General features: G+C 42.8%; 1 protein-coding gene across 18 annotated transcripts; it reads right to left on the reverse strand.

Moving 5' to 3' along the window:
* Nucleotides 1-85,371: 85,371 nt before the first annotated feature.
* Nucleotides 85,372-226,940, reverse strand: HIVEP2 (HIVEP zinc finger 2). Of its 18 annotated transcripts, XM_075035870.1 has the most exons (14): nt 226,508-226,940; nt 220,596-220,700; nt 216,273-217,405; nt 192,646-192,751; nt 164,088-164,149; nt 140,243-140,340; nt 136,575-136,696; nt 111,927-111,971; nt 105,011-110,636; nt 104,102-104,256; nt 98,840-99,015; nt 96,133-96,234; nt 94,684-95,594; nt 85,372-87,899 (listed from the first exon to the last, which is right to left on the reverse strand). In XM_075035870.1, exons 9-14 carry the CDS (start codon nt 110,423-110,425, stop codon nt 87,084-87,086), a joined length of 7,575 nt encoding a protein of 2,524 aa, XP_074891971.1. In that variant the 5' UTR covers nt 110,426-110,636; nt 111,927-111,971; nt 136,575-136,696; nt 140,243-140,340; nt 164,088-164,149; nt 192,646-192,751; nt 216,273-217,405; nt 220,596-220,700; nt 226,508-226,940; the 3' UTR covers nt 85,372-87,083. The 18 variants fall into 18 exon arrangements, with proteins under 18 accessions (XP_074891971.1, XP_074891969.1, XP_074891961.1 ...); XM_075035868.1 differs by lacking the exon at nt 136,575-136,696 and having other exon boundaries at nt 216,273-216,361; XM_075035860.1 differs by lacking the exon at nt 136,575-136,696.
* Between the last annotated feature and the right edge of the window lie 28,752 nt (nt 226,941-255,692).

The raw sequence follows: 255,692 nt of genomic DNA on the forward strand, positions 1-255,692 counted from the left end.
TCTAGAAGTAATACAAGTGAATAATCTAAAACTCAGGAGTTATTTCTATTCGTATGTTTCTTTTCAGCTGAATGTCATCCCTCATTATCAGTAACTTGATTCAACTTGTAATCATACTTTGATCACTGTTGAAATATTTTAGTCAGCCAATCACTTGATTAATACACACCAATGTATAAATATTAAGTGTAACACAATAATGGCCTACCTTTAAATGTTTACCTTTAAAGAACACAGAAACCTACTGAAATATGTCAGATCTGCTCCCCTGTATTTAAGTTTCATCAGAGAAAATGCACAGAATGTGAAGATTCAGCAGTAATGTTTTTTAGAAAGAATCAAAACAGCCCCATGTGATAAGGGGCATTTATTAATGAGGATGCTGTGTGTGCCTGCGGATGGTCTGTCCATGTGGACAGTGAATACTACCCTTGAGCTTTATGCCTTGAACAGTGTGGGAGGACCCTCTGAGGGAAGGAGCACTTTTTTTTTTTTTTCCAAGTAGGATCTTGGCAGATGCCAAACTTGGAAGGAGTGATTTGCAGCATTTGGGGGTGGATTTATTTTTCTCTTCGTTTCATCACTTTTTAAATATCAAGAACAATTTTATTTTAATCCTCTACTGTTAACAGCTTCCTACTGTAACCCATTGAGTTACATAAAATGCCACTTCATTTTATTACTTTTAAAAGGCTGATCTATAATCAGACACATCTATGTAACCACAGGGACAGCTAACGAGTTACAGGGCAGCAGTGTGTCATTCATGGAGCCGTTATAAAAAGCTGTTATGCATTCACTATATATAAAGACAGAAAACCATATATGGGTCAGCAAATTAGGCAAAGGGCTTAGAAGTTAATGTCAGGGAAAACAATCATCCAAACCAGTCTCTGGAGCAGCCGTTTCATGCTCAGTGCTCCAGCTGCTGCTACGCTAAGGAGGCTTTCCCCTTCACCCTCTGCTTAGCCGGTCTTTGGTTACTTGGGCCATTTAATTTTCAGATCTCCTGGCCCCATCATGTCACTCCCACCCTCAGGACAATAATTTGCTGCAGTGCTAGGGAAAGGGAAAGGGAAAAAGAAAGAAGAGAAAGAGAAACTGAAAGGGAAAGAAGGGGAAAGGGAAAGGGAAAGGGAAAGGGAAAAAGAAAGAAGGGAAAGGGAAAGGGAAAAAGAAAGAAGAGAAAGAGAAACTGAAAGGGAAAGAAGGGGAAAGGGAAAGGGAAAGGGAAAAAGAAAGAAGAGAAAGAGAAACTGAAAGGGAAAGAAGGGGAAAGGGAAAGGGAAAGGGAAAGGGAAAGGGAAAGGGAAAGGGAAAGGGAAAGGGAAAAGGTAGTTGTCAAGGCCTGCTCTGCATCTTCTTACATTTGCCACATGATTTCTTGTCCCTTCCCCAGGATATGTCACCCTGACCAGTGATGGAGGCAGGCCATTGGAGTAAGTAAGACACACCACCATGGCTATTTGTGCACCTGTCAATTAAAACTAATATTTTTGATCCTCCAGCTTTAAGCCCTGGTTCTTCAAGGCAGTAACTCCAGTATTTCCATGCTTGGAGACTAACCTAGCCATAATATCTCTATAGTTCAACAAGAACCTAATGCCCCTCATGATGAGAAATCAGTCTGATAAGGTTCAAATACCACACCAGAAATAGCCAAATAAATCTCACAGAAACCTTTTCTGGAAAGATAGCCCTTCCTCAGCTATGTCTGCTCGCTCAAAGCCAGTGCTGCTACTGGTCTTAGATTAAGCCCGGATTTAGTACTCATGAGGAGTGATGATGTCCACATGGATTGTATAACCACAGCTGCCTGACAGCACTTTGAATTACATGGTTTTCCCCAAGATGTGTTGAATGACCTACCCTACAAAATAAATGCCAGCTTGAATCTTTAGCATGTACTAGATAGCCTAAACTGGGCACTTTCTATCCAGACTATTCTAGTAAGAGTTCTCAAAAAACATTGCTTTAGATAGAAAAGAGTTCTCAAAAATCCGACTGCATTCCGTATGTGAACTGCACGAGAAAGAGCAAATGCTGCTAACTCTGGTCTGGTGTTTCCTTCCACTGCCAGGTTTTTCCCACCCTAGGAGCCCACTAAAGCAAGGGCAGAAGAGGGCTGTGGTAAAGGAGTGCAACCTGCTCTGTCATGCTGCACTTCACAGTGCTCCAGGGCCAAGTGCAGTAAATGCAACTAACATTACAAAGTTACAAAATTCCACTCTGGTTTTCTTTCCCACTCGCCTGGCACGAGTGCTCATGCTTTTCCAGCAGAGGGCAGTGGCATATTACTAGTTGTAAAGCTGTTAAGCAAAAAATGCAAGAAGAATCTTCCACATGTAAGCACAGGCACAGAGATAAGTAGGAGAGTTCATATCAGGTTTGTCTATTATTTAGCAATCTGTTACATCACCGGATAAAGCAAACACTCTGCGCTCGGGGAAGTGAGGGGAGAGAGCTGTCTGCCTGCATTTGGGCATATTTAGTGGAAAGAGCAATACAGAGTCTCTCTGTATTTTCTCTTGCTGGTTGCTACATTTTCTCCTTTTTTGCTCCGAGGAGATGCAATGGAATTAGCAACTGCTACGCTGCTGTCAGCTGAGCAAACAAAGCCAGCTCACCATTTCAGGCTTGCACACCAGCTTATTCCAGTACTGGGCAAATGATTTGATCTGCTGGGCTGCCACCCTGTGACTCAGAAATTCACTGTATGCATAATTATCCAGGAAGGGGAAAAAAACCAGCAGCCCTCTGCTGATTGTGGCACGCAGGCCCATACCTCCCTACCATCTTTTCCCACAAGAGCACAGGGACAGATCTGCTGTCAGCTGGATCCTCTGCTCCACATAATCTTTCCCCGTGGCACGTATTACCAGGTCAGCTCGAGCAAGGTGCAGAACCGCTCAGCTACACGCTCAGCTGTATAGCTGCACCCAAGGCTGCTCCGTCACGGGGCAGGACTGACCAGAAAGCTGTTCTATTGGAAAACAGCACCGTGTTGAAATTAAAATGTCTCATCTGCAATTCTAGCAAGATCTTCGGGGAAAATATCCTGAAACAGTTTGAATCCCCCCCATCTGTGCTTGTCCCAGGAGTGTCACCGGCATGGCCCTCTCACCCCACACCTGCCCCAGCACCAAGCTAAGGGGAGAGGGGTGGTCTGGGGTGGATGGGATGCGGAAGGCAGGGAAGGACATGACCTGCTTTAGCCTCACTTGCTGTTTTTGGAGAGAGCCCATAGGCGTGGCTGCCCTGGCCGTGGGAAGAAGGAGCAGTGGGAAGGGAGGCCCGGGAACAGTCAGGACTTGGTGTACAGAGCAGGGCACAAGACTAGAATGACAGACGTCATGACACCATCCCTTCTCCAAAACACTTGTGGCATTGGTATTACCCAAGTTCAGAGTCATGGCACAGCTGCATTACTGGCACATCGCTTCTCAGTGAACTTGCACGAGCACGGCTCTGCACAAGGCAGGAGCCAGCGTGAGTTCCCTGCCGTTTCTCTGTGCTCCCTACGACCAACGCTCACTTCCCAGGAAAGTAGACGTGCCAGCATGCCTCTCAGTCTGGCTGCAAACGTCTTGTTGCTCAGACGTGATCATTTTGTAGAATTACCCAAGGTACAGGGTGAGCTGGACATTATGCAGACGCTGACAACACCACCCAGCTCAGAGCTGCAATGGACAGTTTAGGACGGTGAGGGTGCTCAAGAAAGGAAGGCGAGCATGGGAAACCAGCACTTACAAAGCTTTGCAGGGGCACTGGAGGACAGGGGCTGAAATACTGTGGTTTCCCATGCAGAGTGCAATTCAAAGAGCTCTCAGAGGAGTTTTGTGTGTGTTTGCAACAACTGGGTGTGGGATGGGCCCAGGCTGAGCTCTGCAGGGAGGGCAGCTCAAGGGGCTGCAGCTCCAGCAGCCTAGCTGGACCACGACCCACGGATGCCTTCTTCGCTGTTTCTTTGGTGTAGCCTAGAGATGGTGGTACCTGTGCAGTAAGATTCGAAGCAGTCAGGCTAATACCTCTTGCAGGTTAGCAGGATGTATTTAGGCAGACTGGGCCTTAAAATGGTCATCCAAACCAGCCCCCACCCCCCTGGTCTGGTTAGGTGGCAGATCTCACTGGAGATGAGGAACTTATATTTATTTTAGCTTCCATTAGATGGAAGAGAAGCTGGGACCAAGCCTGCCAGTTCCTAGTAGGTGACTCTAAGGATTACACTGTGGAGGTACTTCACTGGGTTTTCAAAGAAAAGGTGAGCCCGTTCAAGCCTCACACTGCACACCTCCAGATCTTTGTACCAGCTTCAGCTAGAGGCATAGTGAAACGAGTCTGTCGTGGTACTTCTGAGGTGGCTGGGTAGAACTGAGAGAAAAGCCAAATGCACATTTCATTGCAGAAAAGATCAACCCGAAAAAGATCAGCATAGGCAGAAGCAGCCTGTCCATGAGCGTGTGACTGTCAGATACTGTTGCTGGGTTACAGCCAGCTGACTTTAACGCATCCCGCTCTTTTATTCACATTGATTTTTAATGCCTTCCAAAGATGGGTCTTTCAATTTGCCTGTTGTTTTCACCCAAACTGATGCATGCTCTGGTTCAGCAAATAAGCAATCTTCTGACCATATTTTAGCTTACCAGATGCTGTATATGATGCTTCCTACATTCAAGCAAAGAGATCCTCTCACTGCAGTCAGACTGGACATCAGTTGGAGACTGGTGTAAGGATAGTGTATAAATTGCCTCCTGAACAAGGCAAAGGTGAAGGATATGTCCTAGTGAAGCACTGGAAGACTTTCAGGACAGAGGAGGCCCCCTGTCACTGGAGGTGTCTAAGAACAGTCTGAACCTGGGCTTCCTAAACCCACTCATGTGGGTGACATCAACACCGACAGCAGTATCAGATGACGCACTGAGACAACCTCCTGCCCTGTGATCCTCTTTAATTTCATGTAACTATTTTTACTAACACTGTACACTGCATGAGAAGGAAGGTGCTCCCACAGTAAATTCATATCAGTACCCTATCTCCACGGCTTATCTTCTTCTCCCCCCTGATGTCTCAGCTGTAAACCCTTTGCCCATAACAACTGCCTCATCCACCTTCCCAACAGCTTCACCCTCCCAAACAAGGACCCCACACCCACCACGCTTCCAAACTACCATCAATCACCCCAGTCGCCAGCCTCCCCCCACTGCAGCGACAGCCCCCACCCCTTCACTCACCGAAGCCTGTGCTGTAGATGTAAAGCAGAGATGGCCCCAAGAGCAACAGGTCGCAGCTCTTGAGCAGCCCGGCGCTGGCGCGGTGCTGTGGCGCAGCCGGTCAGCAGCAGTAACCTGCTGTGTGCAGGCAACACGTGCGCTGGAGGAGCAGTTGCAGGCACCGCTGAGACCACCACCTCTGAGCCCCGGTCCCTGTTAGGGGTGGGTTGCAAACCTCGGGATTAGGCATATGTAGCTCAGGGTTGATTTTGACACGGGTAAGTTTGCCTTAAAGCGGAGGGGAAAATTAGATACCCTCCTGAGAACCCTTCTGGTTCCATTTTCCTCTCTCATTATTACTTTACTCAGATTAACATCCAGTGTAGGCTTGTGGGGGCTATTTACACTAGAAACCAGGGCTTCTGACTGGTGCCTTTACGGACCAGGTCAAATCTGTGCCAGAGCTTCAGGTATTTGTTTCACTCCTTAACCTTTGTGCTAAATTCGTACGGTTGCCTGGGTGAGCTGCTACCTTGAGCGCGGTGGCCTGCACTTCCTTTGACCCTGCCATTGACCAGCCCTTTACTTCCCAGTTACAAGAAACCCATCCATTACTGAAGGTGCTGCAAAAGACATTTCAGTGTTTTCTTTCAGTGAGGCTGAAAAAAGAACTTGAGAAAGAAGCTTCAGGGATAATGTTAACACGAAGAAGTTGGACTCAAAGTGTTGACATTTGCCAGGGATGGCAAGGATTAACTTCTCAAACACTTGGGTATGCATGCGCAGAGGCTGCTGCGGTGCTGCCTGTTTAAGCAGCCATTTCAGCAGGTATTCAGCAGGCAGTAAGTTGGGAAGGATGTAAGTAACAATGCATATTGGTAGCACATGTGGAGGCAGGAATATCCTGATGCACATACCCACATCCCAGCCAGGTCTGAAAAACAGGCCATGTGTTTCTTCTCTTCTTTTTTTTCTAAACTGCTGCTTTGACAATCAATCACAAAAGCAAAACACTAGCTGCAATTGTCCCAAAGTCCAGGATACAGAAACTAACAGATAGTTTTCCAGGATATTTGCAAGTAAATGTATCAACCCAGTTCCACATTTAGGCATTTAATGAAATGGCTCGATTTTTGTTATTTTTCATACCACAGGAAAAAAATTCTCCCTTTGGCAGAGTCCTTCCTCCTTAGATCTCAATCTCTGCCTAACAGGGCTTCTATACGCACAAACCTTGAATTGTCTTGGCGCATACAAATCACGAGGCTTTGGCTGCCTGATGATAGGAGTTGCGGTGGCTTATTCCTGTAAACCAGACATTTCAATGTGTGTAGAGCAGCCCTATGATTGTGATTGGCATGTGGCTACTTTCAACCAGCTTGTTTCTCCCATGGCTGGCACAATGCCAAAAGAAGCATTTTAATATTAAGGTGGTTGTGGAAAAGCAGCAGATGCAATAGCTGAGGAACAAAAAAAATATTGCTTTATGAAGTGTTTTGGCTCATTTATGCATTCTAAATAATTACCGATGACTAAGTGCCTCAGTTCAGAAAACAAAGGTGGTTTGTCTTGCACAACTTCATTTGTCCGGTTTGGGATGGATAGGGTCCACTGAACCAACACCCACATATAAGATAGGAAGGTCTCGCAGAAATAGTTTTCTTTATATCAGCTAAAACAGGACTAGTTTGCTTTAACTCTTTTGTCATACATTTGTGATTTATTTATTAAGCCACACTGTTGAAGGAAGGTAAGGAGCATAAGCTTTACTCAGGCTGAACAGAGCCCTCCTACTTTCGCTCCCCAGATGGAGGGCTCAGCCTGAGCCTAGTATTGTGCATAGCCTCCCTATATATTTTTTGGTTTTCTAGCATGGATGTCCTTTTAGTGGAGCATTAGTGCAGTGGTTCTCCAGGCCTTGCTCACATGTTGTAATGAAATGCGCAAACGACCCCTATGGATTATTCATTTTTCCATTTTATCACGATCCATCTAGCTGCACAGCAATAGCTTTTAAATTCAGGTAGTTATGTGATGTATATTCTCGATGTAGAGGTAGCAACAGCTTACAGCCATGGGGCTGATGCTTCACCACATGTAATCTCCTTGGCTGGCCTCTCACATCCACAAAGTTTGGCATCTTTTCTCAAGCACTCAGCTTTCCCTTTCCATAAATCTTGGGGCTTAGACATACAATCAAGTTATTGCCATTTTAAAAGTTTGCCCAATCCTCCTGAGTCATCAGGACTGCCAAGGTGAAGGTTCTTCATCCACCTCTTTCTTTCTCTAACATGTTTTACATTGCACTTGCCACACGTTAGGAATCGAGCTAGCTGCTACCAGTCCTCACTCAGCTGATGCACATGGATTTGCTATAACAGAACTACATGCCCGAGACCTGAATGCACTGATTTATTGAATGTGACATGCTACTGATGTCTTCTTGTTGTGCCTGTGAAGCAGGGTGTAACTAGCTATATAAAAAATTATAAATGATTGCTTGTCTTTGCAATGATTTTGGTCATAAGAATAAATTATTTCAGAGTGGTTGAATGAGGCAATTCTCTTTGTAGCCTTTATAGCCAAATGATTTCTATATGTAAGTGAAATTGTCATTTTTAAAAGACAGGAACATCAACTTACAAGACCATTGGATAACACATACATAGTATTTAAAAATATCTGTACTTTTTTTTTAGTAGCATGGTTTATAACATGGGGGGGGGGGGCAGGGATAAATTCTCTATCATACTGGATTTACCAGAATTTGGTCAGTAGAACGAATGCTGCTTACAAGTTTATGGCGGTGGAGTTTTAGATTAAAACAGATTTCAAGTCCTAAGTAAGAAAAAGGGAATTGCAGCTGGTCAGTCACTACATGAGAGTGAATGAACAGCACATCTTGCACTTCCCTGTCTGGCAGGACAAAAAAACATTTCCAAGCACACTTACCAAAATGTAAATTGACTGTCTCCACTTGCTGTGATAAATCTATCAATTGCAAGAAACTGTCGGATAGCTTAAACCAAAAGCAAATTTATAGTTAAAAATCAGGAATGAGCCAAAGCTAAAAATCAAGGCAAAGGGCAGCCTTAAATTGTGTCATTTGTCTCCTGCAGACATGAAACTCTGGGGTAAAAGCCATAGTGAGTCTGGCCCACAAGACTGTCCCCAGAAAGGGTGGTGGGTGACTCCTGTGACACTGTGTACCAGGCAAACAGCCCTCTGGGTTGCTCTGCTGGAAGAGCACCAGACTTACAACGAGGGGTCCAGGCTTGAGCGTGGTCCTGGTGGGAGAATTTGTATTTGCTGCTCAGTGAGGAGCTTGGCACCTGGCCTGACCCCCAAGGAAGGGACCTAGCAGGGCACCCATCCGAGCTGCCTTTCCCCTGGAAAGCAGGGAGTGAGGGAAGAGAAGGAGGTCGAGCATTCAGCCTGTAGCCCAACATGTGGACGGCACGTGTGTCCTTACTGGGGCTCTGGGAGAGCTCCTGCACTCTGCACTGAGACCAAACGGAGCCCGACATGAGACAGGCATCAAAGCATTATGAGGGCAATAGAGCACTAATAAATCTCGAGTCCTCTGAGCCCGGTTCACGCTGCTCAGTGGGAGTCTGTCTAGAGCACCACAGGATGAGAAGCATTTCCCCTACCAGGAAACTGCATGACAGAGCGAGACACCATCTCGCCTTTCCCTCTCATTCCTGGCCCTTTTCATCTTGCGGTTGCTATGCCACTGAAACAAGACCTTCCTCCTGACAGCAGCATTAGGCAAAGCTCAGTTTCTGCGAGTTCCTAAATCCAACTGTCACCTTGTCCTCAAACTCCCCATGGATGTCCCGGTGAGCCCTCCGGCACTCGGACCACACCGACGCTCGGAGGTAGACCCATGGGCGGAAAGGAGATAGTGCTTTCAAAGCGCCCCGCTGGCACCTGAAGAGCCTCGTGCTCTCCATTTCAGCCCCGGGCTTCCTCTGTGCCCCTCAGCGGCACTGAGTTTTTTGCTATCTGTTTTCCTTCGGCAGCAGTTTAGAGAATAGGGCACTATTCTTAGCCGGCGGCCGGGCGGCAGGTGCAGCTGTGGGCACAAAGCCGTGCGTGGGAAGGTGGCAGAGCCACAGCAATACCATCCACCGCGCAGCCCCAGGGCTCCAGGAGAGTCGGGAGCACTCAGGGATGGTCGGATGATTAAAAATAAGCTACATCAGGCCCAGGGTACTGAACAGTTAGAGGAAATCCCATCTAGAAATGTTGAGGAATAATCAGCGATAAGCAGCCATGGAGCAAGTCGTGATAAGCCATGGGGAAACCTTTGCCACCAGAAGCCATGCCACTGGTTGTAACTGCAGCTGTGCCTCCTGTAGCCACAGCAGTGTCAGAAAGGCAAAAGGGGAAGTTTTACTTTTCTTTGAGCTGTTTCCTCTCTGTGAAAAGTGCTGCCACACATGCTTGGCTCAATAAATGTAGTCCAACTTCTGTATGGAGCAGTTCACAAAAGCAGGGAAAGGCAAATGTCACTGAGATTCACCAGTGACACTAATGAGCCCCGGACTCATGACCAAAGGTGTTCCTAGGAAATCTGTCACATGCCAAATATTATCTGTCTGCTATAATTGGCTTCAAATTCAGGTAAAGACACAGGTAAATTGATGCATAAGCTATAAGGCAACGATGACATTCAAGAGAAGTAGAAGAAAATGTTGGAAAAGTTTCATATAATTTTACTGGATATGTTTACAGATTTTATAGTTTTAATTCTTCAGCATGTCTTTTCATTTTTAAAACAAAAAACCTGCAGGCACTGACAGTTGTTTTCCTTTTATTTATTTATGTTTTCAAAAAGAAAACCACTATAGGAAATACTGGTCAAAATGCAGTTTTATTTTTTGTCAGAAATCACTTCTCATTCCACATTGGTTTCAAGCCTGTGCTTCAGTGTGTTCAGACAAGCCCCTCTATGCCTGAACGGTACGACCTGACTGCAAGCGTGCTGAGGACCACACAATTTTCCCATTCTGCAAGAATTTCTAGGATTTTTCCTGTTTAATATAGGGAAAATCCACTGAAATGAGAAATCCCAGCAGAGGATCTAATAATTCAATGCACCAGCATAAGTTCTTCTGAAGTCATCCCGTGCAGAGGTCCAGCAACTGAGGACATTGCAGGCTACAGTGTATGGCTAAGAGCAGCGTCTACCTCCTACTGCCCCTTCAGGCAGACTCTTGAATGATCTTATCTATTTTACAGGGTTTCATATGGTTCTCTGCATGCATGAACTTTGTCTTGCCTCGTATCTACAGAATGACTGTTACATGTTGTACATGCAAAACTTAACTTGCAACACTCTTGCAAAACCTCTGCCTGCATCCAACTTCCTCATAGCACTGGGGTCCCAGGACGTCACCTGGCTCCTGTGGCACTCTTCAAGGTTGTCACCCCCAAAATACTGTTTGGTTTGTAGGCCATTCTTTGATGCACTACTCTTCGGTGTTGAGGGGGGCAAGTCAACCCCCTGGATGCTACCTGCTGTTGGATAACTGCTGTTGGGCTCAGCAAAATGAGGACATCCTCAAGAAAAAGAAGAAAAAAAGAAAAAAATAAATCCATGTGGAGGGACTGAATGATAAATAGTTGCAGCAGAAATGCCTGATCAGTTGTAGCTGCACAGTCCCCCAGTTCTGGAACACCTGGTTGTGAATAGAAGGGGCCTACAGCTGTCTCAGTGTCAGTTTTGACTCTTTTTGGTATTCTTTAAGAACATTAGGCAGAGAAGACGTTTTAGATGTCTTTGTGATGTTTATTGCTCATGTGCTACAATCTTCATTACGTCACTAAGTATTTTTTTACACTTACATGGTGTCTGGGGCTTTTTAGCACACCAAGTAGACTGGTCTGTGAAGAAGACAGGCATGTAGGTATCAGAAAGGGTTTAGTCTTTTCCCTCCCCTGACCAGTGCCCACGAGAACACCATGCAAACAGACGGCATGGTCACACAGAGATACAGCACAAAGCTGTTGTGCTCCCCACCTCCTATCTGGGCTTTTCATTCCTCCAAGCCCCTGAGTTCACCCTCTCCCAGGTTTGCACTCTTTGAAAAGTATGAGAAAATAATTGCCTTTTCTCTTTCTGGAGCCCAGGAAAAATGTCCCTAACAAAGAGGCATTCAGTATAGGCTGGCTAAGCAGCAAAACCAGTAATGCAGTGAACATTGGCAGATCACCACTAAAGGCAAGCCATAAAAGAAAAGTTTTGGTAGATTGCACGTGCTGCTTCTTATTCCGTATCTTGTTGATGGACAGAGAATTCATCCTCTAGTATGACCAAGCCAGCAGACTACCATGTTAAATTGATTGGAAAAAAATCCTCCTGAAAAGAATAAAAAGTTTGTAATTAATTTCAGTGTGGTTATGGATTTCAATTCTTTTCTTTCTGGTCTTTCAGTCACAGGAGGCTTCAACTATTTTGGTGTGAAATTCTGAGAAAAGATATTTGCAAATTCTAGAGACAAAAATTTCTAAGAATCTTTGTATAGGATGCAATCAATCAATTACTCCGGGTAAACAGGGGGTAATTCAGTTACTACATTCACTACATCTGCTACCGTCAAACTTGCCTAATTTTTATGCTAAAGCATTCTTACCTTAAGTAATGTTTGCTGTCTTTTGGCACTGTTTGAAAGATACACAAGAACACAGGGGAAACTACCATTACACAAAACTCCTATCTAATTCTCAAAATAGCCTGAAAAAAATAGGGATAATTTTCTTTAAATACTGCAAAATTAAATAATAATAATTATAATTATGTTCTGCTTCTTCGAACAATTAGATGCACTCATGTTTTCAAGCACTTCTCTGCAAACATGAGGATTAGAAATGAATACTTTACTTTTTGAATGCAATTAAGACAAGCAAACAAACAGCCCCAGCTTCAGTTGGCATAAATCAGCACAGTCATGCTGGTGGAAATACAAGCTATGCTGAATTATTTCAGTTAATAAACACAGGTTCTTCCCATACATCTTTTTGTCACTCCATTTATCTCACATGCTGTTTCTTTCCCAGCCCTGTAATAAATTCTAAAGAATTAAGATACGAATGCTTACAAAGCAACGTGTTTACCCTGGGACAATCTGAATCCTTTGCTTTTAACCGTAACTGATGCAGATACAGGCTAGAATGTTTGTCACTGCAAGAGGTCTTCTCTTAGTGTCAGTAAGTATTTTTAGTAAACTTTCTCAAAGCTTAAACAGTTAACTCAGAGTCTCACTCTGATCTTGCAGCACATCACAACCGATTGCAGTGTAACAGCAGTGCCATATGACATCAGGTTAAGTCAGAATTAGCCCCACAGGCGCCAGTGACCTGATATGCACCTGCAAGGGGCAACCAACAGAGTCGTAGGAGTGCCAACGTCTCCATTTCTACCCCTCTGCTAGGCCTGCCTTAGTTTTGGTTGTCTTACTCCTCTTCCTCCTTTGCTTCTCTGGGTCACTCGGGAAGGGAACAGTGCTGGACCCCAGCCTGGGAAAGCTGCAGTCCCTTTGGTGTTTACCTGTATGGACCTGCTGGTCCTTGGCAGGCACTGTGGGCTCTGTGTGCTATTGTCTCACTGGAAACCAGAGCTAGTCCTTCTTCCATCAGAAAAGATGGCCCAGACCCCAGACTGGAAGAACTGAAGGTAAATTGAGTCAGATTTCTGTGGCCTTGGCACTCAGGTTTTGCCCTTTTTAGGCAACTTGTTCTCGTTTTCCTTTCTATATCACCATTGTTGGGACAGTAGTAAGCCTAAGTGGTGTAAGAGGACTCCTCACAAAGTTAATTTTCTCAGCTTATTTACTCTGTAACTTGAATTTGCTCATAGAATCTTATAGCCACAAATAATGCAACTGTTCAATTGTCTCTTGGTGCATAGCTGCCAAAATAGCAGAGCAGTGTTAAGTGAACAGCCTATTTTACATTAGCCATAAACCCTTTTAAACTGAATGCTTCAATTTGTAATTTCCTACCCTATACTACTGGTGGGTTTTTTTCTTTAACTTTTATGTTGAAAATATCTTATTTCAGATATTTCAGCACAGTAATGATTCTACATAGGTTCAAAAATTCCAATTACAATATCATTTTAAAGAGCCCAATATAGTTTTATGGGCTGGCTCACTGCACCTTTTTTTTTTTTCTTTCTTCTTCTTTTATTCTTTTATAAAAAGCACATTCCAGTTGTGAGTTCACGAGCTGTAATAGAAAGGAAATAGATATCAAATCTTTGTTCTGGGCTCAATAAACTACAAGTGCAATCTACAGTTTATGAAGGGGAATTCTTTCCATGGATTTTTTTTTCTACTTAGCCAGAGAGAAACAATTTTCTGATTTATTCTTCCTCCCTTTCCAGGGGTTCTGTTTCAGCAATAGACGAAGTTCCACTCTCTGCCACACAAGGATCACAAAACGCTAGCAACTCTTGAGCTTATGATTTACGCAAGACAGTGCTTTTCAAACATGTGCAGCACATTCCAGTATAGAACTGATGACAGCATCTAAGGGAAGAGCAATTAGGAGAAATAAAAATCAAGAAACGGGAGAAGAGATGACCCTCACTTTGCAGTACTGCCTGGCCAAGAGGGCACAGCACAGTAAACAGTATCTGTTCCATTGCAGCTCTTCATATGCAGAGGGAGGTCTAGGGAAAACAGAATATTCTCTGTCTGAGAGGTGAGTATCACTCCTTGATGCCACCTTTCCATCCAACAGTGTGCATGGAGTACAGCAGAGGGAAAGGGACAGCTAGGCTGTTTCTAGAGGACAGCCCTGAGTGAGGATGCCGTCCTCAAGTGGCCGGTCCTTCCCGCACCCTGCCTCCTGCCACCCTCAGTGCTGGTGCATAAAGGGCTCTGGCAGACAGGTTTTGGTGTATGACAGCTCGACAGTGTCAGATTGAAAGGCCCTGAACAAGGCACTGATGATGATGCTTTTCACTTTTGTCCTCCAGAGAAACTTGATCCTTTTGAAAACAGCACAGAAAAGAACCTTTTAAAGCACCAGGGAAATATAACAAATGCAAGTGCAATACAGCATCTGTACAGGAATACTTTTAGGAGTACTGGAAGGAAAAAAAAAACCAAAGAAAAAAGGTTAAAACTTTCTATAACATTTACATAAATAGAATATAATCATCCATCCTAGATTTAGCCAGGCTAGTATCAAAATTAATTTCTTGTCCAAATCATAATACTTTATCTGTGTCTCACAGGATAAGAAATGAACTCTCAAGAGATTTAAAACATGATTTTTTATGTCCTTCCTAAAACAGAAGCATTCAAGTATTTACATATGCTTATATTCCTGAATCCTATTACCTTTGTGACATCATCCAAGTTTCCTCTGCTTTTTTGATTGCATGGTAAGAATGACACCATTTATATGTACTGTCCTGTAAGTCAGTCTTCTGTCAATATTGCAGTACTAATGGTTCAAACCTTTTAAGATAAAATTGATTATCACAGAGAGGATAAGAAAGCAGAAAACATTTAAAGTGGGCTCATGACATCTGCATCTCTTCCCAATTTTTCATCAAAATTTCTAAGCACAACAGAATGCCACATGGGTTCAGGCTGAAAATTCATCCAGCTTATTTTTGTCTGGTCAATAGAGGCTATCTGCAGGTACTTTAAGAAAAAGTATAAAAAACAAGCCATGTCTGAAGTGATTGCTGGTAGCTGATTTTGAGCCCATTGACTGGATTTGTCATTTTTCCCCCCATGCAGTACTTTACATCACATTTCATCTATCATTTTATTTCCCTGTTGCCCAATACTGTGATACAGCTTCTTGCAGCCATCTTTCCGGTTGAGTATCCCAAATCACCTTCAGACTTCATCACCTCTATTTTCCTCACAAGTCATGTATTGGTGTATTTAACAGGGCAGCCTGTGGTAATGCACCTCTCATGGGGCTACATCTCATTCCATTGCTAAAAGTTTTTATTCTTTATCTTTTAGCAGTTTTTTACCCCTGTCCTGGTTTCAGCTGGGATACAGTTGTCTTCCTAGTAGCTGGTACAGTGCTATGTTTTGAGATCGGTATGTGAAGAATGTTGATAACACACTGATGTTTTCAGTTGTTGCTAAGTAGTGTTTAGACTAAAGTCAAGGATTTTTTAGCTTCTCATGCCCAGCCAGCAAGAAAGCTGGAGGGGCACAAGAAGTTGGGAGGGGACACAGCCAGGGCAGCTGACCCAAAGTGGCCAATGGGGTATGCCATACCATGGGACGTCATGCCCAGTGTATAAACTGGGGGGAGTGTGGGCAGGGAGGGATCACCGCTCACGGACTAACTGGGCGTCGATCAGCGGGTGGTGAGCAATTACACTGTGCATCATTTGTATATTCCAATCCTTTTATTATTACTGTTGTCATTTTATTAGTGTTGTCATTATCATTATTAGTTTGTTCTTTTCTGTTCTGTTAAACCATTCTTATCTCAACCCAGGAGTTTTACTTCTTTTCCCGATTTTCTCCCCCATTCCACTGGGTGGGGGGCAAGTGAGTGAGCGGCTGCGTGGTGCTTAGTTGCTGGCTGGGGTTAAACCACAACAACCCCAAAGGGGCATCTTTTCTAGTTGGAGGGGGTTTTAAGAGACTTTAGGGTTTTTAAGACCCCTGGCTAATGATCTTGCTGAAAGCTTTTAGAAAGTCCATATATACTACATGGATCTACATATATTACTGACAAAGGGCTCTAACAGCTCTCTGAGGCATAACTGCCTTTGGTAATATCCATATTGCCTCTTCCTTCCTGTTATGTATTATCAGTATCTGTTTATTCTACTCTTTATTAGTTTTTTTACTGATTTCCAAGAATGAAAAATTAGAGCTGCTGGTCTATGTTTTCCAAGACCACTCTTTCATGACTGAAGTTCCCTTTGTCAGCTTTGATTTCTCTGGTATTGCTGAAGATTTAAGCTATGTGTTATTGCCACAGGTAATAGTTTGGCAATTTTATGTCTGACATTCTTCAGAACTCATGGCACCAGCATCATCTAGTCCTGGCTGTCTGCAAAGTTTGTCCTACTTCACCTGAAAGCCTGAAATGTACATACCTGCAAGAAATTCTCTTATGGTTTACATGGTAGCAAGACCTGAAAAATATGTGGGTTTTTTTTCTGTTTTAACAAAGTCTTTCTCATGTTTTATGTGTAAGGCAGTACACTCTTTTACCAGCAAAAGGAAAATGCATTGTGTTTTTTTCTGGGATCCTCCCTTCCTTGAGGTTGTGCCTCGCTACACAGATGGCATCGCCCAGCCAGCAGCTGACCTACCAGTGGTGCACAGGCGCAGTTCACATCTGGGTCCCTCGCTGTGTCTGGCTACCCTTGTGTCAGAGCGAACACCTCATGGCATCAGGAGAGGAATAGTTTAATGGCCTTCACTATTCATCTAATCGCTTTTTGTTTGGGGCTATAAAGTACTCAGGACAGTGCCAGTCATTTAGCCTAAAAATCTATATACAATCTATACATGCTGCCACTCCAGCCGCAGTGTTAACCATAACTTCAGTACAGTCTGTGTCCATCAAGGTCTGTAACTGGTGCTGCCCCATAGGTATCCCACAGCTAATTGGGTACTGAGGGAATCTTGTTCCATAACAACTAATCAGAAAAAAACATAACTTAGGAATGCTCTATGGAGTCCTTAAGGTACAAGACATCAAGAATCATGACATTTGAGAAGCAGGTGAAAAAAGCCCTCATTTTTAAATGAGAAAGGATAAGGGAGCATTCTGCTGGAGCTGAGCCATGCATTCTGATGCAATAAATTTCAACTTCTTAGCAGTTAAGCCTGGATTTCCATTTTCCATGAGCATGACTCCTAAAAAGCAAGAGACAGTAATATCCTCATAGATATAAATTTATGTGAGGCTAGATGAGTCACTAGAAAATATCATGAGGGAGCTCTCCTGGAGTGATAACTCTGGACTAGATGGATTAACAAAAGCTTTCCATCTCCAACTTCCATCTATTAACTAAGATTTTCCACAGTTTACTACGAGTGCTAATTCACAGCTTTCCCCTACATACACACTCTTCTTTGGAAAGTCTAACATCGGCTATGTCAGGAGAATAGGTTTTCCCAAGCCTTTGTCCTCATTCAGATTCATCCAATCCCTCTTCCTCAAAGGTGTGTAGAGCAGTCTGTAGCTTGACTATAGATGCTAACTATGCATAGTTTTGAACAACATGGGGGAGCTCATTCTGGATTTTTCTCAGATCTTTTCAGTATTTTCCCCAACTTCCTTATCATTCCCAGCCCAAGATTATCTGGTTTTATTTTTAATTGTCCTGCAAACCTTCTTGCTCAGGGAGAAGAAATAATTCACAGCTGGTATGTTCCTTAGTGTCTTTGCCAATCAAAACATACAGCTTGCCATTTACTGGCAACATGGTTATCATGATTCAAGCCACTTGGCTCTTCTGTTAGGTCCCTCTGGCGTGTAAAGGAAAATTCACACCAGTGAAGAAGAAAACCATCAAGTCATTAAATATTTATTTGAATATTTAAATCTTTGGCTGCAGAGAACTGTCTAGGGAGAGTTCCATATTTAATAAGGGGGCTTACTGAAACCATGCCTGCAGACAGCACTCTTGCAATTTGCTGACGCATTTGCTGAACACCTCTCTGCAAAAGAAAGGTGGAACTCTGTATTACAACACACACTAAAATATAAAAAATTCCTTTCTAATTTGGGACTGCAAGGTGATGCTGGTGGAACAGGAAATCAAATTGCCAATGATACCACATGTGGTGATGAGAAAATCATTCTCCTCTTAGTCAGACAGACTCTGGGTAATAAGCTGGAAGTCAAATGCAGTGATCCAGAGCTTGACTGGAAGTAGAGCATCACCTGTCATGTCTCACATCATTGAGCATTTTCAGACTTCAACAATTCATGCTCTTGGGATCTTTGGGCTGGAGCTGAACCTTGCTCATTTTCAGAGAAGCTGTGTTTGGAGCACAGGCTCAGCAGCTGAAAGACCACTTGGCCACAGTGTTGAAAGAGCTACAGCACATACTAAGAGCTCTACCTGTCACAGGTGCTGCCTGGTAACATCGTCCCTCCTCATCCCCCTTCCTTCCTGTAACTGCTATAAGCCAAGGCAGTATCCTTTACGTGCCCTCTTACGACACTGTCTCCTGCCATGAAGCAGAAGAAAACTTACAGGTCTATGAATGAGTTAAAAATGAGAAAGGTAAAATCAAGAGTGTCTACTAGATGTGCAGAGCAAAGAAAACATTTTTTTCCTTCTTTCAAATGAAAGCTATTGTATCATAAGAATTATTACAACATTAAAAAGAGATCTTGGAGAAAATCAAAACCCAGACAGGAAATACAGTAGAGGAATATTTTTGATCCTTCCAAAAGATTTCATTTTGAATGAGATCTTAAACACGCAAAGGCAGGCAAACAACATTAATTTTACAGTTGTATTTGTTTAGCAAACCAAATGGGCAAAACTCCTGAAAATAATATGTTCCTAAGGCAGGATCAACTAAATCCTTGGAAAAGGAGGCAGTTTATTCAGAACTGGGAAGGTCGTCTTAGGAAGACTGCACTGCTTGTCTAGGTGAGAAAGAATAATATCGTGATGACATAAAAGCCTTTCATTTTTCCTTCTTTACCCATGTAAGTTCTAAGAGAAAGTTCCTTTCTTATATGACTGAATGTTATAAATTTGTCTATACAAATCTGAACTGACATGACTGACAAACAGGTTCCTTCCTGTGAAGTTATTCAGGATTCAAACCCCTTTTCCTAATGAGCATCTTCTTATTAATGACAAGGAAACAAGTCTAATAGGAGAGAGCCATTCCCTGAAATAATCAATACCCATTGGTTACAGTGCTCAGTTATTCATAGAAAATCAATCTTGATTTTCTAAGAAAATAGACCAGATGTTGGTCGCTGGCACCACTGAGTTCTTAGTCTCACAGCTGACATTGCCCACAGGAATTGTCAGTTTTGTGTTAGACTGACTGGTCAAGTAAAAAAAATGCACTATATTCAAGGACTCATTACCACACACTTAATCATATTCATAATGCCAGGCTGGCACAGCTGTGTACCAATGCAAATAATGCCTTTCAAAAACCAAGTTAAAATTTAAAAAAATCCCTGACTCAACAGAAGAAAAAAAATATTTTTTTTTTATTTTATTTCATTCTTGGCAAAAGTCTAGCCTTTAGGAGGCCAACAAATAAGTAAGTTTAAGTAAGTTAAATAAGCTTTCAGAATCTCCTTAGTTTTTCATCATTAAGGGCATAACAAATTAAAATTGGAAATATTCTCCACTGCCCTAAAACATCTCATCAATCACAGACTTGTGTTTGTGTTGACATCTTTTTCTTTTCCCTCCAAAGCAAAGTAGTTGGCTAAACAGATCATCTGCCTAGAGCCAATCTTTTCCCCAAAGGAATCTGGTGCTTATTGGAGTGAAATGAAACTACCAGTTTCCAACAAATATTTGTGAGAGGGGAATAGGAATAAAAAAAAACCCTTTAGCATGAAAAATAATTGCTTGATCAATTTAAACACTTGCATAAGCCCTCCCCTTTCTCCAAAATGGCAATAATTATAACTTTAAGCCTCTTGATATTAAGTCTTTCTCCTTACTGCCTAACAATTCAGTCTAGGGCTACAGATGTGCTTACTACATGTTCAACATACGTCATAAAAGAACTCCATTCCTGAAAAGAATTTTCAAACATTGAGGGACCCAACTTGCAGAAAATGAGCAAAATACACAGGAAGGAGACATATTTGTTTCATCCTGGTTATCTGTTGCACATGAAAGAGAAGTAAACTCAATGGGAAAAGAGAAAGGAAGGCTTAGGATAAAATATGTGATAGCATCTAGCTGATTTGAAGGACCAAATCCTGCTATGGGACTTAGGATCCTAAACCTTACTCCATTCTTCTATCATGTGCTTTTAGAGTTCATAAAAAACATAATGTAAAAAATTTAGACAAGGACGAATCAGGAATATAATGCCTCCATCTTTGTGCAGGAAAACACTAGAGTCAACTAAAAATCTCTTTTGCTTGCCTCTTTTGAGAGAAGAGAGGACGTATTTGCAGGCAGCACTGAGTACAGGTGAGAGACAGAGGGATAGAGGCTTTGCCTGTCATTTCACACTTCCTTAGCTTTTGCCAGTTACCACCAGAGCATCTGAATGTCTGCCCCTGGGCAGCGCAAGGCTTCCCGAGCCTTGATCATACTGAGGTTCCCAGCACCCGCCTCATACCCAGGCGTCCTAGGGTCCACAAATGGGTGATCCTGGCCGTGGTGCCCAGCACGCCCCACTCAAGATATGCCTGCAGGGAAATATGGAGGGGTCCTCTCTGGCTTTTACTCAGTTTGGCAGTTAAAGCACATGGGAAACATGAGGCTGTGCTTCAAGTTCCTCTTGGCGTGGACAAAGCGAAGACAATTTCACTTCAGCTGAATTCAGACCATCCTCCTTTTGCCCCACATTGGAGAGTTTGGGGGTTCTATACCTGATCATGGACCTTCCCCATCCATCCCATCAAAGTGGTTCCCATGCCATTGCCTCCCTCCTTTTTCTTTTCTCAAATCTGTTCCAATGGTCTGTTTGCCTTGCCTCAGTCTTCTGGTTACTGTCATGGGTTGCATAGTCCACTCATAACCATTGCTTTAGATTCAGCACGCAGATCTGAGGATGGAGAGGGATGAGGAGGGACAGTGATGTTCTCTGCTGCTGCTGTCAGCAGTATGGTCCGTGCTTTCTTCTCTCTGCCACACCAGTGCCACCTCCATCCCTCCAGGCCTTGCCCTGGAAACACATCCCAAAGGAATGACTGTCAGGGAGCTGAGATAGCATTCATGCTTTCACTTATGAACTGAGCACCCCATGAACATTTTATGTTTAAAACTTTTGCCTGCAGACCTGATAAAGGATGATATACAGAGGATTCGGTGAGGTTTGCTTATTTTATAGTGTGAGAGCAATCAGCACCAGCTAAGGTTCACTTTCTTTCTGGCCAACATTTTGAAAACAAATAAATCTCCAGCATGGATAAGCTTACTGAGAAGTTCCCCTCCATGTTTCAGCACATCTTGATAAAAATCTCATCATTGCTAGGGCCAAGTCTTTGGACAACATTATGTTCCCTTCTTCATTTGCCATCAAAGAAAGGGGCCACCCCATTGCTCTGGGACCTATGGATGTACACCATGGCATTCCTCAGACCAAAGGGTATTAGTCTTGCTGAAGAGAGGTCCACAGTAGTGGACAAAAATTGTTTCAGCCACAACTGAACTGTCCTACCCACAACTACAAATCTATAATTTTTGCCCTTACAAGGCCATATGCATTTGTTATACAAGGAGTGCTGTCACTTCTTGTGTGGTTTGACCAAGAGGAGGTTGACACAGTGATCATAAATAGCTGAAGGAAACCTGCAGGCACTCAGTTGTAGCCTGCGATTCAGAGCTGCTCTGGCATTTGAATACTCTGTGCCTGTCTCTCTAGGGCACCCACCACACCCGTTATCCCTGCCAGCACATCCAGACTGCTCCCTGGCCAGTCAAGCCATCAAGGCAAAAGTATTAGTGGGTTAGTACTCAAATAACTGTTCCATCATGTATTTTCATACCCCGGTCATTATCTGCATGAGTAAAGGTTTGCTGAGTTGTCTATGCAGCATATGACCCTGCCAGGGTCAGCTGAGTTGAGATTTCCAACCTTATGATCAGGAGCAGGTGAAAAGTGTCTGCCTTTCTGGCTGTGCCTTAAGGCAGGTTTGCTCTTCTATCTGGACATCTCCCTCACTTCAAAATTTAACACTGAGCATGCCTGCCTCTACGCTCATTTCTTTATGTAGTACCTCTTCTAACCTCCCAGGATGCACAGTGGCTTTTTATGTTTCAGTCATGCAATTTGAAAGACCTCTTACAACTGCAGATAGTGTCATCACATGACCTTTTTTTGGCCCAAGATGAAATACAGGAAATTCCACTGAAACATAAGAAAACCCTTTTTTTACTGTGGCTGACAGGACATAGGAAGATGCTGCCCAGAGATGTTGTAGCATCTCCATCCTTGCAGAGACTCAAAACCCGACCGGGCATGGCCCTGAGCTCCCTGCTCCAGCTGACCCTGCTCTGAGCGGGGAGGTTGAACATGTGATCTCCAGAGGTCTCCAGCCCCAGCCGTTCTGGGATTCTGTTTTACATGAGCCATTTCATGGACATAGAACACAAGAAAATCTTATGGAAGCCTTTCACAGTCTACGATGGTCATTAAGAGTCCCAGTTAAGGCTTTACCTCATGCTTGGTGTTGGAGCTGAGGCCTTGGCTGCAGCTAGAGACCAGAAATAGCTTCTCAGGAAACAGGAATGGAGGGCTGTGTAGCAGCACTGTATTGAAAACGTGAAGAAAACTGATGTAAAGATTTTGAAGTCTCTACTATATCAGAATGCAAAGCATATGTTGAAGAAGTTTTAAATTAAAAAAAACTTATGGATATTCACCACTTCAAAAAAGGTTGATTTGTTTTTCCAGACTAAAAATGTTTTTCCTGCTGCCATCAGTGAAGAATGCATTAATGAAAACAAATTTCCCATGGACCTTTGATGCCATCTGAAAGCAAGAAGTGAAATTGCTGTTCCTATTCAGAATTTGGTTTCCATGACGCAAGCTGTCACTGGCAATGATGTTATACCACCACTTCCACAGCGTATATTTATCCGGCACTCGCATATCCTGACTGGGTTATAAAATTTCATTAATTCCTTCTGCATCCCACACAAAAATGCCAGGGTCACTTGCATTACGGGAACACAATGACAATTCCTTGCACATTGTTTGTGCTTCTATAAATGAAATGTAGTTCCCCACCCCTCAAAATGTCCACCAGGGCATTGGATAAGAAAATCATACACTTAATACAATATATACATTATTCCAGAATATCTTCTGTAATGTTTGTGTTTCAGTGAACTGAAATTACTTACAGTATGTTTTTAATCATAAGCAAAGATGATCACCCTGACAATGAATAACAGCAAATTAATCCCACGTACTGCCTTAAGATGAGGAAAATATTTGGTAAACAATGTATTACTGAAGTGAAACAGCTTTCAGAGACATTTGTAAGTAATTTGTGTAACTTCATGCTCATTAGCAGTAGCATAAAAGCTGAGAAAATCTGTTAAAAAATACTTTGATAAATAATTACCTTATTTTCCCACAGCTGTATCTTTTGTCCCTTGCCTACTATTTTTAATGGCTCCGGAAAGTAATTCCCTTCTATTTTCTATTTATTTGCATCCTCATCTGTGAACCAGAATTGCTGATGATATCAGGATAGACTTTGGAACAAAGCTCATTAAATACCGTTAGCATAACCTTGCAATCCCTAAATGACTGAAGTTTCTTTTAAAATTAATGTGAGGTTGCTCTGTGAGAGGACTTAGCATTATTACTGTACTGCAGTATTCTTCATTGTTCCGGACACCACTAAGCACCGCGCACAAACATATGGTAAAAAACTGCAGAGCATGAGGAGCAGGTCCGAGAAAGCCGCAAAAATACTTAATACTGGTGCTGCTTCACTCTACAACTCTAATAATCATTATGATAGGTACTTGATAGAAATGTTGGTGTATATTTTTTGTTGTTAGGTCTAGCATACATGTAATCAAGAGTAATTTTTTTCCTTCTTAGGGGAAATGATTGCAAAAACAAAAGTGGAAAAAAAACCCTCAAAATGCTATTACCTTAGCTACAGAGAAAAACAGTCCTTTGCCTCACCAGTGTACGAAAGATGACATGAATGGGGCAGGCCCCGCATGATGCTGTTAGAAGTAGGAAATGTGGAAGGATGAAGGACACGTTTATATCTTTACCTGGAGCACTCCTAGCCTGCAGCATACTGGCTCCAGCGGAGTGGAAACACAACTTTCAGAAGCTTTCTAGCAATAAGATGCAGACATTTATACAAATAACCCGTGCAGTTCCTTAGGTGGGATAACCTTTATGACCTGATAGTCCTGATGCATCAGGGTGTAATGCAGCCACCGCCTGGGCCAGTAACCTCTCTTTCTGCAGGCTGCTGCTCATGGACAATGGGTGCTTTGGGGTGAGAGGCTTCCCAGAGCCAGCCCCTTTGCGGTGCTGGATCCAGCGGGGCCAGCGGAGCGCCAGCTACGCCTGGCATAGCAGGGATGCCTCAGGGCAGAGCCTGAGATCTTCCCAGTAGTTTTAACACCTTCCTTGGACCACGCTGCACAGCCCTTAGACACGGTCTAATAGGGAAATGTCCCTGTCCCTCTGTTGCCCTTCGCCTTCTGCACCGCTGCCAGCTCGGGAAGCCCAGTTCGGATTGCAGCGTCACAGTCCCAGAAAGAACAGCAGGTTTGTTCTGTGTCCTTTCCCCTGGGACTGAGGTTTAAACTGCTTGGATGCTATTTAGGCCTAGAGAATCTGGGCCACTTTAGAGAGCAGTAAGTTACATGCTAAGCAGTGCATAATGAGAAACCAGAATTATTTACGAGAAGAATGACTTGGAGTTTATTTTATTTTATAATGCTTTTATGAAATGGCATGTTTTCTTGTTTTAAAGAAAGATACGTATTTTAAACAGTGAAATTACAGGACCTTTTTGTTTAATATACAATCCTAGAAATTCTGTTCTAAAATGTGTACAGGTCGAAAACGTCTTTGATCTAGAGTGGGCTCTTCAGTCCTGGCCATTGCATTAAAAAGTAATTCTAAACCAAAGCAATTTGTCCCTCCATTCATCTACTAAATTTCCACGTATGATTACTTTACCCAACTCTGGAATTCCTGGATGCCAGACTTCAAGATTCACAGAAATATTAGTTTCTGAGTTGCAATCTTAACTGATTGTGAGGTATCACAATGTCACAAAATATCATCTCATAATTTGGCTTGGTTTATGTCAACATTTTCTCTCCAACTTAAATATCTAAAGAACCAATAAACATAGGACTCCATGCCCTTTTTCATAAGAAAATCTTCCATTTTAAGAATATTGGCTGTTTAAATTATTAGTGGTCATATGCACCAACACTATACATAGAAATCTTCTAGTGACTTATGGATGAAATTTTATCTGGCAACAAATGTTGTTTTGTTTGCACTGTCCATGTCCCTCATATTCTACTGATTAATTAACATTAATTGGATAATAAAAACAAGGGGGGGGGGTGTCTAGAAATTATATTTGCCACAGAATATGGCTGATCCAACAGGTCTAGTACTCAGACAAAAATCTCAGAAATCCATGCTGAATTAATCCTTAAACTAAAGTCAAGGAAGATGATACAGAAACTTTCTGGTTAGTCATTTGAGCTTCCACTTAGTTCAATACTACCACAGATGCTGCTTTATGGTAGATGCCATGATGGATTTCAGACCCTGTTGAAAAGCAACAAAAGTTTATTCTGAAAATGTCCTAACTTGCAAAAAGGTCCAAGGTACAAGAGAAGGAATTTACTATTCAATATTTTTCTAAGTAAAAGCTTTCAGGGATTGATGCAGAGTTGGTGAAAGCATTTGCTATCCTTCCACTGACTGTAGAGGAGTTTAGATCAGCTTTTAACACTGGCGTAGGGCTCATCAAGGCTAAGATTTCTTTCAGCTGAAAAATAACAGACTGAGAAATTAGAAACCTACAATAATTTGATTCTGTAGGCATTTTCTAATTATTTAAATAGAAAAATGCTATTAATAAATATTTGCTTTTGTAGCATACTTTCACATTGTATTACTTTAATTCTTTTTACTTGAAAATTTACAACTGCTTGAAAAACATTAAACAAAGTTAACAGAATAAACAATACAGAATCTCACTGTCTGAAACAGAGCCAAATATCTGATTTGCAAATTGATTGCAAAAATGGGGAGAAAGAGTTGTAATTAATTTTCTTCCGAGTTCTTGAGCTGATGCCTAACACATTTTGGACGTCGACACAACAGTTTTGGTTTTATGGTTACATAACTATGTTAAAAAAAAAAAGGAAAATGCACACTCTGCTAAAAAGGCTATACATAGATTGAAAAATGGGATCAAAAGTTGCCAAATAATAAAGTCTTGGACCTTTCCTGCTTGGCAAGCTCACATATAATGTAAACTGATTTTTATCTGTTTGGAACAATTTTAGTTATTATCACTTTTAACAGTCACTCTACTACATGGATCAACTTACCAATACCAAAAGCCTCTTGTGTATTGTTTGTGCATAGAACATTCATTTGGCCTCACTTTTAAAGATCTCCTTCTAATGGGACTCTAATGAAAATCATCTGTATTATGCAGGTGCTCTACAACTGGACCTGATGGGAAACAAAACTGAATTTCTAGGGTCTGTGGCACCAAGACAGCCAGCGATGCCAGGACCCCCCAGGCGCTCTGCCATGGAGACAGGTACCTGCAAGCCCATGGACTTTCCTGCTAGCTGGAAGATCCACATTTGGAAAAAAAAGCAACCCGCTCTTTTTGGCCAACCATTTAAAAAAATGGCTGGCCACAAGAGTAAGCCGTCTAGAGTAAATTTCTCTCTAGAGGCATGAAGGCTTAGCAGAAACGGTGAAAAGGACCGGGCCTAAAGACCCAGAAAAACACACTTGATCAATTCCTTCAAATTTACAAAATATGACAGAAGACCACAGACCTGGTCTGGTACATCATAATCTGGGATATGATTCCTGAGGTGTGGTTTGAGGAAAATAGTTTTGATAAGTAATGGCATGTGATTCAGTGGATGGGTTTGGTTTGGGTTTTTGGTTTTGGGGGGTTTTTTTTGCAGTGATTGCCATTGGAAACATATCAACCCCTATTTGGAGGAACTGATTCAAATTTTCATTAGGAAAATTCTAACACTTCCAAGAGAATGAATCCCCATATCTCTTCCCCATATCTCTTTCCTTCACATAAATTAAGAGACTGGTAAAGAGTGATACCAAAATTATTGGTTAGCTAGCAATATCAGAATCAAATGATCCAGTTGCAGAAGCCATATGGAACATATAAAGGTCATATAATAATGTCTAACAACCAAGTGCCACTGCAATTTCCATCCAAACAAATTTCTGACTGAGCCAGCTCACTGGAAGAGAATGCAAAAAGAACAGGGCACGGGTTTCCCCCAAAAAACTGCCATTGCCAGTGGAAACCTGGCTGCTGGGATCCTGCCCTTGCTGAATCTCTCTGTATATACTCAGTCAAAGAGTACCTCTGGCTACCAGAACTTTTTGTGTAACTTCAGAGTGTAAATTCTCAGCTAAGAAATTGCCAGCTTGCTTTTTTTCAGACAAGACCTGCTAACAGTGAGCCTTTTAAGGAGAGCAGGGGGGGGTTCCTTAGTGTTTGATGCAAAGCATATGCTTCTGGAAAGGGTCTTCTCAATAAACAATAGCCCATATAATCTAAACCCTCCCCCCATTAGCAGTAGATTTGCAGATTCCCTTGCTGCAAAAAAAAGAGAACAAAAACAGATTATGTCTTGTAGTTGGGTTGCTATGATGGTCTAAAGCTTGCATTCATTGAATCTGATTCTTTCTACACTCACCGCAAAGTATCTCTTGTGACTTCATTGGAGTTACTGCAGACTTTAAAAAATGTAAATGCCAGCAGAAGCCATCTCAGTCTACTGGCAGGGTGCTTCAGAAAGATAATTTGGTGGTTTAAGGTGTTTATTCCAGGAGGGGAATGTGTATGAAAAATTGTTTTGCAATCTAATCTGAGTCATTTCCATGAGATTATTGATGGATGTCTCCCACTGATCATTGTAAAAAAACAAAAGGAAGTGGAAATTGCCCTGAGAAAATATAATGCAGACCCAAGGATGCTTAGAAAATGCATCTGGGTTATAACGTCTGTCAAAAGCAAGTGAAATGTAAGTAACAAGTGATTCTTCAGTCTTGTTAGAGATGTAAATGTGCAGTGTTGAATCAGAGAAAGGAAAATAGAAATGTATTTTCTATTGCCTCATCTGTAATAAGTGAGACTGGCAGCCTAGATCGTCAAATAACTCAACATGACCAGAATTTATGTGATGGGCAGTTAAAGTGGATCTTGAACAGTCACTGTGGTGAGTAATGAGTTTTGAGCTGGAACAAAACAAACTGTTCTCAAGCAATTTCTCTTGTTCCCCTGCCGCAATTTCCTATTCCCTTTTCCCTACCCCAGGAAAGCTTTCCAACAGATTCCTTGTATAAATGTAGATGTTAGTGGTAGAATTCTGTCTGTCAAATGTAAGGAAAGTTCTGCCCTTCACTTCAAAGTAATTGGGATTTTCCCCTGGAAGTGATGTTCGGATTACTGCTGAAGCTTGCATTCTTGGGTTGATCTAAGGTGGTTGTTACTTCTTTTTTACGTCAAGTGGAAATATTTGCATAACAAATTTCTTTCATTATTATTGAAAGTACATCCTGTATTATTGCTTGCTAACGTATTTTTTAAGTTCTTTGCATATCCAGTTGATGAAGTTAGAGCGCACTGGTAAACATAGCTGCAGAAAACCATGAACAATGGCAGTGTAGCATTTTGACCTGGAGCGCAATATACACAGCAGGACACTATAGATGCTCTGACTTACAGTGTTGAACTGAATGGGACAAGAAAACGCCATGTGCTCACAAGGCAATTATTTGTACCTGGCTGATTGTAGCTGACTGCAAAGTGCCTCTCTGAAGCTCTCCATCAAGGCTGAGTACCGGTGCTGAAAATTACAACACAATATGTGTATAACAAAGAGCAGCATGGTTAAGAAGTATAAGCACAGAAATGGGAGATAAAAACTGCTAATTCCCATTTGGCCTTGGATCTTTTTGTAGCTTTTGGCAGATTTCTTCAGTCCAGGCCTTGATTTCTCCATTTGCAATGCAGAGGTAACAGTTTCCACCTATTTTATTCCCCCAGTTGTCACAAAGAACATGTGATTCTTGTATCACACTTTGGAGGCATACTTACTTGTATTATTTACATTTTTCTCTTTTTAATAAAGCTTACACTCAGGCACACTGCGCAGTCTAGAATTTTTAAGCACCTTCTTGCCATAGCACCAAATATGTAAAGAAGACATCAGACAGTGTCTGATGTCTGGAAACAGACTCTGGAAACCTGCCCAAATCTGGTCATAATAGCAACTCTCATGCGTCAACTACTCTATGTGGGAGGCAGCCTGAAGGGGACTGGGCGTGCTGCACTCCAAAGCTGCACAGAGTGAATGGGCCCCTTCTCCCAGGGTCTCCCAACCTCTGTGTCTAGGAGAATGCCATGGGAACTGCACAGGGAGATTGGTGCCTCTGTCTTGCATGGGCCTTACGAAGATGTGATGACCACAACATGCTTTATAGGAATCTTACAACTACACTTACCTGTGTGCATGTGTGACTATGTGCATATATATGGCGAGAGAGAGGATCGATCAGTCTTTCTGAAGCACTAATTTTCTTAAGCAAGCCTAGCAGAAGAAGATCTACCAGGAAATGTACAGTCCTGCATTCAGATTGTGTCTTCATGAGCTACACACACACACTACAATAGAGGCAGAACAAATTTAGCCACTCACTAAGTTGCCGTTGATGAACACATCCACGGAAAAATCATATCTGAACGTATGACTATCTTCTAATGTAACTGTAACGTGGCAGGTACTAGGGGAGTTGAACTGAAGCTGATTGGTCCATTTCAGTTCTATCATTTCCTAAATTTTGCGTGCTTGACTTTGCAGTCTTGGTGTTTCTTTAATGAAGCTTGCTCATTTGAAATAAATTATTTGCTTAGATAACATTACCTAGATGATTCATAGCAACAGACCCATCATCCATATTTGTACTCAACATGTTGCCACAAGTGCTAGTTACAGACAGCACTCGTTGCTTACACTCTTACTTAAAGGTCAAAACAGAAGGAAGAGCATTATAATGGTCTTGCTGGCTGAAGTCAGATTTTATACTTTGCAGCTTCATTAGATGGCATTACATCACAGGATACAGACAAGCAAAGCCTGAATTGATCCTACTTGACTGAATTCTAAATGAATGGAAAATGACTGCATGGTTTGCCAAGGAGCAGCAATAATGGCATGACAAATCTATGATTTTTGTGAGATTTATGGCTTTATAGCACTTCTTTGCAGTTTATGTGTTTCAGCTGTGGTCATGGAACTTGAAAAATGAAGACTCTTTTGCAAGATGATTTTTCAAGCAAACTAAAAAAATATATTGATTTCTCGGTGTTCAATTTTAGAGATTTTTCTTTTCACTTAAAGATTCGTGCCTTATCACAAGCACAGAAACCTCATGGTATTTTGGAAGATTGTTTCATTGCTTTGATAATTACTAGTTATAAAAATGGCTTCTCCATCCCCCCCGAAAGAGATGGGAGCAGGAAAAAATTGAGCATATATATTGTAGGAATGTATCTGGAGAGGGTGAATCCTTTAATGAGTTGGTATTCAGGACAAAGTGTTAGGAATCTGGTCTTGTGGACTTTACTTCAGTATGATTTTGAGTCATCCATCTCACCTTTAGTACTGATTTTACCCTTCCACAGAAAATCTCATAAGAAGGATACTCTCGCAAAAAATATCTCCAGAAAACCTCAGAAACCAGATTATTCAGAGGACATAGAGAAGATATGACATCTCAGTTTACTACTGTCATCACCATAACAATTTGGATTTCTGAAGAAGTTCTGTGCAATAAGGAATACACTATATTTTTTACATGAGTTCTTCAGAGTGTGATGAACAGACAATTTTATTCTCTTACACTTCCTGCCATATTCTTTCATGCAGACTCTGATCACACAAAGTAAAAACAGTGTCTGAAAACAATTTTATTAAACACACTAACTGGGAGGTTCACTTGCAGAGAGTACCCTAAATACACAGATCTGGCTACAAAAGGGCAGAATAACCCTCTCTTCTGACAAAACTCATTCCCAGATAAAATCCCACATTTTTCTCTCAATGTGAAGAATAGTTTACTTTGGAATACAGGAAGTTATACTTCTCAACCACTTGCAATGGCAGAGGATAGTTCGGGAAGAATCAGACATTAAGGAGCCCTTCCATTGCCAAAATGAACGTGCTTGCACATGCTGGGATTTGAAGTTCTACATTTTCTTTGCTGGTCTCTCTTAAAATATGTTTTGACCAGATTGGGTGAAAATAAGGAACAAGATGTCATCTTGTCACGTCCTGTGGGCGTGTTTTGAGTGGAGTGGGGTTTATTAATAGAAGGTTAGTGTTACCTCTTATATTAAACTTTCCTCCTTTTTCCATTTGAGAAAACAGATTACTCAACTAGCCAGACAAGTCGAACCTTGTGACATGGTTGTATGATTAAAGTAGAATCTAAGTCCACAAATCTGGCTATGACTTACAAAATTTGTGTCCAAAAATAAATGAAAGTGTACCATGACCAGACAGAGCAATGCCTGCTCTAGAGCTGGAGAATGGAGAGCATGTCAGGAGGAAGGTGTCCAACAACTACACTGCTCAGCCCTAACACCCCAGGCTTTTTCAGGAGACACGCTGAAGAGGACAAAAGAATACGTACAGGTCAGTGGAAAAGAAATGAAAGTCCTACAGAAGCAAGAAAAAAGATTTTGAATTTATTCATAAACAAGAGCTCTAAACCTTTGAACTGCTCTAAAAAGTATCATTTTTCTTAAATATGGAAGAGTAGTTCAGTACTAGTAGGGGGCCTGTATCATTTTATGCAACAGAAATTCAGCTGTTCAGCTGTACCAATGACCGACCTGGATCCAAACCAGGTGCTATGGCAATGCACAAAACAGACCAGAAAATGGAAAAATGGCCAAGTTAAGGAGAAAGATGATTTGGTTATGAAATCTAGAGTAGATTGCTAAAATGGAAAAACAAAGAAGGAAGTGTTTTCAAATGCTAATCAATTCCTTCAGCAATTCCATTTTCCTCCTATTTCACCATCAAATAACATACTGTCTTGTTAGGGGATGTCAACAAGTCTGGAAAAGAAGTAGAAAGTCGTGGCATTGCATAGCAACATAGTCCATTTTCAAAGGTGTTACAAATTGAAATCAAGAAGAAACTTGCAGATAGCAAGGAGGAGGCTTTTTAAAAGAAATGAGAGTTCTGTTCTTTAACAACAGTTTAGCTTTCAAACAGAGCTGCCTTTTCTGTGTAATAGAAGCAGAGCCATATAGGCTTCTGTACTGGCACTCTGCTAGGGCACTAGGATGCTATACATGCAGGACCATCCCAAGGTTTCCAAGAAATCAGCTAAACAGCTTACAAGAGGGGAAAGGGGGAATGATGAAGTCCCAAGACCTAGCAGCTGTGGGATTCCATTTCTCCCACAGAGAATATTTTCCACCTTTCCTCATACAAAGAAGATAAAATATGTATGAGAAAAGTTTAGTCTCTTATTATATTAAGTCATGAATATAATATTTTTCCCTGTGGCTTTCCAAACTGGAGCCTTAAAAAAATATTTGAATGGTAAGGTACCAATGCATGCCACCCATAAATTAGCTTTATCACAGATTAAGTCCAAGTCATGAAAGCCATTTTTTACTTGGATTAAGGTTTAGTGGCTAACCTATTGCTGTTCGGTTTCATAACAGACAAGGTCATTTTTCATGAGAAATCCCTAACATTGCTTTCTTGCTATATTTTAGAGATGTGTACTTGTCTTTTTCTAACATTACGTGCAACAGGAGAAATTGGATGATGAATTAGAGAACCTGCTATTAAAATATACATTTTAAAGTTCTGGAAATAAATCTTGCAACCCTTGGCTCCAGGAGTCTGTCAGTGGTAGTGGTACACTGCACCAATCCACAGAGCAAGCATCTGTGCTCAGTTGTTTCATGGCCTGCTGATGGGAAGATGCTACCAGTGAAGTGAGATGTATTTCAGCATGACTAATGATTACAGGATCAGACCGATATTTATGAGATCGGACATTCCTCAGTCTTGCTGGATCACCAAGCCACTGGTAATAGGAGAAAAGAAGCGTGGAGATCCTGCTGGTCTCCCACCCAGCAACCATCCCTGGGGAAGACAGGTTTGGAAAAAGCAGCGACGAAAGTGCAATGGCCCCATGTCTGAGAGCTGTAGTGTTACTCTGGGTACATGGTCATGGCTTCACTGATTTATGTATTACATATCAAAATAAAAAAATAAATAATAAAAAAAAACCCCAAACAATCAACAAGAGGAATGAAGCTGGGCTTTTTGCTGTTTTCTTCCTCCTCTTCTGTGACAGCAAAGAGACTCTGCATCATGAAGACTGTTCTTCTAAACCTTTTCCTGATAGGTAAGTCCCTGGCCACCACTTTTTCCTACCCATAAGGGATTCTTCTGTGTTCGCTCTCGCTACTCAGAACCTCCTTCCTACTCTCTGAGTATACCTCAAAAACCTGATTACCAGGCATCCCCTTTCTCTCCTCTGTATAGATACCAGAAGGGCCTTCAGACATCATCATGCCAACATCCAGGTATCCTGCTGATCTCCCTTCTTCCTGTCCAGCCCCTCTACCACATATCTCCAGCCCCTTTTTTTGTTATTCTTTGTGTAATACACTTTTTTAATGTCTAGGACTGATAGGAAAAGGTCCTCAGTTGCCTGCCTATAAGGAACATTTCTCTTGAGCTGCCCTGCAACGTCCCATGGGGCATTAACCATGTATCCCTCCAGCAAGTTCCTGCAAAATCATGGGAAACAAGGGATGGGGAGAAGAAAGAGCCTGTACCTCATCCTCTGTTCCTCTGTACTCTGCATCTTCTCATAAAACCATGTGTCCTTTCCCTGTGCAGGATACACTGCTCTTGTCTCTAAACAAAAAGCTGCAGCACAACTCAGCACGAGGCAAGAATCCTTATGGAGTACTAAAATATCTGGCATTACTGTATGAACCTTTGTGATACCTGAATTAGTTTTTTAATGTCTTCATTCCTGAATCCATAGTGATGTCAAAACTGAGAAGTGGTCTTTTGGGAATTTTAAGCTAAAACATCACTTTTTTTGAAGACAATGTTTCCTTTGACAGTGACCAGGATTCCTGCCAGCATAAACACAGACTTTTTTTTTTCATTGGATCGTCTGTGTGTGATTCAGTGAAATGGATGCTATAGTCCGAAGAGAGGTTTAAAACATCAGCTATTGTGCTTCTGACATTTTTCTCATCTTTCAAAAGGACCATCTTTGACTTAGAAGTTTTTTACTTTTTTTATGAGTATATTCTAGGCGATGACCTGATTACAAATTGTGGGCAGAGAATAACACAGAAATGTCTTGCTGATTTCTGAAAAAATTATGAAGTTACAATTCATTCAATTCCACAGGAAATTAGAAATATTAAGGTCAAACAATTTTCAGCTTCAAAGGTGGAGGGCTCAAGGCACTTACAGTTCTGGATACCTCAAAATATTCTGGTGATTGTGGTGCAACAATAAGATTCACAGAAGTCAATTCAGTAAGAAACTGTTCACATAACGCATAAGGACAGCGAAGTCCATATGGTAATGGTCAATATTGATTGATTCGGTGATTTCTGCAGCTTTCCTGTTCAGGAAAAAAAAATATATATACACTGCAAATTCAAAACCTCTGCAATGTAACAGAACTAATATTATCTAGTATGAATATGGTCAGAGACTTTTTTACTGAGAAAAATCCAGCAAATACAGACCAAAAGAATTACTAAGGGAATGTGGCTGGAAAATAAAACCAACAGGGGTGCTGGAGGGAGCACTAAGGAAACTGTTTATTGAACCATAACCTGTTCCATATAGGGTAAAAACTGGTTTACTCTTCCCAAACTTTGTAGGGTTTACTGATTCACTGATTTGGGTCAGAAAAAATATAGTTAGCTAAAATACATCTTCTTCAATTTGTATTGCATTAAACAACAACATCTATGTATTTCTTTTAGCTAGCATGTTTATTTGATCAAAGGCTTTTTCTGGGTCACATTAATTTATGAACAAGATCCCATGATGCTTCAGCACTTATGTTAACTGGCTTAACATAACCTTTGCATGACCTTTGAGCTTGTAAAGTATTTTTAAAAAAATTTTAGCAGTCTTTCTTTGGACTTGTCAGAGATGATTTATATATTTTGCACTTTTACATGTCTGCTTTTAAAATTTGCTAGACGAATACTAGTTATGAAGATTTGTATGTCTGGTACTTCAGTACTTCTTCATGTAAGATAAGCAGATGAGATTAGCTCCTTTTTATAACGTGCTATAAACAAGTACAGATATATATATATACATACACATATATATGCTGAGCTTGCTCAGTTTCAGTTACTGATGATCCGTAAGTCCAGAACAAGACTTGCTAATATATACTTAATGGGTTATGGACTTCAGAGACAATCAATAAGGCAGTCGAACACAGCAAGGTTAATTTTCTGGGGTTTTCTTCATACTAGAAATGACAGCCCACGTGGCAGTAATTATCTGACCCCAGCATATCCAGGTTGTAAAAGGTTTTCACACTGCTGGACTGACCTGTCTTCCTAAAATAAAAAAAAAAAAAAAATATTTTAAAGATTATTATAATAGATGGCAAATTTATCACCTTGCTAAACCATCCACAGGTCTAATCATCTCCACCGGCAGGACACATATCTAATTTCAAGACTGAATGTTTCTGTCTTCAGAGCCCTTTCATGGATCTAAGCCATATTTACGCGAACTCTTATCACACTGCTATGTATGTTTAACAAAACACTGAAAGCATCTACCCTTTGACATATATAGTCTTCATGTAAGTAACTATAATGTGTTATTAAGGTCATCTCAGCCTTCTCTTCAATACACTGATGAGTCTGAAGAAATATTTATGCCATGCAAAAAGGCACAGTGCAGAGACTCCTAACCAATGACCATTACGGGCACCTGCATGGCACACGTGCTTGATGGAGGTAACAACACGATCTCACAGAAATCTAGCCACATCTTTGCACTTCAGCTCGTTAGTCCAGATGAAAGCATGCAGTAAGTTATCTCTATGGGGTCTGCATTTGGACATCTAGATGTAACAGCTAAGTCAGCAGTACAACTGGGCAAGTTCCTTTACTCCTGGAATCCAGGCTTGGTCTTCCAGCGTTTTTCAGCTCTCTACAATACCTCTACAACATTTTTTTAATTGTGAACATCTTGAACCGAGTACAATAATTTCCATATAACCTGCCATTTGACCAGCAACTGAACCTGGCAGAGAGCCCCATGTACTGATGCTTCTCTCAGACTACTTGTAAGACTAGGGTAGGGTACCAAACCATGGCCGGGTCCTGTACCTGACCTGTGCCCAAGCATCTCAGAGGGACACAAATTGACAGAGCACCCAATAGGAGCAGGACAGAGTGGCATTTATAAACATTTACAAGAAAAGATTGAGGTTAGGTAAGGGGAAGGATGTAGAGTTTTACATAGTAGTATAATCTTTTGCTCTACATACTTTTAACCCTTCATGTTTTGTTTGGAAGATGCTGCTTGTGTGTCACCGGCAGTTAATAGTGACAGTGATTCCCAAAGGAAACTCATCCATCTCCCAAACTCAGGTCAGTTTTCCATGTCAATAGGGTTCCAAAACGGCTCACCACTTTGTCATAATAATTCTTCTTTTCCAGTTTCCATGCAAAGAAATATGCTGTCACCCATGGCTTCAACTCAGTAATGGAATGAAGTCAAGAACAGGGTGAAGACGTACAAACACAGATCCAGAGTCTGGAACTCGGCCACCATCTTCTGTGCTTCATTTTTCTGTCCATAAAATAGGGAAAGAATTTTCCAATTGATCATGATCCATAAAGGTATGGTCCACTAAGGAGCATTAGTTATTCAGAACCACAATAAAAACAGATATGTAAATTGAGACAGAAGAGGGGGAAAGGCAGTAGAACAATTATATTTACTACTGAGGGTGCATTGTTCTGGCACAAAAATTTGTATGATAGCCATGCAAGCTGAAATACTGGACACAAAACAAACTTGCTAGGCAGAAGCCCTTTAGGACTGATTTACCCTGCAGTAGGGTAGACCCATATCATCCCATAGCTAATGCAGGTATGACAGATTTGGTACCTGGCTACACAGTGCTAGATGCTCCCAGGTAAATATAGCTCAGGTCTCATTTGAATAGCCATAATTTAATTGTAGCTTAATAAAACTACTGGAGAGAATAATTTTTTTTTTTTCATTTACTTGAGAAGCTTTGTCAACTGAAATAAATCACTTCATCCTGTTAAACCATTTCACAGTGAATATGCGCAAAGGGGAGCGGAGCCTATTTCAAAGCACTCAGCAGTCAGCCAAAGTGACATCTCTCTGACAGGTGACACATTCCTCCTTGCAAGTTTTGGAAATTTAACACAGTGTGTAGACTCTTGTTCAATAGTTATGTAATGTTCACAGCTCCTAAGGGAAAGACTAGGATATCACACAGAAGGAGAAGTTCTTGTACACATAAAATAAGCCAATATTCAGATTCTGACAATATAAATGAGTTGGTGTCTGTTTCCTAGTCTATTATAGGAAAGAAGAATTATGCACATGGCCCCTTCTCTGTCATTTCTAGCCTCCCCTTTTCAGCTAGTCAGCAAGGTAGTACCATATGCAGTGACCTGGCTAATTATTTATTTATGACAATGGTTCATGTATTAAGTAGTCAGAATGCTTAAACAGTAAGGTTGCTTCCTTCCACAACATGTTTGCCATCTGAATTAAATGGATCATAAAAGTAAAGCATAAAAAATGTAGTAAGCTTACATAATTTCCCAATAAAGCTCTGATTCTCAAAGGCATTTAAGCATCTAACTCCCAGTGAAATAAGTGCCTTCCGCTCCTTACAGATACAGACCAAAGCTTTGGCATAGGTACCAGAATCCACACATACCTTTTTGGTCCACCAGAGTAGCTCTCTTTTTAATGTTTTAGTCAATGGCAATAGAGTGGAGGAATTCTGAAGAGCACTTTGAATGAATCAGAGGGATGTTGGTTAATATAAGCTCCGCTGGAGAAAAGCAAGTTAAGAATTAATAGATGGAAACACTATGCCCCCAAAAAATGCTTGCTTCATATGATAAAATGTTCTCATTAAGCTCCTTAGCTTGCCTTAATTTTGGTTCCTATTTCTGACTTCAGCATGGACACTGAGTGAGTCTCTTCAGTTCTGCACTAATTTCGTCTTCCAAGTTTCAGTTTACTTAATGTGGATTTCATCTCTCTCTTGGCTGAAGTGTCAAGCTGCTAAATAAATATCAAGACAGTATTTGCCATGAAATAGTGAGAAATAATTAAGAAAGCCATTCTATATGTAAAGAGAGGAAATACTCTCAAATCTGCAACGTGACAATGGCTCCTGAAAAGCTTTTTTTGTTTTTCTTTTCCTGAATTCAGAGAAAAACAGAAGGAACTCATCCTGTTGTTTGGGCTACTGAAGTCACTTTCAGAATATGGGGTAAAAGTGATCATCAAAACATAGCACTTTAAGAGAAAGAAAAACAGCACTGGGTAGTCAGAAGTACTCTAATATATTAGGTACAAAATTAGAAGCTCTTTGGTATGTTCCCATAGGCTTTATTCAGGCAAGCCAACTTCTTGAATTGAATTTGTCTGCTTGGAATTATATTTGATTTCACAAAGGTAAAATGCCTGCAAGGCATACAGGCATATGGGATTCAGATGATTGCAACAGGTGACTTCAGGGTCCTTATTTTTAACCTTTTGGGCCATTTCTGCCTGGATCAGACATGGATCCAGCGTTCCACAGAAAATGCTGACACTTCGAGCACAGTGGCACGGGCTTGAGGCTGGAGAGTTTATTCAGGAGACTGTGTGCCCTTCTTCGCTCAATAAAGTAGCATTTTTTATTTCCAGAAATAATACATATTTCCCAAATAGCTGATAAATATTCTTAAGTCAGAAAAGTCTGCAATGTGGGAAGGACTGTAAGATGCATAGGAAACTCCTCTGCTTCCCACGAGGCCGGCAGCCAGGATTCCCAAGAGGAAGCTCGCTGGGGTTGAGCTGTGGCTGCCTGGTTGCTATTAGACCAAGGCTGTCAGGGAGGGTCTGTTGGCTTCCTGCATCCATCAGTTGGTCGTGTTTTTACTGGACTCATCATCTCTCTGCTGGTGTTTGGCTCTGACTGCTCTGTGTTGCTTGGGCAGACACATCAGTTTGGAGAGTTGCTTCTTGCTGACAGTGCCTGGTTTGGTGCAGTCAAGGAGGAATAGCTAGAGCACAGCTTGGGGTTATTGCACCCACAGCTCCAAACCTATAGTTAACATGAAATGGGATGCAACTGATCAGAACTTGTGGCTGACCTGCAGAATATGTCACCAGGCACCAGCAGGCCTCTGATAGCAAGGAAGTCAGAGGAACCACCCTGGAAAGGACAACAGCCTACTCCGGGCCCTTATGCCTTTTCCCAGTCATGAAAAATGTTTTCCCTACATATAGGCACCACAGTAGTGTCCTCTCATGAAAGGAAGGCACGCAGCCAGCCCAGCCCAGCGTTGAAGACCACTGACCAGGACAATAGGCCAGCTGGTGTGGTTGGGGTCATCCCGGGCTCTAACGGCACAGATTCCAGCTGTGAGAAATAAATACACTGAATTCACTAAGAGTGATTCTCCAGATCAAAATAACAAGTTCTTAGGCAGGAACAAAGACTGAGATTTCCAGTGATCAAATGAGTCGATAAATAAGTGAATCATAGAAAATAGAGCTGGCTGGGTCACCTACTTCATCCAAATGACATCCCAGGACATCCATGTCAGAACTGTTGATGTCAGTCTTGTAATAAGTTGGAATTAACTCGATGCAGGACAGGCAGATGAGCAGAGAGCAAGACTTGGAAGAGTTAAACCTCAGGAACAGCCAGGCACTCAGAAGATTTACTGTAGGTGGAATTTCATTACATGGAGAAACTCATGGCTAGAATAAGCTGCCAAAGGAAACAATAGAAGCTACTACCTTACTTTAAAGACTTAAGAAAATATTTTAAAAAAATAAATATTTGGTAGTACATCTGCCATCTCAAAGGATACCTAGCTTCCTTTCATCCTTACAGTGTTCTCTATTCCAGCTGCAGGATATTTTTCCTCATTGCACTGCTAGTTCTTTTTTTTTTAGGCTTAAAAGCAGCATCTGCTACATTTTAAGTTGGTTCTTTATGCTCACCCAAGCTACCATTAGTAAGAATCCCAGCAGAATGGATGTAAAAGCAGCTTTACTCTGCCTTTTGGCCTTTCCTCAGTTTGAGGACAAAGAAAATGGCTGTGTCACCTCCCAGGCTATACCCCAGCAGGCTCAGAGCTGCTCTACTCATTGCCTGGCAGCTATGGAGTATAGGGCACCTCGACAACTGCTCCAGGCTGGAGAACAGGCTGACACTTAACCATCCCTCTCTGCTCGCAATTTGACTTGTAATACTGGAGTTTGGTTTACTTGTCCTGGTGACAGGCAGTGCATAAGGCACTTCATGGGACCATGAAGGAAGATCCTCTAAATCTCTAACCTTAGCTGTGACAGCAAAAGAGAGTTAAAAAAAATTTAAGTTCTGAATTTGGAAGTTATGATTAATTTCTGTGTGGGGAAGGAGAATTATACATGTATTAGTTTCACCATGTGAGGAGCATATTTTTGCCATTACCGAAGTAATGAAGCTCCAAGGACAAGAAAAAGGAACTTGGAAGCCCTATTTTTCCCATTTTGATCCAACAGCAGCGGGGGTCGGTGCCTCCTATGTCAGCTTGTTATGAAGAGTTACTAAGAGGTTTTTCTACTTGTCAGCTTTCTGACAACTCTCGAATGTGGTAAAGGTGGGCTAAGAGATGATTAGTCACCACCTGCCTCTAACAAACAAGTTCTCTTGAGTAACTCGTGAAATGTTTAACTATGAATAAACTCATTTAAAGCGCCAGCACTCCCAAAGGCCATCTGATGGCAATCAGGCCATGTTACCCTTTCCAGGAGGTGTCTTGAGCACTGTCCCACAGCGCAGCTCTGCAGCCACAAGCTCCAGTCCTGAGTGCCTCTGGATGCCAGTGGGGAGAAAACCAGGGGAAGAGGCACATAGAGCAGTTTGTGCTCAGTGCACGAAAAGCATTTGACATTTTGCTCCATGTCGCATTAGGCATATTTGGACGATACAAGACCAGTGGGTGTAAGGACCTGGACACCATTCCCTGCCCCCGAGCTGCTTCTCCTGCAAGGGGAACATGTGCATCGCGAGTGCAATACAACAGCCACGGCTTGGGACACTGCCTGTGGCTGTCCTTCAGTGCTACACCTTGCTTCTCAAATGGTGCAAGGAGTCTCAAATGCCCTTCCTGCAAGTTTTTGTGTCAGGTGTGTTTCATATATACATATTATGGATAGGAACAACAAAAATAATAATATGTATTATTTTATTACTTATTGATTCCCTTTAATTCCTCCACTCTTCTACCATTTTAACTGAGTTCCCAGCCTTGTGCTTACAGTCCACTACACTTTTTACCTTCTTTCTCCCATCTCCTTTATTTAGGCTCTCCAGTCCCACTGTATGTGTCAACATCAGCATATATTTTGCCCCCAAAGCCTAACATTAAATTTATAGAGCACCTGCACATGTACTTACACACACACAGACACACACAGAAGTATGGAAAGACATTACAAAAAGAAACCTTACATCTGAAGAAGTCAATGTATGTCTTTAGACTCCACACTTTCTGCCAGAAAATGGTTCCCTAATTTGTTACAATACTTGTCTAATAGTAGCACATAGTCCAAAAGCCAACCCACACAAAACACCACAGTCTGGGCTGCTGGTACCTGAACAAATTATTTTGCATATTGTGCCTTGGGCTGTATTCAAAACCGAGTCTGGCAGCATCCTTTTATCATTTAATTTGGAGTGTCTCATTCCTTTTCTCTGCTGGACTTGTCTTTTAACATATTTCATAAATACACTGGGCACCAAGGGAAAGTTGGCAACATTCATTCAAAAGACCTGCTTGAAGAGAGAGTGGAATATGATAACTGATGCCTATGTAAGATGATGATGAAAAGGCCCAAAGAGCAACCATGATGGTAAACAAAGGAGTAAGTGGAACTGGCTGTAAAACTTATTAGTTGCAGTGGTTGAGACATTGAAAGCTCAATGCGCTGCCCTGCACAGTGGTGGCATGACAGCTTCCATCCACATTCATCTAAGGATTGAGGTAAACATTACTCTTGCCCCTTTGCTGGGAGGTGGGCTGTATTCCCTTCGACATCATCCTGAAGTGTGATGGCTTGTTACGTTTCTACTTACCTGCTGAAAACCAGATTTTGTGTAGTGTTTTCCTTTCTAAGGAGCTGTAGGATGAGCTAGCAGGCTGCTAGATAAACACCCAGATGTGTACTTGAGAGATCTAAGTGGAGGGAGAGACAGTATTGTAATTCAGCTGTTAAACCAAAGGTTGTACATGTAGCATTAGCTGAGACATTTTCCCAGGTGAGAGAAATGACTACCCAAGCATAAGTACCATTAAAGGAATTCACATAGTAAGGCAAAACCAACACAAGTTTCTGGAATACAGCGGACCAGAACCAACACTGGAATTGTAACAGAGACTCATATCCAGATGAGTCACAGACAGTTTTAGACCTTTTGAGAATAAGACATATTTTAGCAGGGCAGAGCAACCCATTGAATGCATGTTTGTTCATCTGACACTGGGAATGAATGTCTGCCCCTTGTCACTCTGAATTTTGGTTCTCTCCCATTCAGTTCTCCCGTCTTTTCCTACATGATGCTGAACAGAAAACCACTTTCAAGGTGTTCACTTCATTGTTCCCAAGGGTCATATGGTTTCATTTAGATAAAAAGGCTAGATGATTTAGAAGGGACAAGCAATTATCACACATGCTTGTTGCACCAATGCCAGCTCCTTTTGAAGCACAAAATCCCACAGCTGCTGTTCTAAGTTTCCATGTCTGCTTCAGGCTGGAAGAGTGTTTTCAGATCGTAAAGGAGAGTGAATCAGCTAAAGAAGGGCAACTTACATCCTTTGGCAAAGGCTAGAGGTACAGGGTGGGTGGAAGCGGGGGCAAGGGGCAGAAAGTGCCATACAAATTTCTCCATCAAGCCTGGCCCTGTCCCTGGAACACTTCCCCATGAAATACAGTTTGCCATCCATTTTCTGAGAAGCACACTTCTTTGATTCCCACAGAAGTGCATGCTAAAAACTTGATGGTATAATTTTGCCTTCATGTAAATCATCATCCTTCTATATAAAGAATATTTTCAGTATTTTCTGTGTTCAGTTACGTTATGGAGTGCAGTTCCTGGCTGCTAAGCTGGACTTTGCTGTCTGTGTTTAAATTCTTCAGGCTGATTTATTTGTGAACAATCCATGTTGCATCCATTTCATGACATGTTGGGGCAGTTATTCATTGAAAACGCTTTGGTTCCAGTTTTGCCCTGGATAAGCAGACACAGCTGCCATTGAACTGTAAGGGCACATGAAAATCAAATGATCCTGACACCCACACCCCTGTAATCCATCCCCTGTTATCCGATACAGGACAGTCAAACAATTGTTGAGTCTGCTCTGAGATTAATCCACTCTTGTTTTAACAGGCAGAATAGACTGAGTAGCTTTTTCTGAGACTAGACTTCGTATTTTCTAATACAGGAAAAAAAATCCATTCTGTTCATAGAAAGCTGATCAAAGAGATGAAGAAATCTTCCTTGCACTGATTAGTGAAGAAATCTTCCTTGCACTGAGTAAAACCTTTTAATTTGCTGATTTGCTGAAAGATTCACAGATATGCTAGATAACATCCAGGGTCATAGTAAGGGTCTACAAACCATCTCTGAAAAGATGCATTAAATAAAAAAATGAAGTACCTTCAGTGCTGGTGAGAGAGAACAATTTGTGCTTCTGCAAGCATAAATAGCTTGAATCCACAAATATTGTGCAATTTATGGACACATGATGATTGCTACAGAACTGAAAATTATCTTCACATCACCAATGATGCTTTCAACTATAAAGCCCTCACCTCAGTCCTGGTGTCAGCAAACTCTTTATGACAGAAGGCAAGGTCTTTGTTCAACACAAATATAAAATATCACATTGTCCTTGTCTACTAATACTTCCAAGGAAAAGAAAAAAAAAAAAACAACAATCTGCATAACGTCTTTGCTCTCCTCTGTCACTAAGAGTGAAAACTTCATGGAAGACATAACAAGTCTGCAGGAAACCTTGAAAAGGAAATAAAATTTAGAATTTCTTTATATTCTATACTTAATTGAACTACCTGAAAATGAAGACTAGATGGAAAGAGTGGGTTTTGTTGAAGGTAAAGGAAGGAAAACCCCTTGCTCTACAGTAATTATAGTTTGCAGGTCTGAAGTCATCTTCATGTTGATGTTTCTGACCTGAATTGGTACAGTTTGGCTGGTTGACTGAAACCAATACTACCTCAAGCAGAGCTATAATCTGTTACTATTATTGTTAATTAATAACTGCTTGTTCAAAAAGTACTTAATGTATTTTCCCTGTTTCTTTACAGTTAGAATATCCAAAGGGATTTCATGTTTCCATTAGAAATTGAATTTTCTTCAAATGCTTTTCATGTCTTAAAAAGTATTGCAGGAACTTAAAAGTAGCCACTAGATGAGTCCAGGTGTCACAGCTAATATCTGTGAGCCTAACCCAAAGCCACAGACTTCAGCAATTGTTGCATCAGGCTGTGTAAAAGGACAGATCAGGATACAAGAACTCTAACCTAATCTAAAAGCTAAAGCTCAATCAGTATAACTGACTCCGCATAGCCTTATATGCACACTTAATTGCCATACTCAAAAATAAAATAGTAACAATAAAAGTGCTAGAATTCAAACATCTCTTTATTCAGCACCCCAACACGCTGCATGCAGTACACAAAGGTAATGAATCCCTGGTCCTTGATGCTAAGCTTTTAAATAACATGCCTACATTAAAAGTGTGCTATTCACCTCAGTACTTCTGAAAATTGCCAGAAAACTGCCCAAAGATGAAAAACATGTAAATGATCTCACTTTATTTCTTTCCGCAGAAAGTCTCTGTGAAGCTGATTCAAAGCAGTTTTCTCCTCTACAGGGCCAGTTTGCACAACAAAGTGATCCAAATTACATATTGTGCAATTCCTAAAGTATCCCTGTTCCCAAAAGAATGTTACTTTTTGCCTTTTCTGTTTGCAGGTAAGTTCAGGATGGTGAGGGCAAGACTTCTTGTACCTGTGCTAGGAGTAACTGGACCCGAGAAACAAGCTAGTGTGTCTGTGCTATAAGACATTTCCATGGTATTTCTTTCACTGAAGAAAGAGGAGGATGGATGATCTTTCATTAAAAAATCAGAGTGTTCAATCCAAGCCAGGTAAGTAGCAATGGACCAAGTGGCAAGTGTTCGGTGGCTTTTCAGACAGCTTTAATATCAGCTCAATTCATTACTGTGGACACAGCCTATGCAATTATAGCAAGAGAGTCATTGTCAGATAGAAACCCAGTTTAATGACCCACAGGAGAGACCCTTTTAGGGGTGAGTGGCTGGCTGGAGGGAATGGGGGAAAGAGGATTAGTGGAGAGGTCTGCTCTTCCTCCTTCCTTGCTATAGCTGTTCTGTGGATCAATGGAAAACCTGTTTCCAGTTTTGCCAGTTTGTCATTTGTCAACCTAAGTAAACAGACCATTTAAAGAAACGTCATTGCGTCGCAGGAGCCCAGGACTCATTCTGTTCTGCTAGCTCTCTCCAATGCCAAGATTAACACCTGTGGTAGGAAAAGTAACATAACCACTAACGCTGCGTGTTGGCATTCTCACCAGCCCAGAACAGGCTCTCACTCAGTATAGCCAAGTGCTCTTTCTTTCCCCCCTTCTCCTTCTCCCCAGGAAGGGGAGATTTTTAAAGATTCAAAGGTAGAGAACGACCTTCAGCTAGTGCAAACTGGTGTGGCTTCTCTGACTTTTTACACAAACTAAGGAACTGGTGCCAAGAGCAGAGTTATTTTCTGTAGGGAAGCAGGAGAATATAAATTTAATCCTCACACTCTGTTCCACTGAAGCTGGCATGAGAAGCCACTGCTGAGTGACTGCTGTTTACGTGTCCCACTTCCAGCTGGTTTTATGAGCATATGTTATATCTACAGGAGATATGTGTAGGGAGCGGAAACAAAGACACTATGGAGCGATCTGTCTTCATCAACTGGAGAAATGCTTAAAAAGAGTACTTTTTACACATGGAATCAGAGCTGTGCCAGTGCTGAAGAATAAGTTTTACAGGCAAATTTGAGGACTAAGGGGGCACGACTAGCAGTGAAACCAGAGAAGTTCTGCTCGGGGTAGTGGAGCAGAGCAGCGATGTCCTAACTCTGCCCTGTCAAGAGCCCAGGTCCTTCCGTGAAAATCTCCTCTCCATCACTTCACTATGGGCAGAAAGGACCAGAAGGTGTGGAGGAGACCTTGAAAGTGGAAGATCTGCCAGGTGGAGACCTGTCACACCCTGCAGCTTGCTGTGGGAGCCCGCTGTCCCCAAAGCCCACGCAACCATCAGAGCTCGGACAGCTGTTTTAAGCAGCCTCTCCGCGGAGCTGCAGATGGGCCTGGGACAAAAAGTACCTTCACGGCCTCTGTGGTTCTGAGCAGCCAGCAAAGAGGAAGGTATTCTGTCTCTTTCCAAGGTCAAAGCTCATCTGCAGAAAAATCTCGGTCAGACAGACCCTCACGAATCATATCAGCCGGTTCTTCTTTCCCAAGGATTTTGTTACACTTGCTAGTAACAAGATCACTTAAGATTTCAAAATGTTTCATGAAGAAAGGAAACCTTTTGTTTCAGTGCTATTTGTCATCTGGCAATTGGTTACTCTTTACTGTGAGCATTTGATTTATATTGTGACAGCATGAAAAACTCGATGGAAAATAGGTAACTCAGGATAGTTCATTTTAGATATGAGATTCCTGCATACCTTGAGAAGTCCAGATCAGCAGTTCCCACATTTCTTCAGTTCTTATTCCCCTAAATCAGCTTCACAGGGACACAGAGATAAATCTTAAAGCAGAAAATGGTATTTACATTGCATTCAGGCAGTTGAGGACCACCACTGTTAAGCTTTACTAGAGTAAGGACTAAGTCCTGCTAGCTGATATCCAGCAGATTTCAAGAAGGAGCTTAGCTGAACTTATTACCCCAATGACCAGCTTTAACATTTTTGAACAGGCACATAAAGCACATTTTCACCCTTTCTTCTCCCTCCTGCCCCCACCAGTGCAAATACTTTCAAGCTTTTCTCACACAGAGGTAGTTCAGGATTTTGAGGAGAGCTAGTGAAATGATTCATTGGGCAAAAACTCAAATGTAAAATGCCTTACTTTAGGACAGATTTACAAATGCAGCCAGGGAACAGTATTCAAATTCCCAAATCAGTGCAGGAAAAGAGTGCAAGGCAAGGAGAAGAGGGAGTTGTTGTTTTCTGACCTTGCTTTCCACATGGGGGAAAAAACTCAATGCTTCCAAAAGACACAGAACTCCCACTCTCTATTCAGACAATTAACGTAAGAACAGTTCTGACATATGTAGAGAAAACTTGCCAGATTTATCTTCTGTACCTTTCTAGTAATTGCTTCCAGTTATATAGCATGGCTGCAGTATCTGGAAAATTAAGTCAAAAGTAGCAATCAATTAAAAAAAAATCTTCTCTAGTTAAAATGGTTTGTTACAGAATTGTCTTGCAGGAAGATTCACATGTCCTTTAAAATCAACTCAGATAGATGAAAACCCTGACCCAGAACTTGCTCCAAAAACCTTTGAAATCCTATAGTCAGGCCCTTTAAGTCTGAAATGTTTTCCCATACTCAGCGTCTTTTCCTTCTTCTTAGGAACAACTCCAACATTTCTGTCTACACCTGCAATTATCTGAAATAAAGTTCAACATGGAAAACTCATCTAGAGGGGAAGTATGTGTTTAACATATCTAACTCAGGTCATTCAAACACCAAATTTATATTCTCTAATATAATTATATAGTCACAAAGGACCAGACTTTTAAGCTACTTCTACGTATTTACAGATCAAAAGATCTTTTAGAAAATACCATTTGGCAACCAAATGCCTGTAAAAATGAACTCTGGCATCTACTTTTCAGTGAGCATGGAGGTGATGCTTTTGCCAAGCAGGTGGAGTAATCAGTGACCAAGGGCTTGATTTTCTAATGCCCATAACTGACTTTTTCCAGTGAAATGCATCTGAGCCAGAGGTTTGCAGTGACAGAAACCAGCTATCAACCTCTGATACATCAGCATTAGACTGTAGCTCAGAAGAGCTTAACTCTGAAAGACTATACGTCTGTTAAACATCTTGGCATTTCTGAAAAGCTGGCTGAGATTTTATTCCTTGAATCAGCTTCTAGGTACTGGTCTTGAGGCTCTTTTAACCCAGTCAGGGCAGCGCTCTGAATATAGCACATCTTCAGTGAGATATGCTCAGATATTCAGGAATCTGGTGGCAAGATGTGGGCCAAAGGAAAATAACATATCCTGTTTTTCTCAATAGTTACTAAGAGGGAAAATTAAATACTTTGGAAGTCTGTAGTGTTCATGTACTTCTTCCCTTTTCTTCCTTTTTCTCATACAACTTGCATGTAAAAGTGTGAGCTGAAATTCTCTCATGCTTCAGGATATGAATCACCTGTTGATAGACTTGGAAAGAAAGTTCCTCTAATAACAGTTATATGTAAATATCCTCTGTCGGGTTTCTTGGGCTGGGATTCAATGGTCTTGTTAAAAACAGGTGAAAGGGAATTCAAATTGTAACTGCTCAGCAGTGGTAATTTGTGACCAAGGTATGATCTGGCATGAAGGGCAAGAAGGCCTAACCGCAGAATGGGTTAAACTGGCTGGAAGCAGAAATCCCAGAGACAGAATGACTTCAAGTAAGGGAGCGAGGTTTCCCGTAGTGCTGAGATAAGAAACAGCTGCAGCATTGTCTTGTAGCAGTCCTGGAGTGCCAAGGGGCCACCTTCAGGAAACAGAGCTGGGCTAAGCGATGGACCCAACGCCAGGTTGAAGTGCCTGATGTTGATGCTCGCAGGATTGGTGCTGATGCAAGTGTATATAAGGTACTTATGGTGGTAGGACTCTGTCCAATGCATTGTTCATCAAATCTTTATATTTAAGCACAAACTAGTGATTAATTTTCCCCAAGGGAGACAATACAAATTCCCCAGTAGGTGGACACAAGACTTGTCCAGTTTAACACCTCACATCTTGTGAGTCAGCTGATGGCCCTCTGACCCAGCAATGCTCTTCTCTGCACTGCCTTGCATACAGTGATGAAAAACTAGTTTTGCTTAATCTTTGCATACCTACCTATATTGAAACCATACTCCATTCCAAGTATTTTTATGGTGCTTAGTTAAAGCACGTAACTGGGAAAAAACTTTCTTGATTAAAAATATGGGGAACTCATTAGGTTATGACCATCAAGCCATTTGATTTTCCACCCATAAACCACTATATTGCTCATTTCTCCAGAACAGAACTTGAGTTGAGAGCCCTTACGTTGACCACAAGCAACTTGTAGAAGACAGGTGAAATCCTGGTCCTGCAACCTAAGCAAAAACGTATACTGTGTCAGGGAGGCCAGAATGTTACCTATTATTTCAGCTTCCATAGAGCAACCAGTGAAAAGTCTTTCTTTTTGCTCTCTGCTAGGCATTTTTTACCCTGGTTTTCAGCACTGTGCCTTTAAAGTTCAGGGCAGAAAATGATATCTAAATACAAGAGAGTGAACTAAGGGGAATTTACACTACAATGAAGACTCTGTACTCCTTCCCAATGTCACTACTCTCAAATCCATCCCAAGATGAATTAAATACCACCTAATTACATATCTCCAGTCTGTTGAAAAGACCAAGAACCACAGAGGTATGTGTCAAAGAAACTGCACAGGCACCATAAAGAGAGCTGCCTAGGATCAGTTAGTAGGAAGCACCAGGCAAGTCTGCTGGTACAATTTAGGATATCTGAATGTGGCCTTTAGTATGACTAAGGTAGAAGTTGCCTACTTGACTTTCAAAAGGAGTAAACAAGGGAGACCTAGACTCTAGAAAACTCATGGATCAGCTTGCTCATCTGAATTTAGTGACACAAACTGGCCCTTAGTCTTTGAGAGCTGGGACTAGTAAAACCTCTGTTACCCACGTAGTCACTCCCATCATCTGTCTGTGCCAGAGTAAAAGGACTCAAACGTCATAATGTATTACATTAGTGCAGGATTTCTATCTTGCTATCAAACTTGTTATGGAAACTAGATGTACACAGATTGCTTTTGTTTGTCTTTCATTACAAGGAGCTAGGAGACACCAAAATGAGCAAAGTATATGTCTTTAGACAATATAAGATAAAAGCTCACACCTGCAGTAACTCAGTTGCTTGTAGTGGTCTATCCAGGCTCTTGGGCATGTTGAGACATTTTATTAAGTCAGGGAAACCCATTACAGTATGCTGGTCATTAAAATACATGTCCAGGATATACATTAATGTAATAAAGGACTTAATAACAGATTCATTTACTTTTCTGTACCTTAAATAGTCATTTAGAAAAAGGACACTCCACATCTGCTCTCTTGCTGTGCAGAAGAGCCAGCAGGCCGGTGGGTCTGTCCCCAGTGGCACTACTGCTAGTGTAGCGCACATGCATTTTGAAGACAACAAAAACACAGGTAGGTTGGTGTGGTGTTAAAGAGGTTTTTAAACACAGATGTATAAACGCATAAATGGATGATTCAGAAGTGATTCAAGCAAAGTATCTCAAACCTTTGGAGAAGGCCATCCCCTGAGCATTTCCTGTATGTGAGAGGATAATTTTGGTTTAATCCTTTACACAGAAGTTAACATCTTAAGACTATCACTTGCAACTATCTGCTGGTGACTCTGTTTCCTCTGTTGCCATGAACATATCTTCATTGCAGAATCAAACCATTTGCCTTGCAGTTAATGCCTTTTGGGCTAGCCTGGCTGGAATGAGAGCACACTGTGAATAACACCTGTACTACACACAGCAACTGGCTTGCCATGCAGAGAGATTGGATTAGCAGCTGGAGAGCTGAGCTAATAAACTGTAGCTAATGTTCCCTTGTGAGCCCACTAATTTGAGTTAAAAATGCCACCCTGCTCGAATTAAGGGGCTTGTGTGTAAAAGGGATTTGCAATGGTAGCAATACACAGATTATAACAGCAAAAAACTCAGACAGTTATAATGACCTTTGAAGCACTGAGAAAAAATACAATTAATAAGTGATATAAGCTTATAAAATTATCTAAACTAGAGATTATGTGATGCACTTTTCTGAGTGTCACTCAGAGCCAAGGAGAAGGAAGGAGGTCGTATCTTTACAGTGTTGTTAGACCTCTCCAGATGTGCAACCAGTTTGGGAAAGAAAGGGGGCTTGGCAACTTCTGTCAGCAAGGCACATCCCCATCTGCACCAGCCTCTCTGTCCCAAACACTGCAGAGCCATGGTGACAGCCACCACCCCCTTCTTACGTGCCTCAGACACGAGAAGCCTGAAGATGAGAGCCACAGGATTACCCTCTTGGCCTTTTCCTGCCCTAGAAATCCTACACTTACACACAAGCACAAAGAGGCTTTTCCAAAAGCCTGTGTCAACATCTAAGTCTCCTTGTATGCAGCAAAGCCAATTTTTAATACTGTTCTCTATAACTGGGGCCAGAAATACTTCTGTCTTCCAGGACCAGAAATGAATGCCAGAAGACACTAAGAGTTGCACCTCTGGGATGTATTGACAATCCAAGTTTCGCTTTAAATTAAACCAGCAGACAAAGTCCCATAGGACTATTCAAGTCTACACAGCACAATAATATAGAGTATATAGAGCCCTGAATTGATGCCAACTGAGTCCACAACGGAAGCGGAGCAGGGTAGTTATGGGGCCCAGCCCTGGTCCCCCACTGAAGGCGCAGTGTTGTGCCAGCACAGCAGCTTCCAGACCCAACCTAGCACCAGCCCCACTGCTTCAGGCTAGGGCCAGGGTGCAAAGGATGATGCAAAGGATGCAAAGGATGAAAGGATGCAAAGGATACAAAGGATACAAAGGATGCAGGATCAAGCCCACTGTTTGGGCCACTTTTGGATCCCTATACTTGAAATGTTTCTTAAAATTCTGGAATAGATTGCTTTTTCTTCAGATAAAGTATCTTGTTGACCTGGTATTGATACTGCATCTGCTTGCAATTAGAGGATATGGTGCAAAACTACAGGTTTTATAGAACTAAGCCATGTAGGGAATGCATTTATGATCTTGAGTGAGGCATAAGCTAGGTTGTGATTAAAGCACAAAACAGTTTAAGAATAGGAAAAAGGCCAGCTACCTTGGTATGTCTACCCTTCTTTCACTTAAACTTCTGTTATGCTTTCTTGCTTTTTACCGTATTCCTCACCTCATCTTTTGTCCAGAAATAAAGCTAGGTGACTCTCAAGCTTATTTATGCTCCTTGCTTCAATTTCCTTTCTTGGTAATTTATTCCAAATGTCAACCAAAATTTTTGAATTATAACATTCTCAACTTTTTGGAGCAATTTATAAATTTTAGGTGTGGTCACGGTAGTGGAAGTCTCACCTGAAAGGGGAAAGCAGGATGTGATATCAAACCCTTAAAGTATGTTTTTCAATTTGACCTTCAATGCTTCCATTTTGTTCTCCAACATATGAATCTACGATGAGCCTATGGCTTTTTTTAAAACAACATGACTGTTCAGAGGAAAAAATACTAATTTGGTAATGAGAGATGTTATGTAGACACCACGCTCACATTTGTCATTGCAGGCACAGCCTTGGGTTATTGTTTGTGTTTCCAAGAGTAAAATGTAGGTGCTGCTAACACTTTCTCATGGAACTGTATATAGTTAAATGAATGTAATCTAGAGGCAGCTTCCTCTAAAGGGAATGAACGATTAGGATTTGCAGATCTCTTCGCTTTCCATGCCTCCAGGTCTAATCTCTTAAGGTAAAGTTGGCTCTTGGGTTCTCAATAAAGCTAAACCAAATATTTTCAGTGATATATTTTATTTCCAGAATCACCATTCTGCCAAACCAAGAATGTTTTTTTAATCAAAAAAAGGTTTCCTATAGCATATCACAGAAGAATGCAGAATAGCCAAAAGTGTTATTTATAAGGTACTCACCTTACCAGGAGCAGCTGTTGTTTTTCCATATGCCAGGTTAATGCCAGGTTCAACTTTTGACTGTTTTCTTTCTCCTGATTCTTCTCTGTTTGTTATTGCTAAAAGACTCTGAAATTTCCATTTTCATTCCACCACATATGGACCAAAACCAAATTTCAAAACCTCAGAAATACTCACCAAAAGAAACTGCTGTTTTCTGGCCAGGAGTAATCAACAATCTTAACTACAAATACTCTTAGCACAATAACCCAATACAAAAGAAGGGGAAATCTCACAACGAGTGTAAACTTTCTGATGCTTGCAAACCAGTCCCAAATGTATTTTCAAATACATTCCTTCGCCATTGCTTGGGATGCTGCCTAATGACTTGACAGTAAGTCAGTGACAGTCTAACACAGCAAAAGTTTAGTGCTTCCTTTTTTGGACATTCAAGTATTCCCTATTGTTTTGAAACCATTAGTAACACTGCTTCTTTGCCTCTGCCATCCAATAAGCCCTTCTCTAGCAGTGACTCATTCAGGTTCTGGCACCACGTAGGATAAGGGAGAAGCGTTAATAGAAAATGCTTGGTGACATAGATAGGAGAAGGGGAGGAAGCATGCAAAGCAGAGTTCTGGCTCTGTCACGTTCTCTCTAATTTGTGGAGTTTGCTACTCTTTTGGGAAACTAGAGATGCTGGGGGTCATCTCACTGCATTCCCTGGATATGCAGAACACTGAAATCCCAAAAAGCATAAGTTAGCAAGTACCATGTTATTTCATGCTGTTCCTATTAAAAAGATCCTTTATTTCAATGGTCTGTGTTACTTTTGCTCTCTGTGATGCATGTTGGATTACTTCGCTGTCTCCTATACCGTGAAGCTTCATCGTTACGGAACACTGAGGCTGCAGAGCAACACTGCTCTTCCAGGGATCTACCAGCCAGTTACTAGTCTGTAGTGATTTCACCTGACTGGGATGGCCAAGAGCATTACTCTTCAGATGAGACATGACCATTGCACTCCATAGCATCTACACTTTGTATAAAATCCTCTCATATGAAAGGCAAGAGGGAAACTCCCACTGCCTTTATCTGTGCCAATATTTCACTCTATAAATTTTAATTTTTTAAAGCTCCATAGGGTAGCTGTTGTCTTTGTTCTCTGCAATTTCAGAGCCTTCAGTAAGGTAGGTGGGTATGACTACGAACACAAACTGCCTTCAGGAGTTTACTTTCTTTTCTTTTCATATTTTCTCCATGTAATTAAAGAATTTAGCCCATTGCCTTCTCCTCCCACTTCAGTTTCACATAGGACTAACCCTTCTGTGTTAAAGAGGTACCTCTAATCTGCAAGTTGAAAGAGTCCCCAAAATACTGGTAGGATAGAATTTTTTGGATGACGTGGATGTGGTTCTCCTTCTTGATGTAGCGCCGACATTTTAATGGAGTCCTGTAGCTAATGGAGTAATATAAACCTGACATTAACAATCTAAAATTGATGCAAGAGGAGAGTCAGGTTCTGTATATTTTATTAGCTCTTAAAACTAAAATGGTAAAAGTAGTTTTGAAAAGAGACAGAGAGGTGAAGAGGTCTGAATAAAACTGAGAGGAGACTAAGTTCAGTTTATTTCTCATGTATTTCTTGACTATATGTCACCTTGAACTCCTACGAAATGCATGCTTTTCTATACTATTGTAGTTTTTCTTATTTCTGCTCTACAGTCTCTTGGGACACCCACTAAAAGCATGCCAAAGGGGGGCTGGAAGGGTGGGGGCTTAAATATTTTAAATCTATTAAATAAAATAACACTTTTGAAATACTAAAAACATATGGAAATGTGTTTCCCCTCATATGGGAATTCAACTGTTCCCAGGAACAGCCTGGGTGTCAGGAGACCAGAGCAACATATGAGGAATGTATTAAACAAATGATGGAGGGAGGATTGAATAGCTTGGGGAGCTGGAAAAATATTACATAACTTTTCATCTTGAGTCTTCCCCGGACTGACAGTGCAAATGAAAATCATTAGACTCTGAAGACGGTTTGGTGGTCCATGTGGAATCACTTGGTGGTTTCTCTGGAGTTACTAATAGACAGCTTTCTACATCACAGAAACTTCCATACATTTATCATCCTTTTCAGTGATCTTAGTGGAAGCCAAGAATAAGGGTTTAAGAGAGGAAAACATTTAAGCATACGCTTAAAATTAAGCACCTGCTCAAGTACTTTGCTGGATAAGAACCTTAAAAACTGCACTTCTAATACATGTGGTAAAAATATGAAGAGCAGAAAGGAAAGCTGGGCTGTTCATGCGGTACTTGTTCTGGAAAAGATTTTATTTTCATTAAATAGCTTTTAGCAACAACACATTGTGTATAAAAAAAGGAAAAAAGAAAAAGAAACCAAGGGTATATTCCAAAGGCTATCTGTAATGGACTATAAGAAAGGAGCAAGCGTATCAGTATCCTGTGCTCTCTCACCAGGTGCTGACCATGCTGAGTCCCCTCATGTGCTTGCATTGCAATGTAGATTCAAATAACAGATCCTATCATGTTTTCCATTCCTCTACACTGGGCAATGTTACAAATACTGAAGCAACTTCCAGGTAAGTCAGTAGAAGTATACAGTAAAGTACAGTACCAAAGATCTCACTGGAGTCCTACCAACAAATACCGTTGTGTTAGCACAGTGCAGGCACATCTACATTGCTTCCAGTTTTGAAGCCAGCTGAAATATCACCGATTAGTGCTGCATGGCATGGGACAGATATGCCTTCCTCTTCCCACAGAGCAGGGAATGGAGCTGCTCTGGGGATGACAGTGCAGGGCCTCGCAGTAAGTGACAGAAGCAGAGTGCTCATCCATCCCATCTTGAGAGACACCATTTTTCATTTATTTATCACATACTGCAAGGAAGGCTGAATGCACCAATCCAGCCTCAGCAGGGGAACATTGAGCCACGTTGGTCATACTTGCTTCCAGTGCAGAATTTACACTAATGCCAAGCTGAAAAAAAAAATAAAAATCTAACAATAAATCAAACTAAAAAGTTCTATCCTTCTTATCTCACCCAGACTGCACTTCATTACACTCCTGAAATAGAACTGGAGGGAAATAATTAATTGGCCCATAATTATTTTTTGACTGCACTGAAACTGCATCAGCAGTATTTGAAAAAGTATTCTGTAGTAAAATGGTTTTAATTTTGCCAATAGATGCAAACTTCTTACTAGCAATGTTAATTGTGGCAGACCATTCCTCTACATAAACTCTCTTTTTTCTACAAATTAACTAGAAACTGAGGAGAAACATTTGCTTCCACCTGACTATTAAGTTCATATACTACATTATTCAGCTAAACACACTCATGATAAAACAACCTTTGATCAGCTTTTCCTTACTTTCCCTACAAAAGGATTGAAGAATCACAGGAGCTACCACATTTTGTCAGTCTGAAATGCATGCAAGTATTGAAGCTTGTCTTGATTGGCTGTTTTCATCTGTGCTAGCTGTTAGAAATTACATTACTAGAAAAATCTCTTCTACAATTTTTAAATTCTTTAAGAACAGTAAAAATTGAGAAGATAAAACAAGAGAACGTGTTTATATTTCTTTCATAATGTGCTATTTTTTTATTATACCATTCTAAAATTAGTCTACTCCAGTATTTGCTGAAATTTATGACCTAATGGATTAATTACACAACAAAGTAAGGAGTTCATGACAAATTCTCTGGCCATAAAATGTGATTCTTACTTAAAAATACATTGTGACAAAGCAGAAAAAAAAAAAAGGATTTGTTCAGACTTATACATCATGTCTCACCTTCCTGACTTCACTTTCCACCCTACTTAACACAGTTATCCTACTCCAATTCAGCCAAATTCTCAAACATGAAAGAAGCTGAAAGCATGGTCTTGCATCTTGTCTTGAAGAACAGGTCTCAAAGGTATTTGCAGACAGCAGCAGGGTCAGCACACAGTCCTCTCAGGTCCCATTCCAGCCCTAGAGGCTGAAGCACACTTGGGTGGCTGCAAGCTCTTGTGTCTCTTTTTCATCCCAGCACAACCCCTTCAGCCCAATGCCCTTCAACCTTTTCCTCCTGCACTCTGTTTCCTGACCCTGTCCCTGACCAGTGCTATGGACTATTCGCTGGGTTTCTGGACCCAGTCTTCTTCCCAAGCCCAAGAGAAGCCCAGCCCCAGAATAAGACTCTCTCTCTGGTCCCCATTGAATCTCAGCCTTTCCACACCCTCCCTTCCTGGCTTCCCCTCCCAATTTCTTTGCCAAGCTCGCATGTCCCCACCCTGATGTCCCCAATGACATTCCTCCCTCCTTAGGTCAGCTTCCCACTTCCCCTGACTCCAACTATTCATTTCATTACTCCCCATGTCCTTATCTGCTCCTTTCCTCTCGACTTAAATCACACGGGTCCCTCCTGTCCTACTGCCCAGGCTGACCACAGCGGGGGAATACAGGGGCAAAGGGCAAAGGCTCGGGGGTTTGCATCCCACCCTCCTTGGCACGGCGCAGTGAGAAGCTGCCTTCACAAGGAAAGCCCAGCTCCTTTGCTCGACTACAGGCAAGACCTTTCCCAGCTGCTCTCTGCAGCCACAGTGTGATCAGCCACAGGCACTGAGAGGTTCAGACCTGGTGTGATCAGCCACAGGCACTGAGAGGTTCAGACCTGCTCACTGCAGCTGCAGTTTTCAAAGCACTTGTTGAATTTCAGAAGTCTGTAATGAGCAGGTATACAGAATTTTTCTCCTCCCGAATCTTGGAACTTCACTGGTTTTCATGGGGGTTTTACATGGCATTGGGGATGGGCACATTGTGACAGGTTAGGAGCTACTGACAAGAGAGTCTTGTAACAGTAGGTGATGCTACTGATAACCCATGGCCATTCCAGTTTGGCTGGTTACAATTTCTGCTTGAAAAATGTTGCTTGAGTCTAGGGGAACTCTACCAACCTATCTTCTGCTCCATGGTTTCATGTGTCCAAGTGTCCAAGCACATACATAGCTCCAGTCCTTATCAGCTTGCAGTTTATCAAGGAGATAACTAGAATGGAAAATGTAAGAGGATCATCATCATCTTCCACAAACACCGCAACAGAGGCTTTATAGATTTAATTATAAAGCCTAAAACAAACCAAATAAACCTTAGTCACTACAGATTACCGTGGAGGGACAAGCATGATTAGCTGAAGATGGGAAGTTGCAAGTTTAGAGTAGCATGACGAAAAGTGTAAAAATGTTAAAAAACACCTTGATTATCAATGTCCATTTTCTTGATTCACTGGAATTACTCCTCATTTACTCCTGTGTAGTGAGGTGGAAATCACAGTCATGCAGCATGAGCCTTCTCTTGGCAGGCACTTATGGAGCATGCAAGTGTGCTACGAGCCTTGCAAGAGACCCAGCAACTTGCAGCACTGCCCTCTGCTATGGGTACTCCACGCATATGACCAATAGGTCCTCCCTTTCCACAGGTTAACAGATACCATATGCCACACTGGTAGCATGTTCATTTTTCTTGGGATTGTTCAGTACAGGGAGGTATGCATACCAATTCCTGCCTTTTCTCTTCCCCTGCTATTTTATGCTAATTTTTGCTGACCTGAACCAGCAGAGCTTCCTGAAACTGGACTAGAGTTTTCAGGAGGAAGATGGTGAAAACAATAAGGAAAAGATTTTAATCTACAGACAGATGTTAAGAGCTCTTTAGCTGACACGGTCAGACGCCCACCATCTCTTTCCTTGCTCCAGGTCTTGCCTAAGGGGACAAAGAGACAGGGCAAGTCCCAGGTGAATCAGTTATGAAATAACATCTTCCAGCAACCTGGCATTTGCTTCAGGGACAACAATCCTGAAGGAGTGAGGAGCAGGAGCTAGTGAGGAAGCAGAGACCCAGGCCTCCATAGCCCCCCCAAGCAAACCACAGCCCTGATAGACCCCAACAACTCCATCAGGGAAAAGATACGTTCCCAAAGAGAGAGAAATACAGCCCTTTGGGCTATTTTGTTCCAGTCATGCCTTTCTGGCCTTACAGAAATACAGGATGGACTTCGAGAAATTACAGACGGTTCAGGAAGGAGTTAAACACCAAATACAAGACTGCCCCTACTTTCACCCAGGACACCGTGATTTTATTACACTCTTCTCTGAAAGTTGACAGGCTGCATGCCAAGCACTTTTTAAATTTTTTTTTTTTTTTTACTTTCTCACACACAGAAATTCTCCTCAAAACCTCTTACTTTTAAGCTAAGTGCCAAAAAATGCTCAAGTGCCAGCCAATGACTCATCCTTTAAAAGCCTGGCTTTTGGAAGGTGGTTTTCATTTCAGGAACTTGGGATTGCTTCCTGGATACTAAACATTGTGGGATCAATAATTAGAGTAGAAAAATGTCAAAAAAGAAGGAGTTTAAATATTTAAACATCAGTCATCTTTGGGGGTTCTGTTAACTAGAGATACGTGGGAGTTCCAAGCAAAGGAAAAAACAGGAAGGCCAAGAGTTTGGCTGATGACTCAAAATGGCCGACATCCACTTTATTTTTTTTTTAATACTGAAACATATTTTAAATCATTTTAATCTCTTTTTAATAATGGAACCAGACACATACATCACATTGCCTTGGAAAGAGTAGAAACACTATCTTTTTTTTTTTATGTGGGTGCAAATGGAAAGCATATGAAGACATTCCACCTCTTCCTCCCCTGTGCTGTGTTTCACCCATTTCTCAACACACAACGCAGACATACGGCCTTTATTAGTGCTGTAGTTACATGTCATCATTTTGCCATCATGCAAGCCAAACTTCTGAAGCACTCTTTTGCTTCTAGGGATTTCCTTGTTTACACACCACATAAAACCTTACTTGCACCATGATAAAGGCATGTGGGAGCACGGAAGCCTGTACACAGGTGAGGGTGTCTATCAGCAGGCAGAGCGGAGGAAGGGCACAGATCTGCTTTTAAGCCTGATACAAGCAGGGATTGTTTCTGTTCAGAGGCAATACTGTTTATCAGCCCCAGCAGTACAGCAGCTGGACGACTCAAACAGCAGATTTCTAGAGGCAATAAACAAAGTGGTAGAGGAAAATTTAGAAAGCAGAGGAAAAAAAAAATGAGATATTTCTTGCTAGAAACTAAACATGAATTACCTCTTCCTATGTTTGATGCAGGCTCTCCAGCATAGTATTCAGGGTAACTGTCTTTTTCTTTCAATTTTGATGAGATCCTTTATTCTTTATATATCAAGGCTAGTAATTATGAGTCTCAAAAGTTGCTTATAAACACCGTTCACCTCTTATGCATAGGACAATCTGATAGCGTGCAGGTGTCCTTGTCCATGGGGGTTCTGGGTGAAATATATATAGCTATCTGGTTATTCTGGGACTGGTAACATCCTGAAGTGACATTGCAATCTGTTAAGAGGCAGTTTTGAACAAGTTTAATGAGATGGTATAGATTTTCTGGGAGTACGAAGGGCTATCAGAATTCTCTCCCGCCTAATCTGCTCTTCTGTGTCAAAGAGAAACTAGCACCAAAAGTTTCAAAGTAAGGTCAAGAGTCTTTTGTTTAGCTAGTTATAGCAGTAACTGTCCCTAGAGAAAAGTATTCCTAACCACTCAGCTGAAGCATATGTATGTTTAGCAATTAGACAGCGCACCACAACTTTGGGCCCTTTTTATCCATTGGTGTGTTTTGGAGCAACTACTAACGGAACCATAGCTTATTTTTTCTCCTTACACAAATTAGCCACAAAACAGAAATTTCTCCTATCCTGTCAAAAAACCCCAACCAACTAGCTGAACACTATACCCATTTAGCCACAGTCCAGTCTTAGTTCCCAGAAATGAAGACTCAAACCAAGTTACTAAGTGACAGAATGCAAACATCCCATGTTATCTTTTTTTCCCAGTGTGTTGACAGCTGCAAGTTAGGTAACTTTATTCTTTTTCAGTTAAAATATATAAAAACATAGGCCACACAGTTCTCTCTAAAACCTTTCAGTGTGCCACATTGCAAACACAGCGAGCAACAAGCGGCACCTACTGCCATGGTGCTGGAGGCAGGTGTTTGTCTGCACTGGTGAGATGCTTCATACAGTGGCAGGCTTCAGACCTCCACTTAATTTCCTGCTTAATGAACCTTGCTTGCAGAGTCCAGTCTCACAGGATGCGCAGGTCCCAGTTTTGCTCTCAGAAGCAGGAGAGCTGCTTAGCTTCCTACACTAGGTGGCACGGAAGGACTAGTTTTCACCACCCCCACAAATGATGCTGCTGTTCTGTGTCTTGCAATTTCTTTTGCTTGTGTTCTGCAGAAATATTTGGGGTTTAATTTAATCACATGGCAGAATTTTATCGGGATAAATGCTGAAGCTCTTCTTTGAGGGGTTCTCTTGTGACTTTGCCATTCCAACTGAGTGGTGAGCTCTTCAATGTCCTTGGTGACGTTCACTCTTGACTTTCCAACATTGACTTTCAGCAGCCAGATAGTATACACCCTAACTCTGTACCTTACCCAGTTAAGTCTCAGGTTTCCCATTAGTCCTCTTCATTTCCCCAATATGCAAAGAAACAGCACTAACATCTTTGAACTTTACAATTCAGAGTGGGAACTTGGAAGCCTGTATCTGAAAACACTTCCAGCTCCTCAGAATCACACAACTTTTGATAACTGTAATAGTCCAACTTCTTGAAAAGGTCAGTTTGCTTTTTACCTTGCTCAACTACTAAGCCGATTACTGCAAATTATTGACCCTATAAAGCAACTAAGCTGGCTCCATCAGTGCTGTCATGGCGAAGGGCAGTATTACTCAATACTGCGATTGCACTAACAGCACAGCATGTGCACTGCTACAGCCCTACTGCAGCCTTCCTAGTCCTTACCCCTGCCCCACAGCAGATACAGATGTGTAATGAAGACCATCTCAGTCAAGTCAGGATGTCCATCTGGCCCTAAATCATTTGGATGGGAAAACTTAGAACATAGTCATTACCTTGTATTATTGCCTCTCCACTGTCACCACAAAGCACCTCATTCCTACCTGGCGGTTTCCAATGCTGTATGCATGCAACGCCATTCCCATTACCTCACCGTTCTCCCAACATGCTACTTAACAGCTTTCCAGCAAATAAACCCTGCCTATGCACTCCCCTCACCCAGCCCATATATGTAATCTGCCCTCCTCTGCCTGGGGGAACAACAGGGGTTAGATTATCTCTTGAGGTGCTTTCCATCCCTGTTTTCTATGATTCCCTGGGGACAGGCTTATCGCTGAGGTAACATCTTGCAGGACTCCAGGGTTACACTGGTGAACGTGTTAAGGCCAGAAACAGGGAGGGAGATGTTTAGCATTAATGGCAGAGGCCTGACTTTTCAAAGTGGAAGATTTTCTCATCATGTGAACAGGGCTGAGTCATTCAGGTTTTGTCAGCTGGAGGTTCAGGAGAAGAGATGTCTCAAGACCATTTACTGTATTTTTTTAATCTGATCCTGCAGTCCCAGCTATTTAACTCTGTCTTGCCCTACTTTCTGCCCTCTTGTCCTTACTGAGGTGATTTTCCTTCCCTCTTCCTCCCTGCTGTACTGAGCTGGCACTTTCTCCCTTCCCTTCTGCCTGGCCCGACCCTCCATGGCCCTCGAGAGGGTACAAGGAGAACCAGAGAGACCACCTGTACCAGGAATAGAAAAAACGTAAAAAACACCTGGAAGCAGGTTGAAGCCAAGGCAGGCTAGAGTCAGGCGCAACGCTCAAGAGTATGTTTAACCTTAGTTCTGGTTCAAGGAGATGTCTAGTGCATATATTCTATGGCCTTATAAATGCCTGTATTTCATCGCTTGTTATACAGTGATAAGCACCACTAGTACATTTCAGTTTCCATGGTATCTACAGAAGTATACTTTCTGGAGGAAAAGAGTTCCTATGAGGAGCTATAGACTATGCACTGTCACCGCTTGGCATGGGGGACCCCACTGTGCAGCATGAAAGGAAGAAGGCAGTACTACCGCACAGCTTCCCCCTGGCTTCATGCTGCTCTGTGTTTCGAAACGGCATGAAAAAACTCCAAGAAACTCCAAGGAAGACCTGGGAACAAACTAAGTGGAATCGTGTCTCTTGGGTGACCGTATGGCAACACATGCTGTCCTCAGTTTCACCAGTGCAGGTGTAAACAAGAGCTAAAAATTACACATAGGGCACAAACAAGCACATGACAATGTGAAACACTGTAAAGTTTTAATTGCCACTTATTTGGTTAAGCCCTTCATAGCTCTCTGCTGGTAAGTCTTGAGCAATGTGGTCATTCCATCCTCAGGCTCATAAAAATTTACTGCACGCCTTCACGTGTTCTCCCTATATAGCTCCATTTTATTTCACTGGCAAAATACGGCCAGCTGGAGTTGCAGCTCTGATTAACTGAATGCTCGAGATGCAGAACACAGTCCCCAGAATACATCATATTCATGATAATATTCTGACTGTAAAAAAGGCTTGACTTTTTAAGCTGCTCCAGAGATGCAGATAAATGCAATGTGTCAGAAATAGGGACCACCTACACATCAGATCACACTTACAAGGATAATGTATGCAGGCGTATAAAATTGCCAAGGAACACAAAGCCACCCAGAAAGGGGTACTTCCCCAGGCTACTGACTGGTTTATTCCACATTTCACTGATTTTATAAGGCAGCCGAGTGACATTCGGTTTCAGCAAAGCCACCTGAAGGGATGAAATTGCACTGTTCTTGGACGGTCAGCACCAGGGATGTTATGATTTTAAAATATCTTGCCAAAAGACAAAGCCACAAGCAAACAGCATTGCAAATCAGAACCTTCTTACTTCAAAATCATAAACAAACCCAATGAATATAAGCTTCCTACCAGAGACACGGAAGCAGCTCCATTAATTTTTAAGATTCCAGTTCTTAAGATTGCCAAAGCATTTTTAGGGGCAGGGAATTGAAACTTTTTTCTGATATTCTAAAAAAAAAAAAAGGGGGGGGGGGAGAAAATGAGGAAGAACGTGGTTCTCTGACTCAGATGTGCAACTGAAATAAAAATCTAAACATTGCCACAAGTGGGATTGAAGCCCAAAGCAAAACTCTACGTCTTGGAAATTTCCAGACAATCTTGGAAAAAATTCGATGCTTTTAGACAAAGAGCAGCAAAATGAAAAGAATGTCAAAAAGTGGACTTGAGGATGAAATAAAATGGAGTAGTTACAGCTAAATCTTCTCTATTTCTACATTACAGAGAGCAGTAAATATTGATTGATACACAGCTTGCTACTGTAAACTTGTATTTCATGCTTACTGCACTTTTCTACACATCTGAGGAGCAGAAGACAGGAAGAGTATGGGGCTTCCCATCATCAACATGCTAATGCCTGGCAATTTTTCACTTTTCTCAATAAACCTGAACATGTTCTTGTCTGGTTTCCCAGAATTCCTCTGAAGAGCCCTCAAACAAAAGTAGCCACCTTTGCTTAATCCAGATATGATCCTGCAGTAAGCCTTTGGAAGAACCAGCAGGAATGAAAAAAGTGTAGTGGCACCCCAGCTCCCACCTCAGGCACATACATCCATCACCACGGACTGTTTTGCCCAGATGATCTGTGTTGTCAGATTTATACCACACAGTTATTCTGGTGATTGAAACCTTGGATAGTACAAGGGTGTCGTGCTTCAGCCCTGCACACGCCACTGTGTCCCTGCACTTCCCAGGCGAGTGCTCCAGCCCCCGGGCATCGTCCTCACTCTTGCTCTCAGCACCTGCGAGAGGAGGGTTTGCAAGGAGCTGCCTGAGACACATAGGGGCCCAGTGGCTCAGACCCTGTGCTGGGGAGCACTGGGTGCCCACTCAAAGCTCTGGTGCGTCCTTTAGAGGCAGATCTGAATCTAGCTCTTCCACCTGGCAGATGAATGCCTTACAAATCCCTGTCTGGTTACTCTAAACTTAGCTGGGTCTCCTTAGATACTCCATTTGAAGCCGGTCTTCTTGGAATAAAACAATTTGAACAGGTGCTGAAGCAGAAGTCAAATGTGACAATGATTCATACATCTGGGAAGTGGATATTTGGCTTCTAGAGCATGTTGCAGTGAATCCACATCAGAGTGGATGTCTCATCAGGAGAAACCAAGGTGCAATGCTCCAAGCCTTGCATAGGCACAAACGGCTTGCAAGCAGTTAGTAAAAACATTGTCCTGTGTGGCACATGCTCTCAGACTTCTTCAGAGATGGAAACTGAACTAGTTCTCTTAAGGCTTGATGCATGCTCCAGGCTATTGGGTAATATATTCTCCCACAGCAGCTTTTGCGAATCTAGCATTTATTTCTTTGGTCGGCGAGGACCCAAACCCAAATCTTTTGAACACATTAGACATTCTGAGATTTTGCTTCTCCAAGAAACCAAATTTTTTAAATTTTTTAAGTTTTTTTTTTGTCTTAGAATGAGGGCATGAGCTGGCATCTGAGCCAAAAATTCAGTTAAATGCGCAGCTCTTCTGGTGGCAGATTGTTCCCTGTAGGAGGTCTCTGGTTGTTCTTCACATCTCATGGGTGTTACAGAAGTAGTTCACAGGGAACTATAAAAAAGGAGAAAGGAAGGTTGTTTGGCATATTCAGAATAGAGTGTTCATGTAATCAGAAGAAAATATTGCATTGAGTTCTGTGAATGGTACACAGATACTATGGGCAATTGGAGCCTTATACATTTATATAACTCGTAATTACTTAATTCAATTATTCAAAGAAAATTACTTCACACCCCCACAAAATACCCTGTATCTTACTAAGGAGACAGATATGCCTGGTTTTACACTCAAGTAATGTCACCTCCAGCAGAAGCTCATTTATTAAAATACCAGAATACTGCCGTATGATGCCTATCGTAACACCCACCTCCCACACACGCAGGGCAGCGTGCGTCTTATAACAAAGGAGGCATTCATAGCTATTATCTCGAAAGGTAGTAGGGGTGATAAATGCATTAAAGGGACCAGAGAAATGTTCATTTCACCAAAGAAAAGTTGAAACAGCTTAGGGGTGTTTTTACTGGAAGTTGAGGTACCTCCACGCTTGCTATCCCAGGACCCTTTGGCTAAGTTGCTTTGCAGCTTCACCCGGACCAGTTACCACTGGGACACGTGCTGGCGGTTCGAGCTCTGTTGCAGGCAGGAGCAGAAGCAGGAGCAGGAGCAGGAGCAGGAGCTGGACTCCTGAGAGCCCCTTTGGTTTACAGATTTGGTTACTGCATTCACTGCTCCCCTGCAGCAGGGTGCTAGCTGCAACTCATTTTGGTTTTAGTATCACTGCAACAGCTCTCAGTCTATTAATATGCCCTTTGTGCAAAAAACAGTCTGGCACCTTCGAGAAGGAAAAGGTGGTAATGAAGAGACTCTCAAGCTCCTAAACTCACTCCAAACTATTAGAAAAAAATATTGAGAGCCATAAATTCTTGGGGCAGAATTAAAGAAGAAAATAAAAAAAAAATCCAACCTCAGTACTGTCAGGTCACTCTATGCAAAGTGAGATCTCTGATCTTTCCCTCCTCCATTGCTTCTGTTGAATATTTTAAAAAGATAACAGATTTCCAGTGAAGCAGCTTGACAAATGACGCTTTAAATTAGAGGTCAGCCCTCCACACTGGCCACCTGAAGCTGGGGACAACCTGTTTGCTCAGTTGGTAGCTGAAGGTGCTCAGCAGGTTTAACTGCAAAGGCAACAACTCTGCTTTCTTAGCTGTGATTGTGTTATTCAGAGCAACCCGCCATGTCTCTGGTGTTGAAACTCACAAAGCCCCCTGGGACCCAACCCGGGCACAAGCTGCTTCCAAACCAGAACAGCCAGATTTGGGGGTTTTTACATTAGCCACAGGACAGAGATCAGAGGTCATGAGGTTCACGTAGGTTAGACCTTCACCTTTCCTTTGGTGAGTTTAACTCCTCAAGCACAAGCAGATGCCTGCTTCGTCTCAACGCCCTGTCCCAACCGGTGCACGCAGGAAGCAGGAAAACTTAACGTGTGCTATATAGAGAAGCAGAAACACGCGCATTGTGTAACAAAAGTCTGTTGAAAGCAGATAAAGAGACAGCCCGATTTCTTTCCCTTTTCTGTTTTTTGTTTGCCTGTGTCCTCATTCCCCTCTGCCCGCCCGCCTTGCTGTCTGGGGGAGGTTTCACATTGCATTAGCGTTACCACCCGTGCCTCAGCCGGCCGTCGCAGAGGCTTTGCCACCAAGCCACCGCCGCTGGCCGCCTGGCAGCTGGTGCGGGGACAGCCTCCGACAGGCAGGACTTGGACCTCTCTGCAGTGACAGACCCTGAGCCCCAGGGGTGGGAATGGGTCTGGAGGCAGATCTGCTGGGGAGCGGAGCAGCGGCGTGGCGGCGCAGCTCTTCTCACGGCTAGCTGCCACTTCCAGCTGCTGTAGGTAGGGTAGCTCTAGTAGCTATCAAAGCCTACTCTTTTAACGCTGATGATCGCCAGCTGGACCTCAAGTCTCAGCAGCGAAAAGATTTCCTTTTTTTTTTTTTTTTTCCCCCCCCAGGGAACTCCATGGTACTGCGCAATGCCTCTGGTATCTAACCTCATTAAAGGAGCTCATCTAACCCCGCCATACTGAGGAAACTCTCACCTCCCTCAAAGGCAATGACTCAAGATACTAATCAGTGCAACGAGGATGTCTGAGGGTTTTTCCATCCCCTACTTTAGTCTGGGCTATACTTTTCCTTCCCCCATTACTGCAGCCACAAACACTGCACTTGCATTGCAAAGGAAGGCATCCAGCCACTTCTTGTGTGGACAGCCTCCAGTATTTTTAAATTTAAGCCAAGTGCCAAACAATTAAAAGTGGCCCTGAGCACAGCGAGAAGAGACTATTTTCTGCCTTTCCATACTCTTCATTCTTCAGTGTTCTCTGTTATTGTTTTCTTTGGTTTCTGTCATCATTTTACCTTTGCAGCCTTTTGGGATTTGAGCAGAGGAAGACACCCCTTTCAAAGAAGACTCTTAAAGGAGATACGGCTCCTACATTTGTCCCTAAAACACAATCACAGCTGCTGACCATCATGGCTTTATCCCTGGCTGTTGAAGAGAAGAGATAGAATCACCCTCAGGATTCAGGAATATGTCTTAATAAGTCCTGACCTGACAACATCACACTGGTTAAAGTCGTTCTGTTCACATCTCTGGAGGTAAATTTGGGAAGTTCTGAATTTCTTGAAGTTATGAGTAGAGAAGGGACTGACAGCAGGCACACACAGAATATGGGGATTTTCTGAAAAACCGAGGACACCCCCACTCCCACTTACTTTCCCTGACGGTGCCTGCCCCGGTCCTTCAGGCCCGTACAGCAAATCCTCGTTAGGACTTATTGCTAACAACACTGAGCCACCTCCAAAAGGTTATTATTAAAAGTCATTCATTACATTAATTTGCAGCCCTCATTTAACGTCAGCAGACCTTTATCTTTCAGCCTGGGGGTTTATGCTAGCTCCTGCAAGCCAAAGCCCAATCATAACAAGTGTCTCAGGTTGTAATTACAGGGTGATTTCCAATGATACCAACTGCCTATTTTGCCTCCATACATTTTCAAGGGCAAAGGTTGCCTCCCTATTTCAATTCCTGTGTGTTTACACGGGGGGGGGAAATATCCTTTAATAAAGGGATAAATTATTGGAAAGAAAATATATTATGAATAAATAAACTGGACCACCTATGTCTATGCTCGACACAGGACAAGAGGACACGGGGGCTGGCTGAGGTGGGAGCAGAGTGTGCTCTCAGCAGGCGAGTTAAACGCTTGAGAAACTGGCTGCTCTCTCTTTCATTAGGAGGGGAAAGGAGCGGCACAATTTCAGACTTCATTCCTCATGTCTTTGAGGCTGATAAGTTGAAATCAGTTCAGATTCCTCCCACATTTCTCCTCCTCCACCATCACAGTGTGTTAAACCTTCTTGACTCAAAAAACAATGCCTGCTACTCCCTCAGCTCCATCCTGCACCCTTCAGCCGAGGGAGAAGCTAGCTCAGGCAGCCACTTAGGCAGGTGCTTAAAGTTAAATACACAGCTAAGTGCTTGGCTGGATCAGGGCTCGACTAGTTTGGAAAAACATGCTTTCACAAGGATGTTTTAAGAGATTTAGGATGCTGTCTTGATCAAGTTCCTTCAAAATTCCCTAGCACAGAGCTAGAATCTCTCAAAATACTCTTGTTAGGTTCTTCTTTTTTCTTCCAAAAATAAATCAAGGTGAAATTATATTTCAAGAAGCAAGCGAAGAAACCGAGGCATATTTATATTCTGATTTACACAACAATTAAGATAAACACCACAATGAAATCCTAGATTAATGGAGGGTGGAAGAGTTATGAATATAAGCACTGCTGAAACATTTTTGATGTATGTTTTCTGGTCAGGATGCACAGTTATGTTTAACCTGAGCCAAATTTCAGAAATGCAATAATTTCCATTGAACATAACATTGTGTTTCACTTTTTTTTTTAATGGTTATTCAAGTATTTGATAAATACACTGTTGATGGACTACAAGAAAGACAATATTTTACCTAGCGAAGGTGTACTGAGCCTAAGACACAACCAGGGATAATGAATGATTATGTCAGAGAGTAATTATTTTTATTGGTTGCATACTAAGAATAATTTTTTCTACAACCTGTCACATATACTCCTGTACTGATATCAATTACAAGACAAATTACTTTTTTTTTAATCCAAGCTGTAAGAAAAAAAGATTAGAGTAGAGCCTAGAAAGTGGAAATAATTGCAAGAAATTTTTAAGTTAACTATAGGCACAAGGAATTTGGTCAGATGTTAGAAACACATCCGACAAGACGATCCCAGCCTATTTAAAGGTTGTGGAATGCATCTCCTCCTTCAGCAACGCAACTGTTGACAAGCTGCCAAAACTCTGAATTGCAAATCCTCCAACCATGAATAAATCAAAGGAAATTCCAAGAAATAACTAAGGCAGCTTAAATGACTTATTTTGCTATAGTAACTGCAAATTCTCCATGAAGATATATGGGATCTGCCACAAGTCAAACGTATTCAAGCCACCCTCGGTGGGTATTATGACTCTGCTGGTAAAGACACGTTGTATATAATCCAAGCATGCCTCTGAGGACTTGATCTGGTTCCTGCTGAAGACTGAATTTTGCTGTAGACTCAATGAGCTAATTAGAATGAAATGGCCAGTAGGCTGCACTGTTGATCTAGGAACACCATGTACTTTTATTTCAGGGGGTATTTATGTGGCTGGGGAAAATGTTTTGTTCCTAGGGAAGGGACCTCAGGGGAGTGCACTCAAGGAAATGCATTACTTCGAGTAGCACACATATTAAGCGGGCTTTAGCAAGTCAAGCTGCCTGTCACCATCCTGGGCCCTGCTTTGGCCCGAGCAGTTTGGGCCATGCAGAATGCTTCCATTAGGATGGATGGATGGCACAAGTCAAGTGTTTTCTTGGCCATTGACTGTTTTATTTACAAAGAAGGTGCAAAGACCTGTTTCCCCTAACAGGGAGGAAACAATCAGGAAAGCCCTGTAACTAATGAGAAGTGGGATATGCCCAGTCCCAGAGGCACCGTGCTTCACACTGAAGACAGCCATGCCCAATGAACTCTTCCCCCATCCCGTGGAATGGTGGGGTGGGTGGACTGCCAATCCCTCGTAAACTCACTGAATAACTGTATGTTCAAAACCATTTCTGTAGATGACTTTATCAGATCTGGTCAAGAATTTTATTATTCTCAGACTCTCTTGTCTCCTTCCTGGAGAAACTTCCAACCATTTTGTAAAGTAGTTGGCTGCTGACAGCAAATATTGATTGCGTACTTCTGCCTCAAGCAAAGGCTTACACACATCAAAACCAAACCAAACCAAAACAAAACCATGATCCACTGATGATCCCATGAGATACGGCTGCACAAGGGCTGCTCTTGTCTTACACGGATGGATCCTTTTTTGCAACACGAATATCACCTCTCCTGTGCCAATGCTCTTTACCCTGCCTGCATTTTATGCAGCTCTTTATGTGAATGGAAATCACTGAGTGACTGCATCGAGTTTGCTGTTGTTGAGGACTTTTTAACCAGGATGCTGAGGGAAGTTGAAGGACAGGGTGATGTTGGGTCACTTCCTATTTTGAAGGGAGACATTTTCATCTCTTTCAACTTTATAGCTTTCTTCTAAATGATCATTCATGAAATCTACTGGCTTACTTTTTCTTTTGCGGTTGTCATAGTTGTCTTTTATATAATAAGCAAAATGTGTGCGTGGATCAGAAGTATTGCACAATCAGGTAAGAATCCATGACCTCTGAGACCTCTGATAGCTAAAATTTAAAATTCATCTGTAAACGTGGACTGCAAAACCAGACTCAGCTGATGGCTGCTTTTTTCTTCTCCTTTTTCCACTCTTTCCTAGTACACTATTGCAATACACAATTTATTATGTCTTCTGCTTTCTGAGGCAGGGCAACTTTACCATAGCAAAACATTTGCCTACAAACTATTTGCTTGATCTGTTCACATAAAAGTCCTCTTTCCTGGCATTTATGACAGAACTCAACAGCAAAGAAATCCACTGCCCCAGCTATCCAGAGATTATTGTTCAAACTTTAGAAGTCCATTTTCCAAATTTCCATAATTTCCCCAGATCTGAACAGTTGCACAACTCCACATCACATTCTGCATCTGAACCTAATATGAGGCTTATTTTGGGCCCCTTTTGCTCTAGCATTGCTCTGCATGACCCTTCTCACTACAGTCATGTCATGTGTGAGCTGACACCCGTCTTCCTGTGCAATTCCCAGGTGTTACTGCATTTCAATCCTCAAATTCTCATTCTCGTGTCTTCCTTCTTTGCCCATTGTATTGGGGTACAATTCCCTCAAGTGGCTGAGTGGGATGTTCTGCTGCAAACGGCCTCATCTTATGGAAGTCCTTTCATGACCTTTTTTTTTCCTCACTGCACCCAATTGATTCACTCACCTCAAGTTTCTGTATCACTGCCAATTTCCATGGGTTTACGAAGCAAATATAGTGCTTTTCTAAAGTCTTAAAAAATATCACAGCCCAGTTTCACATCCTCCTTTCCCTCATGTTTATTCAACAGAAAGTTGCCCTTGCCAAGCTTGCAATGATGGGCTGCTGTCCAAGAAGGGGCTCCTTCCATTTCCACTGGGCTACTGCAGGGATTCACCGGTGCATTGCACAAAGCCCTGGCACCTCCTCTCACCCTCTTCTCAGTGGCTTTGCTCTGAAAGGCAAAATGTAGCTCAATACCTAACAGTTGTCCAGAGTCTGTTTATCCTGCAAATCCATGCTAAAATGAAAGTGTGCTCTCTCTCACGCACTTGTGTGTGCATTCCCTCACTCCCTCTGAAGGCTGCAAGGGTTAGGTGAGACTTAGTCCCTTGGAAGAGGATTTCCTGGGATGACAAGGATCTCGCTTCCCAGAGGAGATCAGTAGCTTCTCATAATTGTTTTAAGTCGAGTGTATCTAGCGTGCACATCAGTCTCACTGTGTCTGGAGCTGCTGTTGCAACATCTGCCTGAGCACACCTTGACTGAGTGAGCACACAATAGATTGAGTCAGCTGCAACACAGAACCCTTGCGTGTCTTGAGCCTTTGGGGGTGAGCAAGAGTCCAGATGCTCTACCTGTCTCAGGGGTCAATAAACAAATTCTTAAGGAGTAGATCCTCCACCTAGTACTGTTTCCTAAGGACTGAAACCCACAGGAAGACTACCTGCTCCTGGGGTCCAGACAGAGCTTCCAGAGTTTCGCTTTCCCAGAATTTTAGGGGAGAAGGACAGAGCTTCCAGAGTTTCGCTTTCCCAGAATTTTAGGGGAGAAGGACAGAGCTTCCAGAGTTTCGCTTTCCCAGAATTTTAGGGGAGAAGAAAACCTTCTGGTTTCTGTATTAACTCTTCAAGAACACAAATGCAATGTGTAACCAAACATGCAAAAATGAGTAGATACGTGCACGTAATTCTTCTGGGGTTTTGTTTACCTTTTTTTTTTTAAGCTTTAATTGAATTCCAAGGACAAACATCTTCACTGAACAGCTCTTGTCCCTAGCTCCTCGGGTCATTCACCCTCTTGGGTGTCCTTGGTAGTTCATGTGCATTCAACAGTGCTGGGGTTTCCCTTTCTTAAGGATTTCTTCCTGCAGGCTGTTTCACAGCTGTATAAGCTGATCGAGGTTTAAAATGATTCAAGAGGGTACATTCTCCATCCTCCATCAGATCAGTTTCTGATTCACCCCATCTGATGACGACAGTACCTTGCCAGGTGACAGCATTGCCAAATTAAGTTATGCAGCTATGAACCAGTTTGACTTGACAGGAGAGAGCTTATTGCTCAGAATGAGTGCTAATTATCATTGTGAGCCCTGTGCCAGGTTCTCCTAGGAACGTTAGTCCGAGTCAGAGGGTGAAAGGTAGTAGCAACACAAAGATCAACCTTCTGATAAAATGGAGTTTTTCCATATCACACAGATGTACAGGATCCATAACCCATAAACTGTTCTTAGACAGATTCCCTAAATCATCACATCTGCTGTAGACGCCACCTGCCTCCAGCAAAGCAAAATATTACAGTACTTAGTCTCTTGTATGTCCTGACTAATATACCTCCCTTGGCTCACTAGAGTGCACTGGATATTAATGTGCCACAAGTACAATGCAGAGAAGAATCCAGCAAAATAAGCGTTCAGTACCATGGAAGCAACCTATCTTCCCGTGATAGCAAGAAGCACTTAATAAGGGAGCAATGACTTGTATCTGTTACCCATGACGCTGGTACTTTAGGATATTGTTCTAAATTAATGCATCTTCTCACGCAGAATACAGAAAAATAAAGGCAGAATTTTCTAGCTTACTCCTGTTCCACAGATCTCATTTTATATTTGAAATTTGAATTCTTCCTCTCATGAGTTAGAGTCTTAAATGAAATATTCTAAACAGAGGCTTGGATTTTTACTTGCTTTTGAGCAGTTGAATTCTCAGTCTATCAGGAACATTTAGTAAACCCAAAGCTTCCAAAAAGCAATTCACTCAAGTTAGTAGTCCGTTTCAAATATTTTACCTGGCCCCATTCTCAGCAGCAGCCAGCTCCTCACGTACAGCTCTTCGTTAGAATATCTCTTCACAAGTTTGGATATCTGAACTTGGTCTCACACACAGACCTGCTGTAATTTCATTGTTCTTGTGAGGGACTGATACCTGAATAGGAACATCATAAAAAGATCACTTAATGGGAAATATAACCTGGTATAAGAAGAGATCCTTCCAGAATTTCTAGAGGTTTTTTGCTGTTTTGTATATTGTTATCATCTCCCCCTCTTTGGGTTATCAGCTTGCACTTTAAAAAGACCTCTGTCCCATCCCTGACTCTTGGGAAACTGTAAGCTGGGCCCTTTTTTTGGAGCCTTCCTCTGGCCTGACTGTTTGTAGCCTGGGGCTCCGTCCCTTCAGGCCTCCCTGAATGGCCTCCAGATTTCTGTTCTGATGGGAACAAACACTCCAGAGCCTGCAGTTCTTTCTTGTACCTTACTGTCAGCTGTCAGTAAACTGTCACCAGGCTGGTGATGAAGGACAACCATGAAAAATTGTACCACTGAGACAACAGGAAAATGTTTACAAAACTTAAGTTTGCTGTGACACCATGAGTTTGCAGCATTGAGGGTATGATAGCAACCGTCATCACAACGTTATATTTGGCGACGTGGAAACAAATAGATTTTAAAACACAACTGTGTGTGGTTTGTCAAAGCCATGTATAGTCTAAGGACAGATATATTTGGTCCACAAAAGTACAGATCTGGTTTTGGTTGCTGTTAATACATTTTGTACCCACCTGGAAACCTCAGAAAGTCAAAGCAAAACTCAGCTCCAGGCATCTTTTTTCATCTAGCTGCTCGTCAAAATCATTCAAAATTAAAAGCCAAATCCTCTGTTGAATTAATTTGTGATAGTTCTGTTATAGGATCCACACCAGCAGAGACGAGGCGCTCTGGAGGGCTGCACAGGAGCGGAGCGCTCCCAAGCCCTCCCCGTCTACTAGGTACGGGCTCACATCCCCCCCAGGGGCCAGGAAGCACGCTCCGCGAGGAAATTTGGCCTCCGGCATACGGTAGAGGGTTATCTAACCTGGGAGCATGGAAACAACTGCTTGGTTTCCTGTGCTATAGAAATAGGGTTACCCATTACACTGCCACAAGTGTTGTGCTTGGAAGGGTGCACTGTCTGAAACAAAATCTTGGCCAAAGAGGCAGACAAAATCTGTGACTAAAAGAGCTTACAAGTTAAGGCACAGACCATACAATTATTTCAAATATATTTAGTCAATGGGGCCTCTCCGGGTGTGTAAAGTTAAGCACATACCTCCAGCTTTGTAGGACCAACCCCCCTGAAATTTCTCTCTGTGGGAGTTTGGTATAGAGACACAGTTTTTCCATCCTCTTGGTCTTTTCTTCTTACTGAGCATTTGCACACAAAACCTCCCACAGCTCTTCCTGAGGTAGGAAGCCTTTGGAAGGTATGCTGGAGAGCTCAGTTTTTCCTTCACAATGAGCAAGGCAAGTACAATTAATGCACCGAAAGTAAAGCCTTTCCCCCCAGGAGCTGGAAGCTCCTTTTGCTGGCACTCCCAGCTCTTCTTAGCAAGCACCAAGCATTAGTCACGAACATGAACTCCCCAACCCCCAGCCCAACTGGGGTGCATTTAATGCTACATAGCACAGCCCTTATTCATGTTAATAAACACCCGCTCACTTAAGTAATCCCATTGATGTCATCAGCATGAGCAAGAATTGCAAAATCTAGCTGCTTTTAAGTAGTATTGTGTGTTATAGGGCTGGTTTTAGCACAGGTATAAATTTTTATCCATTCAGCTTACACAACCTGTCTCATCATCCAGCTGAGCTCTGGGCTCCCCACCAAGGTGAGAGATTCTTGTTCATCCCAGAGGTCATGCAGTCTTCTGAGCTTCCCTCTACCTTCCCAGAGGATTTCCGTCGATACAAAACAACAGCCTTAATAGCAACTCTCCCCTTAGCTTCAGTCCCTGGTATCACTTTCAAAATTACTGACAGCCAACTCTCCTCTATCATTAGGATCGTTAGGATCCCAGATGCCATCAGAAACCAGGTGCAAAAGAAGGAAATAACATTTCCAATTCAGATAGGCAATCTGAATTCCTGAAGTGCAAAGGATTGCACGTATGCTGTAATGCAAACCCTGGGAGGTAATGTTTGCCTGTAGTTTGACTTTTCACTAAGGTAACGAGGGAGTAAGCATACACCTGAGTTATGAACTGAGATGGTTCCCCCTCTTCAGCTCAGCCAGCCTGCTCATATGTCAGAGTAGCTGGTAGCTGGGCTGTAGCTTAAACTGTAGTGGGAGTAGAGAGTAGAGAGGCAGGAGCGGATATGACTGCGGCTGGACATTTTGGGCAGGGTATAGCAGTGTACACTGCCTCCAAATGCATTTCCACTGAGAGAAGCAGGTGACTCAGCTTTGCAGACCAAACAAGGTGAGATGCCGTGGGATCAGATAACCACTTAATTGATACAATAGCTTTTTTTCTAAATATGAAAAAAGCCACCAAGAAAAGGGCAGTGGTTCAAGCTGTGGTTTAAGCACTGAGTTTTCCAGGTGGGGGACACGAACAAGGCTCTGGGCAGCTCTTGTACATCCTGCTGGAAGAGGGCACAGCACAAAGCAGATGCCTCACAAGTTCTCCAAGGACCTTGCCCACCAGTGAGCAGGGTTCCACCTCCGAGGAGATATGGCAGGTCTGAGCCACATGACAGCCCTGGACTCTGCCAACAAACCCACGCTGGAGGAGCGTTGGAGTGGGATGCAGGGATTGCCAGGGCTGGGAGGACACGTGCAGCAGGGCACGATGTTCCAGTGGGGTGTTCACTGTTTGCTCATCATCTGGTGTCCATCACTGGGTGAAGGACATTGATTTATAGCCTACCCTACCAAGTGGTGTTTGCGCCTGCACTGCTTGCGCTGAGTGGATTGTGTCAGGATTCAAGGGTACGTGACCATTTTCTCTACAGGACTTGAGTGTGTAGGACATTATTTCCTTTCAGACCAGGGCTAGCTAGGCTTTGGCCAGCAGGGAGCCCCGGAGGATCTGTCTTACCTGTAGTAAGAGGTGATTTTATGTGAGAAGGAAGGGGATCTTGCTGACTTAAATTCTGACAAAGTTCTTGACATCCTATGTAAACAGGGAGTGAAGGGCTGGAGCAGTTCAGAGAACAACAACAGGAACAGGGTCAAATATGGACACAAGACTCTGGCAAAAAGAAGACAATATCTAGGGCTCAAGAGTCAAAATACTTAGAAACCTGTGGGCGTCTGTGCTAAAAGCACACCTATGCTGTGGGTGCACAGGCAGGTAGCTCTTTATGTGGTTGCAGAGACCACTTGACACGCAGCAGCCCCAGCAGCTGGGAGCCCTACTAATGGTGCCGAAATGCCCCCAGTCTGCCCCCACCCCCTGCGGTTCACCGGTCCGGTCCTCCCCTGTTTACCCATTGCCTCGCTACAGGCAGCCGAAGCTCTTGGCACAAGATGTCCCCTGATGGCTCCCTCCCCATGTCGGCTGTCATTTTCTCGGCACTTGGGTTGGCGCGTGTGTGTACAGGCACATGCATACACACCCTCCTCGCAGATATGCGCAGGGTGCGGTTACGAAGCATCCATAGGGTTTCTTCCTCGGCAAGGACATACTTCACGTAGCCTGTATTTACATAGGACTTGGAGAACAAACTAAAGGCCAACCCTGTATATGTTAAGAAACACCCTGAAACCAGGAGAGAAATAAACAGCACTGGCAATCATGTTCTAATACGTCACAAGAAGAAAATAGCTTGTGTAAGGTATGAACTAGCTATATGAGCAGACTAAGCAGAACTATGCCATTGAAGGGCTTTGAAACAAGACAGTCCGTGCTGGAAAAAAGTGTTCACTAATATGCACGTGTAAATTTTTCACAACGAGGTGGAAACATCAGAAATAACAATATCAGCATCTGCCTGAGGACAGTTGCTATCTTCTTACAACCATTTTTTTTCTTTTTTTGCATCTGGTTCCATTTATGACTCATACTTCCCAAACAAGCCATATGTTGCTGCAGAAGGCCTTTAACTTTTCTTGATTCGTATTGAGCTGTATTCCTGGCTGTCAGCCAAGTAAATGTAATAAAACCACTTTTTTCCATCAAAAAATAAAAATGAAATCCCATTTGCAGTGAGATTTAATTAGCAGCCAGTAAGTCATTTTGGTGTTGAAAGCATGCACACTCATGTTTTGTTATAGCCTGATTTGCACCTTCAAACTCCATTGTAGCATTTTATTCGTTATAATACAGAAAGGTTTCCTCTCCCCCCCAGCCTTCATTTCACTGCAGATCCTGTAGCATTTGAATGATGGTAAATTTTTGGAAAAATGTTACACCCTCTGAGCTCTTCTCTTTGGATGTCACATTTTGCATCACCTATTTAGAACATTGTGACATTGATGATTTTAACACCCCGAACACCGAGCTGACAACAGTAATTCTGCTGAAATAGGCAGTCTATCAAGAAACTTCTGTATAAAATCAGGAGCTGGCATCCCATTAAAGCCCAGAGAATACAGATGACTAAATCATCGTTACTGCTGATGTTTCTGAAACTAACAGGCCAAAGTTGGGGCGGGGGGGGAGACTCTAGCCTACCTATTTAAAACAGTCAGAAAATTCCTTCTTCACTGTCCTTTTTAATTTAATGAAATTCTCAGGTAATTCGCATTATGACAACACATTTTTGGCTCCTGTCTCATGGCCCCAGGGAGGGGTAACGTTTGACACCACTGGCATTATTTTGAATACCTTCTTTTTAAGAAAAACAGCAAACCAAACCTTTGGAGGGTTTAGCTTGTCACCTTTCCTGGAAAATCAGACTGCAGGAGCCAGGAAACTCTGCAAGCTGCAGGACACAGAATTTCCAAGTACTTTTTGGGAGGTCGCGGGCCACTGACCGGCCAGGGCAGCCTCGAGCGGTGCGTCCTGCGGGAAGGGCCGCCCTGGAGCCCCCCGCCAGCCCCCCGCCCCGCCGGGCTGAGCCCCCGCAGCCAGCGCTGCCCCACGAGTGGCTTTCCTGGCAGCGGCCAAGGCATCGCACAGCTGCGCAGTAGCAGCTAAAGAGCAAGCCCAGCCAAAGTTTAGCCTGCTTAAAGCAGCATTAACTCTCACTTGGATTTCTGCATGGAAATCCAGCGGGTTAGCGCAGGGCAATGCTCTAGACAGTGGCTGATCCTTTGCTCTTGCAGCCTGGCAGGGATCCAGCTCCGCAGAGAGCCAGCAAAACCATTTCACGGGATCCCGCAGAGCAGGGGCAATACCACAGGGGCATTATCCCCCTCGGCTTCTTCCCGCTGCCTGTGTTAATTGATGAAGCAGGCAGCAGGGCTCAGCTTATAATATCACCCAGCCCCCTTCACCCCCCACCCTGAGAGATCAGCTAGATCTGAATCCCTTCTGCTCGCAGTAGGGCCAGAGGAAATACAGATGGAAAAAACTATTAGACTATTTAGCTCATCTTCTGCCAGAGAAAGACTGCTCCCTGCAGCACACCATGCCTTTGCCTTTTTTATTTTTTTTTCTTTCGAAGTTAAAAAAGCCCCCTTCTCTACTGAGTATCCAGAGAAAACTTCTGAAAGATTTAAGATGAGTCCAAGATGTCTCTCTGTGCCAGTCCCATGAGTTAAAATGTCATCAAGAAATATGAAACGGGGAGGAAAAACTTTGTCACAAAACTGGTTGAAGCCTCCACTTTATCATTTTCATTTTTCCTGGCAGTAAAAAGGAACAGGCTATTGCAGCCATGAACGTTTGCTCGTTGTTTCATTCATTTGGTTTTTTCCTTCTTTCTTTCTGGCTAAATATGGATGTTGTGGAGGGAAGAAAGACTGTGAGAAGTAACAAATGGAAGTGAAGTGCCAGACGTCATTAAGTTAGTCATTAAGTTTTTAAGGGCCAGATTTTCACATATGCCCAGAACCCAGCAGTTTCTGCCGAGAACAAGTGCTCAGCACTTTCGAAAACTCTGACCACTTCATCTAAGTAAGTGCCTCAGTCAGAGTCCAGCTCTTCAGAAAACCTGGCTTTTCAAACAGTCACTCTTTCAAAGTAACCCTTTGGAGATTATAAGTATCTATCTATTTAGGAAGAAGGAGCTCACAGGTCCTCCCCCAAGCCTTCATTTGCCTTGCAGACTACACAATGCCACTGTTCAGAGGGCTAATGCTAATACGCCCAGAGGATTCAGGGCACTTACACAAGCACCGAGGATATTCAGGGACCAACTCCTTCCACAGCCTGGAGCTGCTCCCCACAGCCCCCCTGCCCTGGCAGAACACGGTTGAACCAGGCGAAGACCTTCGCCTCTCTAAGAGCAGATGGGAACGAAAGAAGTTGAAACGGCAAAATGCCAAGTACTCTGACATCCCTGCAACTTTAGCAGCGAGATTTCTCATCACCTCATGGAAACAAGCCTTTAGAGACTGCACCTCCTGCTGTTAAAATGAATGTGGAAACTCCATTAGTTTCTATGGCATGGTGTCAGCCTCTTCTTATATTCTGGCAGGGGAGAGGGAAAGGAAATGTTGTTCTTCAGTACAGAGCCGGATCTGCCTCCACTGGCTTTCTCCACCTTGCTGGGCATTCATGGGGCTGTGCACCGCCATGCCTATTCACCCTGGCTGCTTTGCTTAGCAATACTCCTGTCGGCTAAGAGACATGTCACTCATCAGGAAAGAATGTGGAAAGGCAGTTTATGTAGTAATATTGGGTTTGTTTTTGATTAAGCCTGCTGCTGATCAAGCTCCCCTCATCATGTCAGCTTCGGAATGAATATTCATACAATGCAGAAAAGCAGGGAAACTCACTAGAGCAGAAATTTTTACTGGTTTTCAAAACACTGTTGTTTTCTTCTACCACTGCTCCTACCAACGTGCAGGCCAGCCTGCAAGCAGCCAAGACCTTGGAGGCTATTTGTATGCTTGAACAGACCTCAGAGGTGTTAGGTTCCCAGGGCGCCTCGGCTGCTCTACAGCAGAGGTGCACTGGCACCAAGGAGCTAGCTTGATATGCATTGGGTGAGGAGCTTGCCTGTAGGAAATGATTTTACAACATAAAGCAATGCACAGCATCACAGGAGGCCATCCCGGTTTCTTAAAGCTGCAGGGAAAATGACACCAAGGCACCACGTGCAGCCACTTGCCAGCATGGAAAGCCAGCAGTCCCGGAATGCCAGTTCATCCTTTATGGGGATTCCAGTGGTTCATGGTCCTTGCAGGGGTCTGCTCCCAAGGATAAATTTAATCCAGCTCTGCCTCCGCAGTGGTCCAGCTCAAGATTATCTTGTATAAAAAGATAGAGACATTTTTCCTTTGCTTAAATTCAATCACATGCCTAATAAAGCCTTACACATATGAACCATATGTACAGAGGACCTCTATACTCACAAATTAAAGGAATTCTTTAAGAGTTTTCCTCACCAAGCACAATCATTTGGAAAAGACTTATGTACACACAACAAATCAGCTTATTATAGCTCATGTAGGCATGACATAGGGGCAAAAGCCAAGTGTTTCACAGTGAAAGCTCTTTCCCACATTCCTGCTGCTATCAGTGGTACCGAATACAGTTAAAAGCAGGCATATTAAAGATAGCGCAAACACACGTGACAGATGTAGCATATGCAAAGCCCCAAGAATAATTGCAAAACAAGTCAAACTATCCAGCACTTTCATCTTAAATTGAGCCTACAGTAAGCATATGTTCAGGGTCTGTGTTTAGTGTATGTAATCTGTGTATAAGAAAAGGGCACAGGGACATCATCACAGTAATAAACTCAATTAGCACACAGACTGCTGATTTTTTCATGCAGGCAATTTAACTGAAAAAAAACCCAAAATAGTGGCTAGACTAAAATATATGATGTGCTGTGCAGGTTTTGCATTGAATATCCTGGATTTACTTTCAGGGCATTATTTAGACAGTATTGATTGGGATTTTCAGGGGTGGCTAAATGACTTAAAAGGATAACTCCCATTGACTTGTTCCACTGTGCAATGGAATAAATCAATAAGGCTTGTTCTCCCTGAGCTATTTAGGGCAAAACCCAATAAAGGATTCAGGCATGGCAGCACCTAAATTTTGGGGCTTGGTCCTCACTCTGCAATCCAGAACTGTAAGTCTGTCACCTGCCCCCCTTCCATTGGACGTGAGAGAGTCGGCCACCTCAGAAAGGAGCTGGAAGCTAAGTAGGAAGCATGTCTGAAAACTGTGCTCTCCAAGCTGTCTAGAAGGCTGCAGGCAGGGAGCTGCTTGAGCTCAGTCCTTGTCCTTTGAAGTCTCTGTCACACCACTCTACTCACTGGCCTTCCAGATAGCTCTCTCCCTACTGAGCAGGGCACATCCAAACATCTTCTCTTCTTGGGGACAATAGGCTACAATCTTGAAGAGCCAATGAATCTTGAATTTTTTGCTTCAGCAGGAAAGAAAAGACTCTTCCACTCCTCGTGGCGTACCTAGGGCACTCTCCTAGGAGACTGGAGATGTTGATCTAGCCAGTTTCAACACAGATTTGGGTTTTTTTATTTTAGATACTCGGGGAGGGGGACAAAGTCATTAGCCTAATCTGTAAGAGGGAGTGACAGCACTTGCCGGAAGTATAATTCAACAGGGAGGCAGATTTCATCAGGTATTTTCAAAGACCCACTCGGTAGGGCAGGTCCCTTGGAGGATCTAGGCCAAGAAACATGTAGCTTCTGGCGTCCAGGTCAGTTTGGGAGGGGAAGAGGCATGAAGCAATTCTGAGAGAGAAGTTCAGCTCATGCCCAAAAGCAGGAAACAGCCTCAAACAAGGAGGCACCTTCTAAGTCTAGGTGCCACTGGGGTTAAACGGGAGCTGACTGCAGCATTTTTGGATTGAAATTTTTGTACTTGAGTCATTTGAGTTCCTTTGGGTCTGCTACAGCTAACGATGTCCTTTATTGGTGCTAATTCTTATCCACTGCTGGCAATGTGTCCTGCAGCAGAGAAGTCCACACAAAGGTATTTAACATGCGACAGAGTTACTACCCTGAGTCAGAATCTAAAGCTTCGTAAGAGGATTGTGCAGGCAGTTATATGAGACCAATACACTCTCTGTTTTGCTGACGCAAATAGATCCTGAAGTGACTCTGGTGACAGTATTCTCCAAGAAGGGAATAAAGAGAGCTTGCCAGAGCATCTGTATCTCCCTTGTGCTTTGCAGAAAAGACATATGGATCTTCATAGAAAATTATAACCTCCTTGAACAATATAATAGGTAATTATATTCCTGACTTAGAAATTCTATGGCACACTGCATATAAAAATCCTCTTTCGGTTCTGCAGTTTTCTAGAGTGCTGTGTTAAATCTCTTCTTTTCATCCCTTTTAAAAACACAGAACTTTTACATCAGAGACCTGAGTTACTCTTCTTGGTCCCATCAGACCTACGAGCACCCACCGCACCAAGTATTTTGGAGGAACTCCCTCCCCATCGCCCTCGGAGGGGCTGTCAGCACACACAGGCTCCAACAGTCTTGCCGGGAGCCCAACAGCCCCGGCCGGGAGCCGTGCAGGCGCGTTCCTGCAGCACTGAGCCCAAGCCCGTGGGCTGAAGGGGCGGTGTGTTAGCTCAGGGCACTAAGGCAGCCCCACGCTGTCCTTACCGCCGACGGCTCGGAGCGGGCTGCGCCGGGGACAGCAGGCAGAGCGCTCAGGAAATTATCTGCCCCTGCTCCTGGTTGCTGTACCCGCCATGTCGGTTCTGAAAATTGCTCGTGCCCGGGAAAATTCTGTCGGGACGTATTTGCCTTCCTCCTCCACGTCCCTTCCAAAGGATGAAAAGTAGTCATCCTTGATGCCTAGGCCTTGTATGAGGATATGTTTTTTTCAAAGCACTGTATAAATATTAACTCATTAAGAAAATACAATTAAGAGTCTAAGTACCTGAAACCTCTTTAGGGTTGCTCCATTGTAACCCCAAAATATCACATGTAATTCCAGTGATACTTGCTCAATAATTATATAAAAAAAAAAAAAGCCCCAAGGCTGAAAAGGTGCATGGTAGATTGCAGCTGCAAATTAATTAGAAGAATCAAACAAGCCAAAGGTAACTCCCACAGCAAGGGGGTTGCTTATAAAGGCAATGTTAATAGAGCATTTACCATTCCTTTTTAATAAAATATCTGTGATTGCCTGATTAGCTGATCATTGTGCTGAGCATTTTGTTCTCAATACAGCCATGCAGCCAAGGAGGAGAGGAGAGAGGCTTTTATCAGATAAGGCTTGTTTATTTAAAATGTATAATTTACTTCTTTTTTATGGAAGCATGATCCAACAAGCTGCTCGCCTCCAACTACATATACTGCTTCTCCTCTCTCCAGTCTGAGATGAGCCAGTTTTCTGGCACGCGCTTATCTTGGCAAGGTAACCATAATGATCTGGAATAAAGGTAGGAACACTGCAATGGATAGGAGAAACTAACCTTTAATGGTTAGAAGCAGTCACTGTCCATGATGGTATTACGCTCATCATATGCCATCATGCTAGAATTACGACAACATACCAGCTATGGTTCTGCCCCCACATGGTATTATTGGAGAAGTAAGCTGGTTTAGTTTGGTAGTATCTGAGGAGGCCAAAAGATGATCCACACTTTTCACTGCCGCTCACATTCTTAAGGGCGCTCCTTGTGCGGGAAAGCAGCGCTTGGGAATAAAAGGTCCTGACAATATACTGGAACGTCAATAAACTTGGAAAATTCAAAGAACACATAAAAACTAGACACCTCATCCATGTAACTGTATATTTATTTCTTTTTAAAGAACACTCCTTAAATGTATTGTAAGTCAATATACAAACTCGGTTTCACAGATTTATAATCCACTAAATAGCACAAAATATAATCCAGGTCGTTGGTTTCTTTCCTCTGCGTGCGTGCGAGTGTGCGCGCGCGCATGCGCGTGTGCACGCACGCGTGCTGCTGGTGGTAGCGGTAACCCACCACACGTCCAAACACAAGCCCGGGCTCCTCCTGACTTCCCTCTGGAGCAAACCTCACCCCGATGGAGACCCTGCTCTGGAAGACTGCGACTCTCTTGCCCGTGAACCCTGCTCCTTGAAGAGGCCGGGGTGGCGGTGCTCTCCGCCTCGCCGGCGGGGCCGCGCTCCTCCGCCTGTGGGACAAGACGGGAAGGGACGGGACGGGACAGGAGCCTCCTCTGAAGCTGACCCGGGTACCGCAGCAGGGAGTGACCAGCCGTGGTGTTCAAGCGCGAGGAAATGCCTTTTTGCCCCGCTGCGAACCCCTCTCTGAGCCCTCCGGGGCAGCTCTGCGTGACACCTACGCCCCACGGTCAGCCCTCGCAAGCAGGGGACTGCCGGGGCTCGGCGGGGTGCCGCTCGTCCAGCCAGCAGCCGGCTCCTCGCCCAGCCCCACACGGCCGTAGGGGCCTCGCCACCCTGCAGCTGGAGGCAGGGGAGCGGGTCCGGCCGCGGCCGGACTCTGCCTCCCGGCAGCCAGCGGTACCCTGGCTCCTCGCCTCTCCCGGTGACTTACACAGACGGCACCAGTGATGCACTTGCACATATTTACATGGGGTGGAATGTTTTCCCATAGCTTTTTAAAGGAGTATATAGATCAACATGTTCACATAAGACCAAATACTTTTAATATATTTATAACTGTTTTATAAAGCTTTGAAAAAACTCACAATAGCACATTGTTTTACTTTAATGCTTTACGGTACTATCAGTTTAAAATCACAATCAGCACTTAAGTTATAGTCAATCCGGCAAACAAGAGACAAAAAAAAAATTACAAGAGTTAAGAACTGACTGATACATCCTTTATCTTTTTTTTTTTAACTAATGCATAAGTGCAGAATAAGATAAGATACTCTAGTTTAAATATCTTGTTTTACAATATACATTTTGTTCTAATTACGCAACAGTAATTCCCATGCTTCACATAGAAAAGCAATCCACAACATTAAGAAAAAAATTTACAATTTATGAAACAAAGTAAATAAATATTAGTATTACAGAATCAGAGCTGTACATAAAAGCTGTTCAGTTTTAATCATATAAAAATATGTTTTAGTGCAACCTCACATATATTGATGCTGTTTTGCTTTACATCATTTAGATCCAAGTGTCCAAAAAAGGAAAGAAATTACATTTATTACAAAGCAGATACACAAATTCTAAAATATGTACAAATTACTGCTAAAAAAATGCTTATAAGAATATAAGCAAAGTAAAGAAAAGGCACAAACATCTGTACAATTTAAAAGTACCAGACCCAATAAGAATTTCAAATTTAGTTTTGGTCAGGCTCAGGATGACTTGTTATTTTATCTAATTCTTTTGATATAACAAAAGTATATATAATAGCAAACTACTGTAACTTAGAACAGGCATGCTGTAAAGTTGAATACTTCTTCTATCTCTAGAAAAAAAAAGTGGGGTAAATGTATGGGTGAAAGTCTCCATGCATCTCAGATCAATGTGGCTTGCTCTTCTCAGATGACGGATCTTTTCTTTCCTGTGTGCTTGATGGGGGGTCGCTCCTGCTGTGAAAGCCCAACTGCCGGATGTCCACAAAGCTCTTGCTGTAAAAGGTGGGATGGGCTAACGCAGTCTGTGATGTACCAAAACTGTCCTGTTCACCACCGTGCAAGTCAGGATGGGTGGCTGAGGCACAGGTCTGACCTGGCTCAGATCCACTAAAGTGTTTCAGGCTAAAATGTGCACTTTCTAAGGGTTTCTGGTGAGGCTCAGAAGGCCTCTGCAGCTGCTCCGCCCCGTGCAGAACGGCTTCTTCTGTGGCGATTCGCAGAGAGGCTATGGCTTTTGTACAAGTCTGTATGTTCTCCTCCTGCTCCCTCTCGGTAGCGACGACACTCTCCTCTGACGTGCTCTGCGTCAGCAACAGCAACGGAGAGGAGGGTGTGCTGGAGGGAGCGGTGGGGTGCAAGCTGTGCGGAGAGGTACGTTTCTCGTGCTTAGAAATACTATACGATTCTTTTGTAAGGATTTCTGCAGTTCCTCTTTGCTTCTCCTCAGAGCCTTCCCTCTGCAGGGCCAGCGTGGACGGCGAATGTAAACCTGAAAGGGCCACCGGTACTGAATGGACCATCTGGATACCCCCGATAGGCATCATGGGGATGGGTGCTCGGATCTGTTGCTGGGAGTGTAGTGGAAGATGACTGAAGACGTAGTCACTCGGACCTTCGGGGAACGGGCTAGGCCCGCGGTGCTCCATACCTCCTTTTTCTCCATATACGTTGAAGTAAGGCCCCTGAGACAAGCCCCTTCTCTGTAACCAGAAAAAAACAAAAGAAATGTCAGCGCTGCTACTAGCAAAATTCTTGTCCAGCTGCCAAACCACCTATCTGCTTTCCTGTCTAACACAACCTCCCATTCACATTCACGCAGCACCTTTCATCCAGATGGATCCCAAAGCATTTGGAAAACTCCACTAATTGCTTATCCAAACAACAGAGGAGGTTTTGCTTAGCTCAGCCCTACAGTGCTCATGCCTCCGAGGTGAAAGGCAGCAGCTAGTTAAGAGTGTTCAGCAACACAATGCAGCGATTTAGGTCAGGAAGTGAAGAGTATTATATTCAACTGAAACTGCGGAGAGAATCTGGGGTAGATTGAGTTTCATTCCCCAGGAGAGATTTGGCCAGGAGATCCATCTTACCCTCTCTTTTGGCAAACTGTGCAAACTGTGCTGGCATTGGCAGCCCACACTGGGTATCAAGACTTTGTGGCAGAGAAATACACATCCGAACACTCCCTGCTCGCCACCACTGCTTGGCAGTACAGGAAAAATCTGACTGCATGTACGTATTTTCTGCCTGCTGAAAAGATCCTGCTCTGGAGCCGCAGATAAGGCACTTGCTCCCCGTGAGCTTTACCCAATCCTTGATGAAAGAGGGTGGGTATTTCCATGGAAGTTCAAGTGCCTCTGTGCAACAAAGACCCAAACTTTCATAGTCATTAAGACAACGGAGCACCACTCTGGCCTATCTGTAGTGTAAACAATAAGTAATAACAAAAGTGCAGGCATTAGCTGTGAGTGAAAGTGATGACTCTGTCACAGGAAGACTCACCCACTCATAATGAGATTGAGAAGAATGAGGGATTTTCTAACGGCTAATGAAAACCAACCTCGCAATATTGACATTTTCAGTGCCTTCCCATTAGTTCCTGCCTTGGAAGACTGAATAGCTCCATCTCCACTCAGTATTAAATATGTCTTGGGCTTTTGGGTTTCTCTTTTTTTCATTCTTAACTTTTAAAATTTGTTTTCCATCTGATGATTAAGTATCATTTATTGCTGACCAGAGGAACAACAATGACAGAAGTGCAGGATGACATTTTCATAATTGTGCATGGGATTTGGCCCCACAACTCTTGGGGACTCCCATAGGAAATTAAAAGAACGAAACGCTCATCTCTGCTCTGCCAATTGACCAAACACCTATCAGTTGCCCCAGAGCTGTACTGTTACCACAGTCTTGGTGCGGCAGCCCAAGGACTGCGCTGCTAAATGCCAATGCACTTCACTGCTGGGAAATCCTAGCTCTCAAGGCGTTAAGCAACCTCTTGATCCCATCCCAGGGAACTGGTTTAGGGGGCAATTAAAGATACGGTTTATGTGCTACCCAGGGGCTCAGTCTCACTGTGCTCAGATGTTTTGTCCTGTTTGATATAAATCAACGTCAAGACAGGAAGGGTGACCCATAATCATCAGACTCGAACTTAAGAGATGTTATTATTCAGAGGCTAATCTATGTTGGGAATTTTCCTATTCAGAAAGTGAGACACTTGAGTCTCATAGAAGAGAAACTGTCATAAGAAAGCACAGTGACAGCATGCTATACTGCTGAATGGGGAAAAATTTACAGAATAAACTGCAGTTGCCAAGCCACAAAACATAGCTCACCTACCCTGTCAGTCCTTCCTATCGCTAACCGCACCTCTGCACAGCTGCTTGCCCCCTTTTTTTTCCATCTTTGGTCTGTCAACCCATTTCTCAGTCATACTGTCCTCTTGGCTGTTTCCTAAGCCATGACATATCACTATTGCATCTGATGTGAACTTGGGCTAAGGGAAACAGAGCAAAAGCAGCCAAAAAACAGGAGTAAAACTCATCGAAGAACAAGCCTAGTCACACACAAATCTCTAACTGAGAAAGACACTAGCTTCATGTTGTACCCTGCCACAGTTCCAAAAGGGAATAGAGCAACAGTCCTCCTTGTCAGATAGAGGTGGCTAACATGATGGAAACTGCTACGTGCTTCAAGATCAGCAGTATCATCCAATATGTGTCTCATTTGCCTAATTTTTACATAGACAGTGACAGTGTGTTCATGTCCACTGGATGCCTTCCAAGCCTGGATGAGCACATATCGGATTATCTTTCTCCAGCTCTGGCAGGTAAGTTTGGAAATGGCCAACATAAATGGTTACAGGCATTAATAACTGTTCATACCTCTTACCCTGCTTTTATTTCCTTTACCAATATCTAGCATTTTCATACCTACAAGCAGACACACATATACATATTTACGGGGAAAGACCAAGTATTAGAGGAGATGTCTTCTTTCAAGAAACATCCTGAAAATCCAAAGACTTTATTCTGGGTTAGTATTGGATCCCATCACTGAGAACAGTGCAGAAAGCCACGGTATCTTTTTGCAGTGCTGTCAGAATGGGTGGCTGCCAGTGCAGTGAGATGAGCTCCTCTCTTTGTCAGGTGATGGGAATCCAGTTCGTTTCCTATTAATTAGCATATTTTCCTCCAACTCCAGGTGACATATAATTTCCAAAGCAACAACATTCTGGAGGAGCTTTTCACCAAACACTCTGACCTGGTCATAAAGCTAGACTGCCACACCACACCCTTGAGCAAAGCCATATCCAGCTTCACAGCTCCCCCAGAATGCCTCAGGGATGAGATAGGGTTTACCCTGTATCTGGTACATCACCCAAAACAGGCTGGGGGGGGATTAAGAGGAAGATCGCTTTTCAAAGCCAAGCACCCTTCAGAGACATCCTCCTGGCGGCCTCAGACCACAGCTTGGAAAAAGATGGTGGGTGGAAAACAATCTCTTTGATTAACATATCGTAATGTACTTGAGGCTTTTTAAAGTTAAAAATGTTGAACTCTGTTGTGAAATTCAATAACAGAGCATATTACCGATGTGCTTTCTAAAAGACATGATGCTTAATAAAGTGACTATAAATCTGGGTGGACTTCAGTTTCAGGATCAGCTTGATTTGCAGTCCTACTGAGAACACACCGTAGCAGCCCACATACACCAGTGGACCTATTTACAGTTTACCTGGACTTTAGAAATTTTATGCTGGCTTTTCGTATAGGAATGCCTTTCACTCAAGATGATAAAGTATTGAGTGCTTGGGAAGGGATTTAATATCCATATGTCTGGGATGATCAAAGGACCTTTATTGACTTTCAAGTGGATATAGAGGTGCCTAACTCCCTTCAACCCTTCTGAACATATCAAGACAGGCTTCAGACTTCAAAATGAATGAGAGGTGCAACAAACCAACAACACTAGCAAAATCCACTACCTCCCAGAAGAAAAAAGAGTTGCTAGCGATAAGTTTATACCACTCACAGCAAGATATATTCACAGTCTCATTGTGCCTAGCCCTGGGACTGGAAGAAGGGGCAAAAGCTCTGGTCTGGACTAGGAAGCAGCGGGATGCACTAGGAGCGGGGACAAGCAGGAACAGAGTGAAACTCGGTGCTGGATCCCATGTTCACAATATAAGTGTTGTGGGGTTGGAGGGGAAGGTTGCTTCAGACTAACCCTATGTGGTCTCTTCTCACTCACTTGAATGCCCACTTACAGTTTAAGTGCACCTGTTGCACTCCTGCAGCACATTTTTCAGTTTAAGCTCATCTGAGAACAATCCAGGTCACTTACTCCAAGACTGCTCTGCAATGTGAGTCAAAGCACAATAAATGTGACAACAGAGACATATGCCTGATCCAAACTAAAATGCTAACAGAGATGCACTCAGGGTGAACAAAAGCAGCTTTCCTGTCTCTTCTCTTTCCCTTGGGACTAGCATAAAATGACTGGGGAGAAGACTCAGAGCCCTTCAATAATGGCACCAGCCTCCCCAGAAAGGAAAGAAACATCTGGCATTAACAGAAGAGAAGATTCCAAATGTATTTAGAAAGCAATGGAGATCTGCCTTTAAATGTAAAGACGCCAATTTAACTTGCCAAAGCCAAATGTGCACCAGCATCAACCAGAGCCTTAAGCTACTTTGGAGAGAGTATCCTGTTGCAAGAGTGTATCCTGTTATTAACTGCCAAAGAAAAAAAAGTGCATTTTTCTGTATTCTTGTACAATCTACAAAAAGAATTACTTTCCCCACGCTCTTTTCCGCTTCCTAAAGAAATAATTTCAATTGCTCTCTATGTGGTGTTTTCAATGCCAGAGCACTTTACAAGCTCTTTGCACAAGACCACCAAAGCGCGTGAACATTCAAGGGGAAGCAACATGAAGGAGAACTAGACCAGCACTGGCCGAAGAGACTAGAGCAAATACATCAATTTCAGTGGAGAAGAAAGAAAACTGGCCTCTTCTGGGAACTGCAGGTACCAGACGCACAGAACCACTCTTATTCCTGCAGTGACTGGGAACCCAATGCAGCTCTGAAAGAGGAAGCAGGATTGTAAGCTGGCATGTGCATCACTGAATGCTGTTGCTAATGATGTTCTGATTTGCTGGATTTCAGTTCTCTGGAAGTGAAAAACAGCCTTTATGCCTTTATTCCTTTTCCTTCTCTGACAGCTTTCATTATAGCAAACTCAGGTGTTGTCTTCCCACACACCGAGTATAATAACTTGTGTTTCACCTAAACTCAACTACTGTTTGGCTAAAGTATGTCTTCCAGAAAAGCATCGAGAGGTGAGGAATCCATCTTTCCTTCCTTGCAGTCGTCTGTTGAGATGGGCAATTATCCTCACTTGTCATTTCCTCATTTAAATTTGCCTGGGCTCCGCTTCCAGTGATGCTTGTATTCAGGTTCCAGTGACTGTACTGAGGTGCGGGCTTCTCTCTCAAAACACTCAACATGCCACTGAGTTACCTATGCTTTCTGTAGGACAAATGATCTTTTACATTGGGTTTTTCACTGCCACTTGCCTGATCCTACCTCAAAAATAAGGTAGGTGTTAAAAGTCCATCTGGCATGGTGGACTTTCCAAAATAAGGAGCTAAGGGTGCTAAAAGAGTCCTTACAATGTGCTAAATGCCTTGCTGGAAGGTGTGCATAACACACAAGGCAAACATTACAGCAAGAACTGTCAGATGGCCAAGGGTGACACTTACATATCCTTTTGCCAGCATCATCACACATCCAAAATCTCTACTACAGGATGCCAGTGAAGTGCCTCATGCAGGACATTAGGGACTGGGGCTCCCTGCACAATGTCAGCTGCAGCATCTCATACAATTCCTCCCATCTGATACTAAGACACAATGACTGTTAAACTGGTGGCTCTTTGTCCTCTTGCTGTGCTTCCTTACTTTGTTGGCAGAACTGCTGGCGGGATTTGTATCCTCCCTCAGCTATGCAGTGATAGCTCCTATGAGAGTGCAGCAGGGTTTCAGCGTGCCCTTCCTCAAGGACCACTTAGTCAGCCACCCCTCTCTGCTGCTCTCCCCAACAACTTACCAGGCCATGGGGCCACATCTAATATGTGGGAGAAGTACCTGGTTGCTCTCTCCTACACACGTGGTCCCTCACATTGCAGCCTTCCCTTATCCCCCTGAAAAGCTGGGAAACCACTTTTGGATCTGCTAGGCTGGCAGCATCTCGGCCCTGTTCGGTCCATCCCTGCTCCAGCCACCTTTGCCCAGCAGCACCCCTTGCTCCATTCCCAGGCGCAGGTAACACATCAGCCTGGCTCCCCAGAGAAATTCACCCCAGAGCTCTGGAAATGCTGATTTTATGAGGTTAAGGTTTAATTCTTAAGCACCACAAAGACTACACAAAGAGCCAAGAAGACTGGCAATGGGTACACCAGCGGGGAGGAGAGCCCTGCCAGGAGGAGGGCAGGGAGGCAGGAGCCCTGAGGCAGGGTGAGCCTGTCACAGCTTGCCAGGGTTGAACCCACACAAACGGGCTGACGAGGCACGCAGTGAGAGGGCAGCAGCAACATCAGATGTGGCGAGGGGAGCGTACTAAATAAATAAATAAATGCATACGTCGTGAGGCCGTTCCTTAACTCTACAGACCAAATTTATTTGTGGAGAGAGTGCTTTGGGAATGCTAGGGCCAGTCAAAAGTGCCAAGTCAGCAGTTTTGGAGAGCTGATTTACCGAATGGGAACAGCACAGACAGCAGCTGTGCAAGTTTTGCATACTTCCATTTCCACCCAGACAGTTGTGTCCCTGCCGAAACAGCCAGTTGTGATGGTGCATTCTGCAGGGCAAACAGCTGCCTGCTCCTGTCACACGATAATATCCTTTAAACTCCAGCCACAGATCCTGATTTCGGTGGGCACCCTGCTTTTCCGAGAGGTTCCATTTATTTTAGTATTTTTATTCCATTAAACAATACTGCAGTGATGGGCACTGTACTGCAGTATCAGGGCCTTAAGCCCTGATCTGGGCTCGATCCCATCAGACAGTCTGGGACGTAAAAGGTTTTACAGAAACAGCAGAAACAAGCCCCACACACCATGTAAGCTCCCGAGGCTATTTTAAAAGAATATAATATAATATAATATATAAAATAAATATAATAAAGACGGGGGCAGTTAATGTAAGCCAGCCTAATTTCATTGAACTTAATGGAGCTACTCAGGCTTATACCAAGTGAAGATTTGACCCTTAGGCTGACTCTATTGCATCTAACTGAATCAACACCCTTATTTGGTCCCTCTCTATTCCAAATGTCTTGCATTTGTTCCCGGACTTCCCACCAAGGCTCAAAGCTTACGCCTTCTTCTTCTACAAAGCTGCAACATTTTTGAAATACTATGCACAAATTAGATAAGAGCATTGGTTTTGACTACAGGAGTGAAAATATTCTTTCATACTTACTGAATGACCCACTGGAATAGATTCAGACTGTAAATATTGACCCATGGACAACGCTGGATTATGGTATAAGCCCCTCCGGGGAGACGCTGCTCTAACAGAGGCCATATATCTCCTCTCTCGCCTAGGAGACAAATCTCTTCGAACAGACGCATCTTTCCCTGGTGACATTGGTCTTCTTGGCGATAGGTGACGTCTTGGTGACACATCCCGTCTTGGTGATAACTCTCTCCTCAGCACAGCCTCCTTCCGTGGAGAAAGGTGCCTCATGGGTGAAATATCTCTTCGGGGTGACAGATGCCTTCTGGGTGACAAATCCCCTTTTGGCATTAAATACCTCTTTGGTGAGTTATCTCTATAGGGTGAAGAATCGTAGCCAGGTGACGACTGTCGACTGGAAGGTGAGAGGTCTCTCGGAGATGAACTGGGGTCTAACGAAAGCACGTAATCCTCATCCATGTAGCTAGGTATGTCCAACCTGTCTTTATCGGGCTCTGAATCGGTACTCTTACTCTGGAAAAACCTCTGATATTCTGTCATCTGTGAGTCTTCACAGGAGTCACTTGGTGTTACAAGCTGAGTAACCTGAATGCTAGGTAAGGTGACCAAGTAACTGATGAGGGAGGAGTGTCCCACGGAAAGTGAGCCCTCGGGGGAAGCCCCCTGCGACGCCCCAGCCGAGTTCACAGACAGGGAGGAGAACCGAGGGGGCTGTGGGCTGGTGCTTCTTGATCTGGTTTTTGGTGTCGAGTCTCCCTGAGTATCATCAAAATCATCGTCATCTTCATCGTCATCATCATTGTCATCGCCGTCCTCGCCATCTGACTCCTCTGCGTCAGAAAACTGGTGCTCTGCTGACAGGCCTGCCAGGTTGCTACTCTTCTCTGCCTCCTGCTGCATGTCCTCCATGTTTTCTGAAACAGCCATGGCAAGTCAAAATGGTGAGCACACACCACACCTCTTACACCTTCCGCCACGTTCGTTCCCCACCCAGCACACTCATTGCCATCGCTAGATGCTCTTCATCTGGGATGGCTGCATAAAGCCATTCTTCATTGTCTCAAACCACAATTTTTCATAATAATACCTTAAAACTCTATACTTGAAAGGAAGTATAAAAAACAAATTCACCCTACCTCACCTTGCAACTTCGCTAAATGTTGCCACCTCTCACAACTAAACTGAAAAGATTGGGAACTTTGTATGACAGATGACAACAGGTCATACTTTTATTTCTAGCTCTTCCTCATGTATGTTAATAAAAAATGTAACTCAGACAAATGGATTGGATTTATTTTTTATACCTCCTGTTTATTAAAAAGATGCCTCTTAATTAAAAAATGCCCCAAATACTCTTAATATTTTTCCCATGCCAGCCACTGTGCTGAAGTGCAATGAGTCATTTGCATACTCCAGAGGCCATTCCAACTAAATTAAATCATTCTGACATACCTGCTTCTTCAGTTTCAGCATCATCTACGGATGTCATTGATACTCCAAGTTCCAGGCATTTTTTCATGTGTGCTTTAGACTTCATATGTTTTGTCAGATTTCCTACGGATCAGAGATTAATCTAATTAACGGACAACAGCAAAGATCACTCTCCAAGTCAGGTTTTGGTGTATCTTAACTCTGTTATCCTGCAGATGGGGGGTTTTAGTTTAAAAAAACCCACAACAGACAGAGCTGACTCATCCATCCCATTGCCCTCAGAGCCTGTTTTAATGAGAGTGGGATTTTATATCTTAAAAAAAAAAAAAAAAAAAATTCAAATAAACTTAAACTCAGGGCCTGAGAGGTATATAGGCATCTCTCCAATATTCCACGTGACATTTAGGCATCCCAGCAAGCTAAATAACTCACTTCTGGATGTTATCTATCCCTGGGCTCAGTGTTCATGATATGTACAGACTGCCTGGACACCAGCCATTCAGGGCTCACATTCCTAGTTTCACGGTGGTACTTTCAAGCTAAGGGCTCTCCCATTTACCTCATATGTAGGTTCCAAATGTTCATTGTGTTCAAAGAATTTTGAAGCAAAAGTACCCCACAAAAAAGACATTTACGGAAGACTTCTCTATGCAAGTTTACCATCTAGCTGCAATCTCTGAACTGAGAGGAGCTGTACTTACAGCCTTCACCCAGGATGTGGGAAATCCAGGTTCAGTTCCCTGCTTTGGACTATGGATCTGAACCAGACACAGCAGGGATTTGAAATCAGATCTCCCATTCCCCTGAGGGAGCAATCTAACACTAGACTATTGACTTTCTGGAGTGCCTGTCTTAGTTTGTTTTTTTCACAGATAAGAAAATTGGGTTGAGACTGGCTCCAAGAGACATTTCATGGCAAAGAAACTTGAGCACAAAGCACAAGCTGGAGAAATGAGAATATCACTCTAATCCATTAGCCACTTCAGTCACATTTGCAACACCCAACAGGGAAAGCATGGCGCAAGCAACACCCAACCCACTACCAAGACACGGTGCTTCTTAGCTCAAGGAAAGCACTCTGTGAATGTACCTATGCTGCTTTTGGGACCCCAACCAGCGTCTCCAGATGGTGTGTGTGTGGCACATGCAACCTGGGGGCAGGAACACTGCACCACTCTGCTGGATAGTGGAGGTGTGCTTAGAAGCTCACCAGCCAGGGTGTTCTCCTCTGACTTTCAGTCCCAGTGAGTTCAGGTAATTCCCTTCTCAGTAAGGGCTTCTTATTGTGCCTGTGCACTGCATGAAAAGTCTAACTTAGCCACTGATGCCTCTGGATGGCTAAACGCTCAGGGTGTATACTGAAAACCTAAATACCTCTGAAGGTCTGTCCCCTGCTGTTCTCTGCAAAATAGCAACAATAGTTGTGAGGCTGACAACTGCTCATAAGCAGTAATACGCCAGTTAAACCCTTCTGTACTTCGAAGGCTAACTTAGTTTCTTCCTACTCATGCCCTTCTTGTGCAATAGTATACCATCTCCTCCCTGTTTCTTCTTCTCTGCCAGAAATGACAGCCTCAGCAAGCAATTTCACATTTCTTTCCATGCCATCTTTTCTGCCTGGAATGTACTTTCTGAACACAGCTGCAAAACCACAATCCTCCTTCAAGACCCATTCCTCCAGCAATGTCAAATGTAAACAATGATCCGAGAACAGTTCACCAGATGGTCTATTGGGACTACAAATGAGCAGCTCCTTGTCTTTGTCCCTACACCCCCATGCAAGTTCTCATCTTAAATTAGGTTGATGGGTCTACTACCATCCATCAGCTATTCCCATCTTTGGCAGAATAAGAAGTGCTGGAGTCATGGAAACTATTACAATTCTCAATCCTCAAAACAGCCATGAAGCTGCACTGGGATCTTGGGAGAAATTTCCTTCAGCTTCCTCTCTCCCCCTTCAAGTAAGTTCACTGCACTGCGACCAGAATCTGTCTCCCTTGTCTGCCAAAGGGAAGCTAAGAAACTGAAAATGTAAGGCTCATTTGGGCTGTGCTACAAAGAAATGCTACCAAAGAGAAGAATTTTTTTCTTTTAAGGAGATGCAATGCAAATCCAAATTCCAAAGAATATCATTATCTGTGGCCTCAGGGTGACAAATGGAAGCTTTTCTCTGTGCTGATAAATACATGTGAACACAAGCTATCAGATCTCTATTCATAATTAATGCCACAGTGGATTGGAGTGGCCCATCTGGGTGACATACATTATTTATAAACTTGAAACTGACCCACTGTAAAGCCCGTGAAGGCATGTTTTCCTCAGCAGCTGATGCTCTGCTTCTATATTATGTCATAACAAGTGTACTCTCCTGGTAGCATTTAAGTGTTGCTGCAATTAAAATTTTCACCATGTAACAATTTTGGTAGAAAGTATTATTTTTAAGGGCGGTTCTTATGCTACTATATTTTCTCTGCAGACAGATGGACCAGCCAAGAGCCTATAGCCCTTAATGAGACTATCCAAGGAGTCTCAGAGCCTCACAAAATCCCTGGATCAATTAAACAGGAGACAAAAACCTCTTTCATGAAGTCCTGTATACATAAACACAATAATTTTATTCTGAAGAAAATTCTTTCCTTGATTGCAAAGGGTGTTTGGATCCCAGATGGCAAAATAGCTCCAGATTTGTCTGGGAAGTGGCAAGAGTTCAGCAAAAAGGGTCAAGTACCTTTAGTTTTGAAGGCAAAATTGCACAACTTGCATACATAAGGCCGGACATCAGTATGAGTGCGGATATGTTTTTTGAGCATGCTTGGCTTCTTGCAGCGAATTCCACATTCTTCACAAATGTACTTTCCTCGGCCACGACCTCTGACATAGACATAATCCTCATTTGATTTATACCTGTTGGAAGAGAGCAAGCATTTAAATCATACAGACTCTAGGTCACATACATGCACAGACATCACCTCTACGCATCTGATCCTGATCCAGTATACATCTCATCACAAGAAATCCACAGAAGCCCATAGGAACTACTGAATTTCCAGTTTGGAACTCACAAAGTATTTGCCTTTCAAGGAATGCACTGGTCCCAAGGTGTTTAAACAATGTGAGACCAAAGGGTTGCAGTATGAGAATAGTATAAACACCTTGTCAGGAAACAGATTAGCTACCATTCCTATAGACATAGTGCAACTCCAAATACGAGCCTGCAGGTTGGATTTATTTCAGCTAACTGTAGTCTTGTACAATGGAGGCATCTACCACCACTGAAAACAGCGTCATTTTGCAGCATGGTTCATTCAACTATTTAAGTGTATTTATCCCTTGGGATCAGATAAATCATATCCTGGAAATGCCCGTTTCTCCACATTAAGCATAAAGGGAATGCAGATGACTAAGGAGGATGTACGCATTTACACTACAGACGCCTGAAGTTCCCAAAGATGGATCCCTCCCTAAGGGACACCAAGTTGAGTTCACTCAGGTACGTGCTGCTTTAGAAATAAAATGGGAAACTTCCAAGCTGCACACTTAACAGAAAGCTGTTAAAAGAATTTTTCTTAGCACAGGCATAAGCGTTCCATGCTATTTTTGCTGATTACATAGGATGTAGTTAGATAATAAATAAGATATGCAAATCTATGTAAAGCTGCACATTGCCTTTACTATCATGATAAATTGTTAATACTGAAATCTGAAAGAGCCCAGGGGATCTGCTCAGGCTGTTCTGAGGTTTGAAGAGCACTGGGCGTTCCCCAGAGGGAGAATTTAATCCCCGTTCACCCAAAGTAAAATCCAGAAATTTCTAGAACTGAGAAATAATATTTTTTCTGCCCTCTGTCCTCCCTTGCCCTTTCCCTAAGCAGCACAAAGTACTTTCAGTCGCCCTGTGGATGCGCAGCCCACAAAACATCGTTGGTACTGACAGCCCTGTAAATAAATAAGGGACTGTGTGAAAGATTCTGTTAATGTGATGATAACTCTACAAGAAGCAAGTGGCAATTTTTGGGTTACAGAGCTGAAACATTTTTAAAGTGTGCTTTTCTTAGATGAACACTTCTTCCATATGTTCAGCTATATCACTGGCAATATAAATAATGAAGCTAATATCTTAGAAATACATAAAACACTGTCCTGTTCTCACATCCATCTTTTTACCTATTAAAAACATCAGCTCCTCTTTCAAATGTGGATGCCTAAATTCAGTCTTTTTCATCTCCTTTCCAATAAAGTTGGCCCTCTCCCTTTTCCTTCATTGTCCCTGGCACCATGGGCAAAACTGGCATAGTCTAATGTCATTTAATATTTAGCCATCTCTCTAGCAGCTTTTTTTTTTATATATTTCTGGGATTCTGCTTTTCTGTCTGTCCCATTTCCCAGGTTCTCCTTCATACACACATGCCAGTGACTCCTAGTCATCTCTCTATCCACTGCTTCATCAACTACCTCCAGGCTTTCTCCCACAGACAGAAAAAAAGTCCATTATTGTTTGAAAGACTGCCATTTTATCTTCTTTTCATCTCTCCTTACAGTCTGATTTTGCTGGGATGGAGTCTACCATATCGCCCATGATTGATACTGGTAAGATAAATGCTGTGTTATAACATGTGCTTTTCTGCTGCTCCATCTCTGCTGCTCCTCTTCCTGACCTCATTCCACCAGCTTCTGTCACCTGTCAGATCCCATTGGGTACAAAGACAATTAGACAAGATCTGTCTCTTCATCATTCATATGGATGGTTCTTGGCCATAACTGACCGTGACTCTCTAAGTATGCTTTATCATAACAATGTCTGTAAGAGAAATGACACACACAAATTTGACACTCAAAGAAGGTCTGGTCCAAAAACTGAAACACCAGAAGACTGAGTCTATGGTAATTATCTTTCTAGCTCCCAGGAATATTAGATCTTACTATTAACTCGTGCCTCTCTCAAAGCTTTCAGTAATTTCCCCCCTCCCACTACATAACTTTCATATAAGGACTATGGTCACTGCTGCTCTGAGCTTGATTCGAATGGGACTCCAGAGTTAAAAAGCACTAACAAGCCTCAGAGTCCTGCAGTTTCTATCCAAAATGTCATTTTATTGGGGATTTTCAATAAGAGTATGTTACTGATTGATAGATATAAAAGAGCGACCATAAGCTAACTGGGAACTCTTGCTGTGAGCTGATAATGTCATTAAGCTAGATGTCAGATGAGCAGGCATGTTTGCCCTGTCCCTCCTTTCTTTTCACTTCATGCCATTAGTAACCAACTGTACTGCCGCAAGTACTGAACTTCAAACTGCTGCTTTTCTTTGAGGAACACTGCTTCATAACCCATCAGGGTTTTGCAGTTGCAGATGATGGAAAGCAGATTTTGTGATTCAGATCATTTCATTTGAATCAAGCCACCTGCCAGAGGTAGTAATATGGTTGTTAGCTTCTTCCTTCAAAACTCCCTCTGCTGCGATGCTTACAAACTGCTCTTGACGGGCTTTGGTGCAGCGAGGTGGTGATGTGCTGTGACATCTCCTTTTTGCCTCAACTCCATTCATTCTGCTCCTTCAGCTTCTCACTCATCCCCAGCCCTGTCTATTTGCTTTTTGCCCACCTGCCATACGAGCACTTCGGTCCCCTGGCACAAGGCAGCTGCACAACTGCACTTCCCTGCTCAGAGGACAGGCTTTCCCACAACCCAAAAACTGACAACCGCAGATCTTTCTCAACTATGGATTCTGAATTGCCTTCTTCGTACTTACAAAACAAAAGCAATCAAGAAGCCTAAGCAAATCCACTGCCCAAGACAAATGAAAAACAAAATGAAAATACATTACTGAAACAAGGTATCACCATGTACATTTGTCTGTCCAGGGGAGAAAACGTGAAATGAAGATGACAGACATTTGCTGCATCGTTCAGTGCACTACTTGCACCTGCTGAGATGATACAAAGATGAGCTTGATGAGAGTAGAGCAGACTAGAGGAGAACAGAACACCTCTACGAACAGCCAAGGGCAAGCAATCACGGAAACCCACCCATGTTAAAAACTAGCTTTCAGAAGTCTTAAAAAGAAAAACCTGAAGGATGACAAATTCAATAGTCAGGACAGAAAAAAAACCACCAGACATGGTTATAATATCTAAAGAATATTAGATCCATTTAAAAAATAGCCAAACTAATGAAAAGAATTAATCTACCCTTCCACAAATAACTCCTATAAAATGTTCGATAAAATTAGATGTACCCATTAACACTACATCATCTCATTCACTGTAGCTTTGCAGGTTATATGCTTCATTGAGGAAGCCCCAGTCTACTGCACAGATTATTTGTCGCCCCCCACTCCAGAAATTAATGTGCACATCAAGGTTTCTTACGCTTTGTTTTACTCAAAGGATATCTAAACATAGCCAAGTATTACTAGGAGACATTTCTATGCGACATGTGAATTATATGACTTTACACAAATAGTTTTGTAGACCTCATTGGTATACAGGGAAACTTAAGATGGTGCAAGTAACATACAAAGTTTCTTAAAGAAGGTATTAGATGGTAGAGGTGTTTTACAGAATGATCTGTTTGTTGCAGATCACACTGATCTGAATCCTCCTTTAAGTTGCTTTTCTTAATACACTTTTTACTCTTCTGACCTCTCATCAGGCAGCTTACATCAGTGCAGACTGTCTTCAGCTGGGTGATCCAAATTCAGAAATGATACAGTGGGAAGCAGGCAAATTTTATACTTCAAAGTGGGTGTGAGTTGAAGCAACAGCTCTTTAAATTTCTTGTAAACTTAGGCTCACCCCTGAATTTGGGTCACTCTTGTGTAGCCAGCCTAGCGGCTTGGGTACTAGGACAACATACAACTAGAGAGAACAGCCAGGATCAGGGTGTCTGGGCTAGCATACTTATAGAAGTCTCCAAAATAACAGTTTCAGTCTTTCAGGCAAGACATAGGCTATATTCCTTCAGTGTTGCAGACTACAGAGAAACGTCAATGTTCATTTCACGGAGACTATTCAAGTGGAGCCAAAACACATAATGTTAATGCAGGACAACTGAGATTTTAAAGGGTACAAATTAATGGAGAAGGAAATGGATGTACAAATTTCTTACACCTCCATCCTGACCTATTTAGTTACCCTAATAAAATAGTGCTGTGAGACCATCTGACTTCGGTAAGACTGAAAAACACATCTTTTTCAGCCACCTGACTATTCACTATTAACAACTGGCAAATTAATTGCATCGTGTCAGAATTCTGTAAAAGAAATTAAACAATATCTTCCATTTTAGAGCATACTACAGAGGCAAACAAGTGTCCATTTCATTTGCTTTTTATAACAAGCTTCAGAAGCCTCAAAACAATGTCAATGGACTTGGAGGTCTCCTATTCCCTCTCTCTGTTATTTGTTTCTGTTATCACTTGAGTGACAGATGGCCATGGTAAAATAAAACATTATTTTATCAACCACAGATCACAGAACTATGGATTAGGTTTAGATACCATAGATTTAATTGTCATCTTACATTTTACCTCCAAAATCCAACTTCAGTAAATAATAAAAAATTACAAGATTAAGAGTAAGCATGCCTAGCTAACCCGTTCAAGTGAGTGGAGGTACACAGACTCTAAAAATGGAACGATATCCTCATGGAAGCCATAAAATAAAGAGAAATGGTATAGATAATATCAAAATGTTAACCATTTATCCATTTCTTTATGACTTAAGGAATGAAAGTAACAGTTTTCTGGGAGTGCTCTCACACAGATGGAAAATATAATTGTCCTAACAGCAAAGTAGAGCCAAGAGTAAGTATACAGGTACCCTGCAGATTTTTTTAAGACTGACATATACATAAAAACAAAGAGGCTTGGGAGCTACAAGACATGGCAGGAATACAGGAGACTGTTCACATCCTAATTCATTCATATTCATTTTCAAATCTCTTTAAAATGACAGGCTGAGCTTGAAATTTCCAGTTGCATTTTCTTACCCTCCTTCAAAGATTTTAATTCGTATCGGCTCAGTTTGTTTGGATGTAATGTCTTTATCTCCATGAATGTCTCCTTTTACTCTTTCTTTTATAATATTCCCCACTACTTTCTTTTCAAGCTTGCTGCCAAACAAGAAGAATGGCTCGTGTTTCATCTGTAGAACAAAGTCAAGGAAGGGTGTTACTGCTGGAGCACACAATAAACGCACACTTCATTTCAAGTACTTTTAACATTCTAGGTCAAAGCCAAACTCTCATTTTGGTGCAACTCTATAAGACGAATTAATTTGTCCCACTTAATTTGACAGAGAATAAGACAGGGGGCAGCATGGACAAAGTTTTATGACAGTCTTGACAGAAAAGACAGCACCATATCTTTTGTCAGAAAAAAATAATGGAAAATAGAGATGGAAAAGCCTTAGAAGGTAATTTATTGCCATTACAGAATTTTCCCTGGCACCATTATCTAACACTTAGTCCATGAGGAAGAGTCAGTATGTAAAAGACATTAAATGGATCTGAAGTTCCTTTACTCAATTTTAACTTAATCTTTACTTACGAATGCACGTGGATGTTTCTGTCTGATAATGTTTCAATCAGGACATGGCAAAAAACAAAGGACAAAATAAAAGGAGATAATGTATCAGGCTCTAGCACACATGAAGGGAGGGCTTTAAAAGCCTCACTTTTACATCTGATTTTGAAAATGGGAGACAGAGACAACAGAAGTAGCAGAGCTTGCAGAAGGGTAAACTGAGGCTCAAAAGTTGTCATGGGAAGATGTCAATGTCTGATTTCCCAATAGGGAATCTTTTTTTAAAAAAAATCATTAACTTACATTTCATAGTTTACTAATATTTACTCAAATAAAGGTATATGAATTTAATTTTATTAAAACCTCTGACTTACCTGAGCAAACTGCTTCCATGCACTTGATGATGTCAGTTTACCAGCTCCAGGTCTATGCATAGCAGCCAGAGTGTAGATTTCCGTGGTGTTTTTTTGCTTGGACCTTAAAAGTGCTAAAGTGGTCTTTGTACTTAGCCCAGATGGGTTTGGGTTACATGAACTTATACACCATGAAGCATAAACAGAAGACTTGAGGGTTGGTTGCTGAATGTAATTGGGTTTCGTATAGTTTAAGAAACACCAGCTCACAGTAGTAGTAGTGCGGAGACTTGGGAACTGAAGGATCTGCTGAAAATCTGCTACGTCTGTCAGGAGAATGGTTGAGCCTGTGACTTTCCCACTGGTATTGGATGACATCTGGACTAACATCCCAAGAGGCAATTTTTGATGTTTCAGTTGGTCTTCTGGCTGAATTTCTCCTGGTGGCAATGAAGACCTCTGTGGACTCATGCTCATGTCTGAGGCTGTTTCATCCACATCCAGTTCTTCTGGTGAGTCTCTTCCTTCAGAAGGGCCACTGGACTTCTGCCCTGGTGATGTAGAATCAAAACTGGAAAGTTTCTCCCTGCTCAGTGGGAAAGCATCAGCTGTTGGTATGCTGACAGGTGGGAAATCTTGAGATGATGAGGACGACAGCGGTGAAGAGGATGACATGGATGGCAGACTTTCTTTTGGCTCGGTAGCACAGCTTTGCCTTACTAGTTGAGGCTTCTGCACTCTTGGAAAATCTTTCTTTATATCTGAGTTAGTTAACTCAACTGCACTTAGCTCCTCAACTATCTGCCCATACATTTTTTCTTCTTTGACTCGTTTCTGCTGCTTGGTCTCCATGAAGAGCTCCAAGCTGCTGGCAGGTGAAAGCATTCGTTTGCTTCCTCCCAAGGTAGAAGCCATGTCAGAACTGGAAGGCAAACACAGGGGAATTGGTGGCTCCAGTCCAAGTGGCAGTGTCTGCGGCACTTTCCACAAAGGATATTTTTCTAGCCCTCCATGCTGACCCAACATCTGAGCTATGTTAAATCCAATTCCTTGCATGGTTGCATTAGTTGCCAATGTTCTTTGAGAAACAGTCTCATCAACTTTGCAAATTACAATTGCAGGACTGTTGCTCTGTCCAAGGATCTGGGAAATGCTTGTGTACATGACACTACCGTAAGATGGCACATGGGTTTGAATCCTGACGGGAACAACTGTTCCTGGCAAAGACTGTACAGATCCATCACTTGGGGAGTCAAAATCTGTCTGAAGATGCTGCTCAGAGGAGGTATCTGTTGGTTTAATGCTATGGTCTGAATGGTACTTAGCAAGAGTATTTTTTGAATACTGCCCAGATGTTCCTGAGTAATGCTGGTATGCTTGCTCTTTAGCGTGCACATAATCTGCTGGTTTCTTTCCAATAAGCTCTGGCACATGTTCCAGGTGATAACTTGGAGGAACGTCTGTTTGGAAAGGCTGTTTGACATAAGATTTCTGCAGCTGTTGTACAAAATGATGCTGGAAGTGTAGAGGTTCTGTGCATGACTGCCACAAGACAGGCTGCTGAGATGGTGGTAAGTGAACCATGCAGACAGCTGGATAGGGGAACTGAAACATGGTGCTATGAATAGGGGGAAATGGGACTTTTTCCTGATGTGCAAATAGCTGCTGCTGCTCTGATGGATGTTTGTTAGGAATATAAGGTGCTTGTTGGATCAAGGGAGTCCTTAACATTTCCGGGCTGTCTGCAAGAAGAGCCTGTTGCTGGGCAAGGTGGGACGAGCTATTACTAAGCTGAGCACAAGAGCCAATAGCCTGTTTTCCAGAGTCATCTACCTGAATGGGCTGAAGTACAGAGGAAGGGGAGTGATGCCAGGCAAGCTGGGAGGAGCGAAGACCAGCCTGTGCATGTTCCATCTGCTCCTGCTTTATACTTTGTTCTGTGCTCTGATCAGTCTGGGAAATCTCTGGAAAACCACTGAAGGAAGCCTGGCGAACCAAGAAACATTTCTTCCTTTCTCGGGATGGAGACAGTGCCGTAGTAGGTGTCCCAGCTGAAGAGGCATGAGACAGGTTCCCATAATCAAAGGATTTACTTCGGACCTCTGGGATTTCAGCAGCATGAGGACAGGGCATCTGTTCAGATGAGCACCGTCTCATTTCCCTCTGATGGTGATGCCCAGGGACAGAAAGTGAGTAAGCACCAGCTGGAACTGTTAAAAACTCAGACTGTTTTCCAAACTCATCTTGTTTGGGAGGTGTGATGAACTTCATATTCTCTTCTCTTTCAAAGGACATTGAAAAACTAGAACTGTGGGACAAATTACTTTCTTGGCTAGGGCTGCGAGAGAGGCTTGTACCTGTGGACTCAAAGCTGGATTCTCCAGAGGAGTGCTCCATGTCAGCCAGTCGTAAACGCTTCTTTTTGGGTGGTAGCTTTTCGGCTGGAAGTTGAGAAAGGGTTTCACTTCTCTGGGGCCACTGGAATTCTTCGGTGGGTCTCTCCTGCTCTTTACTCTGCATTTCTTTATCTTTTTCAGGCTTATCTGGCTCCTCCGTGACACGAATTTCAGGTACCTGTATATTGTGCTGGCGAACCAACCTGGGCTGCATATGATACGGCTGAGGCTGTTGGGATGGAGACGGCTTACTGGTGTCAGCATTCTCCATTTGTGGAACTCGGTCTGGGCTCATTGGGGACTCACAAATCTCACTCTCGCATGTTTCAGATGGTGAATAGATCTTTTCCTGCTGGCATGCAATATGTTCTGTAGATTCAGACCTTTCAAATGAGTTTGGCCTGCTCAACGAATTTGTGTGCTGAATGACAGAGATGACATTTCCAGGGGGCTTTCTAGCCAGTGATTCTGCAGTCTTTTCTTGCTCTGCAGTTAAGGACGAGTCTTCCAGAGAAGCTGCCGGGCTTCCAGACTGCAAGTAAGGCCTGCAGATTTCAAAACGCTCTGCATGGCAATGGGCAGCATTGTCCAGGCCTTGAAGGGCAAATCCACTCCTTGGCAATTCCTGAATTTGGGATTTGGGATCAAAGTCCAAAGGCTGAATTCCACCAGTGGTGCCAGTTGTACTGCTGCAAAGCATGGGACTGTCTTCCTCATCTCCAACACTCTCCTCTTTCCTGCGTTTTCTGTTTTCAAAAGTTGTTCCAAGCATGGATGGCACTGCCTGAGATTGTCCAAGTGGATCAACAAAGTACTCTCCTCCCTTGTTCATCACACCTAAGGATGGCGAGTCCCTGTAGTTCTGCTTCTGAGCTTCAAATTCTTCCCACTTTCTGTAGTGCTTTCCACTGGCATCGTAGTCATAAAAGGTCTTGTCTCCTTTCTTCTCTTTTAAGGATGGTCCTTTGTCACCTGCTATCTGTCTGTTGGAAGCAATAATGATATTTTTCCCTGGCCTTCCATGATAGTCCGAATCCAAGTGCCCCTCCTGCACAGAGGGCAGTTCAAAGGCAGCCTGTCTTCTCAACATCCTTTGGTGGGATATTCCCACTGTCCCGGGGTAAAATACATCATCTGAGCCAGTCATCTTCTCATCAAATGAATGGCTTCCTCTCAGAGATGGGGGAATACTTAGGCTGTTTGCAGAAGAGGTTGGCATGGAGTTACTTCTAATAAGAGGAGAGGAATCTGCTGGGGGCTCTAGAAGGACTGGCACATCACCCTGCTGACTGACTTGGTACAGGTTGGATTCACTTTTGATGGATGATGTGGTGGTCTGGGATTGTCTAGACTCTGTATTGCTGCCTGGATAAACTTGTGTAGATTTAATAGTGCTCAAATTACTGGAGTCAATGAGTTCTTCTTTATTTGGAGTCAGCTGAGAAATATGTTCCTCAAGCATCTTGATATCTAATCTGTTATTTAAAAGAGTTAATGGCTCTGCTTTGCCCTTTCTACCCATTAAACTGTGTTCCTGATTTGTTGTAGCTACTGTTAGTGCTGTCCTTTGATTAATCCTGTAGAACTTCCCAAAGATGATCTCTTCATAAGACTTTGCATTAGTATTTGGTGGGCTAATTTGCTGCTCAGCACTTTCTGAGCGGGAAAAATAACCAGAGTCAGTGCTTCCTTTACTGTGTGGGCTCAGGAGGTTTAACGACTGCTCAGAATCTTGCCCTTTTTTCTCTGACAGTCTTAGTGCAAGTCGCTGTTTAACTGTATGAGAGTCATCAGACTTGGTACTTAAGGATGGGTTTTGCAACATATCAGAGCCAATATATGGTGAACTCTCACTGGGTAACTGAATTCCACTTTTAGGGATAATCAAAATGGGCACTTTCATTGGCCCCACCAAGGACTCTTCCATGGAGGAGTGAAAACTGCTCCTGCTAGCAATGTCCAGGGGGAGCTGCGGGACGGGGCTCAGTTTGTCAGACCCTTCCACTAGGAGTGGGGTCTCCTCATCAGTGTCCGTGCTCTGCTCGCCATCTGAATGTATTTCAGCTTCCACGTCGATGTAACTGGCATCTAGGTCCAATTTAGAGACTGCTGACTCTGTGAAAGGTACCAATCCTGCTTTAATTGCATGGGCATGAGACTTCCTGTGCTTGTAAAGGTTGCTCTTCGTCTTGAAGGAGAAACCACAAGGAACACAAGGGTAGGGTCGCTCCCCAGTATGCGACCTAATATGTTTTTTAAGTACGCTAGGTTTGGCACAAGCCCGATTACAGTAAGGACAAATGTACTTGCCAGGCTTTTTGGGTTTGTGCTCCTTTTTGTGAGCATCTTCTGATTGTTCTAAAGATTTCTGTGAATATTGGCTGTATGCAGGGTTCAAACTTGAAATCTTCTTCCTGGAGAAACCTCCGCTATGGCTATGCATATGAAAAGGAAACAAGTCCTCTGAGGCAACTGATTGCAAGTGGCTAGGAAACTGCCATGGAGGGCCTTCCAAGCTCTGATGTGGCTTTATGTTGTGCAAGAAGCCTTGTGGCAATGAATGCTGTGGGAAAGAAAGTGAATGTTGACATGAGTAAGGACTTGGACGATGCTGTGGATATTGCTTCTCCGTGACTTGCTGTGCAGCTTCATTTGATGATACCAGTTTCCCAGAACTAAAAAGTTGTGCTGATGCTGTGTTTCCTATTTGCTCGTGATCTATTTGTGGTTGCCTCTGTACTTCTTGATTGCCAAAAGTGCTCATCTTAATAACAGCTGAATGTTCTTGCCTCCATCTACTTGGTACTTTAGCAGTTTCTCCAGACCTTGAGGTAGCTTTTTGCCCTATAGCTGTGTCCCCAGAGTCCATTTTGTTACACAAGGTCTTAAGTGCTAGTTCACTTGAAAGCTGTGCAGACACATGGAGTGTGTCCAAAGCTGTGCTTTTTAAAGTTTTGTTGCTCCCATTTTTCCAGGGCTGTTGCAAGTTCACAGACTTTTCTTTCTCTTTGGAACTTTCCACGCAGTAGTCTATAGGCATTAGATTTGTGTCTGTACACTAATGTGAGTATTATACAGTTCTGTTCATGGCAGGAACTTTCCTAAACAGTTTATTATACATTTGCAAAGACTCGTTATAGCATTTGGACATTTTCCATTGTTATTAAATACTGAGATGCAGAATGACCCAGAGATACTTGTGATCTACTAGAGCAAAGTTCTCTTCATCTCTTCCATGGTGACACAGCTATCTGTATGGAAAAATCAAAAAGAAAGAAACCCCACACACCAATTAATACACCCATGCTAAATTACATTGATGCAGTCAGTTGCACTTTTATTGAGCCTTACATGAAAAGTATTGAGGGACTTAAGGAAAGGTAACTACATTTCACAAAACTCCCTTTTGTGAGCAGACACAGTAAAGACTGGCTCCAGAGACTGCACACAAGCATAATCACTACTCAATAAAAACCCTAGGAATAGGAAACAGAGATCCATACTTTCCAAATTAAACAGTAGCTTTAGAAGGCTTTCTGGGGACAGTTTAAAGGCTTGATTCTCAGAAAGTCCACCACCTACTTTCAAAGCTTTTTCAGCAAATCACTGCTGAAAATAGAGTCCTAACACTGTGGGCAGTGTTATCCAGTATTACTCACCTACAGTTCAGACATGCACTTTAGTCACCTGGCCTTCCTCTGAAGTCAGAGGAGGGTGATCAGTACTTCCAGAGGAGAAAGCTTTCCATATCGTGATGGGTGCTTCAGACATAGGGCATGTCTATGCACTTGGCCGTCCGCTATGGAGGATGCTTGTTTCTCACTATCAGCTAGGCAGAAATCCTAGATGACTGCCTTGGAGTATATATCAAATTTTAGGATGGCTAAAGTGAGGTACTTCTTACCTTAGATCATCTAACTGGTTTTACAAGAAGGTGTTAATCACCCTTTTAAACTACTTTTCAACAATCAAAAAAGAGACATAAAATAAGCATTCCAAACACAGCACTATCGGTACCTTTCCACATCTCCATCTTCCAATCATTATATTAAATTTTAGTAAGAATGTCTTTCTAGAGGTAAAACATGTACTAGAGAAATGAGCTACAACTGTGTTTATGTGACTTTAGCATTTTAGATTTCAATGTTGAAACATTTCTACACATGCATGCTACACATGCACTTTTTATGCTTAAATGCAATAGGTTTCCACAGTTTTATTATAAAGAAGAAAAGTTCAGAGGTATGATTTTCATAGACAAGTACACCATTTGAATTTGAAGAACAATGTAGGCTTCCTGCTTCCGTATTATCCAAACACAGGACATTTTCTGGATGAAACAGTGAGAATTATAAAGAAAGACAATCGTGATTTTACAATAGCATGGCAAAGGGGAAAAAACCCCAGTATTAGAGATACTGGAATATTTTTCATTCCTACAGTGGAAAAACTGAATTTGGCTTGAAGAAACATTAGCAAAGTGCAGGAAAAAACACTGGTAAGGGGAGTACATGGGGGTTTTTTCAGTATAAAACAATTACCTGCATCTTCTAGGCATCTAATAGGCATGACTAGCTTCAAATTTCCTGTAGAAAAAAAAAATACAGTCATAAGAAATTCTTGATATTAGGTATTGATGCTGAAGAAAGTTTTCTATTCTTTACAGTAGAGGCCTGAAAATTTCATTTATCCATCCACTGGAAAAAATTCATGTTATGTCTTAGAGGTCCGAGCAACCACATTTTGAAGAATATGAGTGTGAGTCTTTTTAAAGTATTTAGGTTTCTACTGTGTAGATGAATAAGTGCAAGTCTAAACTAATGCAGTCCCACCTTCCTGAATTGGTAAAAAGAAAGAGAGCTGCCAATGGCCCTCTTCATTGCTACACCTTTGTTAAGCCTGGATTATCCCTGAATCCCATTGGCAAATCCCCTTTCAATGCCTCTCTCCAGCTAATACTTTTAGACTCCAGGCCTCTCATTAAATGTTTCAGGGACCAGAACAAAATCCTGGTCAGGGTGTCACCACTCAGGTACAAGAAAATGTAGTGAAACACAAGTAGGTTTACAAATTGGTTAACACCAGTGGGATACTGCTCAAGAATGTATGGCTTCCTTCGCAAAGTGGAAACCTACAGACAAAATACATGGTTAAAAAGACTTCTGTGAATGCCATGATTTGCCACCTGTCTGAATATGACCAGTCTGCACGCTACTCTCTGTATTGCCGAAAAGACCAGCACAGAGAACAGGGAGCCTGAACATCATCTCGCTGCCATAAAAGCATTTCTCCTGTGAAAGGAGGACTCTCCCTTCCAGTTTTCAACAAATCTTATCTGGAAAACAGATTTTGGCTTTTGTTTCATTAAAAAGGATGTTTGTTCAATTGAGATAACAAAAGCAACAATTATGGCTTTTCTTTATGGCTTTTGTTTGGGACAAAATTCAGAGCATCTCTAAAGAAGACATCTTTAGAAATAGCTGGAGTATTAGCTTCAGACTATGGGATATAGGCTGCTATAATGATCCTCAATTCGAAACAGTCAGAAAAACAGCTAGAGCACTCATGCCTTCTGCATTGAATAAAACCAACAGATGATAAAATAGTAAGTCTATAAAAGAAAAAAATCATCAAAACTTGAAAAATAATTTTTAATTCTTTGTAATTAATAACACTTTGAAAGAACAAACGGACATTAGTAAAGCCCCATGACTTGACATAAGTAGACTCACTACTGTGCCACCTGTTACTAATTATTCATTTAACAGTAGAAATAACATATCAGTAGTTAGGACAGCAATAGATAATGGACTGTTGGTTTAGTCAAATATGGATAACATATTTTTAAATTGTAACTATAGAGAAATCCCCTATAGGACAAAATAATAGCAAACTATCAAATACAAACTGGAATATTTTAGGTCATAATGTCATTCAGCTTTGATGTACTAATGTCTTTTTAAATAACCCTCTTGTCTGATTCTCTAAAAGAAAAAAGAAAAAAAAGTAATCCAAGTAAAACTATTTAATTTTCCTAATCCGCTTCCTTAAATAAAAAGCATCACTACAAATGGAAAAAGAAATCATCTTGAGGGATGTACACTATATCAGAAGTGGTTACCACAGAGCAGCTCTGCAGCGTCTTATGAGGGAATGGCAGGTAAGTGGCAAACCATTTTCGGCAGGTGAGCAAAACTGAACTGCAGGTCAATAACGATGCCAACATATGAGCAGGGATGTAAAGGAAAATGTGTGGCTTGAGAAGCAAAAACAGGGACAAGAGGGAATGTTCCTCACTGAGAGAGATAAAAGTTATTAGCCATCTTCAAAGAAAAATACTTTTCTCCTCATTAGGCAATTTTGCAAATGGTGAAGAAGAAATTTCTAGAAGATGGGAGTACCCCTTCTGTTCCATACTCCCTCTACCGAGAGCACCTTTAGAGAAGAAATCTGCCAGTCATGGAAATGTGACAGCTATGGTTTTATTTGAGCAAAAGATGATGCTAATATACTTCCAACAATTTTATGTTCTGGACTGAGACCTCCTTTACAGAGTTCAAGCCATTCTGCGGTCCTGCTATTTTCAGAATGTTCTACATAATTTTTCAACCTACACTATGAAACAGGTATAGACTAATTACAGGGATTACTGATGGCTTAAGTTTGGTCAGAGTCATTCTCCTGGGGAAAATAAATCCCTTTCCAGAACCAACATAATCATTTCTGGTTTGGTTTGAGCTGCCATCCATCCTGTGTCAAAGATGGCTTTAATATTATTTCTTTCAGTTTCTTTTTCCCCCTCCCTAATGGGAGACTGGCCTAACTGGAGAAATCTAAGACACTGCAAAGCTAGTTTGCATACTGTCTGGTTTTTTCCAGTCAAACCTCTATCTCATCTGCCTGCATCCACAGCCTAGCTTAAGCTGACAACAGATCTCCATTTTTCAACTGATTAATGTTTCTCCTTTAGAAAACACTGTAAATACACTTTTCAATATTGCTCTTCATCAAACATATACTATTCAATAGACAGAAACTCCCTCTATTTCAATACTACATATTTCAAACTAAGGAACTAAGGATGATAAAAATGCACATTTTCTTTAATACCTTTGGCATGGTTCAGCTCCGCTGGAGTGACTAAGAGGAGCCCACCTACACGGATCAGAAGCCGTACGGGAGTTGCGCTGAGCACATCGTTTGACAGGAGCTGCAAAGTCTTGCCTGGCTGGGGGCCAAGCCAGGTTTCCCGGTAGGAATGTGGCCTGGGAGCCAGCTCCCCCAGCCACACTAACTGCACTATCTGCCTGCCTCAAACCAGGACATTTTACTTCTGTGAAAACTTTGAACATGAGAAGATTACTGGGAAACCAGGAGCTGTATTTATGTCAGATGCACCTACTAAATCAAGACTTTTAAAACTTTCTAGAAAGGAGCATTATCCTGTCGCTCCTTTTCCTACGATGCCTTTGTGAGCTGCATGCAGAGGACATATATCTGGTTGACTGCAGAGCTCCAAGATTATTCCCTCCTTTCTTTTTTTTTCTTCTCTTTTTTTCAGATCATTAAAATGGTTACACTCAACAGCTTTAAAATAAAATTTGGCAAAATACAACTTTTACTACTTCTCAATTTGTAGCTCATATTACAGCTCTTGCAAGTGAACAAATTGGAAGCTTATGTATTCCAGGCTAAATCCTGAGTGCACCATACAGAATAAATATTGACTCTAGCGTAAGGACTAAGGGTCAGATCCAGCCCTGTTTTAAATCTTTTCTGTCCAGCTCTGCCAGCACAAAGCTGGCCTAAAACCACAGTAACTGGCCCCTGAAGAATTCATATTCTATAGGGCAAGCTTTAGCACAGACAAGCTGCAGTGGGTCCTATGAAATCCTTACACTCACGCACAGACCTCTGCCAAGACCCTTATTAGGCAAGTCTAGTTTATGTCTGGGATAAGCCCAGCAGCCAAGCAGCCTTACAAGAAAGAGAGGCCACCTCTGAGTGATTCCCCACCTGCAATTGAGAAGAAAATTGCCTTGGCCTTTCGGGAAGACAGACAGCACACCTTTGGCTCGCTGTCCTACCCCACGTTTCCCTCTGCCCCACTAATGATATTCCCCAAAGAGCTGTTTGGTGTTGACATCCCAGTGAAAAGGAAAAAGTCTGGGAACCCTGATAAAACATGGATTTACAGCTTCTTCTACCTAGGCAAAGTCATAGGTGGGCTAAGTCTGAAGAAGAGCTCTCGACCAGCATTCAGTGTGCATCTCTGAACTGAAGGATTTAAATGGCATGAAGATAGATAAACATTTGTTCATCCTTCTTTGCAAGGTTCTGTATTCATTCATGGGCTGAGGATGTTACGTAGCAACATAACAGAAGGAATGCAGTCCTTGGGGTATATACTTTTGGCATTCTACACAAATGAAAAAAAGACGACCAACAGCAAGCTGTTTATACTAGTTGACACCTCACTTGCGGTCTTTGAACTGTACTTACTAACAAGATAAGGAAGAAGAAACACTTCTTAAATTTCCCAGTTTTGTAAAAAGGCTTCCCATTCTTGACCAGAGAGATTCTTTTTGCATTTCCAACAGCCCCTGGTTAGGGGTCCCATCTGACTGTGGTTTTGTAGCTGGCCTTCTACCTGTCTATTTGAACACCTCCAGGAATGACTGTAAATTCCTATGACAACCACTGGCACTTGGCAAAGCATTGAATTACTGGGGAATGCAAGGATGCCTGTGCTTTTGCTGCAGTTTGGCAGGAGTTATAATACGTCCTTTTACACATGCAACTCCAAGGCGGCAGCCCTTTTGAAACAGGTTGGGTGTATTTATTTTAATCTACCACTTTCTATATTGTAATTGCTGTTGTTACTTCTTCACATTTGAAGACACTACTCTAATTTATTCATTTAATTCCACCCCAGATGTTCTGCCTGCCCTCCAGATTCCCATGCTTTATTGAACGTATTGCCATTCTCCAGCACCAGCCAGAGAATCACAGTATTGAAAATACCCTGAAACATTTAGAATAACACATGTATTTTAAATTTGGGCAGCTGAACTAATCATTACAATGTATTTTTTTAAATGTCATTTAAAAGTACAAAACCAAATACTGCTCAGCAAGTACACATAGTACGCTGTGAATTTACTATTAAATGATCAAACAAACTGTACTAAGCTTACGTGAGGAGAAGCTACAGGACAGGATCTGTTCTCCATTGCTGTGTTGGGTAAATACTTGTGTTCACATGGATTCCCCAAGAAGCCAGGAACTGAGGGGACTGACTGAGAGCATCCTGTTACAGATGCATCAAGGGTAGACTGCAAGCTTCTTGTGACCAAACACCAACTTCAGGCTTTTACGTTCAGGTTTTTATGAATGCACATTTGCATCCCTGGTAGTTGCTGGTTTCAAGGGACAGAATCTGTACGTGTAAAACTAGAAGCAGTATAAAACCTGGCATCCTGATTTGTGTAATTATTATTTCAGTGCTTGCACTAAATCTGGCTCATATTTTGAGAACTATTCTAGAATCTCAGCCATTGAGAGATGGCATATAACAGCACATTTTAGTTAACTGTAGTAGTATTGATTATTTCATTCATTTTAAGGCTTTACCAAACTTAGCTTAATCTTGTTAAATTCAGATAATTCAAAACATTATCTGAGAGCATTACCTGAGTATGTTGGAGAAAATAACTGAAACCTGTTTGCTTAAAAGCACACTGAAGTCAACTAAAGAAAACAAATAAATAATCAAATCTGTTGTACTCTTAACATCCGTTAACCTTAGCTGTAGGAACTTACACCTCTCTCAGACATTTCATATACATGTTAATGGGTACATGCCATGAAGAAGAACAAGACTCTGCTTCCCTCCTCTGAATGTGATCCTACTGAATCAGAGGTCAGGCCCGCTCTATCCCCTCTGTGGTGACCTTACAGAAAAATCAGGTATGAGACAAGAGTCTCTCATTTGACTTCAAGGAGCTTTGACAAGATAAGAGGTTTGACTCAGAACAACTAAAAGGAGACAAATTATTCCAACAGCAAGTACAAGTAAGAGCCAAATTCTGCTCTACATTATCTTGGTATGAATCTGAAGCAATGAGTTGCAAATCCAAGGACATAATTCCAGATTTATTCCTCATGAAAACAAGCAGAATCAGACATCACTTAGGTTTAGGCTCTTACATCCTACATACTAAGTATTTGAGGTTATTTGTTACTAGGTGAAAATAAACTAATCCAACACCTCTAACATGTCTACAGAGAAATTCATAACATATATTGCAATAAATGTTCAATTACACAGTAGTAAGAAAACATGAGTGATTTTCTTTAAGAGATGCTGGCTTGTATCATAAATGCTTAGAGCACAGCTGCAGCAAAACACTCAGTTTTTGCTATGTTAAGTATCTCAAATATAATTTTAAACTGCCACTCTCTATAGAAAAAAGAGCACCCCCAAAAAAACTTAATTTCAAGTTGAGTGTACTTTAAGAAGCCACAGAAGAAGCCTACAGCAGAAATGCCTTAACACTGACCTTTTCACTATAACGACAAGGATTGCTCACTCAAAGTACATCACTATTTCCTGTTTCAGCATCATACACAATGTACACATTACTACCGGATGGAAAAAATGTATAAAAAAAGCTTTCACGTTGCCAAAGTCCGACTGAACAGAGACTTATTTCCACAGGATGACTATTAAAAAAAAAAAAAACAAAAACAAAAAAAAAAGAGAGCGAGAGAAAAGGCTACACAGGAGCCAAATTCTTCTTAAACACTTCCTTTATAGGCAGAAATTTGCAAACAAATCACAGTTCTCCTTGAATGGAACAAAAACCTGCTGTCAAAGAGATGCCAAAACAGCCAACAGGACAAACAATCTTGTCAGTCAATTAGCAGCTAATTGATCTCTCTGATCCCACTGCTTTTAACAGAGCAGGTAAATATTTTGTTTCTGGTTGCCTAACCTTGCTGTGCACAGAAGAGTCTGTCAGAAGTGCTTAAGCATGTCAGATAATACAAAATCTACCTGTTCTGGCTGACCATCTTCCAGTGCAGATACACTGAATCTATCTCTATACAAAAGCAAAGGATTGGGATTATTCAGATATGAAACTAAACAAGAGAATTATATAAACTGCTAATCTTCTCACACTGCTACTTATTTCCTTGGGGAACAAGTTAAAAATGAAAATGGATGAGTAGAGTACCAATCATTTCCCATGTGGACCTTAAAATGTGATGGCAGAGCAATGGCAGATCTGACAGACAGCACTTCCAGTGTTATTAAAATTTCAGAAGGCAACAGAAGTATCACAGTCATTTTGCCCCCCCCGCCCCCCCGCCCTTTTCTTTTGAATTATAGTATGCAGTTGTTACTGATTTGTCATTGATTTGTTATTAGTTAGAATTAATCATATTTAACTTTAATATTTTAGCAAAATTATATGTATGTTGTATTTTATATATTTAACCAACAACCAGTGTTGTTGTGAAATCCCCTGTATAGCCCTGTACCAAGGCCAGAGAAATTGGCTAAGATCATCTAGTAGGAACATTTAGAACTTAGATAACAAGATAAAAGAAATTAAAATCTGATTATAAAAGAGTTTGGTTTGACTAAAAAGTAGAAGATTGTGAAGCATAAGTATGGGAGTGTTGAGTTTGAAGTGTAGCCTTAGAAACTTAGGAGCTTAGAAACTGTATAATGTGTAACCATAAGAATTTAAGTATTGTTCAAAATCATTTAACCACAGAAGTTTTGACAAAGATTGGTAGTCTTGTAGTGTTTGTTTTAAAGGCTAAGGAAACCGTTATGGACACCAGTTTGCTGCTTGGAAACACCTGAGAGGTCAAGAAGCGGACGAGTGAGGAAGACTACGAAAGACCACCAGAGGACTCTAGAAGACCACCAGAGACCTTTAGTGCGCCTGCATGATGGACATTAACATATGCAAATGATTTCCTGGAAATCTGATGAATATGCAAATGACATCTTTGTAATCTTATGAATATGCATAAGTGAGTTCAATATAAGGTGTATTGTTTTGGTTACAGGTGTGCGTGGTTGGTGAGAGGACTCGCCCACGCACCCGGCCGTCAATAAAGAAGTGTCTGCTTATCTACACTAAATTGGTGTTGATAAGTTTTTATTCCGAGATTTCGGTAACACAGTGACTTAAAAGAGTGAGAGCAGCTCCCATGCAGAGAACAGTCAGAAACAGATGCCCACCACTAGGGTCCTCTGTAAACACTATTTTGATGGCTGAAGTTAGGTTTATATGATGCCTAATCCCATTGGTCCTAACCTGCACAAGAATGAGTTTCTCTCGAAGGTGAGTTAAGTAGTAAGTAAACAGTATTTACTAAATGCACATTAACAATGTATAGTAGTATCCAAAGCGGTGCTGAGATACAAATGAGCTCGTAATTCTTGGGCTGCTCTCTTCATCAGCAGAAACTCAACTCTATCTCACTTTCTTCTGAGCCACAGAAATTGAACACAAGGATACTGTGCCAAACCATAGAAGTGTGAAATAGTTTCTGATCACTATTTGTAGAATTACTTTTTTTTCCACACCTGCATTGTAGAAAAGAAATGGAGCTTTGGCCCTGCTTTTGGCCCCAAACTATTATCATGTAAATGAACAGGCATTATGTACCCCCCAAAAGACTAAATACCTAAAATCTGTGAAAAGCACAGGCTCAGACACTAACCAATGATGCTATATGATGCCATTGGGACTGCAATGAAAGTTTTGCATTTGCAAGAACTGGTGAAAATTACTGAGATTAAAGAATTTTTTCTCAACTCAACACAAAGAAACGTGTTAATCAGAAAGGGAAATTTCACACCTTATAAAGGACAGATTAACTAAGCTATGAATTTAGCAGCACTTGTGAAAGATGAAGTGTATGCAAAGAGCAAGATTCCTGTGTGGACGCGGTTTATAGTCATTTCTAGATTTATAAAATATCATCTACAGTAAGAAGGGTAAGAAGAGTGTCACTGATGAGTTCAAACTGCTAAAGTTGTCAAATGTAACAATTTTCCTAACTGAAATGACACGCAAAGGCTGAAATGCCTCTTGGTTTTCACACAAGAACTGCAACCTTGGGCAGCCGCTGGGAAGAACAGACCTGTGCTGGTAAAGTCCCTGCTAAGACACCATACAGCTTCTCCCCAAGTTTTCCCAGGAACAAAAAAATATCAAAATTTGTGTAAATATTGCATCATTTTTAGGTACAAAGTAACTATTATTCTGTTGCCAAATGGAAATATTAGGCAAATATCAGGCCTTTGCCTAGCTTTTTCATCTTAGAGGGAAAATATCGCTGAATTTTCTGGGAAGTGAGACTTTTTAAGTTTAAAAGTTATGCAATCCTAATTATACAACAACGGCAGATTTTGCGAACAGCTATGCCTCCTTTCACACCGTGTCAGAAGAAGCCACTTGCCTTTCACATGAAAATACCAGTCTCTTTCAAACACTTTTCTTGAATGAGCAAATGCACTGCCTCTGACAGATGCCCTCACCCCAGGAAGAATTACATAGGAAGACATTTATAGTATCTGAGCTTACGTTTGTTTTTCACTCAGACCAATTATTATACAAGCTTATTTTAAAACCTGTCATTGTTTACTAAGCCCTGTGGTCACCACATGTCAAAACAAAACCAGATGCATGCTAAACATCAGTAGCATGTTCTTACCATTTTTTTTCCATTTTTTGCACCCAAAGTGGAATGGGCTTTCACAGCAGTTTTATTTCAATCCATTCCGAATACTTTGTTAAAGTTCAGCTGAGATCAGCTATTAAGCTGCAAATCCTATATATTGCACAGATGTCAGAACAGTCACTATTCTGCAGCCAAAATGTTTTGTTTTGACTAGTGATTCAATACAGGCATTTCGCTGTAGCAAATCTAGTCACTTAGCATTGCCTAAAGATTCTGACCACTACAGCTGTAATACAGGATACTTTAATTAGACTGCACATTTAAGGATGCTGCTTTCTTTACAACCCTCAGGATGCCTAGCAGGGGAAAAAAAGAAATAAAAAGCTCTTGAAAATTACTCTGGCCATATTTTACAGTACTTCCTTCTTTTTATTGCATGAAGTATTGAAAGTCAGTATGTACAATATCCAATTGCATCAGAACACCTCTTAAAACATTCAGTAAAATATGCATATGCTTTCTGCTGCATTTTGTAGGTATACATGAAATTTCACTCTTTGCAGTTAGGTTTATTTCTGCAAAATACAAATCAACTGTGTTTATTAACATGAGCATCACTCTTCTGAGTAAACACCTCTGAAAAGATGAAGGTCGACCAAAATGCCTGAAGCCACATGTAAAACCTCTGTTATTCCACAGGGCTGTGTTGACATTTGAGGGGCAGGCCAAGCTGACAGCTCAGTTACAGATTCTCAACAAGCGCAACACAATAAAACCCAAAACATTTCTTGGGAAAGACAGTGCTCAGGTTTCCTGATGACTTTATATCAGACAAGGTTAGACCAGGGTGCGGTATTACAGGGCATTCCTAGCACAAACAGCACCTTAAACTTTCATATATGTATGCCACATCACACCAACTTTTGAAACTACTCCAAGGAAACCTGCAATATGAAACCATTATCCTGTACTTAATAAGTGGCACAACTGGATGCCAAATCACTCCTACCCAGGAAAAGTTGAAGTAAGGACAGCAAAAATCTTCATTGCGAGAGCTCGGCAGGCTCTAAGAGGACATTTTCAGGGCTGATGGCCTACTGAAAGGGAAAACAACTGCTGCTCAGCTCTAGAAAACTCCAGACAACTTTGTACAGGGTTCTCCTCCTGCATCATGCTTGGCACGTTCCCCCAAATTTAGTTTTCTTTCCATTGTCAGAAGTAGAAGTGAAATCAGCTAACAATCTAGCCCAAAAGTCTCTTGTGTGCTTGTGATACACTGAGGACACTTGTACACTACGAACAAAAGAAAGCATCAGCAACATACAATCATAGAACAGTTTGGGTTGGAAGGGACCTTTAAAGATTGTTTAGTTCAACTCCCAAACATCCCCTAGTCCAGCCCTCAACATCCCCTTTACAGACATGGAAACGAACCCACAGAGTATGGACAAGCATATAGGGCTTCCTGTTTGCTAAGCTACACTTAAACTAATTAATTACTAAATGTTCCTTGGGCAAGCTCCTAACAATCTGAAAAACTGCATTGCAAACCAAAAGCACGTAGGCTATCTTCCTTAAGACTAAAGTGCAATGTTTTAGCATTCAGACCACCTAAGACAATTAATCAACTTGCTTATTCAATTGAACTCTTCCCCCTACTTCTCTCTTCCTAGCCCCCTAGCAGGATTTGAGGACACCCTGTTCGCCTGGAGATGGTGAATCACTACAAGCCAGCAGGCCCACTCGGTTCCTCAAAAGACACAAAAGGTGTAAAAATAGCTCGTACTAATGAAGCAAGTACAGCGTCAGCAGCCAGATGAGCGTGGGTGATCAGATAAGGGTCTGTTGTTGCAAAGGGCAAATTATTAAGAGAATGCTTCTCCCTCTCTCTCTTTTTATTAAGCTTTGTTCTTTCTTTGCTGAAACCAGCCCTCTGCAATGCCTGATAAATGACACCTGACAAGATTGACTCCTCCTGTAATTGCAAGTTTCATACTGGTGCAGGAAGTGGTGCCTCACTACGAGCTGAAGATACAGTGGAGGTGTCACTAAAAAAATATAAATAAAGAAAGGCAAAAATAAAGCCTAAAAATAGCCAGGACTACCCACTGAGTATGACTGTGTGGGTATATTTAGCTGGTCTCACACCAACTTTTCTTGTTAAAAACACAATCTTACCTTTATGCAAAACAGCTTCCTGTTTCTAACATAACTTGAGAACCTTGAGAACACGAGGGGGAAAATTCAGATTTTAAAATTGTCCCTTTTTCACTGAGATTACGAAAAGATTAAAGGTGAAAAGACCAGGTAGATCTTCCATGTGGGTTTTGCATCCTGACATCCCATAACGAATAGATGAGAGTTTGCTGCTAAGACATCCTAATACAGCCCATTGGACTAGGAAATAGATTTAGAGGCAAAACCAAAGCTGTACCGGCAAACTTCTCTGGGGACTAGAAATGAGACTCTGGGAACTGAAGGAAGGGGGACGTGTCCCATGCCAGCTGCACTGCCTGAGCCAGCACTGCCCTCCAGAGACGGCTGTGCCCCACCAGCAGCAGACACATGGGCCTAAAGGCTGGTGAGATGCAGTTGCACTTTTACAGCCCTGCTCTGCAGGTCTCGTCTACTCTGAGGCCAGTTTACATCAATTTACCAGGTCAAAGGAGCTTTTAGGAAGGGTGTGAATATAACTTACTCCCATTTAAGGCACTCCTGTGCTGCCTAATAAAGTGGCACAAGTATAAATGACCATCTGGCCAAGTGATAGAGTTTAGTATCTTATGAGCAATATCGAGAAGCACTTCCAACCGCACATTTGAATTTCTGATTCCCAAATACCTGCACTTACAGGAATTAATGAATGCGCCTTTAAAGTGCTGGCGCTGTACCCGTGTATGTCAGCTGGCGTGCACACCGCAGTGAGCGCAGACCAGCGCTCAGAGACCACATGCTGCCTCTCACTCAGCAGCAGCCGAGGGGGTACCATGGAACAGGAGGGCTCACGCCAAGTCCCGGCCCACCTCCGCACTGCCGGCGCTTGCTAGCCTTGCTCACAGTGCCACGCCGACCTCGCTTTGAGCCCACTGCTCACCCCACCTCACTGCGTCCGGAGCCCTGAAACTTTCATGGGTTTAATTGCAACGGGATGAGCCACAACTGTGTTCAGCGCAGATGGTCAGAGATGCTCAGCAACCTCTCTTTCCAGGGCAACTTTGTGCTTCTGCACGGCATCAGTTTTGTTCCCCCTAGCCCAAACGGAAGGGAAGCCAGGTCCCAAGGACTCTCTTAAGAATGTCTTCAACTGTTTGAAGTACATTACTGCAATATTACTGCTGGAGGAAATACACATGCCAACCTTCTAGTGCTCCGCATGAGCCGCGCAAGGAAATGGTCTTTTCTACAGTTATGGTTTTTCTATTTAATATCGTGACTCCTTTGGTTTACATGAGGGGTTTGTTTCATTATTATGCAGCCTTCCTGTGTGGCTCCAAATACCACACATCAGTCGTTCTGGGGCCCGGGTTAAACAAAAATGCACAGGTTTATACCAGACCTTTTCTCTCATTTGCAACAGGAAAAAAAGCCCACTGTAAGACATTGCCAACTTCACATGCAAGATTCAATAAAAATGATTATTCTGACATCACGATTTTTATTTTCTTCTGATTTTAAAATTTAAAAAAAAGTAATTGAAGTTAATAAGATTATATTTTTAAAATTAAATCCAGTGGGAAATTGAGAGCATGCTCTTTTCTTGATATGCTGTGATTAATTCCCATTGATGTAACCATTCTTTGTTCAGCATCATAGTTTTGTCTTTTCATCCTACGCCTTAGCAGTAAATTTAATAGTCACTGATTTTTTTACTAGAATGGATAAACATAGCGATGCAAGAGAAATCAGCTGATGGTATGATTCTTCAGACAATTTAATTTTCATCTGAAATGAAGAGTAAATGTTATTATATTAGAGGAAATATGAATGTAAAAATAATTATTAGTAGGTTTAAATACTGAAGACCATACTCTGGCAGTACATTTACATAAAGTTAACAGGAGACAGGACCAGGTACCCTCAACCACTGTGGGGTTCTTAAGTTATAAAGCTAAAAGCGTAGTGATCAGTACTTCAGCCTGTGCCCCCACTCAGATTTGGAGCAGCAATTCTCTTTAGCAGTAATATATTACCTATCTTTTTAAGACTTCACCTATTTAAAGAAAAATGTACAAAGGAGAAGATGACATTAAAAAAACAGCAGGAAAGCATATTAGAAAAATGAAAAATCACCTCCACTGTACACTTAAGAAAATATTTGTTGTTAGACAGTATTTTCCAAAATTGTGTGGAATAGACCGGTGCCTTTTCCCCAAAGCTCCGCACCCTGGGGCCAGCCACACACGGCGGGCAGAGCCCGGCAGCTGCCCCCCAGCTCCTGGGGGCACTGGCAGCGCTGCCGCACTGTGCCCGGGGGCCGCACCGGCGAGGGGCGCCTCAGCCCCCCTACACCCACACGGGCCTTCGGCCTCTCAGTGCCCCCACAAGAGGCAGCTCGAACCGCGCGCAAATTCAATTTAAAACCAAGAAAGAGGCTGACTCAGAATAATTTGAGGGAAAGAAATGCTAACTTTTCAGTCAGCCCCGTGCCCTGGCGGGTTTGCTGTGCAGGGGCACAGCCGGCGGACGGGGCAGGCAGCGGACAGTCCCACATAACATGGCGGAGCAGGGCAAGGGCCTGCGTGACCACATCCAGCCCAGCCCTGTTCAGCACCAACTCCTTCCTTCCCCGGGGGCTCCAGGGCTGCCGGCTCGCCTTCTCCTTGCCCTCTCTGCTGCCCAAACCACGATGAGGATCTGCTGGACCGGTACAAAGCCCACCCACGGGGGGTTCAATGGCACAAAAACTTTCTGTGTTCAGTGTCACATACAATACTTGGTCACGAGGCAGGCAAGATAGTCAGCAGAAGTAAAACGGAACAGGATGGTAGCTCTTCTTTTCGGTAGGTTCCTGCTATGGGCTTTCTCCATCGGCCAGCGTTTAAACTGCGGGTGTTGGAAAGTTATTGTCCCGAATGCAAGTGAGGCCCTAACTTGCACCTCCTCAAGCTCATGGCACAGGTGGGGTGGGAGACCGGATGCGGTGGCTGACTGCATCTCGGGTGGGACAGTGGTTCCACAATGGCACTTCCCACAAAATGAAAGTGTACAGTCAGCCACAGCACCGCTGAGTTCGCACCCTGGGTAGGGGCACCCCACGGCAGGCAAATGGAAGCAGTGGGCGTCCGGGATGGCAGGGGAGGCTGCAACGGGAGCCATGGGAGGCAGCATTAAGTAACAAGGGGCTGCGCTATCTCACATCTTCCTACATCCTGCCGCAGGTCGCTTTTCCTGCCGCAGCCTCCTCCCTTCCCCCCCTACGCAGTGTCACTTTCACCGGCGCGCGTTCCCCTCCCACTCACCAACGTGTAACGCGCACCATGATTTATGTCACCTCTCCAATCTGGCCTGGCATCTCGGAGGTGCAAGCAATAGATGCAGTCTACGAAAGGTTAGGATTAATGCTTTATTGGCAATTACAGCAGGCAAGCAGCTCAGCTCATAATGCAATTTTTTCCTCGTGAAGACCTGTAGGAGGTGGGAGCAGGTTGCCACAGGCCTGGCGCCTGCTGCGTGCTGACATATGTCCTCACTTCTGGGCGAAAGGGCAGGTCCAATTAGGTGTCTTGTATTATTAACGTTCTGCTGCTTCATCTGTTGATCAGGTATCCTCCTCTCAGCCTCTCTGCGCCCCAGCTTGTGTAACGCACCGACATCTGTGGAGGCACTGCTCTACCCAGGAAAGCTCGAGCGGAAATCTGGTGGAGAAGATGGGACACCTTCCTTTTGCAGACCCAAGCAAGGGGTGGAATGGCCGAGAAGTTGAACAGATCACTGTAACTAGGATCCTCAAGCTAAAAGATGAGAAATATGAGATATCTGCCCTTCCGGCAGTAATAATTACAATGTATTATTAACAAAACTCAGGTTTCATCATTAACTTGACTCAGGTTTCAAGAGCTGATCTCACCCTAATCATCCTCCAAATTACATCCAGCACTTCCCTCAGAGCTGAACCAGTACCAGCAAGGAAGGCTGCCGGTAACTATTACACTGAAGAGAAAGCACAGGTAAAAATGAGCTATAAATACCACAATCTAACAGGTGCAAAAAATTACAGACAGATTTTAAGTTGCCTGAACCTGGGGCGACCTCACCACTCGGATCTGAACCTGCCAGAAAAGACAGAGCCTGTAACTTCAAAGCAGCTGAGACGAAAGGGCTCACTGTCAACACGTGCTGCATACGGCACAGCTGACGTGACTCTGCTTCTGCAAAGGATTGACTCCACTCCCCTTAAAGGTGTCAGTAAATTCACAGCTCCTCTCTTGGATCTCAAAACATGAGGAAGGCCACCTACATGTTTGCTATAATGAAGTAGCCAACTGTCTCCGTCACGACCCAACTGCTGTAATGAAAGACCCTTGTTTGATTTTGTTCCTCTACCAAGCTTGTCATCACAGCAACTAAGATCTTCAAAAGTTTTTTCTCAGCCTCCAAGTGTGAGATGAAAATGACATTTTAATTGTGGAAGAGTGAGGTCTGCTTGAGTAAAATGACCCCAGTCACTGGGATGCAACTGCGTAACAAACACCGCTCTTCTAGCAGGGAGCCTAATTGCTCTGCTAGCACCAACAAAGAGCTGCCAGTTCATTAGAGCAAGCTGGACGAGCTGTTTTTTGCATCTTCATGAGCTGGGAGTATTTGATGGCAAAACCGCGATGGATGTTTGATCCAAAATTCAGCCTCTGATTTCTGATCAGCAAAACTTAAAAGCAAGGAACCTATCAGTTGGATATTTTTCTTCATAGCTTTCTTCAGGGTAACAATTTATTCTTGATCTGTTCAAGGATGTCAAATCAAATCTTAAGATAGGATTTAGACTTTTATATTCTATATCAACCTGCTTAGCAAAAAAAGTAGCATGAACAGAACTGATGTGAACTAAACTGCAGTTTCACATGACATCTGGAAGATGCTGGCAGTTACATTGCTATCCTGCAGCCTGACCGCACCAGGACCTTGCCAGAAAGTGCAAAGGGCAGAGGAAAGCCAGAAAAAGGCCAGCAGAGGTCAAAGGCAGCCACGCTTCCTGCTGGCTGCTCAGAGCAGGTTTGGACAGCAGGTGACCAGGCAGATGGCAGAGGAAGCATACTTCCATCTTGTCCAATGGGGAAACGATTTGCTGAATCACACTAAAGAGGAACGTGGCAGCTAGTCCTGCCAAGACGTCCAGGAGGTCCCTTTGCCTGTTGCAGTGGCCCCCAGGTGCAGTTCTGCGCCCTTTTTGGGAGCCCATGCTGCTGTGCTTACATTTGCCTGTCCACCCCCTCCTTCCCTCATCATACAGCTCAGAAAAAAACATTGTTCTTAAAGCTTTACACTTTAAGAACATCTATTTCTGCTGCTTTTTCCTTCGCAACCATCTTTAGACTGAATGCTTTCTGAATGGAAAACATTAATTTCAGGCAGATACCTGCCTCAGCAAGTCTATCAAGAGCAGCTTGTTTTCTCCAACTCAAACTCCACAAGTGAATACATCCACATACGGGCTCAGATACATCTGCATAAAGAGGTCTATTTGCCTGAGTGTTTGCTAATGAATGCTTGGCAGTCAGAGGGACACAAGTGCATCCAGTTTTTCTTAATTTTTTTTTAAAAAGGTTACTTACACCTTTAGGAACAAAGCTTTGCTGAGGTTGCTTATAAAATGCACCACCCAAGGATTCAAATCCAAATCTTAACATTGACATGAAATTTAAAGGTGCAAAAAAGAGTAACTTTTTTTTCCCCCTTTTATGCAGTTTGAATCAGCTGGTGGGAAAGTTAATAGAAATATTCCACCAGTGAAATGGAAAGTGGATCAAGCCAGTACAACGTAAGCCTTCAAGACAGCGGAAAACTACACATGGGATGCTCTCAGGAAAATCACTCAAATGTAGTGCTATCCAGTGCGCTGAGGGCTCGAGCAGGTCAGCTCTTTGCATAACCAGGACCATGCTTTGCTTTTCACCCAAGGTGTTCATCAGGATTGGATACCAAAACCTTCTTTTCTGACCGGTCATGAATTAAATAACTACAGCTGGTTTCCAGGATCTCTTTCGTTCTGCTAGCAATCTCACACAGAAACAATAAAAGTACTGACACTGTAAATTAGTTCTAGAGGTATCATTTTAATCACAAAGCTGCTGCAAGATATTTCTTCTCCAGTAGCAGTAACAGTGAGTTGAGGAAGCACAGAGCACCTGCCAGCATTAAAAGCAGAGCACATCTAAAACCACAGGTCCCAGTTTTCAAAATGCTGCTTGTTACAGGAATTTCATCTATGCTGACACTCTGCTAGAGCAGTCCAGGTAGTAACAGCAATAACAAACACCAAAGAAAAAGTTAAAGGAGCACTAATATAAATGGGACAGCATTGTTCATTGACAAAAATTTGTAAGTCCCAATAGTGCTGATTCACCCATGAACAGGTCTGGATTTATAGAAAAGGATAGAGTAAGTGCATGACTACCCCACAGAAAGTTTCTATTTCAAAAAGTGTCTGCATTGCTTCAAAATCAAGATCATGCCACTGAAATTCCCACCTGTCCAAGATTTTATTTCCTCCTTGTTTTTTTTTTTCTCTCCACAGTGAACTGAGCTGCTGTAAGATTATTTTTCTGTGATTTTGAGCAAAAGCATATACAGAAGGAACTGTGGACAAGCACTGAGGGCATCAAGCCCACAAGAGACTTAGCCTTTGTCCCCCTTGAGAAATGGATACAATGCCAGCTTGAGGGGACTCTGAATCCTAGTTTTAATTAGAGAGAAGGTGAAATCAGGTAAACCTACCTCTTGCTCAAATACTATTCTTTCCTCAGTATCCCTGTGTTCTCCAGAAAAATGGTCTTCTCCCTGTTGGTGACCACTTATGCAGGCACAGGATCCAAACTCTTTCTCACTGTGTCCTCACCATCTGCATGTTGCCTACCTATTGACAGCCTCCAATAAAAGCTTCCTTTAATAGTTGTCCTGACTCACAGGTGGGGGGGAGGGAAGCTGACCTCGCTGCAGCATCAAGAGTCTCTGACGCATTTTGGGAGGCTGTGGTTTCGGGTCTGAAAGAATTCAGCCTTGTTTTCTACTAAGTTTCACACATTTAACTTCCAAAATACCACCCTATAGCTCCATGTCCATTTGCGACTTGATGTTGTTTAGTGGTTCGACTTAGCACTATTCAGGACTTTAGCCATACGCTTGGCAAATTAGCAGTACTCACCAGCAGAAGAGAGTTTCTCAGAAACGCAGCCACCCAGGCTCCTGGCTGGCTCCACCTCTTGTCCACCCACTCCCAGTTTCAGACATTTCACATTCCAAAACTGGAAGTGTCTATGCAACATAAGGTCACGTTATTGCACAATGCGCTCTGCTCCTTCTAAGAGCCACTGCATCCTCAAAAGTACATCAACTCTTAACAGCAAGAGAGCTGTTTACAGTGAATTTCTATTTGAGTGGGAGTATTTTCTCCAAGAATCTTGTAACAAGGATATGAAGTGTATGACTCTTCCCTACATTTGGTAAAATGGTTACCAAGATGGCATTTATTTCATACTTCCACATCAGCATTCCTTGCCCTTTAAGCTGCCTTTTGAAAAATTGAGAATTAATTTTTACACTTCCCCAAAGTATTTCTGTGCTGGATAATTTTAGGATACGCTAAACAGAACAATTTCTGCCTATCTTAAATTTAGAAGTGAGGCCATTCGTAGCTTTTGCAATGCAACTGTGAAATACAACTGTTTGTCACCAATGTGAGTTTTGCTAATTTTTTTCTTGCCAAGTGGTCTGAATAATTGCTATGATCCCTCCCTCCCTTAGTCTTTAAATTCTAACAGGTGAAAAAAATCTCCAGTTTCAATTATAACTGAAGAACACCACCTCTTTTAGTATAGGGGATTAAAATTGAGGTGGTCATTTTTTTTTCCCCAAAGTACAGTACACGGGTGGAAATGGTGGTGTCACATTGTGTCATCTTTGAAACTGTGTTCAGCTTTTCAGCTACAAGCCTATCTGGCATTCCCTTGAATGCCACTGAGTTATATTAGTGTCTCCTAAAGGCAATTTCTGACATATTTAAATAAAGAATAAATGATCAGTCCTTATGTGCCATCTCTTGGTTCAGATCTGTCACATTCATCCTCAGCACCACCGGGACAGGTGAGCAGTGGGGAAGGAGAAGCGTTCAGGGCCTGGGAGCTCCCAGCGCCCTCCGGTGAGAAGGGGGATGCTGGTGGGGCCAACGGCTAAGGCAGCGCTCAAAAAGCCCTCCTGATTTCACAGCCAAACGAGTTCTTCATAAGCTGTTGCTCCCATCTTCCCAGAAGTGAGAAGGTTCAGATCCAGCAGTCAGTGTTCAGAAATCTGATTCAGGCCACGGAGCAAAAATGATGATGGCCAAAACAAACCAGTGACAGAGTAAGAGGGAGAGGGAAACAGAGAGATCCCTATGAGAGAGGCAGAATGAGGGACAGAGGAAGACTTTTGCACTTATCTGTTTCATTACATGGACTGACGCCATGCTCTGCTGTAGGTAAGGGTAGCCTGGGATTTTCACTCGGAGTCATTCATTCGGAAGATATAACGTGATTGAGAATCAACTGCCCTTTGTCCCGTGGAAGAGATAGTTAAAATGGAGCTAATGGCTTAAAGTTACTTAGCTCCTGTTTGGCCTGTGAGCAAGTAAAAGGTTAGACTGTAATATTTAACCACAACTCCCATGCCTTTCTGAGAAGCATAGAGGAGGCTGCCCAAAGGAAAGTCAGACATCTGCCATGCGGCTTCCTTTGTGCATGAGGTGAAGAAATCTGCACCAGCCTTCAGCCTCATGTAGATAGCAAGCTTCCTCTGGTGCAGTGGCTGTCACGCAGCATGCCTTCTGGTACAGCCCATTTCCTTCTGGGGGATGTTTCCCCCAGGGACAGCAGGGACTAGTGCTCTGTGCACGCCACCAGCCACGATCATCAAACCTGCCAGCTGGTTACCATGCAATATAGCTAAAGGTTTAGAGCTTTAAGTAGAACTGGCTGCATGTCTAAATGAGAACAGGATGAAGAACCAATAAGGGATAGCAAGACAAAGAAAAGATTCATGAAAGTCTGGAGACGCAGTACCATAAGGAGAACACAGCATCTACTACAATCTTGGTGAACTATTCAAACTGTTACTTTAAAAAGTACAAGTGATATGTGCATTCATTCTTTTTTAATGTTCATCCATAAGAGGTCACTGTGTGATACAATGAACACCTTGGTGTCAGCAGCATTCCTCTCCCTTCCCATATGCTCAGCACCAGGTGTCCAGTCACCTACAGTAATGTTCCAGCCACTACCCAGTTGCCTTTCGTAGGGACAGTTAGGGCAGGCAATAAAGCAAGACATGTGCGGGAGTCCTTCACTTTGATCGTGTGACCTTAGCCAATTTTACAATCACTTAAATGTACTTACTTTTTATTCCCCATTAATCTCAAATGGAATCCAAGAGTTTTACAACCCCCACAGACATTTTAAATAACCAGTAAAAAATACACAAAAATTTGGGAAACTGAGTTTGAACAGCAAAGATATAAGCTCACAAATGGCCAAGACTCTTCTAGTTTTCCACAGTTTGGGGCCTCTATTTTAGAATCTGTTTCACTATGAAATTGTTTTTTCAGTAGTTAGTAGACCTTTTCACAAGGGTGACTACAACACAGTGTGGGACATGGACAACTGTCAAGGTGACCTGCCCACCGGAATGTCTTAAGCATAAAGTTTTTGTACTGCCATTTGCCATGAGATGAGAGGGAAATAATAGTCAGATGCAACTTAATGGCAACTGAAACCATTTTAGCTCAGTTCAGCTAATCGAAGATCTTCTTCACAGAGTGAGGTGACTTAAAGGGAAGTATTTCATTCAGAGATTTCCATGGGAAAACAGAAACAAAAAAATAAAAATAGCAATATGGAGATTTTCCAGTGGAAAACTTGTTCTTGTGGAAATTCCGCTTTCAATTGACAAATTGTTTTTATGGGAAATTCCTAAGCAGCTGTAGGCACAGCCCTCATGCTGAGAAGTTTAAAAGCAGCTCACGTCTGACCCAGTGCCCTCAGATTTCCCACATCAGATAAACTGCGAGAGCAGAGCCCTCATCTTTTCCTTACTCCCATGCATACCCTGCAGCACACAAGCGGTCCCACTGTGGGCACAACAGTATATTGACTGCAGTGGCAGTACGTATGTGGTTACAGATGGGGTGCTTGAAGGATTAATTTTTTAATGTCCCAAATCAAGATTAATTACAGGCTCTTATATATAAATTGTCCCTAGTGCTCTGGTAAAGCTGTCATTGGCTTCAGCAACAGGTTTACCTGCACTAAGGATTGCAGGCTTGGGAGAGCCTTCAATGAAGCTCCTCATAGTAGACTGCACCAGGGAGAAAGAACTTGGGGATAACTTTTATGTGATTATGTGAATGGTCACAAATCACGGATGTAACTCCATTGCTATTAATTGTTTTGCACTGGCTTAAACCTGTCAATAAGAACTACACGCTCCACAGCTAACATTACAGAGACTAAGACAAACATTTTTAGTGAGCTTTCTAAGGGTCTTCTAAATTTGTAGGAGGCGCACTGTCTCCTTTACAGAGTGATATTAGAAAAGTGTAAACCATTCATTATAACACATCTTCTATCAACCACTTTAGCATGAATCATCACACTGTGTAAACAGGCTAGGAATCATATTTATGGCGGGGCTCAAAGTATCTCAGAAAGTTAGAGGCAGAAAAAAGCTATTAGAGTAGGCAGGCTTTTACAATGCCTCACAGTCCAGAAAGGTAGTGAGCACCTAAATCGTTCACCTAAACATTTGCAGGGATTTACAGTATTTCTGTACCAGCCCTGTATTTTCACACTAATGCATTTTTAACACAAAATAAAATGTAGATCCCTGTGAGTAAAAAAGTTTATTCTGCTGACTGCAGGGGACTCATCTTCACAACTTACTCTGAAGAGTAGATGTTGCTTCTTTCCTGACTATCTTCTGTCCCATATAGCCTATCCAACAGTAGAGCGGATCCAGCATCCCCCAAACCGAGCCGAGCTGGAGGAGCTCAAGCGCAGCGGAGCTGTGGCAGGAGCGGGAGCCCCAAGGTGCCATTGAGGAGGCTGTCGGCAGCTGGCCGCCTGCCAGGCGCTGCAGGCTACGAGGTGAAGGAGTGGACAAAGGCCACTGCTCAGCTGCTACAGTGACCTTCAGCTATGCTGATCTGCGATGGGAATGCACCCCGTGGCCATGCTCGTGTTTCTAAACCACATGCCTTCTTGGCCATCTGCAACACTATGTACACACGTATGATACCGAGTTCGCATACAGGCACAGCCCATGTCCGCACTGCACACGAGGCGATCAGTTCCCCTCCACCCCTCACCACAAAGTGGCTAGCCAGCTACATGAGGGCTACTGCTGCTCTGCACCCAAGGAGCACGGGGGTGGACGTGCTCACTGAGGAGTGATGCATGGCTGTGAAAATCATACACGCCGAGATCAAACTGCAAGCAATATGAATTTCAGAGATCAGTTAAAAAAATCCTGTATTGCTCCACCTAAAGGAGTTATTCTTTTGGGGCATCACAGTAGTAAAACTCAATGAAAACCTTATTGCTACAAGCTTTGTTATTGAAGTGACAAAAGGGCATTTATTTTCAGAGTCGGACACTCGAAGGAATACCCCACATGCTAGAGAGTGTAAGCTGTCCTTTCCAGCATGTAACAGAGAGAGTTCTACTACACTGAAACACATGTGATAAGAGAAGAGGGCCCAGGCTCTTCTCCATATTCTCTGCATACCTGTTACTATCACACAGCTGCTCTCAAGTCTACAGTTTCCTGTGCAGTACAAACTGCATACCACTTCCCTTACGGAAAAAAAAAAAAAGCCTTGCTTGTTCTTAATTGACGATGGAAATACTGTCATATTTTCCACTAGCCAAGCCTGAAACCATTACTGAACGAACCTTCATTAATTTTTCCACAACATTTTGCAGAAATGTCAGGAAACAGCTGCACCAGAAATGCTTAACTGTCCTTATCACTAGGGCTTCATTGGCGAACCTCAAATTACACAGGTTTTCTTCTTTCAAAACTCTACATTCAATGATGTTTTTTGTTATTCTTTAGTTGACTGTCTCAATGCACTACTTTCTCTTCAAAGGTATCTGATTACACAGGTTCAGTGGCGCAGAGACATTTTATGACCAGTGGAAGAACTTGTACAGTTTGGAGCTGCATACTTCTAGGAAAAGATTGCTTCCTGCAGATTGCTCAGCTGTGTCTTTCTTGGATCAAATTCAATGAAATTCACAACTTGCAGTCAAATTGTATTTCCCAGTCAGACTGAATTCATTACACTGACATAAACTCTTGCTGCATTTTCTTACTCCTTTCCTGTCCTACCCTTTTCCTTTCCCCTCTTCTCTCCCCACACTCTCTCTCTCACCTCTTCTTTGAGCTAAACCATGTGTCAAAACTTATCATACAATGCGCTGTACATTTTCTGGAAAAAAACAAGTGGAACAGTATACAACATCATTCCAAACATGCAAACACTGAGATGATAGAAGGCTTGGTACAAAATAAGAGTGCAGCCATCTGGAGATAACTGCTAGATCTGAGATCCCCAGCTGGCTAAAACTTTGCAGTCTCAGAACTTTTTAGCGAAGCATCAGTGAGCAAGAGACTCCGCTCACACGGATTTGCACAGGGCACTGGATATTATGTAATTTTTCAAAAATGTAAATTCTTCAAATTTCTGAAAAGAACACAGCAACAAAAAGCAACGTTCACAGGATTACTTTTAAAGACTGACATAATACTATAGTGTCTTGTTTATACTTTGAAATATTTAATTTAGTATTACTACAGCATGGCATGTTACAATAATCCTCCATATATGTCACTGGCAGATTTTAAATTGCAATTGTTCACTCTGTCTTTATTGAAGCTGTAAGCCTTGAATCTGTAACCTTAGGCTATTTTTAGACAGAGGGAAATATAGATGCGAATAGGTATATACATGTATTGGATGTTACATGAAATTAATCCCATCAGGTGTGGTTGAGTGTTGATACTGTTATCACATCCTACCCCTAATAAGAGGTAGGTTGCTTGCAGAAATGATATGGCCACATAAATAGAGGTTTATCTAGGTATTACAGAGAAAGAATCCTTCCTGCTGCCTGTAATTCAAAACGATTTGCATTTCTTGCTTTTTAAATGGGTCCCTTCCACAGCAGCATGCATTGCAGCACACAATCCACACGCAGCTCTGCTCAGAAAGAGCCAGCCACTGATGACCTCACCTTGGGCTAGGTCAACTCCCCAGCGTCTTCACTGCCTTCAGCAGGTATAGGTACAGCGGGCAGATCCTGGCCCAGAATGCCTAACACAGGCCAGCATTGCTACTGAAGTGGTGCAGTGCTGGCTACAAAAAAAAAAAAAAATCCGTTTTTAAATTACTCTACCAAGATATTTGCTTGGATAGCAGAAATTGCAGTACACTATCTCCTACTTAAAATACGCATGAATATATATGGGTTCTAGTTACAAGATATGAAATACTGCCAAAAGTATCCAGGTTTTTTAAGGATTCAATTTTATAATATGCCATGCCGAATTTCTCCTTCACGATACCCTTACCTGTCTCTGTTCCAGTTTGAAAGCAGCAGCTTGTGGTGCCAGAGCATTTCAAGGACCATGTCCTTCCAATATACGGCACGTTAATGACCTGCCGGCTATCATACAGCTGCCCGCGGCTGCACGGGAGACGCACGAAGCGCATCTTGTGTGGGTGTGGGGGGGAATGAATCCAAGTTGTTAGATTTCACTAAACAAGCCCTGATTTTTATTTTTTGGGGGGAGCTCTGAAAGATCACTACTGCACCGCAAGTGCACCTCCCCGCCAGCAGAAGGGTGTCGCAGGTTCCCGAGGGCACACGGGCCGGCTGGCGGGCGGCACCGGCGGCAGACGCAGGCTTTTTTCTTCCACCTCTCGTCCGGCACCGGCCCACGGCGAGGAACGCCAACGCCGCCGCCGCGCTGCAGAGCGGGAAGCGCCGGGGCCGGGGCCGGGGCCGGGGCCGGGGCCGGGGCCGGGGCCGGGGCCGGGGCCGGGGCCGGGGCCGGGGCCGGGGCCGGGGCCGGGGCCGGGGCCGGGGCCGGGCGGCAGGCGCGCCCCCGCGGCGGCGCCCAGCCCTGGCCCGGCCCCGGCAGCCCCGCCGGCGCCCGGGGACTGCGGCTGCGGGGTCCGCGGGCGGGAGGTCGGCCACGGCGGCGTGTGGTGCCCGGGGAGTGGGAGGCTGGAGGCGGCAGCGCCCGTTTCTGCCCGCTCTGGGTGTTTTCGAGTCCCTTTCTTGCCACCCCGGGCCGTCAGAGAACTAGCAGATGAATGTGTTGTCCCGCCACCCGGCTCGGCCACCTCCTGGACGTGGAAGAAGAAACGTGTTTTTCCTCTCTCTGGCTAACAGGGGGACGAGAACGGAGCGCTCTCGCTTCCCCCCAAGTTGGTACATCTCGAGCTCAAACCGCCACGAAGACACAGCCTCCCCCCGTTCACACCGTCAGCAGCGAGCAGCAGGATCTAGGGGCAATGTCATAACAAAAAGAGAGACCTTGAACTTGCTTCACCCTTTGCATAGTCATTTATATTTGGGCAAAGTGGATAACAGCTCCTTTAGCACTAGGGTAGAGGCATTTTATGCTCGCTCGGCATTCACTTTACCCAGGTATAAATAGCAAAAGGTTTCAGGCGGTAGAGAATCGGGACCAGTATCTTCAAAGGATTCTCAGCCAGAATAAAGCAGCTAGTCCTCCGCACCACAGCTTGTGCAATCTCGCTCTGCTGCAAGAATCATTCCCTGCAGGGCGCCTGGGACTGCTGGTTTGGCAGCATTGCATGCTCCCGTCTTCAGAGAAAATGTGCCTTCCTATCGTCCCATATCTAGCAATGGAATCAGACTGCAAGCTTTCACCTGTAAAGTACACAGTAATAGGGTTCAGTTTCTTAATGGGAGCCTTTTATCAGCTCACGCAGTGTATTTACTACCCTACCAGTAGTAAGTGCTTGCCTTAGTGTCCCTAGCACACAAGGTAGCGGTACATATTATCATAGTTACAATAACATTGGTCTGAACTACATTAATTGAGAGCATCTATTCTAAAATTCAATTGTTCCAAACAAAAAGGTAAAGCGTGCCATTAGTCGGCTGACCCATTATCAGGGAGAGTTCTCACCACACAAGAGAGCCACAGCAGTAACGACCCAATGCACAGAAGTACCATTAAGTTACACACTAATGAAACCTGAAAAATTTATGCTAAAACCCCGTTTCAGAGGATGGCCGCCATGCTCTTGTATACCAAAGTTCCCAGTTTTCCACTTAAATCCTGCCTGGTGAGTCAGGATGTGGCTAGGTTTCTGTACTGCAGGAGTATTCCATTACTCCTGCTTATAAATTTCACACGCTGTTAATGCTTCTCAAACTGGCAGCAGAGCTCAGGGGTGCATGAGGACAGTTTGTTTTCCTGCTGAACTTTCAACCTAAATTCCACAGGACCTCTGGGGGGGGATAATGCCTTCTTTTTTTGCCGACATGTTCATCGGTAAGACCCCTGCTGACAGCCATCAGTTTGCACCCCTCTCACCCACCCAGCTCCAATCCCAGGCTGCACGGAAAGATCTCGGTTAGCTCTCAGAGACTGCAGAGGGGAAAGAGTGCAATGCAGATACACACGACTTCCATCGCAGGGACTTGGAGAGGGATCCATAAGAAGAGATATCCTATATAGCACCACCCTGGACTGCAGAATGTTTGGGATCAGTTCCAAGTTTGAGCAAAGATTCAAGGGATAGCCCATCTCAATTTAATCCCCTCCGTTCTTTGCTTCAATTCATATACAGAATGAAACATAGGTCCAATACTATTTACATAGTTCTGAAAAACCTGGGGGGTTATCTCAAAATGTGTTCTGTGTTTTCTTTGAACACCTTCTCCTGTGGTCATGATACCACATGAGACTCTCCAGTGTCTTCCTTATATCCCTAGCTCCTATGGTTGCAGATAAGTATTGGATAATGAGAAGGATCAAACTTTTTCTTAACTTTTCACTATTTCAAGCCAGTCTCATTAAATTCTGAGGGCTAACAATTCTCTGACCATCAAGAATGTGCCCATGCAGAGTAGATTAGAGAAGAGGAACTTCTCAGTGCCTTGGGTCTCTTACAGCAACAAAAGGGACAGGCACACTTTTTGAGATAAAGTCAACATGAAACCTGTCCAACCTGTGACTACCAACCCAACTAAACATGGAGCTGCAATGAGTAGCTGAAAACACATTTTCTTGACAAGATAAAATGGCTTCTGAACTATCTGATGCTACAGTGAAATTGCTGTTGGGGATCCACTAACTTGAAGCTAGTTTGAGTGTCATTATACTACAGTGTCAGCACTTTCATAACTGCAGTTTCTATGTGCCCTAGTGTTCAAGACCCAGAGGAAAAAATAAACCTTGAACAGTATTGTCAATGGTGCACTTGAAATGGCAAGATGGTCAAGCAGAAATCACCAACTCATACTTTAGGACAATTTAAAAATGAAAAAAAAACCTGTTTCAGATATCAAAAGCCCACTGACCATTTCTTCTTGTATTTTTACAAACACATTTTTCTGTTTAGTTGGTTCAACAACTGTGCTCCCTGGACACTTGATGCAAGAACTGCATAGAGAAGGGAAAGTGGCAAACCAAATATGCGGACAAAGCAAAGACAGCACTTCCAAATGAACAAAACCATAACCTGTCCTAAAAGAGAAATGCCTCTGATTTCAGCAAGAGCTGACTTCAGTTGTAACAAAAGGACATATAATCAGTATTTAAATGTGACTTCCACGTGAAGCCTTCTGAGAATGAAAAACTATTCACTGAGGCCCACTCCCTCAGTTCACTCAAACCCGTCCTTTCTTTGCTCTCCTACCTGGCTGCTGCTGTCAAAGGTGCAAGTGAGTAATGGTTCCAGTCAAGGCAATTTGGTTCACCGCTCCAGCAAATATGGCTGTTGACTCTCTCTTCCACCTATTTGGAAAACAAATATGAAAGATTTTTAAGGATTGTGGTCGATTCAGCCTGCTGTTTCATTTTATAACCTAATTGACATTACGGCACTGGCTACATCAATACTTGTAAGAACTTCAGAGATTCAGTCACAGTCCTTGCTACTCAGCTCTTTTTCCCTCAGAGCAATGTAGCACCAGCAATCAGTAGCTGTCCTGTGGTTTCCAGCTTGCTGCGGGCTAGAATACATGTCAACTAATATATTCCAAAGTGAAAACAATAGACATACAAAACCAAAAGGTGCATTCAATGATGTATTTTCAAACACAATGTATATACAACAAGCAGTGTAAACACACAAAGAACAGAAGTGCCTTTGTAGTCTATTTACCTTTAGGGCTTGCAATTCCAGGTTTTCCTGCCTAATTTCTGCCTACTTTTGAAAAGATCATGCCCAAATGAGAATTTAAGAGCACATATTTTTTAATTAAATGCAAATACTTTCCTGTTATTAAATCAGAGCAGTGCAATTGTCTTTCATTGTGCTTCTTTTCCTGTCTAGCACTGTGCTTTAAAAGTGAGATCACCTCTAAAAATTCCCTTTCGGTATGATGCTAGTCTGTTTTAGAAAATAAGTTGTTAGTGTACACTGTGAAAATCACTCATAAACCTTACATCTCTCTTTACATGTGATGGTACTCTGGGAAAGACCACAAAAAGGCACTTTCTGTATACAAAAGACCTGCTGTAGGGATGTATGCAGGAGTGTATGTACATCTGTGTGTCCGAGGCACAGAGCACGGGGAGATGTGTTCATTAACGTGTTCCATGCGTTAGCCTGCTACAGACTACCCCATTTACACCTGCAGGGAGGGGGTGATTGAACACACGGAGGCTACTGAGGGAGCTGACTGAAATGCCCACCTCATGAATAGTGAGACAACAAACCTTCAGTGATCTTCTAGTGACCACATAGTCCAATGGGCCTGGCTATTCTGATTTTTTTGAAGACCAGTGTGGACACACAGACAACCACAGCACACATTTTGCCCAGGGCACTTTCTTTCAGGCTTCCCTGTGTCCTTGAACGCCCACAGGTGAGATGCCACCCCCAGGTGACATGACAGGGATGGGCAACAAGTGTGGGCATCCCAGGGTGGATGTGTTCCTGGACAGGGCAGCCCCCCAGGGGAGCACAGGCTCCCAGCGCGAAGTGCAGCTCGTCTCACCCCTTCTCCTGCTCTTTGCCCTGGCCGTGATGCTGAGCCCTGGCCGGCCGCTGCCTTGGGGCGGTCGAGTCGCTGCAGCGGGAGAAGGTACTTGCTCCTCAAGGGCTTACACATGTCATGGCAGAGGAGCACGCCAGGGTACTTGGGACAGCAAAACCTCAAACGTAGCACCCTGGACTTGCAGATCTGTGCCCGTGGCCTGACCATCCTGGCACTGAAGCCAACAGCTAATCTCCCTCTGCCTCCAGCGAGCGTGGTGGCTGCCCACGCTGGCGCCCCCCAGGGCAAAGCCTGTCCACCGTGGGTGGGTGACGCGTGGCACTTCCACCGCTAGCAGAGTGCAGATGGGAGGTGGTGGAAACAGGGTGCCAAAAGCTGAAGGTTAAAGCAGGCCTGGAACCAGTTAGCAGTAAAAAGCATATGCTTACGCTTTTTATTTTTCCTGTAATGTTTGCTATCAGCAACAAAAACAAATAGCAAATGATAATGTGTTACTGACCGGCAATGTCAACAGTGGTCTATACAGGCATCTAAGTATGTAAAATAACATATGGTCTGCCTCCAGACCCTGACGCTTTATCACATCAATGTACAGCTTTCTAGGAAATGATCTCGATGTGGAGCCAGGAACCACTTTTGAAGCTTTGAACAGACAGGGCCCAATACAGTTTTAATCTGTGGGTGAAACCTTGGCACGGCGGGACTCAAGGGCAAAACTCTGTTTTTAGCAGGGCCAATATTTCACTCGCTACTTTTATAAGTGGCCTGAGAAAAGTTCCAGTCAAAAAACAAAGCAAAGCAATAAAGAGGTCATGAGTCCTTATTCTCCCGTCCTTCGGAGGGACCTAGGGGTGCTCTGGATTGTAGCGTCCTCTCCCTGGTGTGGCATGGATTCCTTCCAGCCCCCAGGGAGGTCACCCTGTGCTTTCACAGGCCTAACTGGCTTTAGCGATGCTGGCTACACTTGCACACAGTCATTTTTAATTAACGTGCATTGTGAATGAGTTTATCTAATCCGCAACCCAAAGACAAAGGTCCATTTACACTAAATCCTCTCTATAGAACCCTGGCAGGAGCAGAGGGCACTTTCATGAAGAGAATGAAGCTGTAAGTGAAAGATGTCATTTATGAAACAAAATCACACTGCTGCTGCTCCAGCTTCATAAAGAGTATTTAAACTGAAATCCATGAGGAACACTATATTCTATTTTCCCTAATTTCTTTTTTAGCTCTTAACTGATGGGAGCCAGCGTCTTCCCTCTCACGGTGGAAACCTCACTGTCTTCAACAGCGTTCCTCAAAGGATACCTTAGCATCTGATCCAAGTGTGAAAGACTCCCCCTGATTTCAGTGAAGGCTGGATCAGTTTCTGAGTCTTTAAGAAGCTTAATCACTACTTACAATTAGGCAAAATATTATCCAGAGCAAGATCTGGTTCAGGACAGTACGATTTTGTTTAGGCAGTACTACCACATCTCCTTACTAACCTACCATCTTACAGCAGCACTGGCACTAGCAAACAGGACAGTCTGAGGGAATGGCCAACCTGCAGAGTCTCTAACAACCCCAGATGATGCATGTGTCATCAAACAGGATTTTACTGCTCAACTAAAGCTCCCAGAGGCATTGTTGTGATACTAAACCCAGGAACTTTTAATTTGGTTTTATCAGCGCATTAGTAAAAATTTGTGCAATCCTTGGTTCTTTGGCAGCAAAAATAAACGAGTGTGCCTTCAATGACTGCCCACCAAAGACAGACAGCAATGCAACCACCACTGCTGAGTATTTGCTAGTATTTGGTCATATCTGGTCATGACTGTCCCAGTCTGCTGCAGTTGTTTGGCAGCCGTGGAGACTAAGATTAAACAAGCACATCAGAAGGGAAATGAGAGTATGAGAAGCATGGCATGTCTTACTGCTTGGAAGAGTTTTCTTCAATTTGAACTTTGTATCTCGGACACTCAGGGATTATTAGCCTTTTACACGGGACCTGGAAACACACAGGCAGAAGTGCTCTGATAATGACTCTTACACCATCTGCTTTTGAAAGACTGCTAGCTTCTCCCTTGGCAACTCCCATAACCATTCTGTAATCATAAAACTACACCTTCAGTGGTGAAACAAAAATGTAGCAGCAGGCATTGGCATTATCTAACCATGAAGGTAATTAATTTCATGGATCAACAGGAAGAAGGACTTTGTTTTATATTACTTCTTATATATCTGTTACACCAACACTGTAAGGTCAGTTGGGGGTAGGGGGGTCACAGGGAGATCCCTGTGCACTTTACAAAGTAAAAAATACCAGAAATCTCATGGTGTATTTTAATCAGAAAGTAAAGTTTAAGGAAAGCAACTGGATAATATTTATTTTATTGCAAATTATTCAAAGGTTCTAAAAAAGCACAATAAACGGGGGAAGTTGTCTCAAGAGTACAAAGGGCAAATAAAGCCATGGCCGTGTTACTCCTTAACTGGTTTGCAGCAGATAGCGTTCCAGCACAGACTGTACCTTACCATGGTTTGGGAATTTACCTAAAGCCTCAGTGTGACCAGGTCTATAAGAAAGCCAGGTGCTATTTAAACTGCAGCCAAGTTCCAGGATTGTATAGGATAATTCGTACCAAAGAAGAGCCAGGTAACACAGGTAGAAAAGTGTGCACGCTTCTGTAGCATGCCATCCAAGGGCTTGAATTCAAGGCTGGTAACTCAAAGCAGTAAGGCTATATGCAAATCTCCCACTTCTTCTCCAGGGGTTCAAATCCCCCTTTATAGATGTTTTCTTACTAAATACAATGAATTGACCATGCAAGCTTCTGTACTGTAGTATGTAGAGACTATGAACCCAGTCTGTGTGGATTTTCTAATGCTCTTTTTGCCCCCTTTCTCCTTTTCAAACACAGAAAGTCTGGAGAACTCCGTGAATTACAGTCTGTAATGGGAGACGTAAGAAAGTCTAAAATTTGCTTGATTGCAGCTATGATGCATTAAGCTCCAGGCATCAATCTCAATCTCAGTACTTTTTCTCTGAATGGGCAATATTTTACAGTTATTGCTCTCTAAACAAAGCACAATTTATTATACACACAATTTGATAGCTACAGCAGCTAAGACTAGAAGCAAAAATGTCTTCCTACTTGAGGAAGGTAAAAGCAATGTCATACTTTAAATTGACTTCATATGATCAATGGCAGAACACAGTCATCTGAGAAATGACATTCATGTCCTGATCAAATGCAATCATACCATATGCAATTGAATTTGGAAAAAGCTGAAGAAAATTATTCCCATTACTTTACTGGTATTCTTAATGTGTTCACACAAATCATCCGTGAATAGATGAATTAAAATACTTACAGTGTCTCTACCTTTGCCCTCTCAATTCCAGGTCATTCTGGCAGCTCTCAATACTGCAGAAATGTGTTTTTCTGCAAGCAGTTTGATGAAATTAATGGCTCAAATCTTGAACTACCACCAAAGTTAAAGGGATATAATTTATTTTTTGAATCAAATGTCTCTATGCTGTAAACATTTTTGTCTTCATTACTAAAACAGAAAGACATTTGAAGCCTAATTTATTTTCCAGTATTTATGCTTTTTTTGTTTCCCACATTTTTCTCAATAGGAGTGTAATAGCCCATTTAAATTTTGTTTATTGAGGGCTTTTCTTCATTTTGGTATGCTGCATGCTAGCACCATGTTGCAGATCTGGATGCAAAGAGCACCAAGAAATCTTTGTAAAATTTTAACTTGTTGAAATTTATACATGCATGAATTTATAAGCATACATACATTTGTGTATATACATAAATATATGTAAGTATATATGCATATGTGCATATGTGTGCATATGTATACATATTATATAAATAAAAATATGCATATTTACTAACACATGTGTGTTTGTTAGCACAGGTGGTTTTATAGTCTCTCAGGCTCTGCAGAAAGTTAGCAATCAGAACAAAATTTACCTAAACGATGTAGCATGCCAAATGACTTTTGGAACATCACCTATGAACTTTGTTTGTTTACTTTACAAATACGTGGTTCACTTTATTAAAATCAAACACATAATTTCTTCTTTGGATCCTCCCTACATTATCTCCTCTATCACCGGAGCCCACTCTGCGCAGGATCTTATTTTGCTGCTACCGCTGGAGCTATGATTTTGGGTTACTTTTTTTTCACTTCAGCCAGGAGCTAAATTAGCAAGAGCACATCCCCCTAAGTATAGGTCCATAACCTCACTGCAAATAACAGTTTAGACACTGCCAGCTGAGATCAGTGCCCTCACTAACCAGGCTTGATGCTTTTAGACAATGGTCAGGCTGACAATTGACACAGTGTCCATATACACACATTGCTCAACGCAGTTGCCTAGCTAGCCTGCTATTGCCAAGAGAAGAGGGCTGTTTGTGCACGCAGCTAGCAGCAAGATGCAAGTACATCTGGCGATCCTCCGAGAGTGGGCAGAGAAGGCAAAAACATCAGGTCTCGGCCGAGCCCAAGATAGGATTTCAGGTAAAACTCATGCTCTATGTGATCCAAACAGGCTTCAGCAAAATCACCATGAGGAACCTCCTACTCCGAGCCCCTCGGCTTTCCTTCCCTCCTTGAATGACCACCCTGCCATGACATCCGTGCACTGGGAAAAACCAATACAGCCAGGCACACAATGAAGAAACTGAGGCAGAACCACTCGAAGCCACCAAGCAGGCAGGCTCCAATGCAGCAGGTGTCCTACAAGCCCGCGGCAATCACTTGAGCCGTCAAAATTATCTCCATCTCCATGGAAAGACCTTCGTGAGTTCAAGCCCATGGCAGAGCAATGGCAGCAGCACTGGACAATCTCAGTGGTAGGTGAAAGCTAACTTGCCCCTGAGAAGCTGGCAACTAGTCAGCTGTGCAGGACACCGGGAGGGAAGTGTGATGCCTGGGAACAACAGAAATTTGTCCGCGGGGAAAATAATCTAAGGACTTGGGGTCCATTTACAGCATTTTGGTTGTTGTTACCTGCAAAATCTAAGCCAATGCTCTCTATAAAATAAAACTAAGACCTTAGTGAGACTGGTGTTAAGTCAAAGCACAGACTTCATTCAAGGCACTCTGGATTTACACCAGATAAGCTGAGATCAGTCTCTGACACTGTTCCTGGTTGCAAAGACAGCTTTTACAGCACAGGATATGCTCCTGTCGTTTCACGTCAGCAGCCACAATGAAGCACCATCACTGGCAGCTGATCGTTTGTCTTAAAAATCTGAATGGGCCACCAAAACACCTCTGACCACACACTTTGTTAGCACTTCTGCTGGATGCTGTGTGACTTCTTTACAAGGAGACAAATGCTCTACCTCACCATCCCTTGTTATTGCCACATCTAGAAAGGGACTGTTTAAAGTGTCCTCCTTCCCAGTACCTCCACCCCAGTCCTCCAGGTCTAATGACAGAGAAGAGAAAGGCAGCAGTGGAGTCTTTGGTCCTCCTCAGTGAGGCAAGATCCCTCTGCACTGATGTCTCTCTGCTCTTGGTTTGTGCTCAGTAAGTCAGTAATTTGTCATGAGCGTGGGCCCTATCCATACATGGCAGGCTGGAGGAGGAATGACCTCAAACTCCACTTCTAATCCAGGGGGTGTTGCCAAAGCACAGTGCTTGAGTTTGATGCATGAAGCGCAGGGATATTTTCAGCTCCTGAATCACACTTTTGGCTCCATGGCTAACTTGAACGTCTCCTTAGTTTTGTTTGCGATTTTTCACCTTCTGCAACCACCATTGACTCTCAGAAAAAGAAAATGAGCTGGTATGTTAAAGAAAAAAAACCCAAATAGCCATAAATAAGAAGATATAAAAATCACTTGTATTTTAATAACTTCTATTTTATTCTCTTGCATGTATGGAGGACTGGAGTTAAACAACTTACTAATAGATCAGTGGTGCATCACAAATGCCTGGTTTCTTTATTTCATGTTCTAAATATATGCTATTAAATGCTGCCAGTGAATGTTTTCTAATGATTTTGGTGTCCAACACAAGAATGAAACAGTCTGAAAAATAAGGCAGTGCACAGCAAGCAGTTAGCCTGGATACAACTACAGGAGAGCTTTTAGCTACATATTCCTATAGCTGAAGCAAAAATATTTTGCTGTTCTTGTCCCATGAAACCATATTGACTTAACCACAATTCACAACCATAATTTGAAACTGGCAGTAGTGAGAAAGCAAAACCTCATTTTACAATACAAAGGGAGTAAGTTTTAATTGGCATATCCTGCCAATTACAACTGGATCACCTCTCTGTCACTGCGGCCTGAGTCTGTTCTCACTGAATGCAATGGGAAAGCTCCAGCAGACAAATTACGCAGCCTCAGTCACAGCTAAGCAAGTCATTTAAGCATATGCTTAATACCATCTCTAATCAGTAAAGCCAATTCAGCAAAGCAAAGCATGTGCTCAAGTCAAAAGTGAATAGGTAGCGTGGATCTTTCTGAATATGGGTTTTTCACAGACTGAGGATATTGCACAAAACGTCCCTTGATTTCCTTTAGAGCTCATCACGGTGGAAAAAGGCAGAATTCAGCTGTTAATCAAACTGCCACTTATGCATGTAAAGTACTAGTATTTTTTACTCATTCAGAGACTGGTAAAGCAAAAACAAATTTTAAAAAAGCCATGGGACGTATCCTTGGAGTGGGCACAGACATACGTACATACTACCCATGGATGGCAGGGGATCCACAGAGGTGGAAGGAGGTAACACAGAAAAGATGAGGTAAGAAGCTACCATAGGAAATCCCATCCATCCAGAACTGCTGATGAGCCTCTCTGAGCCTTTTTACAGAATGAATTGGGAGTTTTCCTTATCCAGTGGAAGAAGAGTGGAAAATCATGGGTGTTTCAACTCCTCCGTTTCCATTTCCCTCCGGGGGAATGAGTAAAGCGTAGGGATAATGAAAACACCGCTCTGATAAGGAATGTGGCTTCTTTCCTTGATGCACTGAAGTAACCAGGCAGCCTCTAAAGTCATCTGAAACCTGTTCTTTTCCTTTAAATTTCCTTTAGTCTTAGCAAGCAACATTAATCTAACAAAGCCAACTTCCAGGCGAGCATGGATCCCCAGGAGCATTCCTCGACTGCAGACAAATGGGAAAGGAAGAGCCTGTTGCAAACAGCAGGGCTGTAACGGGTCACGGGGAATTTACGCTCAGCAGCAGGCTGCACCGCTCGCCTGCCTCTGCCCTTCTCCCCAGATGAAGGGGCCTTATCTACCTTTGCATTTCGCCTCAGAGATCAGGAATCAATTACAAATGCCGCGGGGCTGTCCTAAATTATGCTCAGCTGCCCGAGGCTGCTTCCTCCCAAGCAGGTCCCCCCAGGGACATGGGGAGGGGAGCGCTGAGCGCCAGGCTCTACCTGTTCTCCAGCAACTCCAGGCTGCCGGAGACGGCCAGCGTGGGGTCAACCCTCTGATTTGTCCTCTGAGATTATAATCTGTCCCTGCCCCAAAGGCACTGTGAGCTGGAGAATATAAATGTTTGCAGAAATTAAACAACTCCAGCAAAATACACATTATGCAAACATTTCCTCTCATCTCCCAGATGACACAACATGGAGCATCAAGCACAAACAAAAACCGACCAAACAAAGCGCAGAGGCATTGTGGAAAAAAAAAAAATCATTTAGTGAAGAGCTTCTCTGCTCTCCTTACAGCCATTAGGACAGCGATAATGCTGAAATGGCTGGCCAGCCCTGAAAATTGGATAAACTGAGACACAGAAGAGACAATTGAAAGCAAGGAGACAGACAGCAAAAATAAAATAAGTGAGACAACAGATGGAAAGCAGAAATGCAATGTCTAAACTGCAGCTGTAATTCTGCTAGTAACAAGCACATTTAAGCATAATTCAGCTTGCTTTCCTATTTTGGAGAGGGCAAGAGTTTTCTTTTAAAAAAACCCAACTTGTTAGCAAAACTGCCATGGGTTCTCCCCAGATAGTTTGTGGGACAGGAAAATTATTTCTCTCCATACCTAGGAGTGAAACAACACTTCTAAGAAAGGTCAAAATTCTGACACCCTCTGGTGTCTTAGTTGTCGTAGTACTGTTGGGGGTGGAGGGGGGGGTCACATCATTAAAATCTATACCCACAAGTGCAAGAGCTGTGTTTTAGTTGCTGCTAGCCAGGGGTCAGTCACAGGAATTGTGAAGAGCTCTCCTGTGGCAGCACAGCTTCCTTAGCCTTTCTCCTTTACTAGCATGACTGTTACAGTTAGGCAGGACAAGGCTAGTTATTGTTCTAGCAAAACTTTTATAGACTGATTTGGCAGTTTTTCTAGCAGGGTTTTAGTATAGTTTTGATAACACACTAGTATGGGAAAGAAGGATTTCCACATTGGCCAAAGAAACAGTTGTGGCAAGACTACCTATTTTTAACACAGTTTATTCCTAGCACTATTTCAGACACAGCATTTTCTCTCCCATCTGTTGACACAGTTGTTTTGTTTCTTTAAAGACACAGTTGTCTGTCTCTTGGGGAAAAAAAAAACCCACCTTCAATAGTTGCAGAGAAGAACAGGAGACTGAAACCCAATCAAACAGTGATCTGGTCAAAAGGTAATGCTGGCAAAGCTTTATGACTGAAACACAGAGCAATTCTTCAGATGCCTCTCAAAATTTACATCAGGTTTTGGCCTCTGTGGTATTTTAAATGCAACTGTGGATTTTTAAAATTCAAATCTGGTATACTCAACAACTAACTAAGATGGTTTATTGATCTAAGGAGTCTGACTGCAAACCTGCCATCAGAGCAACGTACCGGTCTGCTCAGGAGGAATGCTGCCACAAAAGCACAGAGCAAGATGCAAATGCTTTCTTTAATAAAGGAAGGAAAATATAACAAGAGCACCAAGGGGAAAAAAACAACCCCAAAGTCTGATAAAAATTAAACTGGTATAACAGGACAAAACATTAAGCAATCCTTCTGACACTTGGGTTGCCAGGCTGTTTTCTCTGATTTCTGATGATAATTTTTCTTTCCTCATCGGACCGCTGGCGTTCATGGTTATGATCTCCCAGGCAATCTGAAAACCTTATCTCCTCTCAAAGGCATTTCAGGCAGCTTGAGAGTTTGTAGGTAGAAGCAAATAAAACTGAAGCATGGCTGAGGTGGGACCTCTGCAGATCACTAAAGCAACCTCAGTTCTTGTAGGACAGCCTATTTGCTGGGAAAGCTGCAGTATGAAAACCTGATATATTAAAGGTCAAGACTCCAATACAGACCAGACTCATCTGTATTGTGTTTTAATTTCTTTTTACGCTGAGAGGTGCCTAAGGACCTGAAGAGGTGACAGAAAGATAAATCATGCATGACAAACTGGAACAGAAGACAAGGCTGTATCCAGAATAGGGTAACTCTGCTGGTGCAGCTGTCCTAGCAAACTGTACTGACAGTGTGTTCCCAGCACAGCCTTCACTCGTACTAGCAAAATCACATTATTTGCTGGCACAGCTTTTTCCTGAGGTCCCTCTTCCCTCATCCAGCAAGCGAAAAGTGTTTCAGTAAAAGTAAAGGTTTGTCCTAAGTATACCCACAGTGAGAGCTTTTGTGTCAGTCGGGGATGAAGTCAAGGATCAAGCCTCTTTACGTCTTTGGCCAAGACAGCTATAACAATAAAAATCTGTAAAATAGGCAAGTTCTTCCTTTGACTGGAGTGAGAAGTCTTTCACAAAGACTTCAATACTGGCTTCTGCCACTAAGAGGAATCTTACCTTCTCATCTGCTTTTGCAGAAATGCAGAGATAAAATGTCTCACCACCCATGCCCTGATCGGAAAGGTTACGGTATTTCCGCAAGCAAAAAGAAGTCTCCAGCATGCCTGTGACTGACCCCAGCTGCTGCTCCACCCCCGTTTTGGAGGAGAAAGCTCACCCACCCGGCGTGCCCACGGCAGCGAGGCTCAGCCGGGGCTGAGCACCCTTCCCTGGAGCCGCAGGAAGGGGGAAGCGGACAGTGGGCTTGGTGCCACTGCCTTCTGCAGGCACAGCCTTCTCCCTGGATGGAGAAGGGAGGACCACCATGTACAGCAACATGGGAAAAATTATGCCAAACCAAGTGCCTGGGACTAGGTGGGCAGCTTTAAGAAAACAACCCAATTCACTAAGATGATGAAAACCACAGCTGATTTAAGATGTATTTTAAAAGGAATTTGTGGATCTGCTTTCAGGAGCTGTGTGAAAAGATATTTTCCAGGTGTGCTGTATGGTATGACCTACTGGTCACAATCATCCAAGTGGTTTAAGATTTTAACACCATTGTCTATGATTTTCATAAGAGAATGAGCAGTGACTTTAACATGCCCTTGAGGAAATTAAGATCAGCGAGGGATCTGGCAGCATATTCATACACGGTTTTCAGCCTGTTAAAAGGGCTTACCTGCTTACCTGCCTTTGGTTTGGCAACATCTAGAGCTGTGGTCCTTGGCCACCCAGTATTATCTAATTTCTTTACAAGGCATGCAGTACGTATTTCTGGAAGGTTGGACCTAATCCAGGCTACTATGGTTTCCATGGACAGGAAGCTTGAAGGTTTGGGATTAACACGGCAGGAGGCTGAAAAGAAAATTGAGGACCTGGAAATAACAACTGATGGTCCTGACGCAATCATCACCGAGAACACTGCAGCTTTGAAAAATGTAATCAACAGCCTGGAGAATAATCTCAGATAAAAGGCTAGCTTTTGGAGGACAGTGGAAAGGTCCTGCAAGTACAGTTACAAGACAGGTTCTGGTACACTTTTGCATATGAATTTCAAGCAGTTGTCCACAGCACCATTTAGGAAAACACGCAATACAAAAGCTTGGAACTATCTGATCTAGCCCACTGTCTCATTTAAAGGAAGACTGCCGCTGGCTAAGACCTATGACAGAAGGCCTCTTCTTCCTCTAGCCGTGGAAGCCGAAGGTGCTCCTGTTCCCCACTTGCTCCTCGCTGGCTGGAGGCTTACATTTCCTACCTCAGTCATTGTGAGCCCTCCACTGACCTTCAACCAAAGCCAACCCAGATAACTTTGCCTGGAGTAATAAACGGAGCACTTCCACAGCTCTTGCAACAAGTAGAGTGGTGGAGTAGTAATTTCCAGCTAGTAAGCAATGATGATCCATGGTCAGAGTGTCATCTTCAACCTTTGTGGCCCCTTGCAAAGGCAACACCTGACCACTATCTGAGATGTGTAGCATAGATAAAGTTACAGAAAAGGCAAGATGGAAAGTTTCAATTTCTGTATCACTACAGTACTAGCTGAAGAAATAAGCTTACCAGCAACCCTACTTAACTTAAAAGCCCTAAGTAACAATTATCCACGATGCAGTACTTGACAGAAGACTCATTACTTTAGAGCAGACACACCAGTTCTATCCTGAATTTTCAGGACACATTAATGTTGTTGTGGGCAAAGTACCACCCTGATATCCTTTGGTGATGGCCAAGACAACAGAGTCAGAATAAAATAAAGACTCCGAAACAGTGTACTAAACCGACCCCTCTCTAAACTATCTTTATTTACTATCCACAGAAAGGTCACTAAAAAGCAATATATTTTAAAGAAGAAAATTATTGACCTTTGAAACACAAATGGCAATGCAGGTAAGCAGAACCTCCGCTGAATTTATTCTTGTCTGTGTCCGAAAGTCAGGTGCCAACTCACATGGATACCCTACCACTAAATGACAGAAAGAGGCCTTATGGTTGACTTACAGAGACTGGCAGGGATTAGCTAAACCTGGTTTCTGAGGGTGCTTCCTATTAACGTGGACTATCTTCAAGGCCTGGATGCTCCAGGAACCAGACAAATGCAAAAACTGGTTTTAAGCCACCTTTGGTCTTTCTGCTGTGTTCAGCAGAGTTTTAGTGCAGCTGCAAGCGAAAGACAAAGGACCACAAGGTGGCAACTTCACCGAGACTTGTCCCCTTAAAACCTCAAAGTTTGATTCTGTGTTCAGGATTCTGCTCAAAAATTAATAAAACCAGGAAAATCATGAGAGGCCACACTGACTGTAGAAAGTCCAACTGAGGAAAAACTGCACTAGGAAAAGTGCCAAGAAAGTGCATGGGACCTAAAAATGCTTTCAGATAACACAGTCAACATGCTAGGCAGCAAAAATGTTTCTGCCAGGAAAACATAATGCCACTGCTAAGAAACATAAGAAATCAAGTTAAAGGCTTCTCATGAGGAATAAAAGGCACAACAAACAATAGTGATCATTCAGAAACTCAGACGCAATTAAAGACTAAGAAAGGTGATAAGTTAGAGGAAAAAAGGACAAAAAAGACCCCTCCCGAATTCTACATCTCCAAAGAGTTATTCAAACTCCCACTTGAGTGTTTCCAGAGATGAATACCACTGATTCTGATTCAGGAAGTTACAACAAATATATTAAAATTCAGTCAATTATATCCCAAACAGTTATCGTGCTGTTCCGGAACCTTTGTGACCACTAGAAACCGCTTAATTGATAAAAGAGCAAGCACTCAAAGATCAAGCTATTTTTCTGTCAGGACTACTTCACAGGAGACAAGCAGAATTAGGAAACCCCAGGAAGAGGCTCCAAGCAGGCTTACTATACCTGATCTACCTAGCGTGTCCTTAGGATACGGTAAAGCACTTCTCACCGCTTCTCTAAGGATTGCTTACTAATACACCAATCCTGCAGTAGTTTCAAATGGGATTTAAAGAGGATAAGTAAATGGAGTCAGAATTACCTTTGCTGGGGCTACTTTCATTCTTTCATTCTGACAAGTCAAAGAAATCCTTAAGTTGAACTGCAGATCTAGGTTTCAGCACCTACGTTCCAGTGTTTTTCATATCATTTCATTACGACTAGTCCTGGCAATGAGCAATAAAATCCCCAGTGGGTTTGCAGATCATCACAGCAACATGATTAGAAAGCTTGATCCAAGTATCGTAAAAGTCAATGGAACTTGGATTGAGCCCAAAGAGAAATGGTTTTCCCTGCTATGGGTGGTTAGCTATACATTATGCTTCTTCTGTTGATAAAAGTGAATCTTTCCCCATGCACTGATTTTAATTTCTTAACAACAGAGCTTGCTTTTGAACAACATAGTGTCATGAAAGAAATCATAACCTGGAATAGAGAAAACATGTCTTCTGTGCTCTGGGATCAATTAAAAATTCCAATGACTACAGTAACTATTGAGTAAGACTATCACGCTATTACCTAAAGGTATGCACATACATAGGTACACACACATGCACTGGCTTACTGATCTGTAGGTCCTCTAAACCCTTCCCTGGGAACTAGCACTATGACGAGCATTTGTAGGAGGAGAGATGTAGTGTGTGTGGTCATGGGGACACAGAATGTATCTCACCTCCTGTGTAAAATTATTCTCTAAAATTTTACACATTTCCCATCTTTAAAATATGGAGACATTTCTGTGAGAAAAAAAAGTTTTATTCTAAGGAATAAAACAAAATGTTCTAAAAATAGTCTAAATATTTATAAGATATTTTAACACAGATTTCAAGAGATTTTTCATAAACACAAACACACTATTGAGTTTATGTAGTAATTACTTGGCATTTTACATCTGCTATAACATGCCAAGTAATGTGGGTAATATTTCTAGCTTACATGCTGTTCTTAGCGCAGAGGGCTCTTTTGTTCATAGGGATGTAATAATTCACATACTAACTGGAAGAACAAGTCAATCTGACAAGAGTTGTACCTGAAGAGAACAAAAATCACAGAAACATTTGGGTTGGAAGCCACCTCTAAATGGGTCATCCTAGATCATCTATAATAGACACTTATCTAGTCTAGCCATGACTGACTCCACACCCTCCCATGGCAGTTTGCTCCACTGACCTAAATGTTGCGTAGTAGTAACCCCTTTCCAATATCGAATGGTCTAGCAAAGTATACCCTGCTGCAGCTTAACCACAGTATTTTTCCCCCTTTTCTCTTCAATAACAGGTGAAAATACCTTGCCCCGTTCTAATATGCCCTCCTGCATATATATGTGCAGTTAAAGCTCTGACTCACACTTTCTCCAGACTCAATGTACCTAGATTTTTTGTCTCAAATACTCTTTCATCTTGACTTTGGGCTTTTCCATCTTCCGGAAGAGTCCTGTGAATTGAGGTTACCTTTTGGCTCTTGATTTTGTGGGTTGAAGAGGATTTGAAATGTTTGCATCAAGTCTAGTTAGGAATTTATTTTATGAGGCTTGAAGTTACAAATATGTCATGGCACATCTCCCTGCTTTATAGTGGCATTTGTTCTTTCAAATTTAATACTGTTCTCCCAAGAAACACCTTGAGAAAATCACATGTACAAGATCAATACGCACATTAATGAGATAGCTGGAATTTAATACTCCTTTTCTTCAGGATGTGCTTTTTAATTCCAGGGAACTTCGACCCAAACTTGAACAAGGAGTGCTACTTCCTAATACAAATGCTATGTCACCTCCATTAGGCATTGCTAGGAGCAAAGCCACATCAGCACCAAGACTACTTGAGCATTTACACAGAGTGTCTGAAGGCTGTCAAGGCCACACTAAGTTCCAGTAGCAGGAACTTAAAAGCTGCTTCTGATATGCCTGGTTGGGCTGCAGTCATGGCAAGGTCACCATATACTTTGATTTTTAAATAACACCCTTCGCCTAATACACATTAATGACTGTGACACCCCTGTGCTCCCACCACAGAGGAGGTCCAGGAGCGCAGGAGAACCTGGTGGCCCGCTCACGCTTACAGAGGGTCTTTGGCTGAGCTGCCTGGAGTCACATATTGTGCCTGCAAGGCATGTGCTACCAAACACCCACCCGTCCTAATTCTGCCAGTGCCTAGCACAGACCCCTCTGAGTGATTTCTGAGCAACCCATAAAGACAGACTCGGGTGGTCAAGTTCTCCATCCACAACAGAACACCTGCGCCAGTTTCAATACCTGAGGATTTGCAAATATTTCCACAGTCCTAAACTTGAAATCCAATATCCATTTGGTGTATCATTGTATCATAATGCACATGCACTGAAGTAGAATCTGGGACTTCAAATCAATTATTTGCCTGTAACATTAAACGAGTCCATTTTCCCAATAAAAATACATGCCTATAGAAAGTGGTAAAGAAGGGGCTCTCACACATGAACAGGAGACTTTTTTTCCTCTGTTTTGACAAAAAAATTGGCAGAGGGTATCTGAATGGTTCGCCCCACAGTTGCTTCAAATAGCTGCAATATAATACTCATCCAACTTGTTTTCAGAATCAGTACGAGGAAGGTTTGGGTTTTCTAGTTTTTCACTGTTTCAACAAAGAGAGGACACTGCTGCCAGGACTGCCTCTGCCTCTTGCCAGCGTGAGAAGCTGCAAACACACTTAACAATAGCATGGCACGAGCAATTTCTATATTAAAGCGATAGCTGTGAAGTCTTATACAAAGACAAGCATTACATTTTCCAATATGCAGCTCAGAAGACAGGCTTATTGACCATAAAATTAATTATATAACCCAACTTGTATTATGCCATCTGAGACCTTGGTTAGGCCACTACCTTTTTTACATAGACATATATATTTATCTTTTTTCCCCCAGACAACTGTCAAGTTACATTCCTTTTAGAATGCTGCTGCGGTGCTGACCTGAAGCATAATGACTGTGCTCATTATAGGGGTATTATGAGTTCTGGGACGAAGAGCTGTCAATAATTTGATTTGCTGCATATAAGGTAAAACATTGTCTTTGTTGTAAAGGAAATCCCACTTATATCTTTTTGAAACAGTAATTACAATAATAAACAGATTAAGAGTGGTAACCACAGGTCTCCCTCCAGCAAGGCATGCAAGCCCGTGCCTCAGCGGGTGTGTGGGACAAGGAGACAGGGTGCTACAATCTAAACTGCTGGGTCAGGCCTTAGCGTACAATCCTCTGCATCCTTGAGTGAAAGAAGATGGTACGGAATACTGCTGTGCTCACTGCAAATAGATTCAATGTTTTCTGTATAAATGAAAAACCTGTACACAGTAAACTTTCTTGATTGTTCAGTCTAGCTTTTCTTTTTTGTTGTTTTTACTGTGAATTCAGTGCAGCCTTTTAAAGACTGTGAAAAGAAATGGCCTTCAGCAGGGATTTATATTCTAATCACAAAATCTCAATTTCTTCCAGAAAAAGAGCTATTGTGTTCTCCAGTTTTCAGATAAGTCAGGTCCAACTAGTAGATGTTGCCCTTATGTTGTGATTATGTATAGCCAATTAATTCCTATTTAATATACTGCAAGATAAACTGATACCTGTGCAGTCGGGTTCCAAATATGTTACATTAATTTGGTAATGACAGTACAAGTAGGTAAGTCTCTAACACCTTCCTGTCCATTTATACAGAAGGCTTTTTCGCCTTTTTTTTTTTCAAAGACCTCTGATCCAAAGGTCTTTTAAAGGTCTCACCTCCGGTGAACTGGGAGAGAGGCTTTTGTTGCTACAAGTTCCTGTAGGAAAAAAGCAAAGGTGCTCCTTTCCCAGGATTTCAGTTTAGCCCTCACCATCAACATCCAATTGAGTTGCCCAGTATACACTGAATTCTGTTCAAAACCCTTACTGGTCTTCATCCTGGTTTATTACAGCTGTTTGTCTGCTGGCCGCATTTGTACCCCTGAGCACCAGTGAGTCCCCGCTCACTGCAGGCTGATGGTCAGGACAAGATCACAGACCTCTGACACGCTCCCGGCAGCCGCCTGTTCGCCTGCTCACTCGCTCTCTCCCCTACAGCCCGTGGGCTACTCCAGCGCAGATGGGGCTCAGGGCCCGGGCTGCAGGGTCAGACCCCTCTGCTGCCTAGAAGAGGAGTTTCGATGTCTAATGTTCACCTGTAAAGGTCACTGAGGCTGAAATGAAAACCCCAGGAAAACATGGAACACAGGTTAAGTCTCTTTCAGTGTGTTATCAGTGTTTAAAAGTTTTTAACGAACCAGGAAAAAAGAAGAAATTCTAAATTTAAGGCTTCTGCTCCATCCTCATCACCTTCTTGTGTTGAGGCAGTTCAACTGATGCAGCAAAATACAAACCAGACACAGTAAGACAGCCCTGTTTCACAAGCTCACTAATACAACTCACTTCCATTTCCACCGCCCTCCACCTGCAAAGCCTCCTCCTGACCCTGGACCCTGCGGGGCGAGCCAGCAGCTCGTACCCTCCGCTGTCGGCCAAGCGACACAGGTTTACAGCGAGAGGTGGGAGAAAGGTTGCAAAGAAAGGTCAAACCTTCTCGTGACCACCACGCTCCTACCCATCCCCACCGCTCTTCCAGTGCTGCCCAAAGCCTCCTCTTTGGGGCTCAGCCCCCACCTCCGCTGCTCCCCAAGCCCTTTTTCTGGGACCAGCACAGGCTCCGCTCCTCGCCTGAGATGCTGAGGAGTGATGACCAAGAGTCTATTCCTGCACAATCCACCCCAAACCATAAATCTAAATGTATCTTCCAATTCTACCCACGTATTCATAGGCCCCTGCATGGGGACATACTATTCTTTCAAAACTATTACAGGAAAATGCTGCAAATGATTGTCATAAAAAACCTCCATCATAATTTCATTAAAAATTAACAAAAAGAAAGCATTAGTGTTGTCCTGCCAACTGGGGGTGGTGTGGTGTCTCATATTATTAAATTGAGAAGGGCAGCAATGGAAAGCCTTTTTAGATTGGTGTTTCCATTCTTTCCTCTTTTGCTTGGTTCAAAAGTCCTGCATAATTAATACTGTAGTACTTAATAAATGCTTATGAACCTACTACCTCTCTGCTCTTTCCGTTTAATTAGGTGATTGACTTCAGGCGTACTATAAATTATAATGACAATTTAATTACTTTCTTAATGTGCACACTTAAAAGATTTATAAACAGGAATAGAGTAGTACAGAGCGCTGAAAACTAGAAATATCATGGACTGGAGAACTGCACAAAGTAATCCCATCTAAAGTATCTCTCCAGTGTCTGAGCACCTGCAATGACTGGCAGACATGGTATTTACAGTGTCTGGTACAACCACAGAGAATTGTGTATTTCTATCTGAACACCCGTGTGCGCCCCTTTTAACTTTTTTTTCTAGCACTAGCGTATCCCACTCGGCTTCACGGCAGGAACCTAAAGCGCTTCTAAGGAGAAGTCAGGCCATGGACTTCAGCATCTTTTAGGTAAAGTGTTTGTAAAAAGTGGAAGACCCTTTCCCTTCTTTGAAACAAATCATAAAACTTCTGCCTCATTTCATCGTAACACAGTCATTGTTAAAATTTGCAGGGGGGACAAAATCTCCCATGGAATTCCAGCTGGCACAGGCAAATCGTCAAAATCCATGGATTTCATCATCTCATAAACAGACCCTTCCTAGTCAGGAGACAGAAATGTCTGTCGGAGAATATTTCACACCATCAGCACCACATACTGCAACAATCAAAGTTAGCTCTTCTGATATTGTTGTTACGCCATCTAGGATTCATTCCCCTGTCACTTACAGGAATGTAAATTATAATTAAATTCACAAAGCTAAGAGAATAGCATATATAACAAACCGAGTAAGAATCGGACCCTGGTTTTCACTTCAAACCAGTGCTCAGAAAAGTACAATTGATAAACTAAAAATAATCTTTTTAAATTGAAATAGTTTAAGATACTAAAAGAAGAGTTAACCTATCTAAATGTCCAGACATTTCCAACCCCTGGTTGGTCATTGAAAACAAAGAAATCATGACTGTTTTCTACAAGTTACCTGTCACCAACATAGAGAGACGACAGCATTTGTTTTAAATCACACTGTATGCTATATTGGTGAAACTTTCTCATGTAAAGAAGTCATTAAAATTTGGGCTAGAGGAGACGCTTTCCCATCTGGGAGCTGAATCTGGTTTGGTGTGACTATTCCTGTCTGTTAATTTAGCAGTATAAAGTATAACTGTACATTCTTGGCATACTTACTGGGGATGCTGGCATCTCTGTAACCAGAACTGCTTTCAGAGAGGGAAAAAAAAAAAGACTGGGCAATTCACAGTGCACTAGAAAAATCACGGGCGATTCAGTGTTTTAAGCATCATCTATCAACAGTGTTGAATAGTCAAAAGGGAAATAAATTTAAATATATCACCAAAGCACACTGCTGTGATAATTGTCTCTGGTTTTCCTTTTTAATACAGAAAAAAAAAAATCCCAGACACTCATCTCATTCATGCCCAGTGAAGCTGAGTGGAAAGCAGATCAATCCTACAGCTTCCTCGTGTCGTCTGTCCACCTCAGCCGGCACAGAGCGGGGCCAGAAAAGGTATGTGTAGAAGAGAAAATGCTGGGAGTTACGGTGAATCACAGGGAGCTGCTTTGTCTGCAGTTTCCGTTCTTGGAGGAGCTGCGCAGGGCTGAAACAATGGCTCTCCTATGGAGCTGCGTCTCATCTACCTCATCTACAGCTGGTGATGGATGATGGGTCAAGAGGGCAGCAGACTTTGGGTGCACAACCCTTAAATACTTTATCAAAGATGGCAAAAGGCCATGTACTACAATAACACAGCAAATACTTCCTCTTGCTGTAGAGCAGACAAATTCCTTCCTCTCTGCTGGCTAAATCTGAAGCTTTTGGTTCACGGCTCAGAGTGTGTACAAGTTCTATATTCGCAAAACATATGCATAAAAAAGCTGCGTTTTTATTCCTGAGACCGTTCAATTGTAAACATTCTCACAGAATTGAAAAGTCAGCCCTATTTGTGCTGAAATCCTATGCACTCATAAATATGTAATTCTAGGGATTTATGGGGTTTATAGACACATTTCACTCATTTTAAAAATTCAAACTGCATAGTAAGAATTGAAAAAATTTGTAAAACTGTGTAACTCATCCGAACTTTTCATACTGAAAGAGTTTCCTGAAAGAAGAACATACTGATTTGACAGAAGTTAAAAGTTCCGTAAAAACCAGAAATTTTGTCCCTGGTTAAAATGAAGATTAGTAAAAGTAATAGGCCTTGTGATATAACAAGATACTTCAATACTAACAGTTTAACAGTATTGTTATGCTACCCAGTGAATTATAATTTAACAAGACATACAACATGAGTTGGAATACCTTCACGCAATCAAAATATCTTTATGCAAATTAAACTGAAGCAACATTTAAAATGTTCTGAAATAAGATATCTTACTGTATAAGAGTTGTCAAGAGTTTGTCCCAGTTTAGAGCAGAGGTGAAGTATTTCAGAGCCTTCTGCCGTTTAAATGTTCTTCCAACCAGTTTTGTCTTCTGTTCTTCCTTAGCTGTTTCTCCCTCTGTTTATCCTCCTAGGTGTCTTTAAAGCTTCATCTAACTGCTCTGAATTTGACAATACAACTTAACACTCTAACAGGACAGAAAGCTGTGGCCTCATGTTTGGTTTCTAAAGGCAGTGGTGGAAAGGAATCTCCAAAGAAACCTTCAAACCAGCTGTGACCCCTTCAGCTCCCTTACCAGCTGAGTAGAGCATCAGCCACAGAAGACAATCGCTCAGCTGCCCACGCACACGGCCCCAGAAGACGAGGTAATGCTGTAATAATGGAATCATTGATGAACGGCAACAACACCTAATACCAGCTCATAACTTTCCCATTTTGGAGACTTTGAGGAGTGTGTTCACATCAAAGAGTTGAAGCAACTGGCAGAGTTCTTCTGGCAGCGCAGTGCAGGCAGCGAGGCAGCAAGCTGTGCCGTCCCACCGCGTGCCCTGCAGCGGCACGGGAAACCCGCGCCTTCTGCCTCCGGGCGCGTGAAGGCAGAAGAAACAGGCGGTTTCCCTCCCAGAGATCTCACGGCATTTTACGCTACAGCAATGGAGTTGCATAATTTCAATCAAATGATGTATTACAAATCTCACCATAGGTTTTGAACTTAAACGCTTCAGAACTGAGCAAAATAAACGGTGCTTATGTTCAGAAAATGGAAGGTCTCGGGGTGGAGGTATCTCAACTTTCTTACAGCCCTATTGAACAGATTACAAGCAGGCCTGTCATCTCTAATTCAACCAAGTGTAAATTTCAGATTAAAAAAAAGTGATTTCAATGAATAGCCGTAATGTGTACTGAAAAAGCTTCCAAAGCAATAAAAGCTTTTGCACAGCCTCTATCATCCAGAAGGCAAATCTGCACATAGGTAACTTGCCCTCTGAGTATTTTCCTTCCTTTTTGAGAGTGTGAAGCTCACATTGGCATCAAACTGCATTGTACTTTTAATGAGTTCTCCATCTGAACTGAGAGGCACTTGAGGAGCCACAGTGATGTCCCAGAGAAAAACATTTTGAATGTAACTTTTCTGCTACACCCACCTTCAGTTCGTGGCCCAGCACTCTGCTCCCTTTTATTCATCCAGGTAAGGAGAAGCTAACAGACGGGGGAGGGAAGAGATTGGGAGCCATATGGAGCTAGAGTCAATTTTTGGTATGTATTTGTGAATAGACACAAAAGAGATAAATGCTGGCATGCATAAATTCATATTTTATCGATATCTATTCTGGTACTTACTGTCAGAGTAATTTATTCAAAAAAGGCTTTTAAAGGCAAACACCGGTTTAAAGAAAAACCCAAATCCTTAAAAAGACACATTCCAATCCTGACTTATTCCTTGCCACAGCAAGTCCAGGATCCTGATGACGTGAAGCAGAAGGCAGAAGCCCACTCACTGGGTTTATCACCCAAAGCCAAAAGGGAAACCGGCGCAAATAACCAAGAACCCAAGAGAGAGTTTCTCCAGGCCACTGCCCAGAACAAGTCCCCTGGGAGCGGGGCCGCTCGAGCAGGGGTGGACAACCAGCCCTGCGCACGGAAGCGCTGAGGTTCCACATCCAAGCTGCTCGTGCAGGGGGCAAGCAGAACCGACAGTTTTGCATGCAGTATCTTGCAATGACAAAGCCTATCAAAATTACAAGGTTTCACTAGTTTTGCTGCCTGTAGTTGCTGTACCTACAAATGTTCAGTTTCACTTCTCAGACTTATTCAAATTATTGAGCCCTCATGGGTCTGTGAACCTGAGCTGCAAGTCTCAACGCAGAAGGGGATTTATTAAAAGACTGCTGGTGCATCTGACTGTGACAAAATGCTAAAATAAAAAAGTAATGAAACACAATGAACATTTCTGAACCCCAGATTATGTTTGGCCTGGAGCCAGTGGACCCATTTGATTTCCACTAACTCCCCTATCACAGATTGCTATCTCCCCAAACTGTGATCTAAGGCCACCACACAACAGGACCGAGAGAACAGTGGAGCAAAAGTATCTGTGAGAGTCACTTATTCCGTTAGTTAGAAATCGAAAATTAAAAGAGCCACTTCAAATGCTAACAGAATGCAAAAACTCATCACTTCCTTCCAGAGGAAGGAAAAGACCTTATTTGTAAGTATTGATCAGAACACGTGCTGTGGCAGAAAACTTCTGGACTCTACTCACAGTTCTTAAATAGCTCTGTGTCTGGACTCAGGCAAATGGTTTGAAATTTCTATGCTTTTTCAAAATAGTAATAAAAACACATACCCACCTCACAGAATAGAGGCTTCATCAATGTTTCTAACTCACTCTCAGCTTCTTAAGTAGACAGTCCTGCAAAAGTGCAGAGTACCATTATTTAGATTTGATTTCCTTTAAAAAATTGTAATCCTGTCTATTTCTTGGGGGGTCTTTGCCAGGTAGGAACAATTGTGGATGGAAAATCTGCATCTCTGCCTCAGGCTCCTGCCTCACACATATGTGTACATCATATTCCTACATCTTCCACAATATATACCACGAGTCTATGAACAGGTCAGTAGGACACAAGCCATGCAATGCACATCTAAATCTGAATGCAGAACATACAAAAAAAACATGGGTATTTTTAAGATCAAAACCTTTCCTAAGAACCTCATTTTTTCCCGGTCACACAGTCTGGGTGCGACATGTAAGAAACGGCTTTCTGAGGCACTGCGGTGTCTTCTGAATCACTGCCATTACCCGAGAAAACCCCAGGAAGTGGTTTGGATGAGAAGCTGGACCCAACTTGCGTAGGTATCAGCTGATGTCAGAGTACACACAGCACAAAGCCCTAACAATACAGATATTGTGAAACCAGGAATAACCTTCTCTTACCTCCTGCAGTTTGGGAAATCATTTCTAACCCGGTGACTACAGAGCTTAGGAACAAGTCAAACAGTTAATTATTCACTGCATGCTTCATAATTAATCTCCATTTCAGGCCAATTCTTTGTATGCCCATAATAACATGAAGATCTCCAGTGAGGGAAACAACAGCATGAGCTTTTGGATCTCCTTCTGCAAAGCAATTCGTTTTTCCATAAACAGTTACTATTAAGCAAGGACAAAGCAACAAAACAGACAGCCATCTGTGTAAACCAATTTAAAAGGATGGTGACCTCATAAAATTTTTCGAACTAACGCTCTCCATTTAACTTCTGCCACCCCATCCTGCCCCGGCAGATGCTGGGTTTGAGTAGGTCCTCGGGCAAGCACAGTGCTTCCTCTTTAGGGAATGCTGGTACTTTAAAGCCACAGCAATTTCAAACCTGTGAAAAGAGTACGTCAATGAAAATACCTCGGCATATATGGAAGCAGGACAACCTAACCAGCAGCCCACGCACCCCAGAGGGTGTTGCCACAAAGGTCTGCGCTACGTTTGCCAGCTGAGCTTCCTAGAGGTATGAGGTCAGGTAAGCGCAAAGGTTGAGGCCGCCGATGATAACACAATCCCTGCTGAAGCGTGTTCTTTCTTATGACCCGGAGAGAAGCCAGCACAAGCACAGATGGCAACCACATTAGAAAGGAAGACAAACCTGAGAGCCTTAGAGCAAAACTCAGGAATCCACATCTAGTGCAGCCGTCCTGCACACACCTGACATGGCCGCAGCATCCACAGAGCTTTCTGCCTCTTTAGACTTGAATCTGATGAGGCTTCAGGCAAAACATACAAAACAAAATACCAAGTAGAACACCTACAAACAGGTGCGAGTAATAAACACCCAAGGCCATGCCTTGCACCGTGTCACTCACTCACAGAACTGCCCTTTATTCCATTTACTGCAGTCAGTCAGAGCGACACAAGAGCTGAGAGGGAGGTATATCAGGAAGGTGTTGGTGATACCAGACCACTGGTAGCACAGCAGAAGGAAGTACACCAACTCGCTTACAAAGGCACGTGGACTACAAACATTTCAGTATCGAAGAAGGTAACTGAAAGAAATGTATATTCTCTTCCTAAGAGTATATTAATTTTATTTAAATGCTGCAAGGAAGCATTTGCTTCTCCATTATATAAAGATGATATTTCTAACCCATGTAGTGCAGACATGGTAAAAATTACCTCCTACAACGCCAAGGCTTGTTACATTGACTCTTTTTCTCTTTAGCCTGCATTTTCAAACAGTCATTACTTTACTGTTCCCCTTCCACAACACCTGATATTTGTGTGCCTGATAGTTGTGTTTGCTTTAAAATAACGGCTGTGAGGCGAAGGTAACTTGCCCTTCTGACCCAGAGCGTAATAGTACAAGTGTTTGTGCAGTAATAACCCATCGTACACAAAAAGTGACATTTCTCTAATTGGCATTTGCTGAATGCAAGGGCACCCTCTACAAACACAGTGGCTTTTTTATTGGCAACCTCTTTAATTATCTCACTCGTCCTAACACAGAATCTCCTTTCTATCATTAGAGAAAAACAAACCGCTCCTCACCACAGCCACAGTAATACCATATATTTCATATTACGTATCAGTGAATACTATTAAAGATTAGCCTTAAAAGACAGAGTAGTATTAACAGCCGTCCTGGGAATTTGTTACAGAAAAGGGAACAATTCTGACCTTTGAGTCCATGTTTCAGTGCCTTTTTGATACGCTTCAGAACAAAAGTTCAAGCTGCATCTCATTTCAGTTTGTCACATCTTGTTGCGAGTAAAAGTGAGGACAGAAATTCGAGAGAAGCTGGGCTGGTGCTGCTTTCCCTTGCCTTCAGCCCTGCTGTGTCAACTGATGCTGGCACATGCAGTGTATTTCTCTGCTTCTTTTGTTTTTGTCTTTCCTTGGTCACTGCTTTGAGTTCCTACTCAGCCACCTCCAACAGCTGTCCTGTTCACTGCCACATTATGTAAAAACTCAAAAATGGCTTAGGAAACATTTAAATCTGCACTCTATCTTGGCAAGCAGTTAATCCTTGAAGCAAATGCTACTTACACAATGGAGTGCCTGCATTTCCTAGCCCGCCGCGGAGATGTTGTGCCTCATCTCGTGAGGCTGGAAGGAATGCACAAAGCTTTGTAACATACCTCCGACTTTCCATTTCTACTATATAAGCATCTTGTTATCAGTTTTTATAGGGAGGGAAAATGGGAAAGGAAATTCCTGGAAGAGATTACAATTGTCAAACAAGCTTTTGATATCTTTTAAACAGCTGAAGCATTTATTTTTTGGCGGCGCTGTCAAAAGTCTATGAGGGCTTCCTGGCTGCAGTGGAAGGAATAGTACATTTAGTTCAACTACAAGCTGTACTTTTTAAAAAATCCATATGAAAACAGACTCATTATTCATTTTTCTGTTAATACGTGGTTTTGCCCTGCAGTTTCAATAATATTTTTTGTAAGACCTTGCAGTCTCAAGAAAGAACTGCAACTTAAGAGCTAATGCTTTAATAAACTCTTGTTTATATTATAGTCAAACCAGAACAAACAGAATAAAGCTACAAATGACATTTTTATAGGAAGTCAAGAGAAAGATTCATGTGTCTGAATATTTTAGTTACAGTATGGTAGGCATGATTATTATTTCCTGTAAAGCCAAACTGTAGCTTTAAAGAACTGGATGAAGGCTACTCTGGGAATAGAGCATGGATATGACTTGGGCTTCTGAAGAGCAGCTAGATATAAATACCATACAATTTTAATGCAAAACTCCCATCAAGTATTCTGGGAATTTTACAATGGAGCAACGGCAAGATATGGCCATCAAAAATCTGGTGTGAGTCTTCAAAATACCACCATGCTGGATTTCTACAAATGCCTCCCTTTGTGGGAGAAAGTGCCAAAAACTTTCAAGAAGAAGGTTTGCAGTGAGACAAGCAAGAAAATGACCTTTTTTAAAAGTGATCATAGAATCTCAGAAATTAGATCAAAAAGGAAATAGCCAAAGTCTATTAGATCATCTCGTACCCAAATAAGAAAAATCGATGTAGCATATTTTACAGTGTTTTGTCCAGGTCACTTTTGAGTTACTCAAACTCATCAGCTCTTCTGCTTTCCATCAGGAGAACAGACCTTCACCATAATGATTTTTTTCCTGGTAGTTAACCTAATACTTCTCTTTCTCATTTGCACCATTTTACTCCTTTATACCTCTTTGAGACTGCTATTCCCTTCTAGGTGATCCTGGCTTTGATGCTTTTACCACTGTGCTATCCAATTTAATAGCAATCAAGGTAGAAAATGCTAAACTAAAAAGCATAACTGATGTTCTGATTTGCAACCTTGCTCCCTCTGTAACCAGTGGCATGTTTGTGGTGGAATGAGACCTGAGCTCCTGGTCAAGAGTCAAGAGGGTGAAAAATCACCACTGTTCACATTTAAAGACAGGTTGTATTTCATTGGCACATGGCCCCGAGCTTTACAGAGGATGGAGATCTACTAGCAAAGCAACCTCAGAGGTTCCTATTCTCTTTACTCAGTGTGATGCTCCACGATTTGGTTACACTAAGAAAATTTGGTTTCTATTACTTCTCCCTGCACATTAGTGAAAGAGGCTTTAAAGAGTTTTGTGTCTCCTAGTTGACATAACCCCATTTCTTTCTCATTTCCAAATTACAGAATTCCAGATTAGGATTTCTGGCTGGCCTTTGTATATGGAAATGGAATTCCCTGGAAGATGGGAAGGAGTTTCACACTGCAGATTGCTATCCTACCTCCCAAGCAAGGAACAGCAGATGTCAGGACCTTAGGAACTGACTTTATATCTCCTCTGTCCCTGAACAAAGACCATCACAAGCAGCATGCAGAGCAATTCCCAAACATATATTCACTTCACTGCCTAAAAGTGTAAGTGTACAAGAAGGAACGCTGCAGAGAGTCCGCCCTTGAGCACGTTGGAATAAGTTTGTAAAAACAACATGACTACATGATAAGGAATTTAATTTTTTAACTTAGTTGCTATTATTTCTAACCAGCAGGGTAGCAACTGGCAATTGTGCTTGAAAAAAAGAAAGGCTGGACGAGTTTCTGGAAAACTCCTCAACGCTAAAGGCCTGTCTGCAAAGGGACAAAGTCATGACATGAAACCACAGACACTTGGCAAACTCCTCAGCAATCTTGAATTAGTGTCTTGTACTGCACACATGTTATTAGCTATTGCCATATCATGTAAATCCTTACAACGGTGATAATTTTGAAGTACTGCTGTACTGTCAGGTGTCCTGACATTATAAAGGCTCCTGGGGGTGTCATTGTGCAGCATTTCTTTCTCACCTCCTTTACACCAAGTTTCCAAGCCCATCTGAACACCCTGTGAAGGGCCAGGATCTGCCTCGGGAAGATTTTAACATGGACTGGAAGGGAGCTTCTTCCCTCGCTGTCTCCTTGGAGTACGGGACCTCTTTACCCAGGATAACCCCGTCCCTTACCCGCCTCTATCTTGGGATTCACGTACGGCTTTGCATCTGAAAATAGGAGTCGGGGAGGGAGTGCTGGTGGCTGCGAGCAGATGGACAGGGACTCTGCGCTGACTCACTGGCAGCACACCACTTGTTGAGCTGTTTGAGGTCCTGCAGGAAAAATGCTCACTTTGTGGCACTAAAGAGAAATACTGCCAAGAGCAAAAATCCCTGCTGGAATTACTGTGCTGTGTATATACAGGAAACAAAACAGGAGACGAAGAAAAGACTTTGCCACAGTTTACAGGAGTTGGTGCCAGGCTACTGGCATAAAAGAGGTACGTTCCCATCTGCCACAGTACACAGGCTTTACCTGCAATATCTTCCTTCCCTCTTCTTCCCCATGTGCAAACAAATGGGCGGATTCCTTTCAAACTAACTCGATGCCAGGGTAACATTTACAAATCTATTAACTTACTGACAGCCTGGTCCTGGATCTCCAACAGTCTTATGAAAGTTGCTGGCCACTTGCAGGAAGGACTGAGCTGATGAGCAAAGGTTTTAGGACCAAGGTTATCAGGCACACAGCGTGCAGGAAGAGCTGAAGTATTATTTCACTCCATTCATTCACATTACAGTACACAATAACATCAAAAAGATAGAAGGCTCTTCATTTATCTTATCAATTGGATTAAAAAAATGAAATACCACAAAAATTAAATACCAATACCTTTTTTCACTTTTCCAACTTTTCCTTATACTATTTCACTGCATTGCTTTTCTTCCTCTTCGCTCTTTATTACTCTGCTCACTACAAACATCAACAATGTTTATGTGTAACTCCTCATTTTCCCCTGCAGCAAAATAATGTTTAAATGAGGCGATGGCTAACCCATATTTCCTCCATGACACCTGAAGAAACAAAAACCCAAACAAACCAATGAAACTACACAAGCTCTTCCTCACATAAGCTGACCAAAACTGGAGTTTCCTAGTATCTGGGAACTGGTTCAACAATTTCAGTGGGACTTTATGGAAACACAAAGATCACCTTGAAAGATCAACTATTTATGCCTAATAAGATGATTTTGAACTAACACAATCAGAAGATGCCATGTGTCCTGAAGTAGGCAAATCTTTGCCTTGTATTTCAGAATACTTCTACAATGTATAGCTGGCTCACAGTAGCAACATATCTCTACTTGCATTAATGATTTCATTAAGGACTTAGCAGCATTGCTTGCTCCATACAGTCACTCTTCAAACAAAATAGTACTGTCAGAAGTGAGGGCCATGGGCAAGGTGAGCTTTGTATTACCTTTGCTGTTCTTCCCATCCCAGGGCACTTCTTTATTCTCAAGCATCTCTAAGCACTGAGAGTACTGTGTCAAAATGATACAAAACTATTAAATACCGATTCATTGTTAAGACCCTCAACAAATATCCGACACTACAGCAGCTGTAGAGAGCGTGCATTCATAGATTTAAGAGGTAGGAGAGAAATGAATTGTATTTAATCTTCAAAAAATTTTCAAAATAAAGCCCCTGATATTCCCGTGTCAGATTCAGTCTTCGTTTTCACCTCCCAAGTATGGTAATTACAGTCCTGTGCCCACTGGGAACTAGTTGCACACTGAAACACCAACACGCTTCACTGGAGGAGGAAGAGGTTTGCTGAAGGAGTTACTACAAGATGCAGCAGCAGATGCTTTGACTTCCAGTGAATGTGCAGTATCCCTTGCTCACAACACCTTGTTATTTTAACTACCAAGATGAAATATCTGGTTAGCCGTCGTCCAGGGCGACTGACAAGATTTTAAAGGTGGCCATTGAATAGGTGAAGGCTCTTGCAGAAAAAGGCAGCTTTAGCCACCATGCTCATCATTCCTCAATTCAAGCTGTGCAAGCAGAACTTGGTTCCTGCACTTAGTCACTGAAGTCAACAGGGTGTAGGCATATGGACCCAGGCATCCGCCTGGCGTGACTTCACTGCAGGGTCAACACCTAAATTAGTTTGTCCCCAACACATCACCTCTGTCACAGCACACAAGGAGGTACCTACACACACTGCCACATGTCAGTTTGGACTTCAGCCCTCCACCTTGCAGACAGCCCCAGTGCCAAGCATCAGGGAGTGGCAGGCAACTTGCTAATGCTTTTTCCGAGCAAACGACAACCCTTTCTGAAATGTTTCGAAGGTCTGCGGAGTCTTTCTTGAAAGTTGGTGATGCTGAGCTTTTGCACAAACACTGAAAAAAAGCTACCCTAAAATTCTACCACTACCCTAAAATACAATCCTCCTAAAAATGGGGGGAAAGGAGGTCAATATTAGCCAAAAGATATTAATGTGTAGCTGGGCATAATGATTCCTAGAAAGCTGTGGCAAATAATACATATAGCAACATCAACCAGTTAGCAAGCTTTACATTCTAAGCACAGTACCCCAAGAAAATTCACTGAATTTTAATGCAAATGACTCAAGATTCATCAAGCTTTTTGTGCTTAACCTTTTACAGATTTTGAATTATATAACCAGATTGTCATGAATCACAAAGTCTTATTGAAGTCACTGGAAAAAAAAAAAAGATATAAAAACAAAGGAAGCGTATACTCTTAAATCACAGTTCAGTGAAAACCTTTTCATTCCCTCCTCTCCCTTGGTCTTCCAAGCCTCTTTAATTGCCGCTTCTCTTCCTCCTACTTCTGTCGAATGCAGTTCTTAGCCAGCACTCAACTAGCCAGAGAGCAGATGAGGAAACTTGCTTCAGCCCCAGTGTATGCGTTGTACCAGGCACCTGTCTGCAAGGAATGGAAAGGTATCCGTAACCTGTATCCCTCGGAGTGAGGGCATCCACGCTACAACAGCACACGCACCGCTGCCGAAAGCAGCTTTATGTAAGCAAGCACTGTGTCAACAAACGCACAGACGTGGGTTAACTGGCTCCTGCAGGAACCCTGGTTTCATTCATTAACTACGACCTCTGGGCTAGTACATGCGGAGGAGGAGACACACAGGCGAGTTAAAACGAAGCTTCTGTTTTCCCTCTGAAAGTTTTCAAGGCTCAAAATCCTGCACAAAACCCAGCCTGCTGTCACCTGAGTCAAAAACAATAGCAGGCACTCAAATAAGTAAGACCGGTGCGAGAGTTTGCAAGCCCAGCCCGAGCGAAGGGCCACCTGCCAACAGGAAGAAGTGGTGAGGAGGAATTTGGATCCAGCTGCTATCCTCCCTCAGCCAAACAACGCCATGCGATAAACAGCATTAAGGACTTTTTTTAATCATCAGTCAGACCGAGAGCATCCATGTCTGTCATTTTGACTCCTCGGTTGCCAGGAGAAGGGCTTGAGGGACTTCTGAGCTCGAGTTCACGGAGAGCTGATCTCCTGTTTCCTAGCACAGCTGTATCAAAGGGACTGAGCCTGGGAGGGACGGGAAGAACAGGCGAAAGAAGAAGAAACGACAAAGCGCCACGCCGTAGGGCTGACTCAAGCTGCTAAATTCATCACAGGTAACACTCACAAAAATCTCATAGCTGTCTTGCAGCCCCATTTCGCACGTCAGCTTCTGACAGAAAGGCAGAGTGGAAGGAGAAAGAGGGGATAACTCAGTATCTGCAGTCCTTATTTTCGTAAAATGAGGTACTGAACACCAGGAAATGAACTACGACCACATCCTCAGTGGGTCACTGTGGCAGGTGCAACTTAACCTTAAAATCATGTAGCCTACTGCACCTTCAGATTTAGCCCAGAGAGCACCTGGGTTAAGCACTCCAATAAATCCGCTCGCTGCTCGTGGGCAGTAACGAAAAGGGTTAAGGAAACAACCGGGCTGCAGCTGAAATTCCACAGCACTTCCCTTCACAGAGCTGCAAACTGCGTGTCTCCCTGGGATAATGCAAGCTGCGTGTCTCCCTGGGATAAAACGGACTGACGAGCTGCCCTAAAGATCCGCCAGTCAAACACATTGAAACGCCACTACCACCGGCAGACACGTATGGGTGGAGAGCTCGGGAGAGTTAGTCAGAGCATCGCAGTCGCTCGGCGGTCCTCCGGCACGGCCGCTTCCCCGGCGTCCGGGGAAGCATACCTTTCGGCTACGCATCGCAGCGGATTCACTGCCTTGCAGCCGAGGAACCCCCCTCTCCTTCCTCCCCGCGTCGGCCCCCGGTGAACACCCGGTATCTGGGTACTACCTGCATTTATCAGCAGAGCCATCCTGTGTCTTCAGTCATTCAAGGAATTTAACAGCCTGGAAATTCCTGTTGTCCATTATTGGAGGTCACAGATAAAAGCTAAACAGCAGCCGTGACTCCCATCAATCATAAGTCACTCACTGATAGAGTGCATGGTAGGAGACCTACTGATGTAAGCTAGTCACCAGAGAAAATACCCACTGATGACGCATATCCAGGCACAAAAATAGTTACAGGGCCCCCAAAGGGATTATTCAACAGCCTACATTTAGATATTCTTACAAGAGACCCGCAGTCAATTTGCTGCTATTAGATGGCTGGGGAACGTTGAAGTTTAAGTTTCCTCAGCAGACATAACCACAAATAGCTGGTTTAAATAAGCTACTGCAATTACAAGCTGTTTTGTAAATTTTAACACTGCATTATAGGGATTAAGTCTAAACAGAACCACTGGCTATAAAATGCTGTTCAGCCTTTGCTCTTACTATTTACCAATTCCTCCTGTATATTAGACAGCAATGAAAAGAACAATTCAAAATTAATTCACAAATGCTCAAACTAAGTCCCTTGTGCTACCCAAAAGCAATGTTTGTTCTAAAAAAAAAAATCAACGTATGTGAAATGGTGTGGGATATTTTGCTGATGCTTCAACACTATCTGGATCAACTTCTTTGTAAAACACTTTTGGCTTCATTTTTACCCCTCTTTGGCATTTGCCTCTCTAGTACTCAAAAAAAGACCTGAATAGCTAATCTTTCTTGCACAAATCAAAACCACGTAAAGGTAAATTATCGACAACATGCAAGACCATGTACCATGCACCTGCTTTGAGCAGGGGCTAGAAAGATGACCCCCCCAGAGATACCTTCTAGCCTAAATTACTCTAGGATTCTGTGCAACTGCATTTATTTTGGCATTAATATCAAGTTAAAAACATAATCCTCTAAATTAACCAGTCAACTGGTAAACCCTGGTGGCTCCTGCCACCTTCAACAGTTTCAGGATCTTCCTCATGCCCTCACAGCAACCAAACTTACTAGGATATAACTGAGACTACTAACACTGCTGATGGTGAAACACTGACTCTGCATTTCTGGCAATATTAAAATCTTTATTTTTTTAATTAACTGATTTTAACATCCAAGCCCCCTTTTCAGAAGCAATTTTGGTGCTTGGGAGTCTAAAAGTTAATGACTTTCTAGTGCATATTTAAAATCTAAATATAGGAAAGTATTTTATGACTCTGATGCCTACTTCATTGACATACTTTTGGAACGCATTACCTAGCCAAACAAACACTCAAGGATTTATAGTATTTACCCTGTAAAGCAGGAGAAAGAAATGTCCCAGGCTACAAACTTCTACCTCACTTTCTTCATCTGTGATAACATTATTAAAAATAACACTGAAAATTATTTTTAGCACAACTGTTTCGCAAAGCCATCACGTTTCTCTCATGCATCTATATGCTGGCAGGCCACATGGCCTAATTTAACAACCCTAAGAAGAAATATTCATTGGTGCCCTCTAGCTGATTATTCTAACCAATTTGCTGCAGACACCTAGCACCAGTCTCTCTTTCCTCCTCCTCTCATTCCCGGGTCTTTCGCTGGTGCCCACTCAATGCAACGCCCTGGAATAAAACAATTCCCTTCCTACAGAAGATGCGGTAGACAAAACGTTCAAATCCCCTAGTGTTCTCAGTTATAGGAGCTCTTACAATAACGCAAGTGTCATGAAAAATAGGAGAGGTGTAAATGTGTACAACACCACATCACCAAGAACCTGTGATGTACCAAATGTACTCTGTAGGAAGTTGGCAAATCCCATGGGAAAATACAACCTGCAGTGTTTCACATGAAACACACCAAGCCTCTCACCCCTTCAGAAGTGACTATTATAATCCTCCCCTTCATCGGGAGCCTTTAAACAGCTTATAAACCATACATTACGTTTTGCCACACATTCTGGAACTCATGTTTTAACGTTAGTCAGCGATGGATCAGACGGTTTCACAACTCACAGCCCGGGACCTCCCTTTTGCCATCATCCATGCCTGAGCGAGCGGAGCGGGCTCGCCTCTCCCTCCGCTCCAACGCCCGTCGAAGGGACGCGCGCCCCGTCCTGCCCGCCGCGCTCCCCTCCCCTCTCCCTCCAGCCCCCCTCCGCGGGGGCTGTATCGGGTACGACCACGGTGCGCGGCCCCATCGCCGCACCGCTGCGTGGCTGCGGTGGGGACGTGGCCGGAGCACTGCCGCATCTTCAAAGCTGTAAGAGCCGCGAGGAGGGGATGCTAACGCGTACCCTGGACGCCACCTCTAGTGCGACAGGTGAGGCGAACGAAACGGTGTCCAAATCCCGAACAGGAGATCTGCCGGCTGGAGGGAAACCCCTGCCAAAGGAGAGCTGCCCCAGGAGATGCCGTGCCCGTGGTGTCCCTGGCCCCAGCACCGAGGGAGGAGCGGCGCGAGGTGCCCAGCGAGCGCGGGCTGCCAGGACGGCTCTTTGGCAGCTCCACCAGCAGGTCCGTCTGCTCGGAGTTACACCAGCGGCCACCGGCCACTCAGAGGACGTGAGAGGTGAGGAGGCTGTGTGGAAACCCGGGTTAAAGCTCTCTTCTCTTCCTCCTTGCCCAGCCACATGAGGCAAAGGCTGGCTGGAACTGGCTGTCTCCCTGCATTTAAAGCCACAGAGATGTCCGTAGCACCATATCAACTGTTAATCAAGGTAAACGTAGAAGGGAGACCAGGATCTGAAGCTCAACATAAATACCGTGAGATTGACTAACCTTTAGGGCTGCGTTCGTAATACTCAAAAGGTCTGTCTATACCTTGACTGGGAAAAAGAAAGCTGCAGCGTACACTCTCTCATGTCTGTGTCTGAACAGCAGCTGTAAAGCGGTAACTGCTCAAATGTTTGGGAAGCACCAGCCTGCTCCTGCAACATCCAGCTGTGCTTGGAAAGTTAACTTCCCACGTACCATTTGCCTGTTGAAACACAGAACGGGTTAATCACAGTGGCCAGGCATTTTGGAAAGGTCCTGGAGCTCCGTTTCTCTAGCACATTACAGCTAACGTTACTTTCACACACACCCCCAGGAAAAGGACACCACAGACTCAGTCAATACTCATTAAGGGGATGCAATCCAAATCTCTACGTCATTAAAAGACCAAGGGGTGGCCTGAACAAGGAATAGTCAAAACCCTTTGTTCATGTAAAACAGGCATTTTGCTCCATTTGGAAAGTGAAATTTTTGGCATAGTTCACTTTCCTTTTTTTACAACCAGCTGTCGGTTCTGTCAGTTCTAGTACAGGACACCTAGCACAAGGCTGGTTTGTGCAACTACCTCTGGAAGCCAACAGACTTTTCAAAAGCCTGTTTTCTTGAAACATAAAGGAACCCAGTAAACCCTTGTACAGAATAGGTACAGATGTGGGAATGTGACAGATGGGTGGTGAAGGTGGCATCTACAGAGTAAAAGAAGATGTGGAAAAACGAGGATCTGGCAGGAGCAGCTTTTACTGTTCCCAGTAGTAAAAATGTATTGCTTTTCAATACAGAGGAAAAATAATGAAAACAGGCAAAGGACAGAACAGGAGTCATGATGGTAATTAAATGTACCCATCTAAATAAAAGAGCGTAGAGGTGTCCTGTTGTAACAATGCTTCATGATAGTTTAAAAATGCCATATTTGAAGCAGGAAGCCGATGAATTATCTCTCACTGACCCATGAGAATCCAATTAGGAATATACATTAATGTGGTGTAGGAATATTGTTTATGAAAAATAAAGAGACTATTAGCTTTCCAGACAGACAGTAAGAGAACACCCCAAATTAGCAAATTATTTTATAAAAGCTTCTACAACTTTTGAAACAAGGGGCAATACTGGAAAAGATGTTTGGCTCACTGGGGATGGAATACTATGGAGCATTTAGTCACTGTGTCATACAACATTAGATAAACCAGGACACTGATGTCAAAAACATAAAAATAGTCATGCTATTCCCATTCTGCCTGCACATCAATCTCTTAGGGCTTTTCTCCCAATGCTAGCATTGGCAAAACAGGTAATATTGATTATAACTGAAAAGCAAAAATGAAATATTATAGAAGTAGAGGCTTCTGAGACTACATAATGATTTTTCTCTATTTGGAAGTAGGAACCTGATACTTCCCTTTGCATGCAAACATCCCTGAAGAAATCCAAGATGGGTAACAATGGATGGTGGTGGTGGGAGTTGTGCTTATTTTAGATATTCAACATGAAAATCAGTATTTTTATTTTTGGAAACAAGTATACTTAAGTTAAATTTCAAATTAGCACTACCTATTACATAGTCTAAACTGGTTACATTTGGGAGCATAGTTAACGGTAAATTACAGGGTTTATGCCAAAGTTTTAAAGCAAATCAAACCATGAAACTAAGGAAAGCCATTGCCTGAGCACCTGGAACCAGGTTTTGTTGAAATGAGAAACTAGCATTTGATAGCAATAGCCTCTTCTGCAGCTGCAGCAAAAGGCTGAGGGTTCTTCGGTTTGGGTCTGTTAAATAACTAGCCCATTTACAGATGAGTAACTGTAAGTTGAGGAAAGTGTACTTTCCTATTCCAAGATATTAATTAAAAATACTTTTGAGACCTATTCGTTACCAAAATTCTTTAACAGTATTTTTAGAATATGGTGATGGAAAATAATAGTAGTCTCAGCAGTCTGTTCACATCATATGTATGCCACCTGACGTGAAGGGACCAAATAAAGTGAACCATCAAAACATGTCAGGTTTATTCTATATATTATTCTACAGTGACTGCGTGGCAGATAATGGAAGAGAAACTGATGTCATCTATCTTGACTTCTGTAAGGTCTCTGACACAGTCTCACACAACATCCCTGTCTCTCTACATAGAAGAGATACAGATTTGATGGATGGACTATTCAATGGATAGGGAATTGCCTGGATGGCTGCATCCAGAGAGTCGCAGTTAATGGCTCAACGTCCAAATGGAGATAAGTATCAAGTGGTGTCTCTCGGGGTCATACTGGGACCGATACTGTTCAATATCTTTATTAATGACATAGTGGAATTGAGTGCACCCTCAGCAAGTTTGTGGATGATACCAGAATGATGCAGTTGATACACTTAAGGGAAGGGATGCCATCCAGAGGGACCTTGGCAGGCTTGAGAAGCGGGTCAATGTGAACCTCATGAAAATCAACAAGGCCAAGTGCAAGGTCCTGCACATGGGTCAGGGCAATCCCCAGTATCAGTACAGGCTGGGGGATGAATGGATTGAGAGCAGCCCTGCCGAGAAGGACTGGGGGATTTTGGTAGATAAAAAATTGGATATGAGCTGGCAATGTGCGTTTGCAGCCCAGAAAGCCAACCATATCCTGGGCTGCATCAAAAGAAGCGTGACCAGCAGGTCGAGGGAGGCTATTCTCCCCCTCTACTCCACTCTTGTGATACCCCACCTGGAGTACTGCATCCAGTTCTGGGGTCCCCAGCACAAGACAAACACGGACCTGTTGGAGTGGGTCCAGAGAAGAGCCACAAAAACGATCAGAGGGATGGAACATCCCTCCTATGGAGAGAAGCTGAGAGAGTTGGGGTTGTTCAGCCTGGAGAAGAGAAGGCTCCAGGGAGACCTCATTGCGGCCTTTCAATATATAAAGGGGGTCTGTAAGAAAGATGGAGAGAGACTTTTGACCAAGATCTGTAGTGACGGGACAAGGGGCAACAGTTTTGAACTGAAAAAGGGTAGGTTTAGATTGGACATAAAGAAGAAGTTTTTTACAATTAAGGTGGTAAGACACAGGAACAAGTTGCCCAGAGAAGCTGTGGATGCCTCATCATTGGAAGTGTGCAAGGCCAGGATGGATGGGGCTTTGAGCAACCTCATCTAATGAAAGATGTCCCTGCCCACAGCAGGGAGTTGGACTAGATGAACTTTGAAGGAACCCTCCAACCCAAACCATTCTGTGGTTCTACGATTCCAGTGTACAGTAACTAGGAGTACCTAGGAGACACCGTAAAGCCTTTTATTCCTTTGCGAAAAGTAAAAACAATGACTGCAAACTATTCTGAAATCATATTCATCTCAGTTTGACGTTTGACTGCAAATCTGCACAATCTTTGATTAAAATAAAAACCCAATTCTGAATGGACACCCATTTCTAACTCCATCTGGAAAGGGGAACAGAGAGTGACTTGGGGTCACCAAAAGTGGGGAGTAGAAAAGGGCAGAATAGGAAACACTGCTGTCCTTCACCATCATCTTCTCAGTATCCATTCCCGATTACCGTGATAACAAAACATAGTATTCAAGTGTGAACAACCTTGCACGTACAAGATCTGATCTGCATGTTGAGGATGCAGCTTCATGCTCTGGCAAGGTCAATGCAATGGCAAGCTGCCACCCAAAAGGGGGAGATGCTACTTCGCTTCCTCTCCCCCACACCAGCCGTGTGCTCCTGCCAGCTCTAGTTTGCCTGTGCCCACGGGGAGCCAATCCGAGGTACAAACCCATCAGAAACCCCTGGCTACCCAACAGCTTGCTGCCTGTGCAGCTGCCCAAACCAGCCAAGCGTGGGCTCAGGCAAGCGGCCACAGAGGACAGGTAGTAGGAGCAGCCCCTCTGGCACATGAAACCATAGCCAAGACAGTGGGAAACCTTTTCTCAAATCCCAGCTGCCCACTCGTTCCAAGTTTTGGCAGCGCTGGAGAGCCCTGGCTGTGGAGAGAAAAGCCGACCTCTCAAAGTCAAGGGCCGTTCCGGACACTGCTGCCGATAGCTTCGGCAAGAACCATCAGGCAGCCAGAGGGACCGGGGAGGAAGCGCAGGGGGAGGAGAGGAAGGTCCAAACCACCCCATGCAAAGGAGAAAGCCCCACCTCGGCTGCTGGCAGCCCGCCTGCTGGCCCCCACCACCAGCACCCACCGAAAGGGGAACTTGCCCCCGGAAGGTGACGTTAGCTCTGTGTTGATTTGCTTATTAGGCCTGCCCAAAACCAAGTATGTCTGATGTTTCAAAACTGTCCATTTCTGAAATTTTTTAAAATGTTTGTCCATTTGGCCAAACTACACAGGTTAGAACCATGAGTGGTTTTCTCGAAAAAAGGTGGCTTCTTTTCCTCTTGCGAGATTTTTTCTTCTTACTCAACAATCAAGGAAAGAAAGCAAGGATCAAACTCAGAATGTTTTCTTCAAAAACCAAATTTATTGATAAAAGCACAATTACCAAATCACGGTGCTTCACCTTTTTTTTTTTTTTAAACCAACACAGATAACAATATGAAATCTCTACAGGGATTTCTCCTCAAACGACAGTTTCTCTTGTTAGTTATATTAAAATTCCTCTCTTTCTGGGACTCCCTCAAACCACCAGCTATAACTGGAATATATTGAACTAAGAAAGCACTACTTTGCCTACTTGGCATAAGAAGTGGGGGATTCCTCTCTTCGCTGTTATGGGAATGCCTACCAAAATGAAAGGTTTTGGGTTGCTCATGCTTATGCACTCATAAATTTGACTCGTCTCTTACTGACATCTCCTTTTCTTACGAAAAGTTCAAAAGTTCAGTTAGCAACAAGCTGATGTTTTAGCTTGCTGCACAAGCCTCTGGGTTAGGTAATCAAATTAGAGAACTACCACGCATGGCAGTACATACACTGCATTCGATATTATGAACTGTTGTTAATAAGCTTAAACAAAAGTGCCAACATACACTTATTTACGATTTTAATTATTTATAGTATACATAAGCAGCCTATCTGTAAGAAGTTGGACTTAATCTCTAACAGACTTCCTGCTGCTGTGCTGCCAGTCTCTCAGTGCAACTGTGGCCATTCTTAATTAAATAAATAATTTACCCTGGAAGATTTCATTGAGTGCCAGCCACAAGCACCAGGGCTGGGTGAAAATAAATCACTGCCGGCGGCGTGCCAGCACTCCTTCCTAGAATCTACGGAAAGCGGTGATTTCCCTACAGTGAACATTTTGCATAACCATTCTGCACAGCTTAATTGATCTCTGCCATAGCACGGTAGTAAAAACCCCTCCGTTTCTATGTATTTTAAGAGAGTACTTCATGTCCTGTTGATTTCATTCTATCTTTGGCTGACTTTTTGCATCAGTTGTGCAGCTTCTTGTATAGAATCATCTGCCTCTTTCTTTTTTTTTTTTTTTTTTTATAATTTAGGGTTAAAGTCCTCCTCATTGTCACTTCTTGTTATGTCGCTGACCCAAACCCATCCTTCAAAGATGGCATGTTACTGCTTTGAGTCTGCAATCATCTCCCACTTTGATTTCTACCATCCTCCTATCAGCTTTACCAACCAAACTCAAGTTACTTCCTTCTCTACCAATCTACTCTTATCAGTACACACAAAACCAGCTTTTAATGTTTAACATTTACTGCACTATACTGCTATTTAGGCATTTTCATAACCGCAGAAAAAATGAGGAAAATTCCCACTTTGTGCTGTGATATCGATCTATTTTAAAATCCATTGCAAGATCCCACAATAAATATTATGGTGTGACTTCAATACCTGACAGCAGTGTAAACATCAGCAAATTTTCACGGGCAATCACAGGCATCTCAATTATCTGAATACTGTCTCAGTTATCAAAAGGGCAGCCTGACCTACTGTATGGTCAATGTCTTCCTATGTGCCAGTGATTTTAGAAAACCTACACAGAAAAAACAAAGTCCTTGGGTGCTCCTTCATTGAAAATTTCTCCTTACATCTTTGCGTTCAAAACCAAAGATGTGAAGTGATTGCCCCCATGCAGAAGAGCTCAGATGTTTGGGGGTCCAGGCTCACCACCGCCTGCCCCATGCCCCAGAGCCAAAAGGCGAGCTCCCGGTCTCCCCACCAGGTCAGGTTTCAGTCGCTAGTCCCCAGTCTTCCAAAACATTTGTTTTTTCTTGCAAAGTTTGGCAATCAGCTTGTAACACTTCTGATGTACAAACACAGCAACATTTCAAGAAAAAGCCAACCACTTTGATGGGGCTGCCTCACTGAGGAAATAACGAAGGCAACACATTCTTCTCTGCATACCATTTACCCTGAGGCACACAACCTCCCAAGCGCTAGCAGTATTTCACAGCTCTCAAAACTCTGCTCGACCACCTACCACTTTTTGGCCAACTGGCTGACCCAGAAAAGCAGGAGAGAAACGATGGCTGCTGCAGGGAGGAAGTGGCAAGCACAGCTTGTGAACTGGCATGCTTCTGTGTGGGGAGAAGTCGCTCGCTGGACACAAAGAGCATCGGCTACGGCTTGCCCTGGAATCAGTGATGAGACAGGGGTCGGACCACGGAGGTCACAAGAAGAAAGCAGAAGGAAGAAAGAGCGTGCCAAGGGAAAGAGCTTTCTACTTCCACTGCAGTTAACTCCCCTAAATTTCATCCCTCCCCCTGGTTCCCCAGTTTCCAAAAATAACCTATACAAAGGCAAGAACTGCAGAGGCAGGAAGCCTTAAAAGAGCTGCAGTTGGAAAATACAAAAAGGTAGCAAGGGAATTGAAAAAAAAAAAAAAAAAGACACGTTCTTTTTGGAAAAGAACAGTGACATCTTTTAGCATGGAGGCATACTGGCAGGGATGTAGGTTGGTAGCTGGAACCAGCATCCGTGAGGTCTCGGGTCCTGGGGGCTGGTGCAGGTGGCTGCAGCAGCAGAGCAGCCAGAGGGGACGGGGGGCTGCTTGGCCTCTCCCCAGGCGGCTGGCGAAGGCTTGGGCTGGTCTTGGCCGTTCCTGCCCTCACGTGCTGCAGCTCGGCAAACGGTTTCTGTTTAGGCAACCACGCATTTTGTATGTCTGGTATTAGAAGATGCTTAACATTTTCCCTTAAAAGTAAAGGCGCCTTAATGCGAAAAACATCTCTTAATGACTAAGAAGAGAGTCAGCAGTGAGCATTTGCACCCAAAGAATTCAGTTCCTCCCACATCAAAGCAACCTCTTGGAAAACTGATTATAAACAAATTAACAAACAACTAGCATGTCTATCAAAAATAATTGTTTTGTGCTGGAAAAGAATTAAAGACTCACAGGGCCTGAAGCAAACACTGAGGTTTAAATCTGATTCCTCATTGCTGGACTGGACACTAACACGAGGGAAGGGAAAAAACCTCCTCCTGTCATGCAGAAATGGCTGCCCTGCTCACATGGCATCTGTGGAAAGGGTGATTCCTCTCTAACTATCTGAGAAGTAAATTCAGGTACAGGTTGAGAGATTTGGGGTTACACAAACATCAGCCATCGTATTTCCACCTTGAACTGGCTTTGATTTTGGGTGATTCGGCCTTGTATTACAGCACCCCAAAGTCACATTCAATTTTTTTGCTTCTGTTTTTCAGCACTGATCAAAATAAGCAAGTATCAGCACATCTCTGCATAACTACAGTGTGATACAGGAACGTCCCTACTCACTCCACCAAAGGCGGCGAGACTGCACTCACTGTCAAAAGGTCTGTTTTCACTAATGTTTCCTTCTTGTGCCTTTTCACCTCTTGCTTTCTCTATAGCAGGAAAAATAAGTAAGGTACCCAGGTAAGCTCAGGTCCCCATACTTTTACCATAAAAGCGTTCATCTTTATCGTAAATACTACCACATACTGCAGAGTATTTCAGATACGACTGCCCAGTGAGAGCCATTCCCCTTCTCGTACAACAAACCCACTGTTTGAATGCAGATTTCTCCCCCTCTGCAGACACTCCTATCTTCTCTCCTGGACAACAAATTTCACTAAATGTCAGTCATTACATTCCCACAAGTCTCGAGAAAATCGGTAGCTGGCTCTGAGGAGGAAAGCCAGACCGAGGCCCCGAGGTCAGCCCCCGGGTGTTGCACAGCCACCCTGGTAGCGAGCAGGGGTGCAGAGCCTCAGCCCGGCCGGGCAGCCTGCAGCCTCCCGCCTGCTGGCAGTGACAGAAAGGCGGTGGGTGAGATGTCCTGGGGGGGAAAGGGCCACGGGAGAACACATCCTGGTACCACTGCCCACAAAACAGCCTGTTTCAGAGAAAGGGTATTTCTCACCTTTGCGGTTCTGTAGGAAAGCTGGAGCTCAGCCCAAGCGTTTAGCAAACAGGAAGCAGAAATGGCAGAAATTATTTGGAGGTTTGGGGCTTCGGGCAGGGTTTAAACCTCGTAACTCCTGATCCTTTCCTTCTCTTTCATGCTTAAGTAACGATTTTCAAATGGCACAGCTAGCGGCGCCCATGACTTATTCCACGGCAATCTTCTTCAGCCTCCTATCACAATGAAAGTCACCGCAATCTGAGAAAACATCCCCTAGCAAACGATGGCACTAAGTGGGCCAAGCTGTGCCTCCTTCAGAGAAGCAGCAAAGCCGCTGAGGGAGAAGCATTTTTAGGAACGAAGTTTAGGAGAGTGGGAAGGAGACAGCTTCACACAGCCTTAGCTGCTTCTCCCAGCAGAGCAGAGATTGAGAAGGAAAAACGCCACAAGCCTCTCATCTTCTCTCCAGCTTGCCACAAAAGAGGGGTGTATTTTTCAGCAGGATCTGGTGAGTCTGACACTGAACTTAGCTCAAGTGACATGAAATGTTAATGTTTAGGAACAAGGTAGGTGGAGAGGAGGAGGAAAGAAGACATTCATTACTTGATGTAGAATTCATTCAAAAGCTTCTTTTCATAGCCAGAACTAAAATTTCCATTCAGCTGTTTATTTCTGGTATCCTAGATAGCTTGAACAAGTGAAAGAAGAGGAATCTAGAAAGAGCCCTTATCCCTGCTTGCATGGCAACAGCCCTTCCTCAGATACCTCCAGAGAGAACTGGACACGTTTTTTCTGACTGCCCATCTTCAAATGCAGGATGGGCAATTTTCCTCGGGGATATTCATACTGGCTTTAGGCTTCCAGCCAAGGTGCACAGAAGAGATCTGCCTCCAACCACCCTCTCTTGTGTCTGCAGGAGCCTCCTGATAAGGCCCCACTGCTCCCCACCAGCCCCCAAAACCTCCACATGGAGAATGTCACAAGCTCTTGATGCTACAAACTTAGCAGCTACTATTTAAAATTGGCTGGACCAGTGTATTAAATTAATCCGTGCGTGCTCTGCATTTTTTCTGTTCATGTCAATCTGAATTTCCTTGCTTTTTTTTTTTTTTTTGGTCTACATTACATCTGAAAAACAACTTTTCCCTCATAGGCACCAGAACATCATCTCTTTCCTGTGTTGTGCTCTTCCCAGCCCCCTGTTGTTTCTCTGCTTGCCCATCTGCCTTTGCTCTGTTTCCTCACTCTTCCTGTCCTTGATTTCTCTCCTCCTTTTCTTCTTTCTTTGATGTTCCTCTTGGTGCTTTCTCTTCATCCTTCCTGCCAAGCTGAATGAGTTGATCCACTGGGGAGGTGCTTGCAAACAGCAGCTAGCCTGTTTGGAGGGTTACACCAGGTCGGGACACCTACACAGGAATCCTTCACCTCCCTTACTACACTGTTGGCTGGAGTGATTCCTCCTCTTCATTCAGGGTTGTACGCACAGTCCCTTTGTCAAAAGTCAGGCAAATGAAGGTGACACATAATTTGGGAAGCATATGCTAGTATTTAATGGGCTACGTCTCTTTTTTTGTTTTGGGGTGCTGTGCAGAAACTAAAAGCCACAACAACAACAACAACAAATTTGGGAGAGTGTCAAATGCAGCATTAGCAAGTGGCTCAGGCTTACCAGTGCTGCTCTCCCTCAGAAAGTGGCTGTTTAAAAATGACACCTTCTTACTTTGCAGTTCTGCTGCCTTGAGGGTGAAATCCACCCCTTTGCAGAATGCCAAGACAGGGTCATTTAATCATTTAAATTCTATTTATTCCCTTAGAAAAGATTTACGCATGTTGCACTGGTCTCCTGAACAGGGACAAATTTCCCCCAAGTAGAATCTCAAAGACAGGGTTCTGACTTTAATGAAAGCAAGCCTTGTTTTTAAGAAAAAAAAAAATATTCCTGTTGCTAGTTGGGAAAAAAAAAAAAGAAAAAAGAAAAGAAAAGGATACAGATAAAAGAGACAAATTTTATTCCTCCTGGCACAGCAGCAGGAGAGTGGTTGACCAACTTCCAACTGCAGAGCTATATTCTCTCCCCAGTTAAACAGAGAAACCTCACTGAAATCTATAGGCCAGATCCACTGAAATGTTCTGGCTGCTTTGCCTGTTTTAGCAATGCAAAGCAGCTGCAAATCCAGTTTAATTTGCTAGTTTCTGTCAGCTTTACCATGCCAGATTAGCACTGCTGTTAGCCTCAGAAATACCAACATCTGGAGGTTCCCCCACCACCCAGCCTAGCTTTAAACCTTGGAAATCTGCAATTCATCCACCCATCAGCACAGCTGGTGGGACCAGCCTCAGGTAGTTCTCCACCCTCAGCAAAATACATTTGTCACAATCCTCTACCCTACACTCATGCAGCCAACCTAGCAGATCAAACAAAATTCACATAATGATCAGCTCTTGGTTATTCACTGGCCGATTGCCTGCCCAGTTGCTCCAGAGGGTGACTCCTCACCCTGTCTGGGAGCAGGTGCCTTCCTAGTGTGGGTCCATGAACCCGAGTTGGCCGGCAAAACAAAATACGCTGTTTCCTCATACTTTTATATTTCTTTGTATGTCAGGAAACAGAGCTCAGTCTTGTTTCCTGCTCCTCAGCCAGGGGAGGTAGGAGAAACTGGAAGTAGATGTAGAGAAAGGTAGAAAGAAGGCAGATCAAAAAGATCAAGAAAAAATAATAAAAAAACCCAAACACTGCTTCACTCTGCTCTGTAAAGCAGTACATCTTGGAAAAAATACAATCCACTCCCCAAGTCCTTCTCTCCAGGGATATACAACAGTCTCAGGAATTAATAGCATTTTTTGCAACATTCAAGTACTGCTGCACTTACAGTCTTATAAAAAACCCCCAACAAAACAGCCTCTTCATTTGCTTTTTGCCTGAGAAAAACACATGTAAAAAAGAATGGGAGGGAATTGGGGGGAGGAGGGGACGGCGGGTGTATTCATGTCAGTTCTGATTTTCTAAGAACAAAGGCTTTACTTTATATATAAATAAATAAATTGGAAACATTCAGCATGTTTTATTTTTCCTCAGCTCACTCCCAACCCCTCACTCTGAATGCATTAATACACACACCTTCAGCACAATCGGGCTCTTGGTGTTGCCATGGAACTGAAACCTTTGCAGTTTAGATGATGATGTACGCCAGGAAGCATACTGTTCTTACACTTCCTATAACAGAAGCAAAATCACTGCATAGCATTAACTCCCTTAGTATTTAAGGCATTCGGTGTCTTTCTTGTCTGCTCATCTTCACACAGAGTTTGCTTTTTCTATCTTGCCACATGCAAATGAAACACATTTGACATAGCTATTCTCGTCTTCATGAAGTCAATAGCTCACATGCTGAGCACATTAAAGAAGGTCCACAAGACTATGGACTTTCCCTTTTTAATAAGAGGCTGTTTGCAGGCATGCAGCAGCTGCGATGAGGGCTGGAGAAAGCATATGTATATGAAATATATGTGGGTACAGCAAAGTATTATGTATCAGGGTAGCATTTAAGCAGATTCTTGAAACCTAGTTAACATATTTATTGCTAATGCTCTTGACGATCCTTCTGAATATTCTTTCATACCCATTTGTCCGGACAACCAAATTACAGCGTAAAGCTCCTGCAGCAGGCACCAGATCGTTCCACACCTTTTTTTTTTTTATAACTTAGGCTGGTGAGATTTCAATGGCGAGCAGAGCTTTAGGCACTTCAGTTAGAGGGAAAAATTAGTACAACTCTGTGTCGCCTAAAGATTCAGCCTACAGTTATTATCTTCAGCAGATCTGAGCTTTTTGCCAAAGCTTCTGAAAATGGCTGTACATGCATTGCAAATACATAGATTTTTATGTTCAAAGAAAAACCAGGGAACACAAATATCCAAATTCATTATAAAAAGATTACCATAATAAATAAATAAATATATAAACAAATAACCATTCGTGTATGTAAACATTGGCTCTGTACCTGCAGAAACAGCTGGAAGCCAGTCCATGGTCTGAAGCCAGCTTGAGGTTTTTTTGTCCAAAGTTAAATATTTGCATAGTATTAAGCCCAAAATTAAAGCATTTGCTGAAGAAACTTGCTGACTTGTGTGTACGGAAAAACAAGAGGGAATTTAGCTTCCCTGCACACGGGGGCAGATTCTTGGGATGCCTTCTCCATCCCATGAATTCCTGGACAGCAGAGACACAGACAGACTACCGACCAGGGAATTCCCCTCTTGCTTTCCGGAGGATTTTGTGCACAGGCTGGACAGAAGAGCAATAACCCAGGTAGTTATTTTATGAAGAAGGTGTTTGTTGCTTAGGTGCCCGCCCCTCGACCACCTGGTAACACTCCTTTCCTTTTAGCGTTGTCCCCGGCACAGAAAAGATCCATTCACCCAGCACCTCCGTCCAAGCAGGTCTGCCCGCTCCCTGTGCCACAAGCGGCCTCCTCCTGTGTCAGCCCGCCGGCTGCCAGCGAGCTCCGGCACCTCGCTGCCCCGGGGACGCGGGCTGGGGACCCTGCTCACGGAGGGGCTTTCTGGAGCAGGGTCTGGCCCCCAGCGCCTCCCCGCTTGCCGGCGGCGGACACAAAAGCACCGCTGTCTCCCTGCCTGCCTGCCTGGGCCAGAGCGAAGCAGCCGGTCCCCCACTCCCGGGTGCTACTGGGTGCACGCTGGACCCCGGCAGCACCTGCGCCCTCAGGTCCCCTCTCCTTCCCTCCGCTGAGGGAAGAGCCGTGCTGGCAGGATAAGCTCCCTCTCCTCCTTTCACCGGCAGCAAGCGTCCGACAGTCGCACGTCCCCGTCGCTGCATCCATTACCTTGGGTTTACGCAAGGCTCTCGCCATCAGTTTTCTAGTTACAGGAAAATGTATATTGTGCTGTGATGAAAGGCCAGTGCAATGTCAAGTGCATTAAAAGGACTCCAGGGACTGATTAGAGTCAAAAGGGAAAGGATTTATGGTGGTTAATAAAGTTAAATCTGCCAGAGTCCTGCTTATTCTTTCCAACTGCAGGTAACCAGATCTTATAGGAAAAATTATTAAAACGTTGCAAGTTATTACTGTCCCCTCTGAAAGAAAACCTGCGTTTTGCCACGAAGCACCTGGCCAGGAGAGAGACCAGCTCACCACGGCGCCTACGCTGACCCCGAGGAGGAGAGAAGGGGGGGACACGCCACCTGCCCGTGCCTCGGGCGAGCAGCGAGGACCTCGGTACCAAGAGATCTCTTCAGCATGCGTGTCACCTGAACGGTCCCCAGCAGGTCCGCAGCCTCCGGTCAGCAGCTGGGAGGGGGCTGGGACTTCCACCCGCCATCAGGCACCGTGCCGCACCATGGCGAGGGGCATGGGCAGACGGGGGGGAAAGCCTCCCCCTCTGTCAGTGCTGCACATCCACGTGGGAGAAGGACGAAGCAAAGAAGGAAGCTCTCACCTCTTATTCCCAGTCTGCGTGTCACGTGTGCACCTCCTGCTGAAGAATGCAAGCTAACTGGACTCCATAGGACTGCTCTGAAACTTCTTTTAAATGCTTTACAATCTAACGTGCCCAAAAGTTGACATAATTTTACAAGACATTAATGATTTTCCACACTGAGACAACAACATCAGCAGAGGGCAAAGGGAAGTGGGAGGCCAAATTTTCAAAAAACTATTGGGAATTTTGTATCCATATCTAAATTACATGCACTTTATTGGATCTCAAGTTTTCATTTTTCTACCACTTAATAATTGCAAATACATTATATATGCCCTTTCCATTTTGTCATTCTTTCACTATATTACATCAAATTTAATTTCCTGTGGAAGTGTGTAATCTTTTCAGCCGTGACTGCCTCAGAAGCTTTTCTGTAATAAGCAGAGCCTCGTCCTCTGGCAGGCTGATCTTTTATGAGCTGTGCTTCTGCAGATTAGTTTCCTGAAATGTTTGCAATGCTATATGAGAACTGGCAAAAGAGGAAAACCAAAATAACACTCAAAAGGAAAAACAAACACGAAAACATTCACTTCCTTCTGACTCCTCCATTCACCGGTCAAAGGAAATTTCATTTTGATTTGGGTAGATGGCAAATCCAGGAAGGTTATTACCACGTATCAGAAGAAGCCTCACAAGGTGCGAGACACAGCAACCCTTGCTCTACAGCTCATTAAAAGCATGGCAGTGAGACGGCTGCTCGCTCTTCGTGCCCAGGGAACACGGAGATCGGCAAGCAGCCACCACTCTGACAACCGCCTCTCCTCGCCACCTGCCCTTGGCTCTCCGAGAGGTCCCCTCCACTGGCAAAAAGCCGCATTCCACCAAAAAAGTGAAAATGTCAACCAAGACGCATTCACGCTTTTCATGACGAGATACCTGTGATGGCAGGAAAGCAGACCAGCTGGCCTGCTGGGCCCCTTCCAGACCTCTGCCCCTGCAGAATGTAAACTCGTCTTCTTCAAACCAGCTTTCCATTACCTGTGCTCCCACACACACCAAAACAGCTTATTTACAAAAAAATATATCAACAAACAATTCTGAACATTTAAAAATTAACCAACTCAGAAGAAACGAGAGCAACAGATAATTATTCCTATATCCCTCCTGAAAAGGTGCTTGGATACGGATGATAGAGGAGACGTCTGAACAAATGAATAGAAAATGTCTGCAAAGGGCCATGTTAATGGTATTTGGCCAGCAGGGATTACTGAGGGTGGCTATACAGGCGTGCCAGAAGCCCTGCCAGTGCAAGCAGGATCAACGCTCTCTCACTTCAGTGGCAGACGTTGCCTCCGGGAGCTTCTCTTCAAACTGACCCAGAGTCCAGCCAGATTTGGAAACCTCTTCACCGATCAGCACACAAGTCACCCGGGTTGTGAACTGCTCTCCTAAAACACACTAAATTGATCAATGAAGCCTGGCCTTTCTCTCCCCAGTCCCTGTAAGATTTTTATTTTGCTTTCCCTCTCCCACATCACTGATGCAGCAGCCAATCATTCACATTTCTGACGAACACTGTCTTCAAAATTATATATAAAAATACAGTGCATTAAACCTAGATATGTACTTTTGGAGCAGTCACCTGTCCTCATCACTTCATAATTTTTTTAAGGTATCCAAGCATTTTCAATAATTGAGTCCTCTTTTAGGTTATTTTGGCAATGCATTTCCTTGTAATTCTGTTTTATGCTTGTATCTTTAAAACTTAATCTCTAAAAAGTGGCTAATCAGTTAAAAAAATCCATGCAGGGAACAATACTTAAACAAAAGTCTCAGGTGTTACATGCAGCACAATTCAACTCCCATCAGCTTGAAGAAATGTTTTTCCACCAGTTTCAGTGGGACTTGCATCAGGGCCATAAATCAGATGAAGATGCTCCACGTTAACAGTTATGTGGTGTGCTACAAACTGCTTCAGAACATAAAACAATAATGTAACCACTCTCATAAAACCGATTTGCTCATGGTTTTACAGGACCTGAGTGTGTGTTAACAATTTCAAGCCAGAACAGTAGAAAAGAAAAACATGCCAGCTATCAGTGACCTTAGATTTTTGGCCTCATAGGCCATAAATTAAATAGCCTCCCTTCACTAGGTGGGTCTCAGCCTCCAATTCCTTGTACAAGATGAGGAAAAAAGACTCAATATATGGATTTAATTCCTATTGAAATCTTGGTCAAAGATGGTGGGTGATGTAAAGCTAAACATCAAGGGAATAACTGCCATCATCTGGCTGAGTTTGGTAAAATGGAGTTTATTTACACTTCTTTAGGGATTCACTGGTGTGTGAAATTAATCTAATTTAGATTGACCAGAAACTGAAAATGGAATTAAGGAGAAAAGCAATTAAAGACCTTTCCTAAATGCAAAAATAGTACTGCTTTAAGTGCAGCAAAACAGTTAAAGTACAGAACCCTTCACACTACTGCTACTACCCCCTCCTGCCTGAGGAAGAGAGTAATAGTCTGTGTATCTACATATCATCACTGTACCAGTATAACTTCATCCAGAGGAAACACTGGTAGAATGTTTCTACCAGTATCTGTAAATAAATACATTTTCAAGCTAAAACAGTTCACTATACTGCATACAGACCAGGCCTAGCAGATAAACATCTGCTGGAACGGCATGGTGTAATTGATTGTACATGTGGCTTAACATTTACTTCAATGACTTTTAGCACCTTCATGTTATTGTTTCTGCGTTGTTCCAACAAGCAATGGTTAATGTAAGATGCAGACGTTCACATACCGTATACTTATGAATAACTGGTTCCCAGAGATGTGGCAGTGATAACATTGTCATCGTACGATTCAAAGTAGCTCGCTGTAGATCACATATCAGAAGAGGGTCCCACCTGAAAACATAACAAATCCAGATAGTAAGTTCATCATATTCAGAGGTTTGCAAGCTCTGCTAATACATTTGTGTGTTTCCACATATTTCTCCTCTGCATTAACAGGGTCTGTGCCGTTCCCAGGCTTACAGAAAACATTTTGCTGTTCACAATGGCAAGCAAAATTGTCCTGCTGTAGCCACACTGTTTTGGCCCACTGCTCCAGACCAGATTTCAGGCACGCTCTCAAAGCAATGAAAACTAGTTTTCAGTGTTAATGCAGAAGCTGGAACTGTCTGGTGGACAGATACAGAATTGCAGATTTCCCATTTGTTGGGTCCTTGACAAGCAGGTAATTCCTTCTACCAGTGCATTGCTGGTTTGGCTCTACCTTTCTTTTTTTCTTTTTTCTTTTTTTTTTTTTAACATTGAAAATCACTGGTTTAGAAGATGACACAACACTGGACATTGTGAACTATTCTCTTGAGACCAAGGGGTCTTAAGACAAGAGTCATTTCTTTCCTATTGATGGCTACAGTCACCTTGTTTATAATCATTTGATCTTTTCGAATCACTTGATGGGTAAGTCTGTTTTTAAATATTTTTATATATGTTGTAGGTAACCAATGCAGATATGGCAAATGGCCAGGTCAAAGCCATGGTCCAGATTTTCAAGGCCACAAGTCATGCCCCATTTTCAGAGCTTATTGCCCCTCTGCTCACAGCTGAAATGAAGGGATCTTGGAGACCATGTAGGAGAAAGCCAAAACTGCTCAAAACAAACCACTTCTGGTGGAGCAGGAGGGACTAAGGAGCAGCTGCTAAGAGTCGACTGAACTACTTGTGAACCTGACAACTTTCAAGACCTTTCACAAAGACCCTTCTGGCAGAGCCTTCCTAGTGCCTTTCCTTCAGTGAGAAAGAAACACCAAAGTCTCAAAAATACACTCAGAAATTGCAAGTCCTAGAAGAGCCTGTTTAAGGCAAAGGCAAAGTCTTTCTAGGTGAAGCAGAAACATGGAAGCCACTGTGAAACCTGAAAATGGAAATTATATGCGAGGTATTTAAGTATGTGGTTCTGGCAATTATGGAAATAGCTAGTGTTGACAGGAGTACGCTGGGGACCCAGCACTTAAAATCTTGGTGGAAGAAAGGTTGGGAACTAAACACACAAATCAATATAGTCTCTACAGAAAGAGAGGATTGTAAGAAAATACACACAGTTCTTGTCCAAACTGTTTATTTTCTATGGCTAGACAGTGGTAATCTCCAGTGCCATCAATTAAGATCTTCATTTTCACAGGCAGTGTTTTAAGGAAATGCAAACATGAGGCACAGTTAGAAAAATTAATGGAAGCTGAAAAATAATTTTTGCTGCCAACTTACTTCCATGTAAGTGTACCATCACTTCTCAAAACTGAGTCTATCGGTCTTAAGACAATCCTAAAACTGTCTTTATACATACTAAACTACAGAGAAGTTACTCTGCCACCCCAAAGAACTCCATTCTTACAATGAAGTACTGCACTGAAGAAGCAAATATACAATCTTTTGCATTATAAATATTCATATTAATGCACACAGCATATTCACACCAACAGAGCTGAAGAGGCCTTACAAACACGGGTATTTAGAAAGTGCCTATAAAGCCACTGCTGTGCTCTAGGACTTATCGGGGGTTTGGCAATTCTTTCTCCACCTGCAATAAATACTATTTTTTTCATCTGAAAAATGAACAAGGACTTACAAAATGGACAAGGTACCTAAACCAAATGTTTAGATTGATTAGATACAGGCATTTACTAAAATCAGGTCTAAGTATTAAGCCTCAAAAACTCCCCAGATACATATATTTTATTATGAATTTTTAAAAAACTGTAGCTTCTAATTTCGAAAAAATATACCTGTGAATAACCTTTCAGAAAAATGTATTCTAAAATGAAAGAAAAAATGTAATTAATGATCTGAAAAAAAACTTTCTGCTCCTTTCTTCTCAATCAATTTAAGGAATTAAGAAAAAAAATTACAGTCTCAAGTCTCACTTTCCTGGCATCTGTCTTTCTGTTTCAGAACTTCAGCATTATTTCAATTCAGGTGAGGGTATTTAGTTCTCTCTGACATCAGAAGCTACATTACAAACACAACAGCACTTGTATACTTTACTATGCAACACAAAAAATGGATGGATGAATCAACTGCCTGTAAAATGTGTCAGAACAACATCCACACAAACTGGAGCCCTCTCCTCCATACAGAACCAGCACGGTGCATGACAACAATACGTCTCCCCATACACTCCAGCTATACTCTGGAAGGAACAAGAGCAGTAGTTTCTCAGTAACCGGGAATTACGTTGCTGATAACGGCAATTCAGTTCTGCACTTATAATGTCTGAACACAAATAAGACGCATCACCAAGTGGGAGGGGAAGCGGGAAGAGAATGAGAGAAAGAAAATGCAGCTGCAAAGAGGGGGTAAACTGCAGGAGGAGGTTTCACAGTGAAGCACACAGATCTGCTGTCCGATGGCGTCCGGGGGTTAGAAACAGCCGATCAGAGGCACTCCCTGGCACAAAGCTGCACAAAAGGAGTGAGGGACATGCCAGAGCTGTAGAAAAATAATGCATGAAAATCCCCAAACAATACTTTTTCTTTGACTTTGATAACCTGCACAGAGGACATTTAAAATCAAAAAATACTTGTCAGATTATCTCTGGCATGATATACTCCACCAGCACTACTTAATCAATCAAGTATATTGTTCTTTTCCACACTATGGCTTGCTTTGACCTCTTTTTTTGACTAATTTTTTTTTTAATTCTACTCCTCATTTTCATGAATGTTAGTGATCACAAAATACATTGAGAGTGACAGACAGTAAACATTACTGGAGGCTGTTGCACTTGGACTGCAATGTGGATGATCAACCGGAGGCTGGTATATGAGCTCCAAGTTAGAAGGTCACTCAAATACCCCTCCCTACAAAGATCAACACTTTTGAAAAACAACATCCAAAATCAAGATCTAACGCCAAGAGTATTCCAGTAATTTCTATTTTTATTCCAGCTGCTGTAATGAACCTTTCATTTCAAAGAACAAAAATTATTAAACAGAGTGTGTTGTCAAATGCAACAGTAGATGCTGAGGCTATGAAAGCATGGTAAAAAGCATGCCGTTCCCTAATATTACAAGTACAGGTGAGAGACATGCAGAAAAACACAGATGGAGAGTCAGTCTAAAAAAGTACAAAGAGATCTGATCACTAATCAGAGACAGAAACCCATCTGAGAGTCACAACTGTCTCTGCAGGCTCTGAAAGACAGAATTAAATTGACTTAGTACTATAGTAAAAAATGAATTTAATTAGCTGACATTAAGCAGGATAAGTTTGCGGTACCATGTTGCTCTGACAAGCTGTTTCCAAAAGGGTAAGAAGGTAAAATCTTATTTTTCAGGATGAGATTACGGCCGTGCGTTGAGACAGAAGTTAACAGCGCGTCTGCTGAGGGCAGCTTAAAGTTGGTGCTGGACATTTCATCTCACACTATAAAAGGATGGTATGTGATAGATGAGCCAGAAGTGCAAGTTTCGGATTCTGCACATTTATTCATACGGCTGTGCAGCTTCATCTCTTTCTGGTGTTGCCACTTACGTGAAGAAGAGAGCCTCAGTATAACCTCTGCCAGGAGGTTTTTTTTCTCCAGCTTCTCTCAGTCAGAGCTGTCCCCTGGAAAAAGTCCAGTACCCTAGGTGCAACTCCTTTATTTTTGTTGGTATGAGAGCATGTTGGTCCTTAGCTGGAAAAACGAGGTCTGCGCACAAGGCGGTTTCTGTGCTAACCTGGCGGGCTGCCAGATCTGCCGGCTGCTGTGCACTTATCTTCTGTTTTATGGGGTGACTCACGGCAGCCCAGCTCTGCTCCCAGCATCTACCAAAACTTCTGCCACCTTCTTTACCTGGCAAGCAACCTATGTGTCACGGTGTAGCCTGCAAGCAGAGTGGCAGTGGTTGACAGAGAATAAAGTAGACAGAAACTATGGCCATAATCTAGAGGCAGATAGTGACAACTGAAGAATCAATGGTAAAATGCATAGGAAATCCAAATTAAGTGTTTCCCTGAGGAAAACTTGAAGGAAATGGAATAACATATTTCAAAGCAAGAGTCCCATGTATATCAGACTTAACAAGCCCTGCCTTCTCATGCCTCCTTCTATTTAACAATAAATTTAGTTCTGGGGAAAGGCATCTCGCTGTCAGTGCTAGAAATTCTGCTTATTTGCAAAGCAGGCGCATGCATCCCAGGGAAGCTATTGTTCACATCACTTATATTAATGTCTCACATCTGTCACACCAGAACCAAGCCAGATTTACCAGGCAAGACAGAGAGGCTTTGGCCATCCCCATTAGCAAGTTATCAGGGAGGTGTTCCTCCATCCCATGACACAACTGCACAGCGATGTAAGCTCTCAATTTAGGCTGCCAGTGCCCTTCTTCCTCCCCCAATTCTTCTCACCAGGACCGTATTTAGGCTGCATGACCTTGCGTAGCAGTCTGCAGATTTTAAGAGCAAGAACAACACACCGTATGCCCTTCTCTGGCACCACATTAATCACCCTACTTTAATGACTTCTTTCACTGATAAACCACCCTGTGTACCTAACCGTCCTCCCCAGTGGCTGCGTCTAGAGCAATAAATTAAACATGCCCTTTCCCATACCCTGCCACTGTGTAATCCACTAGCAGAGACAAAGCCACTGAGAACATCAGCTGGCAGTTAGGGGTGAAAACAGCAGGGATCAAGAGACCCCAGTTTTACTAGCCATTTGATGGGTGACCTTGAATCTCTCAGTCTATGTTTTCTCATAGTTACAGAGAAAAATGGAATTTCTTTTCAGCTATACTGAGAACCACAGATAGAAGATACTACTTACTACTGGTATATATCTATACCACCCATTACTATACATAACTACAGGTAAGAACTGCCTTCAACTAAACAAACGTAGCTACAAACAGAGAACATATGATTTTGTAGTATTAATTCTTAATTATTTCACTCTCTTCCAGGAAGCTCAAGTCCACAGCTGAGCACAAATAAAGACACAAGATCTTTATGATAAGAAAAGCAAAACAATGGCCTGACATGACCTAATGAAAGCACAGGATACTACCCCCCCCCAGGGTAGAAATCTCCTTATTCCAAAACTTCCTTTCAAGTGCTCTGAAAATGCTACTAGACAAAGAAACAAGAAATTCACTTTTGCAAGGCAGTAACATTTTTTAAAATAGCGGCATCTGACATTATTCCATAAACCTTCCCCAAAATCAACGTGCTGTATGTTAGGTAGGACCTTTAAACTTTAGACTAAAACAAATTTAGGTCTGAATCACAACACAAAGATACATGTAATAAACTTTAAATATGTCAAAAGCTTCGCTGGATGAAGGTTTGCTGAAGGCTTAACATGGAGCTAAAGGCTCACACAGTTATCGCAAGATTGACCTCTGTGCTGCTAAGCGATGTGTGGAGCTGGGAGTGCTACCAGCTCATAGGACTTGAGAAACAGACTGAGCTCTTCGCTGCCACAGATTCTGTATCTGACCATGGAGGGCATCTCACAATCTGTCTCTGTCTTTGATCCCTGTGATACGTTTCTTTCTTCTCTTCATCTATCAGATACTTAAATTGTAAATTCAGTGTGGCTGAAGATGTAAAGACAAGAAAGCCTACATCTTCATAGAAGCCTTTAGACATTACCACAGGAAAAACAATAGTCACCATAATTAAAAAAAAAATTACTTATATCACACAATTCCAACATTTTACCATTTTCACACAGCTTCCTATCCGGAAAGTATTCTCAAAGGAATAAATTCTGCCTTCCTTCCAAGATCTCTTTTGTAGTCTTGTTTCCTACATAAAAAAAACCTGCAATCACACACTGTGTGTAATGTGACGCTTCTGTCTGTCTGTCTTCCCCTAATAATTTCTCTAAAGACATTTAACAAAGAGGTAGCAATCTCAGAATGACTCAGTTGCCAGAAGCAACTTCCAATTCCAACCTGTGCTCGAACAGACAAGAGAGACGGTCAGTGTCTGCATTAAGGGAAGAAACTTCCACGTTGACTCATAAGAGAGCGCAGAATCTGCAGATAAAATAGATGTATGGAGATGCAAAACTGTGCTGAAAGCTGAAGTTCACAACTACAGGTGCACCCATATGGCTAAATAAAAGTGGGAAAGGAAGGAAGTTTGAGGACTGCAGCACGTTGCTCGATAGCTTGCCTTCTGCGTGTTTTTGGACCACTCCAACCACCTCCTCATGAGACAAGCCTGCCATCAGGAGGGCTGCCTCAGCAGCATGGATGTGACCTAGCCAGTACGACCTGGCTGCCAGTTCAAGGGCCAGTCCTTTGCCTCCTTTTACACAGCAGCCCAAACACAGCCAGGGACGGCATCCAAAAGACAGGCACTTACAGGAAGCTGGGGTTCATGATTTCTGCTGCGTACAAAAAAAATGGAAGCGTTTTCTAGTGCATCTGGTGGGTGCAGTACTGAAGGAGCAGAAAACCAGGGGAGTGGGAAGGTTCTCAAATATACACACATACCGTTGCCTCACAGTGACGCCTCGCCGACCTTCTGTCCCACCACTCTTCCATCTTTGACCTGAATGTGAATGTCGGTGCTGTAAGTCAAGACATGAAAAAGCACCGACTGGGCGACATCCCTGCTAGAGCCGTTTCTGGAGTTGAGCTTTGCTGCCCAGCATGCAGCCGCTTCAGACCGAGTGCCCAGCCCTCCCTATGGCCCCCTGCCTCCCACCACGTCCCTCCATGCCGGGCACTCCCAAATAGTCTCTTCCAAGTCTCGTATTATCGCCACAAAAATCTACTACTGCAGACATCGGTTTGCTTTCTACACATCCTATACCCAGTACACATTACACATTTAAAACAGTAACCCATCCATACTTCCAAACTTTAGAGCTTTTACATTCAGGGGACAAATCAATAAACAGCACATTTATCTTATTCTATAGAAATATGTATCATGCAGAAAGAGTTGTGATAATGCTCGCTGCTTTACAGTTCTCTACCCACAAACGTTCAAGACTGAAATTCAGTAACAGACGTGTCCGTGACATCTCTAGGCTTCTTTGAAAGTATCAGGTAAATACTAGACAACATACTACTGTACCAGAACTCCACGGCAATGTTAATTATATCTTCCTTTAAGGGGTCTGTCTTGAATCCTTTTCATCCGCTGTTTCCATCAATGCTTTATCCCGAGACCTTCCTCACACATTCCAGCAGCATCGCAACGGGGGTCTTGCCAACTGCTTGTCTAAAACTGAACTACTCCTGTTTAACATCCTGACAGAGGAAACCAGTGTTGCCCTCTGACCCAAGCATTTACATTCAGGAGCTAGTTATTCCCTCGCTGAAGTCTGAAATCTGTCAGTCATTCTCTGTGGGATTATCCCTAGCCCTAAACTCTAAGGTTTAGGTAGTGGAAACAGAAATCCTGGTAAAATAAGCTGTTTAGCAGATAACTAACCACACGTGGTGAAGGCTTTTGTGTTCTTCATACTGAAGAACAACTGAACAAGACTGGTCAACTGCTAACAGATGCTGTTCTAGTATTGAGCACAAACCCTTAAAGGGGATTGACGAGGAATAGAGACAGGTGTCAGCACTGAATTTCTCATGACCAATGGTCTCTGGCCTAGCTATCCAACCGTCACGAGATGGACAGTTTGAGTTTGTGATCTGTATCTCACTGGGAAAAGGCTACAAGGCTCCCATCACCTGAGTGTCTCCCAAAGATACTGCTTTGAAAACAGTGGGAGAAAAGCCATGAAGCTGTAACAGATGTAAACACACATACACACACCCCTGAGTACTCATTACAGTCACAAAGAAAACCTTGCAAACCTGAAACGATACGATATTGTCTTTCTAGTTCTGTCACAATTGGCTGTTTTACCAAAATGTAACAACAAAACTAAAATAAACAAGACGTGAACTTCACTGCTGCCCTGTGGAAAAGCAGTGTATCTGCCAAGAAACATGCTTGTGCTACTGCCACTGCAACACAATGAAGTGGGATTAGCAGCAAGGTGAATTATAACCAGCAACATTGGATTTATCATCTTATTTTGCTGTAAAAATAAAAAAAAAGAAAAATTGCTATATCTTTTTACATATCACATATATGTGTCACAAATTATATTAAAACACATATAGACATCAATGGTACTTCAAATATACTATCTGTGTAATGAAAAATACGATAAAACAACTTCTAAAGTAATTTACTACTTATTCCCACACTTGATAAGAAAAAACTATTGTATCAATTTATTTATTTTATACTATCAAAAGCATCTTATTTTGAAAGTGGACATTTCTTTCCACTACCAGTTTGTAGCATCCTGCTTCCACTTTTGCAGTTTAGGCAACTCAGTGTTTCATCTGTTGGTGGGAGGGAAAAGATTTGAGCAGTTAGAAGTAAGTAAGTGCAACAAGAAATGGCTTGTAGTTGAAAGACAGATGACAGCAGGATGGAACACGTAACTAGAATATTTTAGAAGTCTAAAATTTTTCTTCCTATTGATATAATATGGACAACAGATGGGTTTTTAAATGCAGCTCTTGGTACAACTTTGCATGTGAGAAGGAAAATAATTTGGAGTTCACGGGAACAGGAGCAGATTGTTCTGTGAATCCAGTTGGTGTCATTCTACAGCCTTAAACTCTCCTGCAAAATACTGTAAGCAGAACAGCAGGAGTCCCAAAATTCCCCATGCTGGCTCCAGCTCAGTAAGCCATTTCTATTCACAAAGTATGTAAGCATATACTTAACTTCAGGAGCATGTGTAGCCAGTGATTTCACTATGATTTAGGAATCTGCCCGAAATTAAAGTTTCATTTAGGGGCTTTGCTAATCAAGCACCAGATACATCTGGCAGATATTCATGGGCTTCACTTTTCACTGGGTCTGTATGTCACATTTTCCACATGCCTAGGCATTTTCTTCATTTGCTAAGCAATGCGGTCACCAAACTGGCCAAGACAGGCCTAGGTGCATGTAGGAGGCATCCAAGCAACAAAGGACAAGACAAGCAAAAAGGACTGTGAACACACAGGACATCCTCCCCAGTACGCCAGAAGCATCACTGACAACACAGAGGAAAACAAAACAAGCAGTATCAAAAGCACAAGTTTAATCACTTTAATTACTTAAATTCTTCCTGTTTAGGTCTTAAACTAGCAAACGGGAAAAAAAAAACCTGTGGGAGAGAGAAGACAAGGTCTGCCTTCTCTCGCTAGTGAGGTCCATGCCTGACCACCATGACTGGGGCAGCTGGGAGCAGTGAGGTGGGGGGGGACCATGGTCCCGTGGCATCACCCGCCATCAGCCACCAGAGTACGGTTGTGAAAGACTATGACCTCTGCGCATGTAGCAATGATGATTAACATTTTCTCAGAAACAACCGTTAGTGAGAAGCACGTGTTGCTAGTGAGTGGACGTGGTAAAGGTTACGTGCACGGTGTAAAACCAGCCTCATCCGTGGGTCTCCTCAACACTCCCACCACCGCCTCCGATTCCCCCACGGACACTTACAGAGTTCAGTCACAACGTCCTGGATCAAGAGGGAAACCAGAGCAACTATGCTCCCTTCAGATGCAGAGGGACAGATATCAGCTGGCATAAGTGGGGGGGGACTTTCGGGCTGCCGGTGGTGCCGAGCTGATTCACACCTCCCAAAGGTCTAGCGCAGGTGAGGCTGAGAGTGTCCCTGAGGGCACTCTGCTGGTTTAGGAAGCACTGGTGTGCGCTATAGACCCCAAAACATTTTTGTAGTGTTCCCAATAGCTATCTTAAGCAAGACTTTGCTCAGGCAGTTACCCTTTGAATTGCCCAGGTACTCCAAAATGCGAATTTCACAAAGTTGCACAAAGCCAGAGTAAAACTGGCAGGTTCTGCATTGCCTACACACACCCGCTCAGCAGAACTACTCTTCCCTCCACTCTGCAAAGCTGCTACTCACTCTAACACAATGTCTTAAATTACAAATTTCCACCTTGAATTTTACCAATTTGTTTGGGAGGAAAATTTACCCTTTCTTTTTCTAAATGCAGCATTTACTATCCGGATCCAGGTCTATGCATGCTTCCCTGCTCTAAGGCCTAAGCTGCTGACCGTACTTTAGTCACGCTATTTTCGCTCTTAAGTAAAGGAGACAGAACTGGACTCAGAGCAGCGTGTAGCCCGACTTCTGTGATGATTTATATGATCTTTAACAGCATAAATACTATGAGCAGAGGTGCTCACAGTAAACAGCACAACTATTGATCACTCTAAGAATGGTCACTTAAAAACAGACACACAAACACAAAAAAATTACGGTTCAAATCCTACAGTCAGTTTTAGCACAAAACCCCTATTCGCTCCCTATGGATTGATAGCAAAATACAGCATCTGCCTACAGGACATCTCCGTAAGATAAGGAAGTCGAACTGACATAAAGAGAATATTGCACAACGATGGTATTTTTGTGCCTAACTCATATTTATGAACATAATTCACATGAAAATCAGTGTAAGGTATTGTGAATCTTGCCCCAAACTCATGAACTGTGTAGCAGAACCAGGAACTGAACCTATGGGTATTAAGTCCCTGCCTAGCCTGCTACTCACTAGACCTTATTTCCTGATATAGAGAATTACAGTAAATACATCCAGTCAGCTGTGTACTACTGAGCTTGTCTGATCACACATCACAGACAGTAAAACATGCCAGCATAAACTAAAACATATTATTCCATGCATATGATGCTGTCATTTCTAGTTTCGATGCAAAGCATTCAAATTCCAAGTGCAAATGCATGCATTAGAAGCAGCTTTACAGGTGAAATAAAATATACATTGAAGCAGGGAGTGTTATTCTAGTTTTCAGAGTATCTTTAAAAATGGTTATAAAAAATTGTCATTACCATTTTGAATCTACAAGAATGACACATCAGCGGAAACGAAAAATTTTCTTTTCTCAGTAATGCAACCAGGCACCTTACTGCAGTACACCAGCAAAACGGACTTGCTGCAGAAGGAATTGAACTGGCATGACCACAACAGAAAGGATTTTAATCTACAAGCACTGCACTGTGGAAAGCAACTGCTCAAGCAAGCACGGTCCATGCAGATAAACCAAATCTTTCATGCTGCACTTAGAAAAACAAATTCCATTCACAAAGCAACGTCTCGCTACAAACATCTCTGAAGTTTGAGAAGGTTCAAAGCCAGGGTCAGCTGAGGTAAAGAAAGACAGCACACATATTTTTGGTTTGTGAAACAAGTTCTCTACAATACAGAAGTGTGTTGTATTGGTGCTCCCAAAGAAACACCTGCCGCGGTGACATCTCTACAGTGTTGAGCTCATCTTGGTAAGACTGATGGTGCATTGCACCCACCCCCACAGCTAGTCTTGTCTACAACTGCACAAAAGCTCTTGCTTCTCGTCCCCACTGTGGAGCCATCGTGACTCGTGATCTGTCTCTCCCAAAGCAGCGGCACGTTCACAAGGGACAGGCTGTGGCGTAGCAGGGCTGCAACAACCACAACTACAGGAACCAGGCAAACGCTCTGAAATCCACTCCTGTGACAAGGAGCTAAGACCAGGTACCCACTCAGGTTATGCGTTATACAAATTTCAGTATTACCTAAAGGCTGATTTCACACACACAACAGCTTTGGGGAGGCTACAAAATGTGTTTCAGCAAGACAACCTGGAGAAAGTGTGGCCATTGCACAGCTCCAGAGATCATACCAAGGCACGTAGTGTAACCAGAGTTAAGAGAAAGTAAGCCTGCAATATTGAGAAGATTTTACTGAAACTCTCCCGTCTTGATTTATTCAGACTAAAACTTTGGTTTTATCAGCCTAGCTGTACATTTGGGTTTTTTCTTCAAAAAAATGCTTCAATCTGCTAAGAGAAGTCTTCTTGGAGATGTACTGGTAATGAAACACAAATAGAACATTGGATATGAAAAACGTAATGTACAACATATTTTTCTCCTTTACTTATTTGATCTTAATTTGCACCTAGTCATTTTCATGCTGAGCATCTTGTGCAGTTAAATAATTAGCGTAAATGAAATTTCACCTTTTTTTAACTGGCAAAAACGGTGAAACTGAGTTGGTAATTTTTTCAAGTTTTGCTGCAATACAGGAACAACTCGATCACCTGAAGACACTTCAGGGTTTGAATGGACAAGATACACAGGCTTTTACCAAATGCAAGGAAAACTCAACAACTGTGTACAGCAACTTGCAGGGCAAGAAATCCCTCTCTCCAGAGCCTTATGACCAGAACCATTAACCTCTGAAGATGTATTCAAGGACCTCAGGATGTGAGAGTTTACTCCTGAGCAAGCCACTGCCTGCACACACACACACCTACACCCCTTCTGCGCCCGTGCATCAGTGCCACTCACGGCAACTGCTTTCTTTCACCTGGCAGCCACATACTCACCCTCCTCTGCTCAGTCAGACCACACCGATCCCAACAGAAATTCCACCAGACACCAAGGCCAGCCCACACCTCCCACGGCAGACGGTGAACAACCCTCACTCCTCCCGGGTGCCGAGCCCAGCCGTGCCTGTCTGCCGGGGCTCTGGCCGGTGCCCGCGCAGCCATGGCTCGCACCCCGCAGCCCTCAGCCCTGTTCCCCCCTCAGCGAAGGCCTGCAGGCACAGGCTCTCACCAGACAAGGTAGCGCAGGAGGCTGTCACAACCACCCTCTTTGCAGCTATGCCATCTCACAGACTCTAGCAAACCGTGGGACCAAGACTCCCACCGCGCTCTACCCTCCTGGCCTACAGGTCTCAGCTCGTAACAAAACCACGAGGACTTCTCATCCAAAAGAGTAAGGGAAGTTCAAGCAAAGGACACTCAAACGCTCCTAACCTACCACATCAGAAAAGTGCACCCATGTTGCTATTGCTAGTGTGCACAAAAATTTCAACAAATTCGTAGGATACCCCTACATAATATTCATCTCCATGAAGAAGATCATGGAGTTGCAGAAAGGACATAACTATTAGTTAGCCAAATACCATTACAGAGTCAGAAGAAAAGAGTATTGGAGCCGGTACAACTAGAAAGCATTTGATGAGCTCCATATTTGGTTATCATCACACAGATTCAGGGAAAGGTCTTTCTCCACCTACAAGATCTTGGTGTCCTTATGTGCCACTACTTAGATCCCCAGCTCTAAGCTTCTGCTGCTGTAACAGTAACACATGACTACACAAAACTAAGTCAATTCAGTACAATAAATGAAAATTCTCCTGAGGACTGAAATTTCTTGTAAGTTTGCATAAAAAAGCAAGTTCCTTCTGAAGGATGTTGCACTGACAGTCCAAGAGAAATCCTGCATTTGTTCGGAAAATAAGGACATAATGAGAGCAACATGGTCTACTTCCTTATAGTGCCTTTTCGACATCCCTTGGCCATGACCTGAATGGCCTCCTGTGTGAGAAAATACATGTTTCCATCTGTGCTTGTTCATCTCCTCTCCATGCTGAGATTATCAGCAATGGTGCAAGCTACAGAAGCAGCTTACAGATGTAACTGTTTCTCATTATAACATCTCGGCTGTTGTCTGTACTAATGCATAATCAGCCACTGTGTACGTATGCACGTATGGCAGTATATAAGAGAAGACCATAAATATCAGCACTCATTTTTTAATATTTGTTGGTAATAACAATAACATCTCATAACACAGTAGTTAATAACCCTATGCCACAGTTTACAGCTATTGCATTTATAGAAGAAAGGACGGAAAAATACAGAACTATTTGGTCAAAATGAGGAGCAGGACAGTTTGAAGGGGAATTCAGGAGCACTAAACCATTCCTTTCCTAAAAAGTCATTATTCCCACTCCATTCCTAAAGACCTGTTATTCTCACACCTTTATTTCTTAACATTATTATTTAATATTTGTATCCACACCACTAAAGCAAAAAGTCATCCCAGGCTTAACAACTCAGAATGACTTTGAAGATCAACACTGAGTAACAGTAGAGAAAATTGTCGAGAAAATATTATTAAAGGAAGATTTAACTTAAAATCAATTGCTTTTATTCTAATGCATTCATATAATCACTTGCTTCCCCCTTCCATAAACTGTTGTAAAATCTCTTGAGACAGAGGACTATTGTATTGTATACAAGCCTAATGACCCTATGGGGGCATATTTAAAAGAGGAAAAGAGATTTATATAACACTTTATAGGGGCAATCACAGCTCATCAAGTTATTTTCTTTTACACATGAAATCAGTCCCATTTAAGAGACTTTTCCCATTTATTATTCTACAGTGCTTTTCCAGAGGAAAAACAACGGCGGGGGGGGGGGGGGGGGGGCAGAATTTGGCATGCACATATACAGAACCCTCCAAGGACTGCACATGCCTGAGCAAATTCACTCTTCTGTCTGTTAAACATTCCCATCCCAAGACTTTGTTTCAAGACACATCCTCATAATGAATAGCTGGACCTTGTCTGTAGGGCTGAGAGTACCAACACACAGTATTTCATTTCAAAACCCAGTCATATCCTATTCCGCAAAAGGTTGAGTACTGTTATTTCTTTGCCTATCTTGCTTTTCCCTGCTTGCAAGCATCTCGCCAGGCGTGATTCATGTTACATAACTTCAGCTTGTTAAAAACAACAGTTATTTAGCTAGGTACTGTGATAGATGAATGAGGTAAATACAGAACTTGCTTATTACAGAACCCAGACAAAAGCTGCTCCTCAAATAATATGCCTATGCAACATTAAACAAATAAGCAACTGCACCAGCACTGTTTACAAAGTTAATTAAATCTTTCAAATTCAGGATACTGTACTCTAGACTACTCAGGGCCTCTTCTCATGTCACAATATGCAAACTCCCTAGTGCATATGCATTTTATTTTTTAAAAGTGACACACACACCACCACCCCCCCCAATCATCAGAGAGTAACAGTTGAATGCTGAATCAATTCATTTCACTCGCAAGAACACTGTATTGCTTTAATGTTTTGGCTGAGTTTGATGAAACGCAATCCTCCTCCCCGAGTTAGCTGCAAAATGCTTGTGTTTCTCAATAACCATCCCTGTTCATATCCCTGGTTTCATTACGAAGTGTAAAAGCAGCAGCCAGAGAGGGTTAAACAGGTTTCCTGTCAATGCTCCGCAAGGAGCGAGCCTCCGTATTCCAGCAAGGCAAAGAAATCTGTTCAGGCCCTGTATATTCAGCATTATTCAGCACGACTGGGACCGTACTGCAGGATCCCTCCCTCGATGCCCACCTGACAGCGTGTCCTCTATATTATGCAGGTGATGTGGTCTCCCCAAGGCAAATCATCACCTGACCATCCTGGTCTTTGCAGCTGAGCTGTATCCTGTGACGTGCTCCGTGGAGCAAGCCATTGCCACATAACTGTATTCTCTTCCCAGTCACTTCTCCAGAGGGGGTGCGGGGGGGGAAGAAAATTAAACCGCTCGTATTTCTGGCATCGCCACCCCAGCAGAGCAATAGGGAGGCGAGCGGCTGCCCTGGCGAGGAGGCAGCAGCAACGGGGTTCTGCGCGAGCACGGCTGGCTGCCGAGCCCGGACCCGAAATTAGGTCTCAGCCCGCTCAACTGCAGGGGAAGGGGAGGGGGGGGCAAAGGCAGCACTTTCTCAGAGCAGGAAGAAGGGGAGGCCATGAGCGTTTCCTGTTGTGCAGCTGAAACAAGCAAAGACGTCATTACATTTACACTCCCTCAGGGTGTCAGCAGATTGAGGGCCAAAGTTCAGTCATTTCCAATGCACTGCGAGGAGGGAGGTTTTGGAGGAGAAACCAGCAGTGGCTTTATTGCTAACAGCGTTCTCTGCACTCGCATAGCAAAACAGCGAAGCAGCGTGTTACCAGGCTCAGCTGCAAAGTATTGTATGTGACTAGAAACAATATTTGCTCAGGACCCGTGCTGCTCTTGTTTTTCTTGTACAGCTTGTGTAAGAATATTACTACAATATAGAAATGCACTAAGCTCTCCCTACAGCCCGTGCTTCTGCAAGCATCTGGAAATCAAGCCTTACTTATTTTTGGATCCCACGGAGTAAAACATGTTTTGCGAATGCATTTGGGGCGCAACTAGAGTGTAAAACTACAGGATTCCCTTGTCAGATATGGCTGACAACCCAGCAAAGCGAATACAGATGCTTCATTTCAATTTCACCCCTGCCTTTCTGAAGCAGATAAGGACCAGCTTAAGCAAAAGGGCAAAGGCACCAGAGTTGGGTAGTGGCATGTGGGAGTTTAGCATTTGGTAACTGATTGTCTCACAGGCTGTCCATCTGACCCTAAGTAAATCATTAGTATACTTACTGGGCAAGCATAGAGAGAACCTGGATTGCAGTCCTACCCACCATTACTACCTTCTTAAGTTAAACGTTAGAAAGACTTTTTTAATGGAAAGCATCATTTCCATTAAAGAAAGATGCATCCAAATGAGACCATCCAGAAGATTTCAGTGTCTCCACCACTGGAAGCTTTAAAGAGCAGTCCGAACAACCCCCCATAGGAAATGGTTTGGTTATAGCTGATCCTCCCCTGGGGCAGGGGGATGCAGAGGCTTACAGTACACTCTCACTCATGAGACACATTCTAGACCCATTTTCATTAGCCTCTGAACAACATGTCAAAATACAATGCTAAATACCATCATTCCACAATAAGCATGTCCCAGCAACAACCTCTGGTGTCCAGGACACTACACCTTTCCTCTGTACACTGAATGAGACGGATTGTGTAGCAGTGCTCCACTTGATAGAAGCTATTTTCAAACAGAGGCACTTACTTAATTCCACAAACCTCAGTGACAAGGTTACGAGGAGTTTGGAAAATGCTTTTCCAGATTCTCATCTCACACTACCATCACTAGCTGAAGAGGAGTATTTTTGCCGTGTTTCTTCAATAACCACCCTGTGGTCACACCGGGAACTGAAGCCAGCCTTTCAGCCCTAGTAATTCAGAGTACTAAGAGCTGGAACTAGGGAACCACCAGTCTGTATCTTGGGAGTCACAATAAACTGTATCTTTCATGGGACACATGCAATGCCACTGGCTGACCAAAACTGCTCATTTTCTAAAAGAAGGTCAAAGATAATATTTTTTATTATTTATAAACTAAACATTTTGAACATTAAAAACAAATTCTTCTACAAGGATATGAGCTGGTTTGGTTGTTTTCTACCCTTTCCTTTAGAAGTAACTTTTTTCAAAGACAGTTTATCTTGAAGATTCACTGCCCAGTTAGCATGAAGAAATCTCTACTGCTTCTTGTTCTGATGTTAGCTTGAAGACTCAATCCTGAAGGCTGTCAGACTGGCACTAATCATCTGAACTCTTTTCAATATAAAAAAAGCAGACAAATGAGTCCTTGGTGGTGGCAATGATTTGCAGTACACAATACACAATCTGAGGAAGAAAATCAGATTTTAACTCTGCATCAAATCAAAGCATTAACTTTAGCAAAGACAGTTTGGATTAGTTCAATCAGAGTAAAGCAATTGGAATCTGGCCCTTAAAAATGTGGGTGATGGATCAGAATCCAGCCCGTATCATACACAGTGATGGGTGTAAGCAGTGATGTTCTCCTCAGAAAGAAAAAAGGGATGAAACCTTCAAAGTACTGTAAGAACACTTCCACTGTGCACAGCATCCTAAACAACACATAACAGAGCCATTCCATTTTCTGAAATCTGACCATAAAGTACCACGCTCACTCAGAATAAGCTTGGTCAACTATTTTTAGCCCCATATCCGAGAATGAAGGAAATGCACCCACAATTTGTACTTTTGACCGTACTGAGACAATTGCCGCATGGCACAACAGCAGCATGTGGCCAGGCTGTGTAGCCATTCAGCACCGGCACATGGTATTGCAATAGGCAATTTTCATACAACTCTGGCTGCCTGTTACAATAGTGTCTGTGAAAGAGCAGAGAATATAATAAGGAACAGCAGTGTCTTCACACACCCATCCACGTCCTCAGAGTTAATCTTCAGGTAATTACATCTTGTTGTTCTGTTAGCTGAACAATGGTATTAAACCATCTCTATCATGGTTTGAGGTGAGAAAGTGCCCTATGTTCTCTGCAGTATACTTTGTATCCAAATATGACCCTAATATTTTAAAATTAACCCTATCTGTTGTGTTGGGGTTTTTTCATTTAAAGTTTGACACTTAAAGCAAGGGGTCAGATGCAAACTGTGAACTGGCCTCACTGTCAGTGCCCTTGGTATACCGATGAAAACACATGCTTTTCCACTCCAAAACAAAAGCTGGTTGCTGTAAGTACAAATACATACGGAAAACAACTCTTAAACAAAGTTGGCTACCTACAAAATACCTCACACCTTTACAAATTTCCACAAACTCAGTTATACTTTTACCCTTTACAACCCCTCTGTGTCATACTTAGAACAAAGCCACTATACCGCGTCACTCAGGAATTTAAACTACGTACAAGGTTTTCATAATTCTTTCACTTCCATTTGAAGGAATGTTTGAGCGGTGCAAGTAGAAAAGCCATTCTCTTGAGCTCTTTTGTTGAACTGTCTCATCACTAAGGGAATTCTCTCAAGCAATCCTATAAACAGGTAATTAAAATATCCTGGGCCACTTTTATGAGGAAAACAAGGCAAATAAAGATGACAAGGTCCAAGCTGCCAAACACCTGATAGCAGGTAATTATCTTCAAAATATAGGTGGCAGAAAACAGAAGTGGGGGGCTTGTTTTTCACTGTGAACCTGGTACCCAGCCTAAATATGGCAGTACGCGGGATGCAGCATGACAGGCTGCCCACCGCTGAAGGGGCACGATCCAAGCACCAGTCAAGTGGTGGCAATCAGAAATCCCTGAGGCATCCCCCATCATCTGCCTTCCCATCTACTGCACTCGGCTGCCCGGTGCCATCCTCTCCTGCCCCAGGAGGACTCTGCCACCAGCACTGGTCTCTCCCTCCACATACCTCAGGGGGTCTCCAGACATGAGGACGCACAGCCTCCCCTTCAGAAGCTACTGGAAAAACACTACAGTGCAAAGAGAAAAACGCTACTGTGATTATGTGGTAAGGATTTGATTTAGGATGAAAACATAAACGTCACATTTCAAATGGGATGATCCCAGACGTTTCAGGTGCATGTGAGTGTCCACAGACATACACTGTGAGAGTGTGTATGTGTGTGTTTTGTGTGGGTATACGTATGTACATACGTACAGTCATATATGTGTGAGTGTATATATATAAAATAACATATATGTATGTGTGTATATATTATAATATATATACACACACATAAAAAATAAATATACAAAAGCGATATGGCTAAGTGGAAGCAAAACCCTGTGATTGTAACTATCTTTTATAAGTAATGACTTACGGAGATTGTTTGGACAAAACACATTAAGTCCTGGAAGCTAAGTGGAGGCTTGCTCAAGTATTTATATTTTATTTCAAATGTCTAATCAAGACAAAGCAGATCTAAACCCCATGTTTAAGAACCTGCAGTGTTCAACAATAGGTAACCTAATTTCAAGAAACCAAAAGCAATTGCTAAAATATTTATTGAAATTGCTTTCATGGAAACAATGAGAAAACACTATAAAATTGTTAAAAATATTAAATCAACTTGACTGCTTCTGTATCTCATGAATTCAACAAGATCCTAGGCAACAATAATATTTAGAATAAATATTTTTCTTACGGGAATAACACTGTCAGTCAAATTGACCAGATGATATCAATTAAAAAAACAAAGATTAGATACAGAAAACACATCTACTGACTTAAAAACCAAACTGTGCGAGTACAAAACTTAAGTTTAAGACGACATTTACTTTTCCTTTCAAAGATCTTCTTTCATAGGCTTTTTTCCCTTACAGTGTTTTGAACTAATTTCAATCCAAATGACAAAAATCTGTTCACTAAAACTTCAGAAAGCACACACTACTCAGTGTAAAATACTGCACACATACACAAATATAAATATTAATATATCAAAGACAAACCCAATACCGATTCCAAGTTCTGCACTTACACTATATGCCCACTTCAAAAAAAAACGGAGACAAACAGCGAAATAAATAAATAAAAATCAGTGGTACAAAAATACAGGAACTTTCTACGTAATATACCATCTGTTCCACCAGAAAGCCATGCTGCAGCAAGCCACAGGGGCTACAGCTATGAAAAGCCCTTGTAGAAGAGCCAAGCGCTGTAATGAGCAGTTTCAGAAGCTGTGGAAAATCGTACCAGCCACCACAGTAAGGAAGCAGCCTGCAATGCGCTCAGTGGGAACTTGCCATCCCCCCGTCCCACAGGCAGGGGCGACCCGGGCTGCCACGATGTCCTCAGAGAGCTCCCCAGATCTTGCAAACCACAGGTCACAGGTTTACGGCGTACCAGTAAAGCCGGGCAGTGCTGAGGAGCAAGCGCTAGTTGTTTGAGGTTGTGGTGTTTTACCATGGCTTTTTACGGGAAAGTTTTGTCTCCAGAGTTACAGACACAGTAAAGTAGATTTCCCCAACTCCTCCACAGACCACACCTCCGCTGATACTGCTGCTCCCTGCTCTTGTACTACAAATCTAGTATCTGCACACAGAAATAGTTTCCGGAGCATGGGAATGGGCACCCTAGTAGGCCTGCTACCCCTGAGGCTCATTAAAAATAGGAGCTGCTGTTGCATGCCAGATGCTTGCTCACTGTTGTGTACCTTACAGCAAACAAAGTGCAAGTCTTCCAGCCACTCGGGCAAAGCGGCAGGCAGGAGAGACCCAGATCAAAGAAGTACTAAGGGATGCTCTGTTATGGTTAGGAAGGCCAATTAAGGTGTGCATCCCTCTCCTTCCAGCTGGCAAAGTCTCAGGTACTCGGGATTATGGAGTAAGAATGTACTTCTGCCGCTTCTATTATTATTCATTAGGCATGCATTAAAAAGGTATCCCACCTTTCCAGCCTTTGGTTGCAGTATCACACCAAATACAGGCTTTAGGGCAAGGTCCAAGTCCTTTAAACCATGCTTGTAAAGGCTTTGCTTTTGCTCTCTGTCACCATTCCCAGAACAAATGATGGAATCACAGAACCCTGAGCAATTAGGAGACCATACCTGGACTGGAGGGAATTCATGAGCCAACACATTATCATAGCTCTCATTAATAAAATAATAAACTGTGCAATTACAGTGGGTTGTACCCATACCTCAGGGTACGCAGTAAGGCACAAATTTAGAAATGGAATGTTTCCAACAACCAACAACAACTTAAACAGGCAAGGATCCTTATCAAACAATTAGGTTACTCAAGAACTACTCCAATAACTGCCCCTTTTTGCCCAAGGTTATGCATTCTAAAATCATGTCATAAGCTTTGGTTGATCTGGGCTTTTTCCTTTTCCTTTCTTATTTTGTTTGCAGTATTTAAAAAAAGAAAATAGCTCATCTCCCCTCTAATCAACCCATCAGGTGCAAGATTCTTTCAAAATTACATCTAAAAATGGGAAAGTGCAAAGAGAAACTCAGTTATCAGTGATAAGCCAATTCGGGTCAGTGCTACTAGGGTTCAGATGGAGGACTAGATACATAGGACAGGCAGGTGACACTAAAATGAAACATCACACTAGAACCTTGCAAACCTATTGTAAATACTGTTTTCTTGCATCTTTTTTTATGCTGAACTGTACCAGAAGCGGGGGGAGGGGGAGGGGGGAGGGAGGGAATCTCTGAAATTATGCCACTCGAAACAAGAAGGTACCAGACATTATAAAAAAAAAAAAAAAAAAAAACAGAATTACATCATGCCCAAACTGAAATGAAATGCAAGTTTCTCACATCTTAACAACCAGTTCCAAACCCAGACAATGGGATTTCACTGGGGAAACAAGCATACAAGACAGGTAAGGTACAGTCCAAGCTCCAAGCTCACAAACTCTGCTGGAACTATGATCCCCTCAGGAAACCAGCAAGCTCCTTTCTCAGATGGGTTATAACTACCAACAAAAAAAAAACAACCAAAAAAAAAAACAACCAAAAAAAAAAACAACCAAAAAAAAAAACAACCAAAAAAAAAACCAACCAAAAAAAAAAACAACCAAAAAAAACCCCAACCAAAAAAAACCCCAACCAACACCCCACAGCTCTAAGCCACTGTCAGCTCCAACACTTGTACCTAAGACATCACACATTTTACATTCAAATCACAAAGAAAGCACCTTGGGGTAGATAATATATCTTTACTCTTTCTTTCCATATTACCTTATACCATCTGGCAATGTAACAATCATTTTTGTTGAGAGTACCTTTTGTTTTTTACCTTCCCTGCCTGAAGTATCCAGAGGCTGTTTCAATGTAGACAGTTTTTCCAATATTCTCACCTAGTGTTACTATATCCAATGAAGAGCAAACCTTGCATGCTGAAGGTTTCCATTTATAGGCCGAGACAGTCACAAGGAGCACTACTTCAGCAGTGCAAGTCCTGTCTACAGCTGATGGCAAAATCCTGGCCTCATGAACAAGATCAACAACTTCCCATTCTGCACTTTTATTGAAGTCAGGATTTGATCCGAAATGACAGAGTTCTCATTTTATTCACAAGAGACGAGGCAGTTCACACGGTAACACAAGCTGTGCCAAGCACAGTTTGGTGTCATCTTCTCAGCTGTGGGGCACTGATTAGAAAACTGTGAGATGAAGGCAAGATGGTTTTGCACTTGACAGCAGAGAAAGTGAAGGTCAAGCAACAAGATAACAAGTGTTGGCATGATGCAAGTGGTTTTTATGATATCTTTCATTTACATAATCTATTTACACAGGTAGTCTGTTCATTGATTGACTTTCTGGTCACATTTCTACAGCCATCAGACCTGGCACCACTAGTTCAGCCTTGCCACTTCAGTGGCTGTCCTACCAGAGGAGTGAGGGTTCAAGGGCACCACGCACAAGTTGACTGTCATGCACCACCAATGACAGGGCCTCAGAAACGATCCTTTAACCTTCTGACTAGACTAAGAGTGATATGATTATGGCCTTCAGAAACAAGAGGATATAAAAGGAATTGAAAGTGCTTCAACTTAGAAAGCAAACATCTTCAGGGTCCAACAAGACATGACCTTGGCTGAATCAGTCACAGGCAATAAAATGGGCCATGCAGTTACTGACTCTGCTGACATCATCATATCAGCAATGTATCAGTACAGTGAGTAACACTTTAGAAAGATCACCCGGGCAGATTCTGATACCCCTTGCACCAAAGTGAAACCACAGCAGTTCATCATAGAGAGCTAATACAATTTTTTTACCTGTTTAACAAAATATGGCTGTTTATATGCATCTATACACACACTTGTGAAAAAAATGCTAATACTCACACATAAATAATGCAAGTGAGTTTATTTATTAGAAATATTTTCTTTGATATTTAAATAATAGCAGCAGTGGAACCTACACTGAATCTAGGACAAATCTTCCACTCCGTGACAAACAAGCCAGACCTGCAACCACGAGCTCTCATGAAGTCAGTCCAGGTATACTGTACTGTGAAGGAGACAGAACATGACTGGAGGTAAAAACTATGATCACATAAATGTACATAAGTGTATATGTATATACTTATACACGCATGCTTAAATATTTTTCACACAATATGGTAAAACCCCTCAATTTTCTGGTGTAATCTGTTTATTTTTATGGGAGAACATCAAAGCAGGAGCCAAAAAAATGCATTTTTGGCTGAGATAAAAACACAGGTGTAATCCCATCATCTGGATGTGACACTGTCTGAATTATGTAATGAAACTGGGAAGCACAGCACTTGGTTTTCTAGTGTGTGAGTCTGTAAATAGCCACAAAATCTATTTATTACACTCTTGGCTTGCCAGACAACCCACTTGACTGAGAAAGAGTTAGTCAAAATTGGTTTCATTTATTCCCCTGCTTGCTAGTTAACTGGGTTGAACTAGTGACGAGAATCAAATGATGCTGCAACTAAATTAAATCAAAACAGTGCATAAGCAAATGTAAAGAGAAATACCTGCAAGCATTGAGCAAGGTATGAAGGCATTGTATTGTGTGTGTACATTATCTGTGGAGGTGTCAAACAATGGAAGTTAGAGGATGCTACCACTGTATCTGAGACGGTGCCTTCTATCAGATCTTAGCTACTCATCAAGACACACTTGTACAACTTGCAACTGGACAGGGATTTTAAAGGCTGGAGTAGTAAAATTCTTTAGGTTGAGGACTTAATGTTAGAGGGAGACTTGATCTGATAAAAATAACTTCTTGTAGGCAATTAAAATCCACTGTCAGTCACATTCAAACCTCCCCTCCCCATCTTATTTATCTTCCCCTCTAGGCCTCATTCTCAGTCAGCATACATCCAAAAATGCCTATTTAGCATCCTCGCTTTCTTCTTTAATTACTAAGGCTGTGAGAGAAAAAGAGAAAGAAAATTAAAAGGTTTCTCTCATGGTCACTCCACTTGTGGAAAATATGCTGCACTGAAGCTTTGGAGAGGTGTGCGTAAAGGAACTCCATCATCCCACGTGTCTTTCTCTTTCCTGTCATGCAGAGGGTGATCTAGGGAGCAAGGGAAGGAAAGTCAGGGTGTATCTACTGAAAGCTACTTGGCTGTTACTACAGAAGAACACGCAAAGACCCCAGACACACCACTGTAAAGCATCACATAGAGGACATGGACTAAAGCTAAAGCAGAGGTTCTTCTCCTTGTACACTTCTCTTTTACAACTGAGTGCGTCTGGGCCAACCTGCCATCATGGAAGGTTCAGGTTTATCAACTCTGGATGCTGAAATCTGTACAACCCAGAAGCACCAAGGTGTTGTATAGACACACTTTGCCCTTGTTCCAAAAGAAAAATTTTGGAGGATCTCATATGCTTCCATTTCCTTCTCTATTACTTTCTCACCTCTCTGCCAAGCCTGTTCGTAAGAACAACGTACAGAGTGACGAATTTTTGTCCACAAAGAGATCACTAACTAATTTAATGGAATCACTGAACAGCTATATGGTAACAGTTTTCAACTATTAGTGAGCTGAGCTAAAAGCAAAGCAGAGAAAATGAAGGTACCATGTCATCCTTTTGTCTCCTGACATTTCACAAACCAAAGTCTTGTCAATAACAAATCAGACCTAAGAAAGACGCTACGGGAACCTTCATACTACTGTATATCAGCTCCAACTTGCAACCTTCCTCCTTTACAGAAACATAGCTGACTCGAAACTGCCCTACTAATTACTCCAAATGATGTAGTAGTTTTACTAACGCATGGCGGATTCTGAAGTTTTTCACCAATAATTAACATTACCCACTACAATAAATTAGGTCAAAGATGAGCACAATTTGTGTATTTTTTTAATTAGTAATTAAGTAAATCAGAGATTAAAATTAAAAAGAGATATGACATATCAAACGTGACAGATAACTTACGAGACCAGCTTTATTGCCCTCTCCACCCCAATATTTTGCCACCATACCAACCTACTGCAGAGGTAGCAACACTGTTATTTGGCATCACTCCAGCTCCAAAACACCTTCCTCTGAGTTTGTATTTCACTCACATCATGCTAACATCACTAACGTCATTTCACTAACATAATTTCCTATTCAAGCAAATTATATAAATGACTCCTATCCTTACACTTATCACAAATTTCTTCAGGTGTATTAGTAACATCTTGCTAAGCCTGTATCAAAATTCAACTGTACCTCACAAAATTAAATACATGTAGCTTATCCATTATTTAAGCCTTAAGAAAACAAAGATTCTAGCCAAGCAGCACTGTGAAAATATCCACTAACTTTTAGAGGAATTTTGCTAGCATTGTAGGACCAAGCACAAAATAATGGAACAGGCTGCAAGTTCTGTCTGACACAATTTTACTAAGAATGTTGGAAGAAATTATATTCACATAGCTTTGCAGAGATTTTAAAGCAAAATCTCTTTACTCTAAGAGCCTAGTATCACGACCTCTCCCGGTGATCAAAACAGACCATCATATCACACAGCATCAAGATGTCCAACTTTATGGTCTCAAAGTTCATAGTTAAATCCTACCTTTACCAAAGTGTAGAAACTTTTACTGACTTAAACAGGATAGGGAATTTCGTTGTAGGAGTCTATGAATGTCCAGCCAAATACCTTTTTCACTGAATTATCTCAGACAAATGCAGGGAAAAAACACTTTCATAAGCAGCTTCAGAAACTGTGTTCATAAACACAACTGATTTTAAACGGGAAAAAGTCAAAACTAGTCTATCTCTGCTGTTACAGAAGACCATGAATTGTACTCGATTGTCTCTTCTACAACGTTAACAAAATAGTTTTAGAAATTCAACTCTCAAGATTAATCAGTGTTCACAGGTGTCACAGAGGAGTGAGTTAAACACTGTCAGCATGCACAGATGTCAGTTAACCAGGGACCTGCACTACTCTCTAGAGCATCTCTTTTTCACTGCTAATGCTTCTACGGAAAGAAATAAAACCACTCTCAAGCCCCACATAAATTGACAACAGTTAGAGCAAATAAAGATATATTTTCCAGCTAACTATTTTAGCTGCCTTTGAAAGACAAGGAACATGAAACTCCACATACTTTCAGGACTTTTGTGAACAGACTACACTCAAAATGAACTACACTGAGCTATGAAGACTGTTAATAGATGCCAGCAACTTAGTCTCTGTTGAATACTGACTTTGGTCTAAACTAAATAGTTTTTGCTCTAACTAAATAGTGTCACGTCTTGTTGTCAAGCAAGGGTAACCCCAGTTATTATTTCATGCTATTCTTTCTTGACACGCTACATGTGTTTTGTTTTAATGCAAACCACAAATACAAAATATATAAATACAGAAATTGAGCCATTTATCTTATTTAAATGAAAAAAACAATATGCAAGAAAGCCCCACTGTCTAGTAAGACTAATTCTGATAATCTTGATCCTGTCCTGTTAGATTTTGTTAAACATAAAAGTTCCCTTCTGCTTAAGCGCAGCTATTACTCTATAGGAAAACTGCTTATTAAATAATATTATTTCAGCAAAATTAAGCATTCTGCTCTACTAAATTCTCTGAGATTACATCATGTCCTACACCATGTAATTAGACATTTCTTTCAGCTTTTTAAATTGCATATTAGAAAACATCCAGTATTACTCCATATTCATAAATCACTTGATAAGGAGCGCACCCAAGGTCTGACAGTCCACCACCAAGCCCAGCAGAGGAAAATTCCAGGGACACCACTATGGTTAGGGGAGGCAGGGAGGATTAAGTTAGCCCAGTCAGGCCAGCACCAATACTAACCTCTGCAGCCAGAAAAGTCTAAACTTTACTATAAATCATAGCAAATTTTCTGCTTTGTTTTTTCACAAGTGTTTTCTTACGAAGAGGGTCAAACCCTACTTTACTGCGTTACCTTAAAAATGTCACCTGACACTGTAATTTCAATTCCCTTTAGCTCCTTTAGTTTTCACTTTTCTATTAAACTGAACTATACATGCAAATTATCTAACTGCTTTCCTTTGTATGGAATTTCCGATAAATCACTATCTAAAAATGAAACTTTCTGTAGCAATCAAATCTTGACTTCCTCCTGTATGACACAACAGCAATTAAAGCATGCCTTTCAAAAAATACTGTACATCCTTCCCCCCCCCCCCCCCTTTGGCAGCTTACATAAATCAGAGAATTTAGCCAGGGCTGCAGCAGTTTATTACAACTTACTTAAATTGCAATGAAGTGAACTTACATTTTTAAGAACAGAGATATTCTTTACAATTTTTTGTGTGCAGGCTGAAATTTCTTGTATATTAGAGTTGCATTTTTCAGACTCCGTAAGCATATTAGGACAGAACTGTCAATCACAAGAAAAAACAAAACAGAAAAATAATTTTCTCTTAAACACAAATTGAGGTGCAACAAAACAAACCCGTGTGTGTACAAGGTGGCCATAAACCCATTACCAACTATATTATTACATTACTTACAGTTTCTATGTCATTTTTAGAAAGAACTTTTCTGTTGAGATCAAGTCTACACTGACAGAGGTAGAATGTGCATAAACAAACTCAGAAAAATTGATATAATCACTATACAAACTAGTCATATCAGCGCAACCACGTACTGGGGGAATTTGTATCACATAATTACATCCACATTGGTACACTGTATTACTTTAAGAATACTACTGTCTAAGTGGTACATTTTTTTGGTAGGTAGGCCCTGAGATCCCCATCCAGAGAAAGTGGAGGAAAAAACAAGTATAGGTTTTTGCTTACCCATGTATAAATCTATGAAAAAGTAAAAGGCAATATTCCATTTCAAGATACAGTAAAAGAGGCATGCCCAGGAAAGAACAAGGAAATACAGAAACACAAGCAATGTTGTGACCATAAACAGCTGTGTCCACACTTCGATGCTATTACCCTGGCATACAGAGAACAGAGTGACCGTTTTGCAGATGTACAAAATGTGCCTGAAAGGCAAATGAAAATAAGCACCCAGAATCCACAAAACTTCCTCAGAGCAAGAAGAAACTCTTATGTTTAGACCATATTAATGATGGTGAGAAATTAATCACAAGACAATAAAAAACAAGGCAAGAGACTTTTAATTTGACAGGCAAAGATACTTGTACGTCTTCTGACTATTTCACATTGGGGATTTGGAAACACCGCATCAGATTGTTTCCCCTACCCATACCCTCTCACCCCTTTTCCATGCTCACAGCTTTGTGAGAAAGATTTCTGGAGACAAATCTTACTGGGGGCCACCTACTACAAAAGAGCAGTGAGGGTAAAGTCAATTGCATAATTTATGAACAAAAGTTCAGAATGCCTAAGTAAGAGGTATGTGGTGCCTCCCGCTTGCTATTCCAGTAAAAAAAAAAAAAAAAATTTAAAAAATCAAATGTTTCCAGAGATTAACATATTCTTTAAATTCACTGATGATTTCTTAATGTCCAAGTAGGGGCTTGCTAGTTGGTTATCATGGAAAAACTTCCAATACTTGTATTTACAATGGATTTTTGCTCTCAGGCTGTCAGACCAGCAGTTTTACAAGTCCTAATTTCCCTTGAGAATGAAAAAACCAGCCCCAATGAACTGCTTTTTAATATCTCCTGCTGAAATAGAACACTTGTTGCAAAGTCTTATAAAAAATGGTTAAGCCCCAAAAAGAGAAACAAAACTGTACAAAGCTGCTATTTCCTATGAAAATGGCACAGCCAGCTTGAAACTTTCATTCTCCTGTAATAATTCTGTGCTACTTTAATTAAACGTAGCATCCAAAATTATTGATTGAAATATGTGAAAAATACTATTCTCCACTTTCCATCTAGCTTATGCTTCCCCTTGCTGTTTCTTCACTTCTTCAGGAACTGCTAGATAGCTCCTTCTACTGAAGGAAAAAAAGACCAAAACAGTTAAATTACAGGAGAAAACCAAGTAACTTCAAAAATAGTTACTTTAATCTGTGACATACTACTTCAGAGATGCTGTTTAAGAAATGTTAAGAAAAAATAACCTGCCTCTTTAAATAAAAGAATTTTTAAAGCAGTTTCCTCCTAACTTATCGGACCTTTTTCAAATAACAAAGGTATGCAGCCTCTGCACTCAACACTTCTGTGGAGCTCCCAAGAGTATTAGCAATTAACTCTTGCTGAAAACTTTTAACACATCAGATCTAATAATAATTATGTATTCCTCCTGCCAGGAGGACTAATAATTTAAAACCACACACTGTCAGGTTCACCTCTTTTCAATGACTGAGGTTAAGATGGAGAAAACATTTTCCGCTCTTTAGCCTGCGTGAAGGCTAATGACATGAAGAACCAACTTTTGCTGTGCCTGATTTATGTTAGGACCTAAGACAGGCAGAGGAAGTTAGCACTCAACTCTGGCAATTTACCTGGAATTCTTATGCAGAATCAAGTGAGAACTACGTGGAAGTAGTACTTGATGAGCTCTATTTACAGAGCTGGATGGACAGCTATCAACATAACCGACCACAGCTTATTACAAAGCCCCATCATACTCAAATTTGAAAGACAGCTTGAGGTATTTCACAATACAAGTCACATAACTGTGACTTGTATACTCTACAGTAATACTCTTAAATAGCAAACATTTTTCTCTTTGATGGGTAAGTATTGCAGTATTTTGCTAAGTAAACCACTTCTGCCAGACACACAGCTCCTATATTCCCATTACCTTACCGGATATGGTTAAATTTCAAAAGTAGTAACAGTAACTGCCCCTGCTGATGACTTGAAAATTATGAGGAGAGGGACATGCACTTTAATTCTTTTAAAAACAAGCACCTAAATAAATGAATGAATAAACAAAGCAGTTTGACAAAATGCTCAACAATAAATGTCCTGCTTTAAAAACTTCCAGCTTAGTTACAAACATGCAGACCAGTGACATAAGTTTACTCGTATAACTGAGTCCAGCCAATGGTATTAGAAATAGTTAAAAGTCAAAAAAGAATAGCCTTGTAGGGTGCCACCACATAAACTAAACATGATATACTGCCAAACACTCAAGCAGATACATGTACCATTATTCAGCAAGGACCACATGAATGCATATGGCTCTCTGTTTTGTCTTCATAGTAACAAGAAGGTTTGTAAACAGATCTCACATATGAGGCAATCTAGTCACTTGAGAATCTAAAAATCTGCCTTTGTAAAGAAGCATTCTGCACTGTTGCCACACAATTGGACTCAGATACACAATTAAAAGTCCTCTACATTTTTGCTTTGGGACAAGTGCTGCTCAATTTTATTCTTATCCATAGCAGTGATGTTTTAACATGCCACCTCAGCCAGGATGTATGTAACTGCTATGCCCAATAGCCACTGGAAAATAATGTCAACACAATAGCCTACAAAACGTTAAAAATTTGGATTGTTCTACCAACAAAAGTAGTGACACCCTGACTTTGTACCAGATCACTGCTGCCTTTGCACAGCAACCTTAAATGTATTTACAGACGACAGCAGTAACTTTTTAAAACTCACATGGAAAAAACCCTCTCAGACTAATCTACAACACTAACCTTTTTGAAAAATGAGGCAAAGCAAAAAAATCATGAAGAAAATTTCAGATGGTCCATACCTGAAGTTTCAGAAGTGTCTCCTGACTCAAAGGATAAGGAAAGATTTAACATCTAACTGTAAATAAATATAAACCCCAGGCTACAGTGCATCTATCTAAATATGTCCACATGCTGCAAACTAACAGGCAGAGACTCTCCTATCTTTAAAAACAGATGCACTTTTTTAGCATGTCTGCATATCATTTTCACTATCAAAATACTGAGGATTCTGCTCTGTGTCCTCATAACCCGAGGATCAAATTCCTCTGGTAGTCAGTGGTAACTCACAACAACAACAGAATTTAAAAACTGGGCCCCGCTGAATTTGTACCTTGTTAGACCAGCAGTTCTTTTAATTTAGTAATTACTGTAATTACTCGGTGTCCCCAGAAGTCCTAATGATGACCGGAGCCCCCTTGTGCTAAGAGCTGCACAAACACGGAACAGAAGGTACCGTCTGCATGCACAGCTCCACGGAGTTGGGTAACACAGACCTATCGATTAATGGCTTGCTTTTGCCACCCTGACCGCTTCATTTGCTTCGTAACAATTCACAGTATAGATTCATTAGAAGGGGGAAAAGGAAAAAAAAAAGTAACACCCTTGACTAAGTAGGCATAAAATGTTTTCTAAATTTGTTAGCCATGTACAAAACCAGGCAGGTTTGATATTAAAAATGACTTATTTTTTAAATGAGAGCAGGGAAATTATTTGGCTAAACATTTCTGCTGAAACTCATTAGTATTTCTATTAGTTTAACTTAAAAGAGTATTTAAGAATTGCGGTGATAAAAAAAATACTTTTAATGTTTAATTTCTGCAATTAGCATATGAAGGAAAAACAAAAAACAAAAACCAAAAAGCAAACCCACACCACCCCAAAACAACGTTTGACCACTACCGCCAGCTAGTAAGAAAAACAGAGAACTCCTTTTCTGGGAAATTAAGCTCGGAGGACTTTTATCGTTGTCCTGGGGCGAGCCCCGGCCGCCTGCCCGCGGAGACAAGCCGCGTTGGCCGGCGGCCGGCCGAGACCCCGGGCCAGGCGCGCCGAGGCGGCGAGGCCTCCCGCCGGCTTCCCCGCCCGCGGGTCGGAGCTCTGCGGGGCAACACCTGGAGCAGAGACATCGCCCCCTTCCCCCCCGCCACCTCGCAGAGGGGAAGGCCGCGCCCGGCGGGGAGGTCGGGGCGGGCTGCGGGGCATCGCCTGCGCTAAACGCGGGCTTTCCCCTCCCCGCGCCTTGTGGCCCCAACGGCGGGGACACGGCGGGGACGCGGCGCGGCGGGAGGCGGCCTGCGGCGTCCCTGCCCGCCGCGGTGCCGGCGTGAGGTATCCTATGCGACAGGCGCGGACGTGCCGCTTACATAATCACCGCCGGCCGCACACGTACCCCGCGTTACATAAGGGACCGTGCCCCCGGCAGCCCCCGCGCCGCCGGCCCCCGCCCCCGCGGCAGCCCCGCCGGCGGGGGGAGGCGGGCGGGCAGGCAGGGAGGGCCCCGGCGGCGGCCCCGGCCGAGCCCCTCGTTAACCCCCTTCCTGTGGCGTTTACACGTCATGGAACATTCCCGGAACGGGCCAACGTCCCACCCACTTCGGGGAACAGTCACCGCGGCGCAGCGCACGCACACGCGCGCCCCCGGCACGGCGGGTCTCCCCGCACACACGCACACCCCCTGTGCCCGCCGACCCTCTCCCCCCCCCCCCTGCAGCCCGCCCGCGGGGACGTGCTGGCAGCCGGAGCCACCCCCGCCACGCTACTCCCGGCGCCCTGCCCGCCGCCGCGCCGGGTGGCCCCGGGCGCCCTCCCCCCCGCAGGGTGCTTCCCCACCCCCCCGCCCGCAGGGCGCCGGAGGCCGCGGTGAGAGAGCCCCGTCGGGGCGGCCCCCCCGCGGGCGCCTCTCCCCGGCGGTGACCGTGCCCATTCCACGCCACAGGAGGGGATTACGCAAGGCAGCCTGCTCCTCATCTGCATACACTTACAAGCTGGGTATTCCCCACATTTCCTAACGGCGTGTCACCGACAAAGGCCTGTCCCCGGCCCCGTCCGCCTCCCGCGCCGGCTCAGCGGGGCGCCGGGCCCGGTGCCCCGGTGACGGTGCCGGTGACCGCCGGCGCCCACAGCCGCCGCCGCCGCCGCAGAGGTGACTTACCGGTCCGGCGGTTTTACAGCCCCGCCGGCTTCCCCCGCCGGCGCCCTCCCCCGCGCCTCCCGCCGCCTGCCCTCCATTTACCCCTGCAGCCCCGGGGCCGGGGGGCGCCCGGCAGCGGCCGCGCCGCCGGTTGCGCCGGCGTCAGACACCCGCCGCCACCGCCGCCCCCCCCCCCCCGCCCCGGCTCGGCTCGGCAAAGCGCCCTCACTGCCGCGGCCCGCAGCCCAGCCCCGCGGCGCCCCGCACCCGAGTCCCGCCGCCGGCAGCCGCCCCCCGCCGGCGGCTCGGCGCGGCTGTCAGCTGGTGCCGGTGACAGGGGACGAGCGGCGGGCAGGCGGCGGGCAGGGAGAGGAGGGAGGAGGAGGAGGAGGAGGCGGAGGGGGCTGCCCGCAGCAACCGCTGCTGCTCACCTGGGAAGTCACCGAGGAGGAAGGAGGGAAGCCCTCCCGGTGCCCTTGTTGTTGTTGTTGCTGATCCCGCCGGGCGCTCTTGTTGCTCCTTTGCTAAGAGCTTGCCTGGAGTGAGGTGGCTCGCGGTGCTTCTTTATATATAAAGACAGACAGAGATATTCCAGCGGCCAAGGGGCGCCCGCTTCACGCATTTATCTTAAGGCAGGTCATTTCTCTCCCTCTCTTTGGAAAGGATCATCACCGTCACCCTGACAGTGCCGGAGGGGCTGGTGTTGCACGGGGGAGAGAGAGGCGGAGGCCCGGGAGCCGCAGCCCGCCCTGGCCGAGGCGGGAGGGAGCGCTCCGGGCTGCAGGCGGATCTGCCGGGCTATTCCTGGCACCACTTCCCAGAACACAAGTTACAGGGCGGCGAGCGCAGAGCGAGCGCGGGGAGCGCGCCGACCGTGACGTCACCGGGTCCCCCCGCGCGCCGGCGGGGAGCGAGCGGGGCGCGACCGGCAGCGCCCGGCCGCGGGGTGATGGGCGCTGCCCGCCCGCGTGTGCGCGTCCGTGTGTGTCGGCGTGTGCCTTCTGTGTGTGTGGGGGGGGGGGTGCGAGGCGGCGGCGAGGGGAGAGGTGCGCCGTGCCGTGCAGCCGGGGAGGGGAGGGAGGAGGCAGGGCTTCGGAGGGCGAAGCCGCGGCCTCTCCCCGCCGGCGGAGATCGCCGCTCCCCCTCCCCCGCTCCGCCGAGGGAACTCCCAGGAGAGCCAGTCCCCGACTCGCCGGGCGCAAGTCGCGCGTCCTCCCGGCCTGAGGATTTCCTCCGAGGACGCGGGATCCTCCTGCCCGCCCGCCCGCCCCCCCCTCCGCTTCCTTTTTCTCCCCTCCGCCCCCTCGCTCTTGCCTAGTCAAGATCGCGTTATCTGTCAGGGAGAACAATACGACGCCAGGGCTCCCCGCGCCGGCCGCCGTCCCCGGCTTCACAACCTGCCTGCCGGCGGCGCCCACCCGCCCGGCCTCGGCAGGCGCCGACGGAAGCGGGCACGGCTCTGCCCGCAGGGCGGGCGGGCGGGCGCCCCGGCCCTCGCTCACCACTCGGTACGCGGCCCTTTAAAAGGGGCCGCGCAGCACACCGGCACGGCGGGGCTCGCCGCCGCCCCGGAGGGCAAGGAGCCCGCCGGCGGCAGGCACGCCGAGGGCGATCCAGCCGCCCCGGCCTCTGCCGCAGACACACGCATTTATTTTAACAGCCTCTCGCCGTCAGCGCCGCGGCGAAGCGCCTTCCCCGGGGCGGCCCGTGCCACCGGGAGGACGGACGGACGGACGGTACCTCACGCCGGCTAACGGCCCCGCGGCGCTCGCGCCCCCACTTCCCCCCGCCGCCGCCGCTCACGGGGCTGCCCGCAGCCAATCAGCACCCGCGACGCCCGGCGGCGGGGCGGGGCCGGGCCGGGGCCGGCGGCCGAGCCGGTTTCCCGCCGCAGCCGCAGGACCCCCGCCGGCCCCGGAGCCGGCCCGCCCCCGGGGCAGGGGCGCCGCAGGGGGAATACCGGCCCGGCGGGGCGAGCCGAGGCGGTGCTGGCGCTTCCCGGGAGCGGCCCACCCCTCTCCCGCCGCTGCGAGCCGACCGCCGGCTGTCGGAGCCGTCGCTGAACCAGGACCCGGCCCGGGTCCCGCACCGGCACCCGCCCCGCGTCCTGGGGCTGACGGCGGCTTTGAGTTAGCGAAACCCGGGCGGGGTCACGGGGAAGAGCATTGGTTTTCCTTACGTTTGCCACGGCCGCTCGGGGAGCGAAGTCCGGGCGGCTGGTTCCCCGGCCCGGCCGCTTCGGCAGCGCGGGGGTCCCTTCTCGGCTCCCCCCGGCTCGGCTTCGCTGTGGGACAGGGGCGGGCCGGGGTTTTAATTTTCAGAGCAACATAACTTTCTTTTGGGGAAGCCATTCAGCCGCATTTGAAGGCTACCGTAAGGTGATTCGGAGTGATGCCAAGTCGCAGCGCTGTCACCCTGACGTGGGAAGTCAGGCTGGCACCTGAGATTATCGCCTTGATTCGCATCAGGAAAAAAATCTCAGCCTCGTGGATGAAAAGGAAAGAGTGTATGCATAAATCCTGAGAGCAGTGGTTCTTACGGCAGGTGCCAGGGCAAATAAAACCATTATTTCCTAATTTTAGTAGTTAAGAATTTTAAGTCACTCGTGCAGCTTTTAGGGATGAGTAACAATTGAGTGCTCGGGGTTGGCAATACAGGGGCACAGAATCTATTAATAACTATCCTGGCATCCTAACACGGTCCTTGGCCCCAGTTGACCTTGGTGGCCTCTGAGTCAGGTTCACAGGGCTTCCTTGTGCTCAGTTCAGGGGATGCAGGAGAATCTCGGGATTTCCTCAAGTGATATGGATACAAGCATCTTGCATGATCATAATTTTATGATAACTGATGACCTCTGTTACATAAAAGGCTCACTCCTGCCAGCAATTCAACACTAAAAGGACTGAACTACAAGCGACAGAGAGTTGCTTGCTCCTTGTTAAGCCTGTGAGCATGTCTGTCTTTGTTTTCCTGGGTTTCAGTGTAAGCGATACTTGTCGTTCCTGACACCGAGTATTGTTTGACTGGAATTATTCTGTCTGAGTAAATATACTGACCTTGGGCTTGTGATCTTTATTTGATGTCACATCAGAATAAGTCAATGGGAGACAGGAGCGCTTATTTGTTTTAAATTGAGGTTTTCCCATCCTGCTGCTTTCCACAGCGACTGCATTTACCTCTGCCCCCAAATGATGGCTGCCAGTACCTTCTTCCCCTCTGGGAAGCTGCAGACTCTGAACCAACACATTTGACGGTGTGCTGTATGCCCAGCATTGTCTGCTTCTCTCCTGCCTCTCACAAGACTCCAGAAGTTCATTTTTATTGTCACAGCGACCACCCCACAGAACCTACTGCAACAAGGTTCAATGTTCAAAGTAATTTTAAAGAAAGTGTTTTTTGACAATTATTCTCAAAGCAAAGTAAAAAAATGGTTTCTCCATAACACTTTTCAAAATAAAGGGTCTTTTTCCAATTATGTTGGTGATCTCAACAAGTTTTACTTTGTGTCCTTTCTCACATTCTCTTTCCCTTAGTATTGCAGCTTCTGAGCCACAGCCATTTCCTTTGCTATGGCTCCACCAGGTACATGCTGGAGTTACAAGTCTTGGGCACCTGAGTGTTCCCAGGGAGGAGACTGAAGCTACACATGTGCTCAGAGACCTCGACTGTCGTACATAATTTGTTTGGCTCGAGCCCTGGGGCAGGTTTTGACAGGCTGCACAGCTTGCAGCTTCAAGAGTCCTTAGCTTGGAGAAGACACCCCTCACCACCACCAAAAGAGGCAGGGAGGTCTTTGCACGGTTCCTTCAGCCCGCTCCCCCTTTGTGCACCATTGTAGGGGAATGGGTGTAACCAAGTGCCAATTTACCTTCACCCTCGAACGATGCCCTTTTCCCCCTCCCATGGGGAGCATGAGGCAGGAGCACTGTCCCTCAGAGGGACCACAACTGGCATGCATGGGTAGTTTTCCTCACAAACTCCCACCAGTAACTCCGCAGAGAGGCAGCAGACATCTGAATCACTTTCTCTCGCCTACTTGTAACAACAACGTAACTTAATAATGATATCCTTGCATCATACCATCCTATCATTTCCCTCCAGATTTTTTTTTTTATATTTACATCCAGCATTTAATAAAACTATCACTCAAACTAAACTGAGAAGAGAACTAAGGGAGCTTTCAGGTGTGAGATTTACAACTGTTATTTAAGTACAGATTTTGCAGATTCATCAGAAAATAAGTCATTCTTGCTGCTTGGAAAGCACCTTGGCCATCACAGCTGCCGCTAGTAGCAAGTGCAATACAGAATGATAATATTCAGCAATGATGTTCACAGTTTATTAAACACTATAAATTGTTCTGAAAACTTGGTTTGATCTCAGAACACACAGAATCCATCAGTTTTGTAAACTGTGCTGCTCCCAAAGTAGATAATAGAAAGCACTACATAATTTTCCTATAATAGTTCAGTTGAGTTGCAATGTTAAATAACCATTCCTAACAGAGCTAACAGTTTTAAAGCAATTCATTCATTCTTTCTTGGGGAAAAATGACTTGGTCCCTAGACCTGTACCCACAAGCTCTTTCCTATTTCATCACAAAGTTGTTACAGATACAGCCACACCAAAAGAATCCTTTATATAAAAGGATTGATACTATCTATTGATTTCAGTGTGAGTAGTGTAAAGCAAAATGGACCAAATGCATCCAATTTTCTGAAAGTCTCAGAGGGTAGGAGTGCAAATTAACATTAGTGGTGTTATTTTGCTGTTTAGCATCCCCTTTTTTAAGGTTTGATTAAGTGAGAAAATCTATGGGAAACTGGGAATGGCTTTCCTCATAAGTAAACAAATACTAATAGTTTCCTATCAATGTTGTTTAAAAAGCATCATGCTTATTTGTGTAGGAGCTTCCTTCCATTTTTCTTCACTCCTTTTTCTGACTGCTTGGACTGCAATGTCTCTTGCTGCCCTTGTCCCTTCCGCCCCTGCCACTGCCTTTTCTAATTCCCTAGTTACATTCAGTGCTCCTTCCACTTACTAGTAAAACTCTAAGATACTTGGGGCTGGCTTTCCAATGCTGGAAGGGGGGTACACTCCTTCTTCTGTCCACCTCTTTCTCCCCTCATAAGAGAAGGGCCCTGAGCTGGGTGCTGGGGTGATGAAGGGCTGGCGAAGGTGAGGGTCCCAGCCACCATTCCCTCCCCAGGGACTCCTGGAGAGCCTGAAGGGGCTCCCCCAGCTGCTCTGGGGCTGAGAAGGATGGTGAAAAGGGGGACCGAGCTAGATCAGAAGACTTGGTGAGTCCTGAAAGAGCTGCATTTGTCTCCTGCTTTACTTTGGATGCCAAACACGCCACCAAATTAGCTTGTAGGGCAGTATTAATTTGGGTAGCTGAGGGGATTTTTATTTTGAGAGGTACCTACCCTCTACTGACCATCCCAAGCTCTTCTTCTCAGAGATAGCTAGCAGCTATGAGTTTCACATATCATTGAATCATTTAATACCATAAAATTTATTTCCAGCCACAGCAGTCCACCTCCTCATTTGTACATGTTGCTTTCATTTTGCTTGAGTGTCATCTTATGAGGAAAGAGAAAAAGACATTGCCAGTTCACCCTCCCAACACCTTTCCCTATGCGTTCCTTGAGTCTGGGCTGCTGTATCTTGTTTGTCTACTCTCCTACGTAAACAAGGGTAATCTTTACTCATAGGGGAGTGTGTCCATGACTCCTCCATGGAACACAAAAAAGTCACAGTGAAGCATTTCTTTATCCACAAGAGCTTCAAGCTCATACAGGATCAAATAGTGTGAAGAAGAAGCCAAGGTGGTTAGTTTGAACAAGCCTATGTGCAAATAACTCTGGCAGAGGGCCCAAAGGAAGGGGAGCACTATTTGCCTGGTAATGAACAAATGGCTCTATTTCCTGAAGAAAAAATATTTTTCTGCTATATTGAGCTTTCCCTCAAAAAAAAAAAAAAAAGTGATTTTCTCCACATAAAGTATTTCCAGATGCAGAACTAACATGCTGTGTGTATCAACAGCTTGATAATAACATGTCATCACTTGACCTTGGAAGGGGGGGAAAAATTAAAAAGGCAGAATTTTCTGAAATTATGCCCTTTCATGGGAACATTTTTTAAAGCCTGTGAATTCTGGGAAAAGTTTTTTAAATAAAATTTGATTATTTTTACTCATTTCCATTTTTTCACAGCTAATTAGCAAGCTGAATAGGAAAATCTCCAATGCTGACCAGAAATGCAGACAAGTGATTACGTGCACTTCTCATGTGAGATAAATGAGCCCTGTTAAGTGCTATAGCCAGATTCTCTTTGATCATCCTTTTAAATATCAGAGCCCAATTAAGGTTTTGAAAGACCCTTACTTTTAGGCATTTTGAAAAAATATTTTGCCTTGCTAACAAACGGGTCATGTTATCAGACACTGGTTATTTCTCTTTAAATAAAAAGTAATAGCTCCAATGTATTTTGTATACTGTACTTGGTTCTCTCCCCCACCTTGCCCCACTTTTTCTAGGAACAGCTGAAGTAAGAGCCTGCCAAAGATATGGCATGATTTAGCAACTTCTGAGTTATATATAACCCGAACAATTAAGTGACTTAATTTTCTAAAAGCTTACCTATTTATATTCCCATTAGACCTGATAGCCTTTCGTTTAGCATTCTTCTCAAATAGGCAACTTTCAATTTTGCATCATCTTCCAATTCAAAGAAACTTCGAGTGCTTCATGTGTAGAGAATCTCATGTGTGGGCTGGAGAGAGACAGAGGGGCAGACCACTCTTAGTAGTGAGTAGTGACAACTTGTAAACAGAGTAAAGGAGAATATCTTGGCATCTCAAAATGGCAGAGGGCACTTTGGATAGGAAAAATGACACTAACTTGCAGCTACCTAGAATTTGGCTGTGTTATCCTAACTCCTTTACTCTTCTGGCACATGTCATGGGAACCTTCCTAACCACATTGGTTGCCCTCCTGGTTTTACATCTTGGGAATCTTCCCACAGGCCAGTGCCTCGAGCATCCTGCAAATACCTTCCTTCACAACTGATTCAGAGGGAAGTGTGCCACCTACTGAAGGACCTCAGCCACTTTCTATACGTCTTGGACTTTCTTAAGTTCTTTCCAATTCCTGAACTTTCCAGGCCTTCACAGTACTGATTTAAATTAGAAATTAGTCTTTGGTCTATGAAAGTTTGTAAACTCAGCAACTGGAAGGTCACAAAGATGGACATGAGCAAATGCAATCCAGGCTAGTTCCGTCTAATTCATGTGTAAGCAGAGTAATTTGAGACAAAAATAAATCCTCTGTCTGAAAGCAAGTACAAGTGTTACCCCTACATCGTCACTTTTGCCAGAAGTGGGATAAATATCAAGAATTATCTCTACAACTGTAAGAAAAGATTAGATTTAGGGATAATCAGTACAACACAGGAATGTGTTGGCAATACTGACATACACTGTATTTGCCGTTTAGATATTAGTTAGGCTTTTTAACAAATGAGTGAACAACTTCCTTTACTGCCAGAGAGTAGTTACCTTTGATGATAGTGCACTTTCTTCAGTTAATCATTCAGTTGAACAAGCTCAAAGGAAACTTTACACAGTTGTTGTCGTGACTTGTTTGACACACCTAGAGAGTGTCCTTTGGTTACCTATGTCTCATGCCACTGACTTATTCATGCATAGCAATGCATCATTCTTGCTATCAAAAAAGTTGAAACAGATGTCAGTGTTGTTTCAACTGTTGTAATAGTGGATCATAAATAAATTTTTTAACACGACCAATTGCTTTCATTAAAATCTGTGGAACTGGTTAACTGGAAAACTTTCAGTTTTGAGGTTCATCAGAGCCTTCCACTTTGGAATCAGCAATTTAAATTCTGCTCATGTACTTTACAGTAGATAATCAAAACATCTAAAATTGTAATTCACTGAAAGTAACAGATAATATATGTCTTTAAAGCTTATCACACTTCTGTATTGGACTTATTTGTTCCTAAGAAATATTGTTCTCAAAAATTCTAGTGAAGAATTTCATCAAAACTTCAGCTGGAAAGTAAAGAAATAATATGTTTTAGAATAAACATCTGACTGTATTTACTGTTTAAAAATGTGCATAATAAAAGTTTGAAGTGTTTCAACCAGTTTTGTCACAGTCTAAACAAACCTGTCATACAGTACATTAAAATCTCAGTAATACCTGAAACTGTGCTATTCAAGGTTTCACATATGTAAGAGATAGATAGAAAGCAAAGAAAATTTATTGTTAGTAAGCACAAAACAGGGAGACATCTAACTCTAGACTCAACATCACAGTCACAGGGTCTATACTAGCTATCACTGAGCAAAAAAAGGTCTGGAAGTCACTGCAGGCTGTTCTGTAAAACTATCAGCTCCGTGTTCAGTGGTGGCCAAGAAGGCAGTGCAATTATTGGGACTTATCCAGAAATGAAAGGGATAAAAAGACTATAGAGCTGTATAGGTCTAGGGTGGCACACACAAAATGACCACTTCTGGTTATTTTCTGCCCACTGTGCATTGAGTGGGACCGCTCAGCTGACTAAATCCTCAGGCAGGCAGGGCACAAGGGTGAGCCAGAAGTGAATGCTCACTTTGATATAATCAAAATCTAAAAAATAGTAGGGTGCTGTCCCTCATTCCTTCCCTCCCTCCCTCCCTCCCTCCCTCCCTCCAAGAAAACTACCAGGCTTAGCAGATTTAAAACAAGCAAAAAGAACTACTTCTTGACACAGCACATGGTTAAAGCGTGGACCTGGGGCAGAAGAATGCTGTGGGGTGCCGAAGTATGAATGTCTTCAAAACAAGATTTGCCTCATTAGCTGTGAGATAGTCCATTATCAGCTATTAAAACAAAGGCCCATACGCATGCAGATGCTCAGGGGGTCAGTCCCTAAACCACTTGCTGACTGGCAGAAGTGGGTGTATCATGGAAAAAGTATAGGAGACAAAAAGAGGAAATTCTTTCCCTAAGCAATGTAACTGGCCGCACTTTGAGGACAATAAATTACACGGAGCTTTCATTTGGCTGCAGAAGTGGCAGGTCTTACCTTCCTACCAATTTGTGGGGGTTTTTTTCGGTCACAATTAGCCTCTTTTTCTGCAAACGTGTGACTACTTTTGGGCTTCTTCATGATTTTCAGTTTCAAAGATTATATAGAGAAGCATTCATTGAAAATTTCAGTTCATCCTTGAGCTGTTTTTCTTCTTCATAATGAAAGAGACATTGCAGAGCATGTTATATTTTCTGCTTTGAAAACAGAAATGCATTAAAAGATCTCCAGCAGGATACTGATTTGTCATGATATAACCAATTCTAATAGCTAAAAGATCAATATAAACTCTATTTTCTGAAGACCACAAGTTTATAAATGTGAAATACCCAGACAACAAACTTTGTATTAACTGATTTTTCAAACTTCTAATATTTTTGAGCCATTGTCAGCCCAATTGGGTGTTCAGCATATGTTTTGCATTTCAGAATCCATATACCATTCATCTGTAATAAAGACATACGAAAGGGATGTGAGTCATTAGTCATATTCAGGAAACATGTTTCTGAAAAATTAATACATGACCAGTTGCCAGTAAGTAACAATCTGCTACCTGTACTAAAGAAGTATGTTATAAAGCTACATATTTTAATGATAGTCTTTAAATGTTACAATTGTAAACTGTAATGGCAACAACATTTCTCTAATGGAATATTTAATATCACTTAAGACCCACTAAGGACTGTGCAATGATTCTTACATCAATGGGAGCTGGGTAAAATTGCATAGAGTCAGTACAGTACAGCCAAGTCTGAAGTCAAGTTGGTATGTAAAGGTATACTTACTGTTAAGTGCAGGAATAAACCTAGTGATTTCAGTGGTGTCCTCTTGGGATTGAAGTCAAACAAATGCTTAAGTGTCCTAGACTTTACAATCCTGTGCCCTCCATCCTTTCTCATAGAGAGTGACATTTCTTATACACCTCTAGGAGAAGTACGATTTAGCCCAAATCAGTAAGCTAACAATGCACTTTCCCTTCTCCAGTGACTGTTAGTATGCATGTACATGGTTTTCCTACTTATTGAGAATGATTTCATTTTTCATGTGGGTGGACACTACTAAATTCAAACAGGTTGCATTCGTTCAATGTTGGTTGTTAACAACTGTAGTTGTGGTCTCAGTACAATTATGAGGAATCACTGGAGATGGGGGAGGAGGGAAGAGGTAGATTGTCTTTTCAGCCAATAAGGACATTGACAGACCACTTAAAAAGCATTTTTACCCCAAAGCTAGAAATTGAAATTGCCAGTTTATTAACAATGTTTTGCCAAGGAACTAGCAAGAAGCCTGTTCAGCTGGGGAAAGTCAGTTGGTAGATACAACATGTATAAATTGAGATTTACTCCTGGGCTTACAGCATGGTCATCAGCGTTCCTGGCCCGAGGTCCCTGGACTGTAGAAAAGAGCAAAGTAAAAGTTCTGTGGCATCTTCTTTTAAACTGTAATTATATTTCAACAATCCTGAAATTTTTGAAACTACAGAAAAGTTGGCAGCAGCTAACCCTGTGTGCTGTGAGCAATGGGCACAGAAGCCTCACTCACAGCCACATAATAAATGAAAGGCCATCTTTTTGTCTCATTTTCTCTGCCCTAGGTAGGTGTAAAGGTCTGTTAAATAGTTCAGGCAAAATGCTTTTCTTTCAAAAAATCAAAATTGCGTCTTTGGTTTCAGACCAAAAACCAAAATATGGCTGAAGACAGTTGATGACTGTAGGCAACAGACGTTCCTGAAGTGTAAATTAACATGGGCTTTGGTCAAAAGAATAAAATGTAAAAAATATTCTAGCAGCCAGACAGTAAGAAAGTGGGAGATGTTGTGGGGGAAAAAAATCACTGAATCTATGAGGTCAGATACAGCTTCAGACAAATTAAAAGAAATAAGAGTAGCATAGTCTGTTAAGGGAGAAAATAGACAGATCAAAATAGGTGGCTGTGTTGACAGTAAACCAGCCTGACAGATTTGCTAGTCCTCTTCAATGCTAGTCATCCATTATCATCCCAACAGGACTTCAGAGACTGCATAGACAACACCCATTTAGTTGAATATAACGTGACATTGCCTGCATATTCGGTACCATTCAAGATACCACAACTGAAGAACATTTGTGAAAAGCCTAACAAACATCTAAGTCCCAAGAAAACAGAAAGTTTCAAGTTTGGCTTCAGTGAAGTGCTGTTAGTGCAATCAAGAATAAAACCTTCTTCTGATTAAAGAAATAGTTGGACCAACAAATTAGGTAGCTGGGGACCTAAACTTGTCTACAGTTTGGGATCTTTAATTATGCTGTCTCAGGCTGACTTACAGTGTAGTACTTCCAAGCTTTTTATTTCCATTATCTGCCTCTCCATGGCCACAGGAAACAGTGCAGCAATTAGAAATGGCGCAGAAGTGGATTTTCCTTCCATACCATAGGTTCTGATGCCAGAATAGACTGGTATGGAAATCTGAATCCAAACTCATTTAAAGATATCTGGACTTTTAAATTTGGTTCTTATTACTTTTCAACCAGACTCATACAACATGGAAGACAACAAAGCTATAGCTGTGTTAGTCAAGGAACCAGCCTAGGACCCGTTCTCTGTCCCTAAGGACTTCTATCTTTAATGCCTTGCATCTTTAATGCCTTCCCAAAATAGAGCGGCATCACACACACACACACACACACACACACACACACACAGCCTGGCAGGAACAGCCCTGAGCCCATGCTCTTCCCCAGGCTGTGCTTAGGTGTATCTGGCAGACTGCTGTTTGGCACAAGCCAAAACCCCGCCAGGAAACCTGTTCACCGCTGAGCAACAGGCTAACAAGCAGAGGGCTAAAACCATGCCCTGGCCCTCTGTTACACATCAAGACAGAGGTAGCCTAAGAGAATGAAAACATGCACAATTGGAAAGTCGAGGGATAGCTGGCAATATGCAAAGAGGGAAATGAAGTGCACATTGGCAGGGAGTGAAAAAATAAAGTTATGCTGGATGGGAAGAGAAGGAATACTGAGAAGGAAACCATCTCAATTCAGGAAGCACTTAATAATGTGGTTTAAGTTAAAGCATATGCTTCAATATTTTCTTACCAATAGTCCGTGTGCCTCAGGTTAGGCACATATTTGTACAGCTTACTGAGCTGGGGCACTGCAGTGGAGTTTTACAAGCTGCTGAAAGTGATATAAGTCCATGGTGTCACTGAGGGAGATGAGTTCCCCTTCCCGATGTCCCTAGCCCTGTTGTTCCACCACCTCTTCTCTGCTGGCATTAGTATTTGTGCAAGCTGCACTGTCAGCAGCACCAGCAAAGCACTCGCAATGGGGGCTGGAGGATGTGGGCAGGAGATGCAAAGGCAAAATTGGCTTTTTCAGTGTCTTCAACTGAGCTGGACACAAGCTGAAGACACTTGGCAAACCGCACTCCATGTGTCCTCAGCCACACCACTCCTTCTTTAGCAAAGCTAAACAGAGATTTCAAACTTACCTTGGATGGGCTGCCTGAGCCTTCACAATCTTTTTCTGAAGTAGTTAAATAAGCACCATATCTCTCTGCAGACATGGTGTAAGAAATGGATCCATCTACGTGACTGGAAATAAATAAAAAAATATTAATTTGCATTTTCAGAACAAACATTTCTAAAAATTGTGGATTTTTTTTCCTGAAGAAGTGCCTGACAGATGGTTTGAGTGAGGAGTGGTGAGGCACTCGAACAGTACCAATTTCCTAGTGTTCTGTCAGCTATTTACAGTTTCTGTTGCACACATTAAACATTGAGAGCACTTCTCCTTCATAAACTTCAACTTCACCTTTTAATGTATAAGACAAAAACCTTTCAGATGTCCCATATTGATACCACTGTAATGATATTGCTTAAATTATTGGTCTCCATCATTCAATGTACAGTGCATATATAGGCTAGTTCATTAGCCAGGAAGAGATAATAAAATAGCTCTAACCATTTAAAACCTATTAATCTGGATAGCACCATTAGGGTAAGCAATACTTTATTATTACCAAATTAAATCCATTATAAGTATCCTGAGTATCCAATCAGGTTAGTAATAAACTGGCTAAAGCTATCTACATGAATGACTGTACTGCTTGATGAAATGCGCTTTGTATTGGTATACATTAATCTGACTTTTAGTGTGCTGTACTGTTATTTATAACTCTGATAAACTGACTTTTATAACATGTAAACCAGCTAAACATTTTATGAAAGAATAGAATGTTTTCATAGGTTCTATGATCGATATTTTTTTTTTTCTCTTTAGGGCCTGTAAGATACTTTCTAACAAATCACAGTTCCATCAGTCAGATAATCCTTGATCACTGTGAAACTTAACTACATATTTTTGCCTTCAGATTTTATAAGACTTAGATTAAAGAAAACAGCAATGAAGACCAAGCATAAAATATTTGAAAAAATAGGATGCTAAATGGATATTCCAGATGACAAGACTATCATGTGTCATTGTTCCCACAGAGTCAGAGCCCTGCTAGCACTGACTGAGCATGGGTGTCCTAGTCTCTTGGGACAGACTGAGATTCAGACTGCTCCTCAAAAAAGGCTTTAGATATTTAGAAGGGACAGAACAAAGTCAAAGATTTACTAAGGAGAATTTTAAGAAGAAAGGTAGGTTTTTTAACTATTTAACAGAAACATGTATTTTTACCTTTCTAAGGACACAGATACATTTTTTTTTAATCAGTTAATTGACTATTTTAAAAGCCTGCTATTTCTTCTAAGTGCTACATATGCCAAGTATTGTATATATGTAATGCATGGTAAAATGTAGGATTCCGTTAAAAGTCAACTCTAGGCTCCCCCAAAGATGGTGCTAGTGGAGGCTGCCTCTTTATTGTGGCTACTCTTGCTGTAGTGTGTGATTGCCTCTAAAAAGATTATTCTCCCAAGCCTTCTATATAAGCAAGAAAATAGGCCTTTTCTACAGATGGGAAGCTGAAGCTAAAAGATTATGACTTCACTTGTGCTGACAGGCAAGAAAATCAGGAGGAGCAGACCTCCCTGGTGCTTTCTGTGACCTTTCTTACAGAGTGGCTGCAATGTCTTCCTTTTTGGTGCATTTCCACCACACGTTTTGATGGGGTTTGTATATAGGATAGGACGGCAAGTGGAATCAAGAACTTGATTCTATTTATCAGAAGTCACATATCAAAAAATTGCTGTCATTGTCAGCAATTGCCTCCCATATATATATAAAATTATTTCCCAGTGCTTTTCCTAGGGCAGTAGAGCTACGCTTTCACAGGGGAAAAAGATGGGATAGGCTGCTTGAATCCCAGAGAGGGGAGATTTGTATCACTGCCCTGGACTTTCCTCATGCCATTGGGGAAGAATGTGGTAGGATCAGCATCAAGTTTAACTGGCCCCCAGTCTCAGTCCAGTATCTTACTCCATAGGTGGAATTACAGACAAGGAACCAGAATACCCAAGGGCCCAGGACATCAGGAGTCCACTGCGATAATCTAAGTCATGGCACCGATGGGCTGACATGGGAAGGAAGGGGCTGAGCTGCTTTCATTTGCCGACTGCTCTCATTTTTCTGGTATCAGCCGCATCTTGGTACTCAGTGCAAGTTTTTTCTTAAGGATGTTGTGATTTTCCCCTAAGTAAGAGGATATATCACTGGGTCCTTTCCGATAAAGTGACAGGGTAATAACTTAGATACATGAATCAGATTAGCTGACAGTAAAGATACATGGGGTGTGTTGTTTGGAGGACATAAATAGTTGTTGCTGTTGTTCAGCCTGAAATAACTTTGCTCTCCTGAATGCAATATGAAAACTTGCCAGGAAAACTAGACTATCACGGCTGATCATAGCTCAGTGTTATAAGACTGACAATAAGATACGCCTAGTACTTTAAGCTGGCCTCTTACCGCTTTTTCCAAGGTTCAGCCATAACAATCATTCTTCTGAAAGTCAGATCGTTTTGTGCAATTTTTTTAGGTAGCATGACTCAGTTGTTTAAAAGTCTTTGAAATTCAAGAAGGAAAGGATCTAATGGAACCAGAAGCAAAATCTACTGAATTTTAAATCTCGGGGCATCTCTCAGGCTCGCTTTTTCCCCCCTTACATGTGGGTAAATAAATTTAATTTGAGGATAAGAGATGTAGCTTTCTCCCACAAAATGAATAAATTAAAAGTTAATCCTTGTTTGACAGTCCTTTGAGGAAAGAGTTTTTGTTGGTTAAACTGAATGGACTTACATTCTGATCTTTCTGGCTACGTTTTTACCTCAGTCAAATCAGTTTGTGCATCTACAGAGACAAAGACATGCCTACTTCATTTACCGTTTCACATTTTAGTCCTCTTTTAAAGCAAAAGCCCCTTCAGTGATCAGCTGAATTACATTATTTAAATACAGTTCATGATCCGTGCAGCAAAGACAAATACATTCCCCAGGTTCCCCCGGTGAGGTTGCCCTGGGGTTGAGCGGGAGCCCTGTAAGCGGTGGCTCACAGTGTGGTCCTGCACTTCTCTCCATCCTGAGCAGGAGGGGGAAGGTTGGAGGGACAGCGGGAGCACGGGTCCTTCTCCAGGTTCACTTCAAGGAGGATCTCGACTCCTGTGACTCACTGCGAGGCGCACCCCCAGGCCCAAACTCCCAGGGAAGAGGAGCTGCTCTGGAGGGAGGCGGTGCAGCGACGGAGCCAGCCCTGGAGCAGCCATGACCAGGGCCTGCTGCCGGCCACCTCCGCTTTCTCTCTGCCCGACCACTCCGCAGGCGGCCTGCAGACGGCCGCCCGACGGCCCGCACGAGCCTGTTTGCTTGTCATCCCCGGGCAGGCAGAGCACCAGGCGCCCTCAAGGCCGGCTCCGGCCACGGTGGGCCCACGGTGGAGGAGGTAGGAGCCTGGGCTGGGGCAGACCTAGCCGGCTGGTCACGGGCCTGACCGGCTGGTGAGGAAACATCTCTGGCAGGAGAGCTTCGCTGCAACCAGAGCAGGAACCTTCTGGCTTGTCTGGACAGGCAGAGACATTTCTCTTGGTGCTGTCAACAGCCCCGGTGGGGCACATTTTCCAGTTAGCCCGTTCTATATTTCCATGAGAAGGGAAACTTTCTCTGGACAAGGAGGTCTTTCTTACCAAGGGAGGAGATAGTGTCAAGTACCGGTTCCACTGGCCGTGTCTGGGGAATCCTCTTAACCAAGGAAGAACATCATTACCAATGGGAACCCAAACCTTTGCTTACATGGCTTAATGCAAGTGACTAGTGTGACTAACATAACCTGTATCCTCAACCAAGGCATCCTTTGTCTTGCAGAAAAAAGTGATGTGAAATATAGGTAGGAAAGGGTAGCTTCCTTGTATCTCCATGGCATTAGCAAGGGTTTTTCTTTCTTACTGAACTTTTGTTTACGCCCTGCCAGTCAAGCTTTAGCCATATACACTGGGAATTTTCTGGTACTGCTGGTGAATTATGTTCTTCTGGCGAGCAATAATTGCCTAATTTTCAATAACAACATTCATCCCAATGTTTGGTTTAGTTCCAGTGGTACCACTTTGAAATCTTCCTCACAAACTTCAGTTTTAAAATCTAACATTCTTATATTAATAGTCTGCAAGATGCAAATGCTGGCAAAAAAAGGAAGAGTCAGTTTTCTGACTAAAAGCCTTTCAAAAAACTTAATTTTTGATTGCATTCATAGAAAAGACAAATAGACTTGGGAAGAAGATGCAGTAATTCTTCCTGAATAAATACCTTCTAGTAGCAAGTTTCCCTGTGAAGAATTTAATCTGGAAGAACTGTCTCCGAGTATGTGGAACTCAAGAGATGTATCGGATTGGAGCCCTGTATTTCTCTTATATATTTACACTAACCTGACTGGTTCACATGCTTAGCTCCTTTGGACTGCAGCTATAAGTGCTGGAGACCTCCTGAAATCTCTGGCCATGCTGCATTGTTCTTGGCTCTGGCATACTACGACACAAACAAGCTTTTACTATGTAAGTTCTCAGTAGACCTATTTTTTAAGACTGTTTTCTCTGCTAACAATCTTTCATGTGCTCAGGAAAGTCACATGTACCCATCCAAGGGGAAAATGAGCTAGCTGTGCCTATGTAGAATTAAGCAAGTAAAAAAGGAATATTGAATTCAGGAAAATGCGTTTTTAATGCTCTTGAAATTATTTGCAAATATTTGTTCAAATGCTTGAATACTTTTTGACTGCAAGGTGCTTTTGCAAAGTGGGGAGGATTGTATTCACAGAACTGCAACAGGAATAATGGAGGTTTTCCCTGCACCCTTCTTTCCCCCTTTTTTTGTTAATAATTAAGGGTTAAAATGCTTACCAAAGATATGAACAACACAAGTTCAGTTCTTTGCCTGAGAGAGTAACCTAACTACAAGGCTAAAAGGTCACGGGTCTACAGGAATGAGACAGAGTAGATTCAAACTAGCTCTCCCACTATCTTTACATGAGTGCCTTAATGGCTAAGCTATAGGGTAGTTGAATTTTCTACTGCTGACACTTTTTCCTTCGCATAAAACAAGCTGTCAGCAGCCAAGATCACAATAAGCCCTCAGTCCTGCTTCAGAGATGAAACCTGAACACTAATCTTCAAAACAAAGAATATTTTATTATTTATACAAAATATATCACCACCAAAAATAATTAAAAGAACCTTCCCCACCCAAACATATTCTTTAGCGTGTTGGAGAGAATAATAAGTGGGAGTTGCAGACTCTAGTCTATTCTGCTACTGGGAAGAACTGAACCAAACTTTCTCATAGACTTGGTGATTGCTTTAATCCCCGGATTATTTGGGAAAAAGAGTTAATCTTTCAGTTGCTTGTGTCCATCCTTACCTCTGCACTCCCTCACCAATCTTTCCTACAATACAATGTTTCCAATCAAACAAAAAAGTTTTTCACATTTAAGTTATTCATATATCCCATTACAGACCAACAATTAGATGGTAACTAACTATCCATTTGCAGCCACAGACCTCTCACTTTGAACACTAGGAATTGGGGGAACCATGAAAAACAGGATAGCAGGACTTGAATATTGTAATACCCATAAAAAGATGAAATGCCAGGGGCTATCAAAAGTAAGAAGCATCTTAGGAACATCACCCAGTAAATACAAAGGCACTATGTAAGGAACAAATAAATCGTTAATTAGACTGCTAGAATCTAGAATGGAAGAATTTATTTCACTAAATCATATACTTGTATTTGTAACAAATCTATGTGTAAATACTGTTGATCAGTACATAATGAACTGTATTACAATCACAAATTTCTACCCACATACACATAATCACGCATGTCACGGACGTTCTTGCCCTGATCTGTCACTGTGCCAATTCTCACACACTGGCATGGGTCAAAAACATCCAAAGCACATACAATAACAACACTCACGTCAGTCAACTATTGTGCATCGACAATACTGAGGTACACTGCTGTGTTGTGCAGAAAACATATTCATAGCTATAAGACCCATAGACCTTAGTGAGGCTAAAAACTGTGTGTTCCTCATCTCCTGTGTACTTCATCTCCTGCCCTGGGCCTTTGACTTTTTTATTTGTTGGACACACATTTGACTGCTGCAGCATCTCTACTTTGCTGATCTATCCTTGCATTGTGTGTGTGAAAAAGCACATTTTTCCCCTATTTTCCTGCTTTTGACTGAAAACAGTGACAAAGGTGTGCGCCTCCTTTCCTAGGTTAGCCTCAAACACTGCACAAAATTATAAGAACAAAAATGGCCCCTTGTTTCAGAGCAGTGGTCCATTTAGCCCAACATTCTCTCTCCAGCTGTGTCAGAAGGAGATACAATTTTGGGAGAGGCGACATTTTCCAGAAATTTACTACCTTGGTAAAGTAGTACTTTTAAAATACAATTTAAACTAATGTTCTAGTTTCATTGAGTGTCTCTTAGTTTTAGAATCATGCCATTTTCATGATCTAGAACATATATCCCTCAGCCCTCAGTGAAAATTCCCAGGCTTTTTAGTCTCTTGTGAGCCAGCTGCTCTATCTCCTTAACTATTTCACCTGCTTTCTCTGTATCTTTTCTGATTCCACCATGTTGTCTTGAGCTGTGGTGGCTGGAGCAGCACATAGTACCTACAGTGTGGGTGCACTGACATCTTATAAAGTGGCAGTGTGTTTCCTGTCTTGTTCTCAGTACCCTTCCTGATGATGTAGAACATTTTATTGGCTTTTTTGGCTGCTACCCTACATTGAACCGATGACTTCAAGGAAGTGTCAATGGTAACTCCAAGATCTCTTCTCTGAGTTATAACTTTTCTGTTCACATTGTGCAAACACGGAGTTTAGATTATTTTTCCACAGAGTCTGCACTGAAGCTAGTATGACACCTGCTTGCCTGCTCACCCAACTTAGCAAGTTGTCTCTGGTGTTCCTTATTATTAGCACTGCATTTCATTGCCCAAAAAGAAGACTTGGAGAATTCACTGCATGCATCCTACTCCATGTCACTGATGAAGGTGTTGTATAAAACTGTTTAAATCACTGAACCCTTGTAACTGTTCCCACCCTTAGTAGTGATGATTGAACTCTTTTGTTTGCCCAATCCTTTCACCAGCTTTCAGTCCATAAAAGAACATCTCCTCCATCCCCAAGAAAGATTAACTTTTGTAATAAACACTGGTGTGGAATCGTGTCAAAGATATTTTGAAAATCAGAAATATTAAGTGCCCTGAATACTCTTTATTTATGTGCTTATTGACTTCCCTCACGGAACTTCAGCAGGTGATTGAGATGGCCTTTCCTTTTACAGAAGTCATGCTGACTTCTTCCCAACAGGTGATGTTTATCCATGTGACCAAGTATCTTACTCTGTAAGATATACTCTACTATCTAATCAGAATTAGAGTAATTTATTGGCCTGTAGTTCCCCAGATCTCTTTTAGAGCCCTTTTTGTAGGTGGAGGTTTCACTGGCAGTCTGGCCCAGTCGCCATTTCTATAGATCTGTGAGACAACTTGGCCAACAGTTCTGCAATTTCACATTTGAGTTCCTTCAAAATCTTGGTAGAATGCCAACTTGCCCTGCTGACTTACTATATCTAATTTGTCTATTTGGTTTAATTCAATTTGAATTCCTGTTCCTACGGCTGAAGGAAATGGGAACAGAGACTTGAAATAATTTGTCTTTGTCCCAGCCACTTGGCCAAAGCAGTAGTGATATGTTAAAATGGAAATCTGTGGAAAGAAAATAAGTCTACTGATTCTATCTGGTTATCCACAAGTAATCTGTATTGTGCTAAAAACATTGGACAGAGCAGTGATAGCAATCATAAAGGTAGTAGTGAGACACCTTTTGATTTGTACATCTGTCATAGCAATGCCAATCTACTTAAGAGACTATAAAAATGAGCTAAATTAAGAATGATCAGGGAACCCCATTCGCATTATTGAAGCATCATACAGTAAGTGCAAGAGGCAGGTGGCATAAGTGCTAAAACAAGGATGGAGAGCATGTGCTGCAGGGAATCAATCTACTGCATTAACAGCTAATGGCACACTCAGTGTTTATCCATTATTTATCACATAAATGAGTATGTACTGTCTAGACTGCAGAGGTGCTTTCATAACAGAGTGACACTGATTACTGAAAATTAAAAAATGAGAGCTGATCTTAATAAATGAATTGAAAATTAGCAAATGGTAACAAACTCCACATGGTATATCTGCTCAACCTAATAACACTGGGTTTTGTTTTGGTTTTATGAAAATTATTTGATCCATCACTATAATTTTAGAGTTTAGAGAATAATGCAAAACCTGGAAAAAAGGCAGAGGCCTTAGGATGCAATCACTTCCTGCCACTATCAGATAATTTCATTTGCATGCACACTTTCATTCTGAGCTGCATTTTGGTTTGCTTTAATATTCTGCTCATTTACTTCTTTTCCCTTTCAACTTACTGGCACATTAGTGAAAACTAAGAATATCTGCTCATACTGAGAGAAGAATGTTACTTAAAATGTATTGTGTTCCAGTTGTGGCATAGAAACTACACTCTGTGCATTGGTTTTAATGTTTTAACGATGCCAGAACACCCGTCTTGAATAAATGAGTTACATGAGCTCAGGCTTGATCATGTATCGTTATCAGTGGAAGCTGTATCATTAAATTCAGAAGAAGAAGGGTCACATTTTTATCTGAGACCCACTGAGGGTGTTAAAACTGGACACAAATTTAGACAGTTCAATCAGGAAACTGTTTATAGACTAATTCTAATAAAAGTAGTACAGGGTTATTTAGGCATGCTAATTTATTCATGAAGGATAGAACTACATAAAATAAGTGGAAAAGACATAGTACCTAGGTGTTCCCAGTACATTAAGTATCTTAAAAAGATAACTTCTACATTAAGATGATTCAGTTCATAGAGAGTTAGGTAACCATTTAAAATTTATACTAATGCTGAATGTTAGTAGTTTGCATTCACCTGCATGACATCCTACCCTCATCACAGACCAGTAGTTACCAAGAGACACATCCTTATATTGCAGTTAATAAAGTTTTAACTAGGCATGTGGCCCCTGAAAGAAACTTGTGGGCTTCTTGCACCTGAATCGATCATATCTGTTCAGTTCCATCATAAGCAGCAAGCTGTTGTCCTGAAGTGAATCCCTTACCGATATAATAGACACACTTGGATATGTTTTCAGTGACAAGGTGAAAAATACAAGATTTCCTCAGCTTTCATCAGAAATGTCTGCAATTTTAAAAATCCCTCTCTCCAGTCATTGCTGGAAACATTCATGATATCATTTACTCTGATAAGAAGGACATCTCTTACATTAGGATGCCAACAACAAACAAACAAGCAAAACCAAAATAAAAAAACCTCTCAAACCTTGGATTGCTTAGGTTCAGAAAACATAAAGAGAGAGGACAGTTTTGTGATTAATCTAAACCAGCCAAAACTAAATGGAGTCTTCCAAGGATTTAGATTGGGTTCTGACTCCCAGTGTGCCATGTAGGCTGCTCATAAATGATAAAGCTGCTAGGTCAGTGGCTGCATAAGTACATGCAAGACTTAAAGACACTTGAAAACAGGCTATATTTTTTGCAAAATATTCATAAACAGGATTCTTTCCATCCCCATTTACATGAATATTTTGGCAAAAAACATGAAGTCTTGTGCATTTTCAATTATCCTTAGCAATTGCCAATTACTAGAGTAACTAGTCACATTTACCAGCTAATGTACTCCAAAAAGGCTCCTAAAGGCTTTGAAAGGTATCCTAATTATCATATTTACAGTGTCCGAGATTACTGCCAGCAAAGACATCCTAATTCAGCCTCTTCTTCTGGTTTATTCGATTGCACTTTATTAGCTAGTTATCATACTGCTAAGCCTCTTAATAAGGCTGCTTCACATCTGCTTGAACTGCCGTCCCTTCATGATGCATCTGTGAAGCGTATGCAGTTGTGTTCCTTCTATAAACAGAAAACAACGGCAAAGTGACTTGCGGTTAGTCCATTCAGTTACTGAATCTGAGATTCGGAGGCAGGAGCTGTGACAGCCAAACTCTTCCCAAGGATATTAAGCACTAGTTTTTCTTTGCAAACACCCATTATTCCAGTGTGTCCTCTGAAGTGGTTATGTATATTGTGCAACAGTGCTGTCATTCAGGAAGGCAAGGATTATGCTTATTTCATTCACTTGTAGAGAAATTCCCATGATGTAGCTGTCTCAAAATATTTTTATTCTTATTTTTGTTCCAGCAAGTGGGTAGTGATAATCATAATACAGAAAAAGGTGGTTGTGAGAAAGTCCAGAGTAATTTCAATGTGTTCATTTATTCACACGTGTTTGTGGCGATTTATCTAAGAGCTCAAATATGCAATAGTGTAGAGTTGTCTTTTTTCTGAAGGTTGGTCTAGACCTCCTGCTTCTCCCTTACTTTTCTCCTTTAAAGCATATTATCATTCTATCCTCTGCAATTAATCTCAAATGATCATCAGACTATAAAAATATACAAAGCTGAACAAACAGTAGAGAAAGTTATTCATGGGTGTTTCCCTAAACCCAGTTTGCAGTTCAGTTGTTGTATCACATCAATATGTGTGTTTGTCTCCCTTTTCACTTACATTTTCAGGTTTTTATTGTGTTTGGGTTTTTTTTTTTTCCAAGCTGATTTAAAAAGAGGCTTTTAGTTATGGAAATACAGACACATGGCAGATTAATAAGTGAGGAAATTACAGGAATAGTTTTCTGTCTACTATATCCACAGTGGCTTTGTGTGTCTAAGAACAAGATTTGAAAGGAGGCTGGAAGAGTGTAAATGAGTGAAGAAGGAAGGGATTTAATCCATCAGCATAGCCATGAACTGAACTAAACAGGGAGAAGGCAGGAAAAAAAGGACACTCTGGAGACATGATGATACCTTGCCCGAAGATTTCTTGTTCATGTTCTACTTTTCCAGAATATGAATCAGCTTTGACCAAACATTTTTGATACATGGAGGAACAAAAACAAAAAAGCATCAGTATCCAGGAAAGCCATCCTATGGATCCATCTGTAGTGCAGTATCATCACAGTATGGCAGAGACCCCCTGCCATTGTTAGCCCAGAGAAATGTGAGCCTTCAGCAGCAGATTGTATCAAAGGGAAAGATACATACTGAAAACGAGTTTCCACAAGTTGTGTAAAAGACATTTTGGGAATGAGCACTAGAATAAAAAATCAGATAGAACAACAGCTTCCAGCTGGTGATGGAGAGAGCCTGGTTACTGCTGTATTGTCTGCCAGATAGTAAAAAGCCAGAAGCGTGGCATTCTGCTGAGAGTCACTCCTACCAAGAGAGGAGGAGTTGGCAAGGATAAGCATCTCCTGCAGCAGGTCTAGCAGGTGACAGTGGGCACCTCCAGGTTTGCTTGGCAGCCCAAACGCAATACAAGCTTCTGCAAAGTCATCAAAGCCAAACTACTTAAAAAAACTGGCTATGCCAAATCTTTGAAATGGGTATTTGGTTACTATTGTCCTTGCTAGCCAGTGCTGTCTCTCTGCTACTGAATGAAACGCCCTCTGTATTCTGCCTGTTGTAGTAGAAGTGTATTACTGCTCTCCCTTGCTCAGTTAAACCTTACTGCAGCTGAACTAGAAAATTATTCACCCATTCACAACGGAAGAAACTTAACGTTTACTCTATTTTACAGTGCTGCCCATTAGAGTTAGTTGTCACAGAAAATTATCTGTTGTTTGATTAAGAAAATACTGTATTTTTTTAATATTTCAGGTTTCTTCAGAAGTCCAAGATGTAACTGCATGAAGTATAATTACATATCTATAATTTTAAAATAAATGAAGAAATAGTTCTTGCTGAGAGAAACTTTCAGTCAGGACACAAGACAGGAAGTTTTACTAGTTCAGTTTTATGGATGAGAATTTGGGGTAGAGATAGGGTGCAGATAAAAAATTCTACAACTTTTGATTGGTGATTTAGGGGTAGAGATTTTTTTCCAATTCGTAAAATACACATATTAAGTCTCCAGCACAAATTAACAATTATATAACTCTTTTATGCAAGCAATGCTACAGAAGTGGTGTGGAGCACCTGCATCATTCCAATTCCTTGTTTCTCATCCCACCTCTAACTCCTTTGCCCAGGTGTTCAGAGGAGGTAGCATGGTGATGCACTTAGGGGATTTAAGCCACCAGAGAGCTGATTTTAACCAGATAATCTAGAAAGTTGAGGCAGACTTGGCAAATTATGCATTAGTCACATATGTACTTCCATTTACACTACAGCATCACAGAGTTGTTGAGGTTGGAAGGGACCTCTCAAGATCATGTAGTTGAATACCCCTGCTCAAGCAGGCTCTGCTACAGCAGGTTGCCCAGAACCATGTCCACACGGGTTTTGAATATTTCCACACATGTAGAGTCCACAGCTTCTCTGGGCAACCTGTTCCCATGTTAAACCATTCTGACAGTAAACAGCATTTTCTTATGTTCAGATGGGATTTCATGTGTTTCAAAGGTACGTGGTAACAATTGTTATGTCAGGACCATCTTCTATCAGAAGGGTCTAAGAGAAGACAGCCACTCAGTTCACAGTTACATGCAGGGCTAAATTTCCTGGCTTTATAATTATTTGTGGAAATTTTGTTTGTCTTCTTTTGCACATTTTTAATGACTAAGAAGCTGACTCATATTTCCCCATGGCAAGCAGTTCTGCTTTTTTACTGTTCATTGGTACTCCTAAATAATACTGCATAACCAGCCTGTTCAAGAATTTGATGATAGGTAGATGTAGTGTAAGGGGTAAGCTCTTTAAACAGGACAGCAGGTAATTTATAACTGTGCACTGCATGTATGTAAACTGTTTCCCAAAGCCTACATCCCTCTGTGGGATTGCATGCTCCAGGAGAAGAATGTTTGCTCTGGTTTACAGGGGGCCACATCATCTGTGGGCAGGTAGAATAGTCCCGGTCAGTATTGCTCTTCTGCATCTCAGAGGCCTGTTACCTGCACTAACACCGACTGATGTAATCAGCAGAAAGCATATGAAATTAAGATATAAAATCCTTACCCTGTGTGCTGGTTTTGACTGGGATAGAGTTAATTTTCTTCATGCTAGCTAGTATGGGGCTGTGTTCTGGATTTGTGCTGGAAACAGTGTTGATAATGCAGGGATGTTTTTGTTACTGCTGAGCAGTGCTTACACAGAGCCAAGGGCTTTTCTGGTTCTCACCCCACCCCACCAGCGAGGAGGCTGGGGGGGCACAAGAAGCTGGGAGGGGGCACAGCTGGGACAGCTGACCATATGACGTCATGCTCAGCATATAAAGCTGGGGGAAGAAGAAGAAAGGGGAGGGCGTTCAGAGTTACAGTGTTTGTCTTCCCAAGTACCCATTACGCGTGATGGAGCCCTGCTTTCCTGGAGATGGCTGAACACTTGCCTGCCCATGGGAAGTGCTCAATGAATCCCTTGTTTTGCTTTGCTTGCGCGCATGGCTTTTGCTTTACCTATGAAACTGTCTGTACCTCAATCCACGAGTTTTCTCACTTTTACTCTTCCGATTCTCTCCCCCGTCCCATCAGGGGGGAGTGAGTGAGAGGCTGTGTGGTGCTTAGTTGCCGGCTGGGGTTAAACCAGGAGGCTGTGAAACAGCTCTGTTGCACACAACGTATCTGATCCAAATGTGAAGAAAAGCTCATCTGCTTACACAGTCCCCGCATCACTTACAAATTCAAAACTCCTGATTTGTACAACAAGGCTTTTTCTTTATAAAATCATCACATTGGGAAATTCTATCTTAACAAGGAAGATGAATGCAGCAAGTTTTATCTCCTTGTTTCTCCTTTACAGCAAGAAAGTTCATGGTCTTTCAGGACAAAGCAAAGTTTAACTTGCAGAGTGGAAGAATGAATTTCCAGCTGCCCCAAACTTTGTTCCACCTATCTCTTGGTCATTACTGCTCCAGCTCTATTTCCCATTGTTAAACACACACACACACACACACATATATATATTAGAATACTTAGTACAAAATATGCCGAATTAGTAACATTACTGTAATTCTTAAACCTAAACTTGAAACTAAATTGGCAATAATCAGTCATCATACAAACAAGTAGCTCCAGAAGTCTTATTAAATACATTGCTCTTTACACCTGTATAAATGTGGTCTTTTCATTTTTATTATCTTTTTTGCTCGATCCCTCAATTTTTATCATTTATACCTCTTCAAAGTAAATGAAGAAATAAAAATTTGCCTAAACGTCATTAGTAGTATTAACAATGGGCCCAGTTACAGCAGATAACTGTCTTTACCAAAGATTCTGAGCTGAATCCTCCTCTGATATGTGGGGCCATTTACTACCCAAGTGATAGTTCATCCAACTGAAGAGCTATATATTAAATATATACATATCAACTGAGAACATTTCTAAAAATGCTTCTCTTAGGCACAGGCAAGCTTTTTTCAATAATTTTGTGTTGATTTTTAACTTGCAATGTTTCAATAATTTCACTTACATTCATGACAAGAAAGCTTCGTTTTTGCATGTCTGCTTATGTGGGAGTCACACTCCCACACATCCAAATACACTTACCTTGGCACAGTTTGTACACTCTGCCTCAAATATTAGAAATTGCAGTATCAGGTGCATCACCATGAACACATTGTGATGAGGCAGTATTACCAATTTCCTATGAGTTCAAGCATGCATTATTATGCTTAATATTATTGCTTTGGAGGCAACTGCTTGTGGCATAATTCCTTGTAAACAACTCATTTGCATTTAAAGCAATTGCTTAAGAAAAGGCACCTCACAGGTCTCAAAACATCTCTCAAAGCTCATTCACCAATATTTACCAATAGCTTCGATATTCACAAAATACAATGCTGTTCAGAAATTCAAATGTCATTCCTTTAAAAAAAAAAAAATCCAAAAAACCACCCCACTGCCAAAAAACTCCTAAGCTTTCTCATCTGCTAGCCTGCATAGAAAAGATTAAATCTTGGACTCCAAGATATTACACTTTATTCTGCCAAGATGCCAAGTAGCAAAAACATCATGCTACTCATTTTATATTAGCGGTTGGATGGGAAACTCACCTTTTTAGTTCTTTTTTTCCACTCAGTTCTCTGACAGATTTTTAGGCATCTTGCTCCCCGCCCCCCCCTCCCCCACCCCCGTAGTAGGCAGCATTTATTAACATCTCCCATCCCAGACACACCAGTGCTTTGGACTCTCTCTCCTTTCTAAAGCCGTTTCTCATCTCTACTGAATGACAAGCATGACCTGTGTCAAAGTCCCACTTTCAAATAAACTTATACTATGTGACTTATGAAAATTCAGTTGAGGGTTTGCACAATTTACATTCAAAAAATTATTTAAACATCAGGATCTGAAAAATCACAGGCTAGTACTGAATATTGTATTTTACATGTTTATAGTCTACCTTACTATGATTTATGCATTTAATCAAAAACCTGAAATGTAAACATTTTACAAAGTACCAATATAGCATTCATATAGCAATATAAAGGGCAAATTAGTAAACTTCTCATTTTTACTGTGCTGAAAAAAATTAAGACCAAATCCAAAGGAAAATAAAATCCACCGCAAACCCATTTCAATCAGTCACAAAAGACCTTGCTGCTTTTCTCTCAATAGACAGGGAGTACAAAGTCCACAGTAGCACATAAAGGCTAATGGCAGCCTACAATCTAATTAGCCCTTATTATAATACTGTCCAGAGATTCAACAGATACTTCTTTAGAAAGGACACAGGCACAAAGAACCCATCCACAAAAGAGTTACTTTTCCTTTCAAAGGTCTAGAATTGTGCAATAAAGAATAGCCTTGGACCAGGAAGAAGCTTGGCTGAGCCTGGCGTGTTAGTTAGCCTGCCTTGAGATTTTCTTGACTGAAAGAAAAAAATTTGGGGAGCAAGAGTGCTTATACATTCTGCTTCATTTAGACTCTCACCTTGGCTTACAAGGCTGAGTGAAAGTTTTTCTTTGTATGAGGTTAAGATTTTCCGTGAGCTTTGCTGAGATTTCTATGGAAGAGTGGAGAGCAGAACTGAAGAGCGTTCAAATGGGGCTCCAAAAAGCCTGGGTAGTTTTTCAGTTTTTAAAAAGTTTTGAGGATGCTGTGACCCTGGAGGCTGTTTAAATACATGTGACTAAAAGGCAAACAGCGCATGGTTGTTATCAAGTTATGTTCAGTGAGTGTTAATGCCTGTGGTGTCTTATTAATGACACAGAGGTGACCCAAGGAGTGAGTTCCTGTAAGTCGCAGGAGGAGGTGCAGTTAGAAAAGTAGGGGACAGACTGCCTAAGGCTTAGACAGTCCCAAACTCTTCCTATCAGAGGCTGATCACAAGACACAAGGGTGTGCATGGGTATGTAATCAGTCATGCTCTGGAGCTCTGCACAGAGTAACTTGCCTTTGAGAACTTAAAACGCTCAAGTCCAGCAAGACTTGCACACTAAGGATGCCTCTACAGTAGCACTGAAGTTCAGATGAACAGTGTATTTTAGAAGTAAATCTCCTGATCATCTGGACTGATACTGTGCTGTGGTTTATAACTTGACACGAGTTTCAGAAAGCAAGCTGGACTCCTTTTGAATAAAACCAAACCAGAAGATGTGCCCCAGGTGTTCACTTAATGTGCTCCAGCCACCAATGAGTCTTCAGTCCACAGGTCCAGAGAAGAGCTATCCTGAAGTGAAACCTCCTGCAATACCTACAGTACAGACACCAGGTCCTCAGCAGCAATTGTGCTGCTTTACAGATCCACTTGTACTGGGTCACACTGCTGATGTTGCTAGTCTGGTCTCCCGTTGCATTGCAGACCATTACATTTCACTCAGATACCTCTTACACTGAACCCTGAGACTTCAATGAGACCAAACCCTTTCAGCCTCTAAGACTAAAATACGTGCCACAAACAACAGAAGGGTCTGACTGCCCAATGTACTTGCTGGGGCCTGTGAACTGATAGATAAGATAACCTAAAGGATCCAGTGGGAAATTCATGCTCCATGCTTCTAGAGGGT

Source organism: Buteo buteo, chromosome 9 (assembly GCF_964188355.1).
Source record: "Buteo buteo chromosome 9, bButBut1.hap1.1, whole genome shotgun sequence".
In the NCBI taxonomy this organism is placed as follows: domain Eukaryota; kingdom Metazoa; phylum Chordata; class Aves; order Accipitriformes; family Accipitridae; genus Buteo; species Buteo buteo.

What these genes read in the sequence shown, in the direction of transcription:
- HIVEP2 (XM_075035869.1), bottom strand. Translation starts at nt 110,425, where the DNA reads ATGCCTATAGACTACTGCGTGGAAAGTTCCAAAGAGAAAGAAAAGTCT. An exon ending in ATTAAAATCTTTGAAGGAGG is followed by an intron (nt 99,016 to 104,101) that starts GTAAGAAAATGC and finishes CTCTTCCAACAG; the next exon opens with GTATAAATCAAATGAGGATT. An exon ending in CTATTCCAGTGGGTCATTCA is followed by an intron (nt 87,900 to 94,683) that starts GTAAGTATGAAA and finishes TTCTGGTTACAG; the next exon opens with AGAAGGGGCTTGTCTCAGGG.